This window comes from Amyelois transitella, chromosome 21, assembly GCF_032362555.1.
Source record: "Amyelois transitella isolate CPQ chromosome 21, ilAmyTran1.1, whole genome shotgun sequence".
NCBI classification, from domain to species: domain Eukaryota; kingdom Metazoa; phylum Arthropoda; class Insecta; order Lepidoptera; family Pyralidae; genus Amyelois; species Amyelois transitella.
This window is the reverse complement of record NC_083524.1, coordinates 766383-1054740: the sequence shown is the minus strand read 5'-3', so window position 1 is coordinate 1054740 and position 288358 is coordinate 766383. Positions and strand designations below refer to the sequence as shown.

General features: G+C 37.3%; 9 protein-coding genes across 9 annotated transcripts; 7 read left to right on the top strand and 2 right to left on the bottom strand.

The window, feature by feature from the left end:
- The first annotated feature begins 14166 nt into the window (after window positions 1-14166).
- Window positions 14167-19376, top strand: LOC106142173 (prostatic acid phosphatase). The gene is made up of 6 exons (XM_060950473.1): window positions 14167-14250; window positions 14656-14766; window positions 15514-15750; window positions 17842-17959; window positions 18478-18689; window positions 19200-19376. Exons 1-6 carry the CDS (start codon window positions 14167-14169, stop codon window positions 19374-19376), a joined length of 939 nt encoding a protein of 312 aa, XP_060806456.1.
- Window positions 19377-20493: 1117 nt separating this feature from the next.
- Window positions 20494-25497, top strand: LOC106142175 (prostatic acid phosphatase). Its single transcript, XM_013343852.2, has 8 exons — window positions 20494-20626; window positions 21832-21942; window positions 22328-22425; window positions 22794-22932; window positions 23283-23465; window positions 23766-23886; window positions 24221-24429; window positions 24888-25497. Exons 1-8 carry the CDS (start codon window positions 20528-20530, stop codon window positions 25068-25070), a joined length of 1143 nt encoding a protein of 380 aa, XP_013199306.1. The 5' UTR covers window positions 20494-20527; the 3' UTR covers window positions 25071-25497.
- A 9314-nt stretch (window positions 25498-34811) lies between these two features.
- On the bottom strand, window positions 34812-42083 carry LOC106142176 (prostatic acid phosphatase-like). Its single transcript, XM_013343853.2, has 8 exons — window positions 41965-42083; window positions 40870-40980; window positions 37921-38018; window positions 37405-37543; window positions 36615-36797; window positions 36145-36265; window positions 35619-35827; window positions 34812-35462 (listed from the first exon to the last, which is right to left on the bottom strand). Exons 1-8 carry the CDS (start codon window positions 42061-42063, stop codon window positions 35280-35282), a joined length of 1143 nt encoding a protein of 380 aa, XP_013199307.1. The 5' UTR covers window positions 42064-42083; the 3' UTR covers window positions 34812-35279.
- On the top strand, window positions 38255-40643 carry LOC132903066 (piggyBac transposable element-derived protein 3-like). The gene is made up of 2 exons (XM_060950363.1): window positions 38255-38445; window positions 38712-40643. Exons 1-2 carry the CDS (start codon window positions 38435-38437, stop codon window positions 40465-40467), a joined length of 1767 nt encoding a protein of 588 aa, XP_060806346.1. The 5' UTR covers window positions 38255-38434; the 3' UTR covers window positions 40468-40643.
- A 5660-nt stretch (window positions 42084-47743) lies between the features above and the next one.
- On the top strand, window positions 47744-53980 carry LOC106142177 (prostatic acid phosphatase). Its single transcript, XM_013343854.2, has 8 exons — window positions 47744-47854; window positions 48272-48382; window positions 48863-48960; window positions 49890-50028; window positions 50945-51127; window positions 51949-52069; window positions 52645-52853; window positions 53577-53980. The coding sequence occupies exons 1-8, from the start codon at window positions 47756-47758 to the stop codon at window positions 53757-53759; spliced, it is 1143 nt and encodes a 380-aa protein (XP_013199308.1). The 5' UTR covers window positions 47744-47755; the 3' UTR covers window positions 53760-53980.
- A 3432-nt stretch (window positions 53981-57412) lies between these two features.
- On the bottom strand, window positions 57413-79325 carry LOC106142180 (uncharacterized). Its single transcript, XM_060950472.1, has 6 exons — window positions 77708-79325; window positions 73441-73508; window positions 67090-67248; window positions 64243-64407; window positions 59597-59698; window positions 57413-57920 (listed from the first exon to the last, which is right to left on the bottom strand). Exons 1-6 carry the CDS (start codon window positions 79323-79325, stop codon window positions 57735-57737), a joined length of 2298 nt encoding a protein of 765 aa, XP_060806455.1. The 3' UTR covers window positions 57413-57734.
- Window positions 79326-82788: 3463 nt separating this feature from the next.
- On the top strand, window positions 82789-83303 carry LOC106142181 (protein lethal(2)essential for life-like). Its single transcript, XM_013343859.2, has one exon. The coding sequence runs from the start codon at window positions 82825-82827 to the stop codon at window positions 83263-83265; it is 441 nt and encodes a 146-aa protein (XP_013199313.2). The 5' UTR covers window positions 82789-82824; the 3' UTR covers window positions 83266-83303.
- Window positions 83304-102497: 19194 nt separating this feature from the next.
- Window positions 102498-180910, top strand: LOC106142192 (allatostatin-A). The gene is made up of 4 exons (XM_013343871.2): window positions 102498-102574; window positions 170236-170472; window positions 173302-173429; window positions 179263-180910. Exons 2-4 carry the CDS (start codon window positions 170237-170239, stop codon window positions 179565-179567), a joined length of 669 nt encoding a protein of 222 aa, XP_013199325.1. The 5' UTR covers window positions 102498-102574; window position 170236; the 3' UTR covers window positions 179568-180910.
- Window positions 180911-194450: 13540 nt separating this feature from the next.
- Window positions 194451-287460, top strand: LOC106142182 (dynein axonemal heavy chain 1-like). Its single transcript, XM_060950171.1, has 87 exons — window positions 194451-194618; window positions 195464-195574; window positions 200806-200928; window positions 202218-202363; window positions 202828-202966; window positions 203631-203716; window positions 204740-204844; window positions 205322-205466; window positions 206319-206445; window positions 206913-207034; window positions 207983-208072; window positions 208557-208636; window positions 209958-210045; window positions 211217-211435; window positions 212385-212502; window positions 213427-213568; window positions 214415-214556; window positions 215307-215409; window positions 215784-215908; window positions 216814-216912; window positions 217475-217618; window positions 218600-218780; window positions 221000-221160; window positions 221841-221940; window positions 222277-222468; window positions 223439-223616; window positions 223869-224001; window positions 224567-224794; window positions 225949-226087; window positions 226603-226781; window positions 228072-228235; window positions 229500-229676; window positions 230621-230744; window positions 231784-231881; window positions 236823-236895; window positions 238006-238123; window positions 238776-238954; window positions 240171-240333; window positions 241517-241627; window positions 242417-242508; window positions 243482-243636; window positions 244190-244307; window positions 244870-245073; window positions 245536-245749; window positions 246156-246318; window positions 246885-247003; window positions 247898-248103; window positions 248614-248776; window positions 249222-249382; window positions 249633-249851; window positions 250749-250843; window positions 251336-251474; window positions 252164-252326; window positions 252904-253073; window positions 253958-254179; window positions 254959-255120; window positions 257936-258113; window positions 258879-259009; window positions 259547-259652; window positions 260447-260601; window positions 261814-262002; window positions 262540-262669; window positions 263418-263565; window positions 264711-264814; window positions 265102-265178; window positions 266123-266190; window positions 267086-267215; window positions 267864-268007; window positions 268357-268523; window positions 268791-269016; window positions 270163-270358; window positions 271167-271360; window positions 272296-272453; window positions 273195-273294; window positions 274186-274318; window positions 275056-275189; window positions 276417-276558; window positions 277402-277526; window positions 278472-278636; window positions 279642-279794; window positions 280299-280434; window positions 281046-281181; window positions 281811-281906; window positions 282318-282448; window positions 283518-283699; window positions 284858-284987; window positions 287246-287460. Exons 1-87 carry the CDS (start codon window positions 194451-194453, stop codon window positions 287458-287460), a joined length of 12564 nt encoding a protein of 4187 aa, XP_060806154.1.
- The last annotated feature ends 898 nt before the right edge of the window (window positions 287461-288358 follow it).

Sequence of the window (288358 nt, the reverse complement as noted above, 5' to 3'; positions counted from 1 at the left end):
CCTTGCGGGGTAGACAGGGCCAACAGTCTTGAAAAGACTGATAGGCCCCGTTCAGCTATTTGGGTTTAAGATAGAATTAAGATTCAAATAGTGACATGTTGCTAGCCCATCGCCTAAAAAAAGTATCCCAATTTTATAAGCCTATCCCTCAGTCGCCTCTTACGACATCCATGGGAAAGAGATGGAGTGGTCCTATTCTTTTTTGTACTGGTGCCGGGAACCACACGGCACTATAAAATATCAAAGTTTTATTTTATTCCTTTCCAGTAGTTGTAGACATCTGCTTTTGCTCATTATGACCTTAGAATTTCATCTCGACGGGGAAATTGTCCAGTTTTATGACAAGGTACCCACGGATTTCTTATTTATAATTTAATTTAATACTTCCAATTTTTTCTGGTAAGATTTTTGTCCCTTAAAAATTCAGTATTTATTGGAGTTTTTAAGCATCTCCCTCGATAGACTCACACGATTGGTTGTAACCCCTTCAACTTCTATTCCCGCGGGAATTTCGTGAAATCCTCTCTTAGTGCACCCAGTAAGTAACTCAATCTGTGTAATTTGTCCTGTATATACATATTTATTATTTATTTACTTAGCTTTTTCGCGTATAATAACGGCGACGCGCGTGCCATTCTATTTTTTTCATTTTTTGCTTTAGCAAAAATAACATACATACATACATACATACATACATATAATCACGTCTATGTCCCTTGCGGGGTAGACAGAGCCAACAGTCCTGAGCGGACTGATAGGCCACGTTCAACTATTTGGCTTTAAGATGGAATTGAGATTCGAATAGTGACAGGTTGCTAGCCCATCGCCTAAAAAAGAATCTCAAGTTTTTAAGCCTATCCCTTAGTCGCCTTTTACGACATCCACGGGAAAGAGATGGAGTGGTCCTATACTTTTTTGTATTGGTGCCGGGAACCACACGGCACTAATAAGATCGTGATAAAAATGTATATTTTTTTATTTGCCGCAAAACATATACTCATACATTTTCACGTCACATACACTGGTCCCTTGCGGATATCCAAATAAATTCGAAAACCTTACTGACAGACCTACATGACATACTGTAATGTTTGTAGATATTGCTTCATGAGAATATGTTAAACTAACTGATTGCCGTGTGGTTCCCGGCTAAGGGATAGGCTTACTCGTATAAACTTGGGATTCTTCTTTGAGGCGATGGGCTAGCAACCTGTCACTATTTGAATCTCAACTCTATCAGTAAGCCAAACAGTTGAGCGCGGCCTATCAGTCTTTTCAAGACTGATGGCTCTGTCTACCCCGCAAGGGATATAGACGTCATGTTACAAAGTACGCAGGCCTTACCTAAAGTTTACAATATCAGTAAAGGATTTAGAGACAAGAAATTCAAACTCGATTTAATCCCTATTGTGTCATTAGCGGTGAGGCTTCATTATCCAGAATTCCCGAAAACAACTTCAACAAAGGACACCCCTCCCGGGAACTGAACCCAAGACCTCTGGAGCATAGGGTAACTTGTCTGTTGAACTTCGGGAGTAATCATTCAAATACATGTTATACACACATACATCATCCAAATATATGTTATTATTACAGACATTCAGGCTTTTCAAGGTTGGCTCTGTCTACCTCGCAAGGGACAAAGATGTGATTATACTTATGTATATATACGTACAGGGATAAACATATAGACTTGATACTACTAATAATCACGAGTGTTAAAGTTCCATACATAGACATACATACATATGTATAACACTTTCCCGGAGGGGTAGGCAGAGACTACATCTATCCACTTGCCACGATCTCTGCATACTTCCTTCGCTTCATCCACATTCATAACTCTCTTCATGCAAGCTCGGCGGTTTCGGGTACTTTTGACCTGACCCTTTGCCAGGACGTCCTTAATTTGATCAAGATACGTTCGTCTAGGTCTTCCCACTCCGACCTTTCCCTCCACACTCTCCTTGTATATCTGCTTAGTCAACCTGCTTTCATTCATCCTCTCCACATGACCGAACCATCTTAACTTACCCTTTTCTATTCCTGTAACATACAGATAAATTGGAGATTTTCAAACTAAGAGTGAATAGGCACTATTTGAGCTTGCAGGCACCATCTTAGGTCTCATCTTGCTCACCACCAGGCAGATTGATGTCAAACGCACTCAAATCTATAATGAAACAAAACATATAATTACGTCTTTATACCTTACAGGGTAGACAGAGCCAAGATACATGCATATAATCACGTATATATCCCTTGCGGGGCAGACAGAGCCAATAGTCCTGAAAAGACTGAAAGGCCACGTTTAGCTGCTCGGCTTAATGATAGAATTGAGACTCAAAAAGTGACAGGTTGTTAGCCCATCGCCTAAAAGAAGAATCCCAAGGTATATATATATTACATATAATAGCTTATCCCTTAGTCGCCTTTTACGACATCCATGGGAACGAGATGGTGTGGTCCTATTTTTTTTATTGGTGCCGGGAACCACACGGCATCAATAAAAAAAAATCTAAGCCAACAACATATAAATATAATAAAAGAGAAGAACTGTAAATATTTTCATGTTTTTCATGCAATGCCATATAAATTACATGCATTATTAGATTAATCGAATATACCTACCGTTTACCATTGTATCGTATCTGTGACGTCATCGCTTACCGAATCATAAATTTATCGGTTTCTAATTGCTTTTATTACATACTAGCTGTGCCCGCGACTTCGTCCGCGTGGAATAGTTATTTTGGGAGCCTTCAAGGATGAATAATTTAAACCGTTTTTTTTAACATGTTCCATTATTTCTTCGCTCCTAATAGTTGCAGCGTGATGTAATATAGCCTAAAGCCTTCCTCGATAAATGGTCTAATCAACACAGAAATAATTTTTCAATCGAACCAGTAGTTCCTGAGATTAGCGCGTTCAAACAAACAAACAAACTCTTTAGCTTTATAATTTTAGTATAGATTTAATTATCGTTTAGTCTTAAGAGATCGTTGTGTGATAGATAAGTCCATATTTTAATATTTATTTGAATTGTGACATGAAAGAAGATGTAGTAACAGGAATAAATAAGGGTATGGTAAGATGGTTTGGTCATGTGGAGAGGATGAATGAAAGCAGGTTGACTAGGCAGATATACTTCGTATTGAAATAACTAGTTCTACATTCATTCATGTTTTTTAATGTAGACAATGTGTATTCGTCCATGATTTAGATTTAAGAGATCTATATTTGTACATTGACGTCCGATGAAATTGCATTGATAAAATTGCTGCAGTGTAGTTTGTTCTTCTACACATGCGCTTTGGAAGCGGTAGTAGTTATAATTAGATTTAAGTGATGTGACGTCAATAAGTGATACCTTGTATCCAAATTTGAAAATAAATCTATTCTATTCTATTCTATACAAGGAGAGTGTGGAGGGAAAGCTGGTGTGCAGATTCCCTCATGATTTTTGCCTTCGCTCTAAAAGTGCAATAGCAAAATATATAAATAGATACCTTTTTGCTTTTGAACCACAGATCAACTAAAGAATAGGACCATATCTTTTCCATTTATGTATAAAAGGCGACTAAAGGATAGGCTTAAAACTTGAGATTCCTATTGTAGGCGATTAGCTAGCAACCTGTCACTATTTGAATCTCAATTCCATCATTAAGCCATACAGCTGAACGTGGCCTTTCAGTCTATTCAAATTGGCACTGTATACCCCGCAAGGAATATAGACAATATGTATGCATGTGTGTGTTTATGTATTAACTCTAAATACATTGGTATCAGAGATTTCCACTCCATCCTGGTATGGTCTCTCAGGAAATTAACGTTTTGCGTCTAGAATGCTTATCTTTTGCCGGCAAGTCATATCGCTACATGTCTGAAATAGAACACTGCACTTAACAATGAGTATAGCTATAATTTGCAATGAATTTCCTCGTAGAATTGACCGTTCTATTATTTTATTGTTACATAATAACCATTTTAATTTCCATTCCCACAGGAATTTTGGTGCCGTGTGGTTCCCGGCACCAATATATATAAAAAAAAATAGGACCACTCCATCTCGTTCCCATGGATTTCGTAACAGGCGACTAAGGGATAGGCTTATATACTTGGGATTCTTCTTTTAGGCGATGGGCTAGCAATCAACACAGAGCCTTCAGCTTTATAATATTAGTATAGATGATTAAAAAAATCTGTTTATAGTCATGCTTTAATCTGGATTTTCATATATTTTACAACCTTTACGCGAGTGTAATTTAGAGAGATAAAATGTATGAATAATCAATATTTATTGATAGTCATTGCCACAATTGTAATCGATCACGCCTTCGGCAATAGGTCAAAGATATTTTGGTCGACGTACACATTAACGTGCCGTGTGGTTCCCGGCACCAATACAAAAAGGAATAGGACTATTCCATCTCTTTCTCATGGATGTCGTAAAAAGTCACTATTTGAATCTCAATTTTGTCATTAAGCCAAATAGCTGAACGTTGCCTGTCAGTCTTTTCGACCTGTTGGCTCTGTCTACCCCACAAGGGGTATAGACGTGATCATATGTATGTTCCTATTAACATGTATTTTTTAAGCTTAATAATCTTTGAATAGTTTTTTAGGCGATGTCACTATCTAAAATCATCATCAGTCTTTCGAGATTAGAAAGAAAGAAAGATATTTTTTTTTAGCGTACGAGATGACAAAATATATGTTGAGAACGACCTCGTCGAATTCTTCCAGCTTATAAAAACCAAATTTCGAATATCTTAAATTGTAAACAATGACAATGACAGTTGAGATGCAAATAGTGACAGGTTGCTAGCCCATCGCCTATAAGAAGAAGCCCTAGTTAATAAGCATATCCCTTCGTAGCGGGAGCGATGATTCGGCTCGACCTTCAAACCACCAAAGGGAAGATTTCGCGATGATTGTTAGTTATTGTATGGTTGGCTAATGTGACGTATTGTTTACTAGCTGTGCCCGCGACTTCGTCCGCGTGGAATAGTTATTTTGGGCATCGTTGAAGCTCGCAAGAATGAATAATTTTTCCCGTTTTTTTTTACATATTCCATTATTTCTTCGCTCCTTATAGTTGCAGCGTGATGTTATATAGCCTAAAGCCTTCCTCGATAAATGTTCTATTAAATTAAAGAATTTTTCAATTCGAACCAGTACTATCTATACTAATATTATAAAGCTGAAGAGTTTGTTTTGTTTGTTTGTTTGTTTAAACGCGCTAATCTCAGAAACTACTGAACCGATTTGAATAATTCTTTCACTGTTAGATAGTCTATTTATCGAGGAAGGCTATAGGCTATATTTTATCCCGGATTTCCTACGGGAAACGTCAACAATGCAGGTGAAAGTTGAATGAGTCGGCCATCTGCGAGCTTTCCACGCGAACGCTGCGCAAACCAACAAAGATATAGTAAAACAATGTACTAAAGATGTGAAGTACTCATTTTTTGCCACAAAAAAGTCCGCGAGAGCATATATCTTAAGGTTTACTTACAATAACCACTTTTATGTTCATTTTTTAAGATTATTTTTTCATTATAAACATAAGTTATTTTAAAACCAATTTTCTTTAATTCAGTATTAATCCTTATCCAAATAAATATGTTTATTACTTTCGGTTTTTCATGTAGACTAACATTGCCATTTACAGTATATAAATCAGACGAATAGGTTTTGAGATATAGTCGTTATAAGCAATTTGCAGCGAAACATTTAATACGGTGAACCAGCGTTCTTTCTAATACACGACCGACTGACCCTGAACATCTTAGAAGATAGGTATTACTATTTTAAAGTAAAGTAAAGTATCAGCCTGTAAGATCCCACTACTGGGCAAAGGCCTCTCATCTCACTATACGGTCTCCGTTCCGTCGCGGGTAATGATGTGGGCCAAGTCGTCGCCAAGTCACATAACAATTAGCAGCTATAATTGATAAAGCCGAGGAGGATGTTTGCAAAAATAAATATGATGCCCAAAATAACTATTCCACGCGGACGAAGTCGCGGGCACAGCTAGTCTAAGATAAGCGCGTTCAAACAAACAAACAAACTCCTCTGCTTTATGATATTAGTATAGATTGTGCGTAGAGATGTCGCCACGCCTTAGTTGCCATTAACGTTTTACAATTTGCAACAAAAAAGACGTAAGACGTAGTTAATTAAAATTGCAAGTAACGGTGCATGTGGTCGTCTCATGAACTTATTTTTTTTGTCGGCAATTATTTGATGTTTGAAAGTAGCGTAGGAGAAATAAACTTAATACCGTAAGCCAATGAAAAGTTGTAAGTTAAAAATAAGCCAAGTACAAACGTAATATCGTCCAAGTTATTAAATCGTGACAATGGAATAGATTTATTTTCAAAATTGGATACAAGGTATCACTTATTGACGTCACATCACTTAAATCTAATTATAACTACTACCGCTTCCAAAGCGCATGTGTAGAAGAAGCGGCGGAACAAACTACACTGCAGCAATTTTATCGGACGTCAATTTGCAAATATAGATCTCTTAAAACTATATCGTGGACGAATGCACATTGTCTACATATTTATTAATATTTATATAATATTTATTAATAAACAATGGTTTTCTTATAGGACTTTGTTTGATCACACACACACACATATCACGTAAGAAAAAAGTAAGATAGAGAATGTGTCGTATGGTTCCCGGCACCAATAGGAAAACGAATAGGACCACTCAAACTCTTCCTCATAGGTTTCGTAAAACTTGGATTCTACTTCTTTTTTTTATCTAAGGATTCTTCTTTTATCTATCAATTATCTTTATCTTCTTTTATATATCTTTTTCGAATCTATTTAACCGAATCTATCATTCAGCCAAATAGGTAGGTATTTCTTGAAAAGAACGGGTCTTGAACTCTGTCTACCCCGTATAGACATGATTATGTGTATATAGAGAGAAAATAATCCAGACTTTTAAATGGAGATGGTTTTATGATAAAACTTTTTTTACAGGTGAGATCGTTGAAGGCGTAAAAGTTTGTAAAGTTAAGCGCTCGAAAAATGAGTAAAAAAAATCTTATTTTTGTGATTAATGTATTTTTGTAATGATTAATGTCAATTAACACGAATAACATGTTAAAAATAGAAAAAAATAATAAAAGTTAATATAATTTTGATGATTATTTAATTTCGAGTCAAGTTATTTTTACCAACTTGGCTGTCACACATCCGTGCATTCGGATCTCGGAAATAAACAGATAAGACGATAATATTTTCATTATTCCGGGATTATTATAAATTATTATCATGTCTGATAATATATGTATGTGTATGACATTGCTAAAAGTGTTAAGAATCGTAGGCGTGTTCAATACGTAGATCGAATCACGAAGGCGTGTCGTGTAATCTTGTGTGCGAGTGTGTGTGAGTCTCTGGGTGAGTGTGAGTCTCTGTGTGTGAGTCATATGAAATTTCAGCAACATTGAAGTTACAAGCTTGACTCGCCTGGATAAAAATACTAAATTTATGAACTTACTTATTGTATCATGCTGTCCCTAGGTACTAACATAGTTTGTAAGCATTACTAATACAAATGAGTCCTTGTTACTTATATAAATAAAATTCATTCATTCATTCATTGTCTTAAATGACTTATTTTATTAAATGACTGGATTAATTATTTGCGCAGGCGGCGTGAGCGGTTAGAACGTCTGTGGTCGTCGGTAAGGTGCCCGGTTGAAATGCGTGATGCGCAGGCACAGGTTCAAATCCTACTTCGGCCATGTACCAATGATCCTTTTCAAAGTTATGTACATTAGTTTGAATACTAACCGATGCTTTAAGGTGATGGAAAACATCGTGATGTGCGCTTGCACATTCAGGCAATTGGATGTGTAATCATAAATCCAATACGGGTTAGGTTTACCTGCAAAGGTTGCGGAGTTCAGATGGGAGTCGTGTTAAAACCTGACTCTCCCAATCCAGGAGCCGTGGTCGAAGGCATACCCCGGGCTCCTCTCCATAGAGGTGAGGATCCATCTGGACTAAAGCCAGGAGGAAGAAGATCAGAGGCGGCGTGTGTCGTCAGCGGTGTGGGCTTCGCGGGGCAAAAGGCCGTAAGACTCAAATCTCAAAGCAGATCTTTTTTACCTTAACTACAAGTCCAAGAAGAATATGTAAAAAAAATTGGTCTGTTTATTAAATATGTCATGCCGTGTGGTATCCGGGGCTTTAGAATAGAACCATTCTATATATTTCCCATGGATGTCGAAAAAGACTAAGGGATATGCTAATAAACTTGAGATTCCTATTACTAAATTTTGAATCTCAATTCCATCATGAAGCCATACAGCTTAACTTGACATTTCAGTAATTTAGAGACTATTGGCTCTGTCTACCCTGCATGGAATATAGACGTGACTATAATGTATGTATGTTAATCATTTCATTTGTTTTAATTCCAATTCTAGTGCTTTGTTATTCATTTCATTTCCTTTCTTTCTTTGCCATTTGATGGCCTCGCGAAATGTACCTTGTCCACGTTTAGATTAATAGAAAAGAATTCGGAAAACTAGGAAAAAGACGAATGAACTGTTTAGTCAGCTAGCTAGCTGCTTTTGTCCATAAAAGTTTAAAAAATATAAATAACCACTCGACCGTCGATGCTCATAATATATTACTTTATTTCATATCTCTCATTAAGCTTATAGAATCTCAATTCTATAATTAAGCCAAATAGCTGAACGTGGCCATGTTTTTTCAAGACTGTTAGCTCTGTCTTCCCCGCAAGGGATATAGACGTCACCATATGTAAGTATGTATGTATATACATGAGCATCTCATGCATACCTAATTTTTTATTGATATACAATTTGTTTCAGAAACGCTGAATGCGATTTAAAAAAAATCGATAAGTCCCTCTAACGCGTTACGCAATTGTTACATTGAGATACGCATGTGCATGTTCTGTGTTCAAATATTCTGAAGAAGTTTTGAAAATAGATTGTAAATTTTGAATATTGCCAATAGCTGTGGAAAAATAAAAAAAAAATGTATAAGTTAAGCGGACGTTTTGGCGGGAATTAGAATTTTGTTATTTCTTTTGTGATAGTTTTTGACAAATGTTTTTTTATGTGTGAAATTTACTAAAATAAAATAATTTATCAATAAGTGTTTGTGGACAAGAATGAGCTTGGATACTAATATGAATAACTGGTAAATCATTTTAATTTTATCTTATAGAAATCGTAATAAGTTAATGATTCAGAATCAGCGCTTAAACCCAACAATAAAATTGAGTTGAATTGCTAGCTACGTACATAAAATCACGCCTTTTTCCCAGAGGGGTAGGCAGAGTCTACATATTTCCACTTGCCACAATCTTTGCACACTTTATCCGCATTAATCCTTTTCATTTCAATCATTCTCGTCAGTTTCGGGTACTCTTCACCTGACCTGACTGATAAAATTTATCAGTCAGGTCAGGTCAAGAGTACCCGATTTGAATTTGAATTTGAATTTGAATTTGAATTTGAATTTGAATTTGAATTTGAATTTGAATTTGAATTTGAATTTGAATTTGAATTTGAATTTGAATTTGAATTTGAATTTGAATTTGAATTTGAATTTGAATTTGAATTTGAATTTGAATTTGAATTTGAATTTGAATTTGAATTTGAATTTGAATTTGAATTTGAATTTGAATTTGAATTTGAATTTGAATTTGAATTTGAATTTGAATTTGAATTTGAATTTGAATTTGAATTTGAATTTGAATTTGAATTTGAATTTGAATTTGAATTTGAATTTGAATTTGAATTTGAATTTGAATTTGAATTTGAATTTGAATTTGAATTTGAATTTGAATTTGAATTTGAATTTGAATTTGAATTTGAATTTGAATTTGAATTTGAATTTGAATTTGAATTTGAATTTGAATTTGAATTTGAATTTGAATTTGAATTTGAATTTGAATTTGAATTTGAATTTGAATTTGAATTTGAATTTGAATTTGAATTTGAATTTGAATTTGAATTTGAATTTGAATTTGAATTTGAATTTGAATTTGAATTTGAATTTGAATTTGAATTTGAATTTGAATTTGAATTTGAATTTGAATTTGAATTTGAATTTGAATTTGAATTTGAATTTGAATTTGAATTTGAATTTGAATTTGAATTTGAATTTGAATTTGAATTTGAATTTGAATTTGAATTTGAATTTGAATTTGAATTTGAATTTGAATTTGAATTTGAATTTGAATTTGAATTTGAATTTGAATTTGAATTTGAATTTGAATTTGAATTTGAATTTGAATTTGAATTTGAATTTGAATTTGAATTTGAATTTGAATTTGAATTTGAATTTGAATTTGAATTTGAATTTGAATTTGAATTTGAATTTGAATTTGAATTTGAATTTGAATTTGAATTTGAATTTGAATTTGAATTTGAATTTGAATTTGAATTTGAATTTGAATTTGAATTTGAATTTGAATTTGAATTTGAATTTGAATTTGAATTTGAATTTGAATTTGAATTTGAATTTGAATTTGAATTTGAATTTGAATTTGAATTTGAATTTGAATTTGAATTTGAATTTGAATTTGAATTTGAATTTGAATTTGAATTTGAATTTGAATTTGAATTTGAATTTGAATTTGAATTTGAATTTGAATTTGAATTTGAATTTGAATTTGAATTTGAATTTGAATTTGAATTTGAATTTGAATTTGAATTTGAATTTGAATTTGAATTTGAATTTGAATTTGAATTTGAATTTGAATTTGAATTTGAATTTGAATTTGAATTTGAATTTGAATTTGAATTTGAATTTGAATTTGAATTTGAATTTGAATTTGAATTTGAATTTGAATTTGAATTTGAATTTGAATTTGAATTTGAATTTGAATTTGAATTTGAATTTGAATTTGAATTTGAATTTGAATTTGAATTTGAATTTGAATTTGAATTTGAATTTGAATTTGAATTTGAATTTGAATTTGAATTTGAATTTGAATTTGAATTTGAATTTGAATTTGAATTTGAATTTGAATTTGAATTTGAATTTGAATTTGAATTTGAATTTGAATTTGAATTTGAATTTGAATTTGAATTTGAATTTGAATTTGAATTTGAATTTGAATTTGAATTTGAATTTGAATTTGAATTTGAATTTGAATTTGAATTTGAATTTGAATTTGAATTTGAATTTGAATTTGAATTTGAATTTGAATTTGAATTTGAATTTGAATTTGAATTTGAATTTGAATTTGAATTTGAATTTGAATTTGAATTTGAATTTGAATTTGAATTTGAATTTGAATTTGAATTTGAATTTGAATTTGAATTTGAATTTGAATTTGAATTTGAATTTGAATTTGAATTTGAATTTGAATTTGAATTTGAATTTGAATTTGAATTTGAATTTGAATTTGAGTTAGTGACCGCGGTTAACTTTCGACCATTCCATTCTATCCTACTCTCATAGAAATAAAACATATACGTGTCCTGCAAAAACTGTATCTCACAAACCTAAATGTTTATTAAAAGCTCGACAAAAAATGTAATTGATATTATAAACCTCGTTTCGATGAACTACGGTGCTAAAATTAACTGAAGTGAATTGAAACGTATTTGCCAATAAAACTGTATTTTCTTTTTTATTGAAAATTATTTTGAGAGTCAAAACAATTTTTCCGTGTGGTTCCCATAGAAAAGTCTTTTGTCGTTAAAGACGATTAAGGCAAAGGCTTATAAACTTGAGAAGAATCCGTGGGAAAGAGATGGAGTGGTCCCATTTTTATATCGGTGCCGGTAACCACACGGCACATTTATGCATATTATGTGTAGGATATCCACATCCTACTAATATTATAAATGCAATAGTTTGTATGTCAGGATGTCAGTATGGATGTTTGTAACTCTTTCACGCAAAAACTACTGAACCGATTACGATGAAATTTGGTACATAGGTAGCTGAAGATCCAGAGGATACTTTTTATATCGAAGTTCCCGCGGGAATGATTCCTAATTGATTTCCACGCGGTCAAAGTCGTGGGCGGCCTCTAGTATTTAATAAAGATATACAAATAAGTATTCAGGATTCACTTATCTCTGAAATTTACTGTTATTGATATCATTCAATATCATTGAAGTGGGGATTACGTTTTATTTCACTTTATGACATGTTATTAGCCGAATACGTTATTAATTCTGAATAATAAAAAACGTCAGTGGACAAGCGGTTAAGGTGGCGGAATAATAACTGGGATGACAGGTTTGATCAACGGTTGAGGTTCAGACAACACTTCTTTGTCGTTATATTTTCTTTTACGTGTTTTCGTTAATTTTTATTTTCTGCATAGAAAGTACTGAAAACCGGTGTCATCCTAACAGTTTCAACTTTAAACAAAGTATAACGAACAGAGGTGTTGGATTATAGGAGTCTGTAGAAACATCTTGTAACAAGACGCGTCGATAAACTAGATAACATTTTATGGGACGGTGTTATGCAAAATCTGTTACAAAAACAAAAAAAAAGTGAGAAAACCTACAAATTCAAACAAACTGGACGTGTAACCATGATCGATCCAATAGGTTTACCTGCAAAGGTTGTGCAGGTCAGACGGGAGTCAGGAGGAACATCGTGAGAAAAACCTGCACATTCAAGCAACTGGACATATAACCAGGATCCAATACGAATAAAGTTTCCCCTGCAAAACTTGCGAAGGTCAAATGGGAGTCTTCAAATGCTTTGTGTTAAAAACTGACTCACCCAATCCAGGATCCATGGTCAAAGGTATACCCTGGGCTTCTCTCCAGACTGGTGATGATGCAACCGGGACTAAAGCCAGGAGGAAGAAGTGTTATCTAAAGACTAGGACAATTTTGGAATATCACTACATAGTACAAAGCAAAGTCGCTTCCCGCGTCTCTCAATATGTCTGTATGTATGTATGCTTAGACCTTTAAACCTACTTTAATAGATTGACTGATGCAAGAGAAATTGTATAAATGCTGCTCGTGCGAAGCCTAATTATTTTCGTACTTAAGTTCTTCTTATTCTTCCTGGCGTTAATTTCGATTAAGCTTTTCCAGAGAGGAGTCCGTAGTACACCTTATTCTATGATCCTGGGTTGGGTAAATCTGGTTTTTACACGAAGCGACTCCTGTCTGATCTCCACTCTGTGATCCCCTTTTCCCTTTATTCTCCAAATCCATCTCTTATGAAAGCGGTTTATATTATCTGTGATCTGAATGTGCTGTGTGGTTCCCAGCACCAATAGAAAAAAGAATAGGGCCAATCAATTTCTTTCCCATGGTTGTTGTAAAAGGCGACTAAGGGATAGGCTTAAAAACTTGGGATTGTTCTTAAAGGCGATGAGCTGGTAACCTGTCACTAACCTGTTCCATTATTAAGTTAAACAGCTTAACGTGGCCATTAGTCTTTTTAAGACTGTTGGCTCTGTCTACACCGCAATGCATCTAGCCGTGGTTATATAGGTATGTTTACCTTTGTATCGTGAAATAATTACATAATTTCTCAAAAGCCTTTTTATTTGGAGATATATACAACCAGACCTACATACAGACCACTCAAGCATTTAACATTACTTTTAAAACAATTTATTTATCTTGGCTCCTTCTTGTATCAGTTTTATGGCAGGCTCATAATATCTGCGTTATCCGAGATTTGCGCTCAGTAGGTCGTCTGTTCATCTATTCCTTTATTCCCTTCAACATATTATATTACAACGTCTTTGCCTTTTACTGATTAGACAGAGTCAAATGCGGATACATCTCCTAAAATTACATACATAAATAAATAAATATATACGGGACAAATTACACAGATTGAGTTAGCCTCAAAGTAAGTTCGAGACTTGTGTTACGAGATACTAACTCAACGATACTATATTTTATAATAAATACTTATATAGAAAAACATCCAAGACCCAGGCCAATCAGAAAAAGTTCGTTTCTCATCATGCCCTGGCCGGGATTCGAACCCGGGACCTCCGGTGTCGCAGCAAGCGTACTACCGCTGCGCCACAGAGGCCACACATATAATCACATCTTGTGTCAGCTTTGGTGTAACTCCTATGTAAGAATGAGATTTGGGTTAAGGAATACTAAATATACTTACTCAGCTCTTACGTTTTATTTTCAGGAATATGTTAAATATCGTAGTATTTTGCTTCCTGTTGACCGTTTATGCCACAATCGATGATGAATCTGATTTGATGATGGTATTTTTGGTAAGTTCATTCATTCATATCACGTCTATATCCCTTGTGGGATAGACAGAGCCAGCAGTCTTGCAAGACTGACAGGCCACGTTCAGCTGTTATGCTTAACGATAGAATTGAGATTCAAATAGTGACAGGTTGCTAGCGCATCGCCTAAAAGAAGAATCCCAAGATTATAAACCTATCCCTTAGTCGCCTTTTACGACATCCATGGGAAAGAGATGGAGTGGTCCTATTCTTTTTTGTTTGTATGTTTATAATGTGTGCAAATATATTTTAAGTCAAATTAAAGTTGTTTTAATAAATCATTTTCTGCGTCATGTGTGGAACACGGTTTTTTGTTTAACCCAATATTGTTTTATTTTTTTACAAATTGAATTAAAGTTATCCAGAATTTTATTTTATTTGTGCCAGGTACACAGACATGGAGACAGGACCCCGACATTGTCCACAATAAAGTACAGCCCTGACCCTGTGACCCTGGTCAACTTGACCAAACCGTATGGATATGGTCAACTAACAGAAGTGCGTATATGTTAAGTTCTACTAAATTTACATACATACATACATATAGTCACGTCTATATCCCTTGCGGGGTAGACAGAGCCAACAGTCTTGTAAAGACTGATAGGCCACATTCAGCTATTTGTCTTTAAGATAGAATTGAGATTCAAATAGTGACAAAAAGAATCCCAAGTATGTAAGCCTATCCCTTAGTCGCCTTTTACGACATCCATGGGAAGGAGATGGAGTGGTCCCATTCTATTTTGTATTGGTGCCGGGAACCACACGACACCGTGCGTATATGTTAGTTCTAATAAATTTATTTTCACATGTAAGATTCTTCTTTTAGACGATGTGCTAGCAACCTGTCACTATTTGTATCTCAATTCTATCGTTAAGCCATACAGCTGAACTTGGCTTTTCAGTCTTTTCAAGACTGTTGACTCTGTCTACCGCGTAAGGGATAATGACGGGATTGTGTGTATGTTTCTAAGGTGTTTTGCATAGTCTTTTCTTGTCAGTTCATCGTTTACCATTGACTCGCCGTTTATCTTACAGAACAAATACTTTGCATACATACATACATATCATCACGTCTATCTTCCTTGCGGGGTAGACAGAGCCGACAGTCTTGAAAAGACTGTAAGACCACGTTCAGCTGTTTGGCTTTAAGATACAATTGAGATTCAAATAGTGATAGGTTGCTAGCCCATCGCCCAAAAGAAGAAATAGTTACTTTGTTATTTTAAATTTACATATTTATTATAGAAAGGTAAACGTCGCTCCTACAAATTGGGTGAATTCATTCGAAAAAGATACGATAATCTATTGGGCGATCAATATAACTCGTCGAACGTCTACATTCGATCAACCGACTTCACCAGGACTAAGATGACTATACTGACGGCGCTGGCTGCTGTCTATCCCCCGGGGCGCAAGAAATGGAGCGACACAATACATTGGACTCCTGTGCCTTATACCACAGTGCCTGTTAAATATGATTTCGTGAGTAAGAAATTGATGAATCTCAGGAAGAAAACTTCGGCTTCAGTAGCGCGATGCTGTTTTTATCGCGCGAGAAGCTATCGCAGTCCCGTTCCACGTCATAAATTAAAGCGAAAAAGCGATAGTTACAAAGCTTAGCGACCGAATAACTGGTGCCATATTGATTGTACTTTTTTGTGGCCATATTGATAATATTCTATTTTGATAATGATTTAATGATAAGATATTATGAGAATCTAGGTACTTCTTCTTTTAGGCGATGGGCTAGCAACCTGTCACTATTTGAAACTCAATTCTATCATTGAGCCAAACAGCTGAACGTGGCCTATCAGTCTTATCAAGACTTTCGGCTCTGTCTACCCCGCAAGGGATACAGACGTGATTATATGTATGTATGTACTTGTACCTAATTTACTGTAAGATATCTTAAATTTCTTGAAGTAAATTGATATGAAAATTATCTTATTTTCACCTTTCTGCTCTTAGGGTAGATATAGACGTGACCATATGTATGTATGTGTTATTTTAGTCTTTAATTAAGTATTTAAATTAATTATTAAATAATATAACATACTAGAGGCCGCCCGCCACTTCGTCCGCATGGAAAACCTTTCAATCCCGCGGGAATTCCGGGATAAAAAGTAGCTCATATGTTATTCTGGGTCTTCAGCTACCTAAATACCAAATTTCATCGTAATTGGTTCAGTAATTTTGCGTGAAAGAGTAATTAACATCCATACTGACATACAAACTTTCGTATTTATAATATTAGTAGGAATATTTAAAGTTATTTATTATAATTATACTTAAGGTATGTTTCAGTTCGATCTAAAGTTTTATTTTATTGGTAAATAATCTTGATTTATCACCATTTTATTTTCATTATTCCAGAATACAGCCTATCTGAACTGCCCTACATTAATTAACTCCTCAAATACCGCTTTCAATACTTATAATGCAAAATTTGCCGAATACAAGAAGATTTTGCAGGCAGAAACAGCTTTATCTGGGCAGGATATTGTTAGGAATCCATTAAAGAATTATGCTTTCCATGATGTTCTGCGGGTACAGGTACAAAATTTGGGATCCCTTTCATTCGACAAATTTTTTTTGGCCTATTTTAACGAGTTACGCATTTTTTTTTGTCATAATTGTTTATTTTTTGGCATAATTGGTTTTGGCATACTATTTCAATAGGCATAAATATAGTTTAGACTCATTTATTTTTTGCGCGGAGCTGATGTAGTGTAATGCGCTATAAGACGAGTGGTTAGGTTAGGTTAGGTTATGCTTATAGTAGGTATGTTTAAAGAAATATGCCTAAAAAGTTATGCCAAAAAATATCATGCGTAACAATTATTAGGCTAAACAAACGTATGCCAAGTAAAATTATGACACAAAATTTTATGCTAATAGAAAGAGTACCACAAAATTTATCGACATATTATAAAAAGACAGAGGTGACTGAAATTTGCCATAAATATACTTATAAAACCTGACTCACCCAATCCAGGGTCCATGGTCAAAGGCATACCCCGGGCTCCTCTCCAGAGTGGTGAGGATGCAACCGGGTCTAAAGCCAGGAGGTACTAGTAGTTACTAAGATGATACTAGTAGTTAGTATACACGTTTGTAGTTTTACGGTAAACGTATGTACATACATACATACATAAAATCACGCCTCTTTCCCGGAGGGGTAGGCAGAGACTACTTACCTCTTTCCACTTGCCACGATCTCTGCATACTTCCTTCGCTTCATCCACATTCATAACTCTACGGTAAACGTGCTTTCTGAATAATCTATTCCTTACAGATTAATTAGAATAGTTATTTTTTTTTGCACCGATATAAAAAAAAAATAGGACCACTCCATCTCTTTCCCATGGATGTCGTAAAAGGCGGCTAAGGGATAGGCTTACAAGGGTAGGGCGGGTATAAGGTTAGCAACCTGTCACTATTTGAATCTCAATTGTATCATTTAGTCAAAAGCTGAACGCGGCCATTCCGTGTTTTCAAGGCTGTTGGCTCTGTCTACCCCGCAAAGGATATAGACGTGACCATATGTATGTATGTATGTTTATTTTTTTTTAGATAAGTATAAATTCGTCTCTCCCAAAATATATAGCGAAATTGATGCCTCAAATGCATAAAGCTGCTACTAAGGCTCTTGATGTTATGTTTGAAGGTGTAAATGCATCTTTGGAAGCAGGTAACTTAGATATTTTTTTCCACGATCCCTGTGCCGTGTGGTTCCCGGCACCAATAGAAGAAGAATAGGACTACTCTTTCCCAAGGATGTCTTTAAAGGCGACTAAGGGCTAGGCTTATAAATTTGGGATTCTTCTTTTAGGCGATGGGCTAGCAACCTTTCACTATTTGAATCTCAATTCTATCATTAAGCCTGATAGTTGAACGTGGACTTTCAGTCTTTAGAGACTGTTAGCTCTGTCTACCCCGTGAGGAATAAAGACGTGATTATATGTATATATGTAAGAGTTAAAAAAAATTACGAAGCTTTTAAAGAAAATGAGAGAGAATGTTTAATGCAATAACTCTTTATTGAACCACAATTAATTACAGCAAATTCACAATCATGTATTAAATACATAGCAGCAAAAGGCGGCCTTATCACTAAAAGCTATCTAACTTAACCTAATCTAGGTAACCTGTAAATTGTTTTATATCATTGTTTAAATACGTGTTTAATAATCTGTTTATCTGTAACAGGCGTCCTCTTAGAAGAATTCTTGCATTACTCCAGTCTTATCATATCTGGAATTGACACAGAAAAAGTGAGAATATACTCAGCCCACGACTACAACGTATACGCTTTCCAAATCGTCACACGAGCGTCACCGAGGCAGGGAGTTCCGAAATTCGCTTCAGCTTATGCCTTAGAACTTAGGAGAGTGAAGAGTACTGGACAATTTTTAGTGTTAGTAAGTACCAATTCTGTTCAGAATAGGACCACTGACATGAAATGATTTAATATCCAATAAAAAAAAGAATAGGACCACTCCATCTCGTTCCCATGGATGTCGTAAAAGGCGAATAAGGGATAGGCTTACGAACTTGGGATTCTTCTTTTAGGCGACGGGCTAGCAACCTGTCACTATTTGAATCTCAATTCTATCATTAAGCCAAATAGCTAAACGTGGCCATTCAGTCTTTTCAACACTGTTTGCTCTGTCTACACCGCAGGGGATATAGACGTGACCATATATATATATGTATGTCACAATTATAAACTTGGGTTTCTTCTTGTAGGCGAAAAGGCTAGCAACCATTCACTTTTTGAATCTCGATACCATCTTAAAGCCATACAGTTGAACGTGGAATTTCAGTATTTTCAAAACTGATGGTTTTGTCTACTCCGCAAGGGATATAGACGTGATTATATGTATGAAGAATAGATTTTTAATTAGATATATATATACATTTTCTTACAGCCCGTGTATTTACCACAGCCCGACGAAGAATTGGTCTATTTGGAAGTGAAGGATTGCGGAAAACTATGTGATTATAACATGTTTGTATCATTAACTAAGGGTGATGCTTTGGATTACGACATTTGGCATGAGAAGTGCGGTTTCCATGAAGATTTCCATGTGGATACGTCTGAATAATATAATTATGAAACTAGGGACAGGATTTGGGGTGGAATTAGGAAGATACATACTTACAATCAGGTCTATATCAATTGCGGGGTAGACAGAGCCAGCAGTCTGGCAAGACTGACAGGCCACGTTCAGCTGTTTGGTTTAGTGACAGAATTGATATTCAAATAGTGACAGGTTGCTAGCCCATTTATAAGCCCATCCTATAGTCGCCCTTTACGACATCTATGGGAAAGTGAAGTGATCCTACTCTTTTTTCTATTGGTGCCGGGAACCACACAGCATCCACAGAAAAAATAATTTACATTTAGGTTAATATATAAGTATAAATAATTGTATACAAAATTATACAGATAAATTATAAAACTTAAGACTGTTTAAAAATTACAATAAAGTTTATTTTTTAACAAAATATTGGTTTTATTTGTTACCATTCATTTACAATCAAATAAAGTATCATGACTTAGCTAGTATTCCCATATAAAGACTAACTTTTTTACAACCGAATGATCAATGTATGAATGGAGCGTGTGGGAAATAAATGTAATCCTTAATACCTTATAATCCACTCTCCGCTCATACGTTAACCGCGTGATTGTGTGAATGACTTCGCAAAAAATGATAAAACTTATAAATCATTCGAATAGGTGTGTTTTAATATTGATAAGACATGGGCGTGAGTCAACGGAGGCGTGTAAAATTCATGTGCTCACATCTCTAGCGGCAATTCTAAATCGCGCTATTAACATTTTTTTAAATACAAACTCCCATTATGTGTGCTAGACATTAAAATAGAATAAATTTGTCTTGCTCTATGGTTTCCACCTTTCCAACTCTTTTCCATGGATGTCGTAAAAGGCGACTGAGGGATCGGCTACTCAACATTCGATTCTTCTCGTAGGCGATTAGCTAGCAACTTGTCTCATCTCAATTTAATCACTAAGCCATACAGCAGAACGTGACCTTTCAGTCTTTTGAAGCTGTTTAGCGGTGTCTACCCCGCAAGGGATAAGACGCGATTATATGTGTATGTTGACATGTAATAAATTAGTAATCTCTCGTATTACAACCGATTATCTCCAATCGTCGATAACGGTTATTATAAAAGTATTTGCGAAATATTTTTGCTTCATCATTGGCAGTGGAAATTGACCAAAAAAATGTTCAAGTTCGTGGGTTTTCTGCTGCTGATGATCTGGAGTCAGGCCGTCTGTGGTGATGACGTCACGGACGGAACTGAACTGGTGTTGAGCTTTCTGGTGAGTATTCTTCATTATATCAGTCATAAACTATACATTTACATGAGTATACTATATCACGTCTTTATCCTTCACGGGGTAGACAGAGACTGGGCAGTCTCGAAATGACTATAAGGCTACGTTCGTTCCCGTACTCCTCCGCAAAAGCTTGACCGATTCTCATGAAATTTCCTGAAATATCACGTTTAAATAATTAACAGTCTGGAGTCAGAAGGACAAAGGGTGCCATTCATCCCGGTAAAAACTTAAGTTTCCGTGGGATATGCGAAAAACCTGTATTCTTATGTAGGTGCTGGGAAAGAAGTTCTTAAAAGTTAGTGCCATCAAAAATATTTTGTAAAAAAAAAACAAGTCTCGCAGCTCAGTCTTTCTACCGTAAAAAGTTGTGAGATCCATGTAATACCAAGTCGGTTAATCTATTTAGTCTCTTCTTAAAGAACCTTCTGTCTTAAGTTACGACATCAGTTATAATCATGCCAATATTAAAAATATTTTACGTTTTAACAAAAAAATCAACTTAACTCTATTTGTATTCTAAATTTGAAGCTTCATACGTCGGCTAGAAGTGCCATAGACTTTTTATGATGGGTGAGTCAGTGAGTGACAAAATTCAGAAACTTAAACAAGTTGTCATTCTAAAACTACAGGTCCAAATTGACTGAAATTTTAAATATATATACATATGGTCACGTCTATATCCCTTGTGGGTTAGACAGAGCCAACAGTCTTGAAAAGACTGAAAGGCCACGCTCAGCTATTTGGCTTAATGATAGAATTGAGATTCAAATAGTGACAGGTTGCTAGCCCATCGCCTAAAAAAGAATCCCAAGTTTGCCTAGCCTATCCCTTAGTCGCCTTTTACGACATCCATGGGAAAGAGATGGAGTGGTCCTATTCTTTTTTGTACTGGTGCCGGGAACCACACGGCACTATAAATACTACGATTTTTTAATATACCGTGTTTATATAATGCCTGATTAGATACTGAACTTCAGGCTTCTTGTTTTATCCACATCGAAATTAAAGGGGTTAGAAAATAGCCTGAATTGCTTCGAGAAAAGAATAGTACGGCCGTGCCGCTTTTTTTTGCTCGAATTGCGGGGCCGCGCTCTCATATTTACTATAAATCTATTGAGTGAGAGACTATCGAATTCATTAATTGGATGTTTATCATGATGATGATGGTGACAAATATTCCTCATCAGGTCCACAGACATGGCGACCGGACTCCGGTCGGATCCACACTCGCGTTCTCAACTGATCCTGTGGCTTTAGAGCAGCTTTCAGCGCCATACGGATATGGTCAACTCACGTTGGTAAGATACAAATGAAATTTATGTATTATAGTTTCTTTAGAAATTGAACTCTAGGAGGGAAAACTTGTGCATTCAGTCAATCTGAATGTGTAACTATAATTTCGTGTGGTGCATTAAATATTGTCACAGGTTTTTGGACACAACCCCGAGGTAATGATGTTTTGGAAGCTCTATACTTAAAATGCAATTTTCGTTTCACATAATTTTGTTGTAATCAAAATGTCATCCAAAAAAGAACATAGTATTGACTTAATGCATGAAAAAATTGTCTCAAAGTGAAATGATGAGGATAAGCAGATAGTGAATCTAATGGTCAAATATCGGGTTAAGTAGAAATTGTCAATGTTATAATAAATAAATATTACTAATTCACCAAATTTTTCAGGCCGGAAAGAAAAGGGCTTTCGAGCTTGGTAAATTCATCCGGAGTCGCTACGACGAGCTCTTGTCTGATAACTACAACCGATCAGAAGTCTTCATCAGGTTGGTCTTCTTTATATAGATACTCTGTGTCCATAGGTCCATGTGGTTCCAAAAGCATTTTAGATTAAGCAAAATAAAAACTATCTCCAAGGGAAATCACCATGTTTTTAATTTGGGTGTTCATGTTATCAAGTTCACTCAGGTTAGACGGGAGGAAATTAAATGCTAAATTATTATGGGCTAAAATATCAAGAGGGTTGGAGGTATTGCTCTCAGATTCAATATAAATCTTTAAATGCACTCGATTGTGAAAATACTCTTGCTATATCAAGCTATGTATTATTATATTATTTCTCATGAAAATTCGCACGGGAACGAAAACTGCACATAATGACCAACTTATATTATAATTAAGTACTGATTTCTAGGTCTACCGACGTTACCAGGGCTAAGATGACCATCCTCTCAGCTTTGGCTGCTATCTACCCTCCCACTGGTGAGAATTGGAATCCAGATCTTGCTTGGGAGCCAGTTCCTTATACTACAGTACCTATGAAATATGACTTTGTAAGTACATGTTTGTTACATAACGTCAGTTTATGATATCAACATTATAATTAAGAGTCTGGAGAAGGACATAGCGTGCCTTTTATCCCGGTTAAAACTATTTGAGAAAAATCTGTATTCTTTTGTAGGTGGCTTGCATGAAGAGAGTTATGAATGTGGATAAAGCGAAGGAAGTATGCAGAGATCGTGGCAAGTGGAAAGAGGTAGTCTCTGCCTACCCCTCCGGGAAAGAGGCGTGATTTTATGTATGTATGTATGTGGCCCTAAATTCGTCGCATTTTGTAGACATCGTTAAATTTACGCGGGTGAAGCTGCATGTAAAAGCTGTTGAAGCTATATTTTTCTTCCAGAATACCGCCACCGTCAACTGCCCAACTTATTCAACAGCTAGCACCTCGTTGTACTTAATACCTGATCCAGAATACACGGCCAAATACAGTGATATTTTGGCTGCGTTGTCCAACCAGTTGGGCTTCGACATCTCAAATTTACCAGCATTTGTGTACATCTTATATGATGTCTATGTTAGTCAGGTTGGTATATTGTTTGGTCATTTTCTGTTCATCTTCTTTCTTATGAACGTGTGAGAGATCTTCAATGATTGTGAGCTATATTAAGCTCTTAATGATGAAGACATCCATGGCTGAATCGGAAGCCGCAGATAAATTTAATTTTCTGCATTATACTACAGATATAGCGATAACAGCACAGAGATAAGCACCAAGTATAAGCAACAAACATTGGAGCAATTTCTAACTAAAAAAACTTCTTGAACTATTCGAAGGTGCAAATTTTTTGCGTATATTAATAATTAATGCCAATTTCATTTGCAGCGAAGCCTTGGTTTACCATTGACACCAGAACTTGAAGCTATTTTTGATGACATAGAAGAAGCCGCTGGTGACTCCATGGATTTGAGTTTCGGAAATGAAGCTTACATACCTTATCAAGCCGGTACTTATTCATAATGTTATGAAGTGTTCCATTCTAAACGTAGAAATCATAAGATATCTTTACAAAAAATTTCTTGATTTTGTTGTTAAGGAATAATTTGTATGAAATGATGAAATTAAGTGAACATAACTAAATTTTAATGTAGTTTGAGCTCTTTTACTGACGCCGTTATTGCATTTATGTTTATGACCAGGTGTGGTTACTTTATTAATAATTCAGACACTAAGTATAAGCAACAAATAATATATCAATTTCTTTTTATTTTGATTCATCACCAATTCTTAACGCATCATCAATTCAATTTGCTAATATCATTACATTTACAATTTCAAAGGAGTACTTCTCGACGAGTTCTACACCTACGCCAACGTGGCTATTTCTGGCGTGAACACCCCAAGGCTCAGGATCTACTCCGCTCACGATTTCAACGTCTTCTCCTTCGAAGCGGTCACCAAGGTGAACAAGCAAGGAGCCCCAAGATACGCTTCAGCCTACTCTTTGGAACTTAGAAGGGTTACTGCCACTGGGAAATACGTTGTTTTGGTAAGAAATTTCTTAATCTTTTGTATATAAAAATAATGTGGCGTATATCGATGATATTGAAATCAGAAAGTAGCACTTAAAATTAAAAATTTATGACCGAAAATTGATATTGCTTAACGGCCTTGATGGATTTGAATCTGTGCCTTCTTGCGCATTGCTTTTCACACCTTTACTGTTTGATCCGCTTACGAATTATAACATTGACTGTTTATATTATACTTAAGGACGTCCGCAGTACCGCGCGTCTATCAAAATATCTCGTTAATTCCCGTTCCCGTGAGAATTTTGAGAAATTCTCTCTAAGTGAACCCCTGTACTACATTAGGATCCTACAAGCCAAATTTCAAGTTGCTATACTGTATGGTTTGGGCCGTGCGTTGTTCGTTAGTAATACAGTAACGTAAGAGTTTTATTTACATCACATTTAATTATATTCATTCTTCTTCTTCTTTCTACAGCCTGTGTATCTGCCGTCACCTGGAGAAGACGTGGTCTACCTTCAAGTGGAAGGCTGCGATGTCCTCTGCGATTATGATCAGTTCGTGGCGCTGACAGAAGTCAATGCCATAGACATCGGCACCTGGAGAGAAGAGTGCGGCTTCACAGAAGACTTGGTGGTTGATGAGTCGTCTTATGAATGAGACATTCTTCTACGTCATTGTTATCCTCTTGTAAGAGGTTATATCTATCCTGTTACATTATGATTTTGTTATAAATATCCGATTTGTTGATTTCACATACTTTTTCGGTGCATTATTTGTAAATTGTGATTTCTGTTAAATTTTTAAATCTACTTTTGAACTTCTAATTGAAGTATAATTTATAGATTTATTAACTCAGGTTTCAATGCACACGTTCCTTTCTATTACTGACGATTGATTGTTCGATATATAATAGAATTTCGACAATACAAAGGTATGCTCGTTAAAATCTGTTTAATTTGTTATTCAAATATTAATCTATTGTTTTTGAAGTTTGATATGTCCGCCTATACCGTTGTTAACTTATATAAATCTGTTATTATGTTTTATATTGTTAATTCAAATAAAAATTTTGCTCTTTCAAGTATTTCTGATATTTTTATTTGATACTGACATCGCACTGCACTCCTTGCCTGTTCCAAGTTACATACCCTTTGCAGTCTGGAAAATCTTTTATTTACTAGTACTAGCGTCTTCAAAGATATTAAATTTTTTAAAGAAAATGGTTTTCAAAGATATTCCAGATTAGTATTTTTGAAAATAAATCACCAAAGTACAATAAGTTCATTGAAATCTATCAGTAAGCCAAAAAGCTGAACGTGGTCTATCAGTCTCTTTAAGACTATTGGCTCTGTCTACCCCGTAAGGAATATGATGTGATCATATGTATGTATGTATGGCTTCAAATCAAATCAATCAAATCAAATCGTTTATTTTGTGAACATAGGTTATCACAGGTTGACATTTTATTGTGAAAATGTACACTATGTCCCGCCATTGGGCATACAAAATTAATATTTAAAATTAAATAATAAAAATTACATTGCCTCATATCAATTAACAAAAACAAAAAAATGTTCATGCATTTCTAATTTTCTTTTTTTTTTTTTTTTACGTCATTGTTAGTCAGATAGGTAGTAAATTATTCAAAATGTATATTAAATTAAATTAAATGAAATGTGCTTTGTTATAAATAATTAATTTACAATAATATACTTAATATATAAGGAATTCAGTTACTGAGTAGTATGCTTTTTCTATTAGCAAATTAAGTAACTTTTCCTTAAATGTTTTGACATGTTCAATATTTCTTATATCATTAGGCAGAGAGTTGTACAATTTAGGCGCCATCGCAAATACACTTTTATTCAAAAAAAACAGTGTTACATTGCTTAAGGTAAAGTTTGCCACGACGGCGACCACTATTCACTTGTTCAAACAAGTGAATGTTGTGTTTTACAAACATGACAACTTCATAAATATACAGCGACGGTAGCGTTAATATTTTTAATTCTTGGAAATGTGGTTTGCAAGTTTCACGCTGTTTTAGTTTGCATATGGCTCGTAGGCATTTCTTTTGAGCTACAAATGCTTCGGGCCAGTTTGTCGCATTACCCCAAAATATGATTCCATATCGCAATGTGGAAGCAACATAACCATTATAAGCTGTCAGAAGAGCTGCTTTATTGGCAACTTTGTGCAACATATACAGAGCATATGAAAATTGATGCAGCTTTTTGGTAATTAATTCAATTTGAGTTTTCCATGTCAAGTTATCATCAATCATTAGTCCTAAAAATCGAGTTACATTAGTTTCTTGTAAAATATTTCCATTAAAATTAATATTTAATGTCATAGTATTCTTTGGCCGTATTTTAAAATTCATTATAGTAGTTTTATTTAAATTTATCTTTAGATTATTTCTATTTAACCAATCAATTATTAAAATTAGACTATCATTAATATCATTTCGAATGTCATTTATTGTACCGTTATTATAAACTACAGTGCTATCGTCTGCAAATAAAGACATTTGATGAGTAATGGCTTGAGGAAAGTCATTAATATAAATTAGGAAAAGCAAAGGAGCAAGAACTCCGCCCTGTGGAACGCCATATTGTGCAGTTACATAGCCTGAGGAGTACGTTTTTTCGGTTTTTGATCTTATATCAATTCTTGAAATTTGAGTCAATTGTTTTCTGTCCTTTAGATAAGATTTGATTAAATTTAATATATTTCCTCTAACTCCATAAGCAAAAAGTTTTTTAAGCAGCACGTCATGGTCTACATGATCGAACGCTTTGGTCATATCCATGAACATTGATACCGCTGGTTTCCCATTGTCCAAGTTATGATAAATTTTATTGAGAAAATTGAAAACTGCAATATTTATGTTTTTGCATTTTCGAAATCCCATTTGCTCTTCACAAAAGATGTTATTCTTTTCAAAATATTCATATAGGCAGTCATATATAACCTTTTCGAAGATTTTAGAAAAAATAGATAACAATGCTATCGGTCTGTAGTTACTTACATTGGTATTATCATCTTTTTTAAATAATGGTTTAATGATAGATATCTTTAATTTTTCTGGAAAGATTCCACTTACAATGCATTTATTCATAATGTCACTTAAAACGGGAGCTATGGTAGGTGCCATTTCTTTTAATATACGTGTCTGAATCTCATCATATCCAGTACTATTCGTATTTTTAAGATTCATTATAACTTTGACTAAGTCATCTGGTATAGTAGGCTGCATGAAAACAGATTTACTGGATTTAGAGTTGTAGATTGATTTATTACATTTCCATTTCGATACATTTCCTTGGGCTAATGTTGCATAGTAATTATTAAAATGATCCGCTATTAATTTTGCATTAATTGTGTATTTCTTATTTATATGTATTCCTTTTATATAGTTTTTAGGTATATTAGCTTTCATTGAATTAATAACCTTCCAAGTTGCCTTTGACTTATTACGATTTGTATTTATATAATGACTGTTTTGGGCTTTTTGAGTTAATTTAATAATTTGTTTATATCTTTCGTTGTATTGTTTAAACTTAATCTTCGTTGTTTTATTTGGTTTAATCTATATTTCCAAAGAATTTCACGCCTCTTTTTACTACATAGCTTAATGCCTCGTGTAATCCACCACGGTTTGACTTCTGTGGATACTTTACATCTAATTGTTGGGAAACATAAATTATAAAAAAGTGTAAAAAGATTATAAAAACTGTCAAAACTCTCATTTGCATCATTTGAGTTAAACGATTCAGAAAAACTTAAAGATTTTAAATAATTTTTGAAGAGACTTATATTATCTTGACTATAATCACGTTTAAATGTATACCAGTATTTTAAAGTACAAGATTTTTTTACTGGACAAGTCATTAATTGGGCTGTGTGATCTGAAACACCCAGCTCAATTATTTCAAATTTGCATCCACGTATGCTATACAGAATATTGTCGATACATGTCCCACTTTTAGGTCTGGTGGGTTTTTTTATTGCAATTTTAAGATTAAATTCGTTGCTTAGACGCTGAAAGTTCAATGAAGTAGGAGAATCTTGAAGAATATTTATATTGAAATCACCGCAAATGATTACTTTTTTGCTATTATTATAGCCAAACAATTGCAGTAACTTGTAAAGTCTTTCAAAAAACCCTCCAACATTGCTTTGAATTGGTGATCTGTACAAACATATTACAATAATTTTGTGATCTATCAACTCTACCGCGCAACATTCAAAAGTATTGGGTTCACAGAATTTATTCACTATATCTAGCTGTTTGTAATTTATGTTGTTATGAATCAATATACACGACCCGCCATGTCTATTATTTCTAGCATAAAATGAGCCTAGATTAAAATTGGGTATATTAAGGAACTCCACATCACAAGACATCATGTTGTGTTCTGTAAAACATAAAATATTTATTTGATTCCCATTGCTATGAAAATTGTCCAAACATTCAGCAATAAAATCTGATTTACTTATTAATCCGTCAATATTTTGATGTAATAAATTTATTGTATTATACACGAAAAAGATCCTGAGATTGATATGACATGGTTTTTTGGTTCGGTGTCGACTGTGAAACATTTGTAGATACAGATGTCAAAGTGATGTCTGGCGAACCGGACTTGTTTGTTGTTTCAATATGTTGAATTAATAATTTTAGATTTTCCATAATATTTCCAATTCCATTTCTCTTTATTTTTCCTGTAGAAGTCGAGAACATATCCAATGTCAAGTTTTCATTCGAGTCAAATATCCATGCATATTTATTTCTATATGCATCTAGGGTCAAAAGTGAGTTAAAGTTCTCTACTCTACAATTATATATAATTGCCCCACATATGTAGGTAGGTAATGTCACAATTATATTTGTATGTTTAATGTCTCTGAGGATTTCACCTATGTAAAATACTAAATTTGCATATTGCTGAGATGTCTTAAAATCATTTTCTCCTATCATAATAATGCAATAATCTTTGTTAGTGAAACCTTCTAGTTTCTTATTTATTCCTGAAAGTAGATCACTTATTCTAGCACCATTCTTAATATAGTGACAAAATGAAAAAGTTTTATTGAACTCTGTTTCCTCAAGTATTTGAATTATATCATTGCTATTTTTGCTACTTATAATACAAAGTTTATTTTTGTTTAATTTTGTATTTGATTTCGTTTTGTGCAATGGTGTTCTTGTAGGTTTTTCTCGCGGTGGATCTGATAATATTTCATATTCGTCTCTTATATCTAATTTCGCATTTTTCAAGTCGGTATTAGTGAAGTTCAAACGGGTTCTGTTTCTTTTCCGCTTTGAATTTGGAGTCTTTGGTATATATTGATGAGATCCGAAGCTGTTTGTCAGCTCATTAATTTTTTCCTCTTGAGTTTTTACTATGACTGATAAATTATTATTTTCTTTTGATAATCTGCATATTTCATTGTCTGCGTTCTTTAATTGAGTTTGCAATTGTTGTACTGTATACTTCAATTCTTCTATTTCATTAGGATTTGAAGTTAACTCAGTAGGGGTTGTTGACCTAAAGTCTGACATTGTGGAAGTAAATGAGTCGTTGTCATGTGACTGATTTAGAACATTAGTATTATTGGTAGTTCGTTTCCTAACGGTGACATGTTCTGCAGACATTATTGTATGTTATTTAACTTCTCAATAAAATTAAATTTCAACTTAATATTTAAGTAACGCCCTCGTGGCGCGCCCTCTCGCGGACCTCCGTCCTCCTCTTCCTTGGCTTGAACCGATCAAGTGCTACATCGAATACTCTATACTTTTTCTGATTCTTAAAACTAGGAACGCATATGTTATATTGTCTTGTAAAGTCAGGGCCAGTTCTTACAAACCAAAACGTTAACAAAGTCAGGTTGGTATGACATTAAATGTACTTTTCAAAAACTAACTTTCAGAGTTAAATAGTCTATTAACTTTTACCTGTAGGTCGCCCGCGCCTAGTCAACGCCACCTACTCGCATACAGGTCTTCCGCAATTTTCTTTATATTTAATTTCGAAATTGTATACAAAGTATCACTCATTGACGTCGCATCACTTATATCTAACTAGCTTTCCCCCGCGACTCCGTCCGCGCGGATGTCGGTCTTCGCGTAGATGGTTTATTTCTCCATTTTATTTTCAGTCCGGTCAATTTAGACCAAAAAATAGGAATGAAGCTACATTAATTCCCATCAAGCTGAAAATGAGTATAATTGTTTAAAACACAATCAAAAGCATTATTTCAAAATTCCCCATGATTCCGGTTTAAGGAAAAAAATTACCCAAGGTCAAAGGTAAGAAAATGGGATTTTCACGATTTTCTTCAAAACGGTAAGTTTTATAGGAAAATTACCTTAGACATAGATTGTAGATCATAAAGATATCTATAAAAAGGAATCAATATTTTTTTTCAATAAAGCTACCGTTTCTGAGATATTACTATGCAAAAAGTTGCAAGCGTCATAATATGCATAAGCACGTCTCGTATATACTCTATGTAGCAGTAATATAAGTAAAAATATTGTTCTGTCGGTAATTTTAACTTGAATTCAAAATATAAAATATACATAAGTATAATGAAACCCAGTCCCTTCATTTATACTGTAGTGAAACCTTGAGACAACATCTGTCTCTCTGTTTGATTGTGTACGTGGCTAGGGTCGTATAGCTGCTTTATCTCAGAATGCTCAACACATGAAATACCGTTAGTCTTTAATAATAGTAGTCCTTGCGAGGATACCGTTGTCGGCTATGGACACCACGGCCTCTCATGCCCTAGGAGTGCCGGCCGTTTAGGGCACCATGCCGCCCTAAATGATATAATCCTCCGTGCTCTTACCACCATCCATGTTCCAGCCGTTCTAGAACCAAACGGTCTGGCTCGGGATGATGCCAAGAGACCGGATGGTATGACTTTGGTACCCTGGAGATTGGGGCGGCCTTTGGTGTGGGATGCTACTTGTGTCGACACACTTGCGCCGTCTCATCTTCAGGTTACTAAATCTAAGGCCCTTCTGCTTCAAATGAGGCAAAAAACCTCAAAAGGCGCAAATATGTAGTTATCGGGATCAAAGTTTACATCAGATGGCAAGTGTGATAGTGATATTGAAAGGAGAGTGAACGCGTGGATCATGGTGAATGGAGCTTTGCATGCCTTTATGAGCAGTCAGAAACTATTCAAAAAGGCTCGACTGGCTGTGCACAGGGGCGTGTTGGTCCCGACATTAATGTATGGGAGTGAAAGTTGGGTATGGCAAAAGAAGCACGAAAGCAGAATAAATGCAGTGGAAATGAGAGCGTTAAGGAGTATGTTGGGTGTGAAATTGAGTGACCGGATAAGGAACAGTGTGATAAGGGAATGTTGTGATGTGAAAGAAGATGTAGTTACAGGAATAGGAAAGGGTATGTTGAGGTGGTTCGGTCATGTGGAGAGGATGAATGAAAACAGGTTGACTAAGCAGATATACATGGAGAGTGTGGAGGGAAAGGTCGGGGTGGGAAGACCTAGACGAACGACGAATATCTTGATCAAATTAAGGACTTCCTGGTAAAGGGTCAGGTCAAAAGTACCTGAAACCGCCGAGCTTGCATGAAGAGAGTTATGAATGTAGATGAAGCAAAGGAAGTATGCAGGGATCGTGGCAAGTGGAAAGAGGTAGTCTCTGCCTACCCCTCCGGGAAAGAGGCGTGATTTTATGTATCTATGTATGTATGTAGTTATCGGTAATATCTATACTTTTGAACCTTTTGGGGTAGAAACTCTGGGACCGGGGGGCCTATCTGCCCATCAGCTTTTCCGACAATTGTCGAAAAAGCTAATTGAGGTATCTCTTGACCGGAGGGCTGGAAATTATCTGGCTCAGAGAATCAGCATTGCCATTCGAATTGGCAATGCTGCCAGCCTTCTGGGCACATTCCCGCATGTTGATGCTATGCAAGGACTGTACAATTTATAAATTAAATTTTAGTTTGTAGTCATCTTTTTTCTTTCTTTTTATAAGTAGTTTTAGTTTTAATTGTTTTAATTTGATTATTGCATTGAATTTGATAATTGTAATCTCTATTATTGTCCTAAGATGATTTTCTTCACTTAGGGTTATTCTATTTTTTTAAATAATAAAGCGAAAGTTAGTCTTGAGTGCCACTGCGTAGTGAAAACACGTGTTTATTCTAAACTATTTCAGACTTTTTCAAGTTTAATAATAAAAATGTTAAAAAAAAAACGCGCTAATAGTACACTACCTCAGAGGTGGCAAGGAAACGGATGCATATTATGACGCTTGCAACTTTTTGCATCGTTATATCACAGAAACGGTAGCTTTGTTGAAAAAAAATATTGATATCTTTTTTATAGATAACTTTATGATCTACAATATATGTCTGAGGTAATTTTCCGATTTGAAAAACTTACCGTTTTAAAGAAAATTGCGATACACCCATTTTTTACCTTTGACCGTGAGTAAATTTTTTTCCTTAAACCGGAATCATGGGGAATTTTTAAATATTGATTGTGTTTTAAATAATTATACTCATTTTCAGCTTGATGGGAATTAATGTAGCTATGTAAATTAGTAGCGGCCCGCTTGTGCAGCAAACGGTTCAAGCCAAAGCCGACTTTAGGCGCTACAGGTTACGGCGCTAAATCCACTGCGGGTAACGCAACGTGTGTTCGCGGTTCTACAGAACAACGTCTATGGATAAACTGAAAAATTAAGATTTTTTTTTCTTCGTATTTTTTCGGGATAAAAAGTATCCTATTTTACGCCCAGGATAATAAGGTATAATTATACCAAGTTTCATCAAAATCGAACCGTTAGTTTTCACGTGATGCCTGAACATACAGACAGACAGACAAAAATTTTTTTAATCACATTTTTGTGTTTGGTATCGATCCAGTAACACCCCCTGCTATTTATTTTTTCAATATTTTCAATGTACAGAATTGACCTTTCTACAGATTTATTATATGTATAGATTATATCTACTGCCGCCCCCAAAGCGCATGTGTTATGTGCAGGCGCATGTGTGTGTGTGTGTCACTCCTCTACAGCGAGGTGAAGATGTACCCAAAATTAACACCAAGTGAAAGATTAAATTTTTATCTATACATATAATAAAACAGTAAAAATATTTTGTCTGTAGGTACATTGAGTATTTTTGACTGAAATGGATAGAGGGACACTTAGAATGAATAATAGAAAGCAAAAATATATATTTTTTTAATTTCTTGTCTATCTGTCTGTGTGGATGATCACGATTATCTCCGTAAGAACTGAACCGATTTACTTAAAACTTTTGCCAATTGCTTTGTTTTAACTCTATATTTAAAGTTTAATAACTAAATATTTAAAGTTTGTTTCATCAGAATCGGTTCACTAAAAAAAAAGTTATCGACATTTGAATGAACTCAAGACATGAGTTTGCATGCAAATAAGTTACGAAATTCAAAATTCAAAGTCATTTATCATTGTACGGCAGCATAATACTTATTACATATAAAAATCAGTGAAAGGCCACTAAGGGATAGACTTACAAACTTGGGATTCTTTTTTAGGCGATGGGCGAGCAACCTATCACTATTTGAATCTCAATTCTATCTGATTTCTTAGAAGTGTAGTTTGTACCACCGCTTCTTCTATACATGCGCTTTGGGAGCAGTATAGTAGATATAATTAGATTTAAGTGATGCTACGTCAATAAGTGATACCTTGTATACAATTTCGAAAATAATTATAAAAAAATTGCGGATAGCCTGTATGCGAGTAGGTGGTGCTGATTTGGCGCGAGCGACCTGCAGGTAAAAGCTAATAGACCTGACTTTGTTAACGTTTTGGTTTGTATAAACTGGCCCTGACTTGACAAGATAATATAATACCTATATGCGTTTCCATTATTAAGAATCAGAAAAAGTATAGAGTTCAAGCCATACATATATATAAACACGTCACCCTTGCGGGGTAGACAGAGCCAACAGTCTTAAAAAGACTGATAGGCCACGTTCAGCTGTTTGGCTTACTGATAGAATTCAATGAACTTATTGTACTGATATAAATAATGCACTCTGTTATAATAAATGATGGATTTATTAGGATTTACTTTAACTATGACCGGATACAACAAAAACTGGAATTACAGAGAGAGCGGAAGGAAGTTTACACAGATAAAAGAAAGTATTAGTGTTGCCAGGAAGGCGCCAAATTTATATTAACACTTTAACATGTACTTTGGTGTTTTCTTATCAAAATTACTAATCTGGAATATTTTCGGAGTGTAAAAGATTTTCCAGACTGGAAAGGGTAGGTATGCTAGTGATGTAACTGGGAACAGGCAAGGAGTGCAGTGCAATGTCAGTATCAAATAAAAATATCAGAAATACTTGCGCAAGCGCAAAATTTGTATTTGAATAAACAATATAAAACATGATAACAAAATTTATATAAGTTAACAACGGTACAGGCGGACATGTCATACTTCAAAATCAAAAGATTAATATTTGAATAACAAATTTGACAGATTTTAACTAGCATACCTTTGTATTGTCAAAATTCAATTATATATCGAACAATCAATCGTCGATAATAAAAAGAAACGTGTGCATTGAAACCTGAGTTTATAAATGTATAAATTATATTTCAATTAGAAGTTCAAAAGTAGATTTAAAATTTCAAAAAAATAGTAAAACCATAAAAAAAAACAGAAATCACAATTTATAAATAATGCACCGAAAAATTTTGTGAAATCGATAACGAATCAGCTATTTTTAACAAGGTTACAATGTAACAATATACGAGTATAATATATGACCTCTTACAAGAGGGTAACAATGATGTAGAAGAATGTCTCATTCAAAAGACGACTCATCAGCCACCAAGTCTTCTGTGAAGCCGCACTCTTCTCTCCAGGTGTCGATGTCTCTGGCATTGACTTCTGTCAGCGCCACGAACTGATCATAATCGCAGAGGACATCGCAGCCTTCCACTTGAAGGTAGACCACGTCTTCTCCAGGTGACGGCAGATACACAGGCTGTAGAAAGAAGAAAAAGAATGTATATAATTAAATGTGATGTAAATAAAACTCTTACGTTACTGTATTACTAACGGACAACTTCAACTTCTGATTTAAATATCATCTATATATGCCATATTATTTTTATATACAAGAGATTAATAAATTTCTTACCAAAACAACATATTTCCCAGTGGCAGTAACCCTTCTAAGTTCCAAAGAGTAGGCTGAAGCGTATCTTGGGGCTCCTTGCTTGTTCACCTTGGTGACCGCTTCGAAGGAGAAGACGTTGAAATCGTGAGCGGAGTAGATCCTGAGCCTTGGGGTGTTCACGCCAGAAATAGCCACGTTGGCGTAGGTGTAGAACTCGTCGAGAAGTACTCCTTTGAAATTGTAAATGTAATGCTATTAGCAAATTGAATTGATGATGCGTTAAGTATTGGTGATGAATCAAAATAAAAAAGAAATCGATACAATATTTGTTGCTTATACTTAGTGTCTGAATTATTGATTAAATAACCACACCTGGTCATAAACAAAAATGCAATAACGACGTCAGTGAAAGAACTCACACTACATTAAAATTTACTTATGTTCATACGAATTATTCTTTAACAACGAAATCAAGAAACTTTTTGTAAAGATATCTTATGATTTCTACGGTTATAATGGAACACTTCATAACATTATGAATAAGTACCTGCTTGATAAGGTATGTAAGCTTCATTTCCGAAACTCAAATCCATGGAGTCACCAGCGGCTTCTTCTATGTCATCGAAAATAGCTTCAAGTTCTGGTGTCAACGGTAAACCAAGGCTTCGCTGCAAATGAAATTGGCATTAATTATTAATATACGCGAAAATTTGGACCTTAGAATGGTTCAAGAAGTTTTTTTAGTTATTAGAAGAAATTGATCCAAAATTTGTTGCTTGTCTTATCATCGAAGCTATGTGGTATGCCATGGGCTTTATTACAATACACACTTAAATGATGACGACTAATGATCGCTATATCTGTAGTAACATGCAGAAAGTAAAATTTATCTGCTTCTTCCGATTCAGCCATGGATGTCTTCATCATTAAGAGCTGATATAGCTAACAATCATTGAAGATCTCTCACACGTTCATAAGAAAGAAGAAGAACAGAAAATGACCAAACAATATACCAACCTGACTAGCATAGACATCATATAAGGCGTACACAACTACTGGTAAATTTGAGATGTCGAAGCCCAACTGGTTAGACAACGCAGCCAAAACATCACTGTATTTGGCCGTGTATTCTGGATCAGGTATTAAGTACAACGAGGTGCTAGCTGTTGAATAAGTTGGACAGTTGACGGAGGCGGTATTCTGGAAGAAAAATATAGCTTTACGAACTTTTACACGCAGCTGTAAATTTAACGATTTCTACAAAATGCGACGAATTTAGCGCCACCCACAAAAGAATACAAGTTTACAGGTTTTCCTCAAATCCCACGGGAACAATAGTTTTTACCGGTATGAAAGGCACCCCATGTCCTTCGCCAGACTCTTAATTGTAAACATATTTTAAACGTGATATTTCGAAAAAATAATTCAGTAGATGACCCGTGACGAGATAACAAACAAATAATTTTCGCATTATAATCATTACTAACAATATTAATTATATTAATTTCATCTTCTATTTCAAGCAACCGTTTTTCATCACCACTTTCGTAGGTAATTAAGTAATAGCTTTTCTCTGCTGTACAAAATGTGTTGCTATAATCTTCTGAGTAGCATCATCCTGATGATCACTACTAAGTTGTTTTTTAAGACGTCATCTTATCCATATTGATACGGAATGTAATATTTGATCAGATTAAGATTCAAAAGACAGCTTCGAAAACTTTTCGTTTTTGAAAATCGATGTTGTTTATTTTATATTTTTACGTTCTTATTATATACTGACGTTATTTAACATACAACTACTTACAAAATCATATTTCAGAGGTACTGTAGTATAAGGAACTGGCTCCCAAGCGAGATCTGGATTCCAATTCTTACCAGTGGGAGGGTAGATAGCAGCCAAAGCTGAGAGGATGGTCATCTTAGCTCTGGTAACGTCTGTAGACCTAGAAATCAGTACTTAATTATAATATAAGTTGGTCATTATGTGCAGGTTTTCGTTCCCGTGAGAATTTTCATGAGAAATAATAAATATAGCTTGATATAGCAAGAGTATTTTCACAATCGAGTGATTCGAGCATTTAAAGATTTATATATTGAATCTGAGAGCAATACCTCCAACCATCACCCTCTTGATATTTTAGTCCATCATAATTTAGCATTTAATTTCCTCCCATCTGACCTGAGTGAACTTGATAACATGAACACCCAATTGAAAACACGGTGATTGCCCTTGGAGATAGTTTTTATTTTGCTTAATCTAAAATGCTTTTGGAACCACATGGACATATGGACAAATAGTATCTATATAAAGACAACCAACCTGATGAAGACTTCTGATCGGTTGTAGTTATCAGACAAGAGCTCGTCGTAGCGACTCCGGATGAATTTGCCAAGCTCGAAAGCTCTCTTCTTTCCGGCCTGAAAAATTAGGTGAATTAGTAATATATTATTATTTTTTTCTTTCAATTTCTACTTAACCCGATGCTTGACCATAAGATTCAGTATCTGCTTTGAGATATTTTTTTTATACTATGATTTTTTTTGGACGACATTTTGATTAAAACAAAATTATGAAAAGTGAAAATCGCATTTTAACTCTTCAATTCCCAGTGTCACTTGTAGGTGACACAAGTTTGATAATTTTTTTTTTAATACATACTATTTTTATTTTTTAATTCTACCACTATAATAGTAAAGCTATTGAATGATATTATTTACTTTTTTTTTCTGGCAACACTAACCTAAAGTCATCTGTTAAATTCATTCATTTGTTTCGCGCGTAATTCGACCTGTTCTAGTTTTTGTGACTTCGTGCGATAAAAAGTGAAAGAAATATGCCTAGACCGTAAGTATTGATATTTTTTCTTTTTATATGTATTTCATGAATATGTTAGCTGTTATAAAAATGTGTTTTATAATAAAAATAACTTATAGCATTATTGATATATCTTTGGATATGTGGGGTGTCACTTGTGGGTGACACTGGGCATTATAGTAACTATACATACATAAACTATCTGAATTCATTCAAAGTAAAAACTCAGCTATTCTTTGCATTTAGGCTTATTGCTTTTTGTTGCTTTTGTTTGAATGCTTGCATGCGTGTTACAGGTTGACGTTAGATGAAATTGCTGAGGTGTTGGACAACTGGGATGATCCAGGTGATATTATTTTATTTCCTCCTGAAGATGGTACGGTGACTGACGAAGATAGTGGAGACGAAAATGAAGCTAATATACTACGTCTACCAAGTCGAATGCTTCGATCTCATGTGGAACTACAAGAGAGACCCTCCACCTCAGGAGAAAATTCTTCACATAATTTAGAAGAAGGAGAAGAAATCGATTTGCCTGCACCAAAGAAAAAACAGAAAAAAGACAATACTATAAAAAAATGGTACAACAATGTCAGCAATATTTCTTTCACTACTTGCGGTAAGGGAGACTGTGACGAAGAAGTTTTTAGTAATCCCCAAAAAGAGATAACTCCCGTGGAGTGTTTCGAGTTGCTCTATGGGGACGAGATAATAAAGTTTATAGCTGATATGAGCAATTTATATGCTTTACAGAGAAATCACACTCTAAATGTGACTTGTGACGAAATTAGAGTTTACATTGCAATACTGCTTCTTACAGGTTATTTGACGCCAAAGTACATGCGAATGTTCTGGGAAGTAAAAAGTGACACGCACAATGACCTAGTAGCATCTAGCATAAGGCGAAATAGATTTTTCGAAATTCAGCAATATCTTCATCTTTCAGATAGTACATCCTTACCCCCCAACGATAAATTTGCTAAAGTTCGGGAATATTTCACGAAACTAAACGGAAATTTCGTTGCAAATTTCAAAAGAGCTGGTTCCTCACATATTTCAATCGATGAAACTATAGTGCCATACTTTGGGAGACACGGCACAAAGCAACATATACATGGAAAACCTATAAGGTTCGGCTACAAGCTCTGGTCAGCAGCTACTCGCCATGGATATCTAGTGAGTTGTGAGCTTTATCAAGGTGCGTCTGGACCTGTCCTCAAAATGCAGTCTGAATTGGGTCTAGGTGCTGCTGTAATTTTGGAGCTCCATGCCAGATTACCACAGGAGCTAGGGCCATACAATTTATACTTTGACAATTTTTTTACTGGGTTACCTTTGCTAAAATATTTGCGAGAGCAGAATGTTGGGGGCACTGGTACTGTAAGAGAAAACCGTCTGCAGAATTGCATTTTGCCAAACTCGAAGGAAATGAAAAAAGAACCCAGAGGTAAGCTAAGCCATAAGATCTCTGATGAAATAATTGCTGCTAAATGGCATGACAATAGTATCGTCACCATTGCATCCAACTGTCACGGATTAGATCCTATAACAAAAGTGGATCGGATTGGATTTGTGGACAAAAAACGTGCAAAAATTCAAGTCGACTGCCCAGCCATCATCAAGATGTACAATAAGTATATGGGTGGGGTAGATCGTTTTGACGAAAACGTTGACTCCATGAGAGTATCTCTTCGTGGTAAAAAGTGGTGGTTCCCTCTCTTTGCTTTTGGATTAGATGCAGCTTGTCAAAATGCATGGCTGATAAAAAGACAATCAGAAAATAACTGGACCTACTGCGATTTTCGGCGAAATGTGGCAACTATATATCTGCAAAAATATGGCATATCTCCGAGCCGTAATTCAGCTTGTGGTGTTCCTATGCAGATGAGAGTGCCTGCCGAAGTGAGGAGTGCAGGAAGTGCGGACGATCACTCGGAAGTTGACTGCTCTCAACGAAGATGTGGTTATTGTCACCAACGCACTAGAAAAATGTGTGCCAAGTGCAATATTGGTTTACATCTAAAGTGTTGGTATAGCTTTCACAATAAATAAGTTTATTTTTTCATTTTATAAATACATTTTGTTATAAAACCAGATGTTTTATTTCTACTGTAAGAAAAAATGTTAATTACACTATGCCTAGTGTCACCTGTAGGTGACCCCCCCGAAAAAAATATAAGGGGGTAGTCTACATTTATTTTTTATTTTTTTAGGCTTATATAAACACAAAATAGGTTATGTTTTACAAAAACAATGATTATATTTTCACTTTATTGGTCATGGGAATTGAAGAGTTAAGTATAGCGCTTCCAAAATCATCCTTACCTTGGAGTTGTGTTCAGAAACCTGTGTCAATTAAAGTTACACATTCAGATTGATTGAATACACAAGTTGTCCGTCCTAGAGTTCAATTTCTAAAGAAACTATAATACATAAATTTCATTTGTATCTTACCAACGTGAGTTGACCATATCCGTATGGCGCTGAAAGCTCCTCTAAAGCCACGGGATCAGTTGAGAGCGCGAGAGAGGATCCCATGGGTGTCCGGTCACCATGTCTGTGGACCTGATGAGGAATATTTGTCACCATCATCATCATGATAAAAATCCGACTAATGAATTCGATTCTTTCACTCTCTGCCAATAACTGATTTATAGTAAACTAGCTGTGCCAGCGACTTCGTCCGCGTGGAATAGTTATTTTGGGCATCATTGAAGCCTTCAAGAATGTATAATTTTCCCTGATTTTTTTCACATTCTCCATTATTTCTAAGCTCCTAATAGTTGTAATATGGCCTTTTTCGATAAATGGTCTATTCAACACAAAAATAATTTTTCAATTCGAACCAGACGCTCCTGAGATTAGCGCGTTCAAACAAACAAACTCTTCAGCTTTATAATATTAGTTTAGATTAACTTTTAACAGCTTCATACCCAGCACCTACATAAGAATACAGGTTTTCGCAAATCCCACGGGAACTAATGATTTTGCCGGGATGAACGTTACCCTTTGTCCTTCTCCAGACTGTTAATTATTTTAACGTGATATTTCGGGAAATTTCATGAGAATAGGTCAAGCCGTTTCGGAGGAGTACGTGAACGAACATTGTGACACGAGAATTTTATATATAAGGTTAGGCCATGCAGTTGAACGTAGCCTTATAGTCATTTCGAGACCTGTCCACGTCGTGATAGATAAAGATGAGATATAGTATACTCATGTAAATTATGTGCCGTGAGGTTACCGGCACAGTGCCGTGTGGTTACCGGCAGAAATAGAAAAAAGAATAGGACCACTCCATCTCTTTACCGTGGATGTCGTTAATGGCGACTAAAGAATAGGCTTGTAAACTTGGGATTCTTCTTTTAGGCGACAGGTTAGCAACCTGTCACTATTTGAGTCTCAATTCTATCATTAAGCCAAACAGCTGAAAGTGGCCTATCAGTTTTTTTTTAAGATTGTTGGCTCTGTCTCGCAAGGGATATAGACGTGATTATATGTATGTATGTAAATATATACTTTATGACTGATATAATGAAGAATACTCACCAGAAAGCTCAACACCAGTTCAGTTCCGTCCGTGACGTCATCACCACAGACGGCCTGACTCCAGATCATCAGCAGCAGAAAACCCACGAACTTGAACATGTTTTTTGGTCAATTTCCACTGCCAATGATGAAGCAAAAACATTTCGCAAATTCTTTTATAATAACCTTTATCGACGATTGGAGATAATCGATTGTAATCCGAAAGATTACTAATTTATTACATGTCAACATACACATATAATTGCGTCTTATCCCTTACGGGGTAGACAGCCACAACCGGCTTCAAAAGTCTGAAAGGTCACGTTCAGCTGTATGGCTTAGGGATTGAATTGAGATTTAAATAGTGACAGGTTGCTAGCTAATCGCCTACGAGAAGAATCCCATGTTGATTAGCCTATCCCTCAGTCGCATTTTACGACATCCATGAAAGAGATGGAAAGCTCCTATTCTTAGAGCACTATTAATATTCGGAATAACTTAAGACAAATTTATTATATTTTAATGACTAGCACACATAATGGGAGTTTGTATTAAAAAAATGTTGATAGCTTAGAAAGAAGAAAGGCGACTAAGGGATAGGCTTACAAACTTGTGATTCTTTTTAAGGCAATGGGCTAGCAACCTGTCACTATTTGAATCTCAATTCTATCATTAAGCCAAACAGCTGAACGTGGCCATTCAGTCTTTTCAAGACTGTTGGCTCTGTCTACCCTGCAAGGGATATAGACGTGACCATATGTATTTATGTAGCTGTCAGCTAAGTAAAGCCGGACTTACACTATACGAGGCACTATGCGCTTGCGTCACGCCTACGTGATAGCAAGACACACCTACTTAGATGATATTATCATTGTGATAACACATTTATCTATTTATTTGGGTTCAGCTTTTTATCACATGCAGAAACGGCTTAGTACCTATAGGCAGATATTGGCAAAGCCATTATCATTACCAATTGAATTTGAACCTGATTAAAATTTTTCTACAATGTCATACTTCTTCATATACATATAATCGTCTATATACCTTGCAGAGTAGACAAAACCAACATTGCATTGAAGCATTAATGTGGAGGGTGCGACTGACAAAACTTCAGAAAGCACGTACCTATTTATTCCCCAAACTAAAAGAAAAACTTCGCGGTAAACGTTTTGTGAACGCTGAGGAAGCAGTCGCTGCGTTTGAAAGGGCCGTCGAAGAGACACCTAAGGAAGAGTGGACAAGGTGCTTCTCCCTATGGTTCAGCATGAAACGATGTATTGACGTAAAGGGACACTATTTTGAAAAGATATAATAAAACTAATATTATAGTAGAATGCTCAGTTTTTAATTTTCTAAAAACTTTCAGTTTGACCCTCGTATCTTCTTCCTCCTGGCTTTAGTCCCGGTTGCATCCTCACCGCTCTGGAGAGGAGTCCGGGGTATGCCTTTGACCATTTATCCTGGATTGGGTGAGTCAGGTTTTACACCGTGCCGTGTGGTTCCCGGCACCAATTAAAAAAAAAGAAGAATAGGACCACTCCATCTCGTTCCCATGGATGTCGTAAAAGGCGACTAAGGGATAGGCTTATAAACTTGGGATTCTTCTTTTAGGCGATGCGCTAGCAACCCGTCACTATTTGAATCTCAGTTCTATTATTAAGCCAAACAGCTGAACGTGGCCTATCAGTCTTTTCAAGACTGTTGGCTCTGTCTACCCCGTAAGGGATAAAGACGTGATCATATGTATGTAGGTTTTACACGAAACGACTCCCATCTGACCTCGGCAAGGGAACGGTATTAGATCGATCATGTTTACACATCCAGTTACCTGAATGTGCAGGTTTCCTCACGATGTTTTCCCTCGCCGTAAGAGAACCAGTAAGTATTCAAACTAATGTACGTAGTTTAGAAATTTGTCATTGGTGCTCGTAGCATTAATGTGGAGGGTGCGACCGGGAATACGAAGAGATGAGAGAGAGGGGCTTGATTATTGCTCACGAGAGAATTAGTTGACGTGCAATTTGTCTACGATGTTAAATTTTAAAATTCCCATAAGATTTAATGCCATTAGCTTCGTTGCGTATAACTTCTTACAACTTTACAGATTATGTGAAAAAATGCATTCAAACTTTGCAATGTGAACCTGTTCAGGAGTCTGTTTTTAACCAATAAAGCTAAATAAATTATGAACGTAATAGATTCATACATATATACATAAAATCACGTCTACATCCCTTGCGGAGTATACAGAATAGAGTCCTTCGAAAGAGAAAAAGTATAAAGCAGCCAAGAAGCTAGCCAGCAGACGTGCCGTGTGGTTCCCGGCATCAATACAAAAAAGAATAGGACCACTCCATCTCTTTCCCATGGGTGTCGTAAAAGGCGACTAAGGGGTAGGCTTATAAACTTGGGATTCTTCTTTTAGGCGATGGGCTAGCAACCTGTCACTATTTGAATCTCAATCCTATCTTAAAGCCAAAAAGCTGAACGTGGCCTATCAGTCTTTACAAGGCTGTTGGCTCTGTCTACCCCTCAAGGAATATAGACGTGATTATATGTATGTATGTATGTATAAAGCAGCCAAAACCGCGGGCTGCAGGCTACCTACTCGTACATATAATTAAATAAGCGTTTTATTATTAGGATTACGATAGCGATGTAAGTTTATTCCGCCCACGACTCAACCACTCATCGATCAGATGGTTGTAAAAAATAACATGATTTAGACTTCAGAGCCTGATTAGGACTTTATTTTTAATCCGTTTACATACATACACACATATAATACACGTCTATATCCCTTACGGGATAGAAAGAGCCAACAGTCTTAAAAAGACATCAACAATAGGCATCGTTCAGCTGTTTGACTTAATGATAGAATTGAGATTCATATAGTGACAGGTTGCTAGCCTGTCGCCTAAAAGAAGAATCTCAAGTTTATAGGCCTATCCCTTAGTCACCTTTTACGACATCCATGGGAAAGGAATGGAATGATCCTATTCTTTTTTCTATTGGTGCCGGGAACCACATGGCACGATCATTTTAATCCGTTTCATGATCAATAAAGGAGGTTCTTTTTAAAATCTTTACTTATAAATGCGAAAGTAAGTTAATTTGTTTGTTTGTTGTGTCTTCGCGCGTTATCTACTGGACCAATCTTCTTGAAATATCACGTATATATAGTTGAGTCTGAAAAGGATATACGGTACCTATCATCCCGGTAAAAACTATAGTTCCCGTTTAATTTGCAAGAACCTGTATTCTTTTGTTGGTAGCGCTAATTTCGTTGTTCCTTGTAGATTGTACATTCATCGCTTTATTCGCGCATGTGCAGCTGCGAGTAATAGCTAGTGGAAATACTACTTATTTAAAACAACGAATACGTGTATAACCCTAAGAATAATGGCAACTTAACAATCCTACTAATACTGAGAAAGTTTGTGAGTATGTCAGGATGTCAGTATGGATGTTTGTAACTCTTTCACGCAAAAACTACTGAACCGGTTACGATTAAATTTGGTATGTAGGTAGCTGAAGACCCAGAATAACATACTACTCTGTCAAGAAAGTAGCAGGAAAAGATCAATAATACACAAACTGTTTGTTATTCATCCAAATTTATTTTATCACCTTTAAAATATGCTCCTTTAGAAACGATACACTTACGCCAACGAATAATCCAATCATCAAAACATTTTTTAAACGCTGTTTCCGGAATTGAGGCCAGTTCTCGCCGCGAATTCTCTTTTATGTCTTCTACCGATTGAAAACGGGTGCCACGAAGTGGTAATTTGAGTTTAGGAAAAAGAAAAAAGTCGGCTGGAGCCATATCTGGTGAATATGGTGGTTGCTCGATGGTATTTGTTGAGTGTTTGGTTAAAAATTCGTTCACAATGATGGCCTTGTGCGAAGGTGCATTATCATGGTGCAAAATCCAAGAATTTTCTTTCCACAAATCTGGTCTTTTTCGTCGGATTTGCTCTCTTAAACGCCGCATAACACTCAAATAATATTCCTTATTTACCGTTTGACCTTCCGGCAAGAATTCCGAGTGCACAACACCGCGATAGTCAAAGAAAACAGTCAACATGACTTTGACTTTTGAACGACTTTGGCGTGGTTTTTTCGGTTTCGGTTCAGTTGGAAGGCGCCACTCCGAAGCTTGTTGACTAGTTTGCATTTCAAACTCGTAAACCCACGTCTCGTCACCAGTAACAATGCGTTTCATGAATGTTGGGTCGGAATTGACTCGTTCTAGCATGTCCTCAGCGACTCTCATGCGATTGAGTTTTTGAAAAAAATTCAGGTCTTTTGGGACTAGCCGAGCGGCAACATGTTTCATATCCAAATTATTAGTTAAAATGGTACGGATCGACTCGTGAGATACAGAAAGTTCGGTGGCTATCTCTCTCAAAGTTGAATGAGGATTTTCAGTCACTATTTCCTTCACTTTTGCGATGTTAACTTCAGTTGCAGACGTTGATGGCCTACCAGAGCGAGGCAAATCTTCCATCACATCCCGACCGCTTTTGAACGCTTTGTACCACTCATAAGCACGAGTTTTTGATAAAGTCTATTCACCGTAAGCCTTCTGTAACATTTTCAGTAACTCCGAACACGATATTCCATTGGCAATGCAAAATTTAAGACAAACTCTTTGTTCGATGTTTTTATCCATTATGAAATTAGCAATACACACTAGATATGATATAACTAAAAATAGCACTGTATTTAATGTAAACAACAGATGCAACTCAAACTCCGCGCCAAAATGGAAAACAGTTGTGCCAATCTAACAACAACAAAAAAAACAAAAATTTGAATTTGGAACCATAAATAAATAATCAATTCCCGATACTTTTCTGACTGAATGTATAGGCTACTTTTTATCGCGGAGTTCCCGCGGGATTTATAGGGTTTCCATGCGAACGAAGTCGCGGGCGGCCTTCTAGTCTATAATAATTTTAGCAATAATCCTATGAAAAATACGATCAACTAAAAAACGGTTTAAATGAGAAGAGAGAAACCTGGAAGTGATTGTATGATGCGATAAGGCCGCCTTTTCTACATGGCCTTAAAATAAGTTTAGGATAAGTTTATTGTTACAATTTTATATTCCAACCTCGTCCGTTTTTTGAAGTCGGTTAAAAATTTGTAAAAGTTTTCTTTAAGTGCATTTACTTGGTGCCAAAATATGTCCCCTCAATTTATCTATTTTAGTGCCGTGTGGTTTCCGGCACCAATAGAAAAATGAATTGGACCACTCCATCACTTTCCCATGGATGTCGTAAAAGGCGAATAAGGGATAGGCTTACAAACTTAGGATTCTTTTTTAAGCGATGGGCTAGCAACCTGTCACTATTTGAATCTCAATTCAATCATTAAGCCAAATAGCTGATCGTGGCCATTCGGTCTTTTCAGGACTGTTGGCTCTGTCTACCCCGCAAGGGACATAGCCGTGACCATATGTATGTATGTATGTATCATTAAGCCAAATAGCTGAGCATGGCCATTCAATCTTTTCAGGACTGTTGGCTCTGTTTTCGGCAAGGGATATGGACGTGACCATATGTATGTATGTAAAAAAAAATCAAATTTTATGTAGGTACTTACATACAGCGTGAAGCTCCCCTTAAACGGAATTCCTTGCAGTTCTTTTTTTAAGCAGCAATAAATTAATAAAGCGATTAAACAATTTGTCGAGTAAGCGGCTAAGCAACGTTCAAAATAGCGTCATAGATAAAAATTATTATAAAAGAATTCGCAAAACAATTCCGCTTCATCATTGGCGGTGGAAATTGACCAAAAAATGTTCAAGTTTGTGGGCTTTCTGCTGCTGATGATCTGGAGTCAGGCCGTCTGTGGTGATGACGTCACGGACGGAACTGAACTGGTGTTGAGCTTTCTGGTGAGTTAAACATACATACATACATATGGTCACGTCAATATCCCTTGCGGGGTGAACAGAGCCAATAGTCTTGAAAACACAGAATGGCCACGTTCAGCTTTTTGGCTTAATGATAGAATTGAGATTCGAACAGTGACAGGTTGCTAGCCCATCGCCTAAAAAAGAATCCCAAGTATGTAAGCATATCCCTTAGTCGCCTTTAACGACATCCATGGGAAAGAGATGGAGTGGTCCTATTCTTTTTTTTTTTATTGGTGATGGTTGTATCTCAATTGTATCTTAAAGCCAAATAGCTGAACGTGGCCTATCAGTCTTTTCAAGACTGTTGGCTCTGTCTACCCCGCAAGGGATATAGACGTGATTATATATGTATATATATGTATGTATGTAATAATTTCATTTCTGTTTTTTTTTCAGATTAACAGGCATGGTGACAGGACACCAATGCAATCTTCCGTGATAATGTCAACCGACCCTGAAGCTTTGGCAGAGCTTACACTTCAATATGGATATGGTCAACTAACCCCGGTAAGTTTCCAAAGGTTACTAACACCTTATTATATGTTAAACGATATTTATGCACATGCTAAACCGCTCCAAAATTCAACATACATACATACATAGAATCACGCCTCTTTCCCGGAGCGGTAGGCAGAGATTACCTCTTTCCACTTGCCACGATCTCTGCATACTTCCTTCGCTTCATCCACATTCATAACTCTCTTCATACAAGCTCGGCGGTTTCGGGTACTTTTGACCTGACCCTTTACCAGGACGTCCTAAATTTGATCAAGATACGTTCGTCTAGGTCTTCCCATTCCGACCTTTCCCTCCACACTCTCCAAAATTCAATATCATTCAAAATTCATCTCTCCTCTCACGGGTCTACTAGAAGAGATTTCATTTGAAATAAGTAGCACTTTTGTATGTACTGTAATAAATATATAATTTTGTATTAGGAATTATTTCTTATTATAATACACAATAATCACTGATTTCACATTTCAGAACGGTATCAGGAGAGCTTACCAGCTTGGCAAGCACATCAGAAACCGCTACAATGAGCTCCTGTCTGCTAACTACAACAGATCAGAAGTCTACATCAGGTACTTTAACTATTTCTTGTAAATCTTTGGAAGTGTCTTTAGTATCTTTGTGGTTCCCGGCTCCAATACAAAAAAGAATAGGACCACTACATATCTTTCCCATGGATGTCGTAAAAGGCGACTAAGGGAAAGTTATACTATATACTTACAAACTTGGGATTCTTTATTTTGGCGATGGGTTAGCAACCAGTCACTATTTGAATCTCAATTCAATCATTAAGCCAAATAGCTGAGCGTGGCCATTCAGTCTTTTCAAGACTGTTGGCTCTGTCTTCCCCGCAAGGGATATAGACGTGACCATATGTATGTATGTATCTTTGGAAGCTGCATCTTCTTCTGTATTGTTGTCTACGACTTTACGTCTATTATTCTCTATTATTTTCAGCTTAATAGGTAATGTCCAGTATCTGACATATCAATTTAATTACTTCAGGCTAAGACTTTTTAGGTCATAGTTCATGACTGTTGTAAAAAGCGACTAAAGGCAAACTTGGCATTCATCTTTTAGGCGACGGGCTAGCAACCTGTCACTATTCGAATCTCAATTCTATTATTAAGTAAACTTAAACAGCGTGGCCTGTTAGTCTTTTTGAGATTGTTGGCTCTGTCTACTCCGCAAGTGATATAGTCGTGATAATATGTACATGTATATTTTTAGGTGTTTTAATGAATCTGATAAATAATTTCATCATTATTTTAACCGCATAAAGTGTGCTTTTAGACAAATATAAATTGGAAAGATAAAGATACATACATACATATAATCACGTGTATATCCCTTGCGGGGTAGACAGAGCCAACAGTCTTGACAAGACTGATAGATCACGTTCAGCTTTTTGGCTTGATGATAGAACTGAGATAAGATAAAGATAACTGATTAAAATTCCTTTCTAAATAACTACTAGTGAATCAACTTCTTTCTTTAAAAGGTCTACAGATGTCACCAGGGCCAAGAAGACCATTCTATCAGCCCTAGCAGCAATCTACCCTCCCGCTGGAGAGAGGTGGAACCCAAACTTGGACTGGGAACCCGTGCCTTATACCACGCTCCCTTTGAAGTATGATTTTGTAAGTATTTACGAAACTGTTTATTCTATATGATGACTGTCATCATTTCCTACGCTGTAGATTAAAAAAAAACGTTGAGCTAGATGTATGAATGATTGAATTCAGATTCAAAATGACATAGCAATAAAAGAAGAATCTTATGTTCATTACCTAAGCCTTGATATAATTTTAACAATCTGTGCGCGAATATATTCAGTTGGCAGACAATTTATTTTATTTTTCATTACCAGACCAGCATACATATTTTGTTAAAAGATTCAGATAAATAAATATAATTATACGGAACAAATTACACAGATTAATTTAACCTCTAAGTAAGTTCGAGACTTGTGTTACGATATACTAATTCAAAGATACTTTATTTTATAATGAATACAAATATATAAATAAATATATAGATTAACATCCAAGACCCAGGCAAATCAGAGAAAGTTCGTTTCTCATCATGCTCTGGCCGAGATTCGAACCCGGGACCAACTGTGACACAGACAAGCGCACTATCACTGTGCTACAGAGGCCGTTAAAAAAAAAACTAATTTGAATATCTTATTATCATAAATTTAATGAAAATATAACGGTCTCAAAATAACTACTACAATTATAAATAGTTATCTTAATTAGAATAGATACCATTATATAGAATAGATTCGTACCATTTGGTGTCGAGACACTTGTTCCTTGGGGCAAGGGCGCGCAGGAGTTTCACACGGCGCTCAGCAAACGTCTGAGGGAGACAGGTGACCCTCGCGCGGGCAGCTCTCCTGCGCAGCGTATTGCTATATTTGCTATTGCAATACAGCGCGGGAATGCTGCTTGCGTGATGGGAACCCTTCCTAGAGGCCAAAATTTAAATAATAATGTTTTTAGTTTGTAAATTTAGAATAGAATATCTTTTAACTATACAATTTTCTTCCAGAATACTCCAAACGTCAACTGCCCCAAATTCACGGACGCATATGGCTCGTTGTATCTGTTACCAAACGCTGAATTCTCCGCAAAATACAGTGATATCTTGAATGTGCTGTCTAAACAGTTAGGTTTTAATATCACTGAATATCCAGCTCTGGTGTCCGGAGTTTATGATGTCTATGCCAGTCAGGTTTGTGAAATGTTTTCATTTCATTTCTTTTATCAAGCTGACAAACAAAAATGTCTCACCACAAGATGGGCGATTAGCTGATCTCTTCTTTCTTCTGACGTTAGTCCAGATAACGTACTCTCATATTTTAAGAGGATCTGGAACAACTACTTTGACCTTGGCAACGTTTTCATATTGTAAATAGCTCGGAAAAGGATGAACATCGCGACTCATGCGCATCACGCATTGTAATCGTTTAACCGCCGACACTCCTGAAACCAATGGTAGTCACGCAGCCTATAACATGATATACATACATATGATCACGTCTATATCCCTTGCGGGGTAGAAAAGAATGATAGGCCACGCTCAGCTATTTGGCTTAATGATAGAATTGAGATTCAAATAGTGACAGGTTGCTAGCCCATCGCCTAAAAAAGAATCCCAAGTTTGTAAGCCTATCCCTTAGTCGCCTTTTGCGACATCCATGGGAAAAAGATGGAGTGGTCTTATTCTTTTTTGTATTGGTGCCGGGAACCACATGGTATATTCGAACATGATATATTCGAGGATATTGGGAGGGGAAGGTAACAAAAAATAAGGATTGGACAAAGATCTAGCCGTACCAAGGCTTTATTGTTTGTTTGTCTGTACTGCGTAACTCTTTATTGCACATAAAAATAAATATAATAAATTACAAAACAGTTATTGGATTTAGAAGAATATGAACACTATATTTATTAAATATTTACTACTAAACTGTAAAGATTCGACTTTTGAAAATTAACTGAATTTCGAATTTGAATTTATAGGTTACTAAATATTAACTCATCTATTTACAGAAGAGTCTTGGGCTAGATCTCCCAGAAGAACTAGAAGCCGTCTATGATGAAATCGAAAAAGCAGCCAATGAAGCTTACGGCCTTATCAACGGAGTTGAAGAGTTCATTCCTTTACAAGCAGGTAAGCATTCAAATATTTTTACATCTACATACATACATACATACATAAAATCACGCCTGTAGGCAGAGACTACCTCTTTCCACTTGCCACGATCTCTGCATACTTCCTTCGCTTCATCCACATTCATAACTCTCTTCATGCAAGCTCGGCGGTTTCGGGTACTTTTGACCTACATCTAGTCTGTAGAAAATATAGTCGCAAAGTTAGCTAATTACTATAGAAGACAAACTAACATACATACATATGCTCACGTCTATATCCCTTGCGGGGTAGACAGAGCCACAAGTCTTAAAAAAAGACTGAATGGCCACGTTTAGCTATTTGGCTTAATGATAGAATTGAGATTCAAATAGTGACAGGTTGCTAGCCCATCGCCTAAAAAGAATGCCAAGTTTGTAAGCCTATCCCTTAGTCACCTTTTACGGCATCCATGGGAAAGAGTAGAGACGTAGTGGTTCTATTCTTTTTTGTATTGGTGCCGGGAACCACACGGTACAAAATCTGCAGTGTCTTCAAATTCCAGCTTATTAAAGACTCCTAAAGTTTCTCATATAACCACTTTTCCACTTTTTCAGGTGCCCTTCTCAATGAGTTCTACACATACGCCGATGTGGCTATATCTGGTGCTGACACCCCCAGGTTGAGGTTGTATTCTGCCCACGATTTGAACGTGTATTCCTTCCAAGCAGTCACTAAGGTGGAGAAGCAGGGTGCGCCGAAGTATGCATCAGCATACACCTTGGAACTCAGGAGAATCACTGCTACTGGACAATATGTTGTTCTGGTAAGGTTTTGCCTTGCATATGAATTACAGCGCATTTTAAAATACTTCATGTACATATGTTCCTGATATTATTGGTTCTGTTTTTACATCCTATGGTCATGTTTATATCCCTTGCGGGGTAGACAGAGCCGACAGTCTTGAAAAGACTGAATGGCCACGTTCAGCTATTTGGCTTAATGATAGAATTGAGATTCAAATAGTGACAGGTTGCTAGCCCATCGCCGAAAAAGGAATCCCAAGTTTGTAAGCTTATACCTTAGTCGCCTTTTACGACATCCATGGAAAAGAGATGGAGTGGTCCTATTCTTTTTTGTATTGGAACCACACGGCAATGTCTGATTTTACGACATTACAAATATCATATTTTAATGCATAGCTACTTGTCGTGTGGTATCCGGTACCAATAGAAAAAGAATAGGATCACTCTATGTCTTTACCATGGATGTCGTAAAAGGCGACTAAGGGATAGGCTTACAAACTTGGGATTATTTTTTAGGCGATGGGCCAGCAACCTGTCACTAGTTGAATCTCAATTCTATCATTAAGCCAAATATCTGAAAGTGGCCATTTAGTCGTTCAAGACTGTTGGCTCTGTCTACCCCGCGAGGGAAATAGACGTGACCATATGTTTGTATGTATGTATGAAGGAGAAGAATATTCTTTTCTTCGTTTCAAGACAAGCATTAAAGCAATTCTATCGAATACATTTTATTTCTTTCTCAGCCTGTGTACCTACCGTCGCCCGGCTCTGACGTGGTCTACCTTCAAGTGGAAGGCTGCGATGTCCTCTGCGACTATAATCAGTTCGTGGAGATCACCAAGGTCAATGCCCGGGACATTGACACTTGGAGAACGGAATGTGGTTTCACAGAAGATTTGGTGGTCGACGAGTCTTCTTTTGACTAGTTTTTCCGCTATGACTTCTGTTATTTTCGATTTATCATCAAAAATGTGACATTTAACTGCTGAATTGTCAAAATTTCCCGATCGTGCTAAGTTCATTTGAAGATTTTTATAATTTATTTACACATTCTTTAAATCATCTTTAGACTCATTCATTTGTCTACAGATATGTATATTTATGTACAGAACTTGACCTCATTGAAATAAAACTGTTTCATTATTCACATACTAGTTTTTCTATTTCTTCTTAATAGATTCTTAATTGATTTCTTCGGGATAGGCTTACAAACTTGGGATTCTTTTTTAGGCGATGGGCTAGCAACCTGTCACTATTTGAATCTCAATTCTATCATTAAGCCAAATAGCTGAACGTGGCCATTCAGTCCTTTCAAGACTATTGGCTCTGTCTACCCCGCAAGGGATATAGACGTGAACATATGTATGTATGTATGTATTTCTTCTTAATATTTTACATACATACATGTAATCACGCCTCTTTCCCGAAGAGGTTGGCAGAGACTACCTCTTTCCACTTGCCACGATCTCTGTACACTTCCTTCGCTTCATCTACATTCATAACTCTCTTCATGCAAGCTCGGCGGTTTCGGGTACTCTTGACCTGACCCTTTACCAGGACTTCCTTAATTTGATCAAGATACGTTCGTCTAGGTCTTCCCACTCCGGCCTTCCCTCCACACTCTCCATGTATATCTGCTTAGTCAACCTGCTTTCATTCATCCTCTCCACATAACCGAACCATCTTAACATACCCTTTTCTATTCCTGTAACTTCATCTTCTTTCAACATTACATCTTACTATTGTGTAGAAATAAAATTGACTCTGTACCCTGAAGGAGTATAATATTGTCAAACATCCTATGTGGCGACATCTCTACGCCACTCGTCACAACATCCAATCAAACAACCACTGTTAATAATCACGAAGAAATTGACGCGCTCAACCAATAGCAGCGAAGTATCTAAATCGCGATTTCAAAAGATTTCATGGATTGGAGATAAATACAACCTCCGACACAACATCGTCTGTCGCGCGGTTCCCCAGGCATAACACCTAGCCTGGCGGAAGATCTTCCCTTTGGTGGCGGTCGAGCTGAATCATCGCTCCCGCTACACATACGTACACTAATGACATCTTTATCACGTCGAATTCTTGAAAATAATGTAAAATCACGTTCAGCGGTATGGTTAATGATGGAATTTGCTCTCATCTGCGCTAGTCTCGTTAGGTCTCATTATCTTTCAACTCTATCCTAAGTTTATTAGCTCCTCCCGCGTGAATTTAGCGCCACTTACAAAAGAATACAGGTTATACATAATAACTATAGTATTTACTGCGATGAAAGGTACCCTATGCCCTTCATACATACTTACTTATAGTCACGTCTATATCCTTTGCGGTGTGGACAGAGCTTATAAACTTGAGATCATCTTTTAGGCGATGGGCTAGCCACCTGTCACTATTTGAGTCTCAATTCAACCATTAAGCCAAACAGCTGAACGCGACCAATAAGTCTTTTTAAAGACTGTTGGCTCTGTCTACCCCGCATGGGGTATATCCGTGAATATATGTATGTATGTATTTCAAAAACGGGTAACTAAATGGAAAAAAGGTTATTTTAAATTCAATCATACACCAAATAACAGCTTACGACCAATTAAAGTTTCTGAGTATTCGCGGACAGACAGACAGACATGGCTACATGACCCTAAAAACTGACGAGTCACCGTGGTTTGATGACGATGAGGCGTCTCATGCTAATTTATGATCATTGGATTAAACAGGTACTAATTCTTTGGATTATAACGGATTATTTTATTATATCAGATAAACCATATAATAAAAGTTTCTTCGATATTATTGTGCTTCATCATTGGCAGTGGAAATTGACCAAAACATGTTCAAGTTTGTGGGTTTTCTGCTGCTGATGATCTGGAGTCATAGGCCACGTTCAGCTGTTTGGCTTTATGATGGAATTGAGATTCATATAGTGACAGGTTACTAGCCCATCGCCTAAAAGAAGAATCCCAAGTTTATAAGCCCATCCCTTAGTCGCCTTTTACGACATCCATGGGAACGAGATGGAGTGGTCCTATTTTTTTTTATTGGTGCCAGGAACCACACGGCACAATATTAACAATTATTTTCCTTCATCAGCCCGTGTACGTACCATCACCTGGTGATGATGTGGTCTACCTTCAAGTGGAAGGCTGTGATGTCCTCTGCGATTTTAATCAGTTCGTGGAGATCACTTGGAGGGAACAGTGTGGCTTCACAGAAGACCTGGAGGTCGATGAGACGTCTTTTGATTAGTGTTGCCAGGATTTTTGTACTACTGTGGTTACGGTTAATAAAAATTGTCAAAATTAAAATAATTTTCCAGGCAACACGCATCACTAATTTGACAAGATTATAAATATTTATGTGTTTGACATGTTTTAATTTTTTTTAAACAAGTAAGTAACTATTGTGAATTATTATGTTGGGTAGTGAAAGTGGAAAATAAAAATATTTTTTCCTCAGTAAGCATTCCCATTCTGACATGATTTTTATTTCAAAGACATTTGAAATACCTAATTAACTTTTTTTTTATGAAATAGCATTTTTTTGGACTTTTATTATTTGAAGTTCTGATTTTTATTGTATTTCCATGCAACTTCTAAAATCTAAATAAAATTCGTATGATGACATGGTGGTGTTACTTATTTATTATCATTTTTTTCAAGACTGTTTGCTCTGTCTACCCCGCAAGGGATATAGACGTGACCATATGTGTATATGTATGTTATTTATTATCATGTGTAGTGATTTTCTGGTACTCAAGAACACTCCACTCCATATATATCCTATGCATGTCGTAATAGGCGACTAGGGGATAGGCTAATAATCTTAGGATTTCTCTTGTAGGCGATGGGCTAGCAATCTGTCATGACTGACGTATTATTTATTGTAACAACAGTTATATATGCTTGGATCATGGTCATTGAAAGTGGATTCATGTTCTTAATGTATGCAAGGAAAGCAACAAAAATATTATATGATGAAAAATTAGTCTCGAATTTGCATTATTTTAATAGAATTTAATGTGTTGTAAAAAAAGAATGCTTTTTTTTTATTATTTTTTTATTAATAGTGAAAAAATACAAAATAAGAAAGATATTTACAAAACTTATGAAAAAGCAAATTATTTACAAATTCTTAAATATGTGAATTTTAATTTATTTATTCTTTTTTGACTTTTCAAGAAAAGACAATTGTTTTACTACTTATTAAATTAAAACTAAACCCGCACATAAGAACTATATTATAAATTTATGAATATTTTGTTCAACTCATGTTATATAATATAATGTTTCATTTAGTAAAGGCTATCATGATATTTTTCAAAAGTAAATTAAATATTATATTAACTATACAAAAAAAATAAGTAACCCGAAATCTAATGACACAAAATATAAGCATTGTTTAAAATTTGTTTCCTATTTTTTTTTTGGTAAATTTTATTAGTATACTGATAAAAAAATCTTAAAAAATAAATAAATGTATTATATTTCCATACAAAAGAAAACACATATTTTTAACAAATAAAAGTCTATTGAACACAGTACACTAAAATAGTTTTGCTATTGTTATAAAATATCAGCATTAGCAATTTTGCAAAATGTCATCAAAAATTCTGAACATTTGTAAATCTATTTTTAAATGAATATATAGTTTTTTTTTATTTTTCCAAAATGTCATCAAACATTCTTTTTTCTGAAAGAAAAAAATTCTGAACATGGATTTTATCTGAAACTCACACAACATTCGACTTCAATTCTCCTGATGGTAAGCAAGGTGAATTCTAAAGTAGTCAACCCAAGTTCAAACAAATTCTTGACATAAAATTACTTGTAAACTCACACACAGAGAAGGCCAAGATACCAATCAGTCAATCAGTCAATCAATGTTCAGTCAAATCATCCGTAATATTGCGGGCCAGCGTAGTATTGGTCAGCTCTGCGATCAATTGCAATAAGATTCGCGACCTTTCCTGGGGCGGTATGAACGTAACCCCACTTTTTCCCTGATTGCTTTCCAGCTTTCTGGTAGTGGGCCTGGTGGTGGCGTCCGTGACTGTCGTGACCTTCGGCCAGTTTGTGACCCTGGAAAAAATATTAATTGTCTCCATGAAAAAACGTTATGGTACGTTTATTTTTATATATTTTGTAGCTGTCCCGGCGAACGTTGTTTTGCTATATAATATGTTTAAAGTTATCACTAAGGGGTATGAAAAATAGATGATGGCCGATTTTCAGACCTACTCAATATGATCACATAATTTCTTATGAAATTTCAATATCAAATTCGATTTCAATAGGGACTAAATGATGAAGCCACTTTTTGACTATTAAAAACTGTGCAATAAACTAGTCAGGCATAAAACCAAAAGTAGTTCAAAGTCCGATAAAATTAGGCTTTGCGTGGCGACCTAATGCGTAACGTTGCGTCGAATTGCGTTTCGTTCCGTTGCAATTCATTACGTTGCGTTGCATCTTGTTATTTCGCGTTGCGTATGCTGCGCTGCGTTACGTTGCGTTGCGTTGCGCACGCTGCAATGCGTTACGCGATAGTGTTCCTGGAAAACTTGATGCGCTGGGAGGCACAAGTTTAACCTAGGTATGACTTCGACCATGTTCCAATTACCCTTTTTTGAGTAATGTACTGATTATGCCGTGTGGAAGGATGTCGTAAAAGGCGACTAAGCAAATGGCTTATAAACTTGGGATTCTTCTTCTAGGCGATGGGCCAGCAATAGGTTTGAGTTTCGATTCCATCATTGGGCCATATAGCTGAACGCGGCCTTTCAGTCATTTCAAGAGTATTGGCTATGTTTACCCCTCAAACGGCGACGACGGCCTCTGTGGCTCAGCGGTAGTACGCTTGTCTGTGACACCGGAGGTCCCGGGTTCGAATCCCGGTCAAGGCATGATGAGAAAAGAACTTTTTCTGATTGTCCTGGGTCTTGGATGTTTATCTATATAAGTATTTATTATAAAATATAGTATCGTTGAGTTAGTATCTCGTAACACAAGTTTCGAACTTACTTCGAGGCTAACTCAATCAGTGTAATTTGTCCCATATATATTTGTCCCATATATATATATTCAAAGGATTATATATATATATATATATATATATATATATATATATATATATATGTATGAGTACTGCGCCTCAATTCTAAACACTCAGGTAACTGGATGTGTAAACATAAACTATGAGTAAATACATACATACATACATACATATGATCACGTCTATATCCCTTGCGGGGTAGACAGAGCCAACAGTCTTGAAAAGACTGAATGGCCACGTTCAGCTATTTGGCTTAATGATAGAACCGAGATTCAAATAGTGACAGGTTGCTAGCCCATCGCCTAAAAGAGGAATCCTAAGTTTATAAGCCTATCCCTTAGTCGCCTTTTACGACATCCATGGGAAAGAGATGGAGTGGTCCTATTCTTTTTTGTAATAGTGCCGGGAACCACACGGCACTATGAGTAAATAATTCCTTCTAATCTGACTTCCCAGTCAGGGATCTTGGTCAAAAGACCCACCTGGCCTCTTTAGAGAAGTGAGAATGTCTTCTCCCTTCTGGCTTTAATCCTGACTGCATCCCCATTTCTCTGTTAAAGACTGGGATGCGCCTTGAATCGGGATACCAAATAACGCCTGAATACTATGAAGAACTAACGCCTTGACAAAGAAAAACCTTTGCGTCGCGTCAAGTCACGTCGCGTCGCGTTGCGTTGCGTCGCGTCGCGTTGCGTTGCATTACCTTGTGACCGTGGGCATGACCGCCGCGTGCGTGGTGACCGGTGTCGCCCTTGTCGTGACCATGGTGACCAGCTTCCAATTTGCCTTTCTTGAAGTTGCCGCCCTGTAAAACATAATGTGATTTATAACAATGACTTTTTACACGTATTCTTTCTGGGAAGTTGACGTCCTCTGTGGCGCAGCGGTAGTGCGCTTGTCTGTGTCACCGGAGGTCCCGGGTTCGAGTCCCGGTCAGGGCATGATGAGAAATGAACTTTCTCTGATTGGCCTGGGTCTTGGATGTTTATAGTTATAGTATCTATATTATAAAATATAGTATCGTTGAGTTAGTATCTCGTAACACAAGTTTCGCGCTTACTTCGAGGTTAACGGCTAACTCAATCTGTGTGATTTGTCCCGTATAAAAATAGGAAAGACTCGTGGAAAGAGACATTCAGGGAATGAACGTATAACATAATGGACTATATAATGGCTAGCAACCTTTCACTATCTAAGTCTCAATTCCATCATGAAGCCATACAGCTGAAGCTGGTCTTTCAGTCTTTTCAAGTCTGTACGTAATTATCCTTACTATTCTTCCTCCTTTAGCTTTAGTTGGTATATATTTAGATTAAAAAAAAATAAGACCACTACGTCTCATTTCTATGTATGTCGTAAAAGGCGACAAAGCGATAGGCTTATAATCTTGAGATTCTTCTCGTAGGCGATGGGCAAGCAAGCTGTCACTATTTGAATCTCAATTCCATCATAAAGCCATACAGCTTAACCTGGTCTTTCAGTCTTTTCAAGTCTGTTCGCTATGTCTACTCCGCAGGGCATATAGACGTGACCATATGTATGTATGTGTGGTCAAGTCAGCTGTTTTATTCAGTGATGTATATTTTATTAGGCGTAATCTAGTTGAGTTTATTTTCTTAAATCAATTTACATTTCCTATCCACTTTAGGTTCAACCATGGTCTACTTTTACGGATATCAGTTTACAGTAGGCTGTCCTCATTTTTTTAATGTAATACCAATTCTTTCGTAATGTTTTCTTTTTTGGATAAATATAGTGTTATTGACCTCAATTAACAACATTGAAGGATATAATTACTTTGAAACCGCTAAATTTACTTTCTAACTCGAAGTGTGTAAAATCTTTGACAAAACAAGGATTATAATAACTCCGTTCGCTCGCGAATAACACTTTATTCATGATAATAATTGTTTAAACAAAATATTTAACAATTTAGTCGCCTTTTTTACAATCCATAGGAAAAAGAGGGTGTTGTCTTTTTCTTAAGCGCTGAGAACCACACGCCATTGACGATTTAAGAAAACTTAAAACACTCTACAGACGAGGTTTACCAAATGAAACCTTCTAAAAAAATCTGAACCTTTATCATAAAATAAAATATGAATGAATATATAATATGTATGTTATATACATACAAACATACATATGGTCACGTCTATATCACTTGCAGGGTAGACAGTGCCAACAGTTTTGAAAAGACTGATAGGCAACGTTCAGCTTTTTGGCTTGATGATAGAATAGCGACAGGTTGCTAGCCCATCGCCTAAAAAAAACAATCCCAAGTTTATAAGCCTATCTATCCCTTACTCGCCTTTCACGACATCAATGGGAACGAAATGGAATGGTCCTATTCTTTTTTTATATTGGTGCCGTGAACCACACGGCACAAATATGTTTATACATTATTTATTATCACCTACACAAAGGTTCTCTGCTCAACCCAACGGTAGACTATTAGATAATGCTATACGCATTAAGTCCGCCTATTGTAGGTACTTTACAAATTGTATACAATAAAGAATAAATAAATTTAAAAAGAACTGAATAATATTGAAAAAAAAAACTAAAAAACTACGCTTTTATTGCTAATCGAACTAAAAAATAGAAAAAAAAAATGAATTTATCAATCCTGGCAGTTTTAATAAGGATAATGAGAAACTATTATCAAAATATTGCATTGTCATCGGTCCTTGATACGTGTGCAAAGTTCCAAGTTGATCAGACGTTTAGAAACCAGTGAAAATTAAGCTCAAAGATTCCGTTACATACATACATACATACATACATACATACATACGGCCTCTGTGGCGCAGCGGTAGTGCGCTTGTCTGTGACACCGGAGGTCCCGGGTTCGAATCCCGGCCAGGGCGTGATGGGAAAAGAACTTTTTCTGATCGGCCTGGGTCTTGGATGTTTATCTATATAAGTATTTATTATAAAATATAGTATGGTTGAGTTAGTATCTCGTAACACAAGTCTCGAACTTACTTCGAGGCTAACTCAATCAGTGTAATTTGTCCGTAAAAAAAAAAAAAAAAAAAAAAAAAAAAAAAAAAAAAAAAAAAAAAAAAAAAATACATACATACATACATACATACATACAAACATACATACAACCCAAGCTAATATAAAAGCGCAGTAAAAAGATCAAGATCACCATGCGAAACCAAAGATGTTTCGTCTGTCTGTTTGTTACCCAACACCGCCGATAGTTTTATCTGTCGCAATGCAGTTACATGCTGAATCGATTAAACTCTTGCGATTCAAGGACACGAAGCGACTAGACGATTTTTTTTTTGATAGAATAATCGTATTTTGATCATCCGTTAAAATAAATATCTAAAATGACGATTTAGATTTAAGAGATCTATGTATATTTGTATATTGACGTCCGATGAAAATGCTGCAGTGTAGTTTGTTCCGTCGCTTCTTCTACACATGCGCTTTGTTCGCGGCATCTAGCCTAGATTACTTCAAGAGAACCCGCCGGGGATGCCATAGCCAGACAGAAAAGTGTGTTAAAAGTATATGACAAACAATATACCTATCGCTCATTATTTTCGGCTAATTTGTCAAAACTTTGACAGGTCGCAATCCGATAAAAATTTTTTTCGAGATTGTTACTTATGTCTCCCATGTATGGTATCAAGACCTAAATCTATACTCTAATTATAAAGCTGAGAGTGTGTTCGTTTGTTTGAAAGCGCTAATCTCAGGAACTACTGGTTTGTGTTAAATAAACCATTTATCGAGGAAGGTTTTAGGCTATAAAACATCACGTTGCAACTATTGGGAGAGAAGAAATAATGGAAAATGTGAAAAAAAACGGGGAAAATTATTCATCCTTGAGGGCTTCCGTTGCGTGCGCTGCGAAAATGGTTCAAGATACCAAAAATATATGTATGAAAGAATTATTCCTTTTGAAATAATCTAAAAAAATGTCCACGACAGTATATATCTATCTCATAAGATTAACTCTCTAGAACCGTTTTTATGGTAATCAAAATTTATAAAGCTGAGGAGGCTGTACGCAAAAATAAATGACGCCCGAAATAACTATTCCACGCGGACGAAGTCGCGGGTACAGCTAGTCATGAATATTTGGTGTTATTTTAACATTATTATGTGATCGTCTGTACCTAACATTATGAAGATTCTTCTGTAATCTCCCTGGATGCAACCTAAGCCGAGTTTATAGTTATAATTAAATGTTGTTTGTTTACACTCAGTACGCTATCAGGTAGCTTAGTAATAACGATACAAAGTGGATTATGTTTTTCTATGTTTTTTGTAATTAGTCTTTCTATTTTTTTAAGAAAAATTCTTGATACATTAATAAACGTGAAATTGATATACGTCTTTTATCTATTATATATATTGCTTTAAGAACTTGAAAATAAAAAAGCCAACATTTGACAAAAGGATTAAAACTTATGTTAAATGGGTCTTTAATTATAATTTTTTGTTGCGTATAACAAATAGTTTAAGTATAGGCTTTCCAATTTGCGCAAATTCTAAATTCTAAATCAAGTAAACAATTCGAATGTGTTTTTGGGCCGTGTGGTTTCCGGGACTTTCCAATGGATCTCGTAAAAGGCGACTAAGGGATAGGCTTATAAACCTGGGATTCCTCTTGTAGGCGATTGACTAACAACATGTCACTATTTGAATCTCAATTCCATCATGAAGCCATACAGCTCAACGTTGCTTCTTAGTTTTTTCGAGACTGTTGGCTCTGTCTACCCCGCAAGGGATATAGACGTGACCATATCTAGGTATGTATATGTATGTATCCGGTTCTAAGACATAGCTTGTTTTCAGATTTGAAACATTAAAGACTAACCTTCACTGCTAACTCAAATATTTATTTAACCGAATTTCTCATAATCCGTGAGGTAATTGATTTGAGGCCATTTCATTACACGTCACGCTTTTTAAATGACAATAAAAAAATCAATGACAAAACACCGCTTTGTTTGATGTTGGTTTTGTTCGTATTTTTAGGATTGAAATTGATATACAATTTTTCTCGCTAAACTTCAGAATACGACCACTCCATACCTTTCCCATTGATGTCGTAAAAGGCGACTAGGTGATGGTGTTAAATAAGCTTGTGATTCTTCTTGCAGGCAATGGACTGGATGCTGCAGTGTAGTTTGTTCCGCCGCTTCTTCTACACATGCGCTTTGGAAGCGGTATTGTAGACGTGATTATATGTATGTATGTGTGTATGTTTGTATGTATGTATGCATGTGTGTATGTATGTATGTATGTATGTATGTGTGTATGTATGTATGTATATATGTATGTATGTATGTATGTATGTATGTATGTATGTATGCGACTCACCGATGCATGACCCCGCTCGTGGTTGTAGCCACCGTGTTTTTCTTCTTCAGATGAATCTCCATCTTCTTCGAAGAATTCAACTCTTTTCTCGTATTCTTCTTTCTTGTGGATGTCGTGACTGCCTTTTGTGCTGTGCCCTTTTGAATGTTTGCCGGATTCCTCGTACTACAAATTGATTATTTGATAACTATTATCACTTGCGTGAAATGGAACACGAAGTTGATGAGCATCATAAATTGAAAATGATTAATGAAAAAAAAAACAAAAAAAAATAATAATAATTAAAAAAATAATTAATGATTAATTGAAAATGGTTCACGACAGGGAGATATCTGCACTTTCGGAGGCGCTTTGGAAATATAAAAAAAATGTACTGGTCAAATTGTCCTGATTTAGCTAGTCTTGAAGTTTGAAAGAAATGTACCATGAAGCATTAAAAAGATGCACTTTCCATAAGACTTGGGCGGGTTTCGAAGCCTGGCTTGAGGCAAGCATTCTACCACTCCGCCACAGAGGCCGTCAAGAAATTATATATAATACAATTTTGTGTTTTATTCTGCTTCCTTAATAACTTTAAAATTTATGGTGTGTAGAGTCTTTTTAAAGCTGGCTCTGTCTACCCCGTAAGGGATATAGACGTGATTATATATATATATATACATACATATATACACACATATATATATTATATATATATATATATATATATATATATATATATGTATATATATATATATATATATATATATATATATATATATATATATATATATATATATATATATATATATATATATATATATATATATATATATATATATATATGTATGTGTAGAGTCTTAATACAATAATTAGGAAATCAACCACCCAACAATAGTGACTAAAGTGTCTCTTAGAAGTGTGATCTATTCACGAGCATCCAAGCTGTAATGTAAGATAAATAAATAAATATATACGGGACAAATTACACAGATTGAGTAAGCCTCGAAGTAAGTGCGAGACTTGTGTTACGAGCTACTTACTCAACGATACTATATTATATAATAAATACTTTTACAAATAAACATCCAAGACCCAGGCCAATCAGATAATGTTCTTTTCTCATCATGCCCTGGTCAGGATTCGAACGCCGGTGTCACAGACAAGCGTACTACCGCTGCGCCACAGAGGCCGTCAATCAAGATCAAGTAGAAGTTGCAATAAAATATGATTTCCACTAGGAAGCGTCAGCTCACCCGGCTTTAATTAGACGTCACTCTTCAAGTGAACAGAACAGAATTTAATTTCATGTTTTATGTGGAAAATATGTTCACTTGTTTTAGCTTTGGTTGTGCTTTTTACGGCATATGTTAGCTGGACAAGTTATAATTTAGAAAGTTCATTTATGACTTAATTAGGTATGTTTCAACCTGGACAAATTTTGATATAATTTGAATGGCACATGAAAGGATAGAATAGAATAGATTAATTTTGTATTTAAAGCTTTCAATCATGTTTTTTAATGTAGACAATGTGCATTCGTCCACGATTTAGATTTAAAAGATCTTAATTTGTGAATTGACGTTCGGTGAAAATGCTGCAGTGTAGTGTGTTCCGCCGCTTCTTCTACACATGCGCTTTGAACGGCAGACGTTAAAATTAGATTAAAATGCGGTGACGTCAATAAGTGATACCTTGTAACCAATTTTGAAAATAAATCTATTTTATTCTGTTCTAAGGCCAACCATTTAAATGATAAGATAATTACAAAGTTAAAATTTATAACTTTAACTTTTCGATATCTACATATAAATTTGGCGGCCTCTGTGGCGCACCGGTAGTACGCTTGTCTGTGAGACCGGAGGTTCCGGGTTCGAATCCCGGCCAGGGCATGATGATAAAAGAACTTTTTCTGATTGGCCTGGGTATTGGATGTTTATAAAAATATTTATTATAAAATATAGTATCGTTGAGTTAGTATCTCGTAACACAAGTCTCGAACTTACTTCGAGGCAAACTCAATCTGTGTTATTAGTCCCGTACCTATATATTTATTTATTTATATAAATAACTAACCGTGCCGTGTGTGCGCAGTGCCGTGTGGTTCCCGGCACCAATACAAAAAAGAATAGAACCACTCCATCTCTTTCATGGATGTCGTAAAAGGCGACTAAGGGATAGGCTTACAAACTTAGGATTCTATTTTAGACGACGTGCTAGCAACCTGTCACTATTTGAATCTCAATTCCTATCATTAAGCCAAACAGCTGAACGTGGCCATTCAGTCTATTCAAGACAAGGCTCTGTCTACCCCGCAAGGGATACAGACGTGACCATATGTATGTGAACGGGCCGAGGGTCTGTCACGTCTTGTCTGTCTGTGTTTGTGTCTAAATAAGAACAGAATTTTGCCTGTTCAAGATGTCTTATCGTCGTCTTGTCTTAGTGTCGATTGTACTTTTTTTCATAAGTCTGTCAGTCGGTTTTGGTCATCTAAATTGTCAAGTCAAAGAGTGTTTGTCCATGGTGGCTGAACGGCTGCTACAGTGTGTATGTATGTATGTAAATAACTTACATACATACATACATATGGTCACGTCTATATCCCTTGCGGGGTAGACAGGGCCAACAGGTTTGAAAAGACTGACAGGCCACGTTCAGCTGTTTGGCTTAATGATAGGAATTGAGATTCAACTAGTGACAGGTTGCTGGGCCATCGCCTAAAAAAGAATCCCAAGTTTGTAAGCCTATCCCTTAGTCATCTACGACATCTATGGGAAACAGATGGAGTGGTCCTATTCTTTTTGTAGATATTGGTGCCGGGAACCACACGGCACTAAATAACTTACCCCTCGTCAAGATCATTACCTTAGCGTGTTTCTTGCCATGCTCCTCGTGATGGTGGGCTCCGTAGTGTTTGGACTCGTCATGATGCTGCTTGTCAGTTCCTGCCTTGTCGATGTACTCCCCTGAGTGGTCTTCTTTGTCGTGGTGACCTTTGGCTTGCTTGGTCTCTTCGTGCTTCCCCTGTACAGATGAATTGGTATTAGTATCAGTAACCACTTTGTCATAATTGACATAGACATGTTAAATTTATTAGTAAAACTTATAATTGTTATAAAAATCTGTCTCTATATATTGTAAATCAGTGGAAGAGAGTTATGAACAGTTAGAAACTGTCCAAAAAGGCTCGCCTGGCCGTGCAGAGCGGCGTGTTGGTCCCGACATTAATGTATGGGAGTGAAAGTTGGGTGTGACAAAAGAACCACGAAAGCAGAATAAATGCAGTGGAAATGAGAGCGTGAATGAGTATGATCGGTGAAAGAAGATGTAGTTACAGGAATAGAAAAGGGTATGTTAAGATGGTATGGTCATGTGGAGAGAATGGATGAAAGCAGGTTGACTAAGCAGATATACAAGGAGAGTGTAGAGGAAAGGAGTGGGAAGGCCTAGCCGAACGTATCTTGATTAAAATAAGGAATTACTGGCAAATGGCCAGGTCAATAGAACCAGAAACCGCTGAGCTTGCATGAAGAAAGTTATGATTGTCGATGAAGCAAAGGAAGTTTGCAGAGATCGTGGCAAGTGTAAAGATGTAGTCTCCGCATCTCCAGAAAAAAGGCGTGATTTTATGTATGTATGTATGATTGGAAGAGAAAGAGTATTTTCTTTTAGCACACATTCGGCCATGGTACAAATTAGTCAGTCAGCTGATTTATGGTATCACTCAGCATCGATGTTTGAGTAAAACACTACAAAATTAATAAATTTCGAATTTTGGAATATTTGTAATGCACTGATAATTTTAGTAAGAAAAAAAATTACATAATGTTTTTTACAAGCCCCATAGGGTTCATATTGTACCTTCTTAGGAGTGACTGTAATTCAACTGATGTACCTACCATATGTTATGCAATGAAGATTTTGAATTAAATTCAATTGAACATTTAAGTTAACTTTAAGTTAACCGTTTTGGAATAACTAAAAAGAAAGAAAGCTAGAAGAATAATAAAAATTAAGTTTTAAAATTTAGTCAAACTACGAAAAGTACGAAACTAAATATTTGCCCAGTTAAAAATATTTGTTAAAAAATTTGTGTACACAATAGTTTAACCAGAGTATGATACATACGTTTAGATATAGTTTATGTTATATGTATTATGTAATAGTTTAACCAGTTTATGATATATTATGATTTAAATAAACTAAACATTTAATAAGTAAAATGAACCTTAAAGTTATAAAGATTTCATTAAGGAAATAAAATAGTTTAATCCTGTCAACCATTTACCAAGACCGATGAATGAAACATTGATTCTAATCTAATCAATATTATGAATTTACAAATAATAAAAAGGTTATATTTGTATGTTAACTGAAACTTTAGTCATTAACGATTTATAATATAAGTTGATAATCTCTTAAAAAAAAGGTTCATTTAAATGCATTTCCCAAGAGAGTTAAAACACCAATGAATTAAATATTGGTCCTGATCTAATCAATATTATGAAAATGAATGACAACAATATAATTGTTATGACTGTACGTTTTAGATAAATCAATACAAGAACAATGGCCGACAAAACAATGATGTTTATAAAACAGCAACTATAATAGTCGATTAAAATATAGTTACAATAGATTCTGAAAGAAAACGCAATGACTAAGATAAAGAAAAAATAGAGTCCCTTTATTTTGAAAGCATAAAATCAATGCCTTAACTAAAGCATTTAGGAGAAGTGAACCATTTTGAATTATAATACTAACCTGCCGAGCGTTTAATGAATGCTATTTAGTAAAACCTTTCACACGAACTACTCTATTCATCACGGAAAATCACATGAAAAATGGCCAGTAATTTTCGAGTTTCTCGCAAATAAACAGACAGACGCGGCAGTGGACATGAAAGAAGAATCACTATTTTTAATAATTATTGCCTGCTAAGCGACCGAAAAAGAAAATTAAATTACAAATCAGAATCATTCAACGAACCGAAGAACTAAATTACGTATAAAAAAAACTGACGTCAAAAAATTTTCATTTTAAGTAGGTACTTTTTGTATAAATCTGAATGAAGCAGAATTACAGAAACAAAAAAGATGGAAATATAAAAATAGAGTTGGTATTTCTAAAAATAAGTTAATTTAACCCAGGAGTAACGAACCAACGGATAGATCTTTATTAGCATTATCATCCAAGTTGAAACGAAAAAAAAATACAGCTAATTTTAGATGTCATATTCGACGGCGGGATGGAACGATCGTTTAAAAAAATTGTGATAGACATTTGACAGCTGTCAAATTTGACATCTTAGAGCTTTTGATGTTGAAGGTTAAGGAGGTTTAGCACATTCTAATAAATGCAATTTTAGTGTACCAAGTTTTGTATTGCATCTCCTCCGTTTTGGGAATTGCTTTCAAAACATTATCCTTTTTCGTTGGCCGCTGAAAAATAAACGTGAGATTATCATTGGTGATGGCTCCTTCTAAAACAAGACTGAAACGTAGGATCCATAAGAGGGGATGTCCCGAAATTCTAGCGGGAAGGGAAATACCCCCGGGCGTTTTCTAATATTGGAAGTTTGGACTCTATCCCCATATATGACGGCCGCTGTGGCGCAGCGGTAGTGCGCTTGTCAGTGGCACCGGAGGTCCCGGGTTCGAATCCCGGTCAGGGCATGATGAGAAAAGAACTTTTTCCTGATTGGCCTGGGTTTTGGATGTTTATTTATATAAGTATTTATGTTTGAGTTGAGTTAGTATCTCGTAACACAAGTTTCGAATTTACTTTGAGACTAACTCAATCTGTGTAATTTGTCCCGTAAGTACATATTTATTTATTTTTATATATGGGCATAGCAAACTCGGGGAATTGTGGCTGAAATTGTGGTTGCGGTGTGTTAACATCGTCTTATGAGTTTGAGACGTGGGTCTGACATTACTGCACGCTGGTCTTGTAATGAAGACAAACACAGTGATAAAGATGAATCATGTAACATTACAATGTGATGGTGTTTTTAAGAATTTTTTTTTCAGAAATGACAAATATACATTTTATAGGTACCTAGAAACCTTATTCAAGTTTCTGATTCAAGTGACACTAACTTACTCCGCTTATCACGAGAAAAATTATAGCTGTCTCGATTCACGTCATAATAAAAAGTGAAACAACGCGATAAAAAATGGCGTCACGCGTTTTCAATTCAATCGGAACAAAAACTAGAAAGATAAAAATCGATATCATTTTTACCACCTGACAGAAAGGAATACATACATATAATCACGTCTATATCCTTTGCGGGGTAGACAGAGCAAACAGTATTGAAAACACTCATAAGCCACGTTCAGCTGTTTGGCTTATTAACAGAATTGAGATTCAAATGACAGGTTGCTAGCCCATCGCTTAAAAGAAGAATCGCAAGTTTATAATCCTATTCCTTAGTCGCCTTTTACGACATCCATGGGAACGAGCTGGAGTGGTCCTATTCTTTCTAAACACACGGCATTTGGGACATTTGGAACATCACTTAAGAATTGTAACACGTTTTGGTTTCACAACACTGGTAAACGTCGAATAAATTACTTAAAGGGTTTAGAATTCAGATTTTATGGTTTGAAATTTTTTCCAAAAAATATTAGAAGCTTTCTTGTTTTTAAACGAGTCAATTATCTATACCAATATTATAAACCTGAAGAGTTTGTTTGTTTGAACGCGTTTATCTCAGAAACTACTAATTCGAATTGAAAAATTCTTTTCTGCGTTAAATAGACCATTTATCGAGGAAGGCTTTAGGCGTATAACAGCACGCTGCAACATAAGGAGCAAAGATATAATGGAAAACGTAAAAAAAAAACGGGGAATGTTATTCATCTTTGAGGGCTACAATGATGCCCAAAATAACTATTCCACGCGGACGAAGTCGCGGGCACAGCCAGTTTCAAATATATAACTTCAGATCACGTCTTTTTCAGTTTGCTCAGCCATCTATCATTTTATACCACTTAGATCTATTTGCGTCTAAGCCTATTACTGAAAAGCTTTTTATGCGATCAAAATGGAACATTGAAGGAACTTCCAAGATGGTAGGTTTCTTGCCTTTTTTTAATCGCCCTTAAAGAAAGGTGATTCTCAGTATGGCCTGTATGTTTGTATGTATTGTCCGATTATCTAGCGTTTCGCTGAATCGATTATGATGCGGTTTTCAGGAAAGTGTTCGTTGCACTTAGGAGAAGGTTGTGGAAATTTTACTGAATTAAAAATGGTGGTGCTTCTGGAGGCTTTGTTTTTCTTTTACAAAAGTTATTTAATATTTATGTGGGAAAGTTACAATGTTCTAGTATCTGAGTTTTACGTAAGAGTTCGAATCTCAGAAATGAAAAAAAAATTAACTCTCTAACTAACTTGACTGTTCATTGGTCCTATTTTTTACTCTAACTTTTGACTATGATAATGGCAAGTAAAATGATGTTGTCTCTGCCTACCCCTCCGGAAAAGAGGCTTAATTTTATGTGTGTATGTTTGCCTGAGATTCTGGAGTGGGAATACAGTATAGGTTTCACTAATTCAAACCGTGCCGTGGCGCTTTACAATAGAACCACTCTATATCTATCCCATGGATATCGTAAAAAGCGCTCAAGGGATAGGCTTACACACTTGGAATTCTTTTTTAGGCGATGGGCTAGCAACCTGTCACTATTTGAATCTCAATTCCACTATGAAGCCATACAGATGAACGTGGCCTTCCAGTCTTTTTGAGGCTGTTGGCCCTGTCTACTCCGCAAGGGATATAGACGGCTCTATATGTATGTTTGTACTAACTGAAGCAAATACCTTTAATTTATTACTTTTAGAGATTCTATCACTAAGCCAAACAGCTGAGCGTGGCCTATCAGTCTTTTCAAGACTGGTGGCTCTGTCTACCCCGCTAGGAATATAGACGTGATCATATGTATGTATGTACCAAACGCACTGTGCCAAGTAAACTTGTCATGTTTAAGAAATTGATATTACAATTTGCCACGCAGTAACTTAATAATCTTCGATTAAAAGCTTTTATAAACTTAAAAGTCTATAAAAGCTCAATAAACTTGCAAAAAAATGGAAAATGTTGCAGCTTTTATGAATAGCCTGAAGCATATTTCGTTTCAGTGTTTTTTTTTCTGTTTTGATAATAAATTTAATATCAATAAAGATAACTTTGAACAACAGTTCTCCAGGATTTTCTTATTAAAGTTAATTTTAACTTTGTACTGAAAACACTGAAATGCCTATGCAAACAGACATACTCATCCTTTTAACGGTAACGCAGAATGAATGAATGGATGAATGATTTATTATGCAATGAAAGGTCGGACTGGGAAGATCTAGACGAACGTATCTTAATCAAATTAAGGACGTCCTGGTAAAGGGTCAGGTCAAAAGTACCCGAAACCGCCGAGCTTGCATGAAGAGAGTTATGAATGTGGATGAAGCGAAGGAAGTATGCAGAGATCGTGGCAAGTGGAAAGAGGTAGTCTCTGCCTACCCTTCCGGGAAAGATGCGTGATTTTATGTATGTATGAATGAGTCATAATACACAGGTGTGTCTTTATCTCTGTGGAAAGGAGCCCGGGGTCTGCCTGCGACCTGTGGCATCCTGAGGTTTGTTGCACGAGACACACATTCTTGTAACTGTGTAAATTTTTATTTGCAACTAGCTGTGCCCGCGACTTTGTTCGCGTCGAGGAAACATAATTTTTCCCCATTTTTTTTCACATTTTCCATTATTTCTTTGCTCCTTATAGTTGCAGCGTGCTGTTATATATAGCCTAAAACCTTCCTCGATAAATGGTCTATTCGACGCAAGAATTTTTCAATTCGGTCCAATAGTTACTGAAATTAGCGCGTTCAAACAAACAAACTCTTCAGCTTTTTAATATTAGTATAGATATAGATATTACAAACAAACTTTCTGTGGCTCAATCATTTCGGCCATCAGTCACCTGTCAGTCAGTTACTAAGTGAAAGTTTTATACACCTCTATTGATATTGATTATGGACTTTAAATATATAGATATAAAGAATATATTACAAACAAACTTTCTGTGGCTCAGTCATTTCGGCCATCAGTCACCTGTCAGTCAGTCACTAAAGTGAGAGTTTTATATACCTCTATTGATATCGATTATGGACTTTAAATACATTGATTTTAAGAAAGTTTTCTTTAGAATTTTTTTTTACCTCATATGCCTTTTTTCCATGCTCTCCATGCACTTCTTCATGCGACGAACTGTACTCCCTCCCGCCACCTGTTATAAAAATAAAACTATTAGAAATGAAGAATTCAAAAGAGAAAAAATTTAGAAAAATAATTAATCGATTCTTAGTTCATTGATTGAGCGAGTTATTTTCTTTAAAAATAAAAAATGAAAATTTGAAATTTAAGTTATGTGGTGACATCACTAACGACACACATCACCTGTCAATCAATCGCGAAGTAATTGAGCCAATTGCAGCGAAGAATCTAAATCGCGCAAACAAAGTTTTCTCGAATTGAAGCATGAATACAACCTCCGACTCGACATCGTGTGTCGCGCGGTTCCCCAGGCATAACACCTAGCCTGGCGGAAGATCTTCCCTTCGATGGCGGTTGAGAATCATCACTCCCGTTACAGTTTTTGTCTTGCCTTTCTTATCTTTTCTTCCCTATTCTTTTTGGCATTTATCCCGATTACCCGTTTCACGTCATAATGAAAAGCGTAACAGCGATAGTTTATCGCGCGATTAAAAAGGCATCGCGCGTGTCATTCTACGCAGAGCTAAAATGCTCAAAATGACATGCATACCTTTATTTATTTATTTATTATAATATGGAAGAGGTAGAAGTTAGAATTAGATTTAAGTGATGTGACTTCAATAAGTGATACCTTGTATCCAATTTTGAAAATAAAATTATTGTATTTAAAAAAAAAATCCTGGCCTATTTCTATAGAAAAAAAAGAAAAAACACACCATTTTTGAAATGCACCGTGTACACAAACTAACTTTCTTTTATTTTCACTTTCACATAATTATTTACACTGAATATTACGTATTTGACACTGGAAATATTGATTAGGGTATGGCAAAACGGTCATTTACGACTTTAGGGCCCATGGGCAGGGTCTAAAATCGAATGAAACATAATCGGTCACGGTTCACGGGTCTAGCAAATTTCACAGATCAAGCTAATTTCTGTTTGTAGTTTTAATGTGAGTTTTGATACGGTTAAGTAACTTTTCTCTTTACTATAGATGTCGTAAAAGGCGACTAAGGGATATGCTTATAAACTTGGGATTCTTCTTTTAGGCTATGGGCTAGCACCCTGTCACTATTTCAATCACAATTCAATCTTAAAGCCCATTAGCTGAACGTGGCCTATCAGTCTTTTCAAGACTGTCGGCTCTGTCTACCCTGCACGGGATATAGACGTGATTATATGTATGTAAGTAACTTTTATGTGGTCTTTTTGAAAGATGCAGTTCGGCACAGGCTGGAAGGCGACGCATTTAGTTACTTGACTACAAAAAAAAGAACTATTTTTTTTTGTGTCTAATAAATCTGAACAGATAACAGCGACTTAATACCTACGCTTGTCCAAACAAGATGATTAATCTGCGCATGATAATTTAAGATTAGGTTAGATATAGGTTCTTTACGGGGTAGACAGAGCTGATGATCTCAAAAAGACTGGAAGGTTTTGCTTAAGGGTAAGATGACGTAAACAATGACGGGTTTTCAAAAGGCGAACTAACTATTTTTTTATCTTTAAAAGTATTGCACAAACGCTAGTCAAAAATCAGTTTACTTCTGCAAAATAGATAATTTATTTCCTTTTTACTTAGATCCTAAATAAAAAAAGGGAAAAACTTTAAGAGATTAAAAGTTTTTAATGACTTTTAAATAAAGTACTTACATTTTTTTACATACAATAGTTTTAATAGCCCCTTCTTAGCTCCGTCTACCCCGTCATAATCAATTAGTTCCGTGCTGACCCGCTTCACTTCAAAACAGGTGGTTGCAAAATTACTTATTTAATTTTTGTGAAAATTTCAATTAAAATTTTTTTTCAATTCAAATGATTTCAAATGAACTCACCGTTATTCTGATGATTCGCCACTCGTTCGAAAAACGTTTACCAAAAAAGAAGTTACCATATTGGTAAAAGACTATCTTATATAATAAAATGTGCGTATATAGGCTCGCATATTATATTTTGTGTAAAAATATCAATTAATATCCATTGTTCTCTCCGGCACTCCATCTCTTTCTCATGGTTATCGTAATTGGCAACTAAGGGATAGGCTAAATAAACTTCGGAATTTTTCTTTAAGGCGATTGGCTAGCAACCTGTCACTATTTGAATCTCAATTCCATCAAACAGCTGAACGTGGCCTATCAGCCTTCTCAAGAATGTAGGCTCTGTCTACCCCGTAATATGTATGTATGTACCCTATTCCAGCCAATGACCTTACAACAAAACACTGTAAGAAACAGTCAATATTGAAATTTAGAAATCGATTAGTGTCAATATAACTCAAATAATGGATTTTATTGCACTCTTTAAAATTGTTTCGAAAACTGCAAGGAGATTTCGGAGCGATATTGAAATGTAATCAATCACGATTTTCTGCTTCGTGTACAGTAAACATCATATCAACTTATACAAATTCACTGTGAATTCAACTCTATTACTTGGTCTTAGTGTTCATTCGGGCAACTTGTTATCTGGTTGCCGTGTGGTTTCCGGCACTAATATAAAATAAAGAATAGGACAACTCCATCTCTTTTTCATGGATGTCGTAATAGGCGACTAAGGGAAAGGCTTATAAACTTGGTATGGTTCTTGTAGGCGATAGGCTAACAACCTGTCACTATTTGAATCTCAAGCCTGATAGCTGAACGTGGCGTGTCAGTTATTTAAAACTGCTGGCTCTGCCTACCCCGAAAGGAATTACATAATTGATAAATGAAAAGGTGAATGAATGAATGAATAGATGAATGAATGAATGAACGAATGAATAAATGAATGAATGAATGAATAAATTGATTTAAATAATCTATGACTTACGAGAAATTCAAATCGTTAAAATAGAATTGTCAAATTAATTTAATCTTACAGAAAAAGGTGATACAACAAAAAGATACTTATGTAGGTATTTCTCGATTTCAAAAAATTGCGTAAAACGAACCTCCAAATGGAATTAAATAAACTATCGAACAATGCAAAAAGTATTGTGTTTCACAAACAAATTAATTTGAATTTAACGAAATATCAACACGACTCTATAGGAATCGATTTCCACGGATAAAATCCATTCATATTTTGTTCATCGGTCGAGTGTTACGAAGTTGTGTAATCATAACAAGTTAAACATTGATGTGTTCCGTTCAGGTAAATATCCGTTATTTGATTCCAACTAATAAAAATTATTTAAATAACTTGTCGTAAAAGGCGACTAAGGGATAGGCTTACAAGCTTGGGATTCTTGTTTTAGGCGATGGGCTAGCGACCTGTCACTTTTTGAATCTCGATTCTGTCATTAAGCCAAACAGCTGAACGTGGCGTGTCAGCCTTTCAAGATTGATGACTCTGTCAACACCGCAAGTGACAAAACACGGATAGGACACGTTCAGCTGTTTGTTTGGCTAAATGATAGTATTTTAATTCAAATATTGTCAGGTTGCTAGCACATCTCCATTCTATAGCATAAAAAAGTAATCACAATATACATATTTTATTTGTTTGCTTATACTACTAGTGTCATGTGGTTCTCGGCACAAATATAAAAAGAATAGGATCATCCATCTCTATCACAAGGCTGTCGTAAAAATCGACTAAGGGATAGGCTTATAAACTTGGGATTATTCATTTAGGTGATGGGCTAGCGACCTGTCACTTTTTCAATCTCAATTCTATTATTAAGCCTAACAGCTGAATGTGGCCTTTCTGTTTTTTAAGACTGTTGGCTCTGTCTACCCCGCAAGACTAGACAAGAGAAGACAAGATGTGACTATATGTATATAACTTAATGCTAATAGCATTCTCTACCAGTCAAATTAGAAAATAGACAACAGATAAATAATCCGTTGTTAATTTAAGAACGAAAAAAAAAAAACAATTTATACTAATATTATAAAACTGAAGAGTTCGTTTGTTTGAACGCGCTAATCTCAGGAACTACTGGTTCGAATTGAAAAATTATTTTTGTGTTGAATAAACCATTTATCGAGGAAGGCTTTAGGCTATAATATAACATCACGCTGCAACTATAGGAAGCAAAGAAATAATGGAATATGTTAAAAAAAGGGGAAAATTATTCATCCTTGAGAGCTTCAATGATGCCCAAAATAACTATTCCATGCGGATGAAGTCGCGGGCACAGCTAGTAACATATAATATGAAGAATAGTTGCATCACTTAATAATCTCTTATATAATGCTACAAGTAATTTGTAAAACAACATACCTTTTTTGTGCGCGAAATTCCCACTGTCTTTCTCATGTTTCTTGTTAGTGGACGCTGCTACCACATCTGTGATCGTGTCAGAATTCGTTGAGAGGGCATCTGTTCCCGACGGTGTTACACTGGTGCTATCAATAATTATTGTATCAGATCCAGTCGTGTCAGTTGCCTTACGAGTCTGTACTGTATTATTAACAGTGACGTTAGATACTGGCAATTCTAATTCAAACGGATTCCAATTTTTTGCCGTTTTAGACTCAACAGTTTCAGCTACAGTTGAATCAGGGCTTGGAGTGCTGTTTCTGCCTCTCTTCTTCTTCCGTTTACTTTTTGTTTGGGGAAAGAACAAAGTAGGTGAGCCTTCAGTGTCATTAGATTCTGGCACTAACGATATTCGTACAGATTCGTCACGTTTTATCGTAATAGGTGACGATATTGCATATTTGGACGAGAATTTTCCAGTTTCCCGTATTTTGGGATTTACGGTTGTTCTTTTAGGGTTGGTTTTCGTTCTACGCGTTGCGGAATCTTCGTCTTGCAACATGTAAGCTTCAGGATGATTGAATACAGATATTCTCTTGGGATTTTGCAGAATAGTTAATTTCTCACTTTTAGTTTTCTTTTTGTTCTTTTTGGTTTTCTTAGGTCTACGAGTTGGGCGTTGTGATGTTGTTGTAATTTTTTCAGTTGTCGTTTCTAAATTAATTTTGTATTTATCATATGTAGAACTTCCAACAGCGTCCTCGTAGTCGTCATAGTTTTTCAATTTGAAATTTCTACCGTCGTATTTGTCACGGTCTAAATCGGAGGCAATTTTATCATTTTCGTGTTGTTCTTTAAAAATCTCTTCTTCTTTGGCATTTTCAGATAATATCCTCTGTTCGGCTTCATGTCGAGCTTTTAGCTCATCAACGGCGCTTAGAATAAGAGCCTTTCGTGCTTCACTCTCTTTACGTTCTAGTTCCACTTGCGCTTGTTTTTCTTTTTGTTTCTTTTCATCTTCATAATCTTCGTCATCTGGACTTTTAGTTGTTGCTTCTTTTTTATGTCCTTTATCTTTGGTTTCCTTTTCATAATTTTCTGTCTTTTGTGTTATACTTTCTACTGCATGATCCAAATAGTCATCTTCTTCATATTTTGTCGTTTGCTCCGGTTTGCTTGTAACCGTTACAGGCTTAGTATTCTCCTTTATAAGATTTAATAAATCGGGCTTAGGTTGTGTTATAATGTTAACAAGACCATCTATATCAGATAAATCAGTATGATTGACATCTACCCGATTTATGTTGGCTCCTGTTCGAGAGAGGTCTGACCATTCTTTTTTTTCAAAATCATCTCCTTCACCATCAACGCTCCCGGCCCCAAAATCATCATAATCATCAGGAGCGGCTGCTTTCAGCTTAAAATTAATTGGATGAGCTAACCTTTTCTTTGGTTTCTTCTTAGTTTCAACTTGCACGAACTCTCCTAGTTCATCTCCATTTTTGTTTTTAAAAGGCACCCAGTCCGGAAAGAATTCACCACTCGCCTCACGTTTCGTCACATTATTTTCATTCACTTTATCTACACTACGAGTGTCCACAGTAACTAATAAGCATACGAGTAAAACTTGATATATCATTGTCTCTTTCATTATAACATAATTATTGTTAACACGTCCGCTATGTTTAATTTTACTGGTGAATGGCGACGGCTCAGCTGCAAAGTATTGACTGTTCGTAATCGTTTGACCACAATTATTTATATTGTTTACAAATCGATTTGCCGTGGTATGAACGCTGGCCGCGACTGAAGAATTGTATGGACATGACAATATTTTTGCGGATGCTTGGAATGACTACACGAAAAGCACACTGTGGTTATATAACTTTTTTAATGTTTTATTTTGATGTTTTTTTATGAATGAAAAAATCAAGTCTAATTTATTTCAGTTTTCCTAAATTATTCGCGTAAATATCGGATATTTTTTTTAGTTTTATTTATTTGGATTATAGGTACTTAAAAAAAAGTTACATATTTTTTAATGACCGCTAGTGGGCCATCCGTTGTTTTTAAAACTCTAAAATGACGAGTCATTGATTTTGTAGTTTCACAAGAATATTAAAATGTAGATAGATGGATAGACTCTTTATTGCACCATAAGAAAAAGAAAAACAGAAAAAAAAACACAGGTAATGAGGTACAAAGGCGGACTTATCGCTTATGTAACTGGTAATCGTATCTACTAGATAATATTTATCTTAATTGACAGTTAAAAATTTAAATAACGTAACAAACTTCTGGTAATATGACATTTACTAATCACACCCAATCTACAAGATCATCTTATGAATGAAATTCTCCTTGATATCACGCAATTAGGAATAAAAAAATACCGTCAAGGTACAGTTAGACTTTCAAACGAAAAAATCTTAATTTAGTAATAACATTTTCTGGGACAAATCATACGGATTGAAATATCCAAAGTTAGTTCGAGACTTTTAGTTTTTTTTTTTCAGAATATTAACTGAATAAATAATTGTTCATAGGAAATTTAGAAAAAGTGACCAAGTCAAAAAGTTATATCTACAAGATTCTTTCAAATCAAAAGATGACCAAAGAAATCAGTTCTGAGCAATGTCTGAACATACACGTTTTTTTAGGATATTGAAGGAGAGCTGGCTCCAAAGTTCGAGGTTCATGTTTAAGGATACTAACATACATTACATATAGTCACATCTATATCCCTTGCGGGGTAAACAGAGCCAACAGTTTTGAAAAGACTGATAGGCCACGTTCGGCTTTTTGGCTTGATGATAGAATTGAGATTCAAATAATGACAGGTTGTTAGCCCATCGCCTTAAAAAAGAATCCCAAGCCTCTACGGGTTATTTCAATTTTTTATGTAATTTTAAAATCTGAACATTATTTGGCGTGTCCACAGTTTGCAAGCCTGCATTTTTACATACATACATAAAATCACGCCTCTTTCCCGGACGGGTAGGCAGAGACTACATTTAACATGTTAAGATGGTTTGGTCATCCCTTACTGCGGGAATTTCGGGAAATCTTCCCTTAGTCTTCCTACATGCTTTAGTCCCGGTTGCATCCTCACCTCTCTACATATGCCTTTTAACCATGGATCCTGGATTGGGTAAGTTAGGAAATCTATCAGTAGTTACCATCGCCAAAGGCGACTAAGGGATGGGCTAATACATTTGGAATTCGTTTTGTAGAGCTATGGTTTTATTTATTTAATTGATTCCATTTTCCATGGTCTTGGAACAGATATAATCGTGTATGTATGTTGATTTATTCTTACGCCTTTAACATGGTGTTACACGGATAAGAATACGAAACAGACCCATTTCAGCTCCTATCTAAATCCGTTAATTTGTGCAGAGTAAAACCTTAACAAATGTTATTTGGTTTATCAATAGCTATGTCGCAAATGTCTTGACATGGGTTCCTGATACTGTGAGAGAAAAACTGGAATACGAAAAGTTTTATGAAAATATCCTTATTTATTAAATAAATAAATATATACGGGACAAATTACACAGATTGAGTTAGCCTCGAAGTAAGTTCGAGACTTGTGTTACGAGATAGTAACTCAATGATACTATATTTTATAATAAATACTTATAAACATCCAAGACCCAGTCTTTTCAAGACTGTTGGCTCTGTGTACCCCACAAGAAATATAGACGTGACCATTTGTATGTATGTATGTATCCAAGACCCAGGCCAATCAGAAAAAGTTCTTTATTCATCATGCCCTGGCCGGGATTCGAACCTGAGACCTCCGGTGCCACAGACAAGTGCACTACCGCTGCGCCACAGAGGCCGTCATTGTAATAGTTTGCTGTGTAAACCAATAAAGTTTAATCTTTATATGTTTTAAAAAATCATTGACACAAGTTAAAACTATTGTGATTACTGAACTGGGCCGTGTGGTTCCCAGCACCAATATAAAAAAAAAGAATTGGACCTCTCCATTTCATCTTTCCCATGGATGTCGTTAAAGGTGACTAAGTAAGCTTGTAAACTTGGGATTTTTCTTTTAGGCGATGGGCTAGCGACATGTCACTATTTGAATCTCAATTCTATCATTGAACCTAACAGCTGAACGTGGCCTATCAGTCTATATATCGGCTCTGTCTGCCCTGTAAGGAATACAGACGTGATTGTATGAATAAATGAAATGAATGGCGCCAAGTTTATAAGCCTAATCTCTTAGTCGCATTTTATGACAACCATGAGAAAGAGATGGAGTGGTCCAATTCTTTTTATATTAGTGCCGGGAACCACACGGCACTATCGCTATTATAAGGCGGCATCATCAGACAAAAACAAAAAGGTCAGTAACCTTACTTAGTGGTTAACCACGCTTCAATGATATTCAATCATTGAACAATGTCATTGTTTTTTTTATCAATAAATTATTTCTTTACTACTAGAAGGTATTGGTAAGGTGCCGTGTGGTTCCCGGCGCCAATAAAAAAAAGAATAGGGCCACTCCTCCTCTTTTCCATGGATGTCGTAAAAGGCGACTAGGGGATTGGCTTGTAAACTTGGGATTCTTCTTTTAGGCGATAAGCTAGCAACCTGTCACTATTTGAATCTCTATTTCATCATCAGGCCAAAAAGCTAAACGTGGCATGTCTACTCCGCAAGGTAAAAAAAAGGTGACAGGTTGCTAGCTTATCGCCTTAAAGAAGAATACTAAGTCTAATTATATCTGAAATAGTTAATAAGAAAAAAAGGTATCTTTATCAAATTAGCAGGGACGTTTTGTTCTTGTCTTATAGATACTATTGGCTCTGTCCACCCCGTACGGAATAAAAAAAATGATCAACAGATGTCAATGCCCCGCATCAAATTACCGAGCACTCGTACGAAATCGTCCCGACCCGTCCGATTAGAAACGGCGCAATCGCGAGCTCGTTGCGATCTCGTTGCGACACCGTCACGGGCCGACATTGTGTGGCTATAATCTTTTTAAGTGAAGTGTTTGCGATTGGTAAAAAAAAGTAAAGACGCCTCATCGTCAATATAATGCCAATGTAAGTAATGGGCCTTTGGATTTTTGAGTTTAACTCCTCGACCAAGACTTCGGCTTATCATTGACACCAGACGACATGCTTACAGTTGTTGCGACACCTATGATGTCGTCAGACTACTACAGACCTTGGAGGCAACTAGCGGCCGCAGCGAGAGACATCGGCTCCAGTATCAAAGCCGACAAGGACAAGTTCCAGATTAACTTGGACGTGCAGCATTTCGCGCCCGAAGAGATCTCGGTGAAGACCGCGGACGGGTTCGTGGTGGTGGAAGGCAAGCACGAGGAGAAGAAGGACGAGCACGGGTACATCTCGCGGCAGTTCGTGCGGCGGTACGCGCTGCCTGAAGGCGCGACGCCGGACGCCGTGGAGTCGCGGCTGTCTTCAGACGGCGTGCTGACCATCACGGCACCGCTGAAGGTGCCCGAGGCGGTCAAGGGTGAGCGGAAGGTGCCCATTGCGCAGACAGGACCTGTGCGCAAGGAAATCAAAGACCAGAGCGAGGGGGAAAAGAAATAAAATACTTAATTAATGTATTATTTTCCTTTATTTTTAAGACTGATAATTTACTCAATATGTGATCCGCGGCCGGCGCCAAATCGAAGAAGGGATCCGCCGCGTCCGCGTCCGCCTCCAAGGCGAAGAAGGCCGCCTCCGCCGGCGGCGGTGCGTCTTCGTCGCCGTCGAAGGCTGCCGGCGGCAAGGCGGCCTCGTCTGCCGCCACCGCTAAGGACAAGAAGGCTGCGGCCGCGGCCAAGAAGAAGCCCGCGGCGGCCAAGAAGGCCGCGGCGGCCGCGCCCGCGAGGGCCAAGGCCGCTGCCGCGCCGAAGGCGAAGAAAACTGCCAAACCCCCTACGAAGAAACCGAAAGCGCCCAAGCCGAAGAAGGCCGCCACAACACCCAAGAAGCCCGCAGCAAAGAAAGCGGCCGCGTCAAAGAAGTAAATCCCTACCTGTGTATGTACCTGGTATATACCGCCGCTCTCTTTATCTCTCCGCCGTTTGTTTACTGCTAGTTGCTTGCAGAAACAACAACAATAACTACCACGAAGACGGACGTCGTCGAAGAAGAAGAGATCGGGGTGGGTGGGAAAAAGCGTGCACCGTTGTGTGCGCGTGCCGTGCCGCGCCCATGGTGCCCTTTCGCGCCGAACAAAAAGCCCTTTTCAGGGCTAACATATGGTTCAATGTGTATGTTTCTTTGTACAACAACAATAATAACACATGTCTGTGTGTCGTCGACCTACCTTGTGAGACAGGAGTGTAAGTATCGCTTCTTACGTAAGTATTGATGAAGAAGAAGAGAGAGAGTGTTAAATAAAAAAAATAAATAAAAATATACAAACGCATGAACATTCAGATATATATTTCATTACCTGACTGCGTTATTAGCTAGCTAGCTAGCAATTCCAGTCCTAACTAATATTATAAACTAGCTGAGCCCGCGACTTAGTCTGCGAGTAATAGTAATTTTGGGCATCATAGCAGTCCTCAAGGATGCATAATTTTCCCCGTTTTTTTTCACATTTTCCATTATTTCTTCGCTCCTAATAGTTGCAGCGTGATGTTATACAGCCTTAAGCCTTCCTCGATAAGTGGTCTTTTCAACACAAAAAGAGTTTTTCAATTCGAACCAGTAGTTCCTGAGATTAGCGCGTTCAAACAAACAAACTCTTCAGCTTTATAATATTACTAGAGGCCGCCCGCGACTTCGTCCGCATGGAAACCCTATCAATCCCGCGGGAACTCTGGGATAAAAAGTAGCCTATGTGTTATTCTGGGTCTTCAGCTACCTACATACCAAATTTCATGGTAATCGGTTCAGTAGTTTTTGCGTGAAAGAGTAACAAACATCCATACAAACTTTCGCCTTTATAATAGTAGTAGGATAGTATAGATGCGAAAGTTAGTTTATTTGTTACCTCCTCACGGCTTTACTGAATTAATCTGCTTGAAATATCACGTATATAAAATCTGGGTAAGGATCCCTGATGTGTCTCCGTTTTAAAATCAGATCACCCGCATACCATACGACTTAAGTAAGTAAGTAAGTAAATACCTTATTGTTCACTAAAGGAGTACATTACAAATATAAAACAGCTGTACAGTACAAAGGCGGGCTTATCCCTAAGTGGGATCTCCTCCAGCCAACCTGACTAACATTATATTATTATTTTTTTAAACCATAGATATAATAAATTGTCAATATAATTAAATAAAAAAATCCAGAGACATTTTCACTCATTCGGGGTAACCGATGCACTCAGTCTTAAATTTTTATTCTTTTCATTGTTAAATAGGAAAAAACGATACGAATTGAAACAAATTAATTTCACGACCAACATGGTGTTTGCTCATTGTTTGTTTATTATTATGAAAATTATTGGTTTCTTTTAAAAAGGTAGTCTGTTAGGACAGTCTCCGTATATTTCCGATTCACAGACGTCACGGTCGGGTGGTAAAATAAATCAATTTTTAAAAGCGACTAATCAATTAATTTGTGATTTATATATTGTAATATTATTAATACATACATACATATGGTCACGTCTATATCCCTTGCGTGGTAGACAGAGCCAACAGTCTTGAAAAGACTGGATGGCCACGTTCAGCTGTTTGGCTTTATGATAGAATTGAGATTCAAATAGTGACAGGTTGCTAGCCCATCGCCTAAAACGAGAATCCCAAGTTTGTAAGCCTATCCCTTACTGGCCTTTTACGACATCAATGGGAAAGAGATGGGGTGGTCCTATTCTTTTTCGTATTGGTGCCGGGAACCACACGGTAAAATGTGCCGTGTGGTTCCCGGCACCAATACAAAAAAGAATAGGACCACTCCCTCTCTTTCCTATGGATGTCGTAAAAGGCGACTAAGGGATAGGCATTCATGAAAGCGACTTATACACGGAGCCGCGAGCAACATCTAGTATAAAGTAAAGGTCAGATAAAATATAGTTTTCAGGAAGAAAAAAGGAAAATGAAGAAAAATAGGGGATTTATTTAATCAAAGAGTAATATGATACAGTCGTGCGAACTTTAAGTTTTAATGAGACCGCATTTTCACAATTAATTTTTTTCATCATTATAAAGTTTTGTAAGGTCAACTTGATCTTTGAAGTTTTAATTATGTAATCGATAAAATAAATGAAAAAGTAAATAACTTACATATACACAAATCACGCCTATTTCCCGGAGGGATAGGCAGAGTCTACATCTTTGCAGTTGCCACGATCCCTGCATACTTCTTTCGCTTCATCCACATTCATAACTTCGCCAAATAAAAGATATCTTTTGATAAACTGATTTTCATTAGGTACAATACATATTTAGTTTGAAGACCCATGATCTAGGCAGAAAACCTACACATTTAGGCAACTGTATAAGTAGGACTAGACTAGATTAAGTCTAGGCTAGACTAGATTTCTTTTCTGACAAGTAAAAACGGAATCGGGACTAACGCCATGAGAATATCAAGTGTTTAACATCCCTCTTTTTAAGTTGTGGTCAAAATATTTCATACATACATGTAATCACGTCTATATTCCTGCGGTAGACAGAGCCAACAGTCTCGAAAAGACCAATTAGTCACGGTCAGCTGTTTGGCTTAATGATAGAATTGAGATTCGAATAGTGACAGGTTGCTAGCCCATCGCCTACAATAGGAATCCCAAGTCAGTCTCTTTCAAACATACATACAATTACGTCTTTATCCCTCATGGGGTAGACAGAGTCAACAGTTTCTAAAACACTGAAAGGCTACGTCTAGCTGTATCGCTGAATTAATAAAGAAGTAATGATAAAAATCATACTTTATTGATTTGTGTTCACTCGGCTCGTTAAAAACTTTCTTTTGTTATCGAATTAAAATAAGATTTCTCACCGAAACTTCGTAAACAGACATCTGTCTGTCACTTCCGAATAATTCCTGAATCATTTGTTTTGTTGCAAAACTGAATAAGCGATAAACAATGACAGATTTGAATATAGCAGAAGATTTGAGTTACAAATTGTAATTGCAAACGTAATATTTTTGTGCCGTGTGGTTCCCGGCACCAATAGAAAAAAGAATAGGACCACTCCATCTCTTTCTCATGCATTTCGTAATATTTGACTAAGGAATAGACTTATAGAATAGAATAGATTTATTTTCAAAATTGGATACAAGGTATCACTTATTGACGTCACATCACTTACATCTAATTATAACTACTACCGCTTCCAAAGCGCATGTGTAGAAGAAGCGGCGAAACAAACTACACTGCAGCTTATAAATATGGTATTCCTCTTGTAGCTAGCAATCTGTCACTATTTGAATCTCAACTTCATCATGAAGCCGTACCGAACGTGGCCTTTCCGTCTTATCGAGACTGTTGGCTCTGTCTACCCCGCAAGGGACTTAGACGTGATTAAATGTACCTACGTATATTGACACTGAAAAAGCAACCGTCTATCGAAACAGTAATGCTACACCCACTGTGAAGTATTTAAGATGTTTGACAACCGCCTTACATCGAAATGCAATTTGGGATGTCGAAAATAATACTATGTAAATATGAATTGGTTTGTCGATTTTGTCGGCTGGTAGGCAACCTTCTTTACGTGCGCCATGGCAACCGTTGCCATGGTATTGTTAGTGAGAAAATAATTTCATACATACATAAAATCACGCCTCTTTCCCGGAGGGGTAGGCAGAGACTACCTCTTTCCACTTGCCACGATCTCTGCATACTCGTACTTCCTTTGCTTCATCCACATTCATAACTCTCAGAAATAATTGCAGAGATTGTATTTATTGTATAAAATATTTTTCATTTTTTTTTCATATAATTTCATTTCTTTGACACGGCAGTGCCGTGTGGTTCCCGGCACCAATACAAAAAAAGAATAGGACCAATCCATCTCTTTCCCATGGATGTCGTAAAAGGCGACTAAGGGATAGGCTTACAAACTTGGGATTCTTTTTTAGGCGATGGGCGAGCAACCTGTCACTATTTGAATCTCAATTCTATCTAAAAGCCAAATAGCTGAACGTGGCCATTTTTCAAGACTGTTGGCTCTGTCTACCCCGCAACGGTTATAGTCGTGATCCATATGTATGTATGTATTATTAACCTTACGTTCGAACTAGATGCTTAAGTGGAGAGGAACATTTTTAACGTTTATACAGGAAAAGACGCTTTTTTAACGTTTATAACGTTTTTCTTTTTTTTTTTTATTCCATCAAACCAGCATTTAATTGAACATCATCTTTTAATACACGCCGAAGCCGGAACGTTAACGAAATACGAATATTCATCACAGAGCTTATTAAATACTATTAAGCCCTAAGGGGCAGTTCCGTTAATTAAGCTGTTAATTAGATACGATCCTCATTAAATTCTAAATTTAATAAATGATTGCAATACAAAGTGCCGTTTGGTTCTAATAAGAAAAAGAATAGGACCACTCCTTCTCTTTCCCATGGATGTCGTAAAAGGTGACTAAGAGATGGCACTATAAACCTGGGGATCTTCTTATTTGAATCTCGATCCTATCATTAAGCCAAACAGCTGAGCGTGGTCTATCAGTATATTCAAGATCATTAGCTCTGTCTACCCCGCAAGGGATATGGACGTGATTGTATGTATACCTGTACAACAATATATAGTCAACTCTTATTGCCAAACATGCTGAAACCTGTTTCTGCTTGCGTTCAACGAATGACGTCATAATCTCAGTGACGTCACGGCACCCCACACTCGAAAGTTGCAGCGTCCAGTGTGCATCAATGCAAAAACAACGTTGAAACAATAATGTGACGTGACACACTGCCGGATAAGTTGGACAACAATTTTTATATCCTACATTAGTTTCTGTTCAACTTTACTTTTAAAAATCTTTTATTTATCTTGACTTGTAAGTATATTATGCAACATAAATCTTGTTTATTTTCTATTTGTGTAATATTATCATTCATTCATTCATATAGGCACGTCTATATCCCTTGCGAGGTAGATAGAGCTAACAGTCTTGTAAAGACTGATAGGCCACGTTTAGCTATGGCTAAGATGAAAATAAAAATGAGAGGTGATTAAAAAAAATATAAAGATAATCTTTAATTGGACTAGTTTAACAATTTAAGAGAGGTCGTGATTGGTCGAGCTATAGACTTGAGATCCAGCAAATAGCCAAAGGCTGATAGTCCAAAGGTCAATACCTGGAGTGCGTGCGCGCGCTTTTATTTGCCTCCCGGGCTGTGAAGAGGGTCACCGGGCAGACCGAAGTGGCATGACGTCACAACATACATACATACAAACATAAAATCACGCCTCTTTTCCGGAGAGGTAGGCAGAGACTACCTCTTTCCACTTGCCACGATCTCTGCATACTTCTTTCGCTTCATCCACATTCATTACTCTCTTCATGCAAGTTCGGCGGTTTCGGGTACTTTTGACCTGACCTTTTACCAGGACGTCCTTAATTTGATCAAGATACGTTCGTCTAGGTCTTCCCACTCCGACCTTTCCCTCCACACTCTCCTTGTATATCTGCTTAGTCAACCTGCTTTCATTCATCCTCTCCACATGACCGAACCATCTCAACATACCCTTTTCTATTCCTGTAACTACATCTTCTTTCACATCACAACATTCCCTTTTCACGCTGTTCCTTATCCGGTCACTCAATTTCACACCCATCATACTCCTTAACGCTCTCATTTCCACTGCATTTATTCTGCTTTCATGCTTCTTTTGCCACACTCAACTTTCAACATGACGTCACAACAATAATTATTATAATAAATTTCATGCATGATTTGCTGGAAACTTGCGTTTTGTTGCCTGAACAACAGTGCTGTGTGTATCACGCAAAAGCCGCTTTCAGCGCTCATTATTGTTTTAGCTTCGCGAACATTGGACATTATGAGAGCTACATGCCTATAGACGACCGAAATAATAAGCATTGAGAGATGTAAGTTAGTTTTTTTTTGCCTAGTATTTATGTATGAAGCGGGAGCGATGATTCTACTCGACCGCCACCAAAGGGAAGATCTTCCGACAGGCTAGGTGTTACGCCTGGGGAACCGCGCGACAGACGATGTTGTGTCTCCGACACACGGTTGTTTGTACGAGTATTTATGCTCCAATTCGTAAAATGTACCGTGTGGTTCCCGGCACCAATACAAAAAATAATAGGACCACTCCATCTCTTTCCCGTGGATGTCGTAAAAGGCGACTAAGGGATAGGCTTATAAACTTGGGATATCTATTAGGCGATGGGCTAGCAACCCGTCACTATTTGAATCTCAATTCTATCTTATAGCTGAACGTGGTCTATCAGTCTTTTCAAGACTATTGGCTCTGTCTACCCCGCAAGGGATATAGACGTGATTATTTATATATGTATGTATGTAAGTAACAAGTTCGTCTGTCCACCGTTATAGCTTTATATAACACTACAGCTTCCGACAATTAAATGTAGAAAACTTATCATATCAATTTTTTTGCCCACAAAATACATTTGCATTAAATAAAAAAAAACACTACAGCTTTCCCAAATGTAATTTCATAAAACGGACGATACCATAATATTATGTCGCCTGTAATCGTATAAAAAGGGTTTCAGTCAACTACGGGCAGAAACGTTCTATGTAATATATATAACTCTTTCAATTCGGATGCCGACCGTAAGTTTTTGGTGACATTTTGTTTTGTAGTTATATAGTTTTTGATAAGCTAGAATATTTAGTGCCGTGTGGTTCCCGGCACCAATACAAAAAAGAATAGGACCACTCCATCCTTTCCCATGGATGTCGTAAAAGGCGACTAAGCTTTCAAACTTGAGATTCTTTTTTTAGGCGATCGGCTAGCAACCTGTCACTATTCGAATCTCAGTTCTATCATTAAGCCAAATAGCTGAACGTGGCCTACCAGTCCGCTCAGGACTGTTGGCTCTGTCTACCCCGCAAGGGACATAGACGTGATCATATGTATGTATGTAGAATATTTAACACGCTGAAGCCCTAACAATGTGGAAAGAGTTAGTTATTAATTGGACCCTAGGCTTACATTTACCAACTCAAACACGCAAAGTTGAGAGAGGTTTTTTGACATACATACATACATATGGTCACGTCTATATCCCTTGCGGGGTAGACAGAGCCAAAAGTCTTGAAAAGACTGAATGGCAACGTTCAACTATTTGGCTTAATGATATAACTGACAGAGTAAAAAACCTTTATACTCGTTCTTGTTAATGTCGTTGGAGGCGACTTAGTTTGGTACGAGAATGATGTGCAATTTATTGCATACAAGCGACCCGCCCCGGCTTTACACGGGTAGCATTAATTGATATAAGCCTTCCTAACCCGATTTCCAACATTTCAAACAGGAGAAAAATATGCCAATATACAGACAGCAGGACTTAAGTTTATGATATGATGTTATGACGAAGTGAAGTGATAGTGATTTTGGATTTTTTTTATACTTTTGAGTTAGCCTCGAAGTAAGTTCTGGACATGTGTTACGAGATACTAACTCAACGATACTATATTTAAAAAAAAATATATTTTATAAATACTTATATAGATAAACATCCAAGACCCAGGCCAATCTGAAAATGTTCTTTTCTCAACATGCCCTGGCCGGGATTCGAACCCGGGACCTCCTATGCCACAGACAAGCGTACAATCGCTGCGCCACAGAGGCCGTCGTACCATACTGGTAACAAAGAAACACATAAAATATTGCTGACTAGTGACCCGACCCGGCTTCGCATGGGTAGAATTTATACATATAAACCTTCCCTCTGAATCACTCTATCAATTAAAATGTATTCAAATGAAAAAAAAGTAACGTGTGTGTTAAGTGTGTGTTTAAATATGTATATCAAAACCGCTGAATTGTTATGAAAAGGTTAAAAGCTCTTTTGTCTCGTAAATTTTTCTTTCTATGTATGTATGTATGTGTTTGTTGAGTCACACAAAACGTGGGAAGTAAGTACTAGAAACTAGTACTTAAGATTTTCCGCTTAGTACTCACTGGGGATTTAAATTAAAACTGTTATATAAAGTTTTCTAAGATTATAACAGCCTTTTGTTAGAATTGGCTATCGTGTGTAGAGCGCGCGTCTTAGCATTACAATATAGTTTATTTTTTTATGTACTGAAATTTTGTAAAGCCTTTTTGATTGAAAAATAAATTTTTAACTATGTGAAAAACCGTGTAGTTTCAGGCACCAATAAAAAAGTTATAGGACCACTCCATCTCTTTCACATGGCTGTCGTAAAGGGTGACTAAAACTTAGGCTTATAAACTTGGGATTCTTTTCATAGGCGATGGGCTAGCAAACTGTCACTATTTGAATCTCTATTCTATCATCAAGCCTTACAGCTGAACGTAGCCTATCAGTCTTTCAAGACTGCTGCGTGCATTGTACCATGATTCAATTCAATTCAAATTTTTTATTCATTATTATAGGATGCTTCATATCGCTTAATAATTGTCAAATCTTTTGGTTACACAACATTGGTTGACGTCAAATAAATTACTTAAAACTAAGTTTACTGCCGCTTCCAAGGCGTAAGTGCAGAAGAAGCGGTAACAAACTGCACTGCAGCATTTTCTTCAATATGTCATTCATCAATCATGATCAAATTATATATGTCAAGGATAAAATTTTACTTACCTGTCCTACTTAATTTGTAATTGAAATTCCAAGCAAAGACGGGGAGATTTAATTTTTACCTGAACCCAAGCGAAGGCCTGTTTACATATCGCGGAGTAACGATGTTCTACTTTGAAGCTGAAAAAAAAGAAATTCTGTCTGAAAATATAAATGAGATTTTGAATTTTTAACTAAGCTATTGTTATTTTTACAATCTTATATTATTCTATTTTATTCTATCAGAATTTTGAAGACTGTTGGCTCTGTCTACCACGCAAGGAATATATACGTGTAGGAAGTATAGTCGCAAAGTTAGTTAGTCACTACAGAAGGTAGAAGGAGAAAAGAGTAGAGAAATATTCGAAATAGAAGCACTATGTTAGGGAAATAAAATACAAATATTTAACAATAAATACAATCTCTGTCATTTTTTCCTAAATAAGAAACCATGGCAACCGTTGCTATGGCGTACATAAAGAAGGTTGTCTTCATTCGTGATTATTATGTATGTATCTTATATATTTAAACGAGCAATTCTTGTATATATATAATCAGGATCTCGGAAACGGCTCCAACGATTTTCATGAAAGTTACAGATTAGGGGCTTTTCGGCTCAAGGAATCGATTTATCAAGGTCCTAGGTTCAAGTAAAGCTCGGTTCCAAAGATATATAAACATTTTAAAAACCGCGTTTTAAGAAACTATATCAGCGCCATCTATGGTAGACCGAGCAAAGCTCGGTCAACCGGGTACTATTTCAGAAAGAATGCAAGCTACCTCTAAATCCTACTAATATTATAAATGCGAAAGTTTGTATGTCAGGATGTCAGTATGGATGTTTGTTTCTCTTTCACGTATAAACTACTGAACCGATAACGATGAAATTTAGTATGTGGGTAGCTAAAGACTCAGAATAACACATAGGCTACTTTTTATCCCGCGGGATTGATAGGGTTTCCATGCGGACGAAGTCGCGGGCGGTCTCTAGTGGTATATAATTTAGCGCGCTCTATAACAGATAGCTACTCTAACTCAACATTGTGACCACACTTATTGTTTTATTATTGGATTCTCGCGGTCGTTCAGATAACTCGTTTCAAACATTGTTTTTATCAACTTCCGAGTTACTGGCCAAGATTATATATAAAGCATGAAGTAACTTCTACTATTATCTCAGTCAAACTTTTAAAAGGTATAGATAAAAATAACGTGTCTTTTATTTGATTTTATTATTAATAATTATATAATTAACATTATAATGGAAGAAGGTTTATAAACTTGGGATTTTTCTTTTAGGCGATGGGCTAGCAATCTGTCACTGATTGAATCTCAATTCTATCGTTAAGCCAAACAGCTGAACGTGGCCTATCAGTCTTTTCAAGACTGATGTTTCTGCCTACCCCGCAATGGATATAGATGTGATTATATTTGTAAAGTATATAACATTTACAAACTAAGTAGCTTTTACTGGTAGCTTCGCCCGCGCGTATGTATCAAAAAAATTTCAAGCTTCTCCTAAAACCCTACCGCAAAGGATATAGACGTGATCATATGTATGTATGTTTGTATGTATTAAAATATAAATCTTTTATTATTTTATATCATTCAGTGTTAACAGTAATAATACAAGGTATTTTTTGTGTGGAAGTTCACCCCGAATCGTGCATATAAATGATTAAATTACACAACCGACGAGCTTGCATGAAGAGAGTTATGAATATGAGTGAAGCGAAAGAATTCAGGTATCGTATTAAATGTCAAGATGTAGTCTCTACATACCGATGCGTTAAATAAAATATTTAATTGCGCGCTCTATACAATTCACATTCTAAATGTTTAGTAATATCCTGAACAATTAGGACCACGATATAAGTAAATTTAAACGACAGGTTTAACTTAATTTAGGCCAGAGTTCCCCAAACTTTTTGGTGTCGTAGACCCTTTGCTATGTTTTTCCGTGTTGGGTAGACCCCCTACTTACCTGATATTGATTTCCTGTATCCTACAACTTATACAATTTTATAAACATATATTTTTTGCTTCATAAGTACTTTTATAAATAATGTATATGTTTTGATATTATAAAATAGTATGATGTAAGTAAATAGGTACATACAAACATACATACATACATATGGTCGCGTCCATATCCCTTGCGGGGTAAACAGAGCTAACAGTCTTAAAAAAGACTGACTGGCCACGTTCAGCTATTTGGCTTGATGATAGAATTGTGATTCAAATAGTGACAGGTTGCTAGCCCATCGCCTAAAAAAGAATCCCAAGTTTGTAAGCCTATCCCTTAGTCGCCTTTTACGACATCCATGGGAAAGAGATGGAGTTGTCCTATTCATTTTTGTATTGGTGCCGGGAACCACACGGTAAATAGGTAATAAGTAAATTTTTCACTGACGTAGATACCTTGCAGGTTGTCATGGACCCCTAGGGGTCGATACAGACCACTTTGGGAATCACTGATTTAGCTAGACCATAATTACCTCTATGACTGACTATTACACCGAGATACCTCGGTTCATTATGATGGAAATTAATTTAGGAGCTGAGATAAGTTAAGCCGTGCATTCGTAATCGATTCAATTCATGATAATATATGCACAGCTGGTCTCCAACACTTTGAGCAGTTTGATCGTGTTGTGGATTAAGATTTTTGATTTAGAATTCCAACCTCTTCTTCTTCTCAACTTCGTCAACTGGTGTAGATCATTCGGGAGATCCGGTTTCATCGTCATATACCAAAAAAGGAATACTTAGGCATACTTTCTTATAACTGGAAGTTTAACAGACATATATACATAATCACGTCTTTATCGCTTACGGGGTAGACAGAGCCAATAGTCTCAAAAAGACTGAAAATCCACGTTCAGTAGGTATAGCTTGTAATAAAATTAAAATTCTGTTGAATTTATAATTTGAAAATTGTTGTTTGTGTCTATGTTGGGGTTTACTTTGTCTATTAAAAAAAAAACTGTTGGTGTCATTTTTTTTAAATAAAACTCATGGTTCTTAATTCAAATCTCGTTTATTTCCAACAGATTTAGATAGCGACTGTTTGCAGGCCCATCGCCAAAAAGTAGCATCCCAAGTCTATTAGTGTTTCCCTTAATTGGCCTTAACATCCTGCATGAGAAGTATGTTTATTCTACATTACCAGACTAGCATGGAAGCTACCTCATACATACATACATATAATCAAGTCTATATTCCTTGCGGGGTAGATAGAGCCAACAGTCTTGAAAATACTGAAAGGCCAAATTCAGCTTTTTGGCTGATTGCAATGATAAAATTAAGATTCAAATAGCGACAGGTTGCTGGCCCATCGCTTAAAGAAGAATCCCAAGAATTGTAAGCATATCCCTTAGTTTCCTATTACGCCATCCATGAAAACAAGATGCAGTGTATATATATTTTTTATTTTTTTATTGGTGCCGGGAACCACACGGCACAAATACATTTTGCATTCAAATCCCATTTGGAATAGAGGCGGCAGTTAGGATTTGTTAGCGAACTTGTACTAAACTCCATATTCTTTTGCATTTAGATTAGTATCCGCGTTTTAAATCGATTTTGAAACTAGATAAACTCATTCGTACAATTCGAGGCGGATGTGAACCCACACACATTAGTTTTATTCCATAGCTACGTCTGACAAGCGAGCATTGTTGCACCTTGCGGGCAGACAGAGCCACCAGTCTTGAAAAGACTGAAAGGCAACGTTCAGGTGTATGACTTATTATAAAGTGCCTGAAACCACAGTACATATACATTTATTTTTCTCTGCAGATGCAAATTTACCGTGATTATGATCCCGTGTGGCACTTCAGAATAGGGCCACTCCATATCTTCCCCATGGAAGTCGTAAATCGCGACTAAGGGAAAAGCTAATAAACCAATCCGAAGCCGATGGGCTTGTGGCGATATCAATACGCCACAAGTCACAACAATAAAAAATTAAATCACTCGACGCTATCGATCAAAAAACAGCGAAAAACCTAAATCGCGGAAGCAAAGATTTCACGGATTGGAGCTATATATACAACCTCCGACACAACATCGTCTGTCGCGCGGTTCCCCAGGCATAACACCTAGCCTGGCGGAAGATCTTCCCTTTGGTGGCGGTCGAGCCGAATCATCGCTCCTTCTTTGAATCTCAATTCTATCACTAAGCCAAACAGCTGAACATGGCCCATCAGTCTTTCCAAGACTGGTGGCTCTGTCTACCCCCTAGGCATATAGACGTGCTCATATGTATGTATGTATGTTTCAATACTAACCGATGCTCTTATGGTGAGGGAAAACATCGTGAGAAAATCTACACGTTCAGGCAACTTGATGTGTAACCATGATCGATCCAATACGGGTTAGGTTCCCCTGCAAAGGTTGCGGAGGTCAGATGGGAGTCGCTTTGCGTAAAAACCTGACTCACCCAATCCAGGATCCATGGTCAAAGGCATACCCCGGGCTCCTCTCCAGAGGGCTGGAACGTCACCGGGACTAAAGTCACAAGGAAGAGAGGCTAAATAAATAAATTTTAACTTTTAACGTGTCCAAAATTAACATGTCCCACTTAATCCATTAGGTACAAGTCGTTTCAACATAAAATATTGAAAATACATTGTTTGACTCCTGTCTCATATATTATTCTATTGAAACATTTAATTGACCTTATCTATGTAGCCCACATTTCATCCGTCAATGGTATAAGCTTTACATACATACATACATACATATAATCACGCCTATATCCCTTGCGGGGTAGACAGAGCCAACAGTGTTAAAAAGACTGATAGGCCACGTTCAGCTATTTGGCTTAATGATAGAATTGAGATTCAAATAGTGACAGGTTGCTAGCCCGTCCCCTTAAAAAGAAGAGTCCCAAGTTTATAAGCCTATCCTTTAGTCGCCTTTTACGACATCCATGAGAAAGAGATGGAGTGGCCCTATTTTCTAATGGTGCCGGGAACCACACGGTATAGGCTTTCCCTGGCTAATTTATAATTTAAGTCCGCCTCAAAGATATCCATTAGGTATCGAAATGGATCGTCAACATGGTTCCACGTAAATCTTGCATGAAGACATAAATCAAATGATTATTCAAATCCGCTTTCGCAAGTCCGTAGTTTGAAACGACCATTTTGTTTTGTTTTCAAGATAATACATGAAAGTAAAAAGGTAAAATATATAAAAAGAAGCTGTCCCGGCAAACGTTGTTTTGCCATATAAATATTTCTAGTTAAAAAAAAATGTTAAGGGTAGACAACCCTTATCACTATGAGGTATGAAAAATAGATGTTGGCCGATTCACAGACCTACTCAATATGCTCACAAAACTTTATGAGAATCGGTCAAGCCTTTACGGAGGAGTACGGGAAGGAACATTGTGACATGTGAATTTTATATATAAGATAGGTGAAGCCTGGTCGGGTAACTGGTTATAAATAAAAGCGAACTGTTTTTCGAGGAATCGAATCTTGATCTCCGCCCACACGCTATGACGACGTAAAGTCATGTGGATTGTGACGTCATAAGCGACACTACAATACTCTTATGTTATACTTTAATCATACCTATTTGATAACTAGTCATCATTGACACAGATATGCCAAGCTATTTTTAAAGAGCTGCTTCTATTTTGGGATAGTCGTAGTCTTTGGAGAGAAGCCTGTTGTGCAAAATATATTTCGTTAATTGTGGGCGGAGTCAAGTGCGCATTCTAGTATGTTCTAGTTTTATTAAAAAAAAATACGTTTATTTAAGGTTACAGGACACGTATGCGTACAAAAAATACAAATTATTTATACTTATTTTAATCGCACAAGAAAATTAGAATATTCTAACTATTTACACTAATTAATTTGAATACTAAAAATATTCTAATTTTTTGTGCCTATCAAAGATATAGGTATTTAAAAACCGACGAAAACAAAAAAAAAACTTTCAATTTATAAAAAAAAAGGCATGTCCTGTTTGAGAATCGAATCAGGAACTTATGTCCTAAAATTTTTTAACTTACCACTTCACTACAGAAGCTTTCAAATTGAATGGTGATTTCAATAATTTCCGAGTAAACCAGGTCAGACTGGTTGTATTCGAGTGTTTTTATAAAAGGTAAGGTTAGATGGATACCCTTTTCAGACCCAAACAGATAATTTCCACCCCATTTCACAATCACTAATTAAATCGCCATTTTGTTTTTATTTCTTGGGTTCCGTAGCAGAAGATAAACCGAGTCTTTTCAGTCTTTTAAAAGCTTTGGGCTCTGTCTACCGAAATCCAAATTCAAAATTCAATTTTTTTTTTATTTATTATTATAGGATACTTCATATCGTTTAATAATTAAACGCTGTAAGAGATAAAAATGCAATTATACGTATGTATATACCCAAAAATATAACAACTATTATATTGTCACTGAGACTTCGCTGTTCATCTGTCTGTCGGCAGGGTATTTCTCATGAACCTTTATAACGGTTTATAAGACTGTCTCGCTATTGCTGACAGTTCAAATTTTGTATATATAATATATGTATATATGTGTATTTCTGCCACTACAAATAAAAAACCACTAAAATTTTATTAATACTAGCTGCGCCCGGGGGCTTCGCTGCCGTGGGAATTTCGGGATACAAAGTACATACATACATACATACCATCACGCCTGCTTCCCATTGGAGTAGGCAGAGACTATTGATTTCCACTTGCCACGATCCTTACAGACCTCTCCCGCTTCATCCACTCTCATAACTCTTTTCATGCGAATATAATATTTCAGGTTATTCTACCCATGTACCGAATTTCACTACAATCTGTCTAGTAGATTTTCCGTGAAAGAGTATTAATATTAACTAGATTTTACCCGCAGCTTCGCCCGCGTTTATTAGCGCCACCTAAAAAAAACACAGTATATCCCTTCGGTTTTTACTGGGATGAAAAGCACCCTATACAGACAGACCCAGACACTTAATTATATATACGCAACAATATTGATACAGTACATAATTGGTCAAGAGTGAAGAGACAACAAACATACAAAGAAAAGTTCGCATTTATGAATTAAGATTACTTTTATTAGTAGGAGTAGGATTTATTGGGAACCCATACAACGACATTGATAACGTTATCAGGCAAACGCTTGAAATATTACACACATACATATAATCACGTCTATGTCCCTTGCGGTGTATACAGAGCCGACAGTCATTAAAAGATTAATAGGCCACGTTCAGCTGCTTGGCTTAATGATAGAAATGAGATTCACATAGGGACAGGTTGCTAGGCTGTCGCCTAAAAGATGAATCCCAAATTTATAAGCCTATCCCATAGTCGCCTTTTACAATATTCACAGGAAAGAGATAGAGTGGTCCTATTCTTTTTCCTATTGGTGGCTTGAAATATTCACAAAACGATTATGGATGGTACGGAATTCACCGCGCTTGAGCCCAACTCGCACTTGGCCAGTTTATTTAAAATTCGGTTGATTGCTTTTAAGAAGCCCCGTTCATTAAACATTTTTATTTTGGTTCTTAAATGCACAGGTACGTAACATTTCTATATTTGTGGAAAAAATTTGTTATTTTTGTCTATGTGTCTACTGAATTTTTTTTTGGCTTACAAACTTGTGATTCTTTTTTAGGCGATGGGTCAGCAACTTGTCACTATTTGAATCTCAATTCTATCATTAAGCTAAGAAGCTGAACGTGGCCATTCATTCTTTTCAAGACTGTTGGCTCTGTCTACCCCGCAAGGGATATAGACGTGATCATATGTATGTACATATGTACTCAATTTCCACCCGACCGCAAAAGTACAATCATGTTATACATCCTTCATCCTTCTGGCTTTAGTCTAGGCTGCATCCTCATCTCTCTGGAGAGAGCCCAGGGTATGCCTTTGACCATGGATCCTGGAATGGGTGAGTCAGGTTTTTACACGAAGCGACTCCCGTCTGACCTCCGCAACCTTTGCAGGGGAACTTAACCCGTAATAAATCGATCATTGTTACTCATCCAGTTGCCTGAATGTGCAGGTTTCTCCATGACATTTATTGTTTGCCGGTAGACTGGAAGAGATCCCTTCATGGGATAAGTCCGCCATTGCAAGTGATTTGTTTCTTTTATAAGTATGTACCATTTTCTTGTTACTGTGTAAATTTCTATGCAATAAAGATATTTACAAACAAACAAACGTTTTCTATCACCGTAAGGGCATAGGTTAGTATTCAAACTAATGTACATATCTTCGGGATTTGAACCTATGCCTTTTTGCGCCACACGTATTTTAACTCTAATCAGTAAATTTATATCAAAATGTTCTCTTATTCGCCTAAACTCATTACACCTAGTTCGCTTCTACATTCGGGTAAATATTGACATATTGCTAGTCCAGATATTTGCATGCCAAATTATGAATTAAACTGCTGAATTTACATATCCTTAAAGCACAGGAACTGACTCAATATATGCATTGTAACAAAGGCAAATACAGTATACAGTCTTATGTAATTAAGTTAAGAAAGATAGCTTTAAGTTAAGAAAAAGCTGAACGTGGCCTATCAGTCTTTTCAAGACTGTTCGCTCTGTCTATGCCGTAAGGGATATAGACGTGGCTATGTGTATGTATGTATGTAAAGATGGCCTCTTACCCTTTTCATCATGTCTCATATCTCGGGTCTGCCTGGACGAGATTTACATACATAAAATCACATACATACATAAAATCACGCCTAGTTCCTGGAGGGGTAGGCAGAAACTACATCTAACTTTCCACTTGCCACGATCTCTGCATACTTCCTTCGCTTCATCCACATTCATAACTCTCTTCATGCAAGCTCGGCGGTTTCGGGTGCTCTTGACCTTACCCTTTACCTTTATGATGTTATCTGTGTAAGTACATAAATTGGTAAATAAATAAAGATAAAAAAACAATAATCTTTATTCTATACGTGTCACTATCTTTTAGTCAGCTGTTTAATTTTCCACGCGGATTATCAAAGCCAATCAAGGAAAAATGGCATACATACCTACATATAATCACGTCTTTAAACCTTGCGGGATGGATAGAGTCAATAGTCTTGAAAGGACTGATAGGCGAAGTTCAGCTGTTTGTTTTAATAATAGAATTGAGATTCAAATAATGCCAGGTTGCTAGTCCAACGCTTTATAGAAGAATCGAAAGTTTAAAAAGCTATCCCGAAGTCGCCTTTTACGGCATCCATATAAAGGGATGAAGTGGTCCGATTCTTTTTTTATATTGACGCCACACAACATAAATACAAAATTCAACCTTACGTAGTCTGAATCTCGATTTCATCATTAATCTATGAATTAAAAAAAAAAGAAAAATCCGCTACAGGTGGACCTATTTACATAAGTCATTCAACCCTTTGGACCAGAGATGTAAGGGTGTTACAGCTAACCGTGGCCTTAATATTGGATACATACATACATATTATCACGTCTATATCCCTTGTGGGTTAGACAGAGTCAACAATCTTAAAAAGACTGATATGCCACGTTCAGCTGTTTGGCTCAACGATAGAATTGAGATTCAAATAGTGACAGGTTGCTAGCCCATCGCCTAAAATAAGAATCCCAAGTTATTGGATTATACATTGATTCCCATTTCTATGGTGGAATATATTGGCTCTATCTGCCCTGTAAGGGTTAAAGACGCAATCTTTTCACACAAATTTTCCACATATATATTACATATGGTCACGTCTATAACCCTTGCGGGGTAGACAGAGCCAACAGTCTTGAAATGACTGAATTACCTACCACGTTCAGCTATTTGGCTTAATGATAGAATCTAGGTTCAATAGTGACAGGTTGCGAGCCCATCGCCTAGAAAAGAATCCCAAGTTTGTACGCCTATCCCTTAGTCGCCTTTTACGACATCCATGGGAAAGAGATGGAGTGGTCCTATTCTTTTTTGTATTGGTGCCGGGAACCACACGGCAAATTTTCCAAACATTGCACAAAGCTCACACAAGAAAGTTAGAAAGTTTTCGAAAGCGTCGCACAGGTTAAACTCAAGCCCCGCCCGCCCAAGCCGTCCCTTATAAAAGCGGGGCGGCCACAAACCGCCCACAGTTGCTTCTGTCGCGTTCTGCACCGGCCACGTTTGAAGTGTACACTCGGCCTTAATTACAACTTCCGAAAAACTGTCAGGTAAGTGACGAGAAAAAAAGAAAAAAAAATGTGTAAATGTTGATGTGATTTTGCGGTTGAAAATATTTGGCGTTAGATGAATAGTTGGTTAAGATTGTTCGATTTTTGATTCGTTTTTTGAAAAAATAATTTTTGAGTATGTTATGATGTTTTTAAAATTTGGTTAAGATTATTCGGTTTATTTGTCGTTTTTTGAAAAAATAATTTTGAGTAGGTAGGTACCTATGTTTTTAAAAAAAATTATATGAATTATTTGTTTGAGGCAAATAATTGTGATGTTTTAAAAAATATGAATTTAAAAAAAAAAATTCAAATGTATTTGGTTCCTGTTTATAAATGGTAAATGTTTTAAAGATTTTCGTTTACTAAAAAGTTCACGGCAAAGATATCAATTAATTATAAATTAAAACACTATTTAAAAAAAAAAAATTACTAAATTGAACACTAACAAATTATAATTATATAAATTGTTTATTTTCTGAATAACCAATTTTATTTTTATTTATTCTAATAATATATAATACAGGATGTGCCTCAAAAATTCTTAGGTGTATAATAAACTTATCATTAAAATACCAATAAATTAACGGTAGACTGTTAGATAATATTATTAGCATTAAATCCGCCTATTGTACTTTAAAAACTGTAAATGTTACAATAAAGAATAAAAAAAATAATAAATCAAAATTATAATAAATTTTTATAAATAAAAATTTACAATCATAGCAGGTGAACTAACCCTTGGATTATAGTTACACATCTAGATGTCTGAATGTGCAGGTTTCATCACGATATTTTTTTGTTACCGTAAGGGCATCGGTTAGCAGTTAAATTTTGTATATATCTCAGAAAGAAAAAGAAGTATCGTGGCAAGTGGAAAGATGTAGCCTTCGCTCACCCCTCCGGAAAAAAGGCGTGATTTTATGTATATATCTCAGAAAGGAGTCATTGCGTTGCATCACTGCGTTTGAAGCTCCTATCACACTTTTTTATTCGGGTTGCTTAACCATTGACTACTAGAAACCTATTTTCAAGGGAAAAAGAGTATTAAACAGATTAAAAAAAACATATTAAGAATATTAGTTTCTTTTTGTACGTGAACGTGGCCTATCAGTCTTTTGGCTCTGTCCCCCCGCTAGGGATATAGACGTGACGTATATGTTTATGTTCTTGTAGATGGGCCACCAATCTGAATGTTAATTCCATCATTAAGCTATACAGGCGAACGTGGCCTTACAGTCGTTTTTGAGATCTTTAGCTCTGTCTACCCCTCTCTCTCTCATCTCTGCGTGTTCCCGGTTGCACCCTCCACAGAAGTGTTTCGGGGCCCGGGGTCCGCTTTCCGACTTTTCTCTCTCCACTTGGTCCGGTTATCGGCGTCCTCAGATTTCAGTCCATTGTCTCGCATTCCATCTTTTGCTCTGTCTACCCCGTACGGGATAAAATCGTGATTACATCTGTGTGGGCGTGCGTATATACGAGTTTGATATCAGCCACAATTTTCCGGATAATCGACCGCCAACATATTTTCGATGCCAATATTCACAAACTATCCTCAAAACTATTCAATTCGTGACATTGTATATAATAGACATTTTGACATGAAACGGATGAATATTGAGAATCTGTATTGAAATAGTATTGATGAAATACTTGTGCCTGGGGTTTATTACGCGTTGGAGATAGATTGACGATGATGATTTTTTTTTCTCCAAATTTTGCCAAATAAGTATATACTGGACAAATTAAACAGTCTCGAAGTAAGTTCGAGACTTGTGTTAAGAGATACTAACTCAACGATACTATATTTTATCATAAATATATAGAAATATAATACCTAGGCCAATTTGAAAAAGTTCGTTTCACATCTTGCCCTGGCCGGGATTCGAACCCGGGATCTACTGTACAGACTGCGCCACAAAGGCCAATGTACATTATAAGTAGATTCAGTAATTTCAAATATAGGGAATAGGTATCAATATCCCATACTAATATACCATACTATTATACCATACTAACACACCATACTAATATACCATACTAATATTCAAAAAATTTCCGCGGAAGCATAAATTACATACAAACATATAATCACGTCTAAATGCTTTGCGGGGTACACAGAGCCAACAGTCTTGAAAAGACTGATAGGCCACGTTCAGCTGTTTGGCCTAATGATAGAATTAAGATTTATAAAGTGTCAGTTTGCTAGCCCGTCGCCTAAAAGAAGAAACCCAAGTTTATAAGCCTATCCCTTAGTTGCCTTTTACGAAATCTATGGGAAATAGATGGAGTGGTCTTATTCTTTTTTATATTAGTGCCAGGAACCACACGGTACAAGAGAGCAGTAATTATTGCAGAATTATTGTTTTACGCGGTCGTATTATACTACAACATACATATATATGTATCACATACATATTATCACGTTTAAACCCTTTGCGGGGTAGACAGAGCCAACCGTCTTGAAAACACTGAAAGCCAACTATCAGCTGTTCTAGTACCTGTTAATTTAAAAACATGGATTTATAACTAACACACTTCTTTTTTGCTTGAAGTTGATAGAACAATTACAACTTTAAGAACGTTATATATATTAATGTAGTAATGTTAAACTAACATTTATCCCGATTGCGAGTTCCCTAGGGATCAGGGACCGCCTATGACCACGATTTATTAGTGGGAATTGCAGTAATTATAAGGAAAGACTCCTGTCTGACCTTTTTTTTTTGTTGTTATACATACATATAATCACGTCTATATTCCTTGAGGGGCAGACAGAGCCAACAGTCTTATGAAGACTGATAGGCCACGTTCAGCTATTAGGCTTTAAGATAGAATTGAGATTCAAATAGTGACATGTTGCTAGCCCATCGCCTAAAAGAAGAATCCCAAGTTTACAAGCCTACCCCTCAGTCGCCTTTTACGACATCCATGGGAGAGAGATGGAGTGGTCCTATTCTTTTTTCTATTGGTGCCGGGAACCACACGGCACACTTTTGTTGTTATCGAACGGGAAATCCTTTTTACGGGCAACACCCCGGGTCTTCACCAGGGAGAGTGTGGGGCTCCTGGCACCTGATGTACCAGCCTATCCACTTAAACCCCCCCGTGCGCCCTTCTTGCCATTTTGAGGGCATCATGGGGAATCATCATCATCATCATCATTGGGCCAAGTAGCTGAACGTGGCCATTCAGTCTTTTCAAGACTGTTGGCTCTGTCTACCCCGCAAGGGATATAGCCGTGACCATATGTTACCATATGTTAGAAGGATGAGCAATCGAAAGCGATTCGCGTAGACTCTGAAATCACGCTGAACTCTCTCCTAACAAAACAATGACTATATGTCAGTACAAACCATTTGTCTGTATTGTTTGAGCTTTTTATTATGAAAATTTCTTACAATATGTGTTTTTGCATTTACTTAGCCTATCCTTATTTACAAATTTATCTGTTTAATAACATTTGCTGGGAATATAAAAGTTTCATATTATATAATCTACATACATCACTTATATCACACAAACCATATACATATATTATAACACTTACACTTAATTCGTTATACACAACACAAAATATGAATACGTATCTTGATAAGCATAATTGTCTATACTTAATGACCTTCTTTTTGTGGTACGGTGCGCAATTCCAACTCTATTTAAAAAATAATAATACAATAAATTTATTATTAAAAATAATATGACAGATATCAGCTCTTATTTCAATGAGTTGGAGGCGCTTAATGTATCACAAAGTTATTTATGTGCACCGGATCAATGTTTCAAATATATAAATTGTAATAAAAAATCTCTGACTGTTATTCATTTGAATATTTGTAGCATAAACTGCAACTTTGACCAATTCCAAACACTTCTTTCAACTTTAAACATACAATGTGATATTATTATCTTAACAGAATGTTGGTTATCAGTTACGCCATATCTCCCTAAATTGAATAACTTTACATCATATCAAACGATAGATGATGGCAATCAAAATGCAGGCGTCGTTATATACATTAGAAACACCTTGGATTGTAATGTCTTCGAACCTAAAATTATAAAGGAAGCTGATTGTCTAGTTTGTACACTTGGAACGGAGTTCGCTTTCATAGCTGTTTATAGATCACCATCATATAAAAACACAGACATATTCTTAAATTCTATCAACGATCTTCTATTGACCCTAAAATCCTATAAAACAGTTGGTTTAATGGGAGATCTTAATATAGATATACACCCTTGTGACAGCGATAACCGTTCTGACAATTACCTCAACCTGATGGCAGCACACGGTTTGCTTCCGACGTATACCTATCCCACTCGACTGCAAAAATGTATTGATCATATTTTATTAAAAACTGATAAAAATTCCACTGCAATAGTTCTCGAATCTTCTATCACCGATCACTATCCAACATTGCTGTCGCTTCAGTTGACACGAGAAAAATCTGTTAAATCCATAACACGTACTAAAATAAACTATGAACAAATAAAAATTGACCTAGCTTCTTTTGATTTTTCGCAAATAAAACAGCATCAAAACGTAAATTCTGCTACAGATCTTTTGGTTTCATCAGTCAGTGATATAATAAACAAAAACACCGTTAGGTACACACCCCCCCGTAGTAAGAGAAATCTGAAGCCTTGGATTACTCCAGGCCTTCTACGCTGCATACGAAATCGAGACCGAATGCATAAACAATTAAAAAAACAACACAATAACGTCACGCTTGCGATTACTTATTCAAGATACAGAAATTATATCAATAAACTTTTGAAGAAATTGAAGAAAGAATACAATAGGCAGGCTCTAATGAGGACGAAAAATGATCCCAAATTAAAATGGAAGGCGATCAAAGAAATCACAAATATTGCACCATCACGCGTTAGTTCTAAAGCCCTCCTAAAGTCTACACATGATCCTACCAAATCTGTGAATGAGGTTAATAACTACTTTGTAAATGTTGGGAGAAACTTAGCTAATACAATAGGGAAAACTAATAAAACTTCATTTGTACCTCCCACAGCACCAGTTTCATCCCCTCGAAACTCCTTTGCTCTTTTTAATGTCACTAATGACGAAATTAATGACCACATAATGAATTTAAGAAGAGATTGCGCTACTGGGTGGGACAACATTTCATCCCGTATTCTGCAATCATCACGTGAAATTTTTGTCCCATTACTAAGACATATCTTTCAACTATCACTCACAAGTGGAGTTTTCCCAGATGCATTTAAGAAAGCCATCATTCATCCAATTTATAAGGGTGGTGATGGAGACGATGTCACCAACTATCGTCCGATATCTGTGCTTACTGCAATGTCAAAATTATTGGAAAAAATTATTAATTCTCGGCTACTCAGATACCTTAATGCTAATAATATAATCTCAAATAATCAGTATGGTTTCAGAGCGGGTAGATCGACGGAGGATGCAGTATCTGCACTGGTAGATGACATAGTTGACTGCTTTGAAAAACAGAGAAAAGGACTAGGATTATTCCTAGATCTATCAAAAGCCTTCGACACCGTCTCTATCCCCAAACTTCTTTTAAAGTTGGAGGCTGTCGGTATTCGTGGTGTGGCTTTGGATCTTTTTAGAAGTTACCTGTCTAATCGGACACAAAAAGTAAAAATTGAAGAATACACAAGTGAAGAGGAGTACATAACAACTGGAGTCCCGCAGGGAAGTGTCCTTGGCCCCACACTTTTCATTATATATATCAATGATTTGTGCAAACTAACAATTCCTTTTTGTAACATATATACTTATGCTGATGACACAGCTTTATTAGTATCCGGTCGCTCATGGGAAGAAGCCCAAATACATGCAGAATCAGCCTTGGCCGTTGTTATGTCTTGGTTATCTGATAACCTACTCTCGCTTAATTTATCAAAAACTAATTGTTTGCCATTTGGACTTAATTCGACAACACTTCCTTCACATCACAATTTTGTAATCAAAGCCCATATATGCCAAAACCTGACCCCGAATTGCACTTGTTCAGTTATCCCCCAAGTAACTAACGTCAAATATCTTGGTATTATTCTAGACCAAAAATTAAAATGGCTACTACAAATTAAGTCGCTTATTTCTCGCGTGCGGAAAATGATATTTGTCTTTAAAAATCTTAGAAACGTGGCGGATTCTGATACACTGAAAAATACCTATTTTGCCCTATGTCAGTCTATTCTAATGTATGGTGTTCGGGTCTGGGGGTCAGCAGCAAAAACAAACTTACTGCCATTGGAAAGGGCACAGAGGGCTGTCCTTAAAGTGATGACACGTAAACCATACCGTTACCCAACCTCTCAGCTTTACACCGACGTAAAAGTGTTGGCAGTGAGGCAGCTCTTTGTGTTACAGACGGTACTTAAAAAACACTCTCTGCTAAAGTTTGACCCAAACCTCAACGCTAACCGACGACGACATCTTCAGTATAAGGTTTGCATAATACCACAACACAGAACATCAACAGCAGCCAGAAACTTCAGTGTATTAGGCGCAAAACTTTATAATAAATTAAACAAAGAAAGCAATATTTACTCATGCTCAAAATTTGTTTGCAAAAAACGTGTGCAAAAATTTCTACATTCATTAAATTACGACGAAACCGAAAACCTGTTACTCTAACTGTCTTCCATTCTGTATCCAAATCCTGCTTTCAATTTCCTAACAAACACACATTTATTTTCACACAACCCACACACACACACAAACACATACACACTTCACACATGCCACCTTTTGTACCCAGCAAATCAATTTAGTTAAGTTTCTAGCTAAGGCTTCATTTCTTTAGTAACTTTTAAATAAGGTTTCCCAAAAATAACAGAATAGTCTAGTTTGGGAAACCTAGATCATTACTCTGTTCTTATTGCCATAAGCACTAAACTCTATAAATTTCCCTGCCACCCCGGGGCAACGGTCTCTGAGATACAGACTAACGTCTAGTTCAGAGATTGATTGTGTCTGGTTGGGGCAGGGGACTTTATAATACAATTATATAAACATGTACTTACTCCCTTTGTGTACTATGTAATGTGTTCTATGTCATAATGGCTAAATAAAGAATTTATTTATTATTTATTTATTATTATTTATATGTATGTATGGGATCGCAATACTCCTGTCTAACCTGCCCTGATGTCGCTATTTGAATCTCAATTGTATCTTAAAGCCAAATAGTTGAACGTGGCCTGTCAGCCTTTTCAATAGGTACTGATGGCTCTGTCTACCCCGCAAGGGATGTAGACGTGATTATATGTAGGTTTGTCACTATAAATCGATCATGACCCAAAAATATAATAAAGTATAATCGTTCGCTTGTATATTACTGATAACGTTTTGTCGGTATAAATAATGACAGATAAAGTAAATGTCCAAAGCGTATAATATCGAAATACAGCGCTAGGAAATAATAAAAGAAAATTTAGATTTGAAAAAAAAAATGAGGTATGATTCATAAATCATTTCCTTCTGAGTCATCTCAACGCCACAAGTCACAATCACGTGACGCTCTCAGCCAATAAAGGCGAAGAGTTCTAAATCGCGCAAGCAAAGTTTTCTGGGATTGGAGCATATATACAACTACCGACACAATATCGTCTGTCGCGCGGTTCCCCAGGCATAACCCTAGCCTGGCGGAAGATCTTCCCTTTGGTGGCGGTCGAGCCTTAATCATATCTACCGCTACACTTCTCTGTCTCTTATGGGATGATTATATAGGCGACTAAGGGATAGGATAAGGGACGAGTTAGCAACCTGTCACTATTGGAATCTCAATTCTGTTATAACGCCAAATATGTAGCTCAATGTGGTCTATCAGTCTTTTCAAGACTGTTTGCTCTGTCTACCCCGCAAGGGATATATACAAGATTATATTAATAAAGGGTATTAATTTGAAATTTAATCACAATTAATTTTATCAACATTTACAAACGAAGTAGCTTTTACTGGTAGCTTCGGTCGCGCGAATTTAGCGCCAACTACAAAATAATACAGGTTTTTATTTTATTAATTATACAGGAACTACATTTTTAACTGGTATGAAAATGTACCCTATGTCCTTCTCCAGACTCCAAAGTGCCATATTTCAAGATGATTAATTCAGTAGATTACTCGTGAAGAGGTAACAAACAAACATATAAAGTAACTTACGCATTTGTGACATTAGTTTGGATAAAGTTCTTTTAACTTAAACCCAAATGTCATACATACATACATACATAAAAATCACGCCTCTTTCCCGGAGGGGTAGGCAGAGACTACCTCTTTCCACTTGCCACGATCTCTGCATACTTCCTTCGCTTCATCCACATTCATAACTCTCTTCATGCAAGCTCTTCATTCAATCCAAATATCATCCCGACATAAAACAGACCCTGGAATTTACGCCATTAATGATTCTTATAATTTTTTAAGCATTTAATGGTCATTATAATTCACATCTTATTTTCGACGTTTTCCCAATCTCAAGTCAATTAAAAGCATGTCGATGACAGCTGACCTTTTAATTTAACAGTAATTATGGAAATTTGTCCTTTTTTTAAGTTATTGACTGAGCTTCGTGCTTGTGTAAATTTGAAACCAAATATTAACACACTTATTTTTGAGCCGGGCCGTGTGGTTCCCGGCACCATTAGAAAAAAGGAAAGGACCACTGCATCTCTTTTCCAGGAATGTCGTAAAAGGCGACTAAGAAATAGGCTTATTAACTTGGGATTCTTCTGTTAGGCGACAGGCTAGCAACCTGTCACTATATGAATCACAATTCTGTCATTAAGCCAAGCGGTTGAGCGTGGCCTATCGGTATTTCTAAGACTGTTGGCTCTGTCTACCCTGCAAGGGATATGGACGTGATTATATGTATGTATGTATGTTACTTTTTATGATCATAACAATTTATTTTTAAAAAGCTTTGTCATATAGATAGGATTAATTTCAGTGACCTCGTTTACTTGTTAACCCTTCATTCATTCATTCATATAATGACGTCTATAATATAATACATCCCTTGCGGGGTGGACAGAGCCAGCTGTCTAGAAAGACTAATAGGCCACGTTCACGTGTTGGGTTTGGTGATAGAATTAAGATTTGAAATTGACAGGTTGCAAGCACATCGCCTATAAGAAAAATCCCAAGTGTTTATTTACCTATGATTTAGTAACAGGTATAGAAAATGATGTAATACAAATTATAACATATTATTGCTATAATAATAATATTGCTTTCAATATTTCTATAAATATTGATAGCAATATTATGTATGCTAACCATAAGGATGTATTTAAATAGAAAAAGTTAGTCACCCTCTTCCGTATCAGAAGTTAAATTGAATCTTCTCGTAAAAGTTTCATAGGATTATAAACCTATGGTTATTCTGCATATGAATTATTTATTTACTATTTTAAAAATGTGCTATAAATGCATGTATGCATTTTAGGTTTTGGATAAGATTCTCAGATAGCAGATTCTTAAAACACACATATATACATATAGTCACGTCAAGATTCCTTGAGGGGTAGACAGAGCCAACAGTCTTGAAAAACTGAAAGGCGTTCAGCTGTTTGGCTTATGTAATGAAATAATTGAGATTCAAATAGTGACAAGTTGCTAGCACATCCCCTAAATAAAGAATCCTAAGTATATAAGCTTAAAAAAAATTTGAATAAATAGTACATTCTGAATTTAGCCGAAGTACAATCGCTGACAAAATGAGAAACGGTTGACGATCATAAGTGGCTCCACAGGCCATACCTGCCATTTAAGAAGGTGAAAAAAAAACTGTCTTTTTGTCTGTTTGTACACGGTAATCTAAAGAACTAGTGGACGGATTCGAATGAAACTATTTTTTCTGTACGGTTATAGCCTCACCTCCCTAAAGAAGAGCCTGGGTTAAGTAGATTAAAAAAAAAATGTGAATTAGTATGAAGTGAAATTAATTATGGAGTTTATACTCAGTCAGTTTCCCAAGTCCTACCTATCTAACTTACTGACTCACCTACTAAGTTCACTAAAGTTGAAATATCTAAGTTTCAACTAGAGTTTTCAAGTCGTGAAACGCATCATGATTACCGAGAGTTCTGCGCATTTAAGGACAATAGAATATGAGTTAACTTGCAAGCGCCAGTCTTAAAATAAATATCTTGTTTAATATTAGAAAGATACTCTTGTTTGCCGTGTGGTTCCCGGCACCAGTACAAAAAAAGAATAGGACCACTCCATCTCTTTCCCATGGATGTCGTAAAAGGCGACTAAAGGATAGGCCTACAAACTTGGGCTTCTTTTTTTAGGCGATGGGCTAGCAACCTGTTACTATTTGAATGTCAATTCTATCGTTAAGCCAAATAGCTGAACGTGGCCATTCAGTCTTTTCAAGACTGTTGGCTCTGTCTACCCCGTGGACGTGACCATATGTATAGAGGGGCGGTGAATAAATTATTATTTAACGGGCTTACACAACAATGAATCACAGCAAATTCATGATCATTTATAAAAAAACATAGCAGAAAATGGCGGCCTTATCACTAAAAGCGATCTCTTCCAGGAAACCTGTAAGTTGTATTATAAAACTTCACACAGAGAAAATATTAGCAGATGGCGCTGGGTTAACTAATAGCCTATTCTATTGTCGATAGGTATAGACAATAGGTACATACATACATATGGTCACGTCTATATCCCTTGCGGGGTAGACAGAGCCAACACTCTTGAAAAGATTGATATGCCACGTTCAGCTGTTTGGCTTAATGATAGAATTGATACTGAAATAGTGATATATAAGTTGAAACTGTATTTAAGTTATTAGTGCTGATCTCTCTGTCACTATACATAAATACATACATACATAAAATCACGCCTCTTTCCCGGAGGGGTAGGCAAAGACTACCTCTTTCCACTAAGGGATAGGCCTACAAACTTGGGCTTCTTTTTTTAGGCGATGGGCTAGCAACCTGTTACTATTTGAATCTCAATTCTATCATGGGAAGAGAAATATGGAGTGGGAAGACCTAGACGAACGTATCTTGATCAAATTAAGGACGTCCTGGTAAAGGGTCAGGTCAGGAGTACCCGAAACCGCCGAGCTTGTATGAAGAGAGTTATGAATGTGGATGAAGCGAAGGAAGTATGCAGAGATCGTCACTATATGTGCTGCAATAAAGAAAAACTTAACTTTAGGCATCTAACATAAAGGTTATATCATTCGAAATGTCTCCCTCTCTACTTGCACTATATGTATATCAACATAATTGTCCAGCTATTAAGTTGTAAAAGAAATCCTTAGGGCGAATGAACGTGACACCATGAGAAACGTTTCGTTTCATATTATGAGATTAACACGATTTTTATTTTATACATACATACAAACATATGGTCACGTCTATATCCCTTGCGGGGTAGACAGAGCCAACAGTCTTGAAAAGACTGAATGGCCACGTTCAGCTATTTGGCTTAATGATAGAGTTGAGATTCAAATAGTGACAGGTTGCTAGCCCGTCGCCTAAAAGAGGAATCCCAAGTTTATAAGGCTATCCCTTAGTCGCCTTTTATGATATCCGTGGGGAAGAGACGGAGTTGTCCTATTCTTTTTTTGTATTGGTGCCGGGAACCACACGGCACTTTTTTATTTTATTTTCTATCTATTTATATAGGTGCCGTGTGGTTTACAGCACTTTAGAATAGAACCACTGCATACCTTTTTCATGAATGTAATCTCTGTCTTCCCATTTGGGATAGCGGCATGATTGTATGTTTATAAATAATTCGTTGCATGCAAAAATAAATGAATGTGGATGAAGCGAAAGATATTGTCTCTGCCTACCCCACCTTGAAAAACGCGTGATTTTGTGTATGTATGTACAATATAATGATATTCCTCACACATTTGTGACATTATCGAAATTTAATTAAATTTGGTCAGGATTAAATACGGGTGAAATATGTCAGGACGGAAACATTTCGGGAGAACTCAAATTGGTAGAACCTGATCTTTAGGTTTATACATGCATACATATAATCACGTCTATGTCCCCCGCGGGGCAGACAGATCCAACAGTCATCAAAAGACTGAAAGGCCATAGCTAGTCATAACACAAATAAAAGCCAAAATTAAACGTATCTTGATCAAATTAAAGACGTCATGGCAAAGGGTCAGGTCAATAGTACCCGAAACCATCGAGCTTGCAAGTAAAAAGATATAGTCTCTGCCTACCCCTCCGGGAAAAAAGGGGCGATGTATTGTATGTTTGTATGTATATATTAAACTTCTTTAAATTCAATTTAATTCTATCTTAAAGCCAAATAGCTGAACGTGGCCTATCAGTCTTTTCAAGACTGTTGGCTCTGTCTACCCCGCAAAGGACGTGATTATATGTATGTATGTATGTATGTTTAAATTCAATATAGAAAAGCCTCCGTGTAAGCTCGGTTAATCTTATTTAAATGAGGTATAAACTTGCCACTTGTCAGGAATATCAATATTGGATGCCCCTCAACTCGATAAGAAAGGAAGGTGTTTGGAAGAGTGTGGGTGGGATTTTTTACCATCACCCATCTTCAGCTTATAAATTTGGTATTAAGAACCACAAGTTTATAATAAGCTCGAGTTTTTGTAAATTGAAATTCGGCTCTGCATGAAATTTTGCGTTGATGGATCAGGGGTAGACAGAGCCTTGAATAGACTGAAAGGCCACGTTCGGATGTTTTGCTTAATGATGGAATTTTAATTGTGAAAGGTAGCTAGCCCATCGCCTAAAGAGGTATTCCAAGTTTTAATGATTTTCGCTTACTTAGTCGCCTTTTACGTCATCCATGAGAAAAATAAAAAAATATGGAGTTATCCTACTTATTCTAAAGTGCTGGAAACCGCAAGGCACTTTTAATAAATACAAATATTATATGAAATATCTTCGTTTTAGTTTTGCCAAAATTCCAGCTCCATTCTCTCCCTGGGGAACATTAGTTTGCACAGATTGACAAAAACTGACTTGAGTCCATTACATACACACTCAGTTGTAACAACAAAATGGCCCCCTTGTGTCATATATATGTATGTATATGTTATAACTTTTTGTGTATCAGAGGTGGGAGTGAAACTGAGTAGGTGTGATGTAATATATGACCAGTTGTCGTAATTCTGACGGATATCCGAGCTGCATTTTCCCTTGGGAAGAAACCTGGATATAGCCATATTTATTTTTTAAATTACATACATACATACATTCACGTCTATATCACTTACGGGGAAGACAATGCCGACAGTTTTGTAAAGACTGAAAGGCCACGTTCAACTTTATGACTTAATGATGGAATTGAGATTGTAATAGGTTGACAGGTTGCTAGACTATCGCTTACAAGAGGGATCCCAAGTTTATAAGCCTATTCCTTAGTCGCCTTTTACGACATCTACAGATGGATTGGATTTTTTAATAAAAAGGAAAATCCGTAACCAATGAGGCAGTGGCCATAAACTGAGCGATAAATAGTTTATATTATACTACTAGAGGCCGCCCGCGACTTCGTCCGCATGGAAACCCTATCCCGCGGAAACTCCGGGATAAAAAGTAGCCTATATGTTATTCTGGGTCTTCAGCTACCTACATACCAAATTTCATCGTAATCGGTTCAGAAGTTTTTGCGTGAAAGAGTAACAAACATCCATACTCACAAACTTTCGCATTCATAACATTAGTAGGATTGCGATACTTTTTCGCGCTATAAAAACGGCGTCGCGCATGCCATATCTTATTTAGGATTTATTTATTTATTTAATCTTCATTGCACAAAATACAAATGTATAGCACAATTGTCGGACTTAATGCTAGAAGCATTATCTACCTGTCAACCATTGGGTCTAACAGAGAACTTAATGTGGGGTCAAACTTAATAAATATATTTATACCTAAACAAAATATAAAATAAATTTATATAAAATAAATTATAATATACATTCATAAAAACTACAATAGATGTAGGTATGTACAATAGATGTACCATGTTACGGGGGTTGGATGCCTAATTTTTTGTATGTATATTTTATGTGTAGTACATACATATGACCACTCCATCCCTCTCCCATGGATGTCGTAAAAGGCGACTAAGGGATATGCTTACAAACTTCGGATTCTTTTTAGGCGATGGGCTAGCAACCTGTCGCTATTTGAATCTCAATTCTATCATTGAGCCAAATAGATGAACATGGCCATTCAGTCTTTCAAGACTTTTGGCTCTGTCTGCCCCGCAAGGGATATAGACGTGACCATATTTATGTATGTATATATTATGCTAATCTTAACAGCAAATAATCTTTTAGGAAATAAGCTTTTACGCGGAAAACGTAATTGGAGAAACCTTGTTTACCGTAATCACGTATGGCCTCAAATTGGTTTGTCTTTACGCAAGGTGGCAAAATTCATTTTCAGTTATTAAGAGAATAAAGGTCTTTGCACATGAGACTCACTCGAAAATACCGAATGATAACGTACATTATATATATTATGATCTTAATGTTGCATTATACTTTAGTTAAATTACTTTAGTTAAGAAGAAGAAAATGCTGCAGTGCAGTTTGTTACCGCTTCTTCTGCACTGACGCAGCTGGACTGGAAGCAGCAGTAAACTTAGTTTTAAGTAATTTATTTGACGTCAACTAATGTTGTGAAACCAAAAGATATGACAATAATTAAGCGATATGATATATCCTATAATAATGAATAAAAATTTTGAATTTGAATTAGTTCTTCTTTAAATAAAATACATATAACCAAAAAAAGTACGGCCGTTAAATAAAAAAAAAATAAAATGATAAGGAATGTTAATAGACTTTTGAAATTACCTACTTGAAACCGCTGTCATAATCTGGTCTAAATATTCAATTAAAATAAAAAAAAAAATTGTATATGTTAATATAAAAGTATATATTTATTTAGTTTAATCCAATGGTTATCCGGTAGATAATGCTTCTAGCATTAAGTCCGCCAATTGTGCTATACATTTGTACAATAAAGTTTAAATAAATAAAGAAGTAAGAAATAAAAAAGGAAATCAAGAATCAATCTCCAGGTACCTTAGTATATATTGAGTAATAATTTGTAAGAGACACGTCTCATGAATCGAGTAATTTCATATTTGTCACGTTGGCGTCTGTATGTGGCTTAAAATGCACTGAGAATTTCCCAAAATTCCCGCGGTAACGGTAAAAGACGGGACTCTTCGTTTTAAATTTTAACGGCCTCTGACGCAGTGGTAGTACGCTTGTTTGTGACACCGGAGGTCCCGGGTTTGAATCCCGGCCGGCATGATGAGAAAAGAACTTTTTCTGATTGGCCTGGGTCTTGGATGTTTATCTATATAAGTATTTATTATAAAATATAGTATCGTTGAGTTAGTATCTCGTAACACAAGTCTCGAACTTACTTCGAGGCTGACCCAATCTGTGTAATTTGTCCCGTATATATTATTTATTTAAGCGAACAGAGCCGAGTGCGTTATTTAGTATGTATGCACCTACACATTTTAAGAAGACTCCTTACCGCGACATGTGCTAAATAATTCAAATTAATATCACCACCTCATCATATCCCACGCGTTAAAGGTAGCGCATAACAGATTTAATTAAAAGCCAGTTTGACTTAATTAACGCATAGTACCTTAAAATATTATAATTTAATTAAACTAAGGTGTAACGTTAATTATTCGTGATGTAATATCTATGTAAAAGTTATATAAGTAAATAGGTTAAGTTATCTTCAATTAAAACATATGTAAAAGGTTAAACAATTCAAAACGAGATAACATATAATCACGTCTATCTCATTGCGAGGTAGACAGAGCCAATAGACATCAAAAGACTGAAAGGCCACGTTCAGCCGTGTAGGAATTGAGATTCAAATAATGATTCAATAAAATAAATAAAGATAAAAATTTTAAAACTTTACCTATCGAATCGTTCAACATAGAGTTTATCACACAGCGCTCTATAGAAGTGGCAATTCCTAGTTTCCCGGCAGTTGGGTTCCTGTGCCGCTGCTGATTTCCGACCGCAGACAGTTTCCTGCAGACCCTGGCATTGATCTGCGCATGTTTTTATTGTACGGCTTGGTTTTTTCAGCGGCTCATTAGTCGTGAGAATTGTTTTTGAGTGATTGAAAAATCTTTGGGATTTAAGGCCGTTATTAACTTATTTTAAACATACTTATACATACATATAATCACGTCTATATCCCTTGCGGGGTAGGCAGAGCCAACAGTCTTAAAAAGACTGAATGGCCACGTTCAGCTGTTTGGCTTAATGATAGAATTGAGATTCGAATATTGACAGGTTGCTAGCCTGTCACCTAAAAGAAGAAACCCAACTTTATAAGCCTATCCATTAGTCGCTTTTTACGACATGCATAGGAAAGAGATAGATAGATAGATAGACTCTTTATTGCACCATAAGAAAAGAAAAACAGAAATAAACACAGGTAATGAGGTACAAAGGCGGATCGCTTCTGACTTATCTTATAAGAGATGGGGAGGTCCTATTATTTTAATTGGTGCCGGGAACCACACGGCATTTTTTCATCATCACTCATTTCTCTCGCCGTAGGGTTGACCTAGAAAAGAGAATGCCCAATTTTATCATTTTAGGGTAAACTTGACCTATAAAAGATAATCTTCTCTAAATATTATGCCCAATTTTGTGATTCAAAATATTTTCTTTTGTAATAATCTTAGTAAAGAAATTCCGTTGTTTATGTTTAATTATAATTCTCTATTGTTTTGGGAATAAGGGTCAATTCACACCGGAGGCGAGACGCGACGCGACATTGTAATAGGACTCTTCTTGATTTAACTTTCTTCTACATCTTGACACCCATCTTGGATGGATATAGCCGTGACTATATATATACATATGTGTACTGAAATTACCTCATATGATGCGTATCACAAGTTTTGCTTAATATTTCGTGTGGTTCCCGGCACCAAGAAATAAAGAATAGGGCCACTCCTTCTCTTTCCCATGGATGTCGAGAAAAGGCGACTAAGGGATTGGCTTATAAACTTGGGATTCTTCTTTTAGGCGATGGGCTAGCAACCTGTTACTATTAAATTTATTATTTTATGAAATTGTAAGTTTCTACATACATGCATATAATCACGTCTTTATCCCTTGCATAGTAGACAGAGCCAACAGTCTCAAAAAAACTGACAGGCCACGTTCAGCTGTATGGCTTAATGATAGAATTGAGATTCAAATAGTGACAGTTTGCTAGCCAATCGCCTAAAAGAAGAATCTCAAGTTTTTGGTAGTTCCTAAAACTAAATTTTCTTAACATTTCGAAACAATATTGGATCATTCGAATGAAGATTTTCTAAATATTTTATTACTATGTTCTTTTTTCAGTAGCTTGTTAGTGTATTAATTAATTAATGAAACGTTGTTCTTTATTTCAGGTAAGCTTTCGTGTTCTAGTCGGGATGATAAATCAAGGTACATTTTTAAAATAAATATAGCTAGATTCAAATATAATAAAACAAAAACAAAGATTTCGAACTTACCACGTGACTAACTCGATCTGTGTATTTTATCCCGTAGGTATTTACAAACATACATATGTACATTAAATCACGTCCATATCCCTTGCGGGGTAAACAGGGCTAAAAGTCTTGAAAAGACTGATAGGCCACGTTCAGCTGTTCGGCTTTATGATAGAAATGGGATTCAAATAGTGACAGGTTGTTAGCCCATCGCCTAAAAGAAGAATCTGAGTCCCTGGAAAACAGATGAAGGACCGCTTCATTTTTTATATCACGTAATATTTGTTTATTATAAGTATGTATGTAGATACAATAAACTAACAAGAGGAAAAATTAAATTCGTTCTTAAATTTAACTAGAAGTGCTTGCTCACTGTATTAAAGTCTTCAAAAGCTCTCTGAAAATGATAAAATAAAGTCATATTGCTCGGTCAAAAACAGGCGGCGATGTATGTATTCAATTTTACAATGCACTTCCTACCACCTACATTGTGCACTGTAGGTAGTACATTAGCGGATGATTTTTGAGAAAATATAATTTTGCAACAATTTTCTGCTTGTATTTTATTGAATACAACATTTTATTTCAATCCACTAGTGGTTAAATTTATATTAATATTATATTTAGTTTGTTTGTTTGTTTGAGCGCGATTATCTCAGGAACAACTGGTCCGAATTGAAAAATTATTTTTGCATCGAATAGACCATTTATCGAAGAAGGTTTTATGTTGTGTAGTGTGATACATACACCTACTAATATCAAATCATGCGATGTACAAGTCGATCTATTTGTTTAAAACGTAATATATTTTTAATATTGACATGATAATAACTTAAGGCAGAAGGTCCTTTAAGTAGAGACTAAATAGATTAACCGACTTGGTATTACATGGATCTCACAACTTTTTACGGTAGAAAGACTGAGCTGCGAGACTTTTTTTTTACACGATGTTTTTGATGGCATTAATATTTCTTGAAACGTAACATTTTATTACAAAAGGGATTCATTTATTTATATTTTATTATAATCACGACTATGTCCTATGCAGGATAGACAGAGTCAATAGTCTTGAAGAGACTGATAGGCCACTTCCAGCTGTTAGGCTCAACGATAGAATTCAACATAGATTCAAATAGTGACAGGTTGCTAGCCCATCGCCTAAAAAAAGAATCCCAAGTTTATAAGCCTATCCCTTAGTCTTTTACGACATCCATGGGAAACATGATGGAGTGGTCCTATTCTTTTTTCTATTGGTGCCGGGAACCACACGGCAAAGTATATTATAATAATATATATACTTGTTACTTGTCAACAAAAGATTTTGTTAAAATCGTAATCTATAAGTCAGTTGGGTCATACGTAGAATTTATATAACATTATCAAAGGGCGAACTTTCTATTGTGGTATTATGATGTGACTGCTTAAATATATGCGGGTTCTTTGTTCTTCCATCTGTTAGTCTGATCCTAATGGAAGATTATTTTTTAATAAACTTCATATAAATAGGTCACATAAGTTGAATAATAAATGCGTAGCGTTTTGTATATGTAGGTACGGTAGATAAATATATTATTTTTCAATTCTATCTTAAAGCCAAATAGCTGAATCATGGCCTATCAGTTTTTCCAATACTGTAAGCTCTGTCTAACCCGCAAGGGATAATGACCAATGACTTACACAGCTGTAGCGGGAGTGATAGTTCGTTCGAAGATCTTCCGCCAGGTGTGACGCCTGGGGAACCGCGCGACAGACGATGTTGTGTCGGAGATTGTATATATGCTTCAATCCATGAAATCTTTGCTTGCGCGATTGAAGTTTTTCGCTGTTTTTGACAAATTGTGCCGTGTGGTTCCCAGCACAAATACAAAATAGATTAGGACCACTCCATCTCTTTCCCATGGATGTCGTAAAAGGCAACTAAGGGATAGGCTTACAAACTTGGGATTCATTTTTAGGCGATAGGCTAGCAACCTGTTATTGTTTGAATCTCAATTATATCATTAAGTCAAATAGCTGAACGTGGCCATTTAGTCTTTTCAAGACTGTTGGCTCTGTCTACCCCGCAATGGATATAGATTAATAATTGAGATTCAAATAGTGACAGGATGCTAGCCCGTCGCCTGAAAAAGAATACCAAGTTTGTAGGCCTATCCCTTAGTCGTCTTTTACGACATCCATGGGAAAGAGATGGAGTGGTCCCGTTCTTTTTTCTATTGGTGCCGTTAACCACACGGCACCCCCTTACCATTCTTAGAAATAACGTAACAAGGTGGAAATCAACATTAGTACTTTGTATAATTAACTTTATACTTTCAAAGAGATCTTAAGACACGTATCATACAAGCCTACATCATCCTTCAAGTGTCAGTTACCGACTTCGTTTGACGAGGGGTTATGTTTAGTCAGCTGATTCAACCTTAAGGAGTATGAAAAGGGATTATTTGCACGGACATTTTATAACCCATTTTTGTAAGATGATATTAAAAGCTAATTTTTTAGAGTACCTACACTATTATTTTTATACATACATACCTACATATGATCACGTCTATATCCCTGCGGGGTAGACAGAGCCACCAGTCTTGAAAAGACTGATAGGCCACGCTCAGCTGTTTGGCCCAGTGATAGAATTGAGATTCAAATAGTGACAGATTGCTAGCCCATCGCCTGAAAGAGGAATCCCAAGTTTATAAGCCTATACCTTAGTCGCCTTTTACGACATCAGTGGGAAAGAGATGGAGTGGTCCCATTCTTCCCTGTAATGGTGCCGGTAACCACACTGTATTTTTATACCTATATAGTAATCACTTATTTTAGTGTGCAATATATATACAGGGTGTCTTGTAAATCATATTGCTGGATGCGCTCATTTCGATTTTCGTTCCAAATAATGAAAAACAAATGTGCCGTGTGGTTCCCGGTACTAATAAAAAAAGAAAAGGATCACTACATCTGTTTCCCATGGATGTCATAAATGACGACTAAAGGATGGGCTTATAAGCTTGGGATTCTTCTTTTAGGCGATAGGCTAGCAACCTGTCACTATTTGAATCTCAATTCTATCATTAAGCCAAACAGCTGAACGAGGCCTATCAATCTTTTCAAGATTGTTGGCTATAATCACGTCTATATTCCTTGCGGGGTAGACAGAGCCAACAGTCTTATAAAGACTAATAGGCCACGGTCATATGTTACGTCTAGCTTAATGATCAGACCACGTTCAGCTATAAGATAGAATTGAGATTCAAATAGTGACAGGTTGCTATCCCATCGCCTAGAAGAAGAATCTCAAGTTTATAAGCCTATCTTTTTGTCGCCTTATACGACATCCATGGGAATGAGACGGAGTGGTTCTATTTGTTTTTTTAATCTAATTAAAAACCATCTAAAGCCTAGACTAAGAGTAGTAAGGATAATTATGTACGCATACTGTGTGTACTATGTTTTACCTAAGTCATTATTGAATTACGACCCACCTTCTCACCGGCTCAAAATATGTTTATCTAATTGGTACGCAAAAGCGGAATTATAATTCGTGTTTAAAATACCTCTTTGAGATACAAAGCTGAGGCCTCACTTGTTATGTTCATTCTTTTGCGTCCTATTTATTTACTAACTAACTAAACTAGCTGTGCCCGCGACTTCGTCCGCGTGGAATAGTTGTTTTGGGCGTCATTGAAGCCCTCAAGGTTGAATAATTTTCCCCGTTTTTTTTTTTAATATTCCATTATTTATTTGCTCCTCATAGTTGCAGCGATGTTATATAGCCTAAAGCCTTCCTCGAAAAATGGTCTATTCAACGCAAAAAGAATTTTTCAATTCGAACAAGTAGTTCCTGAGATTAGCGCGTTCAAACAAACAAACAGACTCATTAGCTTTATAATATTAGTATAGATGTATGTACACAGAAAACATCGAGACTGATAATCACAAGAAACAAAATTACAAAGGTTCTGCTCATTTCAATAGAAATCGCTACAAAAAATATAGTGTACTCATGTTGTAAAAGTCAACCTAACTAAAAGCTTTGTAAACTTGAAATATTAAAAGCGATAGGCTGACAACCTGTCACTATTTGAATCTCAATAACATTGTAAAGTCATCCATATGAACTTTAAAAGCAAATAAAAGGAGTTGAGAGATATTCTCTGCATACTTCAGCGGGTTACTGGGTAGACAGAGTCTAACAATCTTAAAAAGACTGAAAGGCTACGGTCGGCTGTATGTATATTATATAGTATTTACATACATACATATGATGATCCCTTTCAGGATAGACAGAGTTTAATTATTCCGAAAACAATTTAGGTACCTAAATCTACGCACTAACTCGTCACTTATACCCTCTCGCTTCAACAAGGCGTCAGCCTTAACTAACCTTCTAATAACAAAGTTATCGTAACAATTCCTTCACGATATAACGTATGAATGTTTCATATCGCTGATTGGTAGATCATTACAATTGCAAACGTATACTCTTGTGTTTTCTTTCGATATATGAATTCGAAACTTGAAAATTGATTTCAACTAATTTAAACGTAAAAGGCGTACGTGATGTGTGTTGATTGCCAGTATTTTTATTTTCAATATATTTTTTATTTGAACTGCAACCTTTTTACATATGAGTATAATTGAATTATATTTGTAACGAGTTTATTTTGCATAAGGAATGATTTTTATTAAAACTGTTTTGTTTATTGAGATATCAAATGTTATATCATTAGGTACTAGCTGTCCCGGTAAACGTTTTTTTGCCATATAAATACTTTTTAAATAATTTCTAGTTAAAAAAAATGTTAAGAGTGAACAACTCTTATCACTTAGAGGTATGAAAAATAGACGTTTGCCGATTCTCAGACCTACTCAATATGCTCACAAAATTTCATGAGAATCGGTCAAGCCGTATATATGTATATAAGATTTAGTTTTTGTTCTTAATCAATGTAGATGAAGCGATGTAGGTGACGTGTGGTTTCCGGCACCAATAGAAAAAATTGACCGCTCCACCTCTTTGCCATGGATATCGTAAAAGGCGACTAAGAGATAGGCTTATATACTTGGGATACCTCTTTAAAAAACGGGGTAAATTATTCACCCTTGAGGGCTTCAATGATGCCCAAAATAAATATTCCACGCGGACGAAATCGCGGGCACAGCTAGTTATGCAATATATTTCGTGCTAAGGTTACATTTATGTCTGCAACAGATTTATAGACCATTGCTCACATTGTAAAATTTAATAAGGTTACCGAAAACCCTTAAAACCTACCTACAGCACTGCTTCAATAGATTTGTTTCGGATAAATGGTTCAACTTATACATTCATATGATCACGTCTATATCACTTACGGGGTGGACAGATTCAACAGTTTTCAAAAAACTGATAGGGTATTTCAGCTGTTTGGTTTAATGATAGAATTGAGATTCAAATAGTGACAGGTTGCTGGCCCATCGCCTCAATTAAGAATCCCAAGTTATAAACTTTCCTTTAGTCGCCTTTTACGACATCCATAGGTATGAGACGGAATAGTCCTATTTCTTATTGTTCTTATTAGTGCCGGGTACCACACGGCATAAATAGTCTCAAGCAAACACACTCAGAAATCATATAACATGACGACATTCTAAATTCAGTTATATCCGAAATGATGTAATATTCAAATCCAATCGCTTCATATATTACAACAGGTTCAATTCTCAATGGAACAATGAATTTTCCACACATTCGCAATCATAGGCTATTCATGTTAATGAATTAATGATAGGCATTGAAATGTCCTGGTGAACAATAGATTTTGCTAATGACATGAGTATGTACACAAATTAATATGTGTGACTATATTTGGGAGCCGAAATTTTACATACATGCATATATTTAATCACGTCTATAATCCATGCGGGGTAGACAGAGCCAACAGTCTTGAAAAGACTGATAGGCCACGATCAGCTGTTTCGCTTAATGATAGAATTGAGACTCAAAAAGTGAGAGGTTACTACCCCATTGCCTAAAAGAAGAATCCCAAGTTTATAAGCCTATCCCTTAGGCGCTTTTTACGACATCCATGAAAAACAAATGGAGTAGTATTCTTGAAACCTGCACTTTCAACCAAGTGAATGTGTAACCATGATCCAATATGAGTAAGGTTCCAATGCAAAGGTTGCGGAGGTCAGATGGGAGTCATTTTTAGGTCTTCGGAAAGTTGTCAATGTACATACATACTTACATATAGTCACGTCTATATGCCTTGCGGGGTAGACAGAGCCAACAGTCTTGAAAAGACTGAATGGCCACGTTTAGCTATTTGGCTTAATGATAGATTTGACATTCAAATAATGACAGGTTGCTAGACAATCGCCTAAAAAAAGAATCCCAAGTTTGTAAGCCTATCCCTTAGTCGCCTTTTATGCCATCCATGGGAAAGAGATGTAGTGGTCCAATTCTTTTTTGTATTGGTGCCGGAAACCACACGGCACAAAATTAAAAATGTAACATGGAGTAATGCCAGGAGGAAGAAAATTGGGTACAAGCAAAACCACAGGAAAACCACTAAAGAATAATTACCTAAGGTCAAAAGTACCCGAAACCGCCGAGCTTGCATGAAGAGAGTTATGAATGTGGATGAAGCGAAGGAAGTATGAAGAGATCGTGGCAAGTGGAAATAGGTAGTCTCTGCCTACCCCTCCGGGAAAGAGGCGTGATTTTATGTATGTATGTAATAATTACCTGTAAGTACGGAATTCGACAGATACAAAAGTCATAAATTTTCCGCCCTGCAACGCCCTTTCGAATAAAGGTCGCCCAATGATTTATTTCTACCAAACCTTGTTATTTTGATAGTAAACTAAAAATATATCAAGTTAAATGTCTCAAATGATAGCCTTTAACAAGCTGTTTACGATTTATGTTCCCAATAAGGGCTTTTTTTTCTTTCAAACAGTACTAAAGTAAATACCGAAGAATTACAAGAAATGTACATACATACATACATACATAAAATCACGCCTCTTTCCCGGAGGGGTAGGCAGAGACTACCTCTTTCCACTTGCCACGATCTCTGCATACTTCTTTCGCTTCGTCCACATTCATCACTCTCTTCATACAAGCTCGGCGGTTTCGGGTACTTTTGACCTGACCCTTTACCAGGACGTCCTTAATTTGATCAAGATACGTTCGTCTAGGTCTTCCCACTCCGACCTTTCCCTCCACACTCTCCTTGTATATCTGCTTAGTCAACCTGCTTTCATTCATCCTCTCCACATGACCGAACCATCTTAACATACCCTTTTCTATTCCTGTAACTACATCTTCTTTCACATCACAACATTCCCTTATCACGCTGTTCCTTATCCTGTCACTCAATTTCACACCCATCATACTCCTTAACGCTCTCATTTCCACTGCATTTATTCTGCTTTCATGCTTCTTTTGCCATACCCAACTTTCACTCTCAAGAAATGTATGTTATTGAAAGAGTACCCGAAACATGCATGATAATTGTATGAAGAGAGTTATGAATGTAGATGAAGCGAAGGAAGTATGCAGAGATCGTGGCAAGTTAAAACATGTAGTCTCTGTATACCCTTCCGGGAAAAAGGTCAGATTTTATGTATGTATGAATGTTTAAATGATTTAGCTGCTCGTCAAATTGTTTTTTAACTAACTACAAAAAAAAGGAGGTTCTCATTACGTTTGTATTTTATTTGTATGTTTTTTTTGCAATAACTTGGCTTGTTGTGATCTTTTATAGCTTAAAATATACTCCAGAAATAGTTTTAAATTGCGTGATCATATACACATACATATATAATAATCACGTCTACATCCCTTGCGGGGTAGATAGAGCCAACAGTATTGAAAAGACTGATAGGCCACGTTGAACTGTTTGGTTTATTGATAGAATTGGGATTCAAATAGTGACAGGTTAGCAACCATCGCCCATCGCCTAAAAGAAAAATCTCAAGTTTCTAAGCTTATTCCTTAGTAATAATATTTGTGGCGACATATCTATGGCACAAGTCAAAAGATAAATAACAAGATGATTATGATTTTACGACAAATTAAATGATTACTTACAAAAACGTTACAACAAAGTAATCAACTTTCTTATCATATAATTTTTTTTTATTGGTGCCTGGAACCACACGGCACCAATGAAAAAAGAAAAGGACCACTCCATCTCGCTCCCATAGATGTTGTTAAAGGCGACTAAGGGATAGGCTTATAAACTTGGGATTCTTCTTTAAGGCGACGGGCTAGCAACCTGTCACTATTTGAATCACAATTCTATCATTAAACCAAATAGCTCAATGTGGCCTATCAGTATTTTCAAGACTGTTGTCTCTCTACCCCGCAAGGGATACAGATCTGATTATATATATGTATGTATGTATGTAAAATCTATTCCTATATCTTTAGCGAATCGTTTCAAATGAACTAGAAGTTCAAGACAAAACATCCACAGTTGTAACTGACGGTAAGACAAACACGCGGATTTAAAGTCAATAAGGCGGACTCGAGTGCAATTTATTGCATTTGTACTGCAAACGGCACAATGCATCGTTTTAAGAAACAAAAAACAAAATGGCGGAAAGGATATTGGTTAGAATGTGGATGAAGCAAAGGAAGTATACAGGGATCGTGGCAAGTGGAAAGAGGTAGTCTCTGCCTACCCATCCGGGAAAGAGGCGTGATTTTATGTATGTATGTATATTGGTTAGTTTTGATGTAATTATCGAGTACTAGTTTTACCCGTGTGCCGTGTGGTTCCCGGCACCAATAGAAACAAGAATAGGATCGCTCCATCTCTGTCCCATGGATATCGTAAAAGGCGATTATGGGAAAATATTATAAATTTGGGATTCTTCTTTTAGCAACCTATCACTTTATATGAATCTCAATTATGTCAGTAAGCCAAACTGTTGAACGTGGCATTTCAGTGTTTTCAAGACTGTTGGCTCTGTCTACCCCGCACGGGATATAGACGTTTGTTTGTATGCAAACTTTAAAAGTAGTACATATGTATACATAATGTATATGAGTTAAACCAAAACATGACGGAAAAAAAATACTAATATAATTTTCGTTACTGGTTGCTTAATTACTCTGTCAACGCGTTCAAATATTCTATTAACATTCTCAATAATACTTATAATTAGTCATTAGGGGTCTCTGAAATTCCAATGAATTTACCACGAATGCGTAGGAAACGTGTCAATAACAGGTTTTCTATTGAAAGCCTACTTATCTGATTCTACATACATACATATAATCACGTCTATATCCCTTGCGGGTTAGACAGAGCCAAAAGTCTTAAAAAGACTGATAGGCCACGTTCAGCTATTTGGCTTTCAGATGGAATTGAGATTCAAATAGTGACAGGTTGCTAGCCCATCGCCTAAAAGAAGATTCCCAAGTTTATAAGCCTACCCCTAAAAAATATGTATTAGCCTTTATCTTGGTTGACGTTTAGGTACTACTACCTCTAGCAACTCCACATTCATTACTTCCTCATGAAAGCTAGTCGGTTTAAAGTTCTCTTGACCTGACCTTTCACCAGAACATCCCTAATGATGTAAGCATACTTGTAATCTAAACCTAGTAATCTTTAAGCCATACCTTTCCATCTTTTGGAGACTGTTGACTCTGTTTGATACGCAAGGATTAAAGACGTAATTATTTGTATGCATGAACGCAGGTGGAGCCGCAGTACACACATACATATAGTCACGTCTTCATCCCTCGTGGGGTAGACAGAGCCAACAGTCTTGAATAGACTGATAGGCTACGTTCGGCTGTTTGGCTTACCTAATGATAGAATTGTGATTCAAATAGTGACAGGTTGCTAGCCCGTCGCCTAAGAATCCCAAGTTTAAAAGCTAATCCCTTAGTCGCCTCTTACGACATCCATGGGCAAGAGATGGAGTGGTCCTATCCTTTTTTCCTATTTGCGTCGGGAACCACACGGCTCGGAACCCCAGCCGTTTCTAATAACATCTACAAATGGGTTATACTTTGAATATATCTAACGCTATATTAATTTGCAAAATAACGTAGGAAGGATATAATAATATTCTTTTCCTCGTCATGCATTCCATTGTTTCAGAAGATTAGGTTTCTTTTTTCCCCCGAAGAACATTGGGTTAAGTTACGCAGCTCAATGCTTGTGTATTTTGGTACGTCATAATAAGGCAGACGTATTCCCCCTAATTTTTCCCTTATTACGGGTCACGTAAAAGAAAAAACGGGTAATTGAGAAACATTGTTACGTAATATTGATATTTTTTTCTGGATAAAAATGCGAGCGTTCCTTTTTTTTAACTCCTCATTCAGGTGCATATATCACGCCTTTATAGCTCAAGATAAAACTTTATATATTTCAATGAAGGTTAAGCTTAGTTTCTTCAACAGGAATAAAATAATTATATGTATATCTAAACTAGTATTTCATTTTAATTTACACTTTCTTCGCCCACGAGAATTTAGCGCCATCTAAGTACAAATAGGGTTACCAAATTTGCACCACCTACGAAAAGCAACGAATTAAATAAACGCCACGTACAAAAGTCGACGAACTTAGCGCCGTCTACAAAAAGTTTTTTGAAAATCACACTATGATTTTACCTTTCTGTATTGCCACAACTCACACCCTAATTAATTTTTATTCCAAATGTAGGTAATTGTAAATTTTTGTGTGTAGCAAATCAAATAAATAAATTATCTATCTATAGGTATATCTATCTACCTATCTGTCTATCTTGCCGTGTGCCTATTGTGCCGCGTGGTTCCCGGCACCAATATAAAAAAGAATAGGACCACTCAATCTCATTTCCCGTGGATGTCGTAAGAGGCCACTAAGGGATGGGCTAGCAACCTATCACTATTAAAATCTCAATTCTATCATAAAGCCAAACAGCTGGACGTAGCCTGTCAGTCTCTTCATGACTGTTAGCCCTGTCTACCCCGCAAGGGATATAGACGTGACTAATGTATGTATGTATCTGTCTATCTATCTATTTTACTTGTTCAATACCACCGGAGCTATAATAAACTACCTTTGTTTCGCTTTTTAATATGACGTCGTTTAACGTCACGACAGCGATAATTATCGCGCTTTAAAAATGGTATCGCTCTGGTGCAATGCTAGCCCTGCAGGAAAAGACTACACATGCTATATCTACAAAAAAAAACTGCTGTAAATGTTTTCATACATACATACTATAATCACATCTATATCCCTAGCGGGGTAGACAATGCCAACAGTCTTGAAAAGACTGTTAGGCCACATTCAGCTTAATGATAGATTTGAGATTCAAATAGTGATAGGTGGCTAGCCCATCGCCTAAAAGAAGAATTTCAAGTTTATAGGCCCATCTCTTACTCGTCTTTTACGACATCCATGGGAACCAGATCTTAGTCCTATTCTTTTTTTCTTTTTTGATACCGGTAATCACACGGCATAAAGTAAAACTTTTCATTTAAATTAAATCTCATTCCTTCAAGAAACCAACTAATTATGAAGGTAAAGTAATGAAAAATCAAGACCAAAGTGAAATTACTTCGGAACTAAAGTCAACTCCCGTATCAGGAGTCATTTTGGAAAACTTTGTTTTTAATCAGACCGAATTAATACTGTTGGGAAATCATGCTTCGAAATTAATGTTTAACTCTTAACATGCAGTGTTGCTTAAGTAATTGGTCTGTACTTTTTGAAGTTTTGTTTGTTTACGAGTTAACTTTTTTTGTTTTAAAAACAATAATCGATTTCAAATTTACGCGTTGCGTTATCTATACTAATATTATAAAGCTGAAGAGTTTGTTTGTTTGTTTGAACGCGCTAATCTCAGGAACTACTGGTTCGAATTGAAAAATTCTTTTTGTGTTGCATAGACCATTTATCGAGGAAAGCTTTAGGCTATATAACATCACGCTGCAACCATAAGAAACAAAAGAAAATATGTGGATAAAACGGGGAAAATTATCCATCCTTGAGAGCTTCAATGATGCCCGAAATAACTATTCCACGCGGACGAAGTCGCGGGCGCAGCTGGTATATAATATCTGGTTCTTGTTAATCGCGCAGTTCATGTATCTTTATTTTATCTACAACATATAACACTATATAAAAATTATCAAGGCCTTGTTAAAAGACATACATACATATAATCACATCTTTATGCCTTGCGGGGTAGACAGAGCCAACTGTCTAGAAAACTCTAAAAGGCCACGTTTAGCTGTATGGCTTAATGATAGAATTGACATTAAAACAATGTTATCAACGAAATTATTTTTAAAAGAGACAACATCTTTGCTACATATATAATTAACTCTTTGGTACATCATTTTATTTGCAGGTTTACTTGGAATTTGGGTAATATGATCACACATACATAACTCAAAATGAAATCATTTTTGGCTAACCCTGCTAAAATCAAGGATAATATTAAAAAAATATATATCTTTGCTTCACAATTACACATACACTCGTAGCTGACAATTTGCAGGTTTAGTTGGAAATTTGGTGATTTGATTTCACATATCTGGCAATAAAATCATTTTTGGCGCCAACCACAATAACTAGTTAAACCTTTGGCACGGCAAATTTAATGTTCGGATCAATTTCTAATACCTCCCTAGCGGTCATGATCGAGATTCAATTTAGGCTGAAAATTGTCGTTAATACAAGGTACAATGGGTGAATTCTGAAACTAGGTCTCTCTTGTGTTCTCCGTGTGGTTCCTGGCACTTTACTTTGCCATGGATGTCCTTAAATTTGACTAAGGGCACAGCATAAGCTTGCGATTCTTTTTGTAGGCGATGGGCTAGCTATCTGTCACTATTTAAATTTCAGTTCCATCATTAACCCATACTGCTGAATACATTTCAGTATTTTCAAGACTGTTGGCTCTATCTACCCTACAAGGGATATTCAGGGCGTTCAGCCGTTTGGCTAAATGATAGAATTGAGATTCAAATAGTGAGAGGCTGCTAGCCCATCGCCTAAAAAAAAATCCCAAGTTTTTTAGCCGAAGAATCCCAAGTTTATATGCCTTTCCCTTAGTCGCCTTTTACGATATCCATGGGAACGAGATGGAGTGGTCCTAATAATAATAATATAATCAACAATTTTCAATATCCACTGTCAACATACCTACAAAGCTCGCGCCTTCAATATATTTGTTTAAATTCCGTCAATAAATAATTATTCTGCGAACAATCGACTTTATGAAAGTAATTAATTTTCCTAATATCCGTATTTGTCATACGACGAATTAAATATAAATAGTTCCATCGTTGTTTTATGATAGTGATGCTCTTACGGTGAGGGAAAACATCGTGAGGAAACCTGCACATTCAGGCAACTGGATGTGTAACCATATGATCCAATACGGGTTGGGTTAGGTTCCCCTGCAAAGGTTGCGAAGGTCAGACGGTAGTCGCTTCGTGTAAAAACCTGACTCACCCAATCCAAGATCCATGGTCAAAGGCTTACCCCGATCTCCTCTCCAGAGTGGTGAGGATGCAACCAGGACTATAGCCATGAAGAAGAAGAATACCATAGCATCACACATGTCTCCCATTGGGGTAGGCAGAGACTATGCCACTTGCTACGACCCTTACAGGCCTCTTCCGCTTCCTCCACACGCATTACTCTTTTCATGCATATTCGACGATTACGGGTACTTCTAACATACATACATACATAAAATCACGCCTCTTTCCCGGAGGGGTAGGCACAGACTACCTCTTTCCACCTGCCACGATCTCTGCATACTTCCTTCGCTTCATCCACATTCATAACTCTCTTCATGCAAGCTCGGCGGTTTCGGGTACTTTTGACTGACCAGGACGTCCTTAATTTGATCAAGATACGTTCGTCTAGGTCTTCCCACTCCGACCTTTCCCTCCACACTCTCCTTGTATATCTGCTTAGTCAACCTGCTTTCATTCATCTCCACATGACCGAACCATCTCAACATACCCTTTTCTATTCCTGTAACTACATCTTCTATCACACACGTACTCCTAACATCTCCCTTTTTCAAGACATTCGAAATTTGGGCCTTGAAAGTTCGACGAGGCCGGCCCTGTCTCACTTTTACAGTCAGCTCTGTCTTATAAATTCCTTTCGTTAGTCTATTCTCACTAACTGTTACCCGCTACATTGAATGTATTAAGTCTATTAGAAGAATTTATCAAATTCTGTCACTATTTCTTATTTCATCTAATATTTATTAAATACCTTTGTTTTAATCCTACTAATATTATAATACTACTCCTACTTCACTACATAGTATAAAACAAAGTCGCTATTTTAGTCTGTTTGTCTGTATGCTTAAATCTTTAAAATTACGCAACGGATTTTGATGCGGTTTTTTGTAACAGGTAGAGTGATTCAAGAGGAAAGTTTTTATGTATTTATAATTTTGCACCCGTGCGAAGCCGGGGCGGGTCGCTAGTATATTATAAATGCGAAAGTTTGTGAGTATGTCAGGATGTCGCTCTGGATGTTTGTTACTCTTTCACGCAAAAACTACTCAACCGATTACGATGAAATTTGGTATGTAGGTAGCTGAAGACCCAGAATAACAATAAGGCTATAATTTTTATCCCGGAGTTCCCGTGGGATTGATAGGGTTTCCATAAAAAAATAAAAAAAAATAAATAAAAATATCTTTATTCACTCCACAACAAAATTGACGTGGATACCATATGAAATCAAAATCTTAATACTAGTTAAGTTAAAGTAACATTGAAGGAGATAAGTTCTAGGGTTTTAAGATAATACGAGTAATAATACCATATAAAATAATCAATTTAGATGTGGAGATCTGGTGCCAACACTAGGCGTCAAAAACACCTGTATAGCAGGTCACCAGGTCCCCCCCCCCCCACGGAATATGGCACATAGGTATTAAATCTACGAAATGGTACAATAATTACAAACAAGTTTTGCGTGATAACCCCTGCATTCAGCCCTAAGACGTTAGGTCTTGGCATCAGTAAGATCGGCATTACTACTGAATGCAGAAGCCAGACATTATACACAAGGCTACGCTATGTACATACTTATAACTATATTTGAATAATAAAAATTCTTTAACACTTAGATTCCAAGAGAAATCGTCGAAAGTAAGGAGTAGTCAAACTAAAGGATGAAGCATATTCTCTGTTTCTTCATAAGAACAATGTAGAAGCCAGTTCGTAACAATTTTTTTGCATGAAAATTTGGTCAATGCGACAATAGAAAGTTTTGCATTGAGGTTTTTGTATAGAAAATGCCCTATAAAGCCAAAGAATCGATTGGAAAACATAGTATTATATTTTGGAAAAGAGAGTTTAAGTCTGTTGTTACGGCCCAAAATATCAGGATGATAAGTTAATGTTGAGTGAAACTTCAAAACAGTGTCTAAAATCACTTTGTCGTTGTCTCACGGTAAGTACCTGCCATTCATTATATAGGTCAGATGTTGGGTATCGAAAAGGTTTAAATGCACTTACTTTGAGGACTGCTCTTTGAGCTCTTTCGAGTGTTATAAGATTAGTGACAGCAGCTCCGCCCCAAGAGGTTATGCAGTATGTGATAATGGATTGGCATAGAGCCTTATAGGTCATTTTTAGAACTTTCATATCGGCTACAGGGCGAAGTAGTTTAAAAATATATATCAATTTTCTCACTCGAGAAGATAATAGAGAAATATGTTGTTGAAAGGTCATATTAGAGTCAATTGTAACACCTAAGTATTTAACCGTGGTCACTCTCTCCAAAGCTGGGCAACCACAAGCTAAGGACTCGCAAAGTGGGGACGAGAAGTTATGTGAAATTATCTTATGATTGCCTGTACTCGGGAGATTAATATTTCTCATACTATAGATCATGTATGATGACTTTGTGGTGTTAAGTGTTAGAATGTTCTCTGCAAGCCATTGATTAACTCTATTTAAGCCTAACTGTGCGGATTTAAATACTTCGGGCCAACTATCTCCAATGAAGACAAGTGCAGTGTCATCAGCAAATGACAGTACGTTACCATTCACAAGCTGAAGGTTTGTAAGGTCATTTATGTATACTAAAAAAAGGCTAGGGCCCAATATGCTGCCCTGCGGGACACCAAAATGTAGGGGACAATCAGAACTGAGATGGGGACCAATTTTGACAAGTTGTCTACGGTCGGTGAGGTAGCTACGAAGTAGATTGAGTTGAGTACCACGAACACCCAAGGCTTCTAATTTCGATAAAAGACGTGGTATCGAGAGTGTATCAAAAGCCTTGGCGAAGTCTAGGTAGACAGTGAGGCATTTTTGACCCGAGTCCAAAGCATCAGTAACAAGAGAGGTTAAAGTATCGACCGCTTGGGAAGTTGATCGGCCCGTGCGAAAGCCAAATTGATTCTCAGATAATAGATTATTTTTCTCGAGATAATGGATGAGACGTTTATTTAGAATGCGTTCTAGAATTTTTGAAAGTGCGGGTAGTATAGAGATGGGACGGTAGTTTTCCATTTGATCTTTTTTGCCTGCTTTATGTATAGGATAAACTAGTGCAGTTTAAAAAACATTGGGAAAGACACCGTGTTCTATAGAAAGATTGCATATGTGTACTATTGCAGGAGTAAGCTTACTTTTGTGTTTTTTGATAAAAGAAGAAGGAATATTATCCCATCCCATCGCAGTGTCATCTTTCAAGGAGTCAATCAATTTCATAATCTCATCTTCGTCTGTATAATTGATAACAAGGGATTTAGTCCATATTGGTAGAGTAGTTGAGGGGCTAGTAGGGAGAGGAGGAGGGATCTTTTTAGCCAAAGTTTCACCGACACCCGAGAAGTATGAATTTATTTTGTTGACTGAGTTAAGAGGAGGAGTACCTATTTCTAGAAGTTCTTCAGAGCTCGAATGAGGTTTATGTGAGTTAGTTATCGTCCTGATGGATTCCCATATCTTTTTAGGGTTTTTGCCTGCATTGATTAGTAATTGTTTTCCATGTAGGTGTTTTAGTTTTTTTAACAGAGCTGTCAAAAAGTTGCGGTATCTCTTATAGGTGGTCAAAAGTATGTTATTACTTGGGTTACGTTTTAATTTTTTATGTAATTTGTCCCTATTACGCATACAGCGTAAAAGTCCCGGTGTGATCCATGGCTTGATTATACTTTTACGTTTAGAGGGTGTTACAAGTTTGGAATTTTTGTTTATGCAATTGGTTAATGAGTTAACTAGGGAGGTGGCAGCAAATTCAGTGTCGTTGGAAGTAAGAACAGGGGTGAGGTCAAGGTCAAGCGAACAGAGCCGAGTGCGTTATTTAGTATGTATGCACCTACACATTTTAAGAAGACTCCTTACCGCGACATGTGCTAAATAATTCAAATTAATATCACCACCTCATCATATCCCACGCGTTAAAGGTAGCGCATAACAGATTTAATTAAAAGCCAGTTTGACTTAATTAACGCATAGTACCTTAAAATATTATAATTTAATTAAACTAAGGTGTAACGTTAATTATTCGTGATGTAATATCTATGTAAAAGTTATATAAGTAAATAGGTTAAGTTATCTTCAATTAAAACATATGTAAAAGGTTAAACAATTCAAAACGAGATAACATATAATCACGTCTATCTCATTGCGAGGTAGACAGAGCCAATAGACATCAAAAGACTGAAAGGCCACGTTCAGCCGTGTAGGAATTGAGATTCAAATAATGATTCAATAAAATAAATAAAGATAAAAATTTTAAAACTTTACCTATCGAATCGTTCAACATAGAGTTTATCACACAGCGCTCTATAGAAGTGGCAATTCCTAGTTTCCCGGCAGTTGGGTTCCTGTGCCGCTGCTGATTTCCGACCGCAGACAGTTTCCTGCAGACCCTGGCATTGATCTGCGCATGTTTTTATTGTACGGCTTGGTTTTTTCAGCGGCTCATTAGTCGTGAGAATTGTTTTTGAGTGATTGAAAAATCTTTGGGATTTAAGGCCGTTATTAACTTATTTTAAACATACTTATACATACATATAATCACGTCTATATCCCTTGCGGGGTAGGCAGAGCCAACAGTCTTAAAAAGACTGAATGGCCACGTTCAGCTGTTTGGCTTAATGATAGAATTGAGATTCGAATATTGACAGGTTGCTAGCCTGTCACCTAAAAGAAGAAACCCAACTTTATAAGCCTATCCATTAGTCGCTTTTTACGACATGCATAGGAAAGAGATAGATAGATAGATAGACTCTTTATTGCACCATAAGAAAAGAAAAACAGAAATAAACACAGGTAATGAGGTACAAAGGCGGATCGCTTCTGACTTATCTTATAAGAGATGGGGAGGTCCTATTATTTTAATTGGTGCCGGGAACCACACGGCATTTTTTCATCATCACTCATTTCTCTCGCCGTAGGGTTGACCTAGAAAAGAGAATGCCCAATTTTATCATTTTAGGGTAAACTTGACCTATAAAAGATAATCTTCTCTAAATATTATGCCCAATTTTGTGATTCAAAATATTTTCTTTTGTAATAATCTTAGTAAAGAAATTCCGTTGTTTATGTTTAATTATAATTCTCTATTGTTTTGGGAATAAGGGTCAATTCACACCGGAGGCGAGACGCGACGCGACATTGTAATAGGACTCTTCTTGATTTAACTTTCTTCTACATCTTGACACCCATCTTGGATGGATATAGCCGTGACTATATATATACATATGTGTACTGAAATTACCTCATATGATGCGTATCACAAGTTTTGCTTAATATTTCGTGTGGTTCCCGGCACCAAGAAATAAAGAATAGGGCCACTCCTTCTCTTTCCCATGGATGTCGAGAAAAGGCGACTAAGGGATTGGCTTATAAACTTGGGATTCTTCTTTTAGGCGATGGGCTAGCAACCTGTTACTATTAAATTTATTATTTTATGAAATTGTAAGTTTCTACATACATGCATATAATCACGTCTTTATCCCTTGCATAGTAGACAGAGCCAACAGTCTCAAAAAAACTGACAGGCCACGTTCAGCTGTATGGCTTAATGATAGAATTGAGATTCAAATAGTGACAGTTTGCTAGCCAATCGCCTAAAAGAAGAATCTCAAGTTTTTGGTAGTTCCTAAAACTAAATTTTCTTAACATTTCGAAACAATATTGGATCATTCGAATGAAGATTTTCTAAATATTTTATTACTATGTTCTTTTTTCAGTAGCTTGTTAGTGTATTAATTAATTAATGAAACGTTGTTCTTTATTTCAGGTAAGCTTTCGTGTTCTAGTCGGGATGATAAATCAAGGTACATTTTTAAAATAAATATAGCTAGATTCAAATATAATAAAACAAAAACAAAGATTTCGAACTTACCACGTGACTAACTCGATCTGTGTATTTTATCCCGTAGGTATTTACAAACATACATATGTACATTAAATCACGTCCATATCCCTTGCGGGGTAAACAGGGCTAAAAGTCTTGAAAAGACTGATAGGCCACGTTCAGCTGTTCGGCTTTATGATAGAAATGGGATTCAAATAGTGACAGGTTGTTAGCCCATCGCCTAAAAGAAGAATCTGAGTCCCTGGAAAACAGATGAAGCGGTCCCATTTTTTATATCACGTAATATTTGTTTATTATAAGTATGTATGTAGATACAATAAACTAACAAGAGGAAAAATTAAATTCGTTCTTAAATTTAACTAGAAGTGCTTGCTCACTGTATTAAAGTCTTCAAAAGCTCTCTGAAAATGATAAAATAAAGTCATATTGCTCGGTCAAAAACAGGCGGCGATGTATGTATTCAATTTTACAATGCACTTCCTACCACCTACATTGTGCACTGTAGGTAGTACATTAGCGGATGATTTTTGAGAAAATATAATTTTGCAACAATTTTCTGCTTGTATTTTATTGAATACAACATTTTATTTCAATCCACTAGTGGTTAAATTTATATTAATATTATATTTAGTTTGTTTGTTTGTTTGAGCGCGATTATCTCAGGAACAACTGGTCCGAATTGAAAAATTATTTTTGCATCGAATAGACCATTTATCGAAGAAGGTTTTATGTTGTGTAGTGTGATACATACACCTACTAATATCAAATCATGCGATGTACAAGTCGATCTATTTGTTTAAAACGTAATATATTTTTAATATTGACATGATAATAACTTAAGGCAGAAGGTCCTTTAAGTAGAGACTAAATAGATTAACCGACTTGGTATTACATGGATCTCACAACTTTTTACGGTAGAAAGACTGAGCTGCGAGACTTTTTTTTTACACGATGTTTTTGATGGCATTAATATTTCTTGAAACGTAACATTTTATTACAAAAGGGATTCATTTATTTATATTTTATTATAATCACGACTATGTCCTATGCAGGATAGACAGAGTCAATAGTCTTGAAGAGACTGATAGGCCACTTCCAGCTGTTAGGCTCAACGATAGAATTCAACATAGATTCAAATAGTGACAGGTTGCTAGCCCATCGCCTAAAAAAAGAATCCCAAGTTTATAAGCCTATCCCTTAGTCTTTTACGACATCCATGGGAAACATGATGGAGTGGTCCTATTCTTTTTTCTATTGGTGCCGGGAACCACACGGCAAAGTATATTATAATAATATATATACTTGTTACTTGTCAACAAAAGATTTTGTTAAAATCGTAATCTATAAGTCAGTTGGGTCATACGTAGAATTTATATAACATTATCAAAGGGCGAACTTTCTATTGTGGTATTATGATGTGACTGCTTAAATATATGCGGGTTCTTTGTTCTTCCATCTGTTAGTCTGATCCTAATGGAAGATTATTTTTTAATAAACTTCATATAAATAGGTCACATAAGTTGAATAATAAATGCGTAGCGTTTTGTATATGTAGGTACGGTAGATAAATATATTATTTTTCAATTCTATCTTAAAGCCAAATAGCTGAATCATGGCCTATCAGTTTTTCCAATACTGTAAGCTCTGTCTAACCCGCAAGGGATAATGACCAATGACTTACACAGCTGTAGCGGGAGTGATAGTTCGTTCGAAGATCTTCCGCCAGGTGTGACGCCTGGGGAACCGCGCGACAGACGATGTTGTGTCGGAGATTGTATATATGCTTCAATCCATGAAATCTTTGCTTGCGCGATTGAAGTTTTTCGCTGTTTTTGACAAATTGTGCCGTGTGGTTCCCAGCACAAATACAAAATAGATTAGGACCACTCCATCTCTTTCCCATGGATGTCGTAAAAGGCAACTAAGGGATAGGCTTACAAACTTGGGATTCATTTTTAGGCGATAGGCTAGCAACCTGTTATTGTTTGAATCTCAATTATATCATTAAGTCAAATAGCTGAACGTGGCCATTTAGTCTTTTCAAGACTGTTGGCTCTGTCTACCCCGCAATGGATATAGATTAATAATTGAGATTCAAATAGTGACAGGATGCTAGCCCGTCGCCTGAAAAAGAATACCAAGTTTGTAGGCCTATCCCTTAGTCGTCTTTTACGACATCCATGGGAAAGAGATGGAGTGGTCCCGTTCTTTTTTCTATTGGTGCCGTTAACCACACGGCACCCCCTTACCATTCTTAGAAATAACGTAACAAGGTGGAAATCAACATTAGTACTTTGTATAATTAACTTTATACTTTCAAAGAGATCTTAAGACACGTATCATACAAGCCTACATCATCCTTCAAGTGTCAGTTACCGACTTCGTTTGACGAGGGGTTATGTTTAGTCAGCTGATTCAACCTTAAGGAGTATGAAAAGGGATTATTTGCACGGACATTTTATAACCCATTTTTGTAAGATGATATTAAAAGCTAATTTTTTAGAGTACCTACACTATTATTTTTATACATACATACCTACATATGATCACGTCTATATCCCTGCGGGGTAGACAGAGCCACCAGTCTTGAAAAGACTGATAGGCCACGCTCAGCTGTTTGGCCCAGTGATAGAATTGAGATTCAAATAGTGACAGATTGCTAGCCCATCGCCTGAAAGAGGAATCCCAAGTTTATAAGCCTATACCTTAGTCGCCTTTTACGACATCAGTGGGAAAGAGATGGAGTGGTCCCATTCTTCCCTGTAATGGTGCCGGTAACCACACTGTATTTTTATACCTATATAGTAATCACTTATTTTAGTGTGCAATATATATACAGGGTGTCTTGTAAATCATATTGCTGGATGCGCTCATTTCGATTTTCGTTCCAAATAATGAAAAACAAATGTGCCGTGTGGTTCCCGGTACTAATAAAAAAAGAAAAGGATCACTACATCTGTTTCCCATGGATGTCATAAATGACGACTAAAGGATGGGCTTATAAGCTTGGGATTCTTCTTTTAGGCGATAGGCTAGCAACCTGTCACTATTTGAATCTCAATTCTATCATTAAGCCAAACAGCTGAACGAGGCCTATCAATCTTTTCAAGATTGTTGGCTATAATCACGTCTATATTCCTTGCGGGGTAGACAGAGCCAACAGTCTTATAAAGACTAATAGGCCACGGTCATATGTTACGTCTAGCTTAATGATCAGACCACGTTCAGCTATAAGATAGAATTGAGATTCAAATAGTGACAGGTTGCTATCCCATCGCCTAGAAGAAGAATCTCAAGTTTATAAGCCTATCTTTTTGTCGCCTTATACGACATCCATGGGAATGAGACGGAGTGGTTCTATTTGTTTTTTTAATCTAATTAAAAACCATCTAAAGCCTAGACTAAGAGTAGTAAGGATAATTATGTACGCATACTGTGTGTACTATGTTTTACCTAAGTCATTATTGAATTACGACCCACCTTCTCACCGGCTCAAAATATGTTTATCTAATTGGTACGCAAAAGCGGAATTATAATTCGTGTTTAAAATACCTCTTTGAGATACAAAGCTGAGGCCTCACTTGTTATGTTCATTCTTTTGCGTCCTATTTATTTACTAACTAACTAAACTAGCTGTGCCCGCGACTTCGTCCGCGTGGAATAGTTGTTTTGGGCGTCATTGAAGCCCTCAAGGTTGAATAATTTTCCCCGTTTTTTTTTTTAATATTCCATTATTTATTTGCTCCTCATAGTTGCAGCGATGTTATATAGCCTAAAGCCTTCCTCGAAAAATGGTCTATTCAACGCAAAAAGAATTTTTCAATTCGAACAAGTAGTTCCTGAGATTAGCGCGTTCAAACAAACAAACAGACTCATTAGCTTTATAATATTAGTATAGATGTATGTACACAGAAAACATCGAGACTGATAATCACAAGAAACAAAATTACAAAGGTTCTGCTCATTTCAATAGAAATCGCTACAAAAAATATAGTGTACTCATGTTGTAAAAGTCAACCTAACTAAAAGCTTTGTAAACTTGAAATATTAAAAGCGATAGGCTGACAACCTGTCACTATTTGAATCTCAATAACATTGTAAAGTCATCCATATGAACTTTAAAAGCAAATAAAAGGAGTTGAGAGATATTCTCTGCATACTTCAGCGGGTTACTGGGTAGACAGAGTCTAACAATCTTAAAAAGACTGAAAGGCTACGGTCGGCTGTATGTATATTATATAGTATTTACATACATACATATGATGATCCCTTTCAGGATAGACAGAGTTTAATTATTCCGAAAACAATTTAGGTACCTAAATCTACGCACTAACTCGTCACTTATACCCTCTCGCTTCAACAAGGCGTCAGCCTTAACTAACCTTCTAATAACAAAGTTATCGTAACAATTCCTTCACGATATAACGTATGAATGTTTCATATCGCTGATTGGTAGATCATTACAATTGCAAACGTATACTCTTGTGTTTTCTTTCGATATATGAATTCGAAACTTGAAAATTGATTTCAACTAATTTAAACGTAAAAGGCGTACGTGATGTGTGTTGATTGCCAGTATTTTTATTTTCAATATATTTTTTATTTGAACTGCAACCTTTTTACATATGAGTATAATTGAATTATATTTGTAACGAGTTTATTTTGCATAAGGAATGATTTTTATTAAAACTGTTTTGTTTATTGAGATATCAAATGTTATATCATTAGGTACTAGCTGTCCCGGTAAACGTTTTTTTGCCATATAAATACTTTTTAAATAATTTCTAGTTAAAAAAAATGTTAAGAGTGAACAACTCTTATCACTTAGAGGTATGAAAAATAGACGTTTGCCGATTCTCAGACCTACTCAATATGCTCACAAAATTTCATGAGAATCGGTCAAGCCGTATATATGTATATAAGATTTAGTTTTTGTTCTTAATCAATGTAGATGAAGCGATGTAGGTGACGTGTGGTTTCCGGCACCAATAGAAAAAATTGACCGCTCCACCTCTTTGCCATGGATATCGTAAAAGGCGACTAAGAGATAGGCTTATATACTTGGGATACCTCTTTAAAAAACGGGGTAAATTATTCACCCTTGAGGGCTTCAATGATGCCCAAAATAAATATTCCACGCGGACGAAATCGCGGGCACAGCTAGTTATGCAATATATTTCGTGCTAAGGTTACATTTATGTCTGCAACAGATTTATAGACCATTGCTCACATTGTAAAATTTAATAAGGTTACCGAAAACCCTTAAAACCTACCTACAGCACTGCTTCAATAGATTTGTTTCGGATAAATGGTTCAACTTATACATTCATATGATCACGTCTATATCACTTACGGGGTGGACAGATTCAACAGTTTTCAAAAAACTGATAGGGTATTTCAGCTGTTTGGTTTAATGATAGAATTGAGATTCAAATAGTGACAGGTTGCTGGCCCATCGCCTCAATTAAGAATCCCAAGTTATAAACTTTCCTTTAGTCGCCTTTTACGACATCCATAGGTATGAGACGGAATAGTCCTATTTCTTATTGTTCTTATTAGTGCCGGGTACCACACGGCATAAATAGTCTCAAGCAAACACACTCAGAAATCATATAACATGACGACATTCTAAATTCAGTTATATCCGAAATGATGTAATATTCAAATCCAATCGCTTCATATATTACAACAGGTTCAATTCTCAATGGAACAATGAATTTTCCACACATTCGCAATCATAGGCTATTCATGTTAATGAATTAATGATAGGCATTGAAATGTCCTGGTGAACAATAGATTTTGCTAATGACATGAGTATGTACACAAATTAATATGTGTGACTATATTTGGGAGCCGAAATTTTACATACATGCATATATTTAATCACGTCTATAATCCATGCGGGGTAGACAGAGCCAACAGTCTTGAAAAGACTGATAGGCCACGATCAGCTGTTTCGCTTAATGATAGAATTGAGACTCAAAAAGTGAGAGGTTACTACCCCATTGCCTAAAAGAAGAATCCCAAGTTTATAAGCCTATCCCTTAGGCGCTTTTTACGACATCCATGAAAAACAAATGGAGTAGTATTCTTGAAACCTGCACTTTCAACCAAGTGAATGTGTAACCATGATCCAATATGAGTAAGGTTCCAATGCAAAGGTTGCGGAGGTCAGATGGGAGTCATTTTTAGGTCTTCGGAAAGTTGTCAATGTACATACATACTTACATATAGTCACGTCTATATGCCTTGCGGGGTAGACAGAGCCAACAGTCTTGAAAAGACTGAATGGCCACGTTTAGCTATTTGGCTTAATGATAGATTTGACATTCAAATAATGACAGGTTGCTAGACAATCGCCTAAAAAAAGAATCCCAAGTTTGTAAGCCTATCCCTTAGTCGCCTTTTATGCCATCCATGGGAAAGAGATGTAGTGGTCCAATTCTTTTTTGTATTGGTGCCGGAAACCACACGGCACAAAATTAAAAATGTAACATGGAGTAATGCCAGGAGGAAGAAAATTGGGTACAAGCAAAACCACAGGAAAACCACTAAAGAATAATTACCTAAGGTCAAAAGTACCCGAAACCGCCGAGCTTGCATGAAGAGAGTTATGAATGTGGATGAAGCGAAGGAAGTATGAAGAGATCGTGGCAAGTGGAAATAGGTAGTCTCTGCCTACCCCTCCGGGAAAGAGGCGTGATTTTATGTATGTATGTAATAATTACCTGTAAGTACGGAATTCGACAGATACAAAAGTCATAAATTTTCCGCCCTGCAACGCCCTTTCGAATAAAGGTCGCCCAATGATTTATTTCTACCAAACCTTGTTATTTTGATAGTAAACTAAAAATATATCAAGTTAAATGTCTCAAATGATAGCCTTTAACAAGCTGTTTACGATTTATGTTCCCAATAAGGGCTTTTTTTTCTTTCAAACAGTACTAAAGTAAATACCGAAGAATTACAAGAAATGTACATACATACATACATACATAAAATCACGCCTCTTTCCCGGAGGGGTAGGCAGAGACTACCTCTTTCCACTTGCCACGATCTCTGCATACTTCTTTCGCTTCGTCCACATTCATCACTCTCTTCATACAAGCTCGGCGGTTTCGGGTACTTTTGACCTGACCCTTTACCAGGACGTCCTTAATTTGATCAAGATACGTTCGTCTAGGTCTTCCCACTCCGACCTTTCCCTCCACACTCTCCTTGTATATCTGCTTAGTCAACCTGCTTTCATTCATCCTCTCCACATGACCGAACCATCTTAACATACCCTTTTCTATTCCTGTAACTACATCTTCTTTCACATCACAACATTCCCTTATCACGCTGTTCCTTATCCTGTCACTCAATTTCACACCCATCATACTCCTTAACGCTCTCATTTCCACTGCATTTATTCTGCTTTCATGCTTCTTTTGCCATACCCAACTTTCACTCTCAAGAAATGTATGTTATTGAAAGAGTACCCGAAACATGCATGATAATTGTATGAAGAGAGTTATGAATGTAGATGAAGCGAAGGAAGTATGCAGAGATCGTGGCAAGTTAAAACATGTAGTCTCTGTATACCCTTCCGGGAAAAAGGTCAGATTTTATGTATGTATGAATGTTTAAATGATTTAGCTGCTCGTCAAATTGTTTTTTAACTAACTACAAAAAAAAGGAGGTTCTCATTACGTTTGTATTTTATTTGTATGTTTTTTTTGCAATAACTTGGCTTGTTGTGATCTTTTATAGCTTAAAATATACTCCAGAAATAGTTTTAAATTGCGTGATCATATACACATACATATATAATAATCACGTCTACATCCCTTGCGGGGTAGATAGAGCCAACAGTATTGAAAAGACTGATAGGCCACGTTGAACTGTTTGGTTTATTGATAGAATTGGGATTCAAATAGTGACAGGTTAGCAACCATCGCCCATCGCCTAAAAGAAAAATCTCAAGTTTCTAAGCTTATTCCTTAGTAATAATATTTGTGGCGACATATCTATGGCACAAGTCAAAAGATAAATAACAAGATGATTATGATTTTACGACAAATTAAATGATTACTTACAAAAACGTTACAACAAAGTAATCAACTTTCTTATCATATAATTTTTTTTTATTGGTGCCTGGAACCACACGGCACCAATGAAAAAAGAAAAGGACCACTCCATCTCGCTCCCATAGATGTTGTTAAAGGCGACTAAGGGATAGGCTTATAAACTTGGGATTCTTCTTTAAGGCGACGGGCTAGCAACCTGTCACTATTTGAATCACAATTCTATCATTAAACCAAATAGCTCAATGTGGCCTATCAGTATTTTCAAGACTGTTGTCTCTCTACCCCGCAAGGGATACAGATCTGATTATATATATGTATGTATGTATGTAAAATCTATTCCTATATCTTTAGCGAATCGTTTCAAATGAACTAGAAGTTCAAGACAAAACATCCACAGTTGTAACTGACGGTAAGACAAACACGCGGATTTAAAGTCAATAAGGCGGACTCGAGTGCAATTTATTGCATTTGTACTGCAAACGGCACAATGCATCGTTTTAAGAAACAAAAAACAAAATGGCGGAAAGGATATTGGTTAGAATGTGGATGAAGCAAAGGAAGTATACAGGGATCGTGGCAAGTGGAAAGAGGTAGTCTCTGCCTACCCATCCGGGAAAGAGGCGTGATTTTATGTATGTATGTATATTGGTTAGTTTTGATGTAATTATCGAGTACTAGTTTTACCCGTGTGCCGTGTGGTTCCCGGCACCAATAGAAACAAGAATAGGATCGCTCCATCTCTGTCCCATGGATATCGTAAAAGGCGATTATGGGAAAATATTATAAATTTGGGATTCTTCTTTTAGCAACCTATCACTTTATATGAATCTCAATTATGTCAGTAAGCCAAACTGTTGAACGTGGCATTTCAGTGTTTTCAAGACTGTTGGCTCTGTCTACCCCGCACGGGATATAGACGTTTGTTTGTATGCAAACTTTAAAAGTAGTACATATGTATACATAATGTATATGAGTTAAACCAAAACATGACGGAAAAAAAATACTAATATAATTTTCGTTACTGGTTGCTTAATTACTCTGTCAACGCGTTCAAATATTCTATTAACATTCTCAATAATACTTATAATTAGTCATTAGGGGTCTCTGAAATTCCAATGAATTTACCACGAATGCGTAGGAAACGTGTCAATAACAGGTTTTCTATTGAAAGCCTACTTATCTGATTCTACATACATACATATAATCACGTCTATATCCCTTGCGGGTTAGACAGAGCCAAAAGTCTTAAAAAGACTGATAGGCCACGTTCAGCTATTTGGCTTTCAGATGGAATTGAGATTCAAATAGTGACAGGTTGCTAGCCCATCGCCTAAAAGAAGATTCCCAAGTTTATAAGCCTACCCCTAAAAAATATGTATTAGCCTTTATCTTGGTTGACGTTTAGGTACTACTACCTCTAGCAACTCCACATTCATTACTTCCTCATGAAAGCTAGTCGGTTTAAAGTTCTCTTGACCTGACCTTTCACCAGAACATCCCTAATGATGTAAGCATACTTGTAATCTAAACCTAGTAATCTTTAAGCCATACCTTTCCATCTTTTGGAGACTGTTGACTCTGTTTGATACGCAAGGATTAAAGACGTAATTATTTGTATGCATGAACGCAGGTGGAGCCGCAGTACACACATACATATAGTCACGTCTTCATCCCTCGTGGGGTAGACAGAGCCAACAGTCTTGAATAGACTGATAGGCTACGTTCGGCTGTTTGGCTTACCTAATGATAGAATTGTGATTCAAATAGTGACAGGTTGCTAGCCCGTCGCCTAAGAATCCCAAGTTTAAAAGCTAATCCCTTAGTCGCCTCTTACGACATCCATGGGCAAGAGATGGAGTGGTCCTATCCTTTTTTCCTATTTGCGTCGGGAACCACACGGCTCGGAACCCCAGCCGTTTCTAATAACATCTACAAATGGGTTATACTTTGAATATATCTAACGCTATATTAATTTGCAAAATAACGTAGGAAGGATATAATAATATTCTTTTCCTCGTCATGCATTCCATTGTTTCAGAAGATTAGGTTTCTTTTTTCCCCCGAAGAACATTGGGTTAAGTTACGCAGCTCAATGCTTGTGTATTTTGGTACGTCATAATAAGGCAGACGTATTCCCCCTAATTTTTCCCTTATTACGGGTCACGTAAAAGAAAAAACGGGTAATTGAGAAACATTGTTACGTAATATTGATATTTTTTTCTGGATAAAAATGCGAGCGTTCCTTTTTTTTAACTCCTCATTCAGGTGCATATATCACGCCTTTATAGCTCAAGATAAAACTTTATATATTTCAATGAAGGTTAAGCTTAGTTTCTTCAACAGGAATAAAATAATTATATGTATATCTAAACTAGTATTTCATTTTAATTTACACTTTCTTCGCCCACGAGAATTTAGCGCCATCTAAGTACAAATAGGGTTACCAAATTTGCACCACCTACGAAAAGCAACGAATTAAATAAACGCCACGTACAAAAGTCGACGAACTTAGCGCCGTCTACAAAAAGTTTTTTGAAAATCACACTATGATTTTACCTTTCTGTATTGCCACAACTCACACCCTAATTAATTTTTATTCCAAATGTAGGTAATTGTAAATTTTTGTGTGTAGCAAATCAAATAAATAAATTATCTATCTATAGGTATATCTATCTACCTATCTGTCTATCTTGCCGTGTGCCTATTGTGCCGCGTGGTTCCCGGCACCAATATAAAAAAGAATAGGACCACTCAATCTCATTTCCCGTGGATGTCGTAAGAGGCCACTAAGGGATGGGCTAGCAACCTATCACTATTAAAATCTCAATTCTATCATAAAGCCAAACAGCTGGACGTAGCCTGTCAGTCTCTTCATGACTGTTAGCCCTGTCTACCCCGCAAGGGATATAGACGTGACTAATGTATGTATGTATCTGTCTATCTATCTATTTTACTTGTTCAATACCACCGGAGCTATAATAAACTACCTTTGTTTCGCTTTTTAATATGACGTCGTTTAACGTCACGACAGCGATAATTATCGCGCTTTAAAAATGGTATCGCTCTGGTGCAATGCTAGCCCTGCAGGAAAAGACTACACATGCTATATCTACAAAAAAAAACTGCTGTAAATGTTTTCATACATACATACTATAATCACATCTATATCCCTAGCGGGGTAGACAATGCCAACAGTCTTGAAAAGACTGTTAGGCCACATTCAGCTTAATGATAGATTTGAGATTCAAATAGTGATAGGTGGCTAGCCCATCGCCTAAAAGAAGAATTTCAAGTTTATAGGCCCATCTCTTACTCGTCTTTTACGACATCCATGGGAACCAGATCTTAGTCCTATTCTTTTTTTCTTTTTTGATACCGGTAATCACACGGCATAAAGTAAAACTTTTCATTTAAATTAAATCTCATTCCTTCAAGAAACCAACTAATTATGAAGGTAAAGTAATGAAAAATCAAGACCAAAGTGAAATTACTTCGGAACTAAAGTCAACTCCCGTATCAGGAGTCATTTTGGAAAACTTTGTTTTTAATCAGACCGAATTAATACTGTTGGGAAATCATGCTTCGAAATTAATGTTTAACTCTTAACATGCAGTGTTGCTTAAGTAATTGGTCTGTACTTTTTGAAGTTTTGTTTGTTTACGAGTTAACTTTTTTTGTTTTAAAAACAATAATCGATTTCAAATTTACGCGTTGCGTTATCTATACTAATATTATAAAGCTGAAGAGTTTGTTTGTTTGTTTGAACGCGCTAATCTCAGGAACTACTGGTTCGAATTGAAAAATTCTTTTTGTGTTGCATAGACCATTTATCGAGGAAAGCTTTAGGCTATATAACATCACGCTGCAACCATAAGAAACAAAAGAAAATATGTGGATAAAACGGGGAAAATTATCCATCCTTGAGAGCTTCAATGATGCCCGAAATAACTATTCCACGCGGACGAAGTCGCGAGCGCAGCTAGTATATAATATGTGGTTCTTATTAATCGCGCAGTTCATGCATCTTTATTTTATCTACAACATATAACACTATATAAAAATTATCAAGTCCTTTTTAAAAGACATACATACATATAATCAAATCTTTATGCCTTGCGGGGTAGACAGAGCCAACTGTCTAGAAAACTCTAAAAGGCCACGTTTAGCTGTATGGCTTAATGATAGAATTGACATTAAAACAATGTTATCAACGAAATTATTTTTAAAAGAGACAACATCTTTGCTACATATATAATTAACTCTTTGGTACATCATTTTATTTGCAGGTTTACTTGGAATTTGGGTAATATGATCACACATACATAACTCAAAATGAAATCATTTTTGGCTAACCCTGCTAAAATCAAGGATAATATTAAAAAAATATATATCTTTGCTTCACAATTACACATACACTCGTAGCTGACAATTTGCATGGTTTAGTTGGAAATTTGGTGATTTGATATCACATACCTGGCAATAAAATCATTTTTGGCGCCAACCACAATAACTAGTTAAACCTTTGGCACGGCAAATTTAATGTTTGGATCAATTTCTAATACCTCCCTGGCGGTCGTGATCGAGATTCAATTTAGGCTGAAAATTGTTGTTAATACAAGGTTAAATGGGTGAATTCTGAAACTAGGTTTCTCTTGTGTCCGTGTGGTTCCTGGCACTTTACCATGGATGTCCTCAAATTTGACTAAGGGCACAGGCTTGCGATTCTTTTTGCAGGCGATGGGCTAGCTATCTGTCACTATTTAAATTTCAGTTCCATCATTAAACCATACTGCTGAATACATTTCAGTATTTTCAAGACTGTTGGCTCTATCTACCCTACAAGGGATATTCAGGGCGTTCAGCCGTTTGGCTAAATGATAGAATTGAGATTCAAATAGTGAGAGGCTGCTAGCCCATCGCCTAAAAAAAAAATCCCAAGTTTTTTAGCCGAAGAATCCCAAGTTTATATGCCTTTCCCTTAGTCGCCTTTTACGATATCCATGGGAACGAGATGGAGTGGTCCTAATAATAATAATATAATCAACAATTTTCAATATCCACTGTCAACATACCTACAAAGCTCGCGCCTTCAATATATTTGTTTAAATTCCGTCAATAAATAATTATTCTGCGAACAATCGACTTTATGAAAGTAATTAATTTTCCTAATATCCGTATTTGTCATACGACGAATTAAATATAAATAGTTCCATCGTTGTTTTATGATAGTGATGCTCTTACGGTGAGGGAAAACATCGTGAGGAAACCTGCATATTCAGGCAACTGGATGTGTAACCATATGATCCAATACGGGTTAGGTTCCCCTGCAAAGGTTGCGAAGGTCAGACGGTAGTCGCTTCGTGTAAAAACCTGACTCACCCAATCCAAGATCCATGGTCAAAGGCTTACCCCGATCTCCTCTCCAGAGTGGTGAGGATGCAACCAGGACTATAGCTATGAAGAAGAAGAATACCATAGCATCACACATGTCTCCCATTGGGGTAGGCAGAGACTATGCAACTTGCTACGACCCTTACAGGCCTCTCCCGCTTCCTCCACACGCATTACTCTTTTCATGCATATTCGACGATTACGGGTACTTCTAACATACATACATACATAAAATCACGCCTCTTTCCCGGAGGGGTAGGCAGAGACTACCTCTTCCCACCTGCCACGATCTCTGCATACTTCATTCGCTTCATCCACATTCATAACTCTCTTCATGCAAGCTCGGCGGTTTCGGGTACTTTTGACCTGACCCTTTACCAGGACGTCCTTAATTTGGTCAAGATACGTTCGTCTAGGTCTTCCCACTCCGACCTTTCCCTCCACACTCTCCTTGTATATCTGCTTAGTCAACCTGTTTTCATTCATCCTCTCCACATGGCCAAACCATCTCAACATACCCTTTTCTATTCCTGTAACTACATCTTCTTTCACACTCGTACTCCTAACATCTCCCTGCTTCAAGACATTCGAAATTTGGTCCTTGAAAGTTGGACGAGGCCGGCCCTGTCCCACTTTTACAGTCAGCTCTGTCTTATAAATTCCTTTCGTTAGTCTATTCTCACTAACTGTTACCCGCTACTTTGAATGTATTAAGTCTATTAGAAGAATTTATCAAATTCTGTCACTATTTCCTATTTCATCTAATATTTATTAAATACCTATTTTTTAATCCTACTAATATTATAATACTACTCCTACTTCACTACATAGTATAAAACAAAGTCGCTATTTTAGTCTGTTTGGCTGTATGCTTAAATCTTTAAAATTACGCAACGGATTTTGATGCGGTTTTTTGTAACAGGTAGAGTGATTCAAGAGGAAGGTTTTTATGTATAATAACATTTATAATTTTGCACCCGTGCGAAGCCGGGGCGGGTCGCTAGTATATTATAAATGCGAAAGTTTGTGAGTATGTCAGAATGTCAGTATGGATGTTTCTTACTCTTTTACGCAAAAACTACTAAACCGATTACGATGAAATTTGGTATGTAGGTAGCTGAAGACCCAGAATAACAAAAAGGCTACTTTTTATCCCGGAGTTCCCGTGGGATTGATAGGGTTTCCATGCGGACGAAGTCGCGGGTCGCCTCTAATAAGTTATATTGTCGTAGTATTTAACTTGGAACGCAATATGTCCGTCTCCTAGCACATCGTAAGAAGGAATGAACGAGACAAGATGGCGGTTGTAATGTTAATTTAAATTTTGAATTATTCAATTGAGTAATTGATTGATTGCTATATAAATTAAATAATTTAATAAGTTATATATAGGCTAGCCCAGCGCAAAAAAAGGCTAAAGAACTATTTAAGAAGTCATTCCCTTGATTGGATTTTACAATATGGACGGGAAGAGAAGCAGCTGTTTACCTTGCGTGACTATGAAAGTAATAAGGAAAATAAACTAATTTAATAAGTTTCCTTCAAGATAATATATTTTGTTTCCACGTTCAGACATTTATTTCGTCACAATAATATGATTTTGTTTATGAGTATTATAGAAATGGTACGTTGGTTGATAACTTATAACAATTATATATCCCTTGCGGGGTAGACAGAGCCAACACTCTAGAAAAGACTGATAAGCCACGTTCAGCCGTTTAGCTCAATGATAGAATTGAAATAAACAGCTGAATATAGTCAGTAATTAGTATATATTTATGTATAGCATGACATCATTACATGAAATCACTGACTGTACAAGTATTATTCATGATAATGGTTGACAAATAATGATTTAGTGATCACATCATACAAATTTGCGCTGTGTGGTTCCCGGCACTAATAAAAAAAAAAGAATAGGACCACTCCATCTCGTTCCAATGGATGCCGTAAAAGGCATCAATAAACTTTCAATTGTTCTTTTAGGCGATGGGCAAGCAATCTGTCACTATTTGAATCTCAATTCCATCATTAATCCTTAAAGCTGAACGTGGCTTTCTAGTCTTTTCAAGACTGTTAGCTCTGTTTACCCCGCATCGGATAAAGCCGTGATCATATGTATGAATCAAACAAAGGCCAAATGAACAAACTATTACAAACACTTTGACCTATGACATTAATAACATAAGTCCAATGACACTTTTACACAAAATGTATGCATTAACAAATGAATAAATAACTTTTGTGATTGGCATACCTATTTCAAAACTGACTTTCTATGTATTAATATGCCTCATTTTATAATATTTATCGATAGAAAAGTTACTCGTTCAAAAGTAATTAATATTATTTACATGAGTGCGTAAAACGAAGAGTTTAATATAGAAGTTTCGTCAAAGGAACTTTTTAAACTAAAAATTAATTACACAACACATAAATTTTTGTATCACAACTGTTATACTTATTAAGGACTAGCTGTGCCCGCGACTTCGTCCGCGTGTAATAGTTATTTTGGGCATCATTCAAGCCCTCAAGGAGGAATAATTTTCCCCGTTTTTTTTTTCACATTTTCCATTATTTCTTCGGTCCCTAATAGTTGTAGCGTGATGTTAAATAGCCTTAAACCTTCCTCGATATATGGTCTATTCAACACAAAAAGAATTCTTCAATTCGAACAAGTAGTTCTTGACATTAGCGCGTTCAAACAAACAAACTCTTCGGCTTTATAATATTAGTATAGATTTTTAAAGACAGATCGAATAACGTAAAAAAATAATTCAAAAAATATTATAAAAGAGGAATTTAAGTTTACCGGTCCAATGCTAGTGTTAAAATAAATTGCTAATCCAAGTTAGTTCCATACATTGTAGTTTGTAAATAACTTCAGCTAACCGAGTACATTTTTCTTATTAATATGCAGATTCCGACCCGACTTACAGATTGCTTCGCGAATACTTATTATAATACTTGCTGTGCCCGCGACTTCGTCCGCGTGGAAAAGTTATTTTGGAAATCATTGAAACCCTCAAGGATGAATAACTTTCCCCGATTTTTCGATATTCGCCCGCGTATGTATGCGGATATGTTTGTCCCACAAAGCAAATTGTGGTACAAACATATCCTATGACTATGTTCTTTTTTACAAACCGACATATAATTACGTCTTTATCTCTTGCGGGGTAGACAGAGCTCATAGTTTTGTAAAGACTGACAAGCCTCGTTCAGCTGGTTTGGATAAATGATAGAATTGAGATTCAAATAATGACAGGATGCTAGCCCATCGCCTAACAGAAGAATCCCAAGTTTATGGTCTAAGTAGCCTGTCAGTTTACAAGACTGCTGGCTCTGTCTACCCCACAAGGGACACAGACAGTGATTATATGATCACTAGCTGTGCCCGCGACTTCGTCCGCGTGGAATAGTTATTTTGGGCATCATATTTATTTTTGCAGGCAGTCACGCGTATTAGAAAGAACGCTGGTTCGCCGTATTAAATGTTTCGCTGCAAATTGCTTATAACAACTACATATATCTCAAAACCTATTCGTCTGATTTATGTACTGTAAATGGCAATTTTAGTCTACATGAAAAGCCGAAAGTAATAAACATATTTATTTGGATAAGGATTAATACTGAATTAAAGAAAATTGGTTTCAAAATAACATATGTTTATAATGAAAAAATAATCTTAAAAAATGAACATAAAAGTGGTTATTGTAAGTAAACCTTAAGAGATAGATATATGCTCTCGCGGACTTTTTTGTGACAAAAAAGGAGTACTTCACATCTTTAGTACATTGTTTTACTATATCTTTGTTGGTTTGCGCAGCGTTCGCGTGGAAAGCTCGCAGATGACCGACTCATTCAACTTTCACCTGCATGGTTGACGTTTCCCGTAGGAAATCCGGGATAAAATGTAGCCTATAGCCTTCCTCGATAAATAGACTATCTAACAGTGAAAGAATTATTCAAATCGGTTCAGTAGTTTCTGATATTAGCGCGTTTAAACAAACAAACAAACAAACAAAACAAACTCTTCAGCTTTATAATATTAGTATAGATTCATGAATGAATAGACATGTGCCAAAATCGATTCACTAAAATTTTGAGAGAGAGATTCCTACTCCATCTTGAACATAATGATTATAGGTTTTCAAAACTTGCAAATGTTTTTCAACAATAACGTTAATTACTGTATTTGTTTGCTAATTAACAATAATCGTGACGTTACGAAATTAATTTGTGTGACTGACAGCTCTCCGGAACGTAATTCGGTTTGAACTGGCTTCCGCCTATGAATTTTAACATTACATATAATCACGTCTATATCCCTTGCCCTTGCGGGGTAGACAAAGCCAACACTGATCAAAAGACTGAAAGGCCACGTTCAGCTGTTTGGCTTGATAAAAGTGAGATTCAAATAGTGACAGGATGCTAGCCTATCGTTTAAAAGAAGAATCCCAAGTTTACAAGCCTATCCCTTAGTCGCGTTGTTCATAGACATACATAAACAAATATGTTAATAAAAAACATATGTAAATACCCAATAATTAATTAATAGTGTAAATAATTATTAATTTCATACATACATACATAAAATCACGCCTTTTGTCCCGGAGGGGTAGACAGAGACGCCATCTTTTCATTTGCCACGATCTCTGCATACTTCTTTCGTTTCATCCACATTCATTACTCTCTTCATGCAAGCTTGGCGGTTTCGGGTACACTTGACCTGACCTTTTGCCAGGTCGTCTATTTCTTAATAATCCATTTAATGCTTAATTTTTTTTTCTGAGTAATTATGCATTGCCAGTTCAATTTTTAAATTAACTTTCTTGTTTATTCTAATAAAGTAAAACAAATGAAATTTGATATAAATAAAATGCTTTTAATGTAAATTTTCGTGATGGCAATAAAATTGAAAATGATCGTTTGACGGTAACGTTGCGTCGCGATAAACAAAAACGGAGTAGAAGTTGTCACGTTTCCACTATAAAATGGCTGACTTGTCAAACAAATTATCTGTTTAGAGGTGTTGGTTTAAATGAAATAGAAAAAAACCTTATGATTAAAATGTTTCATGTTAAATTTTTCATAAATATAAACATAAGGTGCCGTGTTGTTCCCGGCACCAATAAAAAAAAGAATAGGACCACTCCATCTCGTTCCCATGGATGTCGTAAAAGGCGACTAAGGGATAGGCTTATAAACTTGGGATTCTACTTTTAGGCGATGGGCTAGCAACCCGTCACTATTTGAATCTCAATTCTATCTTTAAGCCAAACAGCTGAACGTGGCCTATCAGTCTTTTCAAGACTGTTAGATAAGACGTGATCATTATGTATGTATGTATGATAAACATAATCACGTCCTTATCCCCTACGGGGTACACAGTACACAGAGCCAACAGCCACATAAAGCCATGTTCAGCTGTACGGTTCAATGCTGGTATTGAGGTTTTAAAAATGGCGACAATTCGCTAGCCTATCGCCTTAAAAAAGGATCTCAAGTTTATTAGCCTGTCCCTTAGTCGCCTTTTACGATATCCAAAAGGGAAAGAGATAGAGTGGTCCAATTCGAAAGTGGAAGGAACCACACAGCATTTCCGGTAACCACACGTTACCAATACAAAAAATAATAGGACCACTTCACCTCTTTCCCATGGATGTCGTAAAAGGCGATTAAGGGGTAGGCTTACAAACTTGGGATTCTTTTCTGGGCGATGGGCTAGCAACCTGTCACTATTTGAATCTCAATTCTGTCAATAAGCCAAACAGCTGAACGTGGCCATTCAGTCTTTTCAAGACTGTTGACTCTGTCACCCCGCAAGGGATATAGACGTTACCATATGTATGTATGTATGTATGTTTTTTTTTAAAGAAAGAATTTGCAAACGAAGCTACCGGAAAAAGCTAGTATTAAAATCGTGAAAATCCAATGCGGTTTAATTAAGTTTTTCCTACCAATATAGACGCAGCCCAATACAATTACTATAGGACGACGGAGTAATGCAGTCATCTGCATAATCGTATGCAGTTAAGAATAAGTGCATTGTATAATTTGTTAGTTAATTAGAATTGAGTTCAGCGCGGATGAGTCATTGCATTTTTTTTCCATTTTGCATCATCACAACTCATAAGCCTATATCTTAGTCGCCTCTTACGACATCCATGGGAAAGGGATAAAGTGGTCTTATTTCTTTTTATTGGTTCTTTTCTTTTTTGTATTGGTGCCGGGAACCACACGGGAGAAATACAAATACAAATGACCTACATATAATGGCAATTTACATACAAAAATGTACCATGTCCCATTATGTCTACGGTACGCCAATCAAGAGCTGCCGATCGAGATAAGGCACAACGTACGTAATTGCATACAACATACATATACATTACATATATGTATATGTATATAAAACTGTACGCATAAAGCCGGTGTGAAAATTCTGCAAAAAATTTCCTCCATTTCGTTTTTTGAAGGCTTCGGATTATAGTTCTATTTCTTAGTTTAACATAACACAGTGCCGTGTGGTTCCCGGCACAAATTAAGAAAAGAATAAGACCACTCCATCTCTTTCCCATGGATGTCGTAAAAGGCGACTAAGGGATAGGCTTACAAAGTTGGGATTCCGTTTTAGGCGATGGGCTAGCAACCTGTCACTATTTGAATCTCAATTCTATCATAAAGCCAAATAGCTGAACGTGGCCATTCAGCCTTTTCAAGACTGTTGACTCTGTCTACCGCGCAAGGGATATATACGTGACCATATGTATGTATGAATGTATGTTTTACGAAATCCACGTAAAAGAGATGGAACGGTCCTATTCTTCCTTACCCTTCCTTACCTATTAGTGCCGGGAACCACACGGCACAAACTGTATTACAAATTATCATATTATTCTTGCACATTAAATAGGTTTGCTTGTGTAGCGGTACCTCCTAATCTAGATTATTTTCACCTGCGCCTGTTCTATCAGCAATCTGAAGTCGAGGAGCGAAATTGACGCAAATCGGGTGGTCGGGGGTTTATTGAATACTAACTTTTGCTCGGGGTTTTGCCTGCATTTTTTTTAATCACTTTTTAAGGTTAGTTTTTAATCTTTTATAATTTTTGTATAGGTAATAAAAATGATCTTGATCAAATTAAGGACGTCCTGGTAAAGGGTCAGGTCAAAAGTACCCGAAACCGCCGAGCTTGCATGAAGAGAGTTATGAATGTGGATGAAGCGAAGGAAATATGCAGAGATCGTGGCAAGTGGAAAGAGGTAGTCTCTGCCTACCCCTCCGGGAAAGAGGCGTGATTTTATGTATGTATGTAATAAAAATGTCGTGTGGGAAACACCGCACCGATATAAAAAAGAATGGGAGGACTATATCTCTTTCCAATGGATTTCGTAAAAGCCAACTAAGGGATAGGCTTATAAACTTGGGATTGTTTCTTTTAGGCGATGGGCTAGCAACTTAATTGTCACTATTTGAATATTTATAAAGCCTCACAGATGAAAGTGGCCTGTTATAGACTTGATTATATGTATGTATGTTTATATTATAAACTAGCGACCCGCCCCGGCTTCGCGCGAGTAGAATTTAAAGATAAAAATCTTCCTCAGAAAACACTCTTTAGACATTTCTAAAATAGAACAAAATCCGCCCACATGTTTCCGACATTAGCGCATACATACAGACAGGTGACTTTATAGAATATGTAGTGGTTAGTATAGATTGCGCTCTGATGTATGAACTCTAAAAACATTACACTACTCTTAATGACGTGTCGAGTAACAAAATTAACCGCCTCATATACTAACAGCAAACTACAATTTTACAAAGAGCCATTAGGCCGATGTAAAAATGAGCACTTTCAAAATTGAATGTTACTTACTTTGTTAAAAAAAAAAGAGAAATGAATTATGCACTTTTTAACTTTTCCTTGAAATTATTTTGTGTATAGTATTTTTGTTTTTTTTAATTCATTTTTCAAATGAAGCATAAGAATAAACTTGAAATTTTTAAGTATATATATATATTTCTTCTCTTTCTTTCATTTTACACATTCGAGTACATGCAATATGCATGTCTTTATCTCTTACGGATTAGACAGCGTCAATAGAAACACAGAAATTCTTAAAGACTATGTAAAGCTACGTTCAGCTGTATAGCTTTTAATGAAAAATACATACATACATATGGTCACGTCTATATACCTTGCGGGGTAGACAGAGCCAACAGTCTTGAAAGGACTGAATGGCCACGTTCAGCTATAGGGATTAATGATAGAATTGAGATTCAAATAGTGACAGGTTGCTAACCCATCGCCCTAAAAAGAATCCCAAGTTTGTAAGTCCATCCCTTAGTCGCCTCTTACGACATCCATGGGAAAGAGATGGTGTGGTCCTATTCTTTTTTGTATTGGTGCCGGGAACCACACGGTTTTAATGATACAATTGAGATTTAAATAATACCAGACTGTTAGCCCATCACCTAAAAGAAGAATCTCACGTCAATTAAAGCTTTTCCCTTGATTGGCTTTGGAATTTTGTGAAATTCCCGCGATGTGTAATGTTGTGTGTATAGTTAGTTTATAAAGAAAATTAGTACAATATGCACGCTGCTTTAATATCCGCATTTAGCTATTGTGCACCCTGCCTTTGTTAGAGAGCAATTTAAAGTTTTAATTTTCATGTTCGCTTTTCTTATTTCACGGTAAATAAGTTTCTGTTATGCTAGTTTCGGGTATATACATACATACATATATATATTATCACGTCTATATCTCTTGCGGGGTTGACAGAGCCAACAGTCTTGTAAAGACTGATAGGCCACGTACAGCTATTTGGCTTCGGATATATCTTTAAGTATGTTTTTTTATAAAATCTAGTATCGTTAAGTTAGTATTTCGTAACACAAGTCTCGAGCTTACTTCGAGGTAAACTCAATCTGTGTTATTTGTCCCATATATATTTTATTTATACGGCATAAAACTCCGATCGGTCATAAAATGATCTGAAAAATTAGTGTCATAATTTTCAATGGTGTCATAAATTAAACGTCCGTATAAGTCGCGCGGTGGTTAAAGAACGCTCGGCAAAAATAGTGGGGGCAATCGGCGCATGTGTACATTCGCGCTCAAAAATGCTAAGGGAAATGTTTTTTTTTATTTATTTTATACTAGCTGTTGTCCCGCAATTTCGCCCGCGTGATTTTCCAAAAAAAAAGTAGCCTATGTTTTAACTCAGTTATTTAACTATATCCATATCTTATAATATTAGTATGGATTTTGTGCCTTATAAATACTTATAATCCCTACTTATATTATAAATGCAAAAGTGTGTATGTGTAAATTTTATTTTTTGGCATTTGTTCCCATTACGACTTACTATTAATACGATAAAACAATCTGTACGCAACAGTACCCAAGAGACACGGGACGCGCGAACTCAACGCGGGAAGTAAAGAGTGACTAATCCACCAATACGTGTCGCCGTCGGCGCACACCCGCCCCCCCTCTCTCCTCGTCGCACCTAATAGACCTAAAATTTGATCACTGCGCATGCCCCTTCTACTTTTGCCGAGCGTTCTTAAACCACCGCGCGACCTATAACTGACATGTCGTCAATAAATAATTGTATATTAGCAATAAACTGCACCGCTATTAAATTGGTGCTAACCTTTCATACTAACACATCACCTGTTGCATTATTAAAGGTTTAATAATAACCATAGAAATCGGAATAATGTGAGACCGTAGAAGTGGCAAGTACTGACAAATGTGTCGTAGAAAATTACAGTGATCTAAGTGTTTTGTGCTACTCTTATGGTGAAATAAAGAGTCTTATCTATCTATCTAATCACCATTATCAGTCAGCGTAATGATTAATTCTTATAGCATCTCAGAATCTCACTCTTCCTCCTGGCTTTAGTCCCGGTTGCATCCTCACCTCTCTGGAGAGGAGCCCGTGGTTCTATTCTTTTTTAATTGGCGCCGGGAACCACACGGCATCACACCATTCCCTTAACACACTATTCTTTATTCTGTCACTCTGATTAATCTCGTTAAATTTGACGGCTTTGCAAACTGCGTGCGAATCTCAAATTTGAGTTTCACGATAAATATTATTACACACATACATACAAACATATGGTCACGTCTATATCCCTTGCGGGGTAGACAGAGCCAACAGTCTTGAAAAGACTGAATAGCCACGTTCAGCTATTTGGCTTAATGATAGAATTGAGATTCAAGTAGTGGCAGTCCCTTAGTCGCCTTTTACGACATCCATGGGAAAGAGATGGAGTGGTCCTATTCTTTTTTTCATTGGTGCCGGGAACCACACGGCACATTAAATATTATTCATTGTTGTTAAACCATTAAACTTTATTACATTATTTAGTTGTTAAACCATACGACAATTATTAAGCGATATAATAATATCCTATAATAATGAATAAAAAATTTTGAATTTTGAATTTTGAATTCATAATATCACGTTTTGTCTTCATATTATCCTAGACAGAGCCAGCAGTCTTGAAAGACATAATTTAGGTATTTAAGTTTCTAACTCTGAAACCTACACAAGATTCCCCGTCTTCGACCTTTAATCTTAAGGGAGTGTAGCGTAAACAGGCCCAATATATCACCCCCTTGATTACATTGAGGGTTTAATGGCATTCCTTTCAATAGGGGATGTGTTGTGACGTCATCACTTCCACAATTTAATGTGAGGTAATAATATACGCGTATTTTTAGGGTTTCGGAACTGAATAGGGAAAACTAATGAGGTGGCGTTTTTGGAACGGAATGATACAACCAACCACGTGGCGTGTGAGCCTAAGGTCCGCTTATAACAATGATATAATGAATTCATGGTGTATAAAGATGTGGTCTCTGCCTACCCCTCCGGGAAAGAGGCGTGATTTTATGTATGTATGTACGTTCAGAAATGGCTCGCCAATCTGTAAGCACGTTCAAAAACCATTCATTCAATTTGTTCGCGCGTAACTTGATTTTTCCACTCATAGACTTCACATTTGTTCTCAGCTATTGAAATTTGAAATAGACACCTTTTGTTGTATACCATCCACGCTTCGTATTTGTAAGGATTTGTACAGTCGTACATGCCTTTGTCTGCGTGTTTGAATGAATGAAATACTTATTGCTTTTCAGCTGTGGTGAGTTGGTTAAAAGTGTATGCCTCAGTTGTAAGGTTCTGTCTTCGATCCCATTGTGACCATTTAATTCAAATTTCAATTCAAAAATTTTTATTCATTACTAGCTGTGTCCGTGACTTCGTCCGCGTGGAATAGTTATTTCGGCCCTGAAGGATGAATAATTTTCCCCTTTTTTCACATTTTCCATTATTTCTTCGCTTCTTATAGTTGCAGCGTGATGTTATATTTTCAACACAAAGAATTTTTCAATTCGAACCAGAAGTTTTTGAGATTAGTGCGTTCAAACAAACAAACTTACAGCTTTATAATATTAGTACAGATTATGGAACACTTAATATCACTTAATAATGGAATTGAGATTCAAATAGTGACAAGTTGCTAACCCATCGCCCAAAAGAAGAATCCCAAATTTATAAGCCTTATATACATATATTGTTTGTAAGGTTCATAGAAAGAGTGGTCCTATTTTATCTTTTTATTGATGCCGGGAACCACACGGCACGGCGTATTTTTTCCATCTGAAAAACTTCGTGCGACCTGATTATTTCTTCAGACAGTATTTTATGTTCGTTCAGACGCTAAATATCCCAATAAGCTTTAATTTGTGCCTCTCGAGTATTACCAAATGACAATGATCGAAAATCAGAAGGAAATTATTCAGACGTGGGAGAAATTTTTTACAATTGTTAAGAAAATATATTTTACAAATTTTTATTGGATCAGCGAACATTTTATTTATTTTATTTAAGACTTATTCGGGAGTTTGGAAGTAAAAGGTCACGAGAAATTTACTAAAATGTGAATTTACTACTGATCTTTGACCGACTGAACAAACGAATTAACAAAAATAAATTTGATGTTTCCATGTTTGTCTGTGTGTACCAGTGGCTTCTTTTCTCGTGCTGGTCGTAAAAGTCAATCAAGGGCTTATATTTGAGATATAATCAAGGGCAACTTGAGATTCTCCTATTAGGAGATGAGCTAGCAAGCTCTCACTCTCTGAATCTCAATTTAACTCTGTCTTACCTGTAGGAGTTAAAGACGGATTGTTGACGAGAGACGCCAGGTTTCCTAAAATATACGAAAATGCACTGTTTATATATTAGTAACCAAATGACTTTTCCGCTATATTTGTTACACCATTCATTTTAAAACTGATACAACCGTACCTCTATTTCGATCTTATTGGCATCACATTAAAATCCAAATTCCTACGATCATAGGTGTAGTGATGGAAAAACCAGGTGAAAAGAAAATACAGGTTCACGACGCCCTTATCCCGATAACATTATGATCCAAATTCCTGTGATTATGTCGGCAAAATGCAGCTGAAAAACTATAGAGGTTCCGTTTTAAAATTCAATGCCTAGTTGTATGGACGGCGAGTATTCTTGGAATTCTTATTAGAAGTCTTAAACTAGAAGTGTTGTTCAGGCCTTCGTGTATTTATATCGTGTGAGCGATTTTTATAAAAAAACTACTTTTTCTTAGAATCTGTTTGTTTGTTTGTTTGTAATATCTTTATTGCATAATTTTTCAGTGTTTGTACTTCAGTGAATGGTGTAAAATAAAAATAAATTTTTGTAGGAAGTATGTAGTTGCAAAGATAATTATTCCTACAGAAGATAAAAGGAGAAATGAGGAGAAAAATAATCAGTTTAAAAGTACTATAATATTTAAAAAAAAATGAAAAAAGAAAAAAAAGTTGCTGTGGCGTTAATGAAGAAGGTTGCCTACAATTTTAATAGTAAATTAAAGTTTATTTAAACGTTTCACGACGAGGGAAAACGTCGTGAGGAAACCTCCACATTCGGGCAACTGGATGTGTAACCATGATCGATCCAATACGGGTTAGGTTCCCCTGCAAAGGTCGCGGAGGTCAGACGGGAGTCGCTTCGTGTAAAAACCTGACTCACCCAATCTAGGATCCATCGTCAAAGGCATACCCTGGGCTCTTTTTTAGAATGGTGAGGATGCAACTGGATCTAAAGCCAGGAGGAAGGATAAATAAATAAATATAACCGGGACAAATTACACTGATTGAGTTAGCCTCGAAGTAAATTCAAAACTTGTGTTACGAGATACTAACCTAACGATACCTACTATATTTTATAATAAATACTTATATAGATAAACATCCAAGACCCAGGCCAATCAGAAAAAGTTCTTTTCTCATCATGCCCTGGCCGGGATTTGAACCCGGGACCTCCGATGTCACAGACAAGCGTACTACCGCTGCGCCACAGAGGCCGTCTAATAAATAGGGTAACTATAAGTTATCTATAATTAAGTAACATTTGGCACTCCCAAAGACCATAGAGCTATGAACTTGGTTCAAACTTCCCGAATGGTCACAGAAATCCTAACTTAGTTAAGGGTTGTAATTAGAGCAATCAGAGTGAGACAGGTAAGGGGTCATCTGACTCAGGTCAGGTAGAACTAGTTAGCACCATTTGTAATTGCTACGTATACACAATATACAAAGTCTAGCTGTGCCCGCAACTTCGTCCGCGTGGAATAGTTATTTTGGGCATCACTTAAGTCTATCCCTTACTTGCTATTTACGACATCAATGGCATAGGGATGGAGTCGTCCTATTCTTTTCTCTATTGGTAAGATCGTGATTTCCCTTATATGTATCTATACTAATATTATAAAGCTGAAGCGTTTGTTTGTTTGAACGCGCTAATCTCAGGAACTACAGACCATTTATCGAGGAGAGCTTAAGACTATATAACATCACGCTGCAACTATAAGGAGCAAAGAAATAATGGGAAATGTTTCATAATTCATCCTTGAGGGCTTCAATTACCATTTCACGCGGACGTAAGTCGCGGGCACAGCTAGTATATAAATAATATGATACAGCTACCATTTCAGCCAAAGATAAGTTCATCAATTTATTAACATTTAATAGTGTACCTGGAATTTTGGGAGATCCTCTAGCGCTCCTGAAAGTCCCCGAGGAGCTCCCAAGCCAAATATCATCTTTCTCAGTCAAACGGTGTTCAATATTTCGTGATGAATGAGTTGAACTTTCGTTTCTGCCTAACCTATAGAGATTTGACTTTTACAAATTAGGCTAGTTCTTTGATGAATTATAATTTTATTTTTCGGTATATTTTTTTGGAAGGAAATGAAAAATTTATATATTCGGTGTTGTGTGGTTTACGGCACTAATATAAAAAGGATAGGACCACTCCATCTCTTTCCCATGGATGTCGTAAAAGGCGGCTAAGGGATAGGCTTATAATCTTCGGATTCTTCTTTTAGGCGATGGGCTAGCAACCTGTCACTTTTTGAATCTCAATTCCATCATAAAACCAAACAGCTGAACGTGGCCTATCAGTCTTTTCCAGACTGTTGGCTCCGTCTGCCCCGCAAGGGATATAGACGTGATTATATGTATGTATATATTCAGCTTTCTACAAGCCAAAATCCTTACATATAGTCACGTCATCCCTTGCGGGATTGACAGAGCGTACAGTCTACAAAAACTGAAAGACCACGTTGGATTTCTCAAGGAATTGAGATTCAAGTAGTGACAGGTTGCTAGCCCAACACCCACAAGAAGACTACCAAGATAATAAGCCTTTCCCTTAGTCCCAGTTTACAAAATCCATGGGATGTACTAAAAGGCAAGTAAGAGAAAGGCTAATAGGGATACTTGGGATTCTGTTTTTAGGCGATGGGCTAGCAACCTGTCGCTATTTGAATCTCAATTCCATCTTAAGCCGAACAGCTGAAATGGCATTTCAGTCTTTTCAAGACAGTTGGCTATGTCTACCCCGCAAGGGACAAAGACTAGATCATGTGTATTACCTATGTAGATTTTAGTGTATAATCTATTTGATAAACTTACAGTGACCTTTACAAATGACAAATGTAGTGCCACGACTGATTCGTCATGGGGCATGATTGACGCATATAATTTTCCATGCCAAGAAATACTGGAATATATCTGAAATGCTACATTAGTTCAATAACGTAAATGTTTTCCACACTAATAATAAAGAGGAAAGATTTGTATTTTTGTATGTTTGTGTGGAATAAACTCAAAAACTACTAGTCCGATTTTGATAAAATTTGGCACAGATATAGAATAGACCTTCAAAAGTGACATAGGCATAAATTTGTTTTGAAATAAATTAGTTTTCAGGTAGATTATTCAAAATATGTCCACCCGTGCGAAGCCGGGGCGGGCGGCTAGTCTTTAATACGTGAAATGAGCATGTACATATGAAGAGAGTTATGAATGTGGATGAAGCGAAAGAAGTGTGCAGCGATCGTTGCAAGTGGAAAGATGTGGTCTCTGCCTACCCCTACGGGAAAGAGGCATATATGTATGTATAATATGTGAAGGAAAGTAAACATTAAATCTCATTAAAATTAAAAAAGTGAATGAATAATACGAGTATAATAATAAAAAGCTTATTTACTTGGGATTCCTTATTAAATTCAGACGTTGGGCTAGCAACCTGTCACTATTTGAATCTCAATTCTATCATCAAACCAAACAGCTGAACGTGGCTTATCAATCTTTTCAGACTGTTGGCCCTGTCTACACCGCAAGGGATATAGACGACAACATATACGTACATATGTATCACGACTATTCGCCCGAAAAACAGACACACATAAAAGTTTCCGTTAACCATCATTATTGTTGTTTGTCTATAGTCTTATCTAAGATATATATCAGATAATGTCGTCTGTCGTGTCGTGTCGTGTGGGAAAATAATTTACCGAGTGCCTAAAACAATTTGGGTTAAATTGATTGGGCGAAATTATAAGAATAGGATAGATTTATTTCAATATTGTGCCGTGTGGTTCCCGGCACCAATAAAAAAAGGAATAGGACCACTCCATCTCGTTCCCATGGATGTCGTAAAAGGCGACTAAGGGATAGGCTTATAAACTTGGGATTCTTCTTTTAGGCGATGGGCTAGCAACCCGTCACTATTTGAATCTCAATTCTATCATTAGCCAAACGGCTGAACGTGGCCTATAAGTCTTTTCAAGACTGTTGGCTCTGTTTACGCCGTTAGGGATAAAGACGTGATCATATGTATGTATGTATTTATTTTTAAAATTGTAAACAATGTATCACTTATTGACGTCACATAACTTAAATCTAATTATAACTACTACCGCTTCAAAAAGCGCATGTGTGGAAGAAGCGACGGAACATACTACACTGCAATAACGAATGTTTTATGTATTGTTATAATTTATTATACATATACTTAGTCACATCTATTTCCCTTGCGGTGTAGACAGAGCCAACACTCACTAATACCACGTTCACTTATATGGCTTAGTCAAATAGTGACAAGTTGTTTACCAATCGCCTACAAGAATAATCGCGATTTTATTAGCATTTCCCTTAGTCGTCTTTTATGACATCCGTGGGAAATATATGGTTAACTCCAATTCTATAGTGCCGGTAATTTTATTTTGAAAATTGTATCATCAATTCCATCATTATGCCTACAGCTGAACTTGGTCTTTCATATTCTTATTGAGATTGTTGGCTCTGTCTACCCCGTATAAAGACTCGATTACATGTATGTATATGTATTCTTGTCAAGCTTTGGTCCATGAAGTTCACTCTTTTTAACATTACTTAGCAAATTTATTTAAGTAAGTCACAATGTATTTTTAACCGTCTTTAAAAATTGGTCCCGGTTCTCAGTTTCATCTGTTTGTGTGTATGTATGTTTGTATGTATGTCTGTCCCCAATTATCTCGCTGAACAGACTTTGATACGGTTTTCAGAAAAGTACTTATTACACTTTGAAGAAAGTTTTAAAAATTTAACCAACTTCAAAAATGGAGGATATCGATCGGAGGCGGTTCTTTTTTTATGTGCATACATATCACGTTTATATCCCTTGCGGGGTAGACAGAGCCAACAGTCTTGAAAAGACTGAATGGCCACATTCAGCTATTTGGCTTTAAGATAACATTGAGATTAAAATAGCGACAGTATGTTAACCCATCGCCTAAAAAAATAATCCCAAGTTTGTTAGCCTATCCCTTAGTCGCCTTTTACGACATCCATGGGAAAGAGATGCAGTCGGTTCTATTCTTTTTAGTATTAATGCCGGGATACCACACGCCACTGCCGGGAACCACACGGCACATTTTTTATAGAAGTTATTATATCTGTTCCAGAATGTTGTACACATCACTACCATTCTGCTTCCTCCTCATCGGTTGCGCGCTCTGTCTACCAGAGAGCGTGCCATCTAGCGGGCAAGATTCGCAAACTCTTGACACGTCAGACAATGAACACACCGCTGCACTTGAGAAGAGATCACCCCACTACGATTTTGGACTCGGCAAGAGAGCTTATAGCTACGTTTCGGAGTATAAGAGACTGCCAGTGTATAATTTTGGATTAGGAAAAAGGTATGTATCTATACTAATATTATAAAGCTGAAGAGTTTGTTTTGTTTGTTTGTTTGTTTAAACGCGCTAATCTCAGAAACTACTGAACCGATTTGAATAATTCTTTCACTGTTAGATAGTCTATTTATCGAGGAAGGCTATAGGCATATAGCATACATTTTATCCCGGATTTCCTACGGGAAACGTCAACAATGCAGGTGAAAGTTGAATGAGTCGGCCATCTGCGAGCTTTCCACGCGAACGCTGCGCAAACCAACAAAGATATAGTAAAACAATGTACTAAAGATGTGAAGTACTCATTTTTTGCCACAAAAAAGTCCGCGAGAGCATATATCTATCTCTTAAGGTTTACTTACAATAACCACTTTTATGTTCATTTTTTAAGATTATTTTTTGATTATAAACATAAGTTATTTTGAAACCAATTTTCTTTAATTCAGTATTAATCCTTATCCAAATAAATATGTTTATTACTTTCGGCTTTTCATGTAGACTAAAATTGCCATTTACAGTATATAAATCAGACGAATAGGTTTTGAGATATAGTCGTTATAAGCAATTTGCAGCGAAACATTTAATACGGCGAACCAGCGTTCTTTCTAATACGCGTGACCCCCCCCCGCATCTTTCGATCGCCCTGCTCTATCCTACTTCCTACATATATGTAGATAGGTATATTGTACTTATAATACTTCCTTTGTATGTTTGTGTTTTTACCTCTTACCTACTTATAAAACGGATTATGTCTATCTTTTAAGATTGTTGTTGATTATGAGTATTTAATTGTAAACACAACTGTCTTTGATATCACTTAATTTCAATGAACATCTTAGAAGATATTACTATTTTAAAGTAAAGTAAAGTATCAGCCTGTAAGATCCCACTACTGGGCAAAGGCCTCTCATCTCACTATATACGGTCTCCGTTCCGTCGCGGGTAATGATGTGGGCCAAGTCGTCGCCAAGTCGCATAATAATTAGCAGCTATAATTGATAACGCCGAGGAGGATGTTTGCAAAAATAAATATGATGCCCAAAATAACTATTCCACGCGGACGAAGTCGCGGGCACAGCTAGTATTCAATAAAGTGGGTACCATTACATACCTACATGGGTGCCGGGTGAATCCCGGAACCAATAAAAAAAGAATAGGACCACTCCATCTCGTTCCCATATATGTCGTAAAAGGCGACTAAGGGATAGGCTTATCAATTTCTTTTAGACGATGAGCTAGCCACCTGTTTAAATCTCAATTCTATCGTTAAGCCAAACAGATAAACGTGGCATATCAGTCTTTTCAAGACTGTTGGCCCTGTCTACCCCGCAATGGATATGGACGTCTATATCCCCTGCGGGACAGATAGAGCCAACAGTCCACCAAAGGACTGAAAGGTCACGTTCAGCCGCTTAGCCTAATGATAAAATTGTGATTCGAATAGTGACAGGTTGCTAGCCCATCGCCTTAAATAGGAATCCCAAGTTTATAAGCCTATCCGTAAGTCGCCTTTTACGACATCTATGAGAACGAGATAAAGTGATACCATTTTTCTTTTATAAGTGCCTGAAACTACACGGGTAAATTAACATATATAATTTAAATACAAGTCTAATTTCCTTGTGGGGTACCTACTTACTTACTCAACAAAACATCCAAGATCCGGGTCAATTAGAAGAATATTTACAGCGATAAAAAAATAACAAAGTACAGTAACTGGAGCGAGACGTCGCAACCTGCAGATTAAAATGCAAGATTAAGAATGAAAAAACAGTTCAAACTATCTCTGATTTGGATTTTTATCGACTGAATTCAATTCTAACTATCTCAGTCTGGTTTGAATTTTTATTGACTCAATTTTGACGAAACGCCTTCTTAAAGCATGCATACATCACAGTCACTTCTATATCCCTTGCGGGGTAGACATAGCCGACAGTCTTGAAAAGACTGAAAGGCCACGTTCAACTGTATAGCTTCATGATAGAATTCTTCTATTCTAAAGTGCTGGAAACCATATTTCATGCATACATGCAAACGTAAAACACGCCTCTTTTTCTATACAGAGACTACGTCTTTCAACTTGCCACGATCTCTGCATACTTCTTTCGCTTCATCCACATTCATAACTCCCTTCATGCAAGCTCGGCGGTTTGGGCAATCTTGACGTGACCCTTTGCCACGACGTCCTTAATTTCCTTTCAATCTCTGCAGTAATAATTCTTTATCAGATTGTGGTGTCAGTTTTTTTTTTTACAATTACAGAACATTACGGTAAAACCTCTACATTTAAGCAACTGAATAGGTAACTGTGATCTATGCTGTGGACCTTTTTTGTTCCGAAAGGGAAATCATTTTTACGGACTACCTCCTGGGTCTTCACCCAAGAATTCGTGGAACCCAGGTCTCTTGGATAAGCGTTGACTTCAAACTTCTTCGTCCTAACTGGTTATAATCTTTCGCGTGACCACGGATTATTGTAACACTAGCTGTGCCCGCAACTTCGTCCGCGTGGAATAGTAATTTTTTCGGCATTATTGAAGCCCTCAAGGATAAATAATTTTCCCCGATTTTTTCACAATTTCCATTATTTCTTTGCTCCTTATAGTTGCAGCGTGACGTTATATACCCTAAAGCCTTCCTCGATAAATGGTCTATTCAACGCAAAAATAATTTTTCAATTCGAACCAGTAGTTCCTGAGATTAGAAACAAACACTTCAGCTTTATAATATTAGTATAGATGACTCTAAACGTTCCGAGATTAAATATAGATACATTACGTGCGCGTTTAATACCTGTATTATTTATAAATTGCTTCTTCACTTCTTCTCCACCAGGTCAAGGCCATACTCCTTCGGGCTCGGCAAACGGTCAGTATCTGATGATGAACATACAAATGGAATCTCCAACGATGTAGATACAGCGGCAATTGCGGAGTTTCTAAATCAATACGATGACGAATCTGGTAAGTTGCAATTTCTCTAAATAATTGTGATTCAATGTTAAAAAAATTGCAAGACTTTTGAGACTGTCTAAAGCCCAAGATATATAAAGGTGACAATATTATATGTATTTGAGGCCGCCAGCGACTTCTTCCGCATGGAAACCCTATCAATCCCGCGGGAACTCCGGGATAAAAAGTAGCCTATGTGTTATTCTGGGTCTTCAGCTACAAATCGGTTCGGTTATCGGTAATCGGTTTGGTTTTTGCGTAAAAGAGTAACAAACTTCCAAACTGACATCCTGACATACTCACAAACTTTCGCATTTATAATATTAGTAGGATGTTTGTATACATTACGACTATTCGGTATGTATGTATGTTGAATCGGTTAGCTGCCATGGTATAACTAAAATGCCGTTATCTGACAACATGATTTACACTCTCACTACAAAAAAAATCTCTTTCGATCTGTAAATACGACTTTTTGGTACCCTTAAGTCATAAATAGGCGTTCTCATTGATGAATGGCATCAGTTTAAATTTTTACCGCAGTTTTTGACGTTTTACTTAAAACAAGGATTTGGCAGATAACGGCATTTAAGTTATACCAGGGCAGTAAGGTGCCCAGTTAAAATGCGTGATGCGCAGAAAGGCACAGGTTCGAATCCCACTCGGCCCAAGTACCAATGACTATTTTCGAAGTTATGTTCATTAATTTAAATACTAACCGGTGCTCTTACGGTGCGGGAAATCGTCGTGAGGAAACCTGCACATTAAGGCATCTGGATGTGTAACCATGATCGATCTAATATGGGTTAGGTTCCCCTGCAAAGGTGAGATGGGAGTAGCTTCGCGTAAAACCTGACTCACCCAATCCAGGATTCTTGGTCAAAGGCATACCCCTGGCTCCTCTCCAGAGTGGTGAGGATGCAACCGGTACTAAAGCCAAGAGGAAGAAGATGTATGTATGTAAGCATATCGCGAATATCAAAAACATATAAAAATTAATTTAAATGAATTAATTATTTAAATTAAATTATTTGCCGTGTGGTTCCCGGCACCAATACAAAAAAGAATAAGACCACTCCATCTCTTTCCCATGGATGTCGTAAAAGGCGACTAAGGGATAGGCTTACAAACTTGGGATTCTTTTTTTGGGCGATGGGCTAGCGACCTGTCACTGTTTGAATCTCAATTCTATTATTAAGCCAAATAGCTCAGCGTGGCCATTCAGTCTTTTTAATACCGTTGGCTCTGTCTACCCCTCAGGGAATGTGGACGTGACCATGTGTGTGTGTATGTGCAAGAACATATTTACATTTCATGTTACAATTATTCAATCCATTTGACTACATGAAGTAAACATTTTCTACAAAAACATATTTTATATGCCATACAGCTAAAAATTAATCAGACACGTAGCTTCTACTGAAAAGCATCGCCATCTTAGAATATTTGCATAAATTTATATGAATGGACTGAGAAAAGTATTCCCTACTGATCTACTTATCATTCATTGCGTGCAATTTGACTAAATTCAAAAAAGATTTACTGTTAAGTACGTACCTACATTTTTTTTTTTTTAGTTTTCGATTTGGTTTACTTCGAACTTCTTTCGGGAAAGGAGCCCGGGGTACGCCTTTTAATGTATTGGGAGAAGTCATTGTTTTACACGACGCGACTCCCGTCTGACCTCCACTGACCCAAACATACATACATACATACATACATACATACATAAAATCACGCCTCTTTCCCGGAGGGGTAGGCAGAGACTACCTCTTTCCACTTGCCACGATCTCTGCATACTTCTTTCGCTTCGTCCACATTCATAACTCTCTTCATACAAGCTCGGCGGTTTCGGGTACTTTTGACCTGACCCTTTACCAGGACGTCCTTAATTTGATCAAGATACGTTCGTCTAGGTCTTCCCACTCCGACCTTTCCCTCCACACTCTCCTTGTATATCTGCTTAGTCAACCTGCTTTCATTCATCCTCTCCACATGACCGAACCATCTTAACATACCCTTTTCTATTCCTGTAACTACATCTTCTTTCACATCACAACATTCCCTTATCACGCTGTTCCTTATCCTGTCACTCAATTTCACACCCATCATACTCCTTAACGCTCTCATTTCCACTGCATTTATTCTGCTTTCATGCTTCTTTTGCCATACCCAACTTTCACTCCCATACATTAATGTCGGGACCAACACGCCCCTGTGCACAGCCAGTCGAGCCTTTTTGGATAGTTTCTGACTGCTCATAAAGGCATGCAAAGCTCCATTCACCATGTTCCCCGCGTTCACTCTCCTTTCAATATCACTATCATACTTGCCATCTGATGTAAACTTTGATCCTAGATATACAAACTCTTTCACTTGCTCCACTTTTTCTCCTCCAATCAAAATATTACATGCTGTCATTTCTTTCTCCATTTCAAAAACCAGTGTTTTAGTTTTACTTACGTTCACTTTCATTCCTTTCTCTTTTAAAGCTTCATGCATACAGTTTACCATCTCCTGTAACTCCTCCGCTGATGACGCCAGTATAACCTGATCGTCGGCATAGAGCAGACATTTGACGAGTAACTCATTCATCCTTAATCCACTTTTAGACTCTTTCAAATCTGTCAAACAGCTATCCATAAATAGGTTGAACAGCCACGGTGACGCAACACATCCTTGCCTAACGCCTTTCTCAATCTTAAACCACTCAGTGTGCGCTCCGTTTATCCTGACACAAGCACTCGAATCCTCATATAAGGATTTCAGTGCTCGTATTAAGAGACTGCTCACCCCATGCATAGAAAGTGCTGACCACAATTCATTCCTCTCAACTCTGTCATAGGCCTTTTCCAGATCTACGAATGTGCAATAGACTTTTTGACTCTTGGCCAAAAACTTTTCGGCTATGCACCGCAAGGAAAAGACCTGATCAGTACATCCCATTCCCTTTCGAAATCCCGCTTGAGCATCCCATATTTTGTCATCAGTTTCATTCCTGACTCTATTAATCAATACCTTAGCATACAATTTGCCGACGACGCTAAGCAGGCTTATACCACGATAATTTTTGCAGTCCAGCTGTGACCCTTTTCCTTTGTAAAGTGGCACGATAACAGCCTTACACCAATCTTTTGGTACTCGGCCGCTTCTCCAACACAAATTGAAAAGGCAGTACAACTGACTAGCTACTACGCCTTTTCCTGCTTTAAGCATCTCGACCGACACTCTATCACACCCAGCAGCCTTTCCCGCTTTCATACTCTTAAGTGCTTCCACAATTTCGAACATTTCAATTTCGCCTTCCATCTCATTCTCTTTTTCTTCGCTATAGCAGAAATCTTTCTTATTTCCTTCCTTTTTTTCAAATAAACTTTCAAAATAGTCCTTCCATATCTTTAGTACACATTCTTCTCCTTTCACAACGCTACCATCCTGGCATCTGATCCTAGTCAGCTCTCTGGTTATAGTATTTCCTCGGGCTGACCTTACGGATTTCCAGAATACTTTCAGATTTGACTGAAAGTCTTCTGATAGCCTTTTATCAAAATCCTCTTTATACTCTTCTTTCTTTCTAATCACAGCTTTCTTAACCAAATCTTTCATTTTCTTATATTCCTTACGTGCTTCATTCACATCTTCATCTATAACCTCTTGCATTCTTAAGTTAGCTTTTGCTGCTAACAAATCCAGCCATGCTTTCTTCTTTAATCGCACAAGTTCTTGCACATCTTTACTCATCCACGCATTTTTGTGATTTTTTCCTTTCCTTCTTCTACTTACACCACACACTTCAACAGCTACTTTCACAATTCTTTCTTTAAATTCCTTCCATCCATCTTCAATATCGCTCATTTCCTCTAAATCTTCAAATTCATCCTTCAGTCTATTAATATACTTCTTACCTACATCCATATCTTGCAAATTTTCTACTTTTACTCTTTCCAAAGCGCTGGTTTGCTCCCTTACCCTGTGCCGCCAGCGATTGAAGATACCCCTTATCCGGGATATCACCAGTAAATGGTCCGAGTCAATGCCAGCACCGCGATATGCACGGGTATCCAGCACTTTGTTCTTCAATCTTTCATCTACAATCACAAAGTCTATCATACTTTTTAAAATACCTTCCACTCTTGTGTAGGTGTGGATCTCTTTATGTTGAAACATTGAGTTCGACACAAAAAGATCCCACTCTAGACAAATTTCTAATACACTTCTTCCATTATCATTCACCTTTTCGTCACCAAACGCACCAAGCACCTTTTCATATCCATCACGCTTTACACCCACCCATCCATTAAAATCACCTAACATAATAATCTTCTCATTTGGCTTGGTAACTTTCAATACTTCTCTTACACTATTCCAGAACTCCTCGTTTTCGCTTTTTGCTGATGTTGTACCCCTCGAACCCACATCCCAAGGTGCATAAACACCTAGAACGAAGATCCGAGTGATTCCAACTTTCAGCCTAATCCATAGAAGACGAGGGCTGACACACTCATACTCATTCACGCACTCAGCCATTCGTGCAGAAAGAATTAGACCGACCCCTTGACAGCCTCGGCTGGTACTGGAAATTCCAGACCAATACGCCGTGTAAGGGCCGTGCTGCGTCGCGTCGCATCCTTTCCGCTTCGTTTCATTCACGCACAACACATCCAAACGTCTTTCATCCATCATCTGGCATACTTCCTCAATCTTATCCTTCATTCCTCCTCTTACATTCATCGTCGCAAAGCGGCTTTCAGCAGACCGCATACCGCTCCCGCCGGGAACGAGACGTGATGGGGTGCGGACACCATCGCCGCCATCTAGGTGCTCTTTCAAAAGATTTGCATCCATGCGATTCCCACGAGACGCTAGGGAAAAATTTTGTCCGCCCCAGCAGAGCCCCGCATGCCAGGGTAAGGCTAGCCATTACCTGGGGGTCGCCCAACCCCATGGCGGAAGTGGCACGCTCGAGACTAGGCTCGCCCCTAGCCATGCATCCATCGGCGCGGCAGACCTTAGATTGGCAGGGATTTACATTAAAGAGGAATCCCAAGTCTATCCCTTAGTCGGCTCTTACGACATCCGTGGGAAAGAGATGGAGTGGTCCTATTCTTTTGTAATGGTGCCGGGAACCACACGGCATACACGGCACATACATATCATCACGTTTATATCCCTTGCGGGGTAGACAGAGCCGACAGTCTTAAAGACTAATAGGCCAGGTTTGGCTGCTTGGCTTAATGATAGAATTGAGATTCAAATAGTGACAAGTTGCTAGCCTGTCGCTTAAAGAAAGAATCCCAAATTTATAAGCATATCCCTTAGTCGCCTTTTACGACATCCACGGGAAAGACATGAAGTGGTCGTATTCTTTTTCCTATTGGTGCCGGGAACCACACGGCACTTACCCAAAACACGGAATAATATTAACTAAGTACTATTTATCTTAGTACCTTATTTCAATACCCTTTGTATAGTTAATTAGGTAGTTCTATCAATTTGCTGAATTCAATAGGGCGCACTATTTCATTCGATTGAAATTACGTTTACAAGTCAGATCCTTCAAAAGTACAGTGCGCCACATAGAGTAGTCATCCATCTTATTAATGATATAGTACTTCCTATGTACGTGAAATCTTCTAGCGGCTGAATGATATGCTATCACTTCTTTATTCTCTATGGCATAGACAGAGCAGTCTCCAAAACCATTAAAGGCCTCATTCAGCTGGACGACTTAATGATAGAATTGTGATTCAAATAGTGACAGCTAGCCCAAAGAACACAAAAAATAAGGTCAATTCCTTGTTTAACTGAACGATAATAACATTAATCTTTATATTTATTAACACAGGTTACGATGAGAAGCGAGCGAGACCTTACAGCTTCGGTTTGGGTAAACGATTCGCCGATGACGAGACGTCGGAAGAAAAGCGGAGAATGTACGATTTCGGTCTCGGGAAACGCTTACCCATGTACAATTTCGGACTCGGGAAACGGGCGAGGAGCTACAATTTCGGCCTGGGTAAACGACTGAGCAGCAAGTTCAATTTCGGTTTGGGTAAACGCGAGAGGGACATGCATCGCTTCAGCTTCGGCTTGGGTAAACGATCGACCGAAGACGCCTACACTGACGCTGAGAACTACTCGGAGATTTAAGATTTTGTTCAGATTTTGCCGATTCGTGTGGAACTATATTCATTTTTGTATTGTTTACAAGTTTCGTTTGAGTTGAAGGGGATTTTTGAATGTATTTTTATTAGTTTTAAATATTTTTAAGGCATTTTTTTTTATTTGGCGATTACCCATATCATTTTATATTTTTATTCATTTAACATTTTTTTTCTTGTGAAAACCCCAGCCATTTTCACAAGAAAAATATCCAACTAGAAACAAATAGTTATCTACTATTTTTCTAAAATATTTCTTTACAATGCAACTTGTGTTTTTCAATTGTGAAATGAATAAAGTTCCGAAAATAAATTAATAAATGTACTTAATTTATTAACGCAATGGACTGTACTTTCATCTGATTGTTTTTAATACTTCGGGTTAAAATTAACAAAACGGCGTTACCATTTAAGCAGAGTAAAAAATATTTTTATTAAAAAAAATTAACACATTTTGTCTAAATTACAATATAAAAAATCGCCAATTGAATAATGTATCTAATATTATTCTGATAACATGTTGTTGTAACATTTTTATTTTGTAAATTATTGTTAAAATTTATAGTTATTTACTTAAATGTTAATGATAGCTAGTTAGACACTACTAATTTAATGTTCGTATAATAAACAATAGATAGAATTGCCAATTGTGTATTGATCCGGTTTTCTTGTTAATTGTTTCCTTCATTAAAATATTAGATGAACAAAGTTTATTTAAACTTATTGTTTCTTTTTAATTAAGAAACTACCCTGCTAGGGATAAAGACGTGATTATATGTATGTATGTATGAACAAAGTTTATTTTTTTATTGGAAGCAATCTTCGTTACAAGTTATAGTTAGAACAAACCTTTCTACTTCATAATATCTGTGACGCAGCGGTGTCTGTGACACCGGAGGTCCCGGGTTCGAATCCCGGCCAGGGCATGATGAGAAACAATTTTTTCTGATTGGCCTGGGCCTCGTATGTTTATCTATATAAGTATTTATTATAAAATATAGTATCGTTGAGTTAGGATCTCATAACACAAGTCTCGAACTTACTTCGAGGCTTACTCAATCTGGGTAATTTGTCCCGTTTATATTTATACAAAAACAAACAGCGCTTTGAGTTATTAAAACATTTTATATACTTACAGTAGTTAATTGAAATTATATTGTTTTATTTCGAAACTATCCTTTTATTGTGAACTTATTATGAATTTTTAGTCATTTGTTTCAATTTACCTTATCAACAAATACACAATTTGCAACTCTGTTTGAAAAACTAAGGTAACATAAGTTTCTTTAAGACTTAAAATTTGTTGTTTTAAATATAACCGTACTAAAAATATACAAGTCAAATTAAACTATACAAATCATAGAGATTGCATCATTGAATTTCTACATTGGTTTTCATTTATCCCTTTTTAACCTTTTAAAAAAATACGAGTTTCAAAAAACAATACGAGTGTACGAGTACGAATCGGCGGACGAATCGGTAAGGTACATACATACATATAGTCACGTCTATATCCCTTACGGGGTAGACAGAGCCAATAGACCCGACAAGACTGAATGCCACTTTCAGCTGCTCGACTTAATTTTGAGATCCAAATAGTGACAGGTTGCTAGCCCATCGCCTAAAAAAAGGATCGCAATTTTATAAGTCTATCCCTTAGTCGCCTTTTACGACATCCATGGGAATGAGATGGAACCACACGGCACAAATCGGTAAGGTGACCGGTTAAAATGAGTGATGCGCAGAAAGGCACAATTCGAATCCCACCTCGGCCATGTACTAATGACTATTTTTGAAATTATGTACATTAGTTTGAATACTAACCGATGAACTTACGGTGAGGGAAAACATCGTGAGGAAACCTGCACATTCATGCAACTGGATGTGTAACCATGATCGATCCAATACGGGTTAGGTTCCCCTGCAAAGGTTGCGGAGGTCAGACGGGAGTCGCTTCATGTAAAAACCTGATTCACCCAATCTAGAATTAGTTAAAGGCATACCCCAGGTTTTTCTCCAGAGTGGTGCGGATGCTGCCGAGTGGTTCCCGGCACCAATAAAAAAAAAACGAATAGGACCACTCCATCTCGTTCCCATGGATGTCGTAAAAGTCGACTAAGGGATAGGCTTATAAAGTTGGTATTCTTCTTCTAGGCGATGGGCTAGCAACCCGTCACTATTTGGATCTTAATTCTATCATCAAGCCAAACAGCTGAACGTGGCCTATCAGTCTTTTCAAGACTGTTGGCTCTGTCTACCCCGTTAGGGATAAAGACGTGATCATATGTATGTATGTATGGTGAGGATGCAACTGTGACTAAAGCCAGGAAGAAGAAGATCAGATCTAGATTACCTGAAACCTACGAGTTTGCATGCAGAGAGTTATGAATGTGAATGAAGTTAAAGAATAATGCACGGATCGTAAAAATTGAAAAGGTATAGTCTCTGCCTGCCTAAGGAAAAGAGGCGTGATTTTATGTATGTACTAGCTGTGCCCGCGATTTCGTCCGCGTGGAATAGTTATTTTGGGCATCATTGAAGCCCTTTAGGATGAATAATTTCCCCGTTTTTTTTTTCACATCTTTTCACTTTTTCTTCGCTCCTAGGTAATAGTTGCAGCGTGTTGTTATATAGCCTAAAACCTTCCTCGATAAATTGTCTATTCAACACAGAAATATTTTTTCAATTCGAACCAGTAGTTCCTGAGTTTAACGCGTTCAAACAAACAAACAAACTCTTCAGCTTTATAATATTAGTATCTATAGATGAATGAGAGAAGATTTTCCGCTTGATTGGGTGTAATACTTGTCGAATCGCGGTTCCGAAGATATAGAGTCAGGTTTTTTACACGCACTTCGTGTAAAAAACCTGACTCTATATCTTCGGAATAAATTCTCCCGTCTGCCCTTTGAGACCGTTGCAGGTTAACTTTATAATATTGAATCATGGGCATGTAAAGATTCACTAGTTAAGTTGAAAAAGAATGACTTTAAAAATACATAGGTACATACATAACCGTGTACATTCTGGACAGAGTCAGCAACCTTGAAAATACTGAAAAGCCATATTTAGCTCTATGGCTCAATGATGGAATCGAGATTCAAACAGTGACACGTTGCTAGCCCATCGCCTAAAAAATCCTATCCCTTAATCGCCTCTTACATCATCCATGAAAGAGAGATGGAGTGGTCCTATTATTTTTTTTCTATTCGTGTCGAGAACCACACGGCAACTATTTCTACGGTTAAGTATATCAATAAAATGCGACCTTAATTAAAACTTTTGACCTGACCAATTGAATATTGTCATAAAAATTGACGATCACTGTCCACAGACGATAAAGCCAGCAAATCTGAACAGTGTCCATAAAATATGCGGCCCGAATAATATAACAATTTATTATAATTTAAACTGGGTATAATATATTTTATATTACTTATTATTATAAAATATATTGCTTGAAATTATTTATAGTTATAGCTTAACTGTGCCCGCGACTTCGTCCGTGTGGAATAGTCATTTTGGGCATCATTGAAGCCCTCAAGTATGAATAATTTTCCCCGTTTTTTTGTTTCCACATTTTCCATTGTTTCTTTGTTCCTTATAGTTGCAGCGTGATGTTATAAAGCCTAAAGCCTTCCTCGATAAATGGTCTATTCAACGAAAAAAGAATTTTTCAAATAGAACGCGTTCAAACAAACAAACAAACAAACTCTTCAGCAGTTAAGTGGAAAGATGTTGTCTCTGCCTACCCCGCCGGGAAAGAGGAGTGATTTTATACCGTATGTGGCGACATTTATATGACTCTAAATGTTACGTACCTAAGTAATATTTTATCACCTCTCTCTTTCATACATACATATAATCACGTCTTGCGGGGTAGACAGAGCCAACAGTCTTGAAAAGACTGATAGGCCACGTTCAGTTATTTGGCTTTAAGATAGAATTAAGATTCAAATAGTGACAGGTTGCCAGCCCATCACCTAAAAGAAGAATCCCAAGTTTATAAGCCTATCCATCTCTTTTTCAATGAGGGTTAAAAGGAATAGACTTCATAATAATTACTTATCCCTACCATGGCAACGGAAACAGACCTTAATATAAATTGAAACGGAGCGATGATGAATATCAAATAATCTCAAACAATATCTTCATTCTAATCCGATTAATAATTATGAGATTATAAGGCGCTATGATCAATCAATCAATCAATCTCCTGTTCAGTTTCCTTCCACCCAAAGGTTGACTGGAAGAGATTGCTTTAGCGATAAGTCCGCCTTTGTACAATCTATATCTGCTTTGTGCTGTTTTGTATGTTTTACTCTTATGGTGCAATAAAGAGTTTTATCTATCTATCTATGAATTAAACAGTTCCAACAAATTTCCTTATCATCAGGGAACTTTATAAAGGTGTCCTGGGAACGTGTACAAAGTCCTAGGGTTCCATATATCACGTGAACATATAATCACGTCTATATGCTTGCGGGGTAGACAGAGCCAACGGTCTTGAAAAGACTGATAGGCCACATTCAGCTGTTTGGCTTAATGATAGAATTAAGAAACGCGTTAAACGAATAAATCTTAAGCTTTTAAGCCTATCCCTTAATCGTCTTTTACGACATCCATATACAAGAAATGGAGTGGTCCTATTCTTTTTTCTATTGGTGCCGGACACCACACGGCACATTTCACTTGTAAAATTGTATATTTAGATCTTCTTTCACCAAAGAAATCCAAAGAATAAGACAATATTTTCAAGAGCATTTACAGAGCACAGACTATTCAAAACAGCGTCTCCTTCCTTACTCTGTGCTAGCATCAAAAATACACTACGTATCAAATTGCACGTCAAGGAACAAAGATATTCCATATATCAACTGATATGTTTGGCATTAGGGTACACTCATATCTACAGTGTTCGTTAAGACATTTATCCTGATTATACATACATACACTCATAAAATGTATAAGAATCGATATTTTTTTTTGTTTTGCTATTAATAGTCATTGACCGACCGAGCGAAGTCTATGGCCTAAAACAAATATCAAAATTCTTTTAACAAAATAATTACAGTCATTGTTTATGGTTTTGACGGCCTCTGTGGCGCAGCGGTAGTGCGCTTGTCTGTGACATCGGAGGTCCCGGGTTCGATTCCTGGCCAGGGCATGATGAGAAAAGAACTTTTTCTTATTGGCCTGGGTCTTGGATGTTTATCTATATAAGTATTTATTATAAAATATAGTATCGTTGAGTTAGTATCTCGTAACACAAGTCTCGAACTAACTTCGCTAACTCGATTTGTGTAATTTGTCCCGTATATATTATATTATATGGCGCTCAATATGAACAATATAATTGATCAGGATGACTGCACATTATGAAATGATCATTATGATGCTGACCTCGTAAAGGACAAAGTCATTATATGTGTGTCTAGATCCTATTAATGTGAAAAGTGGCTCGTTTTCTTTGAAGCAAAGGTACTACGTTAAAATGGGATACAAGTGGTTTTCGCGAACTAAAAAGAGTAATTTTTTTGCGAAGAAAATGTCACGTACAAATTTGATATAATTACGTGTAGGTGTAAGACATTTTTTTATTTTTGCTTACTCAACGTGGCTGAGAAGAAAAATTATATTATCTATGCTTTGTCAAACCATTTATTTAATAACAAGCTTTATTTGTTTTCTCGTGCCGTGCGGATCCCGGCACTAATACAAAAAATAATAAGAGCATTCCATCTCTTTCCCATCGATTCATTCTCTCTCCACATTATCAAAATGTCTTTATCAATAGCCAATTTATTTTATTGAAAATATACAAATCGAATAAGCAATGCCGTAGACTATAGGTAGAGTAACATACACGATCATTATATCAGACAATATTTGCATTAGAAATAATCACATAATATGTCTTGTCATATAAAGATTTTTCTTTCTTTCTTTCTTTCTTGCAAACATACGTATTATTAAATATAATAAACAGAACTCTTTTTTTGTACAGTTATCTATTCATTAACAAACATACATTCATATATAAGTAAATATGCCCTGCGCGATAGACAGAGCCACCAGTCTTTGAAAGACTGAAAGAGTACAAGAAAGACATTTAGAAAAAGCGACGAATTTAGCGCCACCTATTACTAAATAATAGTGGTTTTTCGCAAATCCCACGGGAACTATAGTTTTTACCGGGATGAAAAGTACCCTATGTACCCTTCTCCAGACTCTTAATTCGACGGCTTCTGTGGCGCAGCGGTAATATGCTTGTCTGTGACACCGGAGGTCCCGGGTTCGAATCCCGGTCAGGCCATGAAGAGAAACGAACTTTCTCTGATTTGTCTGGGTCTTGGATGGTTATCTATCTAAGTATTTTTTATAAAATATAGTATCGTTGAGTTAGTATCTCGTAACACAAGTTTCGAACTTACTTCGTAGCTAACTCAATCTGTGTAATTTGTCTTTTATATATTTATATTTAATTACATATACGTGATACTTCAAGAAGATTGATTCATTAGGTGACCAGTGAAGAGGTAACAAACAAACATATAAACTTACTTTCGCATTTAAAATATTACTTACGCTTGGGATGATAGCAACGTAAATATCTGATGGTTGCAATGTAAAACTCTGCATTCTAAATTTACATTTGAATTTCGAAAACACAAATTCTCTTACCAATCGACATGCGCTGTACATGCCAAATGCATGACAACACAAAATTATGGACGACACAGAAGGATAACCTATGATAAAACTATACATACATACATAAAATCACGCCTCTTTCCCCGAGGGGTAGGCAGAAACCACCTCTTTCCACTTGCCACGATCTCTGCATACTTCCTTCGCTTCATCCACATTCATAACTCTTCAAGCAAGCACGGCGGTTTCGGGTACTCTTGACTTTACCTATTTAACCTAAAACTATTAATTGTTTAATTGCCTTGTGGTTACCGGTTTTTTAAATATTATAACGTCTATATCCCTTGTGTGGTAGACAGTTCTAAAAGTCTTAAAAAGACTGAAAAGCCGCGTTCAGCTATAGGTACCTATAGCTTAACAATGGAATTGAGATTCAAATAGTGACAGGTTGTAAGCCTACAAGTATAATCTCAAATTTATAAGCATTACTCTTAGTCGCGTTTCACGACATTTATGGGAAAGATATGGAGTGGACCTGTTCTTAAGTGTCGGGAACCACACTGCACGTATATATTTAATTTAATAATAATAATTGTTACTGTCCTTTTTAAAGTATGAGAGTTATGAATGTGGATGAAGCGAAGGAAGTATGCAGAGATCGTGGCAAGTGGAAAGAGGTAGTCTCTGCCTACCCCTCCGGGAAAGAGGCGTAATTTTATGTATGTATGTATGTCCTTTTTAAACAAAAATGAATGTATCTACGTAAATTTTTATCCAACCAATGCTCTTACGGTGAGGGAAAACATCGTGAGGAAACCTGCACATTCAGGCAACTGGATGTGTAACCATACGATCCAATACCGTTTAGTTTCCCCGACAAAAGTTACGGAGGTCAGACGGGAGTCGCTTCGTGTAAAAACCTGTTTCACCCAATCCAGGATCCATGGTCAAGAGCTTAACCCCCCCTCTTCTCCAGAGTGGTGAGGATGCAACCGGGACTAAAGCTAGAAAGAACTACATAAATTTTAATAGAAATCTGCTTTTTCATTATTTTACTATACCGTGCAGTAACAATACTACTAGCGGACAGTGTTCGACAATAAATAGGCAAGTAAAATTGGTCCAATCAAGTGGTATTGTGTTGAAAAAACAGCGTTCAGAGCTGTCTCTGTTTTACATACTACACACATACATACATATGGTCACGTCTATATCCCTTGCGGGGTAGACAGAGCCAACAGTCTTGAAGTGACTTAATGATAGAATTGAGATTCAAATAGTGACAGGTTGCTAGCGCCTAAAAAAGGATCCCGAGTTTGTAAGCCTATCCCTTAGTCACCTTTTACGAAATCCATGGGAAAGAGATGGAGTGGTTCTATTCTTTTTTGTATTGGTGTCGGGAACCACACGGCAGTTTTACATACTAATAGTTATAATTAGATTTAAGTGATGTGACGTCAATAAGTGATACCTTGTATCCAGTTTTGAAAATAAATCTATTCTATTCTATTCTATACAATAACTGTGCTCTTATTTCTGGCGTTAGTCCCAATCTGCTGAATCTGAATTCACCTGTACGTGGCCTTTCAGTCTTTTCAAGACTGTTAAATAAATAAATATATGCCTACGGGACAAATTACACAGATTGAGTTAGCCTCGGAAGTAAGTTCGAGACTTGTGTTACGAGATACCAACTCAACGATACTATATTTTATAATAAATACTTATATAGATAAACATCCAAGACCCAGGCCAATCAGAAAAAGTTCTTTTCTCATCATGCCCTGGCCAGGATTCGAACCCGGGACCTCCGTGTCACAGACAAGCGTACTACCGCTGCGCCACAGAGGCCGTCGAATTAAGAGTCTGGAGAAGGACATAGGGTACTTTTTATCCCGGTGAAAACTATAGTTCCCGTGGTATTTGCGAAAAACCAGTATTCTTTCGTAGGAGGCGCTAAATTCGTCGCTTTTTCTAAATGTCTTTCTTGTACTCTTTCAGTATTTCCAAGACTGGCGGCTCTGTCTATCCCGCAGGGCATATTTACTAATATATGTCAGACAGCTGCGCCACAGAGGCCGTAGACTGTTGGCTCTGCCAACCACGCAAGACGTGATTATAAGTATAATGTAACAAATCAACCATTGACGCTTGCATACAGAATAACCAAAAACAAATCCAAAACTTACGGGGAAAACCTAGTGTGTAAAATGATATATTCATTATGTAATCATCGTAAGTAGATCCTGAATAATCTATCCTCAATTTCCTAGTAATATCGTCACGTTGAACGCTAGTGGATTACCGATCATTACGCACCTTTAGGGCTGCCACAGGTTAAGATTCCTCAGATTTATACGAGACTCAAATTTTGAATTTGAATTAAATTTGATTTAATTCAAATTCAAATTTTTTATTCATTATTATAGGATAACTACATATCGCTTAATAATTGTCAAAACGTTTGGTTTCACAACATTGGTTGACGTCAAATAAATTACTTAAAACTAAGTTTACTGCCGCTTCCAAGGCGTCATTGCAGAAGAAGTGGTAACAAACAGAACTGCAGCATTGTCTTCTAGACTAGAGAGACTTCGCACGAGTAGTATTACCTAGTAGAAATAAACCTACCTCGGAAAACCTACTTTCCAACATTTGGAATAGGAACAAAATCCTTCCATGAATCTTGGATTGGGTGAGTCAGGTTTTTACACGAAGCAACTACCATCTGACCTCCGCAACCTTTGCAGGAGTATCTAACCCGTATTGGATCGGTCATGGTTACACATCCCGTTGCCTGAATGTGCAGGTAACCTCACGATGTTTTCCCTCACCGTAAGAGCATCGGTTAGTAATCAAACTAATGTACTTCGAAAATAGTAATTGGAACATGGCCGAGGTGGCATTCGAACCTGTGCCTTTTTCTGCATCATGCATTTTAACTGGGCACCTTGTCGACTTGGTTACTGACGCTCTTCTATAGAAGATAGGAACTAAATCAATTCATCACGACCAATTCTCTCGTCAACACTTCTAATTCTAAGATTGGATTATTACGAAGTTGACGTTATTGAAGAAAATACTGTTGTGCCGTTTGTTAGCGCTTCTTCTAAAGTTAACTTTAAATAATTCATTCGATGTCAACCCATGAACCAACTTTGTGAAATCAAAAGATGTGATAAGTCACAAGTCAAGTCTTTCCCAGATGAGTACACTAAATCTTTTGACTTGCCACATTCAATAAAGGTACTTTTTTAAAGCATCTACATTTATTTAATTTCATTTCAACGATCGGATTTGATTTTTACTGTAAAAAAGGAAAATAAAATGATTTTTTTTGTTGAATGTTGGCATCCCTGCGTGTATGTCGGACCAAGCGGACCTGCCAACCTAAAATTATGATACGCAGATTATTCACGGCGATGCATTTTCCCTCCAAATTACCAGGTATTTCGACTGATATCCAAACGATACTAGCGTAATAACTTTATGCCTGAATATAAATATTAAAATAGAATTTTGAGTAACTAGCTGTGCCCGCGACTTCGTCCGCGTGGAATAGTTATTTTGGGCATCATTGAAGCCCTTAAGAGTGAATAATTTTGCCCGTTTTTTTTTCACATTTTCCATTATATCTTCGCTACTTATAGTTGCAGCGTGATGTTATATAGCCTAAAGCCTTCCTCGATAAACGGTCTATTCAACGCAAAAAGAATTTTTCAATTCGAACCAGTAGTTCCTGAGATTATCGCGTTCAAACAAACAAACAACTCTTCAGCTGTATAATATTAGTATAGATATAAATATTGAAATAGAATTATGAGGAATAACAATTTTGAATGCTTACTGTGGCTCTTCATAAACAAAAAAACAACACATTGGCATTTTACCATACGGCACTATATTGCTTACATTTCAATGAATGAATATTTCTTAATTAAATAATGGAAGAAAAAAAAATCAAAACAAAAATAAAACTCGAAGAAAATTGTCGGACACTGAAGCCCACTCACATTTCCATATTGAAATTAATTAGTTTTTAATTATAAGACCCATGGAGACGATTCAAGTTGGGGTTCATGGGAATACAAAGGAAAAAGTGGTCAAGAGCGAGTCGTGTGATACATACATACATACATAAAATCACGCCTCTTTCCCGGAGGGGTAGGCAGAGACTACCTCTTTCCACTTGCCACGATCTCTGCATACTTCCTTCGCTTCATCCACATTCATAACTCTCTTCATACAAGCTCGGCGTTTTCGGGTACTTTTGACCTGACCCTTTACCAGGACGTCCTTAATTTGATCAAGATACGTTCGTCTAGGTCTTCCCACTCCGACCTTTCCCTCCACCTCCGAGTCGTGTGATAAGAAAAAATATCCTCACCACTCTTACTGCTAGGTTCAGAACCATAAATTTAGTGTGCCGTGTGGTTCCCGGCATCAATAGAAAATAAAGAATAGGAACACTCCATCTCTTTCACGTTTATGTTGTAAAAGCCGTAAGAGGCGACTAAGGGATAGGCTTAAACATTTGGGATACTTCTTTAGGCTATAGGCTAGCAACTTGTCACTTGGAACCTGTCACTCTAACATTAAGCCAAACAGCTGAACGTGGCCTATCAATCTTTTCAAGACTGTTAGCTTGAATCTATGGTTTACCCTTCCCACAAATATTTGAATAAAACTAAAAAATATTATATAGTGCCGTGTGGTTCCCGGTACCAATACAAAAAAGAATAGAACCACTCCATCTCTTTCCCATGGATGTCGTAAAAGACGAGTAAGGGATAGGCTTATAAAATTGCGATCCTTTTTTTAGGCGATGGGCTTGCAACCTGTCACTAATTGGATCTCAAATCCATCATTAAGCCGAGCAGCTGAATGTGGCCATTCAGTCTTTTCGGGACTATTGGCTCTGTCTACCCCGTAAGAAATATAGACGTGACTATATGTATGTATGTAAATATTATTCCGAATCTATGACTTTTCCCAATAAAAAAGTAAACGCAATTTTGCGGAACCCCAAAACAAATGAAATGAGCGTACAAATTATTCGTGCCGTGGTTTTACAAGACATGAAAATAAGTCATAGACGTAGTGAAATATAAAATACTAGAGGCCGCCCGCGAATTTGCCCGCGGTGGATTTCTCTCTATAACTCCGGGATAAAAAGTAGCGTATAGTATGTGTAATTCAGGGTCTTCAGCTACCTACATACCAAATTTCATCGTAATCGGTTCAATTGTTTTTGCGTGAAAGAGTAACAAACATCCATACTGATAGCCTGACATACTCACAAACTTTCGCATTTATAATATTAGTAGGACTAACTCTTACCAGCAACTTCGCACGCGTGAATTTAGCGTCATCAACAAAAAGAGACAAAAGTAGCACAACCTTTAAAAAACATCTTTGAACTTCAATTACTGCATTACTCGTAAATGCTCCTGTATATAATTTTGTGTACATACATACATATAATCATGTCTATATCCCTTGCGGGGTAGACAGAGCCAACAGTGTTGTAAAGACTGATAGGCCACGTTCACTGTTTGGCTTTATGATAGAATTGAAATTCAAATATTTACAGGTTGCTAGCCCATCGCCTAAAGAAGAATGCCAAGTTTTTAAGCCTATCCCTTAGTCGCCTCTTATGGCATCCATGGGAAACGAGATGGACTGGTCCTATTATTTTTTATATTGATGCCGGGAACCACGGCACGGTTTTTTTTATACAAATATTTACTTAAAACGGTTGCATGATCCTAACGTTTTAAATTTCCAAGGGTAAAGATAAATTGCTTAAAAATTTATGCGACCGAATCCCAAAATTGTATTACCCGAAGCAATGAAAACAAATTCCCAACCTTTTGCATTAAGTCGTTTGTTTAAAATATGTTAATTTGGTACATTGTTCTCGTATGTCATTATTTATTTGTATCTATACTAATATTATAAAGCTGAAGAGTTTTGTTTGTTTGAACAAACTCTTCAGCTTTATAATAAAATCTCTAAAGAAAATCTCAGGAACTACTGGTTCGAATTAAAAAAATATTTTTCATTGAATAGATCATTCATCGAGGAATGCTTTAGGCCATATAATAACACGCTGCAACTATAAGGAGCGAAGAAATAATAGAATGTGAAAAAAACAGGGAAAATTATCCAACCTTGAGGGCTTCAATGTTCAATGATGTCCAAAATAACTACAAAAATAGACCAACCACCCAATCATCATTATTAATCAAAAACACTATATGCATGACAAGAGACAAACCATAGCGCGTAATAATAAAGCACACCGCCATCTATTAGAACAAAAACAAAACTAAAGTTTCATAAGTTAGAACACCTATTCTTTTTTTTCATTGGTGCCGGGAACCACACGGCACAATTACAATAAACAGTTACAAATATAAGACTAGTAACAGTCCCCGGCTAACTTCGTTAGACGTTCCGACCTTTATTTCTCGAGTGCAAATTAATTTAGTGTCTCGTGCACTTTGAAAATTTGCTCCGTAGCTGCAGTCGACTTCGTGTAACTAGACTCACTGTGATTGAGATAATTATATTAAAAAAAAGTTTAACATCAGTTATCTACGTACAATTAAAAAAGACGGCAAACGATAATATGTACATACATAGGTATGTATATGTAGGTATGTATTTTTTATAACTATTCATTTATTTACGCCAATAATACAACGATAGAAGTATATATATAAGTAAGTAGTCGCGGGCACAGCCGCGTGGAATAGTTATTTTGGGCATCATTGAAGCCCACAAGGATGAATAATTTTCCCCGTTTTGTTTTTTCACATATTCCATTATTTCTTCGCTCCTTATAGTTGCAGCATGATGTCATATAGCCTAAAGCCTTCCTCGATAAATGGTCTATTCAACCCAAAAAGAATTTTTCAATTCGAACTTTTGTTGTAGTTCCTGAGATAAGCGCGTTCAAACAAACAAACAAACAAATTGAGTTTTAAAATATTAGTATGGATTATGAATTTTTTATAACTATTTATTTATTTGCGCCAATAATACAACGATAGAAGTAAACCTCTTAAAGTATTTGGCAAAAAAAAGTAATTATTTAATAACTATAAAATCATCTTCATTCAGATAAATATCAAATACTATTAAGTACAATGTTTAAAAATGTATTATTTAATTTATGCACTAACTAAAGAAAAATTACTTCTTTTATGTTTTAAGTTTTTTAATTATAGTTTTCTTTATTTTACCAACATATACAGTAATATTTTATTTTACATCCCGGCTTAGTTAATTATCTAAACAACAATTTTATTCGAATAGAATAGAATAGATGAACTTGAACTAACTCCAACTTAGAAATTCAGACATGATATGAAGTAATTATTGTATTGAACATGTATTAAGCCCTGTGGGGTTACGAACAAACTTTTGGTATACATGTAGCTTTTAAATTAGTTTACTATTAATAATAATTCAATTAATAAATTGCTCCTCAAGCGACCTCGATATTTAATTCAATATTTTTTATTATTCAATAAAAAGGTCACATTGATATTTTATCTATACTAATATTATAAAGCTGAAGAGTTTGTTTGTTTGTTTGAACGCGCTAATATCAGCAACTACTGGTTCGAATTGAAAAATTATTTCTTGTGTTGAATAGACTATTTATTGAGGAAGGCTTTAGGCTATAAAACATCACGCTGCAACTATAAGGAGCGAAGAAATGTGTAAAATACGGGGTAAATTATTCATCCTTGAAGGCTGCAACGATGCCCAAAATAACTATTCCACGCGGACGAAGTCGCGGGCACAGCTAGTAGTTATATAAAATTCTCGTGTCACAATGTTCGTTCCCGTACTCCTCCGAAACGGCTTGACTGATTCTCATGAAATTTTGTGAGCATATTGAGCAGGTCTGAGAATCGGCCAACATCTATTTTCATACCCCTTAGTGATAAGGGTTGTCAATCCTCAACATTTTTTTTAAACTAGAAATTACTTAAAAATATTTATAAGGCAAAACAACATTTGCCGGGACAGCTAGTTTTAATCTAAAAAGGTTGAACTGAAGTATAAAACCTTATATACACAAAACTTCGGTTGTATAAAAAACATAATATTAACATTGACAATCAAATTATTGTCAAAAATAAATGCTTATTATAATTTTAATAAATAATTAAGTATACTTATTAATCTAAATAGGTAAACCATTATGTATAGTAAAAAGAAAAAAATTAAAAGGACCGATGTCGTATACGACAACAAAACTAGGGATTCTATTCCGAAGAGGGGGTACTATTCTGAACTCGTCTCGGACATGACCAAAGAGGATCCAGGGAAAGAATTATGCGCTAAAAAACGGATGAAGTTAATATTACAGGTATTAAACTGATGAGATGTTTTTTAATCTTTCGAGAATGTTGGCGCTGTCTACCCCGTTGGAGATAAAGACGTGTTGTAGGTACTAAACAATGAAAATTAATTACCCTTTTCTTTGTTCTAATTGTTGATCTATAATTACACACGCGTGTAGTTACGTTACATACGTTACAAGATACGAGGCAACCGATTTTGGTGAAACAAGTGGCTCTGTTTACCCCGTAAAGACGTGGTTATGCATGTGTAAGTACCTAATTACTGTAAAATCATTTATTGTTAGCGACATCTGCCGACAAAAACATCAACTAAGACGTAATTTTGTTCATAGAGGTATTCTCAATTGGCATACCAAATTTTGAAATTAATTCCATGTTGCTGTAAAAGATGGCGTTAGATTTAATTTTAAAAAAATATGTTTTTATTTTAAGTATTCTTGTCTCTTTATATTAATAGTTATGTGACTTTCTTCTCATAATTTTTGACGGCTAAAAAAGCAGCTAAAAAGCTCAATATTTGTTCCAATTAATGTGCCGGTTCCCGGCACCAATAGAAAAAAGAATAGGACTACTCCATCTTTTCCCCAGGGATGTCGTAAAAGATGACTAAAGGATTGGTATATAAACTTGGGATTCTGCTTTTAGGCGATGGGCTAGCAACCTGTCACTATTTGAATCTCAATTCTATCAAAAAGCCAAACAGCTGAACGTGGGCTGTCAGTCTTTTCAAGTCTGTTGGCTCTGTCTATCCCGCAAGGAATTTAGACGTATGTTGTTCCCCTCAAGGAATATAGACTTGATGTTATGTATGTATGTTGTTCCAATTAAAATATTCTTGGTTATATTCCAGGCAAAAACTGATAAATTAGCGCCTACCCTGACTTCTCTACCGAAACCACAGCGTGCAAAGATTCTCTTACCACCTGGCAGGTGGACCACTTACAAAGAAGATGAGAGTATTGTAAGTTCGTTTACATAAATGAGTATATTATAGCGGGCAACATTGTTGGCTCTGCCGAGGCAGACATCATGTCACTCTCCGCCCCCCGCGTCCATACCCCGCCGTTCCATGCGCCCGCGCAGAGAGAGAGGAAAATTGGAGTAAGGCGAACATTTTCGCTGGTGGGATCTTCATCGTCTAAAAGATTAAGTCTTTCTAAAGAGCTATCAATTGAGTTTGCAGAGGAGCTGGACATGAAAAGCGGTGTGTGCACACGTATTCCGTCTTCAATATCAGAATGTTCACTATCATCAGAGGGTGCATTTTGAGCAGGGACAAGCGCTAAAATTCTACCACCACGAGTTTTAAGCTTTTGCTGCAGACAAAGAAAATACATGCTAATATACAAACTAAGCAAAGCAAAACCCTAAAGTTGGCAATGTATGCCCTGACATACAAATTATATAGGGGTATTTTTTTACAAACTTGGCAATGTATGTCACAGCATACATCATGTTAATATCCAAAATAACACCAATGTAAGAAGTTAGAACTGCAAACTTATTAGACAAATTATATAATCATGATATCAAGCATATGATTCAGTCGTGAAACTTTTCCCAAACTGGGTAATAATCAATAAAATTATATAAATACCTTGGAGAGAACAACTGACGGCCGCCGGTACGCCATTTTCGTCAACTAATGTCAAAACTAGTGATACCAGATGCCTGTTTTCTATTTTCTACTAAAAGTTGTTTAAGTTGCAAGGTGATACAAATGTAATTTTACGTTATTTATGTATTTTCTAATCTATACATATAATAAATCTGTAGAAGGGTCAATTCTGTACATTGAAAATATTGAAAAAATAAATAGCAGGGGGTGTTACTGGATCGATACCAAACACAAATATGTGATTAAAAAAATTTTTGTCTGTCTGTCTGTATGTTCAGGCATCACGTGAAAACTAACGGTTCGATTTTGATGAAACTTGGTATAATTATACCTTATTATCCTGGGCATAAAATAGGATACTTTTTATCCTGGAAAAATACGAAGAAAAAAAAATCTTCATTTTTCAGTTTATCCATAGACGTTGTTCTGTAGAACCGCGAACACACGTTACGTTACCCGCAGTGGATTCAGCACCGTAACTGTAGCGCCGAAAGTCGGATTTAGCTTGAACCGTTTGCGGCACACGCGGGCCGCTACTAATTACTATGAAAAAAATACTTTAGTCCGGTCAATCTAGACATTCGAAGCTACATTAATTCCCATCAAGCTCAAAATGAGTATAATTGTTTAAAACACAATCAAAAGAATTATTTCAAAATACCTCATGATTCCGGTTTAAGGAAAAAAAAATTTATCCAAGGTCAAAGATAAAAAATGGGTGTTTCGCGATTTTCTTCAAAACGGTAAGTTTTTCAAATCGGATAATTACCTTAGACATAAATTGATCTACAATTTATGTCTGAGGTAATTTTTTTTCTTATCTATAAAAAAGGGATAGGGATAGGCTTATAAACTTGGAATTCCTCTTTTAGGCGATGGGCTAGCAACCTGTCACTATTTGAATCTCAATTCTATCACTAAGCCAAACAGCTGAGCGTGGCCTATCAGTCTTTTCAAGATTGGTGGCTCTGTCTACCCCGCTAGGGATATAGACGTGATCATATGTATGTATGTATGCTATAAAAAAGGTATCAATATTTTTTTTAATAAAGCTACCGTTTCTGAGTTATAACGATGCAAAAAGTTGCAAGCGTCATAATATGCACACGTTTCCACGCCACCTCTGAGGTAGTGTACTATTACATACATACATACATAAAATCACGCCTCTTTCCCGGAGGGGTAGGCAGAGACTACCTCTTTCCACTTGCCACGATCCCTGCATACTTCCTTTGCTTCATCCACATTCATAACTCTCTTCATGCAAGCTCGGCGGTTTCGGGTACTTTTGACCTGACCCTTTACCAGGACGTCCTTAATTTGATCAAGATATGTTCGTCTAGGTCTTCCCACTCCGACCTTTCCCTCCACACTCTCCATGTATATCTGCTTAGTCAACCTGTTTAGTGTACTATTAGCGCGTTTTTTTTAACATTTTTATTATTAAACTTGAAAAAGTCTAAAATAGGTTAGAATAAACACGTGTTTTCACTACGCAGTGGCACTCAAGACAAACTTTCGCATTTATTATTTAAAAAAATTAGAATAATCCTAAGTGAAGAAAATCATCTTAGGACAATAATAGAGATTACAATTAAATCAAATTAAAACTAGAACTACTTATAAAAAGAAAGAAAAAAGATGACTACAAACTAAAATTTAATTTATAAATTGTACAGTCCCTGCATAGTATCAACATGCGGGAGTGTGCCCAGAAGGCTGGCAGCATTGCCAATTTGAATGGCACTGCTGATTCCTGAGCCAGATAATTTCCAGCCCTCCGGTCAAGAGATACCTCAATCAGCTTTTTTGACAATTGTCGGATAGCTGATGGGCAGATAGGCCCTCCGGTCCCAGAGTTTCTACCCCAAAAGGTTCAAAAGTATAGGTATTACCGATACCTACATATTTGCGCCTTTTGAAGCAGAACCGGCCTTAGATTTAGTAACCTGAAGATGAGACGGCGCAAGTGTGTCGACACAAGTAGCATCCCACACCAAAGGCCGCCCCAATCTCCAGGGTACCGAAGTCATACCATCTGGTCTCTTGGCATCATCCCGAGCCAGACCGTTTGGTTCTAGAACGACTGGAACATGGATGGTGGCAAGAGCACAGAGAATTATATTATTTAGGGCGGAATGGCACCCTAAACGGCCGGCACTCCTAGGGCATGAGAGGCCGTGGTGTCCATAGCCGTCTACTATTATTTAAGACTAACGGTATTTCATGTGTTGAGCATTCTGAGATAAAGCATTTCTGCTACACAGAGTATATACGAGACGTGCTTATGCATATTATGACGCTTGCAACTTTTTGCATCGTTATATATCTCAGAAACGGTAGCTTTATTGAAAAAAATTATTGATTCCTTTTTATAGATAACTTTATGATCTACAATCTATGTCTGAGGTAATTTTCCGATAAAACTTACCGTTTTATGTATAAAACTTACTTTGAAGAAAATCGTGAAAAACCCATTTTTTACCTTTGACCTTGGGTAATTTTTTTTTCCTTAAACTGGAATCATGGGAATTTTGAAATAATTCTTTTGATTGTGTTTTAAACAATTATACTCATTTTCAGTTTGATGGGAATTACTGTAGCTTCATTCTTATTTTTTGGTCTAAATTGACCGGATTACTTACTACAGAACGCGAACTCAACAGCAGTAGCTCAATAGAGGGATCTCCTTAATTATTATAGGCCTAGCCGTAATTGGGTCCAAAAGATATTTATAAGATGTCATTGTCAGAGTTACTCAAAATGGAGAAATAAACCATCCACGCGAAGACCGACATCCGCGCGGACGGAGTCGCGAGGCGAAGCTATCTATACTAATATTATAATGCCGTGTGGTTCCCGGCACCAATACAAAAAAAATAGAACCACTCCGTCTCTTTCCCATGGATGTCGTAAAAGGCGACTAAGGGATAGGCTTACAAACTTTGATTCTTTTTAGGCGATGGGCTAGCAACCTGTCACTATTTGAATCACAATTCTATCATTAAGCCAAATAGCTGAACGTGACCATTCAGTCTTTTCAAGACTGGTGGCTCTGTCTACCCCGCAAGGGATATAGACGTGACCATATGTATGTATGTATTATAAAGCTGAAGAGTTTGTTTGTTTGTTTGAACGCGCTAATCTCAGAAACTACTGGTTCGAATTGAAACATTATTTTTGCGTTGAATAGCCCATTTATCGAGGAAGGCCTTAGGCTATATAACATCACGCTGCAACTATAAGGAGCAAAGATATAATGGAGTATGTGAAAAAATGAGGAAAATTATTCATGCTTGAGGGCTTTAATGATGCCCAAAAAACTATTCCACGCGGACAAAGTCGCGGGCACAGCTAGTTTTGAAATAATTCTTTTGATTGTGTTTTAAACAATTATACTCATTTTCAGTTTGATGGGAATTACTGTAGCTTCATTCTTATTTTTTGGTCTAAATTGACCGGATTACTTACTACAGAACGCGAACTCAACAGCAGTAGCTCAATAGAGGGATCTCCTTAATTATTATAGGCCTAGCCGTAATTGGGTCCAAAAGATATTTATAAGATGTCATTGTCAGAGTTACTCAAAATGGAGAAATAAACCATCCACGCGAAGACCGACATCCGCGCGGACGGAGTCGCGAGGCGAAGCTATCTATACTAATATTATAATGCCGTGTGGTTCCCGGCACCAATACAAAAAAAATAGAACCACTCCGTCTCTTTCCCATGGATGTCGTAAAAGGCGACTAAGGGATAGGCTTACAAACTTTGATTCTTTTTAGGCGATGGGCTAGCAACCTGTCACTATTTGAATCACAATTCTATCATTAAGCCAAATAGCTGAACGTGACCATTCAGTCTTTTCAAGACTGGTGGCTCTGTCTACCCCGCAAGGGATATAGACGTGACCATATGTATGTATGTATTATAAAGCTGAAGAGTTTGTTTGTTTGTTTGAACGCGCTAATCTCAGAAACTACTGGTTCGAATTGAAACATTATTTTTGCATTGAATAGCCCATTTATCGAGGAAGGCCTTAGGCTATATAACATCACGCTGCAACTATAAGGAGCAAAGATATAATGGAGTATGTGAAAAAATGAGGAAAATTATTCATGCTTGAGGGCTTTAATGATGCCCAAAAAACTATTCCACGCGGACAAAGTCGCGGGCACAGCTAGTACAAAATATTTTTTTAAAGTTGATGTATGTCGGCGCATACATTATCAAATTAAGACCTAAATAACGCACAATTATATGCGGTTTGAACTCTTGTCATTCGTCCACGATTTAGATTTAAGTGATCTATATTTGTATATTGACTTCCGATGAAAATGCTGCATTGTAGTTTGTTCCGCCGCTTCTTCTACACACGCGCTCTGGAAGCGGTAGTTGTTATAATTAGATTTAAGTGATGTGACGACAATAAGTGTGATACCTCGTACCCAATTTTGAAAATAAATCTATTCTATTCTGTTAGCGAGCTAGTTTGTACGTATTTTATCAGTTACCGAAGTTCGAATATCCCGTGCTCGGCTTTTACTTCCCAATTTCTTCGTTCTGCTTCCCAGCAATTCCCATTCGAGACTTTCGTGCCGAAGCTACAGTTCCTCAGCGTGGTGTTGCCCAAGGAACTGCCCAGGCTGGTCAAGATCGAAAGGCTGCGCAGGAAATTCTTGGCTGCCAACATCAAGGTACTGTCACATACATAATTATATACATACATTTTGCGGGGTAGACAGAGCCAACAGTCTTGAAAAGACTGAATGGCCACGTTCAGCTATTTGACTTAATGATAGAATTGAGATTAGTGACAGGTTGCTAGCTTAGCTATAGTGACAGCTTGCATTTATTCACATTGTAAGACAGTAAGTGTGCCATGTGGTTCTCGGCACCAAAACAAAAAAGAATAGGACCACTCGGTCTCTTTCCCATGGATGTCGTAAAAGGCGACTAAGGGCCACCCCTAAGGGCTATCTTTTTTAGGCGATGGGCTAGCAACCTGTTACTATTTGAATCTCAATTCTATCAACAAGCCAATCAGCTGAACGTGGCCTATCAGTCTTTTCAAGACTGTTGGCTCTGTCTACCCCACAAGGTATATAGACGTGACCATATGTATGTCTGTATTTCTGGGCATCACGCATTTTAACCAGGCACCTTTGACGATTCGGCCACCTTTTTTTTGTTATCGAAGGGGAAAGGGGAAATCCTTTTTACGGACAACCCCCCGGGTCTTCGCCCGGGAGAGTGTGGGACTCCTGGCACCTGATGTACCAGCCTACCCACTTAAACCCCCCCGTGCGCCCTTCTTGCCATTTTGAAGGCATCACGGGATCGTAGGCATTTCACCACGATACCCAACGATTGGAGCATCTACGATCAACTGTTCTTCCATCATTCTTAACCAGAGATCGGAATAGGTAGATTGATTTTATGTACTTGCATCATGAATAGAAAGCATAACATAGATAAGCCTCTTTTCCGGGATTCAATTTCAGGAGTTGTCCGCGGGTAACATAGGACTACAATTTACGTGAACGAACTCGGGGGAAAACAGCTACCATTATATATACATTCTTCATCCATCACTTGTAAAAATTCCGGAATTTTTTTTTAATAATTTACAAATCCCGCAATGAGGAGGCATGTCCATATTAATGTATACGTTTCAGTTCATTGACCCCAATACAATAGACCTATTCCAATCTCTGTTCATAACAGAGTTCGATTTCTGACGGCCTCTGTGGCGCAGCGGTAGTGCGCTTGTCTGTGACACCGGGGGTCCCGGGTTCAAATCCCGGCCAGGGCATGATGAGAAACGAACTTTCTCCGATTGGCCTGGGTCTTGGATGTTTATCTATATAAGTATTTATTATAAAATATAGTATCGTTGAGTTAGTATCTCGTAACACAAGTCTCGAACTTACTTCGAGGCTAACTCAATCAGTGTAATATGTCCCGTATATATATATATAAACAGAAGATGTTGCGAGAGCTGGGTATCCAACCGTTCTGGCTGCTGCCACCTTCGGAGTTCCATTTGACAGACCAGGAGTACTATGGTCTGTACAGCCCTTACCCGAAGCTGGATTTGGAGATCTTTGATAATACGGATTTCGATTGCCGGTTAGTATATTTATATACATACATACATATAATTAATGAGGCGTGATTTTATGTATGTATGTATGTATATAATTAAATGATAATAATACATACATATAATTAAATTATTAAATTAACATATTATTACGTCTATATCTCTTGCGGGGTAGACAGAGCCAACAATCTTGAAAAGACTGATAGGTCACGTTCAGCTGTTCGGTGTAATGACAGAATTGAGATTCAAATAGTGACAGGTTGCTAGCCCATCGACTAAAAGAAGAATCGCAAGTTAATAAGCCTATCCTTTAGACGCCTTTACGACATCCACGGGAACGAGTTGGAGTGGTCATTTTTTTTATTGGTACCAGGATCGACACGGCACATAAGTATGGGTGATATCATTTTAATGAAAATACTTACTAATGCGCGAGTACGACTCTCAATTGGTTTTACTTTATTTAAACTGTATGTTTTAATGAAAACAGCATTCCCGAAGAGTGGTTGTCTCTGGGCATGATCGAGGGGGAACAGTATCCATGTCCAGGGCTCGCTTTTATCCCAAAGGAACAGAGCAAAGCAGCCAAGAGCAGCGATGCTATACAAATGTACAACAGTTTGTATGAAGTAAGTATTTATACGAGTAGGTGATTTAACTTTTTACCAATCTATAGGTATCACTACATTGTATAAAACAAAGTCGCTATTTTAGTCTGTTTGTCTGTGTGTATGCTTAAATCTTTAAAATTACGCAACGGATTTTGATGCGGTTTTTTGTAACAGGTAGAGTGATTCAAGAGGAAGGTTTTTATGTATAATAACATTTATAATTTTGCACCCGTGCGAAGCCGGGGCGGGTCGCTAGTAATATTATAAAGCTGAAGAGTTTGTTTGTTTGTTGGAACGCGCTTATCTCAGGAACTACTTTACTTCTTGTGTTGAATAGACCATTCATCGAGAAAGGCTTCTTTAGGCTATATAACATCACGTTGCAACTATTAGGAGTGAAGAAATAATGGAGAATGTGAAAAAGATCGGGGTAGATTGTTCATCGTTGAGGGCTTCAATGATGCCCAGAATAACTATACCACGCGGGCGAAGTCGCGGGCACGGCTAGTTGTAAAATATAACATTAACTATTGATTTATTAGCGATCTTATGTGCACCAGCATCGATGAAAATTTTTGTACATAGGTAATTGTTTCTCTAAACGGATTTATTCTTATTTTTTAATCTCATTCATTCATTCATTCATTTACGATTGATTTTATCGTTGATTTGAAAATTTCAGTGGACGAACGTTGCAGCTTTCAGCTTCGACAAACAAACGCAACTGTGGGAGGTCATGGCTCTTGATGGCACCAAAAGATATTTTAAGTAATATACCAATGTAACATACTATCATTTATTTAGTAACTTTAATACATATCATAACATGAATGTGAACAAACCGCAGCAAGCTTCGTCTCAACAATAACATCGAGATTAACAATAAAGTGCCGTGTGGTAACCTGCACCAATACAAAAAAGAATAGGACCACTCTTTCCCATGGATGTCGTTAAAGGCGACTAAGGGATATGCTTATAAACTTGGGATTCTTTTTTTAGGCGATGGGCTAGCAACCTGTCACTATTTGAATCTCAATTCTATCATTAAGCCAAATAGCTGAACGTGGCCATTCAGTCTTTTCAAGACTGTTGGCTCTGTCTACCCCGCAAAGGATATAGACGTGACCATATGTATGTATTTATTAACAATAAATCTATCAAAAAATATACAAAATCTAAAATCATTTGTCATACGATCAAGTGCTGCCTGTTATAAATCCCTTTTTAATACATATAATCACGTCTATATCCTTTGCGGGGTAGACAGAGCCAACAGTCTTGAAACTCTTAGGTCACGTTCAGCTGTTTGCTTATGATAGAATCGAGATTCAAATAGTGACAGGTTGCTAGCACATCGCCTAAAACAAGAATCCCAAGTGTATAAGCATATTTCTTTATTGGCCTTTACGACATCCATAGGAACGAGATGGAGTGGTTCTATTAAATTTTTTTTATTGGTGCCGGGAACCACATGGCACTTTTTAATATTCTGAATGATGTTTCATAAGACTGTTGACTAAGCAGATATACAAGGAGAGTGTGGAGGGAAAGGTCGGAGTGGGAAGACCTAGACGAACGTATCTTGATCAAATTAAGGACGTCCTGGTAAAGGGTCAGGTCAAAAGTACCTACCCGAAACCGCCGGCGCTTGCATGAAGAGAGTTATGAATGTGGATGAAGCGAAGGAAGTATGCAGAGATCGTGGCAAGTGGAAAAATGTAGTTTCTGCTTACCCCTCCGGGAAAGAGGCGTGATTTTATGTATGTATGTATGTATGATGTTTCATTTCAGCATACCAAGAATCAGATTGATGTTCAAAGCAGATGATCCGGAAACGTTTGCAAATCGTGTCAAATTCGCAGTGGATCTGCGCCGTGAGGTCGAGAACAATTTGAGGTTGAGTCATCAATATTTCTATCCATCCATCCATTACATCCATCCATCCACATAATCACGTCTATGAGAGAAAGATATGTAGTGGTCGTATCCCTTTTTACATTTGTGCCGGGAACCACACGGCCTAGCTACTCACCTCTCTCACTCACTCTACCCTATTCTACAAAAATACATATGGTCACGTCTATATCCCTTGCGGGGTAGACAAAGCCAGCAGTCTTGAAAGGACTGAATTGCCACGTTTAGCTATTTGGCTTCAAATAGTGACATGTTGCTAGCCCATCACCTAAAAAGAATTCCAAGTTTGTAAGCCTACTTAAGAATCCCAAGTTCATAAGCCTATCCCTTAGCCGCCTTTTACGACATCCATGAGAAAAAGATAGAGCGGTCCTATCCTACTTTTTTTTTATCGGTGCCCAAAACCTCACGGCAATATCTGATATAACATCATCACCAATGCTAAAATTAACTCTTCAGGTTCTACCTCTATCTTGACTGCTTAATCCTGGAAGGTTTACCCATCATGCCTCGGTCGTTCATGCCCAGCATACTGCAGATGGTACGAATACATAAACAGGCGAGAGAGCTTGATGAAGACCATCTGAATTGTCTTAAATATGAGGTACATTTTAAAAAAAATTGTTCATTGGTAGAATAGATAAGCATAAATATAAATAAATATATACGGGACAAATTACACAGACTGAGTTAGCCTCGAAGTAAGTTAGAGACTTGTGTTACGAGATACTAACTCAACGATACTATATTTTTATAATAAATACTTATATAGATAAACATCCAAGACCCAGGCCAATCAGAAAAAGTTATTTTCTCATCATGTCCTGGCCTGGATTCGAACCCAGGACCTCTGGTGTCACAGAGAACCGTACTACCGCTGCGCCACAGAGGCCGTCAATAAGTATGAGGTACATATTAAAATATGACTCATTGGTAGAATAGATAAGCCTTTCCTTAGAAAGACATACATACATAATGCATATGGTCACTGGTCTATGTCCCTTGCGGGGTAGACAGAGACAACAGTCCTGATGAGACTGACAGGTCGCTTTCAGCTGTTTGGCTTCATGATAGAATTGAGATTCGAATAATGACAGGTTGCTAACATATCGCCTAATATAAGAATTCCAAGTTTATAAGCCTATCCCTTAAGGAAGAACTTTCAAAATTCCTTTCTGTTAACATCACCAAGAAAATCTGTTTTCTTTTTCTTTCTTCTTCTATAAATTTTCTAATAAATAAAATTTTCAATCAACTCGGTGAGGTATATAACATGTTGTTTGATGCAGAACTTAACTTTCTCTCCCAATTTTTCTTTTTTTTTTGGTAATTTATAATCGCAGCCAAATTCCGAAGTGCTGCCTGTGTTTTGATTTGTGTGATTGGATTAAGACTCGTCAAGTATATCATCTTTTTCATATTGTTCCCAAAACTAATCTAATAATGTGGCTTACAGGCTGAACTACTTTACAAGAAGATGGAAGGGAAAATGAAGATTATCTACACAATTCTCAGCTATCGTGACTTGTACAACTTTGTCGATCCACCTACTAAAGATTATGTACCACCGGTACCTGATTACGGTTAATATCATTAATAAATAAGAACTTGTACATACATACATATTATAATCACCTCTATATCCTTTGCGGGGTAAATGAAAAGATGAATGGTAATAAGCTGGGTTGGTACGGACACATCATGAGAAGAGAGGAAGGTCATGTTACTAATAGAGCCTTATATATGGAAGTGAAAGGTTTAAGAAATAGGGGAAGACCGAAAAAGAGACGGATGGACGGCGTAAAGGATAGTATGAGGAGAAAGTGACAAGTGAGTTGGCAATTGACAGAAGTAATTGGAAAAAACTAACATACTGTGCCGACCCCACGTAGAAAGTGGGAAAAGGTAACGACGAAGAAGATATCCTTTGCGGGGTAGACAGAGCCAAAAGTTTTGAAAAGACTGATAGGCCACGTTCAGGTTTTTGACTTAAAGAAAGAATTAATATTAAACAAAATGAGATTTATGATCGTACATTTGTTCGTTACAGGACGATATCCGTGCATCATGGACGACTTCTCAGGCCGTGTGAAGTATAACCAGTGGAACTCATTATACGTGCTGACCGAGGCCGTCTCGTGCATACATCTGGTGGTGGACGAGTGTTTGAAGGTATTTTTTAATTTTATTGGTTTAGGTGATGACTTTGTTACTGACAAACCAAACAGAAAAGTAACTTTGAATGCGCCCTCTGTTAATAATTAACATTATACACACATACATACATACATATGGTCACGTCTATATCCCTTGCGGGGTAGACAGAGCCAACAGTCTTGAAAATACTGAATGGCCACGTTCAGCTGTTTGACTTAATGATAGAATTGAGATTCGAATAGTACCTGATTGCTAGCCCATCGCCTAAAAAAGAATCCCAAGTTTGTAAGCCTATCCCTTAGTCGCCTTTTACGACATCCATGGGAAAGAGATGGAGTGGTCCTATTCTTTTTTGTATTGGTGCCGAGAACCACACAGCACATAGAATCTCATTAACAAAATTCAAATTCTCGTTACTGACTGTTGGCTCTGTCTACCCCGCAAGGGATTAACCCCCTAGACTTTAACGCGGGCAGACCTACGGGCGTGTTTTGGTCCAAAATACATTGCTTACAATTTACACAACTCATTCTGTCATTTTGATTGCCTGCATCCAAAGTGCTAGAAATGACGTTTGACCTTTACAACTGCTCAGGAACTTTGATGAGGCAATATCTTCTACCTCTTTCTTTTTCTTTCATTCCCATTGACCACTATTTAATAATAGCTACTAACCTTAGTGTTTTGTGCCTTGTGAATGCCAAAAAAGAATAGGACCACTCCATCTCTTTCCCATGGATGTCGTAAAAGGCGACTAAGGGATAGACTTACCAACTTGGGATTCTTTTTTAGATTGGCTAGCAACTTGTCACTATTTGAATCTCAATTCTATCATTTAGCCAAATAGCTGAACGTGGCCATTCAGTCTTTGCAAGACTGTTGGCTCTGTCTACCCCGCAAGGGATATAGATGTGACCATATGTATGTATGTATGTACGAACCTTAGTATTTTTATTACTCCAGGTGGAATCTATGCTATTCTTTACTACCAACTACGGCAGGAACGTGAGCCTAGCGGAATTCGACGCCGCCCAACAGCACTGCACAACTATGGTAATGATTATTTGCTTTGACGCAAAATGATTTGTGGCGACATACATACATATAGTCACGTCTATGTCCCTTACGGGGTAAACAGAGACGATAGTCCCGAAAAGACTGAATGGCCACGTTCAGCTGCTCGGCTTATTGATGGAATTGAGATCCAAACAGTGACAGGTTGCTAGCCCATCGCCTAATAAAAAAGAATCGCAATTTTATAAGCCTATCCCTTACTCGCCTTATACGATATCCATGGGAAAGAGATGGAGTATGTATGGCCACAAAATATAGATTTGACTAGCTATCAGGCAAACGTTGTTTTGCATTTTGCGGGTATGAAAAATAGATGTTGGCCGATTCTCAGACCTGCTGCTTAATATGCTCACAAAATTTAATGAGAATCGGTCAAGCCGTTTCGGTGGAGTAACGACGGGAACGAACATTGTGACACGAGAATTTTGTATATAAGTTGATGATTGTGACTTGACCGTTTCAGATGTTGAAATACTTAAACATAACTTGGCTAAACAACTGTGCACATGCTATAAGGATGTCGTTTAGAGACGTTGGTAAGGGGTTAGTATATTCACAAAATTTTTACTGAATCTTATATATAAAAATGAATCGCTAAATGTACCTATTGGTAAGCGCATACCTCAAGAACGCCTGGACCAATTTGGCCGATTCTTTTTTTTTTTTTAATATTCGTCGAAGCTCAAGAATGATTTTTACGGCGAAAAAATACCAAATAATTGCCTGAAAAACCTTAAAAACACTCCTTTTCTTTATCCCATACAAACGTTTTCTAACTAATACGTACAGTCAATTTGAGCTTTATTGCTAATGTATAAAGTTCACTGTTGTCTAAGCAATGTAGGTCTAATAGATAGGAACAAAAAACTGTCATATTACAAATCTTTTTGACAGAACGAAGTCTGTCGGGTCCGCTAGTTTTCTTATAAAATTGCATGTAGATAATGTAAGTGTTAGCCGTGTGGTCCCCGGCACCAATGAAAAAAAAAGAATAGGACCACTCCGTCGCGTTCCCATGGATGTCGTAAAAGGCGTCTAAGGGATAGGCTTTTAAACTTGGGATTCTTCTTTTAGGAGGTGGGCTAGCAACCTGTCACTATTTGGGTCTCAATTCTATCATTAAGCCAAACAGCTGAATGTGGCCTATCAGTCTTTTTAAGACTGTTGGTTCTGTCTATCCCGCAAGGGATATAGTGGAATCACCCGCGTGTAACCTTTACCATACTCCACACTACATGTATGCAAAATTTCATACAGCAGACGTAAAAGACCAACAAACAAACAAACTTTTACATCTATAAATATGAGTAAGCATAGATTTATTTTCCCTGGAATCTTAAGATATTAACGATGACAGAATCGTGTGTACCGTATTTTAAAAAATTTCAATTACTGACATTGCCATGAATGTTTATATTTGAGTGTGCTATTTTTGTGCACACACAAAAAAATTTTGTTATAAACATTTCGTACACGGGCTCGAAATTCATCTAAAATAGCGTTATCTGTCTGTAAAACAGCTTTGATGCAAAAAAGTGTATTTGGAAGAGCTCCTGTGATATACAATAACCTACCGATCTCTTTTAAATCGGCCAGTTTAGATACATTTAAAAAAGCCTTCATAAACTACTCGTTGAGAAATGCTATTATAAGCTTGATGACTTCCTAAAAGACAAACTGTAATCAATGTTAATTATTTTATTTTTTATTTATGACTTTATATTTGTACGCCACTTTGGCAAAATACAGAGCACCTTAATTGTATTGACATCTTTGTATTTACCTGTATTTACAAATAAATTATTTTGATTTGATTTGATTTGATGAATATTCCTAAATTGCAACATTTGAATGAATTTTTTAGATGGTATAACATTTACGAGAAGAAATGGGAATTCTACGGAGTCAGCAAACTGAGCAGATTCATGCAGCTTGTGAGGTTTCGGATGCAGGTCGGTGTGTTAAATAAACAAATAAATAAATATATACGTGACAAATTACATAGATTGAGTCAGCCTCGAAGTAAGTTCGAGACTTGTGTTACGAGATACTAACGCAACGATACTATATCATCACTACATAGCATAAAACAAAGTCGCTATTTTAGTCTGTTTGTCTGTATGCTTAAATCTTTAAAATTACGCAACGGATTTTGATGCGGTTTTTTGTAACAGGTAGAGTGATTCAAGAGGAAGGTATTTATGTATAATTTTTTTCCGAATTTTGCACCCGTGCGAAGCCGGGGCGGGTCGCTAGTTTTATAATAAATACTTATACAGATAAACATTCAAGACCCAAGCCAATCAAAGAAAGTTCGTTTCTCATCATGCCCTGGCGGCCGGGATTCGAACTCAGGACCTCCGGTGACACAGACAAGCGCACTACCGCTGCGTCACAGAGGCCGTCAAAATGTTGATGAAGTAAATTAGCCTTTATTGACTTTGTGTGCTAGAAATGACGTTTAGGTAACCTTTAGAACTGCACAGGAACTTTGATGAGACAATATCTTCTACCTGTTTCTTTTTCTGAGGTTTCGATGGAGAACCTTTGTGAAGCGGTTGCCTTATGAAAGTTTGAATAAGCCTTCTGGTTTTATAAAATTTAGGAATACATACCTATATACCTTGCGGGGTAGACAGAGCCAACAGTCTTGAGAAGACTGATAGGCCACGTTCAGCTATTTGGCTTTAAGATAGATGGGCTAGCAACCTGTCACTATTTGAATCTCAATCAAATAGTCACAGGTTGCTAGCCCATCGCCTAAAAGAAAAATCACAAGTTTATAAGCCTACCCCTTAGTCGCCTTTTACGACATCCATGGGAGAGAGATGGAGTGGTCCTATTCTTTTTTCTTTTGGTGCCTGGAACCACACGGCAAAATTTAGGAAAATTATTTATATCTTCAAATCTTACACACTCTATACTTATAGAGTGTGTAAGATTTTATTTTAGATTATACTTATAATAAGAGTCCTAAAATGTCGCGTTATTTTTTGCGCTAGAACGCTCAGCACCATGCAGATATTTTGATGAATTTATTTTTAAAATTACCATTAATTATTTAAATTTAATCTCGGCAGAACTCTAATTATCCACTATCAACAAACTATCATCCAATTACAGTACGCTCTACGCTTCTGCATAGAGCAATCTATGGACATGTTCGTGACACTGTGCGAGACCCCATGTCTTTGCACGTACTGGTGCAGCGAGGACTATGAGTGGGACTCCAGTGACCTCATCAACACACCCTTCAGATCGCCCACACCAACCTTGTTCTACTTCCATCTAATGATAAATGCCGATGGACCTTTTTACACCACAGATCCAGCTCAATTTGAGGTTTGGAATGTGATTTACTTTAAGATATTCCGTTAATTGCAATCCAATAGGCCGTAGTTTCAGTCTCATGATCAGATGATAATGTAGATCAGAAGGTTGCGTGTTCAAATCACGTCGAGGTTAACAGTTGTAGGAAGTATATTCGCAAAGTTAAAAGTCATTCACGCTTTCGTTTCACGGGTAGACTAAGGCAACAGTCTGAATAGACTGATAGGTCACGTTTAGCTTTTTGGCTTCATGATAGAACTGAGATTCAAATAGTGACAGGCTGCTAGCCTAAAAAAGGAATCCCAAGTTTGTGAGCCTATCCATTAGTCGCCTTTTACGACATCCATGAGAACGAGATGGAGTGGTCCTATTCTTTTATGCATTGGTGCCTTTATTAATAAGTTAGGATATGATCATTGAGATCATATTATTGTTGACAAGCATGCTTTTATAATTACTACACCGTTAACATAATCGACACTGTTTGGTCTACTATATTGTTTATTGTTTTTGTAATACTAATCTGTATTTTTGACTATTTGTGCTATAATAAATTTAAAAAAATAATCGGTTGTCTGTAAAGTCGGTTTACTGACGATAGTTGAAAGTGACAACGTCTTAAGAAAATACTGATGGAATGGTAGCATAGTAGCAAAAGAAAATTTTAATTTAATTTGCTTAATAGATTTGTATGTATATAGAGAAGGAGGTATACGCTGCCGAACGCGAAGGCCGATTGTGCCTCTTTGTCGCTCGTTCCGCGCTCTTGCTTGCACTTCAATCCTTACATGGAACGCCTCAGAGCGAGGTAACGCCGCATGAGTCATGTTTTTTCGTGCGTGCAGCCGGCTCAATCGAATTATAAGACGTTGTCACGTCAAAAGTAAAGGGATTTCGAAATATTTTTTTTGTCAATTGTTATCATAAAAATAACAATTAATTAATGTGTTTCTTCTTATAGATCGTTATCCAGAGGCTGTTCCGCGAGATGCTCTACCGGTGCCACTTCATCCCGCAAGTCCATCCCATGATCATGACCGGCCTTGTCTTTGACAAAGAACTGTTTCTCACATCCATTGGTAAAGGAAATTATGTATTTTACTACAATTATCTTTTGGGCTACCAACCTGTCACTATTTGAATCTCAATTCTATCATTAAGCCAAATAGCTGAACGTGGCCATTCAGTCTTTTCAAGACTGTTGGCCCTGTCTACCCCGCAAGGCATATAGACGTGACCATATGTATGTATGTATGTATTATCTTTTGAAGACTGTCGGCTCTGTCTACCCACCAAGGGATATAGGCGCGATTATTATAATATGTTATGTTATGTTACTACAATTAACATATGGAAATTTATCTGACTAAATTGAGAAGGAATCATATTTGTGCCGTGTGGTTCCCGGCACCAATATAGAAAAGAATAGGACCACTCCATCTCTTTCTCATGGATGTCGTAAAGGGCGACTTATGGTTAGGCTTATACACTTTTTGGCTTGATGATAGAATTGAGATTCAAATAGTGACAGGTTGCTAGCCCATCGCCTAAAAGAAGAATCGCCAGTTAATAAGCTTATACTTTAGTCGCCTTTTACGAGCTCGATGGGAACGAGATAGAGTGGTACCTACCCTTTTTTTCAATTGGTGCCGGGAACCACACGGCACTTAGAATAGAATAGATTTATTTTAAAAATTGGATACAAGGTATCATTTACTGACGTCACATCACTTAAATCCTATTATATGTTTGTTTGTTTGTAATATCTTTATTGCATATAAATTTACACAGTAACAGGAAAATAGTAAGTACATAGTTATAAAAGAAACAGATCACTTGCAACGGCGGACTTATCCCATGAAGGGATCTCTTCCAGTCAACCAAGAAAATTAAGAATAATGATGAATGTTTATAACTACTACCGCTTCCGAAGCGCATGGTATAGAAGAAGCGGCGGAACAATCTGCACAGCGGCTTAATTAACCCGTCATTCCCTCGTCCAGGTCTAATGGAACCCAACGTGGTGGATTATCGTGAACGTCTGCTTGTCGCCTATCGAAAGGCCGTCATTCCCCTGCTGGCGTATTTAAGGCAGTACGAATGTTACACCGACATTTTTATGCTGGACACAGAGGAATATGTGGAGTAAGGTTTTTTTAAAATTAAGATTACAATACGTTTTGTAGGAAGTATAGTTATTAAAGTTATATATTCCTACAGAAGATAGAAGGAGAAAAGAGGAGAAAATAATCAGTTTAAAATGTCTATATTATTCAACGTAAAAATTAAGAATCTTTGACGATAAAAATTATTTTTGACATATCTCTAACAAACAACATCATGGCAACCGTTGCTATGGCGTATACCAAGAAAGTTGCCTACACGTTTCATCATTCCCTTGTTCATGTGAATCGCTTACTGCTTGGGGAATGATGTAGGTACGTATAAATGAATTTGTATATTATGTATATTTGTATACAGTGCCGTGTGGTTTCCGGTAACATTAAAAAAGAATAGGACTAAATATGCTACACAGTCTGCGCTGATCTTCCGGGGGTCACGGACGTGATATATATTGTACATATTGAATATATACAATATGTACAATATATATATAAATAAATAGTATAAATAAATAAGCTACTAAACGTAAATAGTAGATAGATTGATATCCTACGAGTAATATTATAAATGCGAAAGTTTGTGAGTATGACAGGATGTCAGAATAACATATAGGCTTCTTTTTATACCAGAGTTCCCGCTGGATTGATAGGGTTTCCACGCGGACGAAGTCGCGGGCGGCCGCTAGTATAATCTATACATATATAATAAAACAGTAAAAATATTTTGTCTGTAGGTAAGTACATTTAGTATTTGTGACTGAAATGGATAGAGGGACACTTAGAATGAATAATAGAAAACAAGAAATTTACGCGGACGAAGTCGCGGGCAGCAGCTAGTAGTATTATATTATGTGATTATTACTTACAGAAATTTCCGTCAAGAGAAGCATTCGGCATCGGAGACCCGCGAAGAAGTACAAATGCATTACGACGCCAAACAGGATCTTATATGGCGATTACCGCAATACATCAACATTGGACCTTTTGCATTGAACGTTGATACGCTCAAGGTAAAACTGAAAATAAAATGATTTGAAAAATGATTTATTTGCTGCAAATACAATGAAGTACATAGATACATTTTTATAAAACTGTGCACATATGTATATTGCAGAGAGCACTTACAAACTAAAGAGACACAGTGACTTCCTCACTAGGCAGGCCTGTATCGAGGAAGCCTAATTAACAGAAAAGATTATAACTAAAATTAAATTTTCATTCGTAGACATTGGTCTCGAATTATTACAAAAAGAAAAAACATCAAATCACAATAGACATCTTACATTATATGTTATATAAAATCAAGTATATTTAAAAAAGAATGGGTTCGAAAACTATGACTGAAATTAGCTTTCTATGTTTAAAATATCCTCGATCTCGTCCTAGGACAATGTGCCCAACCAAATGCGTATAATTTTACGAGCATTTGTTGCAGTTTCCTCTTTTATATTACAAAATCTAACTATAATGGTTATAAATATGTACATTCATAAAATTGCAAAGTCTTTGCGCAAAGCTAGTATTAAACAAAGGTTTTGGGATCCTGAAAACTCTACGTCTCACTATTATATATCTGAAGAGTTTGTTTGTTTGTTTGTTTGAACGCGCTTATCTCAAGAACTATTGGTTCTAATTGAAACAAACAAACAAACTCTTCAGCTTTATAATATTATAGTATACTTACATGTAAACAATAAATTCAGCTTTATAATATTAGTATACCTAATATACATGTAAATAATAAACAATTTTTGATTTAGCAAATTCTAGTCACCAAGAGGTCTGATATAATCCGAGCGTTACTGACAATGTGGGCGGAAGAAGTGCGTTTGGTGGTCGAAGACGTGGTCCAGGCTTACAAAGGTAGACATTAGAATTATCTACATACATACAATCACGTCTACATCCATTGCGAGGTAGACAGAGTCAACAGTCTTGAAAAGACGGAATGGCCACGTTAAGCTATTTGGCTTTAAGATAGAATTGAGATTCAAATAGTGACAGGTTGCAAGCCCATCGCCTAAAAAAGAATCCCAAGTTTGTAAGCCTATCCCTAAGTCGCCTTTTACGACATCCAGTGGAAAGAGATGGAGTGGTCCTATTCTTTTTTGTATTGGTGACGGGAACTACACGGCACATGAATCGGATATAAATCTGATTATATTTATGTATGTACCTATGTATGCACTATCAAGTACATTAAACTTGTCAATCTAATTACTTGTATAACCATCAAGGTATCATGCGAAGATTAGGGGAGAAACCGAACACGATAGAACATGTCTTCGAAATCAGGGAGTGGATGGAATCAGTGCCTTTCGCTCTGAAAACGCAAGAAGACATCATGAAGAAAGTCAACACGGTATGGAACCACTTCGACAGGAGCATTAGTGAAGCTGAACGTGACCATTCAGTCTCTTCAAGACTGTTGGCTCTGTCTACCCCGCAAGGGATATAGACGTGATGATATGTATGTATGTATTAGATCAGAAATTTGTAGTACGAAGGTTCTTTACTTATTTCAATAGAAATCTCTTTCAGTAGACCCGTAGACCGAGGTCTACTGGAAGAAATTCAAAATCATATACTCTGTGTGCTACATTACCTAAGTGGAGATCTTTAACATACATACATACATATGGTCACGTCTATATCCCTTGCGGGGTAGACAGAGCCAACAGTCTTGAAAAGACTGAATGGCAACGTTCAGCTATTTGGCTTAATGATAGAATTGAGATTCAAATAGTGACAGGTTGCTAGCCCATCGCCTAAAAAAGAATGCCAAGTTTGTAAGCCTATTCCTTAGTCGCCTTTTACGACATCCATGAGAAAGAGATGGAGTGGTCCTATTCTTTTTTGTATTGGTGCCGGGAACTACACGGCCCTGCCGGGAACCAAACGGCAAATCTTTAAATGGTTATATTTTAAAGGTTATAACATGATAGATAGATATACATATAGATAAAACTCTTTATTGCACCATAAGAGTAAAATATACAAAACAGCACAAAACAGACAGAGATGGTACAATGGCGGATTTATCTCTTCCAGTCAACCTTTGGTTGAAAGAAAACCAAAGAGGAGATGTCATGTCCTGTCTTTGTAAGATAGTAGTGTAAGGAAGTAGTGGTGACTTCAAATTATTAAGGGGGACAAAGAGAAATAATTTAGATTTTTTTTAAACTTATCGATCGTGTGTCAACTGTTTTGTAAATAAATTGTTAATTAAATTGACCAAATTAACTTACATGTAAATTTTAACGCCAGGATTACGAAGTGCTAGATGCGTTCTTCATGCCTCTAGAAAATGATGATTTCAAACTCTTGTGGGAAGCGGTCGGTTGGCCGTTGCAAATTACTAAACAGGTGTGTTACATTTTCAACTAGCGACCCGCCCCGGCTTCGCACGGGTGCAAAATTATAAATGTTATTATACATAAAAACCTTCCTCTTGGATCACTCTACCTGTAACAAAAAACTGCATCAAAATCCGTTGCGTAATTTTAAAGATTTAAGCATACAGACAAACAGACTAAAATAGCGACTTTGTTTTATACTATGTAGTGATGGTCATGTACCTACCCTACTTACTGCAATTTATAGGTCTATGTTTCGTCATGTTTTTTTCGTGCCGTGCGGTTCCCGGCACCTGTACAAAAAATAATAGGACTACTCCATCTCTTTCCCATGGATGTCGTAAAAGGCGACTAAGGGATATGCTTACAAACTAGGGATTCTTATCTTAGGCGATGTTCTAGCAACCTGTCACTATTTGAATCTAAATTCTATCATAAAGCCAAACAGCTGAACGCGGCCTGTCAGACTTCTCAAGACTGTTGGCTCTGTCTACCCCGCAAGGGATATAGTCGTGACTATACACATGTATGTATGTATGACAGTACAATTGTAATGTTGGCATTGTTAACAGGTTGATGCCACAACAGAGTTTCTAGAGGAGGAACAGGAGAAGTTCTGGAAGCTTCATCAGCAAGACGAACAGACATTGTACGACAAGATCGACATGTTCACCGCTCAGTGTATGCAGTTGACACTGCAGAATGACTTCAGCAAGGTGGGAGGCGTTGTCTTTATCATCATTCCCTAGGCGACTCCTTAGTCGCCTAGGGAATGATCCTATCCTATCCTATCCCTTGATAGGCTTATAAATTTATCTTCAAACCATGCGTCTCAACTCGAACGATTACTTTCTGTCGAATCGTTGAGTGCCGTGTGGTTCAAAGCATCAATAGAAAAAAAGAATACTCCGTCTGTTTCGCATGGATGTCGTAAAAGGTGACTAAGGGATAGGCTTATAAACTTGGGATTCTTCTTTTAGGCGATGGGTCAGCAACCTGTCACGATTTGAATCTCAATTCTATTATCAAAACGAAAAGCTGAATGTGGCCTATCAGTATTTTCAAGACTGTTGGCTCCTGTCTACCCCGCAAGGGATATAGACGTGACTGTATGTATGTATTCCCCTGGTGAAAGTCCAGTCCTCTTTAATATCCGGGGGGCCATATAGACTGATATGCCACGTGCGCACGCGCTCCCGACCTTCGCCTTTAGTCTACTTCAGCGGTTACCTTGTTAAGTAGCTCGCTAGCTAGATCTCGTGCCTATAGATTTGCTTATATTTTATCTTTGACTAGAGGCCGCCCGCGACTTCGTCCGCTTTAAAACCCTATTATAACATAACAATCAATCACGCGGGAACTCGGGGATAAAAAGTAGCCATATGTTATTCTGGGTCTTCAGCTGCCTTCATATTAAATTTCATCGTAATCGGTTCAGTAGTTTTTGCGTGAAAGAGTAACAAACATCCATACTGACATCCTGACATACAAACTTTTGTTATTATAATACGAGTATTAGTATGATTTCATCAAATAAATATCAATATGACATCTTTACAAACGTTTCGTCTTAATTTAATCGTTCAGAATTGATAGCTTTTTAATCAAAATCTTTACAACACACACTCATTACCAACAACATTTCTGGGGAAAAATCTTTTAATTTCGTCACTATAGAAATTCTTTTCACGCCTCAGGTCCACGAAATCGCTAATGACATCAAGAAAGCATGGAAAGGCATGAAAGACGCCCAGGACTGGGGTCGCATACTGAACCAGCGTCAGAAGCTGTTCGGTCAGCCGGTGGTACCGTTTTCTGATCTCAACAGATTGGTGAAAGAGTTCGAGCCGTATAGGAATCTCTGGGTCACTGCGTCAGGTGAGTTCTTTTAAGAATTTATTAATCAACTAGCTGTTGCCCGCGACTTTGTCCGCGTAAATTTCGTTTTTTTCTCCGCGTAAACTTATTTGCAGGCAAACTCATGCCTTTAGTTCATTGAAATGACGATAACTTTTTTTTTAAGTGAAACGATTTTGATGAAACAAACTTTTGATATTTTTCTGAGTTAAAACAAAACAATTGGTGAAAGTTTTAAGTAAATCGGTTCAGTAATTTCGGAGATAAGCGTGATCATACATACAGACAGACAGACAGACTGACAGAAAGATAGACAGACAGACAAAAAATTTAAAAAAAAATATTTTGTTTTCTATTATTCATTCTAAGTGTCCCTGTATCCATTTCAGTCAAAAATACTAAATGTACAGACAAAATATTGTTACTATTTTATTATTATGTATAGATTCAATGGTTACGGTAATTAAAATATTAATTGTCAAGTAATTTGTACAGGAATAGGCTTATAAACTTTTAGGCGATGGGCTAGCAACCTGCCACTATTTGAATCTCAATTCTGTCATTAAGCCAATCAGCTGAACGTGGCCATTCAGTCTTTTCAAGACTGTTGGCTCTGTCTACCCCGCAAGGGATATAGACGTGATTATATGTATGTACGTATGCATGTATATGGATTGGTTTTGTAATTAAAGACAAATAAGTAACGTATACAACTTTTTTTTAATCTTCTGTTTTTTTTTACGGCCTCTGTGGCGCAGCGGTAGTGTGTTTGTCACCGGAGATCCCGGGTTCGAATCCCGGCCAGGGCATGATGGGAAACGAACTTTCTCTGATTGGCCTGGGTCTTGGATATCTTCTATATATATAAAACTCTTCCGTTACTGAGTGACTGACTGACAGACAACGCACAGTCGAAACTACTGGTCGTAGACAGCTGAAATTTGGAATGTAGGTTCCTTGGGATATGTAGGGGAGCACTAAGAAAGGATTTTTAGAAATTCAACCCCCAAGGGGGGGAAAAGGGGTAAAAACGTTTCTATGAAAAATCTTATTCCTTGGGTTTATAAACTTGAAACTTGGCATGAACACGTACATAGGCAAGTAAATATGTTTGACATTATAAGTTTTTTCAAACTACCCTCCAATCGTGATTTAGGGGGTGCGATTGGGTGACTGATTTATTAACGCACAGCCGAAACCGCTCGGTATAGGAGTCTGAGATTTTGAACAGAGGTTCCTTTAGTAACATAAGTGAGCACTAAGAAGGGATTTTTGAAATGTCAACCCCCAAACGGGATAAACTGAGCCGGGGCTGCGGGAAAGTTCTAACGAGATACCGTGGCCCCGGAACGCAAAGGGCAACTGAAGGAACGAGGTGGGTTTTAGTCAGTAAAAGTCTGACACTCCCTTCCGTTCCACCCAGAGCGGGAGAGGTCATTTGATGATTTCCCATCCTTAAAAAAAAAGACTTTGTATGACAACTTTCAGTCGTCTCTTTAACATACATAATTATGTACATACATGCATAACATTAATAACATCACGCCTTTAAATCCCTATTTTGTGTTAACACTACCCATACAAACAGCTACGAAATTTGTCCGCATCCATTTTCACCTAAATTCTTAACGTTAATGAGATTTACTTTTTATTATCAGGTCAACCTAATAGCCTCACATGTACGTATAACTTCGTAAGAATTTTCTTTCAACTCCTAACCGTTGAGGAGTTGTACCTTCCATCATCAGCTCATTCACATGGGATGATGACTATCAGACGCAAATACTTAAACAGATCTATGAAATTGTCAAAAACGTAATTGCCTGTAAATTTGAGGTTTGCCCTTGATTTCCCTGGAATACCATCATCAGATCCTGACTAGGTAACAACGGGACCAACTTGAAAGTATACTCTACCGAACAAAAAAAGAATCACGTAAATACTACATATAATAAAACGGTAAAAATATTTTGTCTGTACATTTAATATTTTGACTGAAACGGATAGAGATTTTTTTTTGCTATTTTTGTCTGTCTGTCTGTATCTGACTGTATGATTAAGATTCAACTCGAACTTTACGCGGACGAAGTCGCGGGCAACAGCTAGTTTATCTATATAAGTATTTATTATAAAATATAGTATCGTTGAGTTAGTATCTCGTAACACAAGTCTCGAACTTACTTCGAGGCTAACTCAATCTGTGTAATTTGTCCCGTATATATTTATTTATATATTTCTAGATTTCCTGAAGGCGAAGGAGGTGTGGTTCGACAACCCGTTGATGTACGTTGATGCTGATTCCATTGAACCCCTGATCAACGAGTATTACAAGACAATAGTCAAGTGCACCAGGACATTCGCTGATTTGCCCAAAGTCCAGGAGGTCGCGATTGTTATAAGGGTGTGTGATATAATTTATGAGTTTTTGATTATTTTTTATGGTTCCATGGTTACTAGTATTAACATACATACATAACGTCACGTCTATATCCCTTGTGGGGTAGACAGAGCCAACAGTCTTGAAAAGACTGATAGGCCACGTTCAGCTATTTGGCTTAATGATAGAATTGAGATTCAAATAGTGACGGGTTGCTAGCCCATCGCCTAAAAAAGTTGCCAAGTTTGTAAGCCTATCCCTTAGTCTTATTTTACGACATCCATGGGAAAAAGATGGAGTGGTCCTATTCTTTGTTTGTACTGGTGCCGGGAACCACACGGCACTAGTGATAATTCGCTAGAAAGCTCTCAAATAAACAATAATAAACTTTCTTCAAAATAAAAATAGTAACGAAAACATGACATTTTTTCTCCTTTTTTATTTTTGCCGTGTGGTTCTTAGCACCAATAAAAAAAGGATAGCATCACTCCATCTCTTTCCCATGGATATAATAAAAGACAGCTAAGGGTTATAAACTTGGGATTTTTCTTTTAGGCGATGGGCTAGCAACCTGTCACTATTTGAATCTCAATTCTATCATTAAGCCAATCAGCTGAACGTGGCCTCTCAGTCTTTATAAGACTGTTGACTCTGTCTACGATATAGACGTGATAATGAATGAATATATGTAACTTTTCCCACAGGATGATATAGATGAGTTCAGGCCATTAATCCCGGTCATCCAGGCAGTCAGGAATCCGGGCATGAAGGAGCGACATTGGAACGAGTTCATGGAAAGAGCTGGTGAGTTTGTATGTTGTACATACATACATAAATACATATGGTCACGTCTATATCCCTTGCGGGGTAGACAGAGCCAACAGTCTTGAAAATACTGAATGGCCACGTTCAGCTATTTGGCTTAATGATAGAATTGAGATTCAAATAGTGACAGGTTGCTAGCCCATCGCCTAAAAAAGAATCCCAAGTTTGTAAGCCTATCCCTTAGTCGCCTTTTACGACATCCATGGGAAAGAGACGGAGTGGTCCTATTCTTTTTTGTATTATCTATGTATGTATTGATATGGCTTTTCTGATTCTTACTTCTACATCCATATTCTTTATTTCACCCATCGTCAGGTATCACTGTGACCATGAATGAGAAGCAGACCTTCTCCATGTGCCTGAAGCAGGGGGTTGCAGCTCATGCAGAACTCATTGCCGAGATCGGAGAACTGGCCAGCAAGGAGTACGTGATTGAACAGGCCCTGGACAAGATGCTGGCCGATTGGTCCAATAAGGCTATGGAGATCGCGCCTTATAAGAACACCGGTAATTATGATACTAGAACTCTTTTTGCAGGAGTTTTTTTTTTCTTTTTCTATTTTATTTTGACACGAACAGTCATAAGTAACAAATATGCACAATAATGCCGTGTGGTTCCCGGCACAAATAGAAAAAGAATAGGACCACTCCATCTCGCACCCATGGTTGTCGTAAAAGGCGACTGAGGGGTAGGCTTATAAACTTAGGATTCTTCTTTTAGGCGATGGGCTAGCAACGTGTCACTATTTGAATCTCAATTCTTTCTTAAAGCCAAATAGCTGAATGTAGCCTATCAGTCTTTTAGAGACTGTTGGCTCTGTCTACCCCATAAGGAATATAGACGTGATTATATGTATATGGATACAGTTTTAAAAAGATAGACCAAACAGTGTCGAGCAATAATACAATAAAAAAATTATAATTGCGTGCTTATAACAAACAAACGTGTTACCAGTGTACAAAATTTCAAAGTTCAGAGTTTTGTCCTATGACCGTAATCATTAGATAAGTGACTTTTAACTGACTAAGGTCACATCAATCATCATCTCTTTTCCCGTGGATGTAGTAAGAGGCGACTAAGGGATAGGCTTCTATAAATTGGGCTTCTTATTTTAGGCGATGGGCTAGCAACCTGTCACTATTCGAATCTCAATTCCATTGTAAAGCCATACACCTGAACGTGGCCTTTCAATCTTTCCAAGACCATTGGCTCTGTCTACCCAGCAAGGGATATAGACGTGACTATATATTTATGTATGTATGTAACTTAGAAAAGGGTAAGGTAAAGGTGTTCAGGTCAAAAGTACCCGAAACCGCCGAGCTTGCATGAAGAGAGTTATGAATGTGGATGAAGCGAAGGAAGTATGCAGATATCGTGGCAAGTGGAAAGAGGTAGTCTCTGCCTACGCCTCTGGGCAAGAGGCGTGATTTTTATGTATGTATGTATGTAACTTGTTCCATGTTTTCCGATGACCAGGCACATTCATAATGAAGATAGCTGACGAGACCCTGCAGCTGCTGGATGAGCACCTGATGGCCACGCAGCAGCTGGGCTTCAGCCCTTTCAAGGCCGCCTTCGAACTCAGAATCCAGGAGTGGGATGACCGGCTCAGACTTACTCAGAAGGTCGTCGACGAATGGATCGAGTGTCAGAAGTGAGACTTCGTTTTTTTTAATAGACATACATATGGTCACGTCTATATAATTTGCGGGGTAGACAGAGCCGACTGTCTTGAAAAGATTGAATGGTCACGTTCAGCTGTTTGGCTTAATGATAGAATTGAGATTCAAATAGTGACAGGTTGCCAGTCCATCGCCTACATGCCTTGACCGGGAATCGAATTCGGGATTCGTTCCTGTTCTCAAAGTGTGCCTTCTGAAAAATAACTCTTGGAACTCTTTATTAGAGAATGGATGTACTTGGAGCCAATCTTCACGTCTGAGGATATCTCTCGTCAGCTGCCGCTGGAGGCCAAGAAATACGGCACCATGGAGAGGATATGGAGAAGAATCATGTCATCAGCCGCCGCTTGTCCTAAGGTTAGATGCAGACAGAGCCAACAGTCTTGAGAAGACTGAATGGCCACGTTCAGCTATTTGGCTTAATGATAGAATTGAGATTCAAATAGTGACAGGTTGCTGGCCCATCGCCTAAAAAAGAATCTCAAGTTTGTAAGCCTATCCCTTAGTCGCCTTTTACGACATCCATGGGAAAGAGATGGAGTGGTCCTATTCTTTTTTGTATTGGTGCCGGGAACCACACGGCACTGCCGGGAACCACACGGCACGGCCTAAGATTAGACTTTTGACCATAAATCGCGTTACGAAACTTATAGTATATTATAACACTAGCTGTGCCCGCGACTTCGTCTGCGTGGAATAGTTACTTTGGGCATCATTAAAGCCCTCAACCGGCGGCCTGCATTTAATTCGCATTCTTGCTTCTTAAAATAAAGCCCGTATACGAGTTATTAAAACTTGTAACCCCATAAAAAAACATTGCTGAAGGGGCAAAATGTTTACCAACCAAAGATATAAGGTTTCTTCTGTGTTTTCATGATGTTTTTCAGTCGACTTCAATAACATCTACGTCATATTGTTGCAGATTATGCTAATCTGTCCAGACAGCCGTCTCTTGGACAGTTTGGTGGAAGCCCGCCACCTCTTAGCCGTAGTCTCTCGAGGCCTGAACGCTTACATGGAGCTGAAGCGGTTGAGGTTCCCACGCTTCTTCTTCCTCAGCGACGACGAACTATTGGAGATACTAGCGCAGTCTCGCAATCCTAGGGCTGTACAGCCTCATCTGAGGAAGTGCTTCGAGGCTATTGCAAAGGTGGATCACGATATGATATTTATTCCAATAATTATTATAAATATGGTGCCGTGTGGTTCCTGGCATCAGTACAAAAAAGAATAGGACCACTCCATCTCTTTCCTATGGATATCGTAAAAGGCGGCTAAGGGCGGCTAAAGGCGACTTACAAACTTGTGATTCTTTTTTAGGCGATGGGCTAGCAACCTGTCACTATTTGAATCTCAATTCTATCATTAAGCCATATAGCTGAGCGTGGCCTATCAGTCTTTTCAAGACTGTTGGCTCTGTCTACCGCACACGGGATATAGTCGTGACCATATGTATGTATGTATTATTATATGATCTTTAAAAACGAGGATAGAAACGTTGGAGAGGAAGGATTTGATGAAGGTACCTTGGTCGAATCAGGACGTTCCAGTGAAATGTTAATTTAAAAGTACTTAAAACTGACGGGTATGTTTATGAAACTGAAGAATAATAAAACGAAAGAAGTGCAAAAGGATCGTGTCAAGTGGAAAGACGTAGTCTCTGCCAATTCCTCCGGGAATGAGGCGTAATTTTATGTTTAAACGCGTACATGGAGCTGTAGAGGTTGAAGATTCCTCGTTTCTTCTTCCTCAGCGTCTACAAACTGTTGGAGATACTCATCTTAGGAAGTGCTTTGAGGCTATTGAAAAGATACCACGTTCTGATATTTCTTCAGATTTGTAATAATTAATAGATAAAATATTTTTATATTTTTTAATAATTTTTAATTGAGACAACTTTTATCCGTTTGACCACAATTTTTCTGATGGTAAGATCAAAGAAGAAGCTCATGCCTTCTTATCTAGAAAATACCTTGAGCATTGACGAATAGAAATGCTAGAAGCCATTGCAGTTCATATGATACAGGATCTTGGAAATCAATAGATGTGTTGGTAGGTATGATTTAAGTTCTCAAACTGCAAACTTCATTCGGTAGGTACATCCACATTCGTAACTCTCTTCATAGAATATCATCGGTTAGGATTAATCTTTACCTAAACTATCACCTCATCTCTGATTTTATCAAGAAATAACAACAGATCAACTTTTGTACAGGTGGCATTCGAACCCGACAACAAATAAAAGATCACATTTAATAAAGTAAAAAAATTATAGTCCAGTAACTTAGATCCACTTTTTTACAGGTGACATTCGAGCCCGACTTGAAGATCACATATATGCATTCGTGCGAGGGTGAGATCGTGGAACTGAAGTATAAATTCTATCCGAGCTCCAATGTGGAACAATGGTTGTTGCTGTTAGAGGACACTATGAGACATACCAGTAAGAACATATTGTTTGTACAAGAGTAATTGAAATGTTATGATTCTGAATTTTTTTTAAGGTGCCTAATGGCTGCAAAAAAAAATTAAATAGGGTCACGCTATTCAAAAGAAGTGATGTAGCGAACTGATAATGATTTAGACGGCCTCTGTGGCGCAGCGGTAGCACGCTTGTCTGCAACACCGGGGGTCCCTGGGTTCGAATCCCGGCCAGGGCATGATGAGAAAAGAACTTTTTCTGATTGGTCTGGGTCTTGGATGTTTATCTATATAAGTATTTATTATAAAATATGGTATTTTTGAGTTAGTATCTCGTAACACAAGTCTCGAACTTACTTCGAGGCTAACTCAATCTGTGTAATTTGTCCCGTATAATATATTTAATAATAATATATTTATATAGTACCAAAATAAGTAAAACAAATAAACAAGCAAACAAACTCTTTATAATATTAGTATAGATTTAATGTTCGCGGACAGTAAGTAGGTCTGGAAATATAAACGCTTTTTACATAGTCCGGCTGACTCTCGTGGACGGAATGGCGGAATTGTGGACTCTCCCTCGTGAAGAATGGGTGCTTCGTTGGCCTGGGCAAGTGGTGATTGCTGGCTCGCAGACGGCCTGGACTGCCGGAGTAGAGAATGCTATTGAGGAATATATGATGGACAGATTCGTTGAGGAAATGCTTGAGCAGGTACTACATCACTAGCGTAACGTTGCGAAATGAGTTGTTCAAATGAGCCGCTTCCACTTCTGAGTGGAAGCGGCTCATTTGAACAACTCATTCTCTGGAACTCCAGTTAAGTTGTCATTCTTAAGTCTGAAAGTCGTGATTACAAGTGCCAACAAATTACTCGTAATAAGCCAAATTCGAGTCTGAATTTTTCCCAATGAACAAGAGATTGAATCTCATAAAGCCGAACAGCTGAACGTGGTCTTTCAGTATTTTTAAGACTGTTGGCTCTGTCTACCCCGTGAGGGATACAGACGTGATTTTATGTATGTATGTATGTAAAAAGAGATTGGACAAATGGACATTCATCTTCAAACCGAATCGTTAAGTGCCGTGTGGTTCCAAGCACCATTCGAAAAAAGAATACTCCATCTGTTTTTCATGGATGTTGTATTAGGTGACGAAGGGATAGGCTTATAAACATGGGCTTTTTTTAGGCGATGGGCTAGCAACCTGTCACTATTTGAATCTGTCACAATTTTATCATTAAGCCAAACAGCTGAGCGTGGTCTTTCAGTATTTTAAAGACATTTGCTTCTGTCTTGTCGTGTCTTGCGGGGTACGCAAGGGATATAGACGTGATTATATGTATGTATGCATGTATCGTTCAAAGATGTTAAGTCCTGTCATCAAGACTCTAACTTAGAATTATGCTGTGAAACTTTGTAGACTATTAGTCCGAGAACAATTCTAATCTTCCAAATTTCTTTAACCCTCGAGCCAGTACCTTACGTTCATCTCTTTCTCTGTTAACTTTTTTTATTTGTTGGTATGCTGTTATTTACTCGTTAATGTGTGGTGTGGTTGTGGTGTGCCGTAAACGAAGTGCCGTGTGGTTCCCGGCACCAATAAAAAAAAGAATAGGACCACTCCATCTCGTTCCCATGGATGTCGTAAAAGGCGACTAAAGGATAGGCTTATATAATTACTTGGGATTCGTCTTTTAGGCGATGGGCTAGCAACCTGTCACTATTTGAATCTCAATTCCATCATAAAGCCAAACAGCTGAACGTGGCCTATCAGTCTTTTCAAGACTGTTGGCTCTGCCTACCCCGCAAGGGATATCCCTTGCGGGGTACATACACACATATAATCACGTCTATATAGACGTGATTATATGTATATATGTATGTTAATAAGAAGAGTGCCGTGTGGTTCCCAGCTGTTTCCCATGGATGTCGTAAAAGGCGACTAAGGGATAGGGCTTAATACCAATCACCTTTAAGTACCTTACCTTTCCCCCCCCCCCAGCTGGATCGTCTCCGCTCACTAGTGAAGGGTGAGCTGACATTCGCCCAGCGTGCCGTCGTGTGCGCACTCATCGTGATAGAAGTGCACGCGCGTGACGTCACGCGTTCCCTGTTCGACGACAACGTGAAGAATGTCACCGATTTCCAGTGGATCGTTCAGCTCAGGTAGTTTAGTTTGGTTAAAAAATGCTGCAGTGCAGTTTGTTACCGCTTCTTCTGCACTGACGCCTTGGAAGCGGCAGTAAACTTAGTTTTTAAGTAATTTATTTGACGTCAACCAAGTTGTTAAACCATACGACAATTATTAAGCGATATAATAGTATCTTATAATAATGAATAAAAATTTTGAATTTTTTTGAATTTTTTTTTTTTAAACCCATTCAGTCCCAACTGAGATAAGAATAGAATAGAATAGAATAGTATTAAAATTGTATACAAGGTATCACTTATTGACGTCACATCACTTAAATTTACATACATACATACACATGATCACGTCTTTATCCCTTACGGGGTAGACAGAGCCAACAGTCTTGAAAAGAATGATAGGCCACGTTCAGCCGTTCACTTAAATTTAATTATAACTAATACCGCTTCAAAAGCGCGTGTGTAGAAAAAGCGGCGGAACAAACTACACTGCAGCATTTTCATCGGAAGTCAATTTACAAATATTGTAGATCTTTTGTAACTACATCGTGGGCGAATGCACATAGTCTACATTAAAAAGCATGAATGAATGTAGAACTAATAAGCTTACGCAGTTGGACAGTTAGCCAACTCAACGTCGCCGTGTGGTTTCCTGATAGTTTTGAATAGAACTTTCCCTTGGATTACGTGAAAGGTGACTAAGGGTGAGGCTAATAAATTTGTGATTCCTCTTGTAGGCGATGGGCTAGAAACCTGTCACTATTTGAATCACAATTACATCATAAAGTCATACAGCTGAGCGTGGCGTTTCAGTCTTTTCAAGACAGTTGGCTCTGTCTACCACGCAAGGTATATAGACATGGCTATATGTATACATGTAAGTTACAGAAGGTACATATACATACACAAGTAAATCGTAGCAAGTGGAAATCCATAGTCTCTTCATACCCCAATGGGACACAGGTGTGATGGTATTTATGTATGTATACAATACAAATGTTATCCATAATCTTCACTGTTTCTGTTAATCAGATTTGCATGCTCTTACTCAAACAATGCCTTACAAAAAAGAGAATTAGTCTAATAAAAGAATATAGTTAATTTTAAGAGCTAATTTGTGTCGCTACATTTTAATAGAGCGTCTTCCATTAATCTCGTTTCTTTGTTAACTGTATTATTTTTTGGTATGCTGATTATTAACACGTTTATGAGAAGAAACTATTCAACCAACCGACAAATGGTCAGAAAGATTGAAGACTTAATGCAATTCCTTTGGTTCCAGATACTATCAAATTAAACGGGACATGTATCCTCTTGAAGATGGAGAATCTCCTGAGATCTATCAGGACGCGGACAGACTTGACACTTCAGCTTACTACAGACAGTTCAGTCAGGACAAGTGCGATGTGAAAGCTCTCAACTCGGTGTTCACATATCAGAACGAGTACTTGGGAAACAGGTTTGTAAAGAGTCTTTCTGTATTTTATTACTTCTATGTAATTTTAAAGAAATACTTAATTTTAATTACATACATACATACATACATATGTTTACGTCTATATCTCTTGCGGGGTAGACAGAGCTAACAGTCGTGAAAGGACTGAATGGCCACGTTCAGCTATTTGGCTTAATGATAGAATTGAGATTCAAATAGTGACAGGTTGCTAGCCCATCGCCTAAAAAAGAATCCCAAGTTTGTAAGCCTATCCCTTAGTCGCCTTTTACGACATCCATGGGAAAGAGATGGAATGGTCCTATTCTTTTTTGTATTGGTGCCGGGAACCACACGGCACTTTTAATTTTAATTACAATCTCTAAAAGCTCCATTATTTCGTGTGGTTCCCGGCACCAATAAGAAAAAGAATAGGACCAGGGTTTCTGTCAAACTCAAATACTGAGAGTACGGAAGGTAAATGGGGAAATCACCGTAATATGCTCCCTAAAATGGAGTTTACATACATACATACATATGTTCACGTCTAGGTCCCTTGCGGGGTAGACAATAGTTTTGCAAAGACTGAATGGCCACGTCAGCTATTTGGCTTAATGATAGAATTGAGATTCAAATAGTGACAGGGTGCCGTGTGGTTATAGAATAGGGCCACTCCATCTCTTTCCCTAGACGTTGTACCTAAAAGGCGTCTAAGGGAACGGGAAAAGAATATAGACATGACTATGTTAATATTAGTATGTATGGTGTAAGGATTAAGCGAAAGAGATTAATGGCTACTTATCATCAAATTTTTCAAAGCTTGCATAAAGAGAGTTATGAATGTGGATGAAGCGAATGAAGTATGCAGAGATCGTGGCAAGTGGAAAGAGGTAGTCTCTGCCTACGCCTCCGGGAAAGAGGCGTGGTTTTATGTATGTTTGTATGTATGTATGTATCATCAAATTTTGCAGTGGTCGGCTGGTGATCACTCCATTAACTGATCGTTGCTACGTCACCTTGATGTGTGCTATGCATCTCAAATTTGGAGGAGCGCCAGCCGGTCCCGCTGGTACGGGAAAAACTGAAACAACTAAGGTATTTAATAACAAGATTTTTACCTTCATCATTAATTAGAAGAGCAGGATTTTTTTTGTTTCACCGATTCAGTGAAATTAGTTCCTTGGTTTTTTTTCTGTGCGATGAGAGACCTTGTAGAGAAGTTTGATACCTCTTATTTTTTGGTTTGTATAAAGAGATGGTGGAACTATAAAGGGGATTGTGCATAAATTTAAATGTGATGTTGAAGTTGCAACTTCAATTGTCTTGCTCCAAAATCTGTAATAATAGAATAAGCTTTGAAGAAAAAAGAAATAAATTTGAAGTGTTTTTCTTCATTGTATCTGGTTTTTTTGTTATACCAATTACATCAAGGCTTGTTAAATATTTGTTTTAATTGAAATTGTAATGTATTTTAACGCTTGGCGCTTGTGTGTGAACTCTTTCCCCGTTCGTTTTTTTGTGTAAACACATACTGTGTGGTACGAGCGAGAACGTCGAGGTGACTTCTTTTAAGTGTAATTGTCATTTATTTTCCACATTTAGGATTTGTTACACCTTCATGGTTTTGATATCAATAACGAACACCGTGGCCTTTGTATAATGTGTCAAGTAGATTCAAAAAGTGCCGTGTGGTTCCCGGCACCAATACAAAAAAGAATAGGACCACTCCATCTCTTTCCATTGGATGTAATAAAGGCGACTAAGGGATAGGCTTACAAACTTGGAATTCTTGCTTAGGCGATGGGTTAGCAACCTGTGATTATTTGAATCTCAATTCTATCATTAAGCCGAATAGCTGAACGTGGCCATTCAGTCTTTTCAAGATTGTTGGCTCTGTTTACCTCGCAAGGGATATAGACGTGACCATATGTATGTATGTATATCATTTATTTTCCACATTTAGGATGTTATGTTACACCTTCATGGTTTTGATATCAATAACGAACACCCTGACCATTGTATATTATATCGAGTGGATTCAAAATAGAAGCTACTGCTCATTCTCTCCTATCACCAGCTGTGTCATGTACATATACTTACTCACTGCCCTCTCTGTTTTCACTTATTATAACAGGATTTAGCCAAAGCTCTAGCGGTGCAATGCGTGGTGTTCAACTGCTCAGACCAATTGGACTACATGGCTATGGGCAAGTTCTTCAAGGGACTGGCTGCGTATGTATTATTTAACCTTCTTAGACGATTTTTTATAAACATCTTCAAATACATATTCCTTGTCGCATTATTTAGTTGTTTGTACCATGTGCCGTGTGGTTCCCGGCACCAATAAAAAAATAGGACCATTCCTTCTCTTTCCGATGGATGCCGTAAAACGACTTAGGGATAGGCTTGCAAACTTGGGATTCTTCTTTTGGACGATGGGCTAACAACCTGTCTTTTTTTTAATCTCAATTCTATCATTAAGGCAAACAGCTGAATGTGGCCTATAAGTCTTTTTCAGCCTGTTGGCTCTTTCTACCCCGCATCGGATGTAGACGTGATTATATGTATGTATGTACTTTCCGGTGTATTACATGTGGACCACTCTAGACGTAGATGTTGTAAGAGATGACCAAGTCTAATCAATTAGAACTTTCACCTAATTGAATAAACATGAAAAAAGCTGAATAATTTGTTGGTCATACTGGTCAGAGAAGGGCCACTAGAAGTACAACCATGATCCTGTGTTTAGTGGATTAAGGTTGCAGTTCAAAGGTCAGACGGAAGTCGCTTCGTGTAAAACAAAGATCAGACGGGAATCGCTTCGTGTAAAACAAAGGTCAGACGGGAGTCGCTTCGTGTAAAACAAAGGTCAAACGGGTGTCGCTTCGTGTAAAACAAAGGTCAGACGGAAGTCGCTTCGTGTAAAATAAAATCAGACGGGAGTCGCTTCGTATAAAACAAAGGTCAGACGGGAGTCGCTTCGTATAAAACAAAGGTCAGACGGGAGTCGCTTCGTGTAAAACAAAGGTCAGACGGGAGTCACTTCGTATAAAACAAAGGTCAGACTGTTTCATATAGGAATTTATGATTGATTAAGTCCAGGTCAAAAAGCAGAATAGCTTCAAGGAATATAGTTCATGTTAGACCTGGACCAATACGTTCCTGCAAAAATGAATTAGACCCTCTGCAATGCTTTTCATTTTTTATGACTAATGACATGATTGACATCATTGTGACTCATACCAATGCAGAAATAGAAATGAAGTCCCAAAAATACAAAAATATAAAAGCTACTCAGAGACCGACGGATGCTGATGAAATTAGAGCCCTTATTGGCGTACTTACATTATCTGCAGCTATGAAAGACAATAATTTACCATCTCGGGAATTATTTGACGTTACATTTTGTGGGAATCGGTATCGTAGTACAATGTCTTGTGATAGATTTGAGTTCCTAATAAACTGCCTTAGATTTGACGACAAATCTACGCGTCTAGTACGAAAGCTGGCTGATGTTTTCGCCCCATTTCGAGATTTATGGAATCTATTCATCACTAAATGTCGTGAGAATTACAAACCTGGTAGTTATCTTACTATCGATGAACAATTACTAGGTTTTAGAGGAAGATGTCCCTTTCGCATTTATATACCAAACAAACCAAACAAATATGGTATAAAAATTGTTATGACAGTAGACAATTCTACAAAGTATATGATAGATGCAGAGCCATATCTGGGTTCTTTTACTAAAACAGATGGAGTACCACTAGGTGAATATTTCGTAAAAAAATTAACACGCACTGTTCACGGCACAAATAGAAATATTACTATGGACAATTGGTTCACTTCGGTACCTCTAGCCAAAAGTTTAGTAAAAGAACCATATAAACTGACTTTGGTTGGAACTCTAAGAGCAAATAAGAGAGAGATACCTGTGGAGTTGCAAAACGAACGCACGAGAAAAACAGGAACTGCTATGTTTTGTTATGACAAGGAACTAACTCTGTTATCCTACAAACCAAAACCCCAAAAAGTAATTTTTTTACTATCGTCATGTGACGAAGAAGGCGCAATAAATGACAATACTAAAAAGCCTACAATTGTTGAATTTTACAACCAAACCAAAGGAGGGGTAGACACTTTCGACCAGATGTGTTCCCTTGCTTCTTGCAGCAGAAAAACACGGCGCTGGCCGTTGTGCATGTTTTACGGAATGCTCAATATTGCATTTATAAATAGTTACGTTATTTATGTAACTAACAATGTAGAGGCTAACAAAAAACCATTATCGAGGCGTGATTACCTAAAAGCTCTACATCACAAGTTAATTGAATCGCACATACAAAAAAGGCTTACAATACCAACTCTTCAAACTGGTCTGCGCGATTCAATTAGACAAATTTTAATCATACCAGGAAGTAGTACTTCGAATGCTATACTAGAGACTGAAGAGAATAATGCGCCTAATGTACCTCCTATACAAAAAAAAAGGAAAATATGTGCCTTGTGTCCCTCTGCAAAGCGAAGGATGACTAAAACTAGTTGCACCAAGTGCAATAAATCGTTGTGTGGGGAGCACAAACTCGACGTGTGTCACAAATGTTTTAGTCTTTAGATTTTTACCACTGTTTTCATTTCATTAGTTTATTTCATTTGTTATTATTAATATTTTTTCAAAAAATTTACACATTTACTGTTTATACTACTTAAACAAGCACATTAAAAATGTTAATGTTGCTGACTTTGCATGAAACCTATGATCTCATTCATAAGGCTGTTTGATTAATAAATATGCTGTTTTAGTTTATGTAAACACAATAAATAATAAGAATAAATATAATTCATTAAAAATAAAAATATAAATGTACATGTTTTATTAAAAAAAAACCTTTTATGCCCTTTGAAAAATATCGTAGTCGAAACGACGAAGATTCGTAATAAGCGTCGAAAAATAAGGTTAGTAATCTAGGGTTAACATCTACACACAACTTAGATTTCAAAAGTTCTTTTGAGCATGGTAAGTTTGTTCTTAACAACCTGTTCATTAACAACTCTGAAGGAGAATAATCTAAATTTGCCACTGGACTGGTTCTATAATGCAACATTGCCAGATCAAAACTGGTACCACTCTCTTCACATTTTTTTAACAAACTTTTTACAATTCCAACTGCTTTTTCTGATAAACCATTAGACTGAGGATAATGAGGACTAGACATAATTAACTCAATGTCATTTTTTAATGCAAATTGCTTAAAATCAAAACTACCAAATGGCATGTTGTCACTGACTATATATCTTGGAAATCCATGAGTACTGAAAATTTTCATTAACTTTTGTATTATAATTGAAGCTGTTTTGTTTTCTAACCATACCATTTCAATCCATTTGGAAAAATAGTCTACCACAACTAAGAAATCTTTACCTGCATAGTGACCTACATCCATACCTACTTTACTAAATGGCAAATCCGGAATCTCATGAGACATCAGAGGTTGTTTACAGTTAGATACTCTATATTTTTCACATGGTTTACATGATAATACATAATTCTCTATGTCTCTCGACATTCCTGGCCAAAATAAAACTTTCCTTGCCCTCTTTTTACATTTCACAACTCCTGCATGACCTGAGTGCACAATACTTAATAATTCCTTTCTTAATGATCTAGGCACTAACACTCTATTCTCAAAATATACAATATTATCTTTTACCATTAACTCATTTCTTAATTTAAACAACTTTTTTAATTCTGTACCATATATATTTTTAGCATTTTTGGGCCACTCTGTATTAAACCAAGTCATAATATGTTGCAAGTTACCATCCTTCATTGATTCCTGTTGTAATTCTATCAGTTTCCTTTTTGAAATTTGTAATTCACCCTCTAAACCGTACACAGTTTCTGAACTCACACAATGAACTAATTCTTTTAATGTATTTTCTATCTGCCCGTTAGTGGTATTATAATGTCTAGATAGATAATCAGCTACAAACATTCTAGATCCCGGAATATACTTTATTTCAAAATCATATTTTAACAGTCTTAATACCATTCTTTGTAACCTAGCTGAGATTTGATTTATATCTTTATTCATTATGGCAACTAAAGGTTTGTGGTCTGTTTCTACAACTATTTTACGCCCATAAACAAATTGATGATATTTTTCCATAGCTAAACAAATTGCAAATAGCTCCTTTTCTATGGGTGCCCATCTTTGTTGACATTCTGTATAGCACCTAGAGTAAAAAGAAACAGGTTTACCCTTCTGTAACAAACAAGCACCCATACCACTTTTAGAACTATCACATTGCAATGTTAATGTACCATCTTTTTCTAATATTGCTAAAGTAGGTGCACTGGAAATTTTACATTTTACCTCTTGAAATGCTTTTTCTTGCAAACTACCCCAGTCCCACAACACATCTTTCTTTAACAAATCTCTAAGCGGCTCTGTTGTTTTTGAATAATTTGATATAAACTTACTTAAATAATTACACATTCCTAAGAACTTTTGTAATTCCTTAACATTTTTTGGTTTTTCTATTCATATAGGAATTTATGATTGTTTAGGACATTAATTATAAATAAAACACATAATAGCTTCGCTTGCATGATGACGCAATGCCCAACTGATTTATTGACTTGTATGGCCGTTACAACTGTTAGTCTCTCTCTTGACAATGACATTGACACTAATATGACACACAGACGGGAGTCACTTCGTGTAAAACAAAGGTCAGACGGGAGTCGCTTCGTATAAAACAAAGGTCAGACGGGAGTCGCTTCGTGTAAAACAAAGGTCAGACGGGAGTCACTTCGTGTAAAACAAAGGTCAGACGGGAGTCGCTTCGTATAAAACAAAGGTCAGACGGAAGTCGCTTCGTGTAAAATAAAGGTCAGACGGGAGTCACTTCGTGTAAAACAAAGGTCAGACGGGAGTCGCTTCGTATAAAACAAAGGTCAGACGGGAGTCGCTTCGTGTAAAACAAAGGTGAAACGGGAATCGCTTCGTGTAAAACAAAGGTCAAACAAGAGTCGCTTCGTGTAAAACCCTTACTTACTCAATCCAAGATCGTGGTCATAAGTGGGGCTACTCTCCAAAAAAGTGAGGATGTTCTCGATACCAACGCCAGGTGGATCATGATGGCTAAATCTTCTTGATCGTGTTATAGGTCCGGCGCGTGGGCATGCTTCGACGAGTTCAACAGGATCGACATTGAAGTGTTGTCTGTGGTTGCGCAGCAAGTAAGATCATAGAGACCTACATACATACATACATAAAATCACGCCTCTTTCCCGGAGGGGTAGGCAGAGACTACCTCTTTCCACTTGTGACGATCTCTGCATACTTCCATCGCTTCATCCACATTCATAACTCTCTTTATGAAAGCACGGCACTAAACCTACATAATAACATAATACTACTAATATTATAAATGCGAAAGTTTGTGAGTATGTCAGTATGGCTGTTTGTTACTCTTTCACGCAAAAACTACTGAACCGATTACGATGAAATTTGGTATGTAGGTAGCTGAAGACCCGGAATAACATATAGGTAGGCTATTTTTATACTGGAATCCCCGCGGGAATGATTTTACGCGGACGAAGTCGCGGGCGGCCTCTTGTAATAAATAAATAATTGACAAACATAACAAACATATATACATATTTAGATATATTTATAGTGCCGTGTGTACAAATATAAAAAAAGAATAAGATCACTCCATCTTTTTCCCTTGGATGTCGTAAAAGGCGACTTAGGGATAGGCTTAAAAACTTGGGATTCTTCTTTTAGGGGATGGGCTAGCAATCCGTCACTATTTGAATCTCAATTCCATCTGAAAAGCCATACAGCTGAACGTGGCATTTCAGTCGTTTAAATGAATTCGGGGTTATTTTACGGCGCAGGCACCGTAAGAGCATAGGTTAGTATTTAAACTAATGTAACTTCGAAAATATTCGCGCTGGGATTCGAACCACGATGATGCCTTTATGCGCAACACGCATTTTAACCGGGCACCTTACCGATCCGACCACCGACGTTAATATTATTGACAGTACATACATACATACATATGGTCACGTCTATATCCCTTGCGGGGTAGACAGAGCCAACAGTCTTGAAAAGACTGAATGGCCACATTCAGCTATTTGGTTTAATGATAGAATTGAGATTCAAATAATGACAGGTTGCTAGCCCATCGCCTAAAAGAGGAATCCCAAGTTTATAAGCCTATCCCTTAGTCGCCTTTTACGACATCCATGGGAAAGAGATGGAGTGGTCCTATTATTTTTGCAATGGTGCCGGGAACCACACGGCACATATTGACAGTAACAAGTAAATTTTTGGTATAGGTGGTGACTATACAAAAGGCACAGGTGGCCCGCCTTGAGAAGTTCATGTTTGAAGGCTGTGACTTACCCCTGAAGGCTTCCTGTTCGGTTTTTATTACAATGAATCCCGGATATGCAGGTAAGTTGTTTTTAAACTTGTTGAATAGACCTTAATAAGACAGAGCCAATAGTCATGAAAAGACCGAATGGCCACGTTCAGCTGCTCGGCTTAATGATGGAATTGAGATCCAAATAGTGACAGGTTGCTTGCCCAAGCCCCTTAAAAACAAGGATCGCAATTTTATAAGCCCATCCCTTAGTCGCCTTTTACGACATCCATGGGAAAGAGATGGAGTGGTCCTATTCTTTTTTGTATTAGTGCCGGGAACCACACGCCACAATCCACCAATAACCACGTCTCCTAATGTAGCTCTTCTTACTCAGGTCGCACGGAGCTGCCGGACAATCTCAAAGCACTCTTCATACATACATACATATAGTCACGTCTATATCCCTTACGGGGTAGACAGAGCCAATAGTCATGAAAAGACTGAATGGCCACGTTCAGCTGCTCGGCTTAATGATGGAATTGAGATCCAAATAGTGACAGGTTGCTAGCCCAAGCCCCTTAAAAAAAGGATCGCAATTTTATAAGCCCATCCCTTAGTCGCCTTTTACGGCATCCATGGGAAAGAGATGGAGTGGTCCTATTCTTTTTTGTGTAAGTGCCGGGAACCACACGCCACAATCCACCTATAACCACGTCTCCTAATGTAGCTCTTCTTACTCAGGTCGCACGGAGCTACCGGACAATCTCAAAGCACTCTTCCGCCCTATATCCATGATGGTGCCAGACTATGCCTTGATAGCTGAGATATCCCTGTTCTCCTACGGCTTTTACGAAGCCAAGATTCTTGCTGGCAAGATCACAACTACTTTCAGGCTCAGCTCTGAACAGCTATCTTCACAGGTACCCTTACAGGGACATACATACATACAAATGCCGTGCCGTGTGGTTCCCGGCACTAATAAAAAAAAAAGAATAGGACCACTCTGTCTCATTCCCATGGATGTCGTAAAAAGCGACTAAGGGATAGGCTTAAAAACTTAAGATTCTCCTTTAAGGCGGTGGGCTAGCAACCAGTCGCTATTTGCGAGGTGGACAGAGCCAACTCAGTGTTTTCAGGGCTGTTGGCTCTGTCTACCTCGCAAGTAGTGACTCTCTCTCACTCTTCCGCCCTATATCCATGATGGTGCCAGACTACGCCTTGATAGCTGAGATATCCCTGTTCTCCTACGGCTTTTACGAAGCCAAGATTCTGGCTGGCAAGATCACCACTACGTTTAGGCTCAGCTCTGAACAGCTATCTTCACAGGTACCCTTACAGGGACATACATACATACAAATGCCGTGCCGTGTGGTTCCCGGCACTAATAAAAAAAAAAGAATAGGACCACTCCGTCTCATTACCATGGATGTCGTAAAAAGCGACTAAGGGATAGGCTTAAAAACTTAAGATTCTTCTTTTAGGCGATGGGCTAGCTACCTGTCACTATTTGAATCTCAATTCTATCAATAATATAAACAGCTGAACGTGGCCTATTAGTGTTTACAAGAAGTAAGTAAGCCCGTAAGGAATATAGACGTGATTAAATGTATGTCATTTATTATTTGCAGACTTAATGTAAATAGCATTTTATTTTATGGTATTTTTTCGTAAAGGCGACTAAGGGATAGGCTTACAAACTTGGGAGTCTTTTTAGGCGATGGTTTAGCAACCTGTCACTATTTGAATGTCAATTCTATCATTAAAACAAATAGCTGAAAGTGGCCATTCAGCCTTTTCAAGACTGTTGACTCTGTCTACCCCGCAAGGCATATAGACTTGATTATATGTATGTATGTACGTACATACATATAATCACGTACGTATGTATGTGCATACATATAATCACGTCTATATCCCTATCTAACAGCTGAGAGTGGCCTATCAGTCTTTTCAAGATTGTTGACTCTGTCTGCCCCGCAAGGGATATAGACGTGATTATATATATGTCATTTATTATTTATTGTAACAAATTAATTTTGATTAATTTGAACTTAATTGCGGACTTAATACAAATAGCATTTTATGTTGTTAGTAACAATGAGCGGACTTAATGCTAATAATAGCATTTTGTGGTAGGATCACTATGATTTCGGAATGCGGGCGGTGAAGACTGTTATTCTGGTGGCTGGGAACCTCATCAGGCAGATGCCTGATGCTGAAGAGCGTCAGATCGTGCTCCGCTCGCTGAGGGACGTCAATGTACCCAAGTTCCTGGCTGATGACTTGCTGCTGTTCAATGGTAGCTTTTGTTCTTGATAAATGTAAATTTTCTTTAATAAATCAAAATTATAGGCATTGCTTCCTCTGACCCTTATGTGATTGACTTACGAGTATGTTACGCTTTTAAAATTATCAAGCAACAAAGATGTTATAAATAAATGCTGAAGAAATGTAACGTCAAGTTATAAATAGGAAGGATTTCCATAAAAACCATGTAAGTCATGTATTGCTCAAGAAAACCTAACCCAAATTGTTTTACTGACAATAAAAAAGTATGCATTCAAAACTGTACCGTACTTTTTTTTCATTTATTTATTTATTTATTAATGGAAGTCTATCAGTCTAATTTATATGATATTTAAGTAATAATAATAGCGATTGCTAATTACAAGACTTCACGAGTAGAATTGCAACCATGGAAAGATTTACACAAAAACTGCGTCATGACATATGTACATAGATAAATGTATAAATGAACATAAAGTAAAAGAACAGATAAAAGCAATATACTTATTAAATATCATTGAAAAAGGATCCAGTCAGTAAACAACTAACTGTTTTTTTTAGACTGTAAGCGTCCGTGGTCGAATCTATAAGGTCGTCTTCGTTACGACTTTACTCGATCGATTTGACATTTTTAACAGCATGGTGCTTAAAATGCGTGATGCGTGATGGAAGGCGTGTTCGAATCCCATCTCGGCCTTGTACCAATGACTTACCAAAAGTTGAATTCTAACCGATGCACTAACAATAAGAGAAAACAATACGGGTTAGGTTAACCCGCAAAGGTTGCCGAGGTCAGATGGGAGTAGCTTCGTGAAAAAATCTGACTCACCCAATCCAGGGTCCATGGTCAAAAGCATACCGCATGCTCCTCTCCAGAGTGGTGAGGATGCAACCGGGGACTAAAAGCCAAGAAGAAAAAGTACATTTTACAGACGGCCTCTGTGGCGTAGCGGTAGTACGCTTGTCTGTGACACCGGAGGTCCCGGGTTCGAATCCCGGCCAGGGCATGATGAGAAAAAATATTTTTTTGATTGGCCTGGGTCTTGGATGTTTATCTATATAAGTATTTATTATAAAATATAGTATCGTTGAGTAAGTAACTCGTAACACAAGTTTCGAACTTACTTCGAGGCTAACTCAATCAGTGTAATTTGTCCCGTATATATTTATTTATTTATTATTTAGACTTTTTGCAGGTATAATATCGGATCTGTTTCCTCGCGTGGAGATTCCAGTGGTCGACTATGGTATCATGGAGCAATCGATTAGGAATATGCTGGTCAAGAAGGGATACGATGACCTTTACAGTAAGATATTTATGCGTTTTGTGATTTGCTTCTAAGCAATATTGTCATTGTTTGAACATTTCCATAAGGAATTTTTCATTTTGTCGAACTTTTTTTTGTATAAGTTAGTTCGTAGCTGTCTTGTAGTCAAAATATAGAAAAAAAAACACACTGTGAAGAACATTTGTCTGATGCATTTATATTAGAAGCTATTTCTACGTACAGATCTTGTGATAACTTTTTTTGTGCCGTGTGGTTCCCGGCACCAATAGAAAAAATAAAAGGACCACTCCATCTATATCCCATGAATATCTTCAAAGGCGACTAAGGGATTATAAACTTGGGACTCGTCTTGTAGGTGATAAGCTAGCAACCTATCACTATTTGAATCTCAATTCCATCATAAAGCCATACAGCTGAACGTGGCCTTTCAGTATTTTCGAGGCTGTTTTGGCTCTGTCTTTCCCGCAAGGAATATAGACGTGAATTGCCTATATTACATATAAACATACATAGATACATGTACACGTATCTATGTATGTATATATGTACATGTATCTATGTATGTATATGTACATGTATCTATGTATGTATACATATATGTAATTGACTGATGTATATATGTAATAAATTTTTTTCAATGTTGGATTAGGCATTTGTCTTCCACCTCATCATGAATTAGAATAGAATAGATTTATTTTCAAAATTGGATACAAGGTATCACTTATTAACGTAACATAACTTAAATCTAATTATAACTTCTACCGCTAACTAATTGATCTGATGTTCTAACTACTGCACATTTTTCAGCGTTCATATTTAAGATAATCCAGTTGTATGAGACTACTGTTGTGCGGCATGGTCTCATGTTGGTCGGCCCAGCAGGGTCGGGGAAGACCAAGGTAAGTTATTTTTGTTTCCAAATGCCAAGATAAATACATACATACCTACATACATACATAAAATCACGCCTCTTTCCCGGAGGAGTAGCCAGAGACTACCTCTTTCCACTTGCCACGATCTCTGCATATTTCCTCCGCTTCATCCACATTCATAACTCTCTTCATACAAGCTCGGCGGTTTCGGGTACTTTTATATCAATACTAGGTAGTTTTAAATCATATCAATATTTAAAAAAACCTGAGTGTTGCCAATATATTCGATACTAGCTTATACCTAATCTATACTAATATTATAAAGCTGAAGAGTTTGTTTGTTTGAACGCGCTAATCTCAGGAACTACTTACTGGTTCGATTTGAAAAATTCTTTTTGCGTTGTATAGACCATTTATCGAGGAAGGTTTTATGCTGTATAACATAACACAGCAACTATAAAAGGCAAAGAAAAAAACGGGGAAAATTATTCCACGCGGACGAAGTCACGGGAACAGCTAATGTACCTATATTAAAGTTTCATTGATGGTTCCAAAAAAACTGACAGAACATCAATCGTGGTGTTATGGGAACTCTAATAGTTATTACTAGCAGTGCCCGCGACTTCGTCAGCGTGGAACAGTTATTATGGGCACCATTGAAGCAAGGATGAATAATTCTCCCCGTTTTTTTTTTCACATTTTCCACTATTTCTTTGCTCCTTATAGTTGCAGCGTGATGTTATATAGCCTAAAGCCTTTCTCGAAAAATGGTCTATTCAACATAAAAAGAATTTTTCAAATCGAACCAGTAGTTCCGGAGATTAGCGCGTTCAAACAAACAAACAAACTCTTCAGCTTTATAATATTAGTATAGATAATATTCTTATTAGAGATCGTGGCAAGTGGAAAGAGGTAGTCTCTGCCTACACCTCCGGGAAAGAGGCGTGAGTTTATGTATGTATGTATGTATGTATGTATAATATTCTTATACTTTTTCAAGTGCTATGAAATACTACGTGACGCTCTAACAGCTATTAGAGGGAAACTAGCACCAGATGGATTCCCGTTCACGACCGTTCTCACATACATCGTAAACCCGAAGTCTATCACCATGGGGCAGCTGTATGGAGAGTTCGATCTTCAGACTCATGAATGGTGAGGAAACTTATAAAAAATGAGGAAACTTATAGAAAACTAGCTGTGCCCGCGACTCCGTCCGCGTGGAATAGTTATTTTGGGCATCATTGAAGCCCTCAAGGATGAATAATTTTCCCCGTTTTTTTCACATTTCTCATTATTTCTTCTATATTTGATGTTGGTAATAACGAATGATGTAACTACAATATCATATTTGAAAATTGATGTCCATTGAAAATGCTGCAGTGTAGTTTGTTCCGTCGCTTCTTCTACACATGCGCTTTGGAAGCGGTAGTAGTTATATTTACATAGTTATAAAAGAAACAAATCACTCGCAATGGCGGATTTATGCCATGAAGGGATCTCATCCAGTCAACAGGCAAACAAAAAACATATCATGTGTCTGATGATGTCTGATGACGTCTGATGATGTCTGATGATGTCTGATGACGTCTGATGATATCTGATGACGTCTGATGATGTCTGATGATGACTGATAATGACTGATGGCGTCTGATGATGTCTAATGACGACTGATGATGTCTGATGACTATTCTGGTGATGTCAACAGGACTGACGGGATCCTGTCGAGTCTGGTCCGCGCAGGGATCGCCGTTGAGGACATGGACCGCAGATGGTACATCTTTGACGGGCCCGTCGACGCTGTTTGGATTGAAAACATGAATACTGTAAGTTGTGCCGTGTGGTTCCCGGCACCGTTATAAAAAAAATAGGATCACTCCATCACTTTCCCATATATGTCGTAAAAGGCGACTAAGGGATTGGCTTATAAACTTGGAATTCATCTTTTAGGCGACTGAGGGAAAGGCTTATAAACTTGGGATTCACCTTTTAGGCGACAGGCTAGCAACCTACAACGATATTGCGAAGTTATATATATGAAGTGGAAGAGTGGAAAGAGCAAGTGGAAAGAGGTAGGCCACGATCTCTGCATACTTCCTTCGCTTCATCCACATTACCATCATAACTCTCTTCATGCAAGCTCAGCGGTTTCGGGTGCTTTTGACCTAACCCTTTACCAGGACGTCCTTAATTTGATTAAGATACGTTCGTCTAGGTCTTACCGCTCCGACCTTTCCCTCCACACTCTCCTTGTATATCTGCTTAGTCAACCTGCTTTCATTCATCCTCTCCACATGACCGAACCATCTCAACATACCCTTTTCTATTCCTGTAACTACATCTTCTTTCACAACACAACATTCCCTTATCACGCTGTTCCTTATTCAGGTACTGGACGACAACAAGAAACTCTGCTTGTCCAGCGGTGAAATCATGAAGCTCACTGAGCGCCAGCGCATGATCTTCGAAGTGGCCGACCTGGCCGTGGCCTCCCCGGCGACTGTGTCGCGGTGCGGCATGGTCTACCTCGACACCAAGGTGGTGGGTCTGCCGCCGCTGGTCAATGCTTGGTTGAAGGCCAATTTGCCACCGGTAATGGAAACATTCGCTTCTTACTTGACCTCCAATTTGAAATTTTTCAAGTTGTTTTTATACATACATATGTATATACATATGGTCACGTCCATATCCCTTGCGGGGTAGACAGAGTCAGCAGTCTTGAAAAGACTGAATGGCCACATTCAGCAATTTAGCTTAATGATAAAATTGAGATTCAAATGGTGACAGGTCGCTAACCCATCATCTAAAAAAAAGAAGAATCCCAAGTTCACAAGCCCTGTCCCTTAGACGCCTTTTACGATATCCTTGGGAGAGACATGGACTGGTCCTATTTTTTTTTTCATTGTCGCCGGGAACCACACGCTACTACTAAATATAACTTCGCAATATCAAATTCGCGGTTTTGAATAAGCAGACTTGATTGTAAAGTTTGCACTCTTATAAAACCCAAGAGACTTAATGAATATAAGTATATCAAATCAAATTACTTTTCAGATGGCAGACAACATCCGCAAAAACTTGCCCAACTTGATCAACACGTACCTATACCCGTCATTGCAAATCTTACGCACGAAGCTGACCGAACTGGTGGTGTCTATTGACTGCGCTTTGGTGCTCAAGTTTCTGGAACTGCTGGATTATAGGCTGAGGCCGCTGACTGGAAAGGACGATAGACCACCCCCAGGGCCCGCTTTCTTGGCTTTGATGCGTAAGAATCATTTGATATTGCCACTGGGCTTTAAAAGTTTCTTTGTCAGTCATTTTGAGAAGAGATAGGTAAAATAAGTGTTGATTATAATAACGGAAGTAAAATTTTTCTTCTGACCGCCCGTAAAATAAGATGGCTTGTAGAACCATATATTGGTACAGAATACCTTCTGGCCTCTCTTTTTTTTGTATTTATAAAATTCTTTTTAAATGCTTTATTTAATCAGTATTGTATCATCACAATATCTTAAATCAAAACGATTAACCCTATGAAATAATGTGAGTTCCAAAAATTGGGAAGATTTGCAAAATTTCCATGAAGTAAATTTCTCGGACTAGAAATTTTAGAAACAACATGCAGACGTGCTCTTATCTGAAAAGTTTCTGAAAAGAAAATGTTATTTTAGCAAGACTAGCTCCATGCTGGGTCGTCTGGGCGGTGATTTGGTCAGTTGGAGCCACGTGCGACCACAACGGAAGAGCTATATTCTCTGACTTCATGAGGAAACTCACTGAAGAAGCCGGTTTGAAGCCTCCTTTCCCGAAAGACGGCAGAGTTTATGATTACACGTAAGTAATTCTCAAATATAGTGTAAAAGTAAACATTTAGGAATCTCTGAACAGGACAAAGTATTAAACCTTGAGGGACTCCACTGGCTAATAATTTCAAGCCACGTTCAACTGTTAGGCTTAATGATAGAATTGAGATTCCCGGCACCAATGCAAAAAAGAATAAAACCACTCCATCTCCTTCCCATAGATGTCGTAAAAGGCGGCTAAGGGATAGGCTTACAAACATGGGATTCTTTTTAGGCAATGGGCTAGCAACTTGTCACTATTTGAATCTCAATTCTATCATTAAGCAAAATAGCTGAACGTGGCCATTTAGTCTTTTCAAGACTGTTGACTCTGTCTACCCCGCAAGGGATATAGACGTGACCATATGTATGTATGTATGTTGAGATTCAAACAGTGACAGATTGCAAGCCCATCGCCTAAAAGAAGATTCCCAAGTTTATAAGCCTATCCTTAGTCGCTTACATCATCCATGAGAAATAGATGGAGTGGTCCTATTCTTCTAAGTGCCGGGAACCACACGGCAGTTCTGTTACGTAAATAAACTATTTATTTTTCAGCCTTCACGACGGCGGTTTCACTGATATGACGGAAGACGGCGAGCCAGCCAATCCATTTTGGTACAACTGGATGGCCAATTTGCCGGACTACGAGGTGGATCCGGAGTGGCAGTTTGCTGGTAATTATCATAATAATAACTGAACTAGTGAATGAATCATCAGATTAATTGGTCTTTTGAAATTGGTAGACACCCACACACACACACACACATGATCACGTCTCTATCCCTTAGAGCCCACAGTCTTCAAAAGACTGATAGGCCACGCTCAGCTGTTTGGCTTAATGATAGAATTGAGATTCAAATAGTGACGGGTTGCTAGCCCATCGCTTAAAAGAAGAATCCCAAGTTTATAAGCCTATCCCTTAGTCGCCTTTTACGACATCCATGGGAATTGGTAGACATATAATTTCAACCTAACAAACAATATTGTAGACCTTATTGTCTGTTTCCGTGGGCTTCGTTATATCATTTAAGAAGTCTTTCATCATAATTATGGCGAATATCATAGCGGATCGGGCTTCTTCACTGGTCATTAATTTCTATCCTAACTAGGTATAAATATGTACTTACATCATAAAATTAAGCGACAGTATGTCTATTTGTCACGATATGATGCCTGAACCACTGAACCGATTTGATGAAATTTAATACAGAAATTGATCCTGAGGAAGAAAATTAAACTTCTTTTTATTGCGGAAAAGGAGTAAATGATTCTAATATTATCAGTGAAAATTTACGGCTAATGAAGTCGCGGGCAAAAACTGGTAGTTTATGTAAAAATGTTTAGTCATCATTCAGATAACTATTCATTTAAAATTACATACATACATATATATAAAATTACGCTTTTTTCCCGGAGGCAGAGAATACATCTTTCCACTTGCCATGATCACTGCACACTTCCTTCGCTTCAACCACATTCACAACTCTTCATACATGCTCGGTGGGTTTCGGGTACACTTGACCTTATTAAAAATAACGAGTAGTCAACGTGTTACAAATTTCCTGCAGACATTGAAGTGCCGACACTGGATAACGTACGAAGCGCAGCCATTTTGGGTTACAAAGTGGCCAATTACAACCACGCTGTATGTGTTGGACCGACCGGCACGGGGAAGACTGTGACCATTACTTCGAAGCTATCACGAGGGCTGCACAAGAAGTTCATCTGCGAATTTATCGTGTTTTCTGCAAGGACCAGTGCGAATCAGACACAGGTTTGGTGTCTATTTATATATCTTAATAGTTTGAAGGGGGATCTGGAGATGATTCGACTCGACCACCAAAAAAGGGAAAATCATCCGCCAAGCTAGGTGTTGTGCCTTGAGAATCCGTGAAATCTTTGCTTGCACGATTAAGACTCTTCGCTGCCATTGGCTGATAGCGTCGCATGATTGGCTGTTGTGACTTGTGGCGTAGAGACGTCGCGACAAGTTTTATGTCTTTAGTATCTTCTTAGATCTTAAATTCAACCTCTATGGTTAAATTTAAGATCTAGCTCAGGTTTACTATCTTCTGGAATTATCTAGTACTCTGCATCAAATATGACCATCCCGAAGGTTGCACAGGATATTCTTTGTAAATTTATAGTGTTTTCTGTCAGGACAAGCACGAATCAGACATTGGTTCAGTAGAAATTATGTATTAAGTTATCTCCACCGATGGCCTTGTAAAAATAAAGGCCACGATTAGCTGGATGATGATTAATAATGGTATAATGTTAACAGGATGTGATTGACAATAAGCTGGAGCGTCGTCGGCGAGGTGTCTTCGGCCCTCCTCCTACTAAAAGACTAGTATTCTTCATTGATGACTTGAACATGCCAGCACTAGAGGTTTATGGTGCTCAGCCTCCCATTGAGTTGCTGAGACAATTTATGGATTTTTCTGGTGAGTGACTTTGGTAACTTTGGTTTGTACTAGAAATAAAATCCCCTAAGTTTAGACATAGGGTTCATAATTTGTCATTTATACACTTATTTCACAATCCAAAAGCCTTGAAACGCTTGGATGTATGATTCATTGCAGGTAAATAAATTACTTCATTTCACAGTCTCTTGTTTTTACCTTCCACTTAAGAGAAGATCCTAGCCAATGTTCGCGTATTTCTGGTATAAGTTATAAACTGAGAGAAAAAATCAAAGATATCAATGGTAAAATAATGTCATTAATTTATTTTATTAAGGTATTATTTACGTATATACAAATTATAATCAATAACATCATCTAAATAAATATAAACACAACACTATGATCTGGACTGGTCATCACCATTTATCATCAGTGTTCTAGTATTTCAGATATTTTAAGGCCTTTAAACCAAACTGACTTCTAGGTTGGTACGACCGCACGAACATCGGTGACTTCCGTCTCCTTGTTGATATCAATATGGTGGCCGCCATGGGTCCACCTGGAGGTGGACGAAACCCGGTCACAATGCGATTGATGAGACATTTCCATTACATTTCTTTCACTGAGATGGAATATGCTAGCAAGGTACTTATAAAGAATTCGTTCGCTCCTGTTTTTACGCGACCAAGATCCATGGTAGTTTGGAAGTATTTTATTTAAAAGAAGCAGAACTGTTTGTAAGCAATAAGATACCATAGATTTTGGAACACTGCATTAAAACTGCGAACTGGTATTGTAGAAGTACTCACTTTGTACGAATATAAATTCGTAACAATATATGCGTGAACAAGAAATTTAGTTTTTAAAAAAGCTGTGTATTAATTTACTTTTTCAGTACACAATCTTCCACACAATCTTGACCTCGTGGACTCGTAACATAATCAAAGAAGTGAAAGTTCGCGTAGATCCCTTCCTTAAAGCTACGATTGAGATATTCCAAAGCTTGGTAGAGGAATTGCTGCCTACCCCAGCGAAGTCCCACTACACTTTCAATCTGAGAGATTTGAGCAAGGTCTTCCAAGGAATGTTGATGATGGACCCAGCTGCTGTTAAAGTTAGTTTAAAAATTAAATCTGTTACAAGACTGAGATATAAGTTTCACGTTATAACAATAACATTGTCACTACCTCTATAAGCCGAGAGAAATCTATACATACATACCATAATCACGTCTGTTTCCCTTGCGGGGTACACAGAGCCAACGGTCTTGATAAGACTGAAAGGCCACGTTCAGCTCTATTTATTTATTTATTTATTTATTTATTTATGTACACAAAATTATATACAGGAGCATTTATTACAATAATTCTAGTACAAAGGTGCTACTTATTTCACAAGAAATCTCTTCCAGTAGACCCATGAGAGGAAAGATGAATTTTAGAGCGGTATGGCGTGTGCATAAATAACGTTTAACATATTTAACTAAACATACATGCTAGTACTTAAATAAATGACAGTAATAAACTACATAAACATACCAATATATATATAATATATATAAGTCTATTTGGAGAGATAATAGTCTTTAACTCGTCGTTTGAATGAAGATGGTTTAGTGATGGAAATGGACAGAAATCTGTCCAGAATTTTAGGTACAAAAGAAGAATAATTATCATCTCATGGTAATATAAAAAATATACACAATGCGGAAATAATTAATAAATGAGAAAAAATGGCACTAAAATAAAAATGAATAGGACCACTCCATGTCTTTCCCATGGATGTCATAAAAGGCGACTAAGGGATAGTCTTATAAATTTGCGATTCATTTCATAGGCGATGGGCTAGCAACCTCTCACTATTTGAATCTCAAATTTATCATTAAGCTAAACAGCTAAACGTGGCCTATCAGTATTTTCAAGACTATTGACATCTTTCGTGACAATATATTTGTATGAGAAAAGAAATTCTTAATAATAAAGACAATTTATACATTTTATTGCTTGTTTAGGAAGAAGATGATGTAATTCGTTTATGGTACCACGAACACCAGAGGGTTTATCAAGATCGGCTGGTTAATGATGAAGACCGCAAATGGTTCCTACAGTACGTTTACATAAATACATATAATCACGTCTATATCCCTTGCGAGGTAGACAGAGCCAGCAGTCTTGAAAGACTGAAAGGCCACGTTCAGCTGTTAGGCTTAATGAAAAAATTGATATTCTAATAGTGACAAGCCCATCGCCTAAAAGAAGAATCTCAAGTTAACAAACATATTCCTTAGTCGCCTTTTTACGACATCCATGGGAAAGAGATGGAGTGGTCCTATTATTTTTTATATTGGTACCGGGAACCAACGGCACAACATTTAATACTTCATAAATTTTGAATATAAATTTCTTTACTTCCGAAGCCGTTAAGTTAGTGCCGTGTGGTTCCCGGCACAAATATAAAAATAATAGGAACATTCCATCTCTTTCCTACTCGTATGGATGTCATATAAGGCGACCAAGGGATAAACATGGGAATTTTTGATTTAGGCGATATATTTATAGATTGTCCCGTATATATTTACTTTATTTACTATTTACTCAGGCTACTGAACAAGAAAATCCGTACTGAATTCGGTAGACCATCAAACGATGTTGTTGGCGGTCGGCTGATGCTGTTCGGGGACTTCATGGACATTGGAGCTGATGACAGGAAATATATCGAGATAACGGATCGAGAAGAGGTACGAACGTATATTTTTATACATACATACATATAGTCACGTCTATAACCCTTGCGGGGTAGACAGACAGAGCCTTGAAAAGACTGAATGGCCACGTTCAGCTGCTCGGCTTAATGATGGAATTGAGATCCAAATAGTGACAGGTTGCTAGCCCATCGCCTAGAAAAAGAATCACGAGTATGTAAGCCTATCCCTTAGTCGTCTTTTACGACATCCATGGGAAAGAAATGGAGTGGTCCTATTCTTTTTTTGTATTGGTGCCGGGAGCCACACGGCATATATTTTTATCATTGTCCCTATAACTATTAGCGATGTAGTAGTGTACTTATACCATTTGACTGGTGATCTTAAAATTTCAAGGTCAATCTGCTTTTCACAACCATACATAGTCACGTCTATATCCCTTGCGGGGTAGACAGGCAGAGCCAACAGCCTTGAAAAGACTGATGGGCCACGTTCAGCTGTTTGGCTTCATGATAGAATTGAGATTCGAATAGTGACATATCGTAAAGCCAAACAACTGAACGTGGCCCATCAGTCTTTTCAAGACTGGTAGCTCTGTCTACCCCGCTAGGGATATAGACGTGATCATATTTATGTATGTATGCACTGTGCGTTTGTTAGCTATTAGGTATGAGTCCCTATACCGTAACTGCGGCTAGTTTGAGAATCAATTGCTAATTCTTCAGATGGACGAAATTCTTCTTCACTACATGGAAGAATACAACCTTTCCACGACAGTTCCTCTGCAACTGGTCCTATTTGAAGACGCCGCTTCTCATCTGTGCAGGATCGCGAGGATCGTCAGGCAGCCGATGGCTAATGCTCTTCTCTTGGGAATGGGAGGATCAGGTAGCTCTTTGACGTAACGCCGCATCCGAAAAGAAACCTTATGGTCATGGGATTACATGGTCTTTTATTAATAACATTGTTGGTTATAACTGAAAAATTTGTGTTATTAGTTTGGGATTAGATTTCGTCTGCCTATAAGTCATAGTCATGTGTCAAACAATTGATGACAGACTCTATTTGAGCTACTTGAATATAATTAGAAAGAATTTAAGTCAGCTCATAGTATCATAAGGACTAGGAGAAAGTGTTGTCTTTGGTCGCCTCTTAAAAAAATCCACAAGAAAAAGATCGAGCAGTGCTGTTATCAGCAAACACACAGAACGAACTTTTTAATTATAAAGAGAATACATACATAAAATCACGCCTCCTTCCCGAAGGGATAGGCAGAGACTACCTCTTTCCACTTGCCACTATCTCTGCATACTTCCTTCGCTTCATCCACATTCAGGACTCTCTTCATGCAAGCTCGGCGGTTTCTGGTACTTTTGACCTGACCCTTTACCAGGACGTCCTTAATTTGATCAAGATACGTTCGTCTAGTCTAGAGAATACAAATACCAGTAACCATAATTGACAGGTCGCCAGTCCCTGTCAAGACTGGCATCCCACATGGCCGAGCTGACGTGTATCCAGATAGAGATAACGAAGGCGTACGGTCAGACAGAGTGGAGGGACGACCTCCGGCAGACCATGATGAAAGCCGGCGCCGACAACCGAGGAGTGGTGTTTCTGTTTTCTGATGCGCAGGTTAGTTTAACTGTACTTACTATGATGATCCGATTACCATAATTCCCAAGCCCGCGCCGGGATATAAATGGGCCACATTTGGTAGTAGCACGACGGCTGACGTGTGTATTAATGACTATACTTGTCCTCTTAAATTAGGTGAGGGAGCTGGTGATTTAGCAGGTTAGTTTAACTGTGCTTACTATGATGAAAGCCGGCGCCGACAACCGAGGGGTGGTCTTTCTGTTCCATGAATCTGATGCGCAGGTTATTTGAACTGTACTTTTATAAAAGTAAACTACTGGAGGAAGGCCTCCTCAGAAATTGGGGGGTTTTACACATAGTAACCAAACTGGGCAGGCGGATCGGTAACTGCAGTGTCCATTGATTCTTGACTATGTCGTCAGATCAGCGTACGAGGCGCTGCTGACTACCTTCCGCTTGATCCCTTAATTTCCTCTTACGGTACCCACGGAAAAATGACAATTGGTAGTTAATGTCATAATTATTTTACGTGAAAGAAAGAATATTTACAGTAAAGATGAAAGTTAAAGGAGAAGATGACAGAAAATGGTTTTAATTTCCCCATAATTGATTCAACCGAGCTTGCATGAAAGAGTTATGAATGTGGATGTTGCGAAAGAAGTATGCAGAGATCGTGGCGATTAGATAGATTTAGTCTCTGCCTACTCTTCCAGGAAAAGAGCGCGATTTTATGTATGTATGTGTGCATTTGTCACGCGACGCTTTTAATAGGCCGGGGTCCATTCAAGTCACAACTACACGATTATGAGAAGGAAGGGTTGAATTAATGATAAGTCATTAACAATCATTTTATACGCCAAGGGCAATTTTAGTTTTTCTAATCCAATTTTGCAACCCTCATGAGCCGGCTCATTTTCCAGATAAAAATGGAGTCTTTCCTAGAAGACCTGAACAACATTCTCAGTTCTGGCGACGTGCCGAACATCTACGAGGCCGAAGACCTAGATCGCATTTACGTGTCTGTGCGTCACGCCGTGATGGAAATGAACTTGCCAGCGACAAAAACCAATTTGTTTGCGTGCTACCAACGCCGTGTTAGGAGTAATCTTCATGTCGTGGTTGTCATGAGTCCTGTCGGCGAGGTGAGTAATTATCGGATTTTAAGAATAACTTTCTGGAAGAAGAACACTTGCTAGTGCATTTTCATTGATGAGTTATTAGATTTTTCGGTATAAAAAATAAATAGGTATAGATATATACGGAATAAATTACACAGATTGAGTTAGCCTCGAAGTAAGTTCGAGACTTGTGTTACGAGATACTAACTCAACGATACTATATTTTATAATAAAAAGCTAGTGTTAAATAATGCAAGACTCTGAAATATAATTATCATAGTTCTATTATATTTCGATTTGAGGCTTTTTTTGCGCCAAAATTTTGTTGGAAAGATGTATTCTCTGCCTACCCCTCCGGGAAAGAGGCGCAATTTTTTGTATGTATTTATGTAAAGTAAACTATGACGGAAGTTGAGAATTATTTTTATATCAATTCGACATTAATATAGGACCACTAAGAATAGGACCACTCCAACTCTTTCCCATGGATGTCGTAAAAGGCGACTAAGGGATGGGTTTATAAACTTGAGATTCTACTTTTAGGCGACGGACTTTTAGGCGAATCTCAATTCTATTAGTAAGCCAAACAGCTGAACGTGGCCTATCAGAATTTTCAAGACTGTTTGCTCTGTCTACCCCGCAAGGGATAAAGACGTGATTATATGTATGTATATATAAAAATAAACGTTCGTACCTCTTCTCGATCGTATATATATGTATGAACAGTAGAGTCTCGCCGTGATCATTGGCTCCGTCTATCCCTAAGGACGTCATATCAGTACGTATTATGTGTGTACTTATAGATATTCCGCGCCCGTCTCCGTCAATTCCCCTCGCTGGTAAACTGCTGCACCATCGACTGGTTCAGTGAGTGGCCAAAGTCTGCGCTGGAGTCGGTAGCCACGCACTTCTTTGGCGAAATGACAGAGTTGCAGACCACAGATGAAGTTATAGGGTCTATGGTGGTGAGTTGGTGGTGTCCAAGTAATTCAAATTCAAACTTTTATTTGCATGAGTACAACAAGGTCTTAAATTTATATGTATACCAGATCTTGCAAACATTTATTATGTAATAGTAAACATACTAACTTATACATAAAGATACCTTAGTACTTAGTATCACTTAGTAGTATATAATTAGAATTGTTTAAACCTAGTATTGCACAATTTATATTTATCTATTAATTGGTGCTTATTTATTATTATTGTAAATAATATATATAATGTTCTAATGTTTTCAAGTTTACAATGTTGTGGATAGGTCGGACATATTAAACTAACCTCAAACTCTTAAAATAATCCTAAAATTTTATTACCTATGTCTAAAAAAAAATATCCTAGTTTATGAGATACTAACTCGACCACAACAACAAACAAATTCTATTATGTCCTAGTTTGTGAGATATTAACTCAATCATAACAAATATAGAGTACTATATTTAGCTATGAATGCTCAACAAAAAGGAGTAAGATCATTTTTCTTATTAATCTTGCCAGGGATTGAACTGATTCTCTGGCGCAAACAAACTTTATGCTTTATGAAGCCGTAAAAATAACTTCTTATAAAATTTATATCAATTTAAATTTCGGCCGTGTGGTTTCCGGCTCTTTAGAGTAGAACCCTTCCATATCATTCCCTTGGATGTCGTAATAGGTGACTTTGGGATAGATTTATAAACTTGGGATTCATTTTGGAAAACTTAATTTTTTTCTAACAAAATTGCAGTGCCGTGTGGTTCCCGTCACCAAAACAAAAAAGAATAGGACCACTCCATCTCTTTCCCATGGATGTCGTAAAAGGCGACTAAGGTTTACAAACTTGGGTTTCATTTTTAGGCGATCGGGTAGCAACCTGTCCATATTTGAATCTCAATTCAATCATTACGCCATACAGCTGAACGTGGCCTTTCAGTTATTTCGAGACTGTTGGCTCCGTCTGCCACGCAAGGGATATAGACGTGACTATAATATGTATTAAGAGAATGCTTAATATTGCTTGCATGAAGACAGTTATGAATGTGGATGAAGCGAAGGAGGTATGCAGGGATCGTGGCAAGTGGAAAGAGGTAGTCTCTGCCCACCCCTCCGGGAAAGAGGCGTGATTTTATGTATGTATGTACGATCGCGTTCATATCTGCAGTCATAGTTTTAAAATTCTTACGGGTTAAAATAGCGTGCACTGTGGTTCCACTAGATACACACACACATGCATATTTAAAAGAATAAATATTCCTTCAAATGAATACGGTCTTTAATACCAATGATTACTAAGTAAAAGAGTTTATTATTCTATGACATATAACATAACAAAACAGAAAGAGACGGTAATCAACGATGGCCGAACTGGGCCCGATAATTGTCGATCGAAATATCGTCGTCTCTCATTATTTGCATAAGATTTGCCTATAGAGGGAAGCCTGCCAGACTTATGTCATTTTAATAAGGTTGAAAGTTTGTCTGCACTCGACCCTAACATAGGTAGTGGTTCCTTTGAAAGTTATTGGGTACCAATTTTATTACTTCGTGTGAGCAAGTGAGATCTAAGATATATTAGATAATCTCGCTTGCTCACACTCGCTTGTTCTAGTTACTAGCGTTACTTGGATTCCGAAGTTATTCAAGGATTTTTTTGTCTATTTTAGTGTTATTGACAATTTTTAATGTTTCAAGGTGCCATTTGAACTAAGTAACTGACTGACTAACCAACTAACTGATATCTAAGAATTACAATACCCGTGTTTTCAAACACGGAAATCAGCAAGATATATTCAACAAGAGGGAGCAAAATAAAACATTCAATAATTAAAATTAGTAAATTTTATTGAAACAGTTTACCTATAGTTTTATTTACATATTGATGATTATATAAAGCTATACATATATAGTTTATTACACTAATTGTATCATCCACTTATCTCCTGTTATTAAGGTTACAGCTTAATTATTCGTTTTCATAAAGAAAAGATATTGAAGCTGTCCTTAAAATACTATCTAAGTAATTAGTACTTTTAATATAAATTGGCAGAACCTTTCACGCACTATATGGACTCGATGCACAGGGCAGTTGTCTTGCACAAATGATATTGTTGGCATATCATCAATCGGATAAATACACCGCACAGTTGGTAACATGGTTTCTTCCAGCACTTGCACATAATGAGCAGCTGTAGCGCGTCCTGCTATCCACACCTGTTCCCCAGGTCCAGCAGCACTCATCCAGCCCCACATATTTACAGAGATGTGTCCAGACTCCATATTTGGCACAATATTTTTTTCTTCATACCGAGTTGCATTTCTTCGCCATAAATAAATGAAGTCTACCGTGTTGTGATGACAGAAAATAAACGAACTTTTCGTCCGTAAATATCGCTTTTTTCCAGTCAAAATCCAAATACTGCCGAGCAAATTCTAAACGTTTTTGCTTATTTATTTCTGATAAATACGGCTTTCTTGCTGGCTGTCTGTGGTGTAGTCCCTCACGGTGCAAACATAAAACAGTAACCGTAGTAAACTGATGTGTCGAGCTGTTCCGCAAATATTCTGGTCGGCATGAAGCCATTATTTTCGTACTGTTCCACCATGGATCTCCGCTGTGTGGCGTGTCGCTGTGTTGATTAGCGGACGACTTTTTTTTTTCACTACCCTCTTCTTGATGGCGGGTTACCCAACTTGTTGTTTATTGTGTTATTTGTGTGAATGTGTGAGTGATAGCAGCGGTGCAAGCTATAAAGTTTTGCGAACTATGACTGCAATTATGAACGCGACCGTACATTTCTCCAGTCTGTCTGCTGTTTCGTCCACCAATCCGTGGTGGAGGCCAGTGCCCGGTTCCTGGCGCAACTGAACCGCCTCAACTACGTGACTCCGATGTCTTACATGGAAATGCTTCACGCGTACGCGGACATGTTTAAAAAGAAGAGGGGTTCGATACTGAAAGAGTCCAACGCATTGAAAACAGGTATTGTACCTACTAGTCATGAGTCCAACGCATTGAAAACAGGTATTGTACCTACTAGTTATGAGTCCAACGCATTGAGAACAGGTATTGTTCTAGTTATGAGTGTCTTCATTTGTAAAAACCGAGCAGATTTGCGAAATTCCAACAGGATACCTGATAATTTAATTATCTCTTCTAGAACCTTTCGCCGTGTGGTTCCCGGCACCAATAGAAAAAGGAATAGGACCACTCCATCTCTTTCCCATGGATGTCGTAAAAGGCGACTAAGGGCGATGGGCTAGCAACCTGTCACTATTTAAATCTCAATTCTATCTTAAAGCCAAACAGCTGAACGTGGCCTATTAGTCTTTACAAGACTGTTGGCTCTGTCTACCCCGCAAGGGATATAGACGTGATTATATGTATGTATGTGTATATTGAACCTTAAAGAAGGCGGCTTAAACATACATACATACATAAAATCACGCCTCTTTCCCGGAGGGGTAGGCAAAGACAACATCTTTCCACTTGTCACGATCTCTGCATACTTCCTTCGGTTTCTCTTGTACTCTTGACCTCCCCCTTTACCAGGACATCATTAATAAACAGTAATTTACATAGCGTGTATCAAATATTATCAGAGCAGATTAATGTTATGCCATTTAAAGCTTAATATTCGTTCTTGTGCATAATTAATAACGATTTTAAGATCTTTTTTTTTTAACATCCTAACTAAATCATAGAATTTGCTCAATAATTCTAAGAGGCTACTATCTCACTCCTTAGGTTTGAACAAATTGAACCAGACCGAAGTTGAAGTTAAAGAGTTGCAAATAGAGCTTGCTGATTTGAAGCCGCTGATGGAAAAGGCGGCGGATGAGACCAGGAAAGTCATTGAACGGATTGCAATAGACACGGTTGGTAAAAATGTATTTATAGATAGTGTAACAAAATTTTTTGAAAAAAATTAAAAAGAAAGAGTTTTGAAATGTAAAAATATGTACGTATTTATGTTTCACTAGAGCCCGCACGCGACTTCGTCCGCGTGGAAACCCTATCATAACTTAACAATCAATCCCAATCAATGTATATGCCTATATGTTATTCTGGGTCTTCAGCTACCTACAAACCCAAATACCAAATTTCATCGTAATCGGTTCAGTTGTTTTTGCGTGAAAGGGTAACAAACATCCTGACATACTCACAAACTTCACATTTATAAAATTTTTAGGATTTAGAAAATATATATAATTCTGTAGCCTAAATTTTAGCTGAGAGATGCCAATACATATATTAATTTATTTATTTTAACTTCATTGCACAAAATACAAATATATACATATATAGCACAATTGGCGGACTTAATGCTGGAAGCATTATCTACCAGTCAACCATTGGGTCATCATACAATAATTAACTTAGAGGAACTATTAAAAGAGACAAAATAATTACAGGCAATAGCTGAAGAGGCTAGAATCAAAGTGGAGAAAGAACAAGCTATTGCTGAAAAAATGGCCACAGAGACCACTGCAATGGCAGAAGATGCGCAAAGGGACCTTGGTAAGATTACATACATACATACATACAAACATACATACATACATACATACATACATACATACATACAAACATGCATACATACATACATACATACATACATACATACATACATACATACATGCATACATACATACATACATACATACATATATACATACATACATACATACATACAAACATACATACATACATACATACAAACATACATAAAATCACGCCTCTTTCCCGGAGGGGTAGGCAGAGACTACCTCTTTCCAATTGCCACGATCTCTGCATATTTCCTTCGCTTCATCCACATTCTTAACTCTCTTCATGCAAGCTCGACGGTTTCGGGTAAGATTACATTTATAAATGTCTGGGTCATAGATTGGGTAAGTCATGAAGGGATTCCAAACTGCCTCCGGTACCTTTACATACATACATACATATGGTCACGTCTATATCCCTTGCGGTGTAGACAGAGCCAACAGGCTTGAAAAGACCTTGGTCCCGGGAAACACACGGCACGACACAAATAAGTAATATTTATTTATTTATTTATTTATTTATTTCATCAAAACTTATCCTATCATTACAGTCATAAAAACCAATGCGATAGACAAAGCAACTTATACATTAAATTCTTACACAATATTAACAATTATAACATAGAACAAATATCGTAGTTCTTGTAAACTCGCTCAGAGAACAATTAAAAATACATATCTATTCTCCCAGCTATTTCATTGAGAGTGGCCAGTTATTAATATGTTATTATTAGCTAATGATTGGAGAGATTCATAATCATGTTACAGACGAGGCGATGCCTGCGCTAAAGGCTGCTGAGAAAGCGCTTCAAGAGCTGAACCGCAATGACGTGGTGGAAGTGAAGGCAATGAAGAAGCCACCGGCCGGTGTGGTCCTTGTCATCGAGTCCCTTTGTGTTGTATTCGACATAAAACCTATTAAGGTAAAGCTATGTTTAGATTTTGTCAATGTAGACATACATACATACATATGGTCACGTCTATATCCCTTGCGGGGTAGACAGAGCCAACAGTCTTGAAAAGACTGAATGCGGCCACGTTCAGCTATTTGGCTTAATGATATAATTGAGATTCAAATATGACAGGTTGCTAATCCATCGCCTTAAAAAAGAATCCCAAGTTTGTGAGCCTATCCTTTAGTCGCCTTTTACGACATCCATGGCAAAGAGATGGAGTCATCCTATTCTTTTTTTTTGAAATGGTGCCGGGAACCACACGGCACATGCATGTAGACATGGCATGTAGACATTTATTTATACTTCTTTACACAAAATACAAATACAAAATACATACCTATTCTAAGTATAATTTAATATTGTGAAGTTGACGTTGTTGAAGAAATGCTGCAGTGCAGTTTGTTACCGCTTCTTCTGCACTGACGCCTTGGAAGCGGCAGTAAACTTAGTTTTTAAGTAATTTATTTGACGTCAACCAATGTTGTTAAACCATACGACAATTATTAAGCGATATATAGTATCCTATAATAATGAATAAATATTTTGAATTTTGAATTTGGATTTTGAATATAGAACAAGTGGCGGACTTAATGCTGGAAGCATTATCTACCAGTCAACCATTGGGTGTGACAGAGAACTTAATGTGGGTATTTTGCCTGCACTACTTACATTTAAATTTTAAAAAGCATATCACTAATTTGTTGCTGAATGCATAAATTATCTTATTGAAATTTTCAATATTGGTTATTTTTGTTACATATGCATGTTAGGTACATATGGTTTTATTATTAAGTTTAAATCCATTAATAAGTATATATTTTTTTGTCATCGTCCCAATGTTTTTGCTTTTTAATATGTTATTCTTACATAGTCTGTCTCATAGTTTGTTTCATAGTCATTCCTAAATAAGTAATAATGTTATAAACGAGTGAACGGGTAACGAGTAAATAAGTTATTATTGTATCCCCATACCGCACTTTGGTTCCTAAAATTTATTTGTAAAATATCTATTGTTTTCAAACTTTTTCATCAAAAAATCATGTCAAAGATTATTAAAAGATTATCATAAAGCCAAACAGCTGAACGTGGCCTGTCAGTCTCTTCAGGACTGTTGGCCCTGTCTACCCCGCACGGGATATAGACGTGACTATATGTATGTATGTATTATTAAAATAACAGGAACCGGGTGCAAGTTTCGGCGAGAAAGTTCTGAACTATTGGAAGCCCGGCTCCGCCATGTTGTCAGACCCGACCGCCTTCCTCGACTCCCTCATGAAGTTCGACAAGGAGTCCATCACTGAAGACATGATCAAGAAGCTGAAGAGGTTCATAGCGAATCCTGACTACGACCCCGCCAAAATTTTGAAGGTTTTGAAAACTTTTGTTGTTGTATTTGTATCTGTTGTGTGAGTGGCCAACATTAATGGCATTTTTTTTTAAATTTTTTTTTGGACAAATTACACAGATTGAGTTAGCCTCGAAGTAAGTTCGAGACTTGTGTCACGAGATACTAACTCAACGATACCATATTTTATAATAAATACTTATATAGATAAACATCCAAGACCCAGGCCAATCAGAAAAAGTTCTTTTCTCATCATGCCCTGACCGAGATTCGAACCCGGGACCTCCGGTGTCACAGACAAGCGTACTACCGCTGCGCCACAGAGGCCGTCGTAAATAAATATATACGGGACAAATTATACTGTTTGAGTTAGCCTCGAAGTAAGTTCGAGACTTGTGTTACGAGATACTTACTCAACTACTATCTATATAAGCACCTATGTCTATCCCGCAAGGCATTTAGACGTAATTGTATATGTGTATGTATGCAAGCCTAATGTAACCTTTCACTAAAACTTACTTGACATAACATTTATTACATCTAAATGTATTCTACCCTAGGTTTCCAAAGCTTGCATGTCTCTCTGTATGTGGGTGCATGCCATGTTCAAGTTTTACCACGTCAACAAGGCTGTAGCGCCTAAGAAGGAGGCTTTGCAAAGAGCAACCACAGAACTAGCCGCGGTCGAAGGTAACGTAATCCTAATTCTTGTCAACGACCTTATTATTGCGGTAATCTGAAACATTGCATGAAGAGAGCTATGAATGTGGATGAAGCGAAGAAAGTATGCAGAGATCGTTGCAAGTGGAAAGAGGTAGTCTCTGCCTACCCCTCCGGGAAAGAGGCGTGATTTTATGTATGTATGTATGTATCTGAAACATTGTATTTTATCTTCTTATAGGAACATCAGGAAAATATAAAAATTTTAATAAGTTACAGCATCAAATTTCCAGCGGATGTCGTAAAAGGTGGCTAAAGAAATGGCTGATTTACTTGGGATCCTTCTTGTTGGCGATTGGCTAATAACCTGTCACTATTTGAATCTCAATTCATTAAGCCAAATAGCTGAACGAGGTCATTCAGTCTTTTCAAGTCTGTTGGCTCAGTCTTCCTCGCAAGGGATATAGACGTGACCATATGCCTCTTTCCCACTTTCTCTAAAATCACGCCTCTTTCCCGGAGGGGAAGCAGAGACTACATCTTTCCACTTGCCACGATCTCAGCATACTTCCTTCGCTTCATCCACATTCATAACTCTCTTCATGCAAGCTCGGCGGTTTGAGGTACTCTTGACCTGACCCTTTACCAGGACGTACTTAATTTGATCATGATACGTTCGTCTAAGTCTTCCCACTCCGACCATAAAAAAATTGTTGAAAAATCTAAAATTAAAAATTTGTTAAATTTGTCATTTAAAAATTTGTTGATTTGTTTCTAGCTATGTTGGCGAACGCCAAGGCCAAGATGCAAGCCCTGCTGGAGGGAATAGCAAAACTCAACGCGTACTTGCAAGAGAAAGAGGATGAGAAGAGGAAAATGGAGGAGGACATCAACCAGTGTCTGGCGAGGATGGACAGAGCCAACAGGTATTTGGTTACATCTAGGCTTCGAACTGAAGAAAAACATTTTTTTTTTGGTGACGTAGCGGTTGCCATGCCATTTTGTTTATGAGAGATATATTATGTCAAAAATGATTTTTATTGTCATTATATTCTTTAAATTTTTACGTTGAATAATATGTATAAACATTTTAAACTGATTATTTCCTCCTCTTTTCGCCATCTTGCTTCTGTAGGAATAAATAACTTTATAACTATACTTCCTACACTGGGTGCCGTGTGGTTCCCGGCACCATTACAAAACGAATAGGACCACTCCATCTCTTTCCCATGGATGTCGTAAAAGGCGACTAAGGGATGATCTTATAAACTTGGGATTCCTCTTTTAGGCGATGGGCTAGCAACCTGTCACTATTTGAATCTCAATTCCATCATAAAGCCAAACAGCTGAACGTGGCCTTTCGGTCTTTTCAAGGCTGTTGGTTTTGTATACCCCGCATGGGATATAGACGTGATTATATGTAAACATGTATGTTTCATTGTGTTCTTATTCGTTACCTCTTCCCACTCATTAGATGGGGTCGACACAGTTTTTTTTTTCTCCACACAAACGGTTCTTCATTGTCTCTATCTTATTAACACTTTGCGGCGCGGAACTGTTATAGCAGTACTCGCTAAAATTTGAAAATTGACAGTACGGCGTATGCTGTCTCTAAAAAAGATGGTATAAACGGAGCAACGGTGATAACCGAGCCATGACTATGGAATCATCGTATAGGCCAAGATTTACTGGCAATCTGTGATCTACTCAACTTTCGCTACCGTCAAATTTAACATACCTAAACGCAAACACCGGAGTTTCATACACGTGGCAGTATCTACGGCGTTAACCGTAATGTTAATATAGAGAATCTGATACTAGCGCCAGTCAGTGTTGCGCAGGAGCTGGCTATAGCCGTAGATGTTCGAGGTAGAGTACAATATTTGTACTATTATAACAGTACGGTTATGTCCGTGATGAAATTTGTATGGAATTTTTGGCGTCATTTCATGAAATTGTTAGGTCGAGCTTCCGCGTCGCAAAGTGTTAACTTTTCAAGCTTTGAAACTCTCTCATCTCATCATTCAACCAGAAGACTTTGTCCAGATATAACCCGTTCTGTTTATTCCAGGTTGTTGAATGGACTTTCGAGCGAAAGGGTCCGTTGGATCAAGACCATTGCAGACTTGGATGTCGATATAGTTAACCTGATTGGCGACATTTTGTTAAGCGCTTGTGAGTTATTTCTATCCTATCCTACTACTATTATAAAGGCGAAAGTTTGTATGGATGTATGGATGTTTGTTACTCTTTCACGCAAAAACTACTGAACCGATTACCATGAAATTTGGTATGTAGGTAGCTGAAGACCCAGAATAACACATAGGCTACTTTTTATCCCAGAGTTCCCGCGGGATTGATAGGGTTTCCATGCGGACGAAGTCGCGGGCGGCCTCTAGTTCTTCAATATATCGTTCGTATCTTATTCTTCTATGAGGATCATATAATATTTAATTTTTTAGGCGCAGTGGGCTATGTCACTCCGTTCACAGACGAGTTTCGAAGGGATTTGCTTGAAAAATGGATAACTCACATGGTGGTATATGTTATTTTTTTATTACACACAATTAATTATGCTGTTTATCAATAAAATTATTTTAAGTACATACCTACCTACATACATATAATCACGTGTATATCCCTTGCGGGGTAGACAGAGCCAGCAGTCCTGAAAAGACTGATAGGCCACCTTCAGCGATTTGGCTTTAAGATAACATTGAGATTCAAATTGTGACAAGTTGCTAGCCCATCGCCTAAAAGAAGAATCCCAAGTTTATAAGCCTATCCCTTAGTCGCCTTTTACGACATCCATGGGCAAGAGATGGAGTGGTCCTATTCTTTTTTATTCTATTGGTGCCGGGAACCACGCGGCACATTATTTTAAGTGTTTAAAATTATTGAAATTTCATTGGAGCTGCGATTCCCCAAGCATACCTAGCCTGGTGGAAGATCATCCCTTAGGTGTCGGTCAACCCCGAATTATGGCTCACTTCGTAAATCATTATTTTTAATCATCCATAACATACCCCTCTGTCTACCCCGCAAGGGATATAGACGTGATTATATGTATGTATCCATAACATTTATTCCGGGTTCGAATCCCGGCCAGGGCATGATGAGAATAGAACTTTTTCTGATTGACCTGGGTCTTGGATGTTTATCTATATAAGTATTTATTTTTATAATATTAATATTTTATATATTGTGGATGAAGCGAAGGAAGTATGCAGAGATCGTGGCAAGTGGAAAGAGGTAGTCTCTGCCTACCCCTCCGGGAAAGAGGCTTGATTTTACGTATGTATGTATGTATGAATAAAATATAGAATCGTTGAGTTAGTATCTCGTAACACAAGTCTCGAACTTACTTCGAGGCTAACTCAATCAGTGTAATTTGTCCGGTATATATATATATATTTATATATTTATTTACTCTTCAGTTCATCAATGTGCGATAAGATATAGAACCTACATATTTGATTTTAGGAAGTAAATGTACCTCATACCCACGGCGCAACACCGTTGTCCATTCTCGGAGATGCCGTACAAATAAGGTATGTAAATCATTAGACGTACATACATATGGTCACGTCTATATCCCTTGCGGGGTAGACAGAGCCAACAGTCTTGAAAAGACTGAATGGCCACGTTCAGCTGTTTGCCTTAATGATAGAATTGAGATTCAAATAGTGACAGGTTGCTAGCCCATCGCCTGAAAAAGAATCCCAAGTTTGAAAGCCTATCCTTTAGTCGCCTTTTACGACATCCATGGGAAAGAGATGAAGTGGTCCTATTCTTTTTAGTATTGGTGCCGGGAACCACACGGCATATACATAGATATATATATAAATCACATAGATATATATAATCACGTCTTTAGACAGACCCGACGGTCTGCCTAATGAATAGGGATGAAGAAGTCTTTTCGAGACTTGAGTTGAGTCTCTAGAAGACTGAAAGTACTAGTGGCTGCGGTGGATTTCGACCTGTTGCCTTTTTGCGCAATAGCATTTCAACCAGGCACCTTGACGATTAGACCGCTGACGCTGACCAAAATATATAGCTGTGAACATTTCGAGCCGTGTGGTTCCCGGCATCTATAAAAAAAAAAGAATAAGACCACTACATGTCGTTCCCATGAATGTTGTAAAAGGCGACAAAGGGATATGCTTATAAGCTTAGTATTCTTTTTTTAAGGCGACGGGCTAGCAACCTGTCACTATTTGAATCTCAATTCCATCATTAAGCCAAATAGCTCAATGTGGACTATCAATCTTTTTAAGACTGTTGGCTCTGTCTACCCCGCAAGGGATATAGACGTGATTTAATGAATTTATGCATGTAAAGTAAAAAAAAGGTAAAAAATAAAGTTGTCTTTTGTTATGGTGTTCTTTGAAAAAATTCTTTTTACTTTACTTTTACTTTACATGTATGAACATTTGTTGTCAGGAACTGGCAAATGTACGGGCTCCCTCGGGATCCTCTATCAGTGGAGTCGGCTGTGCTCATGTCCAACTCGAGACGCTGGCCGCTGGTCATCGACCCTCAGACGCAGGCCAACAAGTGGATCAGAGCTATGGTGAAGTATATGACTAACTAGCGACCCGCCCCGGCTTCGCACGGGTGCAAAATTATAAATCCTACTACTATTATAAAGGCGAAAGTTTGTATGGATGTATGGATGTTTGTTACTCTTTCACGCAAAAACTACTGAACCGATTACGATGAAATTTGGTATGTAGGTAGCTGAAGACCCAGAATAACATATAGGCTACCTTTTATCTCGGAGTTCCCGCGGGATTGGTTCCACGCGGACGAAGTCGCGCGTGGCCTCTAGTTTAACGTATAACCGCGATATGGTCTCACGCACTGCAACATTTTTATGATTGCTGACTTTATGATGGATATAAATTTAGAGTAATTAAGTGCCGTGTGGTTCCCGGCACCAGACAAAAAAGAATAAGACCACTTCATCTCTTTCCAATGGATGTCGTAAAAGGCGACTAAGGGATAGGCTTATAAACTTGGGATTCTTCTTTTAGGCGATAAGCTAGCAACCTGTCACTATTTGAATCTCAATTCTATCATTCAGCCAAACAGATGAACGTGGCCTTTCAGTCTTTTCAAGGCTGCTGGCTCTGCTTTACCCCGCAAGGGATTTAGACCTGATGATATGTATGTATGTACTTTATCGTTAGATCCTTGATCAAATTTGATTATTATACAGGGTAAAATCGAAGGGCTAATAGTTTGCAAGCCGAACGACAGAGACCTATTGAGAAGCTTCGAATCTGCACTGCGCTTCGGGAAACCCATTCTTCTGGAGAACGTGGGCCAGGAACTAGATCCAGCTCTGGATCCTGTACTCAAGGTACTTGAATAAATTATTTTGGAAATTTAAACAGATATCAAATAAAATCATTTCTATCAAATACCAAAGAATTATTAACATCGTCCTTGCGATGAGCCCTAGGTTTGCCAATGACCATACTCATAAAGTTGGTATTAAAATTAATTAATTACAAGGAGCGACGTTTTTGTAACTTTATAATTGCATCTATAAACCTTCTGTCTTCTTAAGATCATTCGTAAAAAGTAAAAAGACATGTAGTTTTTTCAGCATCTTTTCTCTTGATAACAGAATTGGATTTAAAAATTTTGAAATTATAATAGATAATGATGATGTAAAAGGACATCAACTGAATTCGTGTTCTCTACAGCGTCAATACTTCCGGCAAGCCGGTCAACTGGTGCTCAAACTTGGTGACTCCCTGATCCCCTACATCCCTGGGTTCCGTCTCTACATCACGACGAAGCTTCCCAACCCTCGGTACACTCCGGAGACTTCGGTCAAAGTGCAGATTGTCAATTTTGCGCTCGTGCCAAGGTAGGATTCTGAATAACTGATAGATACGAGTTGGAATCTTCCCTTTTCTCAACTGTCTACATATATATTATATATATGGCCTCTGTGGCGCAGCAGTAGTACGCTTGTATGTGACACCGGAGGTCCCGGGTTCGAATCTCGTAACACAAGTCTCGAACTTACTTCGAGGCTAACTCAATCTGTGTAATTTGTCCCGTAAATGTATATACATGTGTGGTCTCAAAATTGTCAGAGGAATAAAACCAAAAAACACTTACACATCCACAGCGGTCTAGCCGAGCAACTGCTATCAATAGTAGTGGCGCAGGAGCGACCAGATTTAGAAGAGCTCCGAGGCCAGCTGATCGTCTCCCGCGCACAGCTCGCGTCACAACTGGCTGAGATGCAGGCGGACATCTTGTACGGCTTGTCCAATAGTGAAGGATCGCCTGTGGATGATCTGCCATTGATTTTGACCCTGGAGGCGATAAAAATCAAGAGCGCCGAGATAATAGTGAGTTGTGTATTTTTCCCGAATCTCTCTTCCCCGATATAGTTAACATGGGGATTTTCAAGGCAAGAGTGAATAGGCATTATCTGAGTTTACGTGCACCACCGTGTGGTTACCGGCACCAGTACAAAAAAGAATAGGACCACTCCATCTCTTTCCTATGGATGTCGTAAAAGGCCACTAAGGGGAGGCTCATAAACTTGGGATTCTTTTTTAGGCGGTGGGTAAGCAACCTGTCACTATTTGAATCTCAATTCTATCATTAAGCCAAATATCTGAACGTGGCCATTCAGTCTTTTCAAGACTGTTGGCTCTGTCTACCCCGCAAGGGATATAGACGTGACCATATGTATGTATGTATGTGCAACACCTTAGGCCTCATCTTGCTTACCACCAGACTGATAGAGGTCAAACGGACTCAAATTATTATATAAGTATAAAAAAATGGTAAAAGCTCATCCTTCGGATATTTCAAACCGCCTGTCACCACGATTCAGGAGTCGATTAACAGGAAATTTACACGAAGCGACTTTAATCTCTTCATGTTTACCGAAAACCCAATGTTACATTATGAACCAAACTATAACGTAATTTTTTACTTACTTAACTTTGAGGTGTGACAAACTCTGTTTCAATAAGATGCATTTTTGCTATTATAATCACCTTTGTGTGTTTTCCAACATTAGCGATATAGTATTGCTTTTTGTCATCTTCTTACTGCTGGTTTTAGTCCCAATTGTATCCTCACCACTCTGGAAAAGAGCCCAAGATTCGCCCTTGACCTTGGATCCTGGATTTTTACACGAAGCGACTCCCGTCTGACCTCTGCAACCTTTGCAGGAGAACCTAAACCATTCATCATTTTCACCAGATAAAAGTGGACGACATAAAACGTACAACTCTCGAAATTGAACCTTGGATCCTGGATTTTTACACGAAGCGACTCCCGTCTGACCTCTGCAACCTTTGCAGAGTCACCTAAACCATTCATTCAACATCACTTTCACCAGATAAAAGTGGACGACATAGAACGTACAACTCGCGAAATTGAACCTTGGATCCTGGATTTTTACACGAAGCGACTCCCGTCTGACCTCTGCAACCTTTGCAGGGGAACCTAAACCATTCATTCAACATCAATTTCACCAGATAAAAGTAGACGACATAGAACGTACAACTCTGGAAATTGACGAGGCCCGCGGCGATTATGTCCCCGTCGCGAACCGCGGCCAGATACTGTTCTTCTGTCTGGCCGGCATGGCGAACGTGGACCCGATGTACCAGTATTCCCTGGAGTGGTTCGTGAAATTGTTCGTCAGGAGCATGGCGGAGACGGAACAGACTGGTAAGTTTTATAATATATATATACGGGACAAATTACACAGATCGAGTTAGCCTCGAAGTAAGTTCGAAACTTGTGTTACGAGATACTAACTCAACGATACTATATTTTATAATAAATACTTATATAGATAAACATCCAAAACCCAGGCCAATCAGAAAAACATCGTTTCTCATCATGCGCTGGCCGGGATTCGAACCCGGGACCTCCGGTGTCACAGACAAGCGTACTACCGCTGCGCCACAGGGGCCGTCATTTATGGAGTCTGAACGACGATGATCGTGTTAAATGATATAATTTTTCGTCGTTCGAGCATTGTGCCGTAAGACTTCATGTTTGCACGATTCATTGACATAATGATCTTCGATAATGTTTTTTGGAATAATATCTTAAGAATACTTGATCCGACCAGAACCAAATAGACCAGCTTAACCAGAAAGTTTTATTCTGACGAGGATTGACGATCGATGACGATTCTCACCCCTCCGGGAAAGAGGCGTGATTTTATGTATGTATGTATGTATGATCTTCGACTTTTCTGCCGAAACTCGGCAGAGAGAGAGATATTGGATATAAGAGAAAAAATAATCATTCTTATCAGAAAGAATCGACTCAAGTCTTCTTATGAGAGAATTATGAGTGTGGATGAGGCGAAAGAAGTATGCAGAGATCGTAGCAAGTGGAAAGATGTAGTCTCTGCCTACCCCTCCGGGAAAAAGGCGTGATTTTATATATGTATGTCAATTAAATCTATGAAGATAATGAATAAGGTGTAAAATTACATATTACATGAATTCTCTCATCTTTTCAGAGGACATAGTGGAACGTGTGGAAATAATTATAGAACACTTCACATTTCTGCTCTACCAGAACGTATGCCGAAGTCTGTTTGAGCGGCACAAGCTATTGTTCGCCTTCCTGCTTTGCGCGAGAATACTGCTCGACAAGGGTGTGATAAGACATGCAGAGTTCAACTTTCTGCTGAACGGAGGGAAGATTGAACAGGTGTGGAGGAATGTATTTAGATTTTAAATAAATAGGGTTATTGAATCCTCATAAAGTAGTAGTAGTATCAATAGTAGTAGTAGTGGTAGTAGTAATAGTAATAGTAGTACTAGTAGTAGTAGTACTACTGGTAGTCTCTGCCTACCCCTCCAGGAAAGAGGCGTGATTTTATGTACGAGTATGTGTACGTTACGTATGTAATCCTCATATACTGCTTCGGTTTTGGCTATTTCTTTCTCCTTAAATCTTAAGGCTTTCTTAAAACTTAATCTTATCTTTATCTTAAGCAGTTTTTGTCTCCTAAAAACAGATTACACATTCTTTTTGATATATCGTGCATTTCAAAACTGTTAATTATCAATACACTTTACACTCCGTTATTCGTTACACTCCGTTGTTGAAGATGATGTTGCAGAGCAGTTTGTTACCGCTTCTTCTGCACTGACGCTTTGGAAGCGGCAGTAAACTTAGTTTTAAGTAATTTATTTGACGTCAATCAATATTGTGAAACCAAAAGATTTGACAATTATTAAGCGATATGAAGTGTCCTATAATAATGAATAAATTTTTTTAATTGAATTTGACTTGAATTGAACTCCCTACTCTTGATTTCCATTACGCTGTCAAACCATCACTTTTTGAGTCGCTATCCAAAAGAGTAAAACATTCCTTACTACATTATATGACTTTATGCCTTTCATGACTTTCCTGAAGAGAGTTATGAATGTGGATGAAGCGAAGGAAGTATGCAGAGATCGTGGCAAGTGGAAAGAGGTAGTCTCTGCCTCCGGGAAAGAGGCGAGATTTTATGTATGTATGTATGTATGACTTTCCTATCAATTCATCTGTATCTCATGAACCCAAAACCGTAATTTATTTGTTGTGACTTCGTTACAACGTATGTATGTTTGCAACAAAACACCCTGGTGTTTCAGGAACTGGATAATCCAGAGCCTAAATGGGTTTCCCTCAGGATGTGGCTGGACATGCAACAGCTGGCTTCCCTCCACACGATGAACAGATTCGTGTGCGAGGATTTCAAGGAACAGATCAAATTTTTCAGGACTTACTACGACGCGTGGAACCCTCACAAGTGAGCGAGACACATCTTCAATGTCGATGTGCATACATATGGTCACACGTCTATATCCCTTGCGGGGTAGACAGAGCCAACAGTCTGGAAAAGACTGAATGGCCAAGTTCAGCTGTTTGGCTTAATGATAGAATATTGAGATTCAAATAGTGACAGGTTGCTAGCCCATCGCCTAAAAGAAGAAACCCAAGTTTTTAAGCCTATCCCTTGGTCGCCTTTTACGACGTCCATGGGAAAGAGATGGAGTGGTCCTATTCTTTTTTGTATATGTGCCGGGAACCACACGGCACTTTCGATATAATTGGAAACAATACCAAATTTTGCATTAAGATCTGATGCTGCTTCCTCTGTCTGTCTGTGGATCTTCTTTCTTTCTTGATCTTTACCTTTTCTCATATGGCATGAGCACTATTTATAACCACTGTATGTCTGTGTCTATCACAATTTTCTTTTTAATGAAGACAATGTTAATTCGTCAACGATTTAGATTTAAAAGATCTATATTTGGAAATTGACGTCCGGTAAAAATGCTGCAGTGTAGTTTGTTCCGCCGCTTCTTGTACACTTTGCAAGCTTGCGTTTTGAAACACTGTTGTAGATACAATTAGGTTTAAGTTGTGTGACGTCATAAAGTGATACCTTGTATCCAATTTTTTAAAGTAAATCTATTCTATTATATCCTCTTGATAACCCAAAAAAAATGTTTTGCCCCTCCTCATATTAACTCTGTTTCCCTTACAGACTGCCGTATCCTAAACCCCTGGACTCCCAACTGGATGCTTTCCAAAAACTCCTTGTTCTGAAATGCTTGCGACCTGACAAGCTGGTACCAGGCCTTCAGGTATTATCAATTGTGTTCTTTTACTGTCATGCTTCGCAGAACGGAATTTTTGGACTATTTTATTCCTCCTTGCTTTAGTTCCAGTTGCATCCTCACCAAGTGTCGTGTGGTTCCCGGCACCAATACAAAAAAGAATAGGACCACTCCATCTCTTTCCCATGAATGTTGTAAAAGGCGACTAAGGGATAGGCTTACAAACTTGGGATTCTTTTCTAGGCGATGGGCTGACAACCTGTCACTGTTTGAATCTCAATTCTATCGTTAAGCCAAATAGCTGAACGTGGCCATTCAGTCTTTTCCAGACTGTTGGCTCTGTCTACCCCGCAAGGGATATAGACGTGACCATATGTATATATATATATGCATCCTCACCAATCTGGAGAGGCGACCGGGGTATGTATGACCTTTGATCATGAATCCTGATGGACCATGGATTAACCAATGCTCATATCTCTATTATATAAAATTAATTGCAAAATTTGTTGGGAAGCGCATAAAATAAAGGCCTCCCTCCATAAATGTCTATCAGACGTAGAATTCGACGCGTAGAGATTCCATAAAATATAGTTTAAAATAAGGTTTACGTGTGGTTCCCGGCGCCAATACAAAAAAAGAATATGACCACTCCCTCTCTCTCCCACTGATGTCATAAAAGACAACTAGGAAAGGAATAGGCTTATAAAATTAGGATTCTTCTTTTAGTGGACGGGCTAGCAACCTGTCACTATTTGAATCTCAATTCTACCATTAATGGCGTTCAGTTGTAAGGCTTAAGCCTTACAACTGAACGCGGCCTATCAGTCTTTCAAGACTGCTGGCTCTGTCTACCCCGCAACGGATATAGACGTGATCATGTGAATGAATAAATGAAAATTCAGTGTCGTTTAACAGGATTACGTGGTTAGCGGTCTCGGTGCACGCTTCGTAGAACCACAGCCGGCGGATCTCGCCGCGCTTTATGCAGAGTCAGATGCGCTTGCGCCGATTATCTTCGTTCTGTCCACTGGCACTGATCCCGCTGCTGGTATATTTCATACTACCATCGCAGAATCTACTTCTGATCTTAAACAAGTAGAAATGGGAAAGTTGGTTGAGAAAGTTATTGATCTGGTATACCATATATTTGAGGATACATACATTTGGAGTAAGAAGATCCTCACAAATGTAACTATATCAAGTCTCGGACGTTCTGGAAAAAGAGTACAGAGACTGTTATATCAGTTTACTAATAATTGATACTAATCTTTGGGTTTTATACAAACTTTTGAGGCTCAAATATTAGTATCACTTAGCCCATGAAACTATTGCGCCGAAATGGACTCAAAATTTGCACCAACTATAGGATATGGAGATATTGATGATCCTGGATGAAACTATAATACCTGAAGCACAATGATAAAGTGATTGATGATATCTTTCATACATACATTAATCACGCCTCTTTCCCGGAGGGGAAGGGAGAGACCACATCATTCCACTTGCCACGATCTCTGCATACTTCTTTCGCTTCATCCACATTCGTAACTCTCTTCATGCAAGCTTTCGATATATCTTATGCTTTTTAATTTGAAACACATGACTTGTATAATATTGTATTATTATACCCGAAACCGCCGAGCTTGCATGAAGAGAGTTATGAATGTGGATGAAGCGAAGGAAATATGCAGAGATCGTGGCAAGTGGAAAGAGGTAGTCTCTGCCTACCCCTCCGGGAAAGAGGCGTGATTTTATGTATGTATGTATGTATGACTTGTATTACAGATCTACTTAAATTTGCGGACAAAATGAAGATGGGCAAGCGTTTTGAGAGCATCTCCTTGGGCCAGGGTCAGGGTCCACTGGCTGAGGCCATGATGAGAGTCGGCTGTGACTTTGGGAACTGGGTGTTCTTCCAAGTAAGAACATTTGTTTATTTAACTAGCTGTGCCCGTGATTTCGTCTGCATGGAGTAGTTATGGCAATGGCAAGGATTAATTATTTTCCCCGTTTTTTTTTCACATATTTCATTATTTCTTTGCTCCTTTGAGTTGCAGCATAAATGATCTATTCAACGCAGAAATAATTTTTTTTATTCGAAACAGTTGTTCCTGAGATTAGCGCTTTCAAACAAACAAACTCTTCAGCTTTATAATATTAGTATAGATTGGTACACCAAAAGTGTTTACATACTACATTCAACAACAGGTACATATAACTCATGTAGATCATAAAGTCATTTGAAGATCTAGATTTTTTTATAATAAACTAGATATAGTACTCCCGCAGATTCGCTCGGCGTAAATCTCTAAATATCGTTATTTTTTGTTCCCGGGGAATTCAAGTTTTACTGCTCTAGACCACCATAAGGAATATTAATGAGAAATTTCAAACATATGTATTTACACCAAACTGTTTAAACTGTATTTTAGTATGTCAGACAATCGGTCAGTATCTAGTCTATGCTATATAAAAACTAGAGGCCGCCCGTAACTTTTGCCGCATGGAAACCCTATCAATCCCGCGGAAACTCCGGGATAAAAAGTAGCCTATATGTAATTCTGGGTCTTCAGCTACCTAAATACCAAATTTCACCGTAATCGGTTCAGTAGTTTTTGCGTGAAAGAGTAACAAACATCCATACTGACATCCTGACATACAAACTTTCGCATTTATAATATTAGTAGGATAGAATATATTGCCAGATTCATACATACATATAAAAGTCTTTAAAAATCACAGAATTAAAAAGCAAAATGCTATTCAAAAAAATTATGATCTATTTCTTTTTTAACTTTAAATTAAATTAATTCGACATGATTACATAACTTTGACGTCTTTGCTCGTGGGTATGTCTAAAAGTTAATAAATACCTTTGGAATGTATAATTACCTATGCCGTGTGGTTCCCGGCATCAACAAAAAAAAAAGAATAGGATCACTCCATCTCTTTCCCATGGATGTCGTAAAAGACGACTAAGGGATAGGCTTATAAACTTGGGATTCTTCTTTAAGGCGATTGGCTAGCAACCTGCCACTATTTGAATCTCAATTCTATCATCAAACCAAAAAGCTGTACGTGGCCTATCAGTCTTTTCAAGATAAAGACGTGACTATATATATGTATGTATTATTTCGCCCGTTCAGAACTGCCACTTATCTCCTTCCTGGATGCCGATCCTGGAGATCAACGTGGAACAGATTCAGCCTGAACTGGTGCACAAGGACTTCAGGCTTTGGCTCACGTCTACCCCGTCACCGCACTTCCCTGTCGCGTTGCTTCAGAACGGTATGATTTATTATTTACTAGCGACCCGCCCCGGCTTCGCACGGGTGCAAAATTATAAATGTTATTATACATAAAAACCTTCCTCTTGAATCACTCTACCTGTTACAAGAAACCGCATCAAAATCCGTTGCGTAATTTTAAAGATTTAAGCATACAGACAGACAGACTAAAATAGCGACTTTGTTTTATACTGTGTAGTGATTTATTTTTTTATTTATTTATTTATTATCATTACAAAAAAAAAAACAACAATTACAATGGTAAACATAATGCATTAGGTTAAAACCACAAAGGTTTGTTGTGTACTAATGCAGTTTAAATACATTTCAAAATTTTATTAACGGTTAGGTACATAAGTAGAAAATTAAAGAAGAAAAGAAATTTAAACAGCGCGCGAAATAAGCGCATAGATAATGTAGGTATGCCGCCTCCGCTATGTCAAAATCTGTCAAAATCGCCGTCCGCGGTCGAATGGGTAGACTGAAGATGAAGATATAATTTTTTTTTTTTTTTTGGAAACTGGTACATTGAGATTACACGGCTAAATTATGGTAAATAAAAAATATCCTGCCGTGTGGTTCCCGGCACCAATAAAGAAAAGAATAATAGAAAAAAGAATAAGACCACTCCATCTCTTTCCCATGGATGTCGTAAAAGGCGACTAAGGGATAAGCTTATAAACTTGGGATTCTTCTTTAAGGCAATTAGCTAACAACGTGTCTCTATTAAAATCTCAATTCTATCATCAAGCCGAATAGCTTAACGTGGCCTTTCAGTCTTTTCAAGACTGTTGGCTCTGTCTACCTCGCAAGAGATTCAAACGTGATTATATGTATGTATTAGGTTACAAGATGACTGTGGAGCCACCTCGTGGGATCAAGGCGAACTTGCTTAAGGCCTACATGAACCAAGTGCCCGATTTTGTGGACTTCTTCAATTCTAACGACAGCAAAGTTCCTAACTTCAAGGTACGTTTGTAATGACTCTTCTAAGTATATTATAAAATTCTCGTGTTACGCTGTTCGTTCCCGTACTCCTCCGAAACGGTTTGACCAATTCTCATGAAATTTTGTAAGCATATTGAGTATATAGTATAGAAATGTGTGCCGTGTGGTTCCCGGCACTATTACAAAAAAGAATAGGACCACTCCATCTCTTTCCCATGGATGTCGTAAAAGGCGACTAAGGGATCGGCTTATAAACTTAGGATTCCTCTTTTAGGCGATGGGCTAGCAACCTGTCACTATTTGAATCTCGGTTCTATCATTAAGCCAAATAGCTGAACGTGGCCATTCAGTCTTTTCAAGACTGTTGGCTCTGTCTACCCCGCAAGGGATATAGACGTGATCATATGTATGTATGTATGTAGTATAGAAATCTGAGAATCGGCCAACATTTATTTTTCATATCCGTTAATAATAAGGGTTGTCCCTTAACATTTTTTTTTTACTAGAAATTTCTGAATATTTGGCAAAACAACGTTTGCCGGAACAGTTAATTTGAATATATTACTGTTGTTACTTAATATATTTTAGCTTCAAGTTAAATACTGTTAACATCAAAAATTGCGGAGAATCTTATCAAATCAAATCAAATATATTTATTGTGCAACACAGGTTAAAGGCTGTTACATATTTGTGATCATCGCAGTGAGCTGTCCTAATGGACATACAATATCGTATTAAAATTAAATTTCAATGTAAGCAATTAAATTAATGAGTAAGAATGAAATTAAAATTAAATAAAAATTAAAAAAAAGCCTTATTTGTTGTCAATTAAAAATAATTATATAATTGAGTCATGCATATTAATAATAAATAAATTATAATAATATCATCTAGAAATTCTTGAACATTATAGTAGCATTTCTCAATCAGAAGTAATTTTAATTTCTTTTCTTATATTTTTTCCAGTGGCTTCTCTTCTCTCTCTGTCTGTTCCACGGCGTAGTTCTGGAACGCCGTAAATTTGGTCCTCTGGGATTCAACATCCCCTACGAATTCACTGATGGCGATTTGAGGATATGCATCTCACAATTACACATGTTCTTGATCGAGTATGCTGAAGTCCCTCTGAAGGTACATATTAAAATGATCTTAGAAAGATATTAGAAAGACAAAGCGTATATTTTTATTTTAATGAAGCGTGATTGTGTACCTATATTTTATTACTAATATTATAAGGCTGAAGAGTTTGTTTGTTTGTTTGTATGAAAGCGCTTATCTCAGGAACTAATGGTTCGAATTGAAAAATTCTTTTTGTGTCGAATAGACCATTTATCGAGGAAGGCTTTGGGGAATTTGTGATTACCATCTTCCAACTACTTTTCACGAAGAATTACACGAAATTCCGATCAAAATAAATAAGCTGCCGCGCAATGTTTCTTCTGTTCTGTTTGAAGTCTGTAAAATCATAAAAGGAAAAAAGAAAAAAAGTGTTTTTCATAACTTAGGTACCTACACTAAATCACGCTTCTTTCCCGTATGGGTAGGCAGAGACTACATCTTTCCACTTGCCACGATCCCTGCATACTTCTACCGCTTCATCCACATTCATAACTCTCTTCATGCAAACTCGTCGATTACGGGTTTCTGAACAAAGATGCTTAATATAAACATAAAGACAACGAAAAACACAACTACATTACAAAACATCTGATAAACATTTTGTAACATACATACATATGGTCACGTCTATATCCCTTGCGGGGTAGACAGACCCAACAGAAGAGAGTTGAAAAGACTGAATCACCACGTTCAGCTATTTGGCTTAACGATAGATTTGTCGTGTAGTGTCGTGTAGTGCCGTGTGGTTCCCGGCACCAATACAAAAAAGAATGGGACCACTCCGTCTCTTTCCCATGGATGTCGTAAAAGGCGACTAAGGGATAGGCTTACATACTTGGGATTCTTTTTTAGGCGATGGTCTAGCAACCTGTCACTATTTGAATCTCAATTCTATCTTAAAGCCAAATAGCTGAACGTGGCCTATCAGTCTTAACAAGACTGTTGGCTCTGTCTACCCCGCAAGGGATATAGACGTGATTATATGTATGTATGTATAGATTTGTCATTTTGTAACAGATGTTGACATACACGGCCGGCCACATCAACTACGGCGGTCGCGTCACGGACGACTGGGATCGCCGCTGTTTGCTATGCCTGCTCTCCGACTACTACACTACAGGGGTGCTCAACGATAGGTACATGTTCGATGAGACCGGCGCTTACAAGCAGGTGACTAGATGTGTTTTGCATATTATATTAAGTATGTGATGTGAAAATGCTGCAGTGTAGTTTGTTCCGCTGCGTCTTATACGCGCGCGCTTTGGAAGCGGAAGTAGGTATGATTAGATTTGAGTGATGTGACGTCAATAAGTGATACCTTGTATACAATTTTGAATATAAATCTATTCTATTCTATTCATATAATTTTCGTCATGTCATTCACGTTTTTCTTTTAACACATTTATGGAAATAACACACGCTATGTGAAGAACGGGGAGGTTCATCTTTTCATTCATTCATACATAAACTCACGTCTATATCCCTTGCGGGCTAGAGTGGTGACGACCTGTCACTATTTTGAAACTCAATTCTATCTGAAAGCTAAACAGCTGAACGTGGCCTATCAGTCTTTTCAAGACTGCTGACTCTGTCTACCCCGCAAGGGATATAGACGTGATCATATGTATGTTCCTTTACAATATTGTGCAATATTGTCTTTTTCAATTGATACAGCAACCTGTGTCTGCAAACATTGAGGACTACACGAAGTACATAAGGACATTGCCATTGAACGATGATCCATCTCTGTTCGGTCTGCACAGCAACGCCAACATTAGTTACGCCATGTCGGAGACCAGCACTTGTCTTAGTGAGTATACATACATACACACATATACATATACATACATACACACATACATACATCCTACTAATATTATAAATGCGAATGTTTGTGAGTATGTCAGTATGGATGTTTGTTACCCTTTCACGCAATTGCAATAATGAACCGATTACGGGGAAATTTGGTATGTAGGTAGCTGAAGACCCAGAATAACATATAGGCTACTTTTTGTCCCGGAGTTACCGCGGGATTGATAGGGTTTCCATGCGGACGAAGTCGCGGGCGGCCTCTAGTACATACATACATGCATGCATACATACATACATGCATACATACATACATACATACATGCATTCATACATACATGCATACATACATACATACATACATACATACATACACATATACATACATACATAAAATCACGCCTTCTTGCCGGTGGCGTTGGCAGAGACAACATCCCTCCACTTTCGCTTCATCCACATTCATAACTCTCTTTACCTGCCTCTCTCTCTGTCTTTTTTTATCATAACTGACTTCTAAATCAGATGGTGTAGATGTTTGCCTCGCTGCTTAGTGGTCCAAAAACTTTTGCTGGTAACAGTATTTGGTAACCACATAAATTATTTATTGAACAGATACCCTCAAAAACCTTCAGCCCAAAGAGGTGAGCGGTGAAGGAGGTATGAGCGCTGAAGAAATGACGGAACGGGCGGCCAAGGAAATTCTAGAAGTTATGCCGCCAGCATTAGACCAGGCGTACATAGCTGAAACGTTAGTTTTGTGTGCTTTCATGCTAATTACAATAGTTGCCAAGAAAGAAACATAACAGATAATGCTTCCAGCATTAAGTCCGCCAATTGTGCTATACATTTGTATTTTGGTCAATGAAGTTTAAATAGAGTGTAAGTGCCGTGTGGTTCCCGGCACCAACACAAAAAAGAATAGGACCACTCCATCTTTTTCCCATGGATGTCGTAAAAGGCGACTAAGAGATAGGCTTACAATCTTGAGATTCTTTTTTTTAGGCGATGGGCTAGCAACCTGTCACTATTTAGATCTCAATTCTATCATTAAGCCAAATAGCTGAACGTGGCCATTCAGTCTTTTTAAGACTGTTGGCTCTGTCTACTCCGCAAGGGATATAGACGTGACCATATGTATGTATGTAAGGTTAAATAAATAAATAAATATAGTATTTGCTACCTGCTTCTATTCCCGAGCAGAAGATTTCCTACGAAATCTTTCTAATGTTCCTTTAGGTCTGTATAACTCACCCCCAAATTCCATAGGCTGACGATACACGTTAAACCTCGCTTAACCATGCCATCTCCGAATGATCTTCCTCTTTTCTTGCCGTAATTCCTCTAAGAAATATGACCGATACCTACGCATAATTCCAGTTATCCCGTATCTTATAAGGAGTCGCTCAACACTGTGCTGATTCAAGAGGCTATAAGATACAACAGACTGCTGGGTGTTATCAAGAATTCTTTGAGGTGATCAATTTTTTTAGTTAGGTCATGCACGTCAGTACGTTGGCTCTGCAAATTATAATACTTCAATTTGTAGGCAAATTTCTTATCTCTGAATCTCTTCTAGAAGTTCTTTGATTCCGTTTTGTCCTGATCATATCAAAACATTGCATGATATGTAGTTAATCTTATTTGCTGATTAACTTAAGGATTTTTTAAATCATAATATGTCATACACACATATAAGCCCGTCTCTACACAAAAGGACTAAGAAGTTGTAGTTGTTGTGTGATAGATAGGCATAGACTACAACTTCCTACTTGCCACGATCTCTCTACACTTATTTCGCTTCATCCACATTCACAACCCTGTTCATGCAAGTTCGGCGGTTTCGTATACTCTTGACTTGATGTTGCACGTTTTATCTAAATTCAGGGATCTGCTTAAAGCTCTCAAAGGCTTGGTGGTGATGTCAGAAGCCCTGGAAAGCATGGCTAACAGCCTAGCTCGGAACGCCGTGCCTCTAATGTGGAGCTCCAAAGCTTATCCGTCGCTCAAACCTCTTGGTAATCATTTATCTGTTCCATAATCATCATTGCATACAGCCGAACGTGGCCTTTCATTCTTTTCAAGCCTCTCAGCTCTGTTTACCTTGCAAGGAGCATAGACTTGACTATATGTATGTATGTATGTATCATTGCATCTTACTCTGGACATTAGGAGAAAGAAAACTGTGTCATCACGGTTGTGTTTACTTTTTGTGGGTTACAATTACTAAGCGGGATGATAATTTTTTTGTAACATACATACATACATATGGTCACGTCTATATCCCTTGCGGGGTAGACAGAGCCAACAGCCTTCAAAAGACTGAATGGCCACGTTCAGCTATTCGGCTTAACGATAGAATTGAGATTCAACTAGTGACTGGTTGCTAGCCCATCGCCTAAAAAAGAATCCCAAGTTTGTAAGCCTATCCCTTAGTCGCCTTTTACGACATCCATGGGAAAGATATGGAGTGGTCCTATTCTTTTTTGTATTGGTGCCGGGAGCCACACTTTTTTGTAAGTATAGACTTATGACCGTTTCAGAAAACAAATTTCAGCCCTGAACTAGGTGCTATTTTGGGCAAGCATCATGTAAGTCTGCTATAAAGAAAAAGTCCTTTTAGAGAGTGGTAAAATTACAAGACATTTTTAGGTACTGAATGGATCAGCCTAATTTGGGCATCTGCTTGACACCAATCTTCCATATAATTTTCTGATGCACTAACCGTTCCTGTTTTTGTTATATATTCATCTTTCGACATCCATAGAAAAAATATTATTATACTTAGATATAATATATATAAAGTAGGTTAAAAATTTGACAATCCTACTATACTATTATAAAGGCGAAAGTTTGTATGGATGTATGGATGTTTGTTACTCTTTCACGCAAAAACTACTGAACCGATTACCATGAAATTTGGTATGTAGGTAGCTGAAGACCCAGAATAACACATAGGCTACTTTTTATCCCAGAGTTCCCGCGGGATTGATAGGGTTTCCATGCGGACGAAGTCGCGGGCGGCCTCTATTTAAAATAAAACTTCCTTAAATATGTAATCCAATACCTTTCTTTGAATCAAATCAGCTGCCTGGGTCAAAGACCTGTGCCTCCGCGTGCAGTTCATGCAGCAGTGGGCTGACGGGGGAATACCGAAAGTGTTCTGGATCTCGGGGTTCTACTTCCCCCAGGCATTCCTCACTGGAGCTTTGCAGAACTATGCCAGGAAACACGTGATTGCGATTGATACTGTCGCTTATGCGTTTGAGGTAAGTATCTCCTTCTGCCTCCTGGCTTTAGTCCCGGTTGCATCCTCATCTCGCCGGAGAAAAGCCCGAGGTATGCCTTTGACCATGGATCCTGGATTGGGTGAGGCAGGTTTCAACACGAAGCGACTCCCATCTGACCTCCGCAAACTTTGCATGTAAACCTAACCCGTATAAGATCCATGGTTACACATCCAGTTGCCTGAATGTGCAGGTTTCCTCACGATGTTTTTCCTCACCGTAAAAGCATCGGTTAGTATTCAAACTAATGTACATAACTTCGAAATGAGTCATTAGGTCAAGATGGGATTTGAACCTGTGCCCTTTTTGCGCCATTTGCATTTAAACCTGGCACCTTACCGATTCGTCTACCGACGCTTTGAGGTAAGTATCTGGCCTATTTAATTCTAGATCTTGGTCATAGGCAGACCCAGGATCCAACAGAGTGGGAACATCAAAAACAAAATGAGAAGGACCTCTGCCCTAAAAGATGATCATAATACATACATACATACATATCATCACGTCTATATCCCTTACGGGGTAGACAGAGCCAACAGTCTTGAAAAGACTGAATGGCCACGTTCAGCTATTTGGCTTAATGATAGAATTGAGATTCAAATAGTGACAGGTTGCTAGCCTGTCGCCTAAAAAAGAATCCCAAGTTTGTAAGCCTATCCCTTAGTCACCTTTTACGACATCCATGGGAAAGAGATGGAGTGGTCCTATTCTTCTTTTTATTGGTGCCGGGAACCACACGACACCACCAACCACATGATCATAATGCGTTTAAGATTGCTGGTGTTAGTTTAGGAGAAATTTTAAAAGCATTGGTTTAGGCACCAGATCCTAAGAGTGAGAACATCGGGTTAGAATTCCGCGGTGGTAATAATGATTATTCTTTTGTGTGAAATATATCGTGGTGAGCAAAAACATCGTAAAAAACCTGAACATTCTGACAACTGTTTATTTAAACACCAATCGAGCTGATATAACGAGATAAGACCATATAATTATCTGACTTTTCCACTATCGTGGAGATAATCGGACCCCAGGCTCTTCATCAAGGAGTTCGAACCGACAATTGAATCGCGAGAAATTGAAGAAGAAATTTCTGACCAAGATTTTGTTAATGCTGTCTCTCTCTCTCTCATACGTCAGGCCTTACCTGGCGTGCCGGCGAAACGGCCAGACGACGGCTGCTGCGTCCGCGGCCTGTACCTGGAGGGCGCCAGGTGGAACGTCGGGGACATGTCTCTGGAAGAGAGTCGGGCCAAGGAGCTCCATACTGGTGAGTTGTAGATTTATCTCTTGATTGGCAGAATGTACCTGGAGGGCGCCAGGTGGAACGTCGGGGACATGTCTCTGGAAGAGAGTCGGGCCAAGGAGCTGCATACTGGTGAGTTGTAGATTTATCTCTTGATCGGCAGAATGTACCTGGAGGGCGCCAGGTGGAACGTCGGGGACATGTCTCTAGAAGAGAGTCGGGCCAAGGAGCTGCATACTGGTGAGTTGTAGATTTATCTCTTGATCGGCAGAATGTACCTGGAGGGCGCCAGGTGGAACGTCGGGGACATGTCTCTGGAAGAGAGTCGGGCCAAGGAGCTGCATACTGGTGAGTTGTAGATTTATCTCTTGATCGGCAGAATGTACCTGGAGGGCGCCAGGTGGAACGTCGGGGACATGTCTCTGGAAGAGAGTCGGGCCAAGGAGCTTCATACTGGTGAGTTGTAGATTTATCTCTTGATCGGCAGAATGTACCTGGAGGGCGCCAGGTGGAACGTCGGGGACACGTCTCTGGAAGAGAGTCGGGCCAAGGAGCTGCATACTGGTGAGTTGTAGATTTATCTCTTGATCGGCAGAATGTACCTGGAGGGCGCCAGGTGGAACGTCGGGGACATGTCTCTGGAAGAGAGTCGGGCCAAGGAGCTGCATACTGGTGAGTTGTAGATTTATCTCTTGATCGGCAGAATGTACCTGGAGGGCGCCAGGTGGAACGTCGGGGACATGTCTCTGGAAGAGAGTCGGGCCAAGGAGCTCCATACTGGTGAGTTGTAGATTTATCTCTTGATCGGCAGAATGTACCTGGAGGGCGCCAGGTGGAACGTCGGGGACATGTCTCTGGAAGAGAGTCGGGCCAAGGAGCTCCATACTGGTAAGTTGTAGATTTATCTCTTGATCGGCAGAATGTACCTGGAGGGCGCCAGGTGGAACGTCGGGGACATGTGTCTAGAAGAGAGTCGGGCCAAGGAGCTCCATACTGGTAAGTTGTAGATTTATCTCTTGATCGGCAGAATGTACCTGGAGGGCGCCAGGTGGAACGTCGGGGACATGTGTCTAGAAGAGAGTCGGGCCAAGGAGCTTCATACTGGTAAGTTGTAGATTTATCTCTTAATCGGCAGAATGTACCTGGAGGGCGCCAGGTGGAACGTCGGGGACATGTCTCTGGAAGAGAGTCGGGCCAAGGAGCTGCATACTGGTGAGTTGTAGATTTATCTCTTGATCGGCAGAATGTACCTGGAGGGCGCCAGGTGGAACGTCGGGGACATGTCTCTGGAAGAGAGTCGGGCCAAGGAGCTGCATACTGGTGAGTTGTAGATTTATCTCTTGATCGGCAGAATGTACCTGGAGGGCGCCAGGTGGAACGTCGGGGACATGTCTCTGGAAGAGAGTCGGGCCAAGGAGCTTCATACTGGTAAGTTCTAATTTTATTTCTTGACTAGCTGTGCCCGCGACTTCGTCCGCCTGGAATAGTTATTTTGGGCATCATTGAAGCTCTCAAAGATGGATAGTTTTCCCCTTTTTTTCACATTTTCCATTATTTCTTCGCTCCTAAAAGTTTCAGCGTGAAATTATATAACCTTCTGTTATAAAGCCTTCCTCGATAAATGGTCTATTCAACGCACAAAGAATTTTTCAATGCGAACCAGTAGTTCCTGAGATTGGCGCGTTCAAACAAACAAATCCTTAGCTTTATAATATTAGTATAGATTGGCAGAATGGTCGTCAATTCCGATCTGGTCTGATGGCACACTTTACAATTCGTTCTTGGCTTCTTTCCACACACACCATTATGCAGGTGCGTCTACTTATTCTTGATTAGTTTATCCATCTGGGGATTGATCTTACGCGTGATCTAATCACGTTAGATCCCTTCAGCCTGACCTAGTAATAGGACACATTCGTGCTGGTGCTGGTGGTGGCTGGAGATTGGAAAGGAATAGTCGTATTTTTCTGACGACAATCATGCAACTATAAAAAACACTATGCCGTGTAGTTCCTAACAGAAAAAGAAAAGGACCACTTCATATTTTTCCCATGGATGTCGTAAAAGGCTACGAAGGAATAGTCTTGTAAACTTGGGATTCTTCTTTTAGGCAACGGGCTAGCAACCTGTCACTATAGGTATTAATCTCAATTCTATCACTAAGCCAAATACCTGAACGTGGCCTATCAGTCTTTTGAAGACTGTTGGCTCCTTCAACCCCGCAAGAAATACGATATGTACACTTTTATAACAATTTTGTACCAACCATCTGTTTCTACCAGAAATGGCGATAATTTACATGAAACCCGAGCAGAACCACAAACTGCAATCGGGCCTTTACGAATGTCCGACATACAAGACTCTGGTCCGAGCCGGTACCTTGTCCACCACCGGCCACTCCACCAACTACGTTATGACCATTGAGCTGCCCACCCACAAACCGCCCGCCCATTGGATCAAGAGGGGGGTGGCTTTGTTCTGTGCCCTGGATTATTAAAACGTGTGAGTGATGATTAGTATCTAGATGATTTATTGGTGCCGTGTGGTTCAGGCACTTCGGAATAGGACCAATCCATATCTTTCCCAAGGATGTCGTAAAAGGCTTCTAAGGGAAGGAAACTCATAAACTTGGGATTCCTCTTGTTGGCGATGGGCTAGCAACCTGTCACTATTTGAATCTTAATCCTATATTAAAGCCAAATAGCTGAACGTGGCCCATCAGTCTTTACAACACTGTAGGCTCTGTCTACCCCGCAAGGGATATAGACGTGATTATATGTATGTATGATTAGTGTAGCGGGAGCGATGATTCGGCTCGACCGCCACCAAAGGGAAGATCTTCCGCCAGGCTGGTGTGACGCCTGGGGAACCGCGCGACAGACGATGTTGTGTCGGAGGTTATACATATATATAGCTTCAATCCGTGAAATCTTTGCTTGCGCGATTTAGGTTTTTCGCTGTTTATGACTGATAGCGTCGCGTGATTCTATTTTTTATTTTTGTGACTTGTGGCGTATAGATTTCGTCACAATTAGTATCAAGATGATTTATTGGTGCCATGTGGCATGTGGTGTTCAGGCTCTTCAGAATAGAACCACTTTATTATGTTTCCCATGGATGTTGTAAAAGGCTACTAAGGGAAAGGCTCATAAACTTGGGATTCCTCTTGTAGGCGATGGGCTAACAACCTGTCACTATTTGAATCTCAATTCCATCATAAAGCCATACAGTTGAATTTGGCCAGTCTTTTAGAGACTGTTGGCTCGGCCTACCTCGCAAGGGATATAAACATGGCTGTATATTACAATATTGAAGATATCTAAATTTATATAATAATATTATTTGTGAAAATAGTTAATAAGTGTGAAATACATAAAATAATTCATTTTTACTAA

What these genes read in the sequence shown, in the direction of transcription:
- LOC106142176 (XM_013343853.2), bottom strand. Translation starts at nt 42,063, where the DNA reads ATGTTCAAGTTCGTGGGTTTTCTGCTGCTGATGATCTGGAGTCAGGCC. An exon ending in AACTGGTGTTGAGCTTTCTG is followed by an intron (nt 40,981 to 41,964) that starts GTGAGTATTCTT and finishes ATTCCTCATCAG; the next exon opens with GTCCACAGACATGGTGACCG. An exon ending in GATATGGTCAACTCACGTTG is followed by an intron (nt 38,019 to 40,869) that starts GTAAGATACAAA and finishes CTAATTTTTCAG; the next exon opens with GCCGGAAAGAAGAGAGCTTT.
- LOC106142177 (XM_013343854.2), top strand. Translation starts at nt 47,756, where the DNA reads ATGTTCAAGTTTGTGGGCTTTCTGCTGCTGATGATCTGGAGTCAGGCC. An exon ending in TCCCTTTGAAGTATGATTTT is followed by an intron (nt 50,029 to 50,944) that starts GTAAGTATTTAC and finishes ATTTTCTTCCAG; the next exon opens with AATACTCCAAACGTCAACTG. An exon ending in ATGATGTCTATGCCAGTCAG is followed by an intron (nt 51,128 to 51,948) that starts GTTTGTGAAATG and finishes ATCTATTTACAG; the next exon opens with AAGAGTCTTGGGCTAGATCT.
- LOC106142192 (XM_013343871.2), top strand. Translation starts at nt 170,237, where the DNA reads ATGTTGTACACATCACTACCATTCTGCTTCCTCCTCATCGGTTGCGCG. An exon ending in AATTTTGGATTAGGAAAAAG is followed by an intron (nt 170,473 to 173,301) that starts GTATGTATCTAT and finishes CTTCTCCACCAG; the next exon opens with GTCAAGGCCATACTCCTTCG. An exon ending in TCAATACGATGACGAATCTG is followed by an intron (nt 173,430 to 179,262) that starts GTAAGTTGCAAT and finishes TTATTAACACAG; the next exon opens with GTTACGATGAGAAGCGAGCG.
- LOC106142180 (XM_060950472.1), bottom strand. Translation starts at nt 79,325, where the DNA reads ATGATATATCAAGTTTTACTCGTATGCTTATTAGTTACTGTGGACACT. An exon ending in ATGGCAAGAAACACGCTAAG is followed by an intron (nt 64,408 to 67,089) that starts GTAATGATCTTG and finishes ATCAATTTGTAG; the next exon opens with TACGAGGAATCCGGCAAACA. An exon ending in ACGAGCGGGGTCATGCATCG is followed by an intron (nt 59,699 to 64,242) that starts GTGAGTCGCATA and finishes TATGTTTTACAG; the next exon opens with GGCGGCAACTTCAAGAAAGG.
- LOC106142175 (XM_013343852.2), top strand. Translation starts at nt 20,528, where the DNA reads ATGTTCAAGTTCGTGGGTTTTCTGCTGCTGATGATCTGGAGTCAGGCC. An exon ending in AACTGGTGTTGAGCTTTCTG is followed by an intron (nt 20,627 to 21,831) that starts GTGAGTATTCTT and finishes ATTCCTCATCAG; the next exon opens with GTCCACAGACATGGCGACCG. An exon ending in ATGATGTCTATGTTAGTCAG is followed by an intron (nt 23,466 to 23,765) that starts GTTGGTATATTG and finishes TTTCATTTGCAG; the next exon opens with CGAAGCCTTGGTTTACCATT.
- LOC106142173 (XM_060950473.1), top strand. Translation starts at nt 14,167, where the DNA reads ATGTTAAATATCGTAGTATTTTGCTTCCTGTTGACCGTTTATGCCACA. An exon ending in GATATGGTCAACTAACAGAA is followed by an intron (nt 14,767 to 15,513) that starts GTGCGTATATGT and finishes TATTTATTATAG; the next exon opens with AAAGGTAAACGTCGCTCCTA. An exon ending in AAATGCATCTTTGGAAGCAG is followed by an intron (nt 17,960 to 18,477) that starts GTAACTTAGATA and finishes TATCTGTAACAG; the next exon opens with GCGTCCTCTTAGAAGAATTC.
- LOC106142181 (XM_013343859.2), top strand. Translation starts at nt 82,825, where the DNA reads ATGCTTACAGTTGTTGCGACACCTATGATGTCGTCAGACTACTACAGA.
- LOC106142182 (XM_060950171.1), top strand. Translation starts at nt 194,451, where the DNA reads ATGTATAGTAAAAAGAAAAAAATTAAAAGGACCGATGTCGTATACGAC. An exon ending in GGATGAAGTTAATATTACAG is followed by an intron (nt 194,619 to 195,463) that starts GTATTAAACTGA and finishes GTTATATTCCAG; the next exon opens with GCAAAAACTGATAAATTAGC. An exon ending in GACGCGTGGAACCCTCACAA is followed by an intron (nt 272,454 to 273,194) that starts GTGAGCGAGACA and finishes TTTCCCTTACAG; the next exon opens with ACTGCCGTATCCTAAACCCC.